This window comes from Pogona vitticeps, chromosome 14 (assembly GCF_051106095.1).
Source record: "Pogona vitticeps strain Pit_001003342236 chromosome 14, PviZW2.1, whole genome shotgun sequence".
Lineage (NCBI taxonomy): Eukaryota > Metazoa > Chordata > Lepidosauria > Squamata > Agamidae > Pogona > Pogona vitticeps.
The window spans coordinates 12,718,152-12,961,944 of record NC_135796.1 but is presented as its reverse complement, the minus strand read 5'-3'; the positions used below and the strand labels follow the sequence as shown (position 1 = coordinate 12,961,944).

General features: G+C 43.1%; 5 protein-coding genes and 1 non-coding gene across 13 annotated transcripts; 1 reads left to right on the top strand and 5 right to left on the bottom strand.

Moving 5' to 3' along the window:
• Nucleotides 1-227: 227 nt before the first annotated feature.
• On the bottom strand, nt 228-109,164 carry ZDHHC8 (zDHHC palmitoyltransferase 8). The gene is made up of 11 exons (XM_020809906.3): nt 108,157-109,164; nt 28,698-28,819; nt 25,389-25,546; nt 13,282-13,454; nt 12,134-12,236; nt 10,993-11,084; nt 9,555-9,687; nt 8,736-8,841; nt 7,924-8,033; nt 4,628-5,664; nt 228-1,728 (listed from the first exon to the last, which is right to left on the bottom strand). The coding sequence occupies exons 1-11, from the start codon at nt 108,708-108,710 to the stop codon at nt 1,545-1,547; spliced, it is 2,772 nt and encodes a 923-aa protein (XP_020665565.3). The 5' UTR covers nt 108,711-109,164; the 3' UTR covers nt 228-1,544.
• A 3,614-nt stretch (nt 109,165-112,778) lies between these two features.
• On the bottom strand, nt 112,779-126,881 carry RANBP1 (RAN binding protein 1). 2 transcript variants are annotated; one of them, XM_020809887.3, is made up of 6 exons: nt 126,721-126,881; nt 123,259-123,395; nt 122,139-122,296; nt 121,279-121,407; nt 119,345-119,410; nt 112,779-116,365 (listed from the first exon to the last, which is right to left on the bottom strand). In XM_020809887.3, the coding sequence occupies exons 1-6, from the start codon at nt 126,736-126,738 to the stop codon at nt 116,241-116,243; spliced, it is 633 nt and encodes a 210-aa protein (XP_020665546.1). In that variant the 5' UTR covers nt 126,739-126,881; the 3' UTR covers nt 112,779-116,240. The 2 variants fall into 2 exon arrangements, with proteins under 2 accessions (XP_020665546.1, XP_020665547.1); XM_020809888.3 differs by having other exon boundaries at nt 112,779-116,362.
• On the bottom strand, nt 118,026-118,158 carry LOC140702755 (small nucleolar RNA SNORA77). Its single transcript, XR_012082006.1, has one exon. It is a non-coding gene; the product is annotated as a small nucleolar RNA SNORA77 (small nucleolar RNA).
• A 1,017-nt stretch (nt 126,882-127,898) lies between the features above and the next one.
• On the top strand, nt 127,899-145,409 carry TRMT2A (tRNA methyltransferase 2A). 2 transcript variants are annotated; one of them, XM_072983229.2, is made up of 12 exons: nt 127,899-128,007; nt 129,420-130,058; nt 130,561-130,669; nt 133,337-133,518; nt 134,456-134,570; nt 134,780-134,895; nt 136,324-136,435; nt 138,447-138,569; nt 139,239-139,314; nt 139,676-139,792; nt 140,785-140,881; nt 141,112-145,409. In XM_072983229.2, the coding sequence occupies exons 2-12, from the start codon at nt 129,427-129,429 to the stop codon at nt 141,263-141,265; spliced, it is 1,833 nt and encodes a 610-aa protein (XP_072839330.2). In that variant the 5' UTR covers nt 127,899-128,007; nt 129,420-129,426; the 3' UTR covers nt 141,266-145,409. The 2 variants fall into 2 exon arrangements, with proteins under 2 accessions (XP_072839330.2, XP_072839331.2); XM_072983230.2 differs by lacking the exon at nt 127,899-128,007 and adding an exon at nt 128,467-129,114.
• DGCR8 (DGCR8 microprocessor complex subunit) lies at nt 144,261-162,584 on the bottom strand. 4 transcript variants are annotated; one of them, XR_013539221.1, is made up of 14 exons: nt 162,227-162,557; nt 157,386-158,393; nt 156,685-156,844; nt 155,365-155,507; nt 153,979-154,261; nt 153,209-153,406; nt 151,632-151,733; nt 151,081-151,179; nt 150,114-150,231; nt 149,413-149,513; nt 147,725-147,831; nt 146,438-146,565; nt 145,990-146,103; nt 144,261-145,539 (listed from the first exon to the last, which is right to left on the bottom strand). XR_013539221.1 is itself a non-coding variant. In XM_020809899.3 (14 exons), exons 2-14 carry the CDS (start codon nt 158,103-158,105, stop codon nt 145,456-145,458), a joined length of 2,322 nt encoding a protein of 773 aa, XP_020665558.2. In that variant the 5' UTR covers nt 158,106-158,393; nt 162,280-162,584; the 3' UTR covers nt 144,261-145,455. The 4 variants fall into 4 exon arrangements, 3 of the variants coding, with proteins under 3 accessions (XP_020665558.2, XP_020665557.2, XP_020665560.2); XM_020809899.3 differs by having other exon boundaries at nt 150,149-150,231; nt 162,280-162,584; XM_020809898.3 differs by having other exon boundaries at nt 150,149-150,231.
• A 14,165-nt stretch (nt 162,585-176,749) lies between these two features.
• TANGO2 (transport and golgi organization 2 homolog) lies at nt 176,750-230,728 on the bottom strand. 3 transcript variants are annotated; one of them, XR_013539220.1, is made up of 9 exons: nt 230,613-230,728; nt 220,193-220,316; nt 217,308-217,396; nt 212,211-212,330; nt 209,905-210,019; nt 189,119-189,209; nt 181,988-182,141; nt 178,973-179,077; nt 176,750-178,092 (listed from the first exon to the last, which is right to left on the bottom strand). XR_013539220.1 is itself a non-coding variant. In XM_072983628.2 (9 exons), the coding sequence occupies exons 2-9, from the start codon at nt 220,246-220,248 to the stop codon at nt 177,972-177,974; spliced, it is 831 nt and encodes a 276-aa protein (XP_072839729.1). In that variant the 5' UTR covers nt 220,249-220,316; nt 230,613-230,728; the 3' UTR covers nt 176,750-177,971. The 3 variants fall into 3 exon arrangements, 2 of the variants coding, with proteins under 2 accessions (XP_072839729.1, XP_078237821.1); XM_072983628.2 differs by having other exon boundaries at nt 189,139-189,209; XM_078381695.1 differs by lacking the exon at nt 230,613-230,728 and adding an exon at nt 229,145-229,263 and having other exon boundaries at nt 189,139-189,209.
• Between the last annotated feature and the right edge of the window lie 13,065 nt (nt 230,729-243,793).

Genomic DNA, 243,793 nt, shown 5'->3' with positions numbered 1-243,793 from the left:
CACACTGCAATTTTCAACAGATCATAGAATACCTTGCGTCGAGATTATACACGTTGCACCCGTGCAAGACAATACACCGTAGTTCCCGGCCATCTTCAAGAGGAGGAAAAGAGATGGCGGTTATTAACAAGAGGTTACCATATGAATATTTGAACTTTTCAAACTTTTTTTTTCTTAAGTAGCATGGGTTCTTTTTTTTAAAAAAAATAACAACCCACCTAAAATCATCCAAGGAAGCATTGAAGTTTCTTACTTGGTTTACAGTTCTACGACATGAGAGACAAACTCCACGGTGTGCGCATAACTTTTCACATGGCGGCTAATGGCAATGGTAGAAACCAAAAATCCACTCTTTTCCTGTTTTTTCCCCATACAACCAATCTCTAAAAAAATTAAGCAACATAATAATAGGCCTGCTGGTCTCCAGTGAATTTCTTCAGCTGAAGAAGATCGTTCTTGTTCAGCATGTTCTATGCGTCTCTACCGAAACAGAAACTGATATACGAATGTACCTCGCAGGCACATAGTTTCCCCATGCGGACGGCCTTCCCCGTTATTTCTAGCAGAAGAAACAGATTTGCATGCACAAAAGAATGTGCATGGAAACAGAGCTTGGGAATAATTCATTAAAAAAATAATTTGTTACTCTAACATGTTGTTTTTTCCCCCCAGGTTTGTTCCTTTAATCATTAAAATGGCAAACACTTTTGTTTTAACACGCTTCCTTGTGTCAACTCATCTTCAGCAATCCCCAGCCATAATTTTTGAAGTTTAAGGGGTTTCAGAAACTGCCGGACGAATCGCATTTCACTGTGCCATAAAAGATGGGACAATTTAACATCGGTGGGCTCCTGTTTATAATAAGCTCTGCCTACAAATCGGTTTCCTTGCTCCAAAGGAACGGAACGATATAGTAAACATGGAACCACCCCACCCTACAAAAGGTTAGGGGCGTCAATAGACATCTAACCCTCAAAGGGATCTCACAAAAATTGAGAAAAACCACCCGGCCCTGTTGCTCTTTCATCTTCTGTAACTTCAAACCTGGAGGGTTTAAGGGAAAACACGTCAGCCCACACGGATTGGGTTTTAGACCACGAGGTAACAACACCTACATGAAAAGACCTGGTGGAGGGAGACAAAACGCACAATGGCTTTTCCGTTGAGTTTTCGCAGAAGGTATGCCTAAGTTGTTTGATGCCATTGGTCGGTCCAAAGTAAAATCAACCCAATCCCGACAGTCTCTTCTAGAGATGATCCGTAGAGCTGTACAAAGTTTTATCCCTTCAAGAATAAGGCTGCAGATGGTTTAGGCGAGGGAGGAAACCAAGAGGAGTGGAAAGTCTGCTGGACATTAAAATATGAAGGGAACAAACCTTGACCCCCAAAGCCCACGAAAGAAAATAGAAATAGCTGCTGTTTCTGCCTTTCTCCCTCTTAGCCTTAATTTAGCTGAACCTTCACAGTGCACCTTTGCTTCGTGGCTGGGGTTATGGATGGCTCTTTATATTTTACGAATTTCTTGGGGTTTGTTTGTTTTTTTATTATACCGAAATTTCGTATGTTGTTCCACCCACTCCGGAGACTTTCTTAACGTTTGAGTGTCTAGCGGGACTGCCTGGGGTCCCCTGGGAGCTGGAGGTCGAACCTAACCGACACTCCACCCGGGCAATTCCTTTCGGCTGTCCGTTGATTTTACTGTGAGGCGTCTTCAGTTCAAGGTCGTCCCTGTGTCGGAAGAAAGAGATTGGGGTCAAGGCGTTAGTAGGCAGGAAGCAATAGCTGCTCATAAACCAGCCGGGGATCCCGACTGTTGTCCCCTTGGAGAACCGAGGTCAAACTACACATTACATGAATGGCGTTAAATCAGAAGCATGCACACAGAGCCCCCTATAGGGATTGGAATATATGACCCATGCAATCTTGCAGAAAAGCTTGCATGAACCACAATACAGTGGGATTAAAAAAAAAACCCAATGCATTTTGGCTTAAAGCTCTTGTTAACAGTACGTAAGCTTTAGAAGAGTTTTGAAAAACCTGAAAGAACCCATACGGAAATGGAAAACCAGCAAACCGAAACATTAGCAGAAAGGAAGCTGGCTATCTGCAGAAGTCACCATGGCCACCAAACAGGTTCCTTCACAAAATTAAGTCCCCCAGCCACTGAGAGGTTAAAGCAGTGCTTGGCGTTTTAGACTACAACTCTCGGAAACCTCAGCCAGTAGGGCTAACGGTAAGGAAAAACGGAGCTGTAATCGAAGCATATGGAGGGCCAAAGAGCTGTAATCCAAAACAATCTGGAGGGCTCTTCTGTCAGAGACACGGAACACACAATGCTGTGAAATGAATCTACAATGGAAGTGCACTCACTCAGTTTTGCTGAGACAGACCACCTTCTGTTATAGGATAAGGTCGAGCAAAAGAACACAACAGCTGCCTGTCATGCACAGCACTGATTGGCAGGAGAACAGTGACGTCACTAACCCAAAGCGATTATTTCAACACTGTAAAAAATTCATTTTTCATTGTTCCTTAACAGAAAGAGTGGGGGTATATATATGATTGGAAAAAGTGTGCATGTGGCTATTTTAACTTAAAAAGAAAAAGAAAAAAAACGCAGCCTGTCTTAACCAAAGGACAAGACAAAATGACAGAACTGGAATCTAGTTTGCTTACAGGTATGGCTGTTGAATGTACAGGGGGCAGGAAGAAAAGATGGGGTTGAACTGAAGGGAGAGAAAAAGCAGATGCAGTGAATTCTGATTTGCATGTATGCTTATTAGTTAGTTATGTGTAGTCAAGTTGGACCCACTTTATTGTGACCCTAATAGGGCTTTCAAGGTAAGTGAGTTATTTAAGGTTATATCCAGGTTCAATTCGTCCACATTTTTCAGTATCTGCAGGGGGGGGGGGCTTGGAACTGATCCTCACAGATACTGTGGTCCTACTGTATACACCCCCCCACAAGTACACCCCCCCCACAAGACTTTGACAATATCTATTATATAGTGTTACATATTTTGGACCTTTAAAACAAAGACTTCTGTCTGCAAACAGGTGAAAATTGCAAATACCGAAGCATTTGAAATATCGGATTTATAACCTATCCTCTGTATTTTTCTTGGATGGAGAGAGCAACTAATACTAAAGAGAATGTATAAAGACCAAGAAATTGCAAGACACATAAAATACAGGGAACTAGAGGACTTCCCTTTATGTGTCCCTTCATGAGGAATCTTGATCAGCATGGCTAAGAGTCAGGTATTATGGGAGTTGTAGTCTGAAAGAAGTAGAGGGCCAAAGATCCCTTACCTTTTCTTTTCAAGCAGGGGGTCCTCACCTCGCTTGATCTTGGCCTACAACTCCCAGAGATCCTGGCCACCGCAGTGAGGGGTGAAGGCTTGTGGGAGTTGTAGTCCAAGAACATCTGGGGGCTACTGAAGCCCTGACTTCAGTCTCCAATCCCCTTCTTTCTGCTCTGCCTAGGTGTAAAAAAAGTCCCAGTACAGAATTCTAGCCAACCCTTCCCTCACTCCCCATACAATCTCCCCCCCCCCATACACCATGACAAGAAGGATTCAGATGGATCTAACAGAGAGGAAATGAACTGAAGGACATTTTAATAATCACTGTTCAGCATCATGGGGGGGGGGGGTGGTTGAGCATTTGCCTCCACAACATTTAAATTTTCTCCCAGAACTTGAAAGATCATCCTCTTCCCCCTTTAAATTCCCAGACATTAAAACATAGCCTTCTAAGGGAGAAGCAACAGTAACTAGTACAGAAATCAGGGGACACAAAGATTTGAGATTTGTGTGTGTGTGGGGGGTTAGTGTGTGTTTTGTTCTGTTTTATTTCCTAGACCCCAAGGGCAGCAACATGTAAATCCCTGATTGAGGCAAATGCTTGAACGCCAGGCGTTCCCAACCTTGGGTCCCCCAGATGTTCTTGGACTACAACTCCCAGAAGCCTTCACCACCCATTCTGCTGGCCAGGATTTCCAGGTGTTGTAGCCCAAGAACATCTGGGGGCCCAAGGCTGAGAATCACTAGTGTACATCGTATCTACATTACACCGTTTTGGGGTTCGATTCCCCTTCAATGGTCAAGATTCCACCCTACGGAATGCTAGGATTGGTAATCGGATGAGGCACCTAGAACTCTCTGCTTGAGTGCTCTAGCACCTTCCCCTGGACTTCAGCGCTACAGCTCTTGAGCGCAGAATTCTCAGTACCTCACAAAGCGGGTGGATTACGCAAGATGGACTCAGGACAGGAAAACTTGAGATACCAAACGGCTACTATGGTGCAGTATGGACACATTCTGCAAATTAAGGAACAGAGTGCCTCTGAGCATACGTACTGCTTGGGAATTGGAGATAAAAGAACCCCAGACAGTCCAGTCCCAGAAAAATCCCATTGTGGTTGCCCGCCCACCCTTAGCTTTTGTTGTTTAAGGGGACGGGGAGGGGGGGCTTTCTCCCATTGCACTTATTGAATATTGGAGGGTGAGAAAAAAACTTGTCCTCCTTCTCGGGTAAGCCCCCCAGGAACAAACTGGTAGGACACGATCTATGTTCTGCCTGCCTCTGCTGAAAACCACCAGAGACCCTGTCCTGCGATCCATACCTTGGCGCGCCCACAGGGGGTGCCTCTGTTAACTCCACCGTGTTGACGAACGAGACAGCTTTGGGACCTCCGTACGAGGGCGACCTGGGTATCCCGCTGGGGGACGATGGGACTTGGTGGCTGGGTGATTTGTAAGAGCCATTGCTCATTCTCCCCTGCAAGGCCTGATGCGCCTGGACATTGTTATTGGCCAAGTCTGCCTGGAGGGAAGGGGTGGAAGTCCTCGAGGCCCTGGTCATGGCGCTGGAGAGCGAAGAGACGGACGCCTGGCGCACCGGGTTCCTCACGCTAAAGCCCACGGTGGCCATGAGGTTATCCCTCGAGCCGTACCGCAGGGCGAGGCTGCGGGGGTTTTCCGACATGAGACTCACTTGCTGGAGGCTGTAAGAACTAGGGGTGTCGTAGACGCCCGAGTCTGCGAAGACGGAGTCCGGGTGCGAGAGAAGGAGCTTCTCCCGCTCCTCCATTTCTTTCCTCTCCTGGATCGAGGCCATGATGGTTTTGGACAGGTTGTCGTAGCGCACCGGGGAGGGGTCCCGGGGGTGCGGGGCCGGCCCGCCCAGCACCGGGCTGAAGCTCTGCAGGGGGGGCCGTTGAAGCTCTCGGCCCCGCAAGTGGCCCATTTTGGCCGAGAGGTAGGGGGAGTGGTAGCCCACAGAGCCCAGGGCGGAGTGGGCGACGCACCTCCTCCCGGAAGGGGACATGGGGTTGAGCAGGCTGTCGTAGGACAAGCTCCCGTTCCTGTTCGAGAGGGAGTTAGGGGAGAAGATGCTTTTGTAAGGAGTGGAGGCCGCCCCTTCCGACTTCATGGGGTGGAGGGCCATTTTGTCCGTTCCTCTCCGGCCGGCCGATTTCAGGCTCAGGGACCTCGAGTTGACGGCAAAGGAGTCGATCTGTAAAGGGGACGACTGGTACGTCTTGTGAAGGGAACTCTTCCGGTAGCTGGGAATGTCGAGGCTGGGCTCCGACTGGTAATCTAAGCTGCTGTCGTTTTCCTCCATCACCGAACTTGGTTTGTGGCTTTCCTGCAGGGAGATCTGAAAGAGAGGTCACGAGGAAGATGGTCGTGTCACAGAACAGAGAGGAAAAACCTTTGGGGGTTAAAGGAGGGAAAGAGAATTACCTCAGGACACAACACAGATTGATTGATTGATTGATTGATTGATTGATTGATTGATTGATTGATTGTTTGATTGATTGATTGATCGATCGATCGATCGATCGATCAATCAATCAATCAATCAATCAATCAATCAATCAATCAATTAATAAATCAATCGATATCTATCTGAAATATTTTTACGCTACCTTTCTCCTTAAAGAGGACCCAAGGCGGCTTGTGTTATTTAAAAAAAATATTTAAAAGCAAAAGCAGTAACTATACAAATACTGAATCAAACAAATATTATGTTAGAAAATGGTGGACGGAATGATGGACGAAGACTCAGGAGACCTGTGTTCGAATCCTCTCTCGGCCACGGAAACTCACTGGCACGTGTGTGTGTGTAGAGTGGGTAAAAATCACTCCTGAAATTTCTCACTTACCTCGAAAACCCCATCAGGGTTGCTATAGGTTGGATGCACAACACAGAGCATGAAACACACATGATGTAGAAATTATGCCTACCATGTAATTATAACTAAAACACAACTATAATTGTAACTATAATGTAGATCTTGTAAAAAGTGGAATATGGTTTTGGGGAAATGATGGTGCTTTGGGAGCTTCAAACTGGAACCTGTAGCTCCTTATTTTTTTTTTTTTTAAGTAGCTAAGCCAACATACTGCTAAACTGTTCCTGAAAATGGAGGCTCTATCCTAATCGAATCATGCCCTTCCTGAATATTCTCTCCGGCTCCTTTGTTTCATGATGCAAATCCTGCACTAAGCAGGCATAGAAAGAGCAAGACAACAATGAGAAGCTCTTGAGACAATCAGCTTTCCACCCACAGCTAACCAGGAGCCATCATCTCAGCCCTGCCGAGCAACCTCGTGAATGAATTTTCTCCATCCATCAGGAGACAAGGAACGATTTATGAGACTCTCTCTCTCTCTTTCTCTTTGTGGGGCAGAGTTCTTTATTGCCGTCCCTGCCTCACTTTTCACAGGCAAAAAAAGGCCACAGCTAAAGGTGGGGGTGTACTTTACCGGAGGGAGAAACGTATTTCATGTTTAAGGGGACATTTTATATACGATGGCTAAAAACTGAACAAGCCATGTGAACTGCGCCAGAAATGTGCTTTGTTTCTGCAGCTCTCCTTCTCATGCTGGGTTGTATCTTCCAGTTATCCGTTTTGCTGTCTTCAACTCTGGTTTACATTTGCTAAACATGCCACCCCCCAGTAAATATTTTGCTTTCTCCAATTGTGTTTTGGCTTTTCTGCCAGACATGGTGTATTGTTTTAAATTGTTGTACAGTATACAGAAATCTTATGATACAAGGCAGAGGAAGGAAGGAAGGAAGGAAGGAAGGAAGGAAGGAAGGAAGGAAGGAAGGAAGGAAGTGTAATAATAATTATTATATGCTGTAAAGTCATTTCCAACTCATGTTTTAGAGAGTTTGAGAGATATAAAACAGATCATATCAGTCCCTCCTTCTAGTAGCACCTTGGAATCATGCAGCATCACTAACTGGGCAGTCAGCCAGTCAATCAATGAATCAATCAACCAATGAATCAATCACTGAATCAATGACTCAATGAATGAATCTTAACCTAGGGGTTTAGAAATTTACTTTTTAAAAAATGTCCAATAGCCTTAGAATGCTGACTAATTGATTGCATTTTATGTGAAGAAAGAGATGAGTTTTATTTGTATAAAGATAACTAATCTTCCTTCCTTCCTTCCTTCCTTCCTTCCTTCCTTCCTTCCTTCCTTCCTTCCTTCCTTCCTTCCTTCCTTCCTTCCTATCAGAGCATTGCACAGTTTGAAATCATAGACAGACATGAAATATAGTTAAAATTAAGAACAAATTAAAATATTAAGGTAATTAGATTAATTCTATTTATTTATTTATTCAATTTATACCCCGCCCCCCTTAGACAGCGTCTACTAAGCAGGCCACTTCAATAGTGTCATCTCAGCCATCTTCTCCTGTAAACGTGGTGGGGCATAATTTTCACGCACTGAAGTGCTGCATGGATTGAATTTCTCCCCATCCACAGAAAAATCATCCTGCCTTCACGCAGCCCCACTCTAATAATAGTCCATTAGCTCAGCGGCATCCACGATTTGTGACTTTTATGCGGATTCCCCACCCCCCACCCCATAGTACTGCAATCAGAAATAGGTTTACCTGTTCAGATGTTCCATGGTAGTGCACTTTCGGATTGTTGCTGAATGCCGGACGGTATTTGTACATCGCAGGTGTGGGAGGGCTGATCAGCTTGGGTGAAAGGCTACTCTCTGGAGAAAAAGGGAGAGGAATCAAACTTTGTATCTTTATATATTGGAGTTTTTGTAACCTCGCATGCTGCTTCTAGGGGCTGGGAGGGACATTTCCGGGCCAGGATGACGGTCCATCTATCCAAAAGTCACCAATCATTCCTTGTCTGCCCCTGATTTCAAGGACAGCCCCACTTTTTTGAGTTTCTTCCCTCTGCTGAGTCTGTTGGAAAAAAGTGAATCGGTTGCTACTCTGTTCAGGCCTGTTGTTCAAAGCAGTCAGGCTTTCAGTTTGCTGTTAATCTGATCACTGTAAGTAAATGAAATCTATTATTCTTTCTATGTTGATGTTTTAGAGTGAGTTATTGGGCCTGGAAGGGCCAGTTCACAACAAAAACAGGGGTGGACTAAATCTGGGGAAACGTGAAGCTATTCTGCTCTGTGAATCCCTGCACTTCTGCTGCACAGCTAGAGGAATTTAACCAAGACATTCAAAACTGTATTCCTGAATCAAGCAGGGGGTTAGACTCCATGGCCTTAGAGGCCCCTTCCAACATCATGATTCTATGACTGCAAACCAATCGATCTTTCCATTTGCTAAAGGGCTGGGGTGGGGGTTCCTCCATCACAGCAGAATTCCATGGTTTCAGCAAAAGGAAAGTTTTGAGAGAGTCCAAAGCACGTTCACAGTTTTTTTTTTAAAGCACTGATAAAGGGTTTTACCTTCACTGCTCCCCTGCTCACTGTATTTGCTGGAATCTCCCTTGGGGGGTAAAGGAGGTTGAATATCCATGGTTTTATCTTCCAGCCCTTCCAGGCTCACTTTAGACTGAAAATAACCATAAAGCAAAAATTAATTAAGCATCAAGCAGGGGTTTTGAATTACATCTTCCTGGTCCATAGTAATAATTGCAGGCCATCAAGTTAATTCTGACTTATGGCGACCCTTTCCAGTGTTTTGTAGGTTGAGAACACACAGAAGTGGTGTACCACTCCTTTCCTCTAGGGGGAGCCCTAGGACTGTGCAGGTGGCCCAAGGCCACACAGGCTGGCTCTCCTCCCCAGAAGGCACAGTGGGGGAATTGAACTCCAACCTATGGCTTCACAGCCAAATACTTAACTCACTGAGGTCAATTCTCTAACAGCTCTATAGGCATTCCTATACAGACTTTCAACAGAAGCTGGGTTGACGTATCCGAGATGCTGAACCTATTTTGGGATTGAGGGTTCAGAACCTTGGAAAGCGACTGTAAAGTTCGGACTAATATTCAAAGTGGAAATCAAAATGCCTCCATGGTCCCAGGTACTCTGAGGATTACTCAGAAGGAAAAAAGGGGAGGCCCTTAGAAGTGTAGCTCATTGTCCCTCCGAACCCAAACATCAACCTTGTAAGCTTCGACTCCAACCCAACTTTGATTCTATGCACATCAGTTTTGTGCGTGATTCTGCTTGGCAAATTGTGAAAAAAATAAAATCAGGCAAACCCCCACAAGTCCAAAGTCCACTGAACCCTTTTGTCAGTGGGTGGTAAGGAATGTTCACCTTACTCCGGTTGAGATTGGCTTGGATGCCATTGTCACTTATCTTCACCGTGATCTGTCGTTCCGTTAAATCTGGTCTCAGAAAAGGTGGTTTTATGCTTATTGGCTGTTTCTTCTTTGGCTCAACAATGTACCTTAGAAAAACAATAACTGAATCAGTCCTCTCTCTCTATAAATCTAGTTCTTTCTCTTGAACATAAAAAGACATTTGCAAATTTTGGTAATTTTTTTTTCTATGAACAAATCACAAAAAAATGTCTTATCATCTGCACTGGCCAAATGAAGATTGCGGAGTTTCTCATTCAAAAAAGATTACCTCCCTAATTCAAAACTACAAAAATAATTTGTATACAGAGAGACTAAAACTCAAATTTTAAAAGCCTCATCACCCAAACTCCTCTCCCTCGAGAAGTAAATCAACTCGTTCATGAATAGAAGAAAATAGCAAAATTTGGAACGCTCTTCTCACATCAAACGAAATGTTCATCCATTACTACCTGTTAGATTTTGTAAACAGTGTTTTTTCTTAAAGATAAAACTTCTTGGCGTACAGAAAACTTTCTTCTGCTGTTCTTTTCATTTTCTAGATCATGGAGATCATATACAGTATGTAATAATATATTGCAGATTTATATCCTTCCCCCCCTCCTCTCTTGTTTAGGGGGAAAATGATGTCCATGTCATTTTAGTGAAATCTGCCAAGAAAATGGAAAGCTATAGCTCTCCACTAATTATCATGTTTAGGCGGCAGAGATGAGTTTGAGAGGTTTCTGTTTTCTACTTTAGGCAGTGGTGTGTGTCTTGGATAAAGACAGATGACAATGTCATGAGGTTGAGGGGACTAGGATGACAGCATAACTGTTCTGAAATCAATATGAATGTTAAATGGCCAATGTGAATCTATCAGAGGAGGAATTTCTAGGCTGTAAAATCAATTACAAGGGGCTGCAGAGGAAACATAAAATACTGTACCTCGTTCTTCTCAATTAATCCCATCTTCCAGAATTCTACTTATTAACAACACACACAGACACAGCACAGAAAACATGTCAGAATGGCTGTGTCCGGATGTCACGGTAAACCATAGTTTATTGTGACAAGAACAAACTTAGCTTCCCATGGGCTTCCTTGTTTTTCCTCCTGTGTTGTCCTTCTCAAACTCCACTGTAAACAAAAATTTGGAAGCTTTTGCTGCTCTTTTTTTTAAAGAATGGCAGCTTGGTTATCATCAGAACCTGACAAAACTGTGATTAATTTTAACCATGGTTTCTCTGAAATAAGCCAACATCCAAAAAATGGTTTATGAAGCTATCCTGTTCCAAGAAACTATTCTAGAGGGGGCATTCTTGAGTCTCTTGTACACAATAAATAAAAAAATACCTTAGGGAGCAGAATTTGATCAATCACTGGCATTTTATAATGCTGTTCCTTTAGCTTACCTGGGTGCCAGAGGACTACAAAGGACATGTTCCACATTACCACAGCATCCTCGAGTGAAAGGATTTACTCCCCCACGGAATTTGCCCGTCACCTAGAATTATAATATTCAGGGCACTTTGAGAAAGAGAAGTGTCCATTACCCAAAGGAAATCACAGTTTTGGCCAACAGACCTAAGCTAGTCTAGTGAAGCTTAATCAACTAACAATTACTGCTCTTTTGGAGGGGTTAAGTAAACAAAGGAATCTGATTAAGGAGATGACAAAGGGGATTCACTCAACCACATGGTACACTCTTGCTTCTTAAGAAAGGGGGTGAAAGCACATCTGAGTCTCAACTGAGCTACATAGTTCAGGTGGCACTCAAAACTACCAGGATTTCTGGGAGTTGTTGTCTAAGAACATCTGGAACACCCATCGTTGGAAACCACTGCCCTACATGACAAAGGGGAAGCTGGTGTTTTGACCAAACCATATGGTCTGAAGAGGGCTTGTCAACCTGAGCAGCTTGGGTGAGCGGATTGTCCAGATCCCTTTCTTTCTAATTACTGGTCACACTGCCTTCACTGTTTCTTCTAGACGGGGTGGCTAAAAGAATTTAAGCCCACGCCAGGAATGGAAAACTGTAGCATTACTTCTGCACTTGGATCATGGTTTATCGCCTCTCTCAGAAAGCCAGGATCTGAAAGTTAACTGCAAACCTTGATTTCCAACTCTAGCTTGTTAGAGAAACCCAGTTCTGAGCATACTGTTAACCCTTCTGTGACCAATTAGATCCTGGCTACTGTCGGGCCTCTTGTTTGTAAGAACAGCCATCCAAGAATAATTCAGCAATATTCACCAGGACACTGATTCATTAAGTATTTGGTTATTAGTCAAGGTACAAATACAGCTTATTTTCTGCTCCCTGACTCTTTCTCTCTACTATTTTATTTTCTGAAGACAACATGGATTTATGCATTATCATCTCTATGTGCATGTAAAGCTTTTAAAAATATGGTGGGTTGTGTTTATCTTGTTGCATTTATTATTTTAAGCTGTTTTGAAAATTTTATAGTGAGCCTCCAGGATAATACATCATGCAAATTAAATATCACCACCACTGCCATCGCCAATGTTGTCGTCGTCATCATCCCATCTTACCTGTTCATTGGTTGTGCGTCCTCGGGCCACCAGAACAATATGGAAACCTGTGAGACCAATAACTGGGATGAAGAACAACCCAGCCACACACATGACAGCCAGCCTGTAGGCCAATGTTAAGGAAATTCCAACCTTTTAAGGATTAAAAATAGACAGAAGGAAATGAAAAACTGTACAATAGGGCCACCATATCCATGGGAGATTGGTTCCAAGCCCCCCCCCACAGATGCTGAAAAACACTATTATAGCAGCGAACATGATAGCATGGTCTCTGATTCCCCCTAGTGGCCAGTTCTGATAATGACATCATAGAAATGTATTTCTCGAACACTACACATAGCATGGTCTCTTGCTCCCACTAGTGGCCTGTTCTGGTAAAACCTGGGAAAATACTTTTTTTCTGTTTTCTTTCTTTCTTTCTTTCTTTCTTTCTTTCTTTCTTTCTTTCTTTCTTTCTTTCTTTCTTTCTTTCTTTCTTTATTTATTTATTTATTTATTTATTTATTTTACTATTCTATGTATAACGTTCACTATTATCCACGATTTTCAACATTCGTGAGGGCGTGTAACCAATCCCCCTTGGATACTGGGGGTCCTCCTACTGTAATGTTATGCCAGTAATGTTGTCCTAAAAAGCAACCTAATGTTGCCTTAGGAGTCCAGATTTCCTGCATGGGTAAAAAACCCCTGAAACAAAGATTGGTAAATTACCCAAATTGCTTCCATCATAAGGAGGGCAGTGTGGCCCCCTAGGGGCCTTGCGGGGAGAGATTGGGGTCCTAAGACAGCCAGACTTATAACCAGGGTCTGGTATTCCCCATTGTTGATTCAGATGGCTTTAATGGTGGAAATTGATGCATCCAGTTCCACAAGGGTGGTAACTGAATTTAGTCCAAATTTAAGGAAATCCATCCAAGGCGCTGGATTTGATTTGGGGACAGCTTCCATCCCCTTGGAGGAATCCTGTACAGCAGAGATGAAAACCAGCCTGTGAGCACCAGGATCCAAGCAGGAAGGCTTTAATAACCAGAATGCCACTTGTTGCTCCCAAGAGACTCCGCTACCCAACCTCTGCCAGTCTCAAGAGGTACCACGCAGCTCTTCCCAGCCAACTCTGAGCATCGTCCCAGCCACGGAAGCAAGGATACGTGATGGCGGTGTGCACCGCCCCCAGCTTTTCGGCATGGTGCAAGACGAAGATGAGGCCAAAGGCGAAGACGCCTACCATGTGGGCACTTAAGGACAACAAGAAGAGGAAAAAATAGCGGTAGTTCCTCCGTCCAATGCAGTTATTCACCCACGGGCAATGGTGGTCGAAATCCTTGCAAAGAGAGGAAAAGGCAGGAAATGAGGTCCCGCTACAGAAACGACCCACAATTTCTGTCTGGCGGTTTGGACAACGTTTAGCAGGACCTCTTTTTCGCAAAACACAGAATCCATCCGGAGATGCAGTGCATCCTTTTGAGAATCTTGAATGGGCTGTATTATTTTGAAGTGGTTTTAGGGCAAGGAAGCCAAATCTTCAGGACCTCCAGATGTTGTTTTAGCTCCAGAAGATGTTGGTTTAGGGCAGTAGGTTCCCAACCTTGGATCCCCAGATCTCCTTGGACCTCAACTCTTGGGAGCCCTGGCTAGCACACCTGGTGGTGAAGGCTTGTGGGAATTGTAGTCCAAAAACATCTGGGTTACTCAAGGTTGGGAATCAGCGGTTTAGGACAAGGAAGTGAAAGCTACAGCTCCCCTCCCCAGATGTTGGCTTAGGGCGAGAAGAAGTTGAGGGCAGTGGTTCCCAACTTTGGATCCCTGGATCTTCTTGGACTGCAACTCTCAGAAGCCCTGGCTAGCGTAGCTAGGGGTGCAGGCATCTGGGAGTTGTAGTCCAAGAATGTCTGGGGGCCTGAGCTTTGGAACCACGGCTTTAGGACAAGGAGGTGGAAGCTGCAGCTCTCCACAGACATGGTGGGACTCCGAATCTCATCAGCCTGTACACTCACCATGATGGCTAGGGACGATGGGACTTGGACTCTAGCAACATCCCTTGCTTCAAAAAACATTAAGGCACAGGAGGAAATCTTTGAAAGAGATGGCCCCGGTTACAGGCATTTTGTCCCAACAATTGACAGGATGGCATAAAGAAAAAATTGGATAATAAGTCCATGGTCATATTCCTATCCCAACCAAAATCCAACCAACACAGTTTCATATTTTCCTGGAAACAAGGAACAAGAAGGTAGATGTTTGAGAGCAAGTCAGGTTTTGATGCCGAGCACATTTCAGGCCTCTCCTTCCAATATCTATTCCGCCTCACTAAATATCTATTCCTCCTCCTTTCGTCCTTTGTTTGGTGTCTTTGGGCCCTCCGCCCCCGCATCTGGGAAACGGGAATGTGCCGTTAAGGCAAGGGGAGCGTTACATTTTCCCGAATGCATCGTAAAAAATAATGAGGACATCGAGGCTGGACGGCAACGGCTGGGGTGGGTGGGGAGACGCGCCGTTCCAAGCGCAGGGCAGGAAAATTTACACGTCAAGCCTCAAGCATTTTAATTAACTGGGATGGGGGGGATGGGAAAGGCTTATTTTTTCTTATCTGCCTATGGGATGCAGCAATTGTTTAAATGGTCCACCCCCCACAAACTGATCTATAACATATAGGGGCTCAACCCCAGTTTCTCCATGGTTAGAATAAAACGTCCGATGGACGTAATTGCATCTAAACACTGGGTTGCTTTGGGTATCATGTTCTTCACTTTCTAAGTCCGAAAAGGTACGCCAGGTGCCCACACCTTACTTTCCATCTTCTCCTGCCATTGCAGGAGGTTCGAGACACAGCACAAAAAAGCTACGGCAGATATTTTCACAGGCGATGCAGGTGCCATTTTTAGAGCTATTATTTATTTAATTCATTGGTTGCAGGGTAAACCGTGCTGTGTTAAGGACAGAGAAGGACAGAGTAGGACTCAGGAGAGCTGGGTTCAAATTCTCAGCCTTGAAAGCCCATGGTTACGTAGTGGTGCTGATAATATCTCCTATGGCATTGAATACCCTATTAGACTCACTGCAGTCGGATGTCACTTGATGAAACATAACACTTTATTTATATCCTGCCCTATAGCGCAAGAAAGGAAAGCAGTATGAAACAGAGATACTGAATCCTTTTCAAGCAGAGGAAGGCTGCCTGGCCCCAAGGTGGCCGACCTAGTGAGTTCCATGGCTCAGCAGGAACTAGAACTCAGATCTCCCAACGTCTAGTCAAGCACTCCATTACCAATTGAGAAATACCGGCCAGAATCCTGTCGGTGATCTATATTGGCTTCCGTGAAATTTGTTGGGAGTTTTTTTGCAACCTCGCAGGCTGCCTCTAGCAGGTGTGCCTGTGCGAGAACTTTCTGGGCGGGGATAACTGTCAATCTGTTCAGCACTAGCCATTTGTCCCCTCTGTGACAAACCCAGACCTACTGGGATATGTCACACATTAACTAAGCTGCCACCAACCATTCCCTGTAAGAAGTCACACAGACCAGGGATGGATTTTTAAACAAATAAAGAATAAGGTTTATTTAAAACAACACACAGGGAAAATAAATTGATCAGGTGAATAAGATAAAGTAACGTGGCTTATTCTCACTCATACAAGCATACAGTTTGGTTCACCCAGAACCCTTAACTTGAAGCACAGACCCTGAACCTATCAGTTCTGGCTAACCAACAGACACCTGAACCTATCAGGTTGGTACTCTGACACACAGTAGTACCCTGTCTGACACACAGACTCCCACAACAGCTTCTTCTTCCCAGCTGCTGCTTCGTCACAACCCAGTGTCTCTCAGCATCTCACTTCACCACACACGCTTCACATTTATATACAGTACAGCCCCTCCTCCTGATGTCCCGCCTTCCACTCCCCATAGGATGGAACTTTCCCTCCAAACCCATGACAGACAGGTAACATCAGTGCTGTATGTAACACCTCCCCTCTTTATAAGTTGTTTTGTAGGGGGAAAGCTAACGTGCTTTTCACCAAAAAAACAACCTGAATAAAACATACAACAACAGTTATACATACCATATTATACTTACTCACTCTAAGTTAACCATAGCAAATAGGCATTTAAACATTTTCCATATACATTACATCAATTTACCTTTATTCATACAAACCAATTCAAAACCAGGTACATTTTACTTTTTGTCATCATTATATACATATAGTCCATGTTCTTTCGCCGTCTTCATTCTTCAGGTCTTCTTGATAAGGCGTCAGCAACACAGTTCACTGACCCTCTGACCACTTTCACTTCAAAGTCATAGTCCTGTAGGTTTAAAGCCCACCTCATAAGTTTGCTATTGTGGGTTTTCATTGTCTTTAACCATTGCAATGGTGAATGGTCAGTACACAGAATAAAATGTCTTCCCCAGATGTAAGGCTTGGCCTTCTGGATCGCGTAGACTATGGCCAAACACTCCTTCTCCACGGTTGCCAAATGTCTCTCACCTTTTTGAAGTTTCCTACTCAGGTAGGACACTGGATGTTGGTCACCATTCTCATCCTCCTGGCACAGAACTGCTCCTACCCCGCTGTTAGACGCATCGGTGTAGATGATGAACTCCCGGTCGAAGTCTGGAGCACGCAGGACTGGATAGTTGATTAACGCCTCCTTCAACCTCTGGAACGCCGCCTCACAGTCGCTGGTCCACGGGATGCGGTCATCAGCCTTCTTCCTCGTCAGATCGGTCAGCGGAGCCGCAATCTCGCTAAACCTCGGGATGAACTTTCTGTAGTAGCCCACCAACCCAAGAAATGATTTGACCTTTTTCTTGGTGCTGGGTCTAGGCCAATCACGAACTGCTTCTATTTTGGCCTCCAGGGGTTTTATCATTCCTCCCCCTACCATGTGACCCAAGTATTTTATTTCTGGGCTACCCAGCTGACACTTGCTGGCCTTTACTGTTAGCCCTGCTGCACTTAACCTCTGCAGCACTAACTCCAGGTGTATCAGGTGATCTTCCCAGGTATTACTGAAGATCCCTATGTCGTCAATGTAGGCCACTGTAAAGTCACTGAGCCCTACCAAGGTCTGGTCCATCAGCCTTTGGAATGTGGCTGGTGCATTTCTGAGACCAAAGCTCAGGACTCGAAACTCATAGAGACCAAAAGGGCTGCAAAAGGCAGTCTTTTCTTGATCCCTGGGATCAATTCTTAATTGCCAATATCCCTTTACCAGGTCCAATGATGAGATGAACCGACAACCCCCTATGGTTTCAATCAGGTTGTCTAGCCTGGGCATTGGGTAGGCATCAGGAGTGGTTACACGGTTTAATTTCCTGTAATCAACACAAAACCTAATGCTCCCATCAGGCTTGTCCACAAGGGCTATCGGAGAGGACCAAGGACTAGAAGAGGGGACGATTATGTTCTCCCTCAGCATCTCGTCCAGCTCCTTCCGCACCTTGTCCCTATAGGGTCCCGTTACTCGGTATGGGGATACTGCCTGCGGGGGTGCATCCCCTGTATGGATCCGATGCATCACTCCCTTCACTATCCCCGGCTTGTTGGAAAACACCTGTTGATATTTACTAAGCAGCATTTTTAGTTCTTGCTGCTGGTCTTGGGTGAGTGCAGGACTGATCTTTACCTCCTCTGGGTTGTATTTTACTTCCCCTCTACCCTCCCAGAAGGGTAATTCAGCTTCCTCACTCTCAGCTGCTTTTATCGCGAATAAAACCCTCTGTTCCCCTCTGTAGTAGGGTTTTAGGGCATTCACATGAACCACCCTCCTTGCTTGGTTCTCCTCCTGCTCTATTAGGTAATTCAGGTCTGACATCTTGGAAATGACCCTATATGGTCCTGCCCATTTGAGCTGCAGTTTATTCTCTCTGCAGGGCTTAAGCCAAAGCACTTCCTCCCCTGGGTCAAAGTGCCTCTCTCTAGCTTTGCGGTCATACCATGTTTTCTGTCTGACCTTCTGAGCTTGCAGGTTTTCTGCTGCCAGCTCTAGATTTCGCCTTAGGTCATTCATCAAGGTGTCTATGTATGTCACAACGTCTTGTGGGTCATCCTGGGTGATCTGCTCCCAATTTTGTTTGATCAAATCAAGGGGCCCTTTCACCCCTAAGTGTGCAGCAAACATGTCAGAGTGACCCCTTTGTAAGATCATGGGGCGATACTTTTCAGGTACCACCAGCTGACTTCCGATCCCATCTCCCCCTTTTGAGATATTCCTCAGGGTTTCTCTATATAAAATCCCCTTTTTCTCCAGAAATCTCACTGGGGTTTCAGGTGTTAGCTGGGCGTCAGTCACCTGTTCAAAACACTTTTGGAGAGTGGCGTCTGCCTTTTGCTCCTGTCCAAATCTGCTGTCTGTGGTTAAGGTTTCCACCACAGCTTCTGAACTCCCCTCTGCTTCCGTCTCTGGCTCATCATTACCCCCCTGAACTGTCCCCGTGGTGGCTTGTGAGCGTGTAATCACTAGCACCCGTTTCACATGTTCAGCCAGGTCATTTCCCACGAGCACGGCTGCTGGCAGAGTCGATGAAATCGCTATCCGCCAATCTCCCCTCCAGCCTTGAAAGTTGACAGGTACCTCTGCTACTGGCAGAGAGATTACCTGCCCCTCAATCCCTGCCACCTTTATGCTCTCATTTGGGATTATAAACTCCCTGGGAATAATATCTGGATGGCACAGGGTTACCTGGGAACAAGTGTCCCGCAGCCCCCTATACTGACGGTCAAGTATTCCTACGTCCACCCCTGCTGTCTCAAACAACGGAGAATCTGTTTTTATCAGCAAGCAGCGCTTTACCTCCACAAGAGGACCATTTTCCTCAGCCTGATCAGCAGAGGTAGCTGTTCCAGACTGAGTAGCCATGGCAACAGGCTCCCTCAGTGACACTGAGCTTTGCTCTTTCTGGACACAGAACACAGCTTTTGGCTTGGTCCCACTAGAATTCTGAGGCACCATTCCTTTTAGCTGCTTTAATTTCTCACACTCTGAGATTAGATGACCCTTTCCCTGACAGAAATAGCATTTTCTGGTGTATTTTGATTCTCTCTCCTCTTGTTTGGGTTTTCCCTCCAAATTCTGAGGTCTTAGTTTCATGTCTGAGGGCTTCCCTTCACCATGGGCCCCTCCCCCTTGCTGGCTTTTCCCTGGTCCCTGAGAGTACTTGCTGTAGGTTTCTTTGGGTTTACCTACAGATTTCCCCTCACCCAAGGGCTTTCTTATTTGGGAAATAAAATCCGCGATCTCTGCGGCTTGTGCCACAGATTTTGGTTTCCTTTCCCTCACCTGGAATTTCAATTCCCCATGCAGGACTGAATAGAACTGTTCCAGTGCTATCAAGTCTTTAAGCTGCTCATAGGTCTCTGTCCCCTCCTGCGATAGCCATTTCTCAAGCAGCCTCACCAATTGGGCCCCCACTTGGGTAAAAGTCTGTTCTGGTTTTTTCGTGAGGGACCTGAATCTTTGTCTCAGCTGCTCTGCATTTATCCCATGTCTGGCAAACACCAGTTTCTTAAACTCTGCAAAATCTTTCATCAGTTCCTCTGGCATCTCGGCATAAACCTCAGCCAGGCTACCACTGATTAAAGATCGCATGATGGTCATCTTCTCAGTTTCCCTCACTGAGAAGTCCACAAACGCTCTTTCCACTAAGGAAAAGAACACCTCAGGACAATCTCCCTTGTGGTACACAGGGAATTTCTTCAGGTCAGCTTTAGACAATTGGCCTCCCTCAGAATCCCTATTATTATTATTGTTCTGGTTCATCAGTTCCAGTTTTCTTAATTCAAACGCCATTTTCTCTCTCTCCATTCTTTCCTCCCTCTCCATTCTCTCTATTTCAAATTGCCGCTGTTTCTCCCTTTCCCTTTCTTCTCTTTCCCTTTCCTCCATTTCAAATTGCCTCATCCTCAGTTCATGCTGTTGGGCTATGAGCAATTTTCTAAGTTCTGGGTTCTGCTCTCCTGTGCTGTCACCCTGCACTGAGCCAAATTCATCCTCAGAACCTTGGTCAATCTGGGGGTCTTTCACTTCACTCATTTCGGCCATCTGGCTTCGAGTCAAGGGCATAATCCCCCCTCAGAACAGGCTGCTTTAAAAAGTCAAGCCTCAGAATAAAACGACCACTTTTTTCCTTCTTGCCTCAGAACCAGCCTTCTCTAGGCTGCTGTTCTTCAGCACTAACTTGCAACAGTATCGAGTCAGAGCCTACCCCCCTCTGCTGGGCCTCTCAGCTGGCAAGCTAGCTCGCTGTTGCTACACAGTTTTGCCTCAGCTTTTTCCCGCCAAAACTAGGCTGCCTCAGAGCACCTTAATCTAAGTCTCCCCAGTTGGCACGTTCTTCTACTAGCGCACCTCCCCGTGAGGTACACCTAGAAGATTACCTACGCGCCTCAGACTGTCCCTGACTAGACCCCCCTTGCTCTGGGCACACTTGCCAAGGCTTTGCTGGACCACTGGACAACTGGACCAGTCGTATCCCACACGCTGGACACCAATCAATGTGACAAACCCAGACCTACTGGGATATGTCACACAGTTACACTAAGCTGCCACCAACCATTCCCTGTAAGAAGTCACACAGACCAGGGATGGATTTTTAAACAAATAAAGAATAAGGTTTATTTAAAACAACACACAGGGAAAATAAATTGATCAGGTGAATAAGATAAAGTAACGTGGCTTATTCTCACTCATACAAGCATACAGTTTGGTTCACCCAGAACCCTTAACTTGAAGCACAGACCCTGAACCTATCAGTTCTGGCTAACCAACAGACACCTGAACCTATCAGGTTGGTACTCTGACACACAGTAGTACCCTGTCTGACACACAGACTCCCACAACAGCTTCTTCTTCCCAGCTGCTGCTTCGTCACAACCCAGTGTCTCTCAGCATCTCACTTCACCACACACGCTTCACATTTATATACAGTACAGCCCCTCCTCCTGATGTCCCGCCTTCCACTCCCCATAGGATGGAACTTTCCCTCCAAACCCATGACAGACAGGTAACATCAGTGCTGTATGTAACACCCTCCTGTCTCTGATTTCACAGAGAGCCCAGCTTCTCTGATTTTGAGTCCCCAACCCCCTTTTCTGTTGTCTGCTGGAAGCCGTAGTCTGTTCAAGCCTGTTGCTGAAAAGCAGGATTGTTTGTCAGTTTGCTGTTTGATCCGTCGAGCTGTTAAGTAAATGAAACCTTTTTATTCCTTCTCGATGAGACTGTAAGTGCCAGTTAATGAGGGGAAAAAAGGGGGTTTACTAAACTGGGCAGCCAGAGGTTATTCTGCTCTGTGAATCACGCACTGCAAGAATAATTTAACCAAAAATTCTCCAAACAAACTGCCTAACTCAACACAGAAAGCCACCACTAAATAACGAGGCAGAATTCTTTATGTAAATAGAAATATGGTATGTCTTAGTCTGATGGGAACTAGGGGGGGCACAAATGTGTGGTTTTGGATTATGACTCCCAGAATCCACCAGGAATGCTGTACTCACCATGGACAAGAAACTTTAAGATCTATACTCTAAACTTCTGGTCCTTTCCTAAAGGATATTTGGACTTGAAACACTCTTTAGAAGAGAACCGCCCACCAGCAGCCCTTCCAGTAAAGAACCGAGCTGCATAAAATGGGACACGTGGTCACCCCACCCCACATTAAATTCCTCTTTACATTCCTAAGTATTTGTGAAATCCAAAACCTAAATGTGAATGGAACCGGCTGGATTCGAACTGTGGCCCTAGAGGCATCCAAGAGGCGTCTGGAAGGGGACACTCACGAATGCATCTCTTGGCACGGGACAGGATGCATAAATACGGAGGATGTTCACAGGCATCGGAAACCCAAAATTGAAGGGAAGCCAATCAATACATCTCTTGCCGTGAGGACAGAATGCATTGATTTGGCAGATGTTAATTGTTCTGCTTCTTCTCATTGGTAAGAGATCAAAGCTTAGTAACGGAACAAAGCTGTCCGTGGTAGCCAATCAGAACAGAAAGTGAGGGCAAGATGCTCTGTGCTATTTTCAGAGCCGGGAAACCCTCCTTTTTCTACTTTTTCTTTTTAACTACAGCTCTCAAGTTACAGTCGCCATGCCCTGAATCCCTGACCCAGCATGGCTTAATAACAAGGATGACCAGTGGACTGGCAACCAAGCCCTAGGAGGAAAGACGGAAAGAACTGGGCATGTTTCGCCTTGAAAAAAAAAGAAGACTGGGGGGGGGAGATAGGAGAGCACTCTTCCAATACTTGAAAGGTAGTCATACAGCGGAGGGGCAGGATCTGTTCTTGATTATCCCAGACAGCAGGATACACAATAATGGCCTCAAGCTACAGGTAGCCAGATTTAGGCTGAATATCAGGGAAAACCTCTTAACTGTTAGAGTAGTACAACAATGGAACCAGTGACTTCAGGGGGTGGTGAGTGCTCCAACACTGGAGGCATTCAAGAGAAAATCAGGCAACCATCTGTAAGATCTGGATTCCTGCACCGCGCAGGGGATTTGACCCGATGGCCTTGCAGGTCCCTTCCGACCCAATTACTGTATGATTCCTTGATTCTCATTTTAGAGCCATGTGGTTTTTGTGGTCTGTGAGTAAAACGTTCAAAAGCACAGCTGGGTGGCAACTTTAAAATATAAAACGTGCATGCCTCCGAATCCTCCAGGATTGTGCATCAGCTTGAAAGTGACAGCACCTGGATCAAACCCGTCTTAAAGAAGTGTTCTTCTGGTTACACACTGTGTAAGGTTCTACAGTAGACTGTGTGGCTTCAAAATCTAGCTATGGTGAATTTTGGACAATCCTGGCCAAGCTTCACTCCAAATTCCGTGCTGCCGTGCTTGACAAAGGGTCCAGCACGGCTCAAAACCCTCATCCTTTCCATTATATTTCAGGATTGCAATAAAGATATAAGCCAGTAACAGCGCACCTGTCTTTCTATATGGTTTTGTAGCATCATTAGAGGTGGAGGGGAACCCAGAGGCTATCTATCCCAGCCTCCTGCTTGATGTAAGAAAATGAGACCTATAGCATATCCTTTCAGAGAGAGCGAAGTTGGGGTGATGTAATAATACATCACCCCTGCTTTGGGGTAATTGTGCAAACACCATGTAGGAGTAGAAGCTGATACACCTGATTTTACAAGCGGGTGAAGCCATTTCAGGTTGTAGCCCCAATTTAAGAGAGAGCACCATATTGGCAGAATAATAATTTATGCAGCAGGATTTTGCCCCCATGCAACAAAGATACATCATGCTGATTCCAGCCCTTTTCACACATTCGCTGAACATGGAAGAGCTGTTTCTGCTAACAGTAAAAATCTTCTGCTTGAGCTATCCTAGGTTTTGAGGTCCTGCAACAAGCAGGGACATGGTTGAGATCAGAACATGGGAATCTTTGGGCATCCAGGTGCTAAGGACTGCAGCTTCTTGGCCATGCAGGTAGCGGCTGCTGGGAAGTGGATTTTAGCTCACTTTTGGAAGGCTTCCTCCTGGACTAGATGGTCTACAAGGCCCCCTTTTGGAGCTCTTCCTCCTGGACCAGATGGTCTACAAGGCCCCCTTTTGGAGCTCTTCTTCCTGGACCAGATGGTCTATAAGGCTCCACTTTGACACTTCACTTAATGAGCATCTACTTGTTACTGATTAAATCACATCTCTCCCCTCCACCCCATTTTAAATTACATAGCTGATTATATTAAGCACTCTTTAAATGTTTAATCATCAGATCATAGGAAGAAACATTGTGGCACAGAGGAAGTCGCTCTTCAGAAACTGGATGTGGAGTACGGCAATCATAAACATTTTGCTTTGCAGATTAGAATACCAACTTCCAATGTACAATAAGGATACATCACCCCTACTTTGGGGTAATTGGCAAACACCATGTAGGAGTACAAGCTGGTCCACCTGATTTTACAAGGGGGTGAAGCCATTTCAGGTTTTAGCCCCAATTGAAAGGGACCTGTCCAAGGTGCTGAACTTCTAGTGAAGTTATGGTCCAGCAGCTTAAAAATAGTCCATACAGTTCAGAGGAAAACCACTCTGCAAGCCTTGGGATCAATGCAGGAACTCTTTAATTATCAGCAACTTGCAACTGCCAGTAACATTGTCTTCCTTATGCCGGCGTAGTTTACACAACAGGATTTTGGCCATGATGCATGAAATACATATTATGCAGAGATTCTAGCCCTTTCCACACACTCGCTGAACATGGAATAAAGCCATCATCTACACATTCATGCACATGTGTGAATGGAGCCTCGTGTACATCCATTTGTCCAAAGGTGGTTCATCCAAATTATGCAATTTGCACAGAATGATCATAGCTTCGAATCAGGAACTTTAAAAAACTGGATGCATATAATGGGTTATTTGCATTTTTTAATCGTTCAGCCAATCTCTCTGTGCTTGCTCTGTGCGTTTGTGTGTCTTCACAATAGTAAAATAAAATAGATTTGCACAGAGACATTTTTTCCATTTTCTAATTTTTATGATGCAGTCCAGATAAAAATGAAAGCTAAAGAAAACATTTGCCCAAATGGCAAATCAATCATTTTTTTAAAAAAGCACTCTCCTTCTCTTGCTCTAGAGCTGAGGACTCTTATGGGGCTCGAAAAATCTTTGTCCAAGGACCTCATCATGTCCAGACGGCCTAAGTAAATGAAAATGAGGAAATCAGCAAGCATTCTTTGTACCCCTCATTCCCACCTATAGAATTCAAAGCCAAGGTGCGCATCCCACAGGGGAGAAACGAGGACAGGAAGAATATCTGCTAACCTGGGAGGAATGCTTGCCAACGGGAGATGCAAAGATTACTTACTTTCACTTTTTTCCTTGAAGTTTCTAAAATTCTCAGTAAAAGTCACCTGCACAAAATGAATGTTTTTCTTTTGTGAAGCCAAGCACGCACCCTCAGAGAGAGCTGTCACAGAAGGACAGGCTGATTGATCAAAGAGGTAGAAGCAACCCATCCAGTGCTTCTCATTTTCAAAAGCCCTTGCAAGAAGTCAAGTAGCTGCACAAGTTTTCACAAATTGCATGATTCGAACAGTTTGACCAGGTGGCATTTTCTCCAGTGGGAAAACTCTAGGCAAGAGGGACAAAAAATATATCTCACCCCCACCCCATGAGGCAAGATGAAAAGTTTGGCACTTTCTATTTCTTGGATGCCAGAAGAAGACGAGCAAGGATCAGTCCCCCACCCCACCCCGGGTGAGCCCAATTAATGGAAGAGGACGCCTCCTTACCTCAACACAGTTGTCACACACGCTGCAATGGGAGCAGCGGGGAGGACGATAGAAATGGCAGGTGGCGCACCACTTCATCCGTACTTGGATTCCTTTAATCTCCACGTTCTTGTACAGCGGAGCTCGGAAATCATCATCCTTATCCTCATCTTCGTCGGCTGCTCAAGGGTGTGCAAAAAACCCAAAACAGCAAAAAAGGGGATAATTAAAGTTTACAGGCACCAGAGAACAAAGATCACTGCTGAAGACAATGTGGAACAGGACAAGCTGGATTCCGCTGAGATTGTAGGGTGATCAGAAATAAAGGGTAAACTAAATTAATTACGTGATGACCATGGTGTCCACGGAGGATCAGTTGCAAGTACTACCACCCCGTGGATACCAAAAAACATGAAAGTATTGAATGCTATATCTATTGCATGGTCTCTGGTTCCCTCTAGTGTCCAGTTCAGGTAACTACATCCTGAAAAAACATACATATTTCTGGGTTTTTTTATTTATTTTCTAAAATATTTTATTTTCAGGCAGTGGATAAATGAACCAGCAGATACTGATCCTGCAAACAAGGGGTCCTGCTCTAAACAACTTCAGGCTGCAGTCAAGAGATATCCTGTTTGAAACTTCTGCATTATAAAATAAATATTGCAATCCCACCATTTAGAAAATGGGGACACCTGGATATTAGCCACGTGGAAGAATTCTCCCTTGCATCTTCAGCCGTGCATGAATTATTTTTTTTTTGCATAAGCCTCCTGATGGGGTGCTTGTGGACTGAAGGGCAAACACTTCTAGAAGAAGAGGCTAAGCTATTCAAGCAAGGATCGACAGAGAATGTTTACGCACACATCTGTCGATCAAATGTAATGAAAGCCGGTGTGGTGCACATATTCAAACGACACTCGTATGCTGGCATATATCTCACAGGAGATTCAGTCACTGCCCGCAATGATGATTCAATGTAAAAAAGAACAACCAATTATCCTATACCTCAGCAGAGAACTCATATTTCAGATCCTGGATGTTACGCAGCCTAAATATTGCTACCCATGCAAAAGATGAATATGTTGCTGGATTTAACAGCCATCCAGGGTTTGCAGAAGTATTACAGTGGTGCCTCGCTTAGCGATGTTAATTGGTTTAAAAAAAATCGCTATGGGAAAACATCGCTAAGCGAAACACCATTTCCCATAGGAATGCATTGAAAACCGGATAATCCATTCAAATGGGAATGGATTACCGTCCTTAAGCGAAAATCGCCATAGGAAACATCGCTAAGCGAAATGCGGTTCCCCCATTGGAATGCATTGAATAGGTTTCAATGCATTTCAATCGTTTTGACAGGTCCGTTTTCACTATTTTTAAAGTGTCTTAAAATGTTCAAAAACTGTTTAAAATGCTTGGAATCGTTAGTGCAGCCTGTAAAACCTTTGCAAACTTAATTTGGCTTTGTTCTGAGTCTTCGTTAATTTTTGGTGAATTTTCCCCCCCATTGGAATGCATTGAACTGTAGGTTTGACAGCTGTATTCCAATGGGGGGGGGATTTCAAAGGTTTTACAGGGTGCACTAATGATTCCAAGCATTTTAAACAGTTTTTGAACATTTTAAGACCCTTTAAAAATAGCAAAAACGGACATCGCTAAGCGAAACAGGGGGACCTAAACTGTCATCGCTAAGCGAAGCAAGGTCCCGAACATCGCTATGCGAAATTTCCCCATTGGAAACATCACTAACCGGAGCGCAAGATCGCTCCAAAAACCTCATCACTAAGCGAATACATCGTTAAACGAGGCAATCACTAAGCGAGGCACCACTGTATCTATTTTAAATCTGAGGAGCTAAATCACGGCCCAGTAAGAACTGAGCAGGTCATGGGAGGAAATGGAATGCTGGAAGAGAAAATATCTTGGAAAAGGAATTGATGGACTGACTGGTGCGAAGCCTAAACAGGAGCAATCTATACTGCAACATTTTATTGTAGGTCCTGCCCGTACATTCTGAAACCTTGGATGTAATCCTGTTGCGCAGTCATGCAAACGGCGTGACTTTTGGACATGAATTGCTCTCAGTTCAGAAATCTCCGCACGCACAATCTGTGGCAGGCTGAGTCACACCGCTCAGGGTGCGACAGAGAGTCTTTGTGGAGATTTCTAAACTTATTGCAATCCACTTTCACAAATTAAGCCATCACTGTGCGACAGGATCCCAGCACTGTGTTGAGGATTCGGAATGGATAATCCTGTGTAGCAAAACCAGCTGAACTGTATGGAATTTACTTATTCGCTATTTCATGTCCCGCCCTTTAAAGGAAGGCTCGTAAAATAAAAACAACAAAGAAAAATCCAGTAGGAGCCCCTCCTATCTGTGGGATCAGTATCCACTGATTCACTTATCCGCTGGTCAAAAATACAAAATAACTCTCTCCCATCACCAAGAAATACCTATTTATATGTAGTTCTAGGGTGTAATCATCAAAACTGGCCACTAGATACAATCAGAGATCGTGCAATGTATAGTGTCTGATACTTCCACGTTTTCTAGTATCCACGGGGAGGGGATTGAACTGATCCCCCCCCCGTGCATACCATGGTCCTACTATAAACAACAACAAAAAGAAGGAGCAGCATAAAAACTGTCGTTATAACAATTTGATTAGCATTTTAAATAAAACCGAAAGTCCAGGAAGACAAAGTGCCTTTGTTTAGCGCTAAACAGGCACTAGAGTCTGTCCTGGGGTTGGGTGGGCTTTCCATCAGAAGATAATTCCATAACAATTCCATAATATCACAAATACGAAGAAAGAAAAAGGTAACAATTGGGCCACGTCTTCCTCTGGGAGGTCTGTTTCCTTTTCCTTTCCTCTTTTCCTCCCCAAAAGATTTCAGCATCCTCCAGCCACTGAACACGTCCACTCCTCGGTGAACTCTTATTTTGATGTCCCCCTCTTCTCAGTTATGTTGGGGGGTGTGTTTCTGTTTTGTTTTGTTTTTGAGCAACCTCTTGCATTTCTACAAGCTTTGGCATTTACTCAGGCTTGTGAACATCTCCCAAGTGCCTCTCGTTCATGTTGGTAAGATAAGGATCCAGGCCTCAGACTCTCAGTTTGTGGCTTGTTTATAGGATTGTGAATAATACTTGAGGAATGCAGGGTGGTGTGTGTGTGTGTGTGTGTGTGTGTGTGTGTTTTGAAGGGCAGATAACAATGCACGATTGTACACATTTTGTTTTGCTGTTTTCGCTTTGTCGGCTTCCTCGCCGCCTCCCTTTTTTACTCCCCCTCCTCTGTGCTCCGAACCCGAGATCCAGTTTACCTCGTGGAAAGACTCCAGGGTCCATAAATGTTGCCATGCTGAAGTTTGCCAGGACAAACAGGTACACAAGCCCATTGTATAGAGGAATGGCGGGGGACACGGCTCTCGTTAACCAGGGACACCTGCACAACGACACAAGAGACAAAGAAGACCGTTATTTTGTAGGCCCAACAAGAAATAGTTTCCCAATTACACTGAGAGTATATTTGCACTCCAACTCCGGGAGGCAATGGAAGACAGGAGGGCCTGGTGTGCTCTGGTCCATGGGGTCACAAAGAGTCGGACACGACTTAACGACTAAACCACAACAACAACATATTTGCACTACACCATGACAGCAGTTTGACACCATTAGAATGACCACATCTCCAACCTCTGGGATTTGTAGTCTGGTGAGGTTCTTCATACAATTCATCAGAATTTTCTTTACAACCTCGCATGCTGTCTATAGTCTTTAAGGGACTGGAAAGGAAATCTTCTGGCTTGGGACGATTGGCTATCTATCTAGCATTAACCAATCATTTCTTCCAGCTTTTGACACCCAAAGCTTCTGACACCCTCTCTCCTGAGTGTTCTATCCCACTCTTTCATCCGTTGGTGGCAATTGTTTTGTTGCTATTGATCTGCTCAGTTGGTTGCTAGCATGTGCACAGTAAAGAAAGCAGACACACAAGTCTGTATTTTCAAGGAACTGTAAGTGAAGAAATGGATTTTATTCTCTCTCCTACAAAGGTCTCGGAGTGAGACTTTAAGTGGCAGTTAATGAAAAAGGGGTGGAATTAGGAGAACGTAGTAGCTGTTCTCCTCTGTGGATCTCTGCAGTCTTTTACTGTATAACAAAAACAGAATTTTAGCAGAAATTCTAAAATCCGCAACATTATCTACTAGAGAGCTCTACTGCACACCACAGAACTTTGCTCTCTAGCAAAGAATTCGTAAGTATCTCGCAAGATGACAAATCCTGTGAATCTGTAGGAGGAAGCCATGTCAGCTGATGTGTTATCAAATGTGCTAAGACTGTACTCTGTAGATATACGATAAGAAAAAAGTGTCTTGTTAACCACTTCCATCAAGAAGCACCACACGCTGAATGCATTTTAATATGATAGACCACAGAAGTGAAAATAAGGACAACACAAATATGATGATTGCTTATGGATGGAACACAGCAGCCAGAATCCTGTTGCTGATTTATACATACATAAGTTAAATTGTATAACTCACTCTGGTGTGTTGCCATTACCTAACAAAGCACTGGTCACATTACTTAGGTGCATCTCTGATGCCTCATAACGTCATTAGTGTGTGAGTGGCAATTTGTACATTTAAATATGTGATATAACACTAATAATTGTGTACTTTTGAATTAGTTTTGATGTCTGACAACACTTGCCAGGTTGCCTACACAAAAAAAGAAGAGGTTTGGCCACTCCCTTCTTCTGGGGCTGCCCTGGGACTGTGCAGCTTGCCCAAGGCTACACAGGCTGGCTCTTCAGCCAGCAGGGAATTGTATTCCCAGTCACTGGCTCTGCAGCCTGGCACTCCAAACTTAGGCATGCATAAATGACCAACAGGATTTTGGCCAGTGGCTAAATTAGGACTAATAAATAAACCCAAGTAAAGAAACCACTGGAGAGCAGGCACTACCCAGCCAGGTCACTGCTGGTTCCTGAGCTCCTAGACTCTTCGTGCTGATAGAAAAATTCTGGGAGTCACAGCCAAAACCTTTCCAAGATCAGATTGGGTCCAAATGTTGTGTGGTTAAGGAAACGTGGCTTATCATGCCCTCTTCTACCAGATCTTCATTGGCACCGGGACTGGCCCTATCATTAGACATAGTGAAGCAATTGCTTTGGACGGCAAATTTTGAGCATTATGAAAAAGACAGACCATTGTTTTGTTACAGTAGGACTCCTTTATCCATGGGGGATTGGTTCCAAATAATAATAATAATAATAATAATAATAATAATAATAATAATAATAATAATAATAATAATAATAATAATAATAATAATTTATTGTCATTTTAAGTATATACAAACCCCTTGTGGAAGCTGGAAACTGCTGATAATAGCAAACACTATTCATAGCATGATAAAAGAAACATCCAAAAATAATATTTTCACCATGTATTACCAGAACTGGCCACTCGAGGGAGCTACAGACCATGCTATGTGTTCTTCAACAGCAAGAATATATACAGTAGCATGGTGTCTGGCTCCCTCTGGTGGCCAGTTCTGGTAAATACATTGAGAAAACACTTATTTCTAGATTTATTTTTCTTATAATACTTTAAATATTTTCAGACCGTGGATTAGTGAAACCGCAGATGCTGATTTCACGGATACAGGGGGATCCTAATATATTTAATTCATTGCCATCACATTTTTTTTGGTGAGGCATGCTGTGAGGATTTTCTGCTCCATGTGCCAAAATAATATGGCTGCTGGTGGGTACCATATGCCTTGTGAACAGAGGGTACCAACAGCTGCGTTGCTTCAGGCAGCAAAATATCTTAAGTCGGGCCTACGTGTCACAGACTCTGTGCCTCCACCCCATCCAAAGCTTAGCACAAAAAGTGAACCAGGTCATATCGTCCCAACTAGACTCACAAATTTCGGTACACACAAAAAGTGTGTATTTTGCTCCACAGATTAAAAGCCACAGGCAAGCAGGACTAATCATATTCAGCCAGTATGTTTGGGTTCTAAACTGCAGTTCACAATATAATTTCGTAGAAGCTAAAAAACCTCAGCAAACACGTCTGAGGAAAGGGTTCTGCCCACCCTCCATGTTTGTGTTGGCAGTGGTGGATAATAATCTCTAGCAAACAAGCGTACAGAAACTATCCAGAGAAAACACATGGGTGGGAGGGTTAATTTGCACCTAATTGGCTTCGGAGGGGAAAAATTAACAGGAATTTTTTTTTCCCAGCGGGAAATTACCGCGACATTCCATAATGGAAAGCAAGTGGCGCAGCGGATCAGAATGAGTTCACTGAAGTTCAAATAAAAGACACGATGAATCATCACAGACATCAGCCAGAGTTTCTGGTCTCCACCCTATCGCCGTCCCTTGGATACTCTGTTTTCTGCAATTTTTTGGACAGACACTCCAGTATGCTGCGAAAAATTAAAATTTGCAAAGCTTTGAGGGAAGCGGGTGAAAATACTGAGTTCACACACTCTTCTGTAAATCTTGGCTTCCTCCTCTGGCTCTTCTTTCATCATTTCTTTGCTTTCCTTCACAAGAGGGTTTTGAAACCTTTATATTTATTACATTTTTCGGAATGCATTTGATCCAACAATCCTAGAAAACAAACAAACTCTTGTTTCTTTTTATTAACACCGCTACGCTGCAGAGGAGATGATGTTATTCTTGCATTCATTTTGGCTTAAAGGGTTTAGGTTACAAAACAATAAACTTCTAAAACGTCTTAATAATCTGCCTTCAATTCAAACTTACGGTGACCCTTTTCGGGGGTTTTTCAAGTGGAGAATACTCAAGTGGTTTACCATTCCCTTCCTCTAGGGGGCACCCTGGGACTGTGCAGCTTTCCGAAGGCTACATAGGTTGGCTCTTCTCCCAGGAAGTGCTAAGGGGAATCGAACCCCCAGCCTCTGGATCCACTGCCAAATACCTAAACCATTGTACTATTGAGAGAACTAATTCTCTGGATAATGCTGTGGGAACCCCACTTGCCAGGTCCGTAATTAGTAATTAAAGAAATCAGAGTCAGGCAACATCTAGAGCAGTGATTCCCAAGCTTGGAACCCCAGATGTTGTTGGACTACATCCCCCAGAAATCCTGGCCAGCCCAGCTCGTGGTGAAGGCTTCTGGGAGTTGTAGTCCCAGAAGATCTGGAGACCCGAGATTGGAAACCACCACCCTAGAGCAAACGGGCATTCATTCCAAAGCTTTGGCCTCTAAAGCAGGAGAGCTATGCATGGCCCCTTGCTGCTTGAATAGCTCCATGACTTATTAGCCAGAAGTTGGGAGTTCGATTCCCCCACGGTGCCTCTAGGGAGAGGAGCCAGCCTGTGTGGCTTCCAGCAAGCTGCACACACCCAGGGCACCCCCAGAAAAAGGGAATGGGACTTGAAGACACACAATAAATAAATAAATAAATAAATAAATAAATAAATAAATAAATAAATAAATAAATAAATAAGTTAGTTAGTTAGTTAGTTAGTTAGTTAGTTAGTTAGTTAGTTAGTTAGTTAGTTAGTTAGTTAGTTAGTTAGTTAGTTAGGCACTGCCCTAGAGTCTAGACATACCTTTGCCAAAGGAATCTGCAGGGATGATGAAAGATATTAATCCATAATGTCTGGCATACGCAGCACGAGAGATTTTTTTCCTCCTACTTGCAAATTTCCCAGCAATGGTGTTTACTAAATGCCATGCCATGTTCTGCTTATTTTGTTTTGAGGCTACGGCACCTTCCAGCACAGCTTTTATCTTTCCCTTTAACTTTAGGAAATGTCGTAAATGACTGCCTTAAAAAATATACAGTTGGATTTCACCCCTTCAGTTAGTAGAACAAACATCATAAAGAAGAAGCAGTTGGCTTCTGGTGCTTTAAGACGCATGGTGGGTCCTTAACCAGCTACCGTTTCCCCCCAAAAATAAGACAGGGTCTTATATTAATTTTTGCTCCAAAAAAAACGCATTAGGGTTCAGTTCCCGGAATCTCCCGTCAGGGCTGGGAGGGAGAGAGAGACTCTGAAGTGCAGGAGCACTCCTGGGAATCAGGGCAAACCACACCGAGCAAGATGGGACCAGTGGTCTCGCTTGGCATAAAGCGGCATCTGCCATATCTAGTAAAGCAGAAGCTGGGCTGAAGAATCAACAGGAAATGGATAGTACAGATTGTTACAACTGATCATTCAAGGGAAAATAAATTAGAAAATAAGTAAAAGGCGTCTGTCTATTAATAATATTTATCTAACAAGAACAATATGCTGTCGGTCAAATCAGTCCCAATGTCCAGTAAGCCCCTTTGAGGCTTTTCTAGCCATACTTACTCGGAAGTGGTTTACTGTTACTGTTCCCCTTGCCCAAGGCTACACAGGCTGGCTCCTTCCAGGACACACAATGGGGACTTGAATTCCCAACCGTTGGCTCTGAAGCCTGGTACCCAAATCATGGAGCTCCGATTGGCTACAATGGTGTAAATAAATACCAAAGCAAAACCACAGAAGCTTCTTCCCATACCCGTCTTGTACTGGAGCCCCTTCCACTGGGAGCCCCTTCGGTCCCAGCGAATCCCAACAACAGGTAGGTCCCCTTCAAGGAAAACCCGGCGGTCTCATTCTGACACCGCTACAGACATGACATCTCCCTCCTTAAGTGCCAGCTTCTACACCACGGGCTACTAATTAAGACTTTCCTGAACACCGTCGGTGATTTGGGAGGTAAATCTAATTAAACGGGATGTATAACATACTCTAGCGTGTTACTTGTAACCTCAGTTCCTTTTGAAGTTTCCACTTTACATACACATATTACCATATTTAGAGACAAGCGCCCTAGAAAAATGACAACAAGGGGAAAGCGTTGTGAGTCATGCAGCCAGGATCATCAAACAATAAGGGAAGCCATTGTAATCTCCTGTTGCCACATTCTGAGGGGGCGGCGGAGGGGGGGGGTGTTTTCGAACCAGCCGTTCCACAATTAACGCCCAGCTTTGTGCCTCTCGGGAAGCGCATTAGATACTTCGGATCAACCGGCTGAACAAATTGGGCTTTGAAGCAGGAAGCCTGCGGAAACCAAGCTTCCCGCTTGGAATGAAATACTGTACAGCCAAATAACACCAGTCGCAGGACCAGAACGGAGGTCATCACGCTCAGCGTCCATGGGCGTCACCGAGTCCTCCCTTCAAAAATAAATTCCAGTCGAGTGCTTTTCATGTCACCAAGAAAGCTCAGTCTCACCTCTGATTTAATTTCTCATCATGCCCTCAAGTGACCCTACCTGAGTTCAGATTCCCCCCCCCTCACCCATGGAGAGGTTCCCTCAGGAGAAGGGTCGGAACTGGGAAAACCACTCCTTAAAGATCTCATTGTTGTTTAGTCGTTAAGTCGTGTCCGACTCTTCGTGACCCCCATGGACCAGAGCATGCCAGGCCCTCCTGTCTTCCACTGCCTCCCAGAGCTGGGTTAGATTCATGTTGGTATTTTCAGTGACCCTGTCCAGCCATCTCATCCTCGGTTGTCCCCTTCTCCTCCTGCCCTCACACTCTCCCATCATCAGGGTCTTCTCCAGGGAGTCTTCTCTTTTCTCATGAGATGGCCAAAGTATTGAAGCCTCAGCTTCAGGATCTGTCCTTCCAGTGAGCACTCAGGGTTGGTTTCCTTTAGAACTGATAGGTTTGTTCTCCTTGCAGTCCAGGGGACTCTCAAGAGCCTCCTCCAGCACCACAATTCAAAAGCATCAGTTTTTCGGCGGTCAGCCTTCTTGATGGTCCAGCTCTCACTTCCGTACATCACTACTGGAAAAACTATAACTTTGACTATGCGGACCTTTGTCAGCACGGTGATGACTCTGCTTTTTAAGATGCTGTCTAGGTTTGTCATCACTTTCCTCCCAAGAAGCAGGAGTCTTTTGATTTCATGGCTTCTGTCAACATCTGCAGTGATCATGGAGCCCAAGAAAGTAAAATCTGTCACTGCTTCCATATCTTCCCCTTCTATTTGCCAGGAGGTGATGGAAAGATCTCACTTACCTTTAAAGCCCTATTAGGGTCACTATAAGGCGTTTCCAGCACAGAACACACCCAGAGGCTGGAGAGGATCTTTTCTGATCCCCTCAAAAGCAAGCCTTGGAGGTGGAGTGACATAGCGCGCAATTTCATCGCAAAGAGTAAAACAGGAGGACGTCTAGATAGTGCAGGGTGGATAAAGCAATTTCAAGGTAAAAAGATACAACTCCATTAAGTGCCACCAGCTATTGAGAGACATCTTGCTAGGTACAGTTATGCATTACTACAAACACTATCTGTCTGTCTTTCTGTCTGTCTGTCTGTCTGTCTGTCTGTCTGTCTGTCTGTCTGTCTGTCTGTCTATCTATCTATCTATCTATCTATCTATCTATCTATCTATCTATCTATCTATCTATCTATCTGCAAATGAGATGGCTGCAACCCCCTTTTTAAGAAAATATGGCTAGACACCAGAACTACCGAGGTTCAAACCTATCTCTCTGAATTAACCCTGTCCCTATTTAATTATTCAAACCAGGCATGCTCCGCAGGAATTCACTGAGGTTTAATAAGATCTGATGGGTTTCACTGGAGCATTCCATTATGGCCTGGATGTTTTCCAAAGGCCAGCGATACATGCCCAACATGCTGTGAATCAATTCAAAACTTGTTAGTAGGGAATCCTGTTCAAGAGTCTGCCTTTTGCTTTCCTGTCCCTTTTATCTGAGGCCCATTGAAATTGACGAGACTTACTGCCGAGTAGGTACATGTCAAACGGTGTTGTACGACAAACATAAAAGCAATGCTTCTCCAGGAACTTTGAAATACTCTGGGAGTCTATCTGAGTGCCGTTTTTATATTTTATTTATATTTTATATAGAATTTTATATAGAATATCGAATTTTTCTATATTCGTCTTCTATTCTTCTTCCGTGTTTTGGTACACAGCAGTGGCTTTTCACCCATGTCTTGTAACAATTCCCCAATGCAGTGCATTTCAAATTGTATTTTTATTAATTCGGTACCTGTCATCTCCCAACACAGGGATGAAAATGGGATATGTTTTTTTTAAAAAAAAATTGGACTCGATCTTAGTAAAAATAATAGAATAAATAGGTTGGCCCACTTATATAAGGCACATTTTATTGCATCTACTCATGGATTTTCTCTCTGCTGATGAAGATGAGAACATGTTTCCATGCTTTCTACGCCTATAGTTCAGTAAATATATCTAGATTTTCCCATCCTCCAAGATGACATTGAACAGGCAACAACTTCTTTTTTCTTTAATGAAATCCTTATCACAAAGACAGGGAAACCAGGCCAGGCTGTTTCTCTGGGATTCAGGAAAAGAGATTCTAGAGAAAAGCAGTTATAATTACATATGCTGCAGACCACAGAGAAAATTAGGATGACTGTTGTAAAATCTCTAGTGAAAGAGGTTAACAAAATTAAAGACAGAACCAGACATTTACGGAGGGCCCATAATTAGACCTGAAAGCATCTTAATCTAACAGAGGTGATATCTATGCTTAAACCCTGAAGACCAATCACTAAATGAAGCATGGTAATTTGCATAATCCCCCAAGCGAGATAAGATTCTGATAGGACATTCAGATGCTTGCATTAGTTAAGGATTTCCTTCTTTCAATCAAAGGCGAACTCTAATGTCTCTTTCTTGTTCAAGTGATCCTGATGTCCTTTGGCTGTCCATTTTGACCCAGTTCACCTCTTTCCTGGCAGTCATCAGAACAGTGATTAACAGTGTTGCTCAATGCAACTAATAAAACTAAGATGAAGCAATGGGGGGGGGCTGTTCCTGAGGTCAAACACTGACATCACCAGACAAGTGTCAAGGCCTGCGTTTAAAGGAAGTGATCCACTGCAAATCTTGAACCCCTCCCACCATGATTTCTCCCCCCTCCTCCTTGTTCTCTCTGGGAAATAAGAAGGAAACCATCTTCTGTTTCTCAAAATAGTCATGAGAATTGGTCTCAAAGGAGAAGCAAAGAGATAGAGGCAGCCATGTTGAGAGTGATTGAGAGCAAGAACAGGGCATTCAAGTGATCTGTTACAGAAGAAAACTAAGGTAACCAGTCCCATCTTGGCATTCTATCTACCCAGCACTCCCCACCACCCCCCTCTGACTTTAAATGCAATGGCTGGAATCCTAGTAACTCTTTACACTTGTGTAACAGAAATATCAAGTTGGCTGGATAGCTCAGTGAGATAAGTATATGGCTGTGCAGTCAGAGGTTGGGAGTTTGATTCCCCACGATGCCTACTGGGAGAAGAGCCACCCTATGTAGCCTTGGGCAAGCTGCACAGTCCCAGGGTGCCCCCTAGAGGAAGGGAATGTTAAACCACCCTTGTGTATTAAAACTCTAAAAACGGTAGTCATAAATCAGAATTAACTTGAAAACACATCAAAACAGCATAAGAAATACCATAAGGGAGTGGATGCATTTCTTGGGTACGTCCCTAGGAGTGCAACCAGCACCTCCTTAATGAACCTCAACCGGCTGCCAAAACTTAAGCCATTTCTGTTATGCCAGAGTAAGTCTGCAAGAGGATTCTGGCCAACGTTGCTGCACTTATTTGAACACCCAAAAGGACTTTTTGTGTTTGAGCCAGGATGGCAGAAATTTGAGAATCTCTTGCAAAATAACACCTGCTAAGAGACAAATGGGTGTCACAGAACATCAAACTGTGTGTGTGTGTTTTCTTTTAGGATGTATGTCCTCCTAATGTGAATGTAAGTGAATTTAATATATTAGGCACATAGAACGCTATCTCAAATGTTTCTTAAAAAGCATAGTAGGGTTTATTCATGTGAAGCAGCCCAGGAAGAACACAATAGCGCATACATATTTTTATTCTTCCTAGCGGCTCAGGTTTCCCTCGGCTCTACCACGACCCTACAAGCACCCCATTGTCATAACCTGCTGGAACCAGATTTCTCTCTCCCCCCCTTTCAGCTGAAGCACTGTGCAAGAAGTATTAATAAACAGGGAAATGGCACGAAGGGAGCAAATTGTTAAACATCACACAGTATACATCTTTGTTGAGAAGCTGTTGCAGCTTATTAGCTGTTGCCATGTAGACTGGAGGTGGGAAAGACATTAAATCCTAATAGAAGCCACCTTTCCTCCGAAGGCCCAGGGGAAATAATTAAATATATCAGGGGCTACTAAACAGTGGACATGCAGCATTTCCACTCATAATGAAACAAAGGAGCTACTGAGGGCTCACACGGGAAGGGCAAGATGAAATACAGCTGACGGCGAAGGGACCAAAGCGTTAACAACACCCGCTAAGCCATTAGGTTGCTTACACATATAACGAAGGACAAAGCGATGGAACCACGGAGGATTTGGGTAGCCCTTGGGATGTCGACTAATAGCAGCTGAAAGCCACTTTCGTTTCAACCCCAGCAAAGAGCCAAACTGGTTTTTAGATGCCACCACTGAATTATGGTCATGCAAGGGGAACCAGGCTTCTGGAGTCGTGAGCACGTTCCAAACGTTGGGTTCTGGTGGTTAAAGCTGGGGAACCTTTCGATTCGATGATATCCAAGTAACTGCTTGCAGTGAAACAGTATCAGAAGCAAAAGCCCTGTGGCCCATTTAAGTGAAATAAGTTTGTTTTTGTGAGAGGTTTCGGGATCACCACCCACTGCTTCGGAGGTAATGGGCAAAACCCTGTGGCCTAGTTATGCAGGCAGAATGTTGAGTCGTGTTGGTGGGAGCTGCAATAGCGCCAAGCTGCAATAGCGCTAAAGTGGAAGTGCTAGCTGCAAAGCACTTTGGCCAGTACATTGCATGACAATCACAATGAGGACAGTGTAATTGAATGATGCTATTCTCTGTTGCAGGCCATAACGCCTGGCACATTTCTGTAGCTGTAACATAGGTGGATGTATATCTGCACAAAGAAGATTTAGCCCCCCCCCCCGCGAGCTTTTGTTCCCCATCACCTCATGTCCTCATGCGTGAGCTTTGCCACGGAGCCTTACAACTTCGCTGCGCCAAATTTGGGCAACGACTGTCCCATCAGAGATGTGTGAAATCAGCCCAACAGATGAGTCCTCCAGGTCCATTTGCCTGGATGATGTCTCCACTACCTTCAGAACGAGCTGAGCCTTTCCGGGGCTGCAATCATAAGTCTTATAGTTCAAACGAAGGCAGCTGCTGTTTTTTCCAAGCTGGAATTTAATATGGTAGATGGACATTCTTAGATGAGAGCCAGGGGAACATAGCAGAGAGAGTTGGGCAAGGACTCCAAAGACCTGGGTTCGAATGCCCACTTGGCCATGGAGGGCGAAAGTGCTACAACCATTCCCTGAACATCTGACACACTTTTGAGAACTATGTTAAGGTCACCAAAAGTCAGAAACGACTTGAGAATATGTAATGATAATGGATTCCTGGGCAGAAGCTGGCCACCTACACCACCGATCCATGGGATAAGATGCATTTTACCATATCCTACAGTAAAGTAAGGACAATTGTACTCAAGTAACGTGACTGTTGTTTCAGCCTGCGGCTACCGTAGGAAGGCGCCTTTGAGATCTCTCGATTTCTGTCTTATGGTTCTTCCTCTTTACTGGGCTTCAGAAAAGAAGTAGGTCCTTTGACAGCCCTTCAAATCAAGGATTGTCCTCTGTAGAAGAAAACACATGGCCACCCCGATCCTTCCCTCACTGATAGCAGGGCCACATCTCCTTCCTTCTTTCCTTCTTTCCTTCTTTCCTTCTTTCCTTCTTTCCTTCTTTCCTTCTTTCCTTCCTTCCTTCCTTCCTTCCTTCCTTCCTTCCTTCCTTCCTTCCTTCCTTCCTTCCTTCTTTCCTTCCTCTTATCCATCATCAACTCCTTCCTTCCCTCCTTCCTTCCTTCCTTCCTTCCTTCCTTCCTTCCTTCCTTCCTTCCTTCCTTCCTTCCTTCCTTCCTTCCTTCCTTCCTTCCTTCCTTCCTTCCTTCCTTCCTTCCTTCCTTCCTTCCTTCCTCTTATCCATCAACTCCTTCCTTCCTTCCTTCCTTCCTTCCTTCCTTCCTTCCTTCCTTCCTTCCTTCCTTCCTTCCTTCCTTCCTTCCTTCCTTCCTTCCTTCCTTCCTTCCTTCCTTCCTTCCTTCCTTCCTTCCTTCCTTCCTTCCTTCCTTCCTATTTGGATTTAAAGTCCTCTTTCCTTCTCGAAACAGCATTGCCAGCTGGCTAATATCTCTCCCCTGGGTAAGATAAGGCAGGCACAGTGGGGTTCTCGCTGCGTCATCCCTGGCCTTGTTTAATACACACAAGGCACCGCTCTGCTGGGAGTTTGCTTTGCTTACCCTCCTACCTGGAAAGCAAACGACGACAGAAAAGGGAGCGCATTGCCCTTTTCTTCCATGTTTTCTGCCCTTCCGCCACCCGCCAGGAAAAGAAAAATATAGTCGATTACATCTCTGCATGCTAACTGGGGCTCCCTGCCCTCTGGTTCGCCCATCTCCTGTCACCCAGTCACTCGGTTAGCGAAGCCTCATTTGACTGCAGCATGCATTTCAAATTGCTGCAGGACTACGGATGTTGAAAGGCTCAGCCGGGCAACCGAATGGAGGTGTTCCCAATTTAGATCTCCAGCCAATTTGCAGCAAAGAGGTATAACGAGGTCAGGACGACTTCTTTTTTGCTGCTGCTGCTGCTGGTGTGTGTGTGTTTTAAAAGCGTGTTTCATTACACACCGTCTGCCATGGCCCACTGAAGTGAAAACAGACCCCGGAGAACTGCAGTGAAAATAATATTATTTTGTAGGGCCGTACTTAGAGAAGGGCACACGGTATTTTTAATTTTTTTAACAGTTGTCCCAATTGAGTTAATGGCATTTGGATTTGGGGGCATTTCAAGGTTAAGATGTCTCTGTGTCCCTGTGAGGGGGGGTCACCTCCGGTGGCCACGGCAGGCCACCTAAATCCACGTCACTGGCTCAGGGGATCCTGAGATACCCTCTTTCCTGGGCCCCGGGCAGGCTGGGAATCACTGCCTCAGTTGGAGCTGGGATAAAAGAGCCAGAGGATGCAGGAAAGTCATCATCATCATCGGTGAAGTGAAATGAGGAGGGGGGGGGGTCAAGAACTGTGTCCCAGATGGGTCTCCTTCTTCCAGTCCCGCTCTGCCAAACCTGGATGTTCAGTGGCCTCTGTGAAGTCAACACACTGTTCCCTGGGGGGTTAGTTCTGGAAACTCAACCCTCTGGGGATATGAGAGAGAATCCCGCCAGTATAAAAAGCAAAGCAAAGTGTGCTGCTTATATACCGCCCCATAGCGCTTCAAGCACTCTCTGGGCGGTTTACAATTTAATTATGCAGGCTACACATTGCCCCCCCCCCCAGCAAGCTGGGTACTCATTTTACCGACCTCGGAAGGATAGAAGGCTGAGTCAACCTTGATCCGGCTACCTGGGATTTGAACCCCAGGTCGTGAGCACAGTTTTAGCTGCAGTACAGCGATTTAACCACTGCACCACGAGGCTGTTCCATTAATAAAAGCTGTCAAGATTCCAAAACCCAACCTGGAATGCTTGGAGTGGAGTTACTGGCCACCACTGGGCACCTGGGAAGACCGTCCTATGTTCCTCATGGTCCCATACTTCTTACTTCCCTTTATATTCTGCTTTTTTTTCCTCCTCAGAACTCTCAGCCTCCTTTCCTTCACCTCCTGGTTCTCATACTAGCCCTATGACATAAGCCAGGGGTGCTGGTCCACTCGTAAGTGAAAAATGATGGCATGAAACGGCTAAGCCTTCTGTTTCCCTCCTCCCAAACTATATTTTGAAGATCTCAAAACTGCCCCTTCTCTTTCTCTTGCTGTCAAAATTCCCTTTGAGCTGTCACTTGACTATTTACTGTATTTTTTGCACCATAAGACTCACTTTTTCCCCACAAAACAGGGGTGTGGAAAGTCTGTGCGTCTTATGGAGCGAAGAAAACAGATTATATTTTCCTGTTTTCTTCTCCTAAAAAATTGGTGCGTCTTATGGAAAGGTGCGTCTTATGGAGCGAAAAATACGGTAGGTAATGGTGTCTTTTTTGTTGTTGTTTAGTCGTTTAGTCGTGTCCGACTCTTCATGACCCCACGGACCAGAGCACGCCAGGCCCTCCTGTCTGCCACTGCCTCCCGGAGTTGGGTCAAAGTCATGTTGGTCGCTTCGATGACACTGTCCAGCCATCTCGTCCTCTGTCGTCCCCTTCTCCTCTTGCCTTCACACTTTCCCAACATCAGGGTCTTTTCCAGGGAGTTTTCTCTTCTCATGAGATGGCCAAAGTTTTGGAGCCTCAGCTTCAGGATCTGTCCTTCCAGGGAGCACTCAGGGTTGATTTCCTTCAGAATGGATAGGTTTGTTCTCCTTGCAGTCCAGGAGACTCTCAAGAGCCTCCTCCAGCAACACAATTCAAATGCATCAATTTTCTTTGGCAGTCAGCCTTCTTTATGGTCCAGCTCTCACTTTGTGTCTTTAAGGTAAAGGTTCCCCTTGACAATTTTTGTCCAGTCGTGTTCCACTCTAGGGAGCGGTGCTCATCCCCGTTTCCAAACCATAGCGCCAGCGTTTTGTCCGAAGACAATCTTTCCGTGGTCACATGGCCAGTGTGATTTAGACACAGAACGCTGTTACCTTCCCACCGAGGTGGTCCCTATTTATCTACTTGTATTTGCATGCTTTTGAACCGCTAGGTTGGCAGGAGCTGGGACAAGCGAAAGGCGCTCACTCCGTTGCGTGGATTTGATCTTACGACTGCTGGTCTTCTGACCTTGCAGCACAGAGGCTTCTGCAGTTTAGCCCACAGTGTCACCATGTCCCGCAGCGCCACCATGTCTTTAAACCACCACAAAAATAAAAATGTTTTCTTTATTAGTCTTCAGGTTCTTCCCCCACTCCCACCATCATCTAGTTGCCCCTATCTGTGGTATATTTGCCCTTTCACTCACCACCCTTTACACTCTTGGTGATTTAACAACCCTGCATGCTGTCCCTGGCCCAGAAAGGAGGGACCTTTCTGGGCCAGGGTGACTGTCCATCTATCCAGGACTAGCCACGTCTTCCTTCCCTGCCTCTCCGCTCTGTGTCTCTTGCTTTTTCTCTCTCTAGAGTCTGCGGAAGTCTGTTGCTGAAGGCAGTCGTGTTTGCCAGTTTGCTGTTTGATATGTTCAACTGTAAGCAAATGAAACCTTTTTCTTTCTTCTTACGAATATCTCAGAGTGAGCTACTGACACCGGTGGACTAATCTGGGAAGTTTTTTCTTTCCCTCTCTCTTTAGTCTATTAGAAGCAGTTGCCTAATTTGCACTAACCCACCCACCCCCCAAGTATAGTCTGCCCAAATGGGGCCCCAGTTGACTTTGCTGGAGCCACTAAAAGCTCAGGTCCAGCAAAGCGGGAAGAAAGAATGAGACCTAGTCCAGGTCGCTGTCCTATAAGGAGGGCTGGTGGAAACTGGGAAAGAGGAACTGAGATCCGCCAAGCCATTCCTCCTGGAGCCTCCTTTGCTGCTCCTCTTGACGCTTGACACATTCCCACCCACCCCCCTTGCAACAACCCCCTTCGCACATTATGTTTCTGGTGGCAATTGTTGGGGAAAATGTGTAAAAGCAGGCTGAATTTGTATTCGCAAAGGCTTTCACGGCCGGGATCTAATGGTTGTTGTGGGTTTTTCTGGCTTCTTGGCCGTGTTCTGAAAGTGGTTCTTCCTAACGTTTCGCCAGTCTCTGTGGCTGGCATCTTCAGAGGACAGCAAACTGTGCTCTGAAGTTTGCTGTCCTCTGAAGATGCCAGCCACAGAGACTGGCGAAACGTTAGGAAGAACCACTTTCAGAACACGGCCAAGAAGCCAGAAAAACCCACAACAACGAGCAGGCTGAATTGTTCCCCATATTGGAAGGTGTTTTGGGCCCACAAGGCTGCCCAACCCAGCTCAGACTTAAAGATACAGACCCACGAGAAGGATGTCAGAATCCTTAAAAGTTGCCCAATAGCAGTCAACAGCTGGACAGCCAGCACACAGGTTGAAATATTATATTTCCATGCAAATTACAACCATTACGGATCAATGTGCCTCTCAATCTATATATCCATGCATGCAGTTCCCATGCAAATCTAGACCTTCTTTTATCCTCCTTTCTCGGAGATATGTAAGTATCACTTGAGAGGCCAACTTCCCTGTCACAATTATCACCAAGGAATTGAATAGGCAGCAAGATATTATTCACTTTGTTTTATAGCTTTCAGAGAAAAAAAGGGGATTGTTGGGGTAAAAGCCAGCAACCTCTTCTGTGGAAAACAGGCAGAGGAGGAAAGCTTCTGAATGCTTGGTGGGTCCCCCCCCAACAGCAACATTAATAAATACAATGCCTTATTGTTTGAAGGCTGAGTCTGGCCTTGAACCGCTGTGGCTGGGAAGAATGCAGGGCACAGAAATCTTTTCAGCCACAAGACCAAATCGACAGGAGTGAGAAAAGGGAGCGAGACAGAGATGTAAAGTTGGCCAGAAATCTGTGCTCCCTTTTCATCTCACACCGGCAGATCCAGATGCAGGGTGGATAAAAATCGATGCTTTAAGAAGAAAAAAACACAAATTGATTTTAATCACAATTTAAATCATGATTTCGGTTTTTAAAAATCGATTTAAATAAACAAATACATTTTTAAAACTGATTTTTTTTAAAAAAATTAAACCATCAAAAAAATCTGATTTTTTTAAAATTTAAACTGTGGTTTAAATCAATTTGATTTAAATCAAATCCACCCTCTTCAGAAGTTTCACATAGATGGGGCTGAAACGTGAGTTTTATCCTGTTACACTGTTGGGTGTACAAAATCTTCGATAAACACACATTCACTTATTCACCACTGAGTAGGTCCTGAGAGGCAGATAAATGAACTTACGCAACAGAAATACAGAGACTTATAGAGGAGAATAGCTACAAGTTCCAACGATAGTCCACCCCTTTCTCATTAACTAGCAGTTAAGCTCTCACTCACTCTGAGACATTTGTAGGAGAATCAAAACGTGTCATTTTACTGTTGTGAAAAGGTCTAAAGTCAGATTTCTGATTACAAAAATCTACAGTATTCTTTTTTTTATTCTGCCTTCAGAAAATGTCCTTCCAATTCTAGAATAAACCAACCATTTATGCACACATGAGGGCTTATTAAGAATCCACACGTAGGGTCTAAAATGTGTCCTTGTTTTGAGTTGGCCCTCTATTTGTTGACTCTCGTGTAACGCTTGAACGTATCACCCTTCTGCAGTGGTGCTTTCAAACTCTTAGTTCTGAAGATTTTTCTCCTCCTCTGTGTCGGCTCGTAAATGCCACGCAATACGGCCCTAAGCAAAAAAAGCATGTGTACAGACAGAGGGGTAGCACGGAGCTGGGTTTTACCAGCATGCTCTGTGCACACAAATGGAATCATGCATTGCTCTGAGCAACCCTGGATGCTCCTGTTCAACAAACCCTCTCAAAAAAAAATCAGGCTTGGTTAGACCCTAGGATAGGGTCCCTGTTAGCATGTAACAGCAGAAACGAGGAAGAATCACTATGGAAACTAATATTAGGCCAAAAGGTGAGACGTGTCCTTTATTACGTAGGAAACCTATTTGAGGATAGTGCAGGAAGGTAAGAGTGCTCAATCTAGTATCAGAAGAAGATTCTTGAGCTGACCTCTCTAGGCGCTAGTCTGCATCTCTATCAAAAATGAAAAGAAAAAGGAATTAGGAAGAAAGGGAGAGGAAAGACTGTAGATATCTGTAACCAGAGAAGAAAGAAAGAGGGGATAACCACACTCATGTTCTCTGTCTGGCTAGTCTTTGTTGGGAGTTCTTCCAACCTTGCATGCTGCCTTTATTTGGTTTGTCTGGGAGGCAGCTTTCTGGGCTGGGGTGACTGTCGATGGATCCAGCACGAATCAATGGTTCTTTCCCTGCCTCTGAATTCAAAGGAAGCCCCACTTCATGCCTCTTGCTTCTTGTTCTTCTCTCTCTAGAGTCTGTAAAAGTCTGTTGTTGTAGGCAGATCAAGATGGAACGATAGGTGTACACACCAGAAAACATTTAAACCACAGTCCACCTGTTCAAAACAAAATAATCAGAATTCTGTTGAAAGGGGGCAGCGACTGAAGACAAACTGGCCCCTATCCAATGACCCAATAGTAGGCCTGCTTAAGCGATTCCTGAGTGAAAAGTGGACGCTTCACATGCCTTCTGTTGAGTCAATGGGTCTACTCTAGTAGAGACCAGCAACAGGATAATGGCTGATGCATTTACCTGAAGGGAGAGTTCTAAAGATTAGAGACACAATTGAGAAAATGGATTCCTGATCCTGGTAAACTGGATCTGAATACACAACAAGAATGGGAACAACATATTTGACATTTTGTTGTATGACACATTGTTTACCATTCATTTGCATGTGACAGCTGGCTGTGGCTGCAAAAAAAAAATACTTCTGGCTTTGTCAATCACACTTCCTTACTTGTTCTTAAGGTCATCTTCTGCTGACAAAGAGCTGAATGGAATCCATTGGGGTTTTTACATACTGGATTTACAATCCTGTCTCTGGCCTCCAGCGTTCTTTCTGCTTCATTCTGCTTTGTGGTTGTTTTGCATTTCCAGCACAGCCACAGAATTTAGGAGTGTGGAAAATATTGCAACGTGGCCCTCGCTTATGCGAGAAACTGAAGGAAAGCTACCAGTCTCCGTGCGCAGAGACTACTGGTTTCAGCTGAGCTTTACTATTAACGCTATTACTAATAATAAATATGCCATCAAGTCAATTTGGACTTATGGTGACCCTTTTCAGGTTACTTACAAGTGTGTTACCATTCCCTTCTTCCCTGGGGAGTCCTGGGACTGTGCAGCTTGCCCCAGGCTACACAGGCTGACTCTACTGGGATGCTCAGAGGGGAATCGAACTCTCAGTCTCTTGGCTCCACAGCCCAGTACCTAAACCACCGAGCTATCCAGCCAGCTGGCTTCCTAGTAAAGAAGCAGACTGTAAACTCAATCTGACTCTGATTATAAGCACAGTTTTTGCTTTTATGGCTTGTTGGATGATTTCTTTCTAAGCATGTGATTCCACAAATGGGGAAAAAAAAACAGATGCAAGGTTGGATTTCCCCCTGGTTTGTGCAATCCGTTTTACTGGAAGAAAATGGAGAAGGCGGGTGGCTTTCCTTTACACATTGAGGTGTCTCCCGCTCAGATCCAAAGAAGCAGAGAAGCATCTTTTGGCTGGAATCATGCTCCAGATCTTTTGCTCATCCGTCTTCATCTTCCCAGTTCCTTCTCAGCAGGCCAGTTCCCTGTTTTTCTCTCCACGTCCGTGGACAAGTCTGTTTTCCCAATCTGGTTTCCTAGGAGTCTATATATCAAGCGAAACATTCAATCCGCTCTCTCAACATACCCAGGGGATTGGGGGGCTGCATCGTGGCAGCCAAATCTTATTTAACTAATGTTAAGTGCTTTATGTCATGTCACGCTTAGCAATAGCAAAAGGGAAAGCCAATAAGGAGAAAATTGAAGCGAGTGATGGTAAAAAAAAAGGCAAGGTTCTGGCAGAGGTGGCGGCCAATGCTGGCAGGTTGCCTCCCCCCTAAAGGCTGGGTGGGGCCCGTCTTTTGGCAAGGAGCTGTTTCATTAACTGAAAGTCCTGGGGTCCGAATGACGGCAACATGGCCTTTCCATGAAAAACCTACCCGGCCCAAATCAGCTTGTAATCAAACATCGTGGATGTTTTTTGTTTTGCTTTGTGGTTTTTTTCAGAAGTACAGCCCTGCAAGATGAACGGTACAGAGAGATGATACAAAAATGGTTTATTTCCTTGGCTGTCGGGAGAAAATGGAAAAAGATGCTAATCGTGGGGTCCGTTGCCCCCACCCACCCACCAAATTTAGCTGCTCCAAAGAACTACAGTGGTGCCTTGCTAGACGATGATAATCCGTTTCACTGAAATTGCTGTTTAGCGAAAACATTGTCTAGCAAAAAGCATTTCCCCATTGGAATGCATTGAAACCTGTTTAATGTGTTCCAATGGGGAAGAATCGTCGTTGTCTCGTGAAGATTGGCCATAGGAAAGCCGCTTTGTGAACCGCTGATCATCTGTTTAAATCGCTGTCTTGCGAAGCTTAGGTCCCAAAAACACCTGTTTTGCGAGCGCGGAGGGAGCTGTCAAAATTGTCGTCTAGCGAAAATCGGTTTGCGCAGCAGGGACCAAACATTGTCCAGTGAAATTCCCCCATAGGAATCACTGTTTTGCGAATCGCTATAGCGATTGCAAAAAGTCAATGTTTAGCAAAAAACTGTCATGCGGGGTAACTGTCTAGCGAGGTACACTGTACAGTATATGGTTGTGAGGAAGCAGACTTTATGCCAGAACTGCTCTCTACCTAATACTGATTTTGGCCCCGAGCGATGGAAACACGAACGGTGTCCTTTTCCAGCTCTGAACTCTGTAGCAGCTACAATTTTTGGTGATATGTCAGCCACTTTCTTCCGTGGTCCCGTGAAGAAAATCAGAGGAGTACAGCTTCTCCCACTGCAGAAAGAGTGAGCGAGTGAAAGGCTCGCAGAGAGAGGCATCTATATGAAAATTATAGAGTGGTGAGGAGGAAATGTAAACAATAATTAAAAGGGGGAGGGGGGAACCACTCCTACACCACATCATTATTTTCCCTACCTCCCCTGAGCCTCTCTGCAGCTAAAAGGCTTTTGCATCACATAAATCTGTTCTCCGGAGATTGCAAAATCTAAGCTGCTGCTCTTCTTCGGAATGTTTATTCCAAACGTGATCCGGCTCAAAACTATGGGCCTCAGTTGGAAGAAAGTGGGTCTGAACATAGCGATCGCCTCTCTCAAGTGCTTCTGCTGAAATCGGAGGCTTCGAAAATGCAGATCTTCTGCAGCTTGACAAGAAACCAGACGGGGGTTGTCGGGTTGGGAGTTCGATTCCCCGCTGGGCCTCCTTGAAAATGGCTGGACTCAATGATCCATAGGGTCTGGTCCAGCTCTGCAGTTCTAAAATGATGGTGATGATATCTGCTTAGATAGGCAATCTTATATAACACTGTGCTGCCAAGATCCAGACAGTTCTTCTAATCATTCTCTGTCTTTCTCATCCCTATTAATCCTCACTTTTTATTTTTGATCCTCTTCCATCCATTCCGTTACTCTCCCAGACATGCTCATTGCTTCCGTTACCTGACTCTCTCTTTCCAGGGAAAACCACCGGAAGAGACGGGGTATCAAAAGCCCCTGAAAATTCAACCAGGAGTAATGGGAAAGGGCTAAAGAAAGGGGAGAGGAGGATCCACCAAGCGAAGGGGTCACCCCTTTTCCAAACAGATCCATCTTCCACCTTCATTCCTGTCAGTGTATCGTTCTTCCTCCTCCTCCTCTTCCTCCCCTCAGTCCTTACTGAGGAAAAAAAATGCTGTTCAACTATTCGGTGTGATTTTTTGGCCACCGTCCTAAACATGGAACACAATGAGGCTTCCCAGAAAACAATGCTTTGGATTCGGCTGGTTTACGGCACTTTATTAAAAGACGGAAGCACCTGGAGCGTCCCCTCATGTTTTGTGGTAGATCTCTGTCGAGTGTGCGTGCGTGCAAGCATGTCCCTGCATTCCATGAAACCGTTCAAAATTAAAATGGTCAGGCCGGCTGTACTTGTTGTTGTTGTTAGCTGACAAGTCGGCTTGAACTTGAGGCAACTTTATAAATGAGTACTCTCCAAAATGCCCTGTCCTCAGCAGTCCGGCTCATGCTCTCACCTGTGACTTCCTTGAGGGAGTCCGTCTATCACGTATTGGGTCTTCCTCCTTTCCTGCTGCCCTTCCCCCTTTACCAGCATGATGGCCTTTTCCAGCCCTTATCAGGATGTACCCAAAGTCGGACAGTCTCCGTTTCAACCTTTTGGCCTCCAACGATACTCTAGACTTGACTCTGTCTAAGACCCACTCGTTTTGCCTTTCTGCAGTCCAGGCTATCTGCAAATCTCTACTCCTGCACAACATTTCAGACAATCCTCTCCCCCCCGCCAGCTTTCTGTATTATCCAGTTTTCTCACCCCTAAATGGTGATTGGAAATACAAGAGTGTGGATGATCTTGGTCTCGGTCACCAAGTAGCACATCCTTATATTTGATGATCTTTCTAGTTCCTTCATTACTACCCTGCCAAATTAGGGTGAAAAAAAAATCCAGTTTTGCCCTGAAGGAAGACAGATCTGGCAACCTTGTACAAATTATGCAAAAGATGCCCTTTAGCTTATATGCTGATATAATGAATTATATTTCCCCTAGCTAGGGAGAAGAAGAAGAAATTATAGAGGACTGGCGAGTCTCAAGAATTAGCCACAGGAAATCCTCCTCAATTCAAATTACCCCATTGTTCTGTATGGCTTCGGCTGCAACCTCGTATACCGTTCTTTCCACCGCTTCCTAACTCATTGAGGTCTTTTCCAAATTCTGGGGGAAGTCCAACCTCCCGTCCTCAAGCAGGATCTAAAGGTTGCTCAAAAAAGGTTACTCTGCTAGCAGGGCTACAACGCAACCCGTTTGGAAGAGGCGTGTTATTTTAAGGATGCACTGCAGTGATGCTTCTAAACAGCGGCAGCGGTTGTGACCTTAATTTGACAGCAAAATGCCAAGGAATGTCTTCAGATTTAGCATCCTTCTGTTACACAGGAATTGTGTGGCTCCCCCAAATCATGGCCCAGTTCACTATTCGTGTGGAATAAAGTCTGTGGCTTGAAGGTGATATAGAGATATAACCCCCCAAACAAGCTGCACTAATTCCTTCTGCATAAACCCAGAAGAGAAATTCCATTGCCAATTTTATGTTCTGTATCTTGGGGGGGTGGGATTTCTGCATCAGATCCGTTGGCCCATTGGATGTTGGCCCGGCAGTGCATGCAGTTGCTGCTTTCCCATTGGGTTTCGCTCCCCTAAATCGCTGCTCTGCTGCACCATAGGTTATGTAATCTTCAAGCTACAATAAAGCACCTTGAGTCCCATCTTTAGGAGAAAGATGACACACCTATCCCATAAACAACACACACATACACACTCAGTGCTTACAAATACTTATTTTGCTCTAATTTGAAACCAGAAATAGATCTTGCTGCCAAGCAAAATACCATCAGATCTGGGGGCAGTTATCAGCGACAACCGATAGCATCCGAAGCATAAGGATGTGGATGATTTGGTACTACAGAGTTGAAATGTAGTGGTGCCTCGCTAGATGATGGTAATCTGTTCCACTGAAATCACTGTTTAGCGAAATCATTGTCTAGCGAAAAGCATTTCCCTATTGGAATGCATTGAAACCTGTTTAATGCGTTCCAATGGGGAAGAATCGTTGTTGTCTAGCGAAGATCGGCCATAGGAAAGCTGCTTTGCAAACCGCCAATCAGCTGTTTAAATTGCTGTCTTGCGAAGCTTAGGTCCGGAAAACATCCGTTTTGCGAGCGTGGAGGGAGCTGTCAAAATCGTCTAGCGAAAACTGGTTTGCAAAGCAGGGACTAAACATTGTCCAGCGAAATTCCCCCATAGGAATCACTGTTTTGCGAATCGCTATAGCGATCGCAAAAAGTCAATGTCTAGCGAAAAAATTGTCATGCGGGGTAACTGTCTAGCGAGGCACCACTGTATGAGGCTGCAGATATGCCACGCTCTTTGTGTAGGTGTAATAAACAGGGAGCCTTCCTGGTTTGAAGGTGAAGGAGCAAATCTGGGGAGGAGAATGCCAAAATGGAATACAGATTTGCAAAACGGTCAGTTTCGCTCCCAAATGGTTTTCCCCACTCCACTTTTTTTTAAAAAAAAATTTCAGGCTTCAAAGTCAGCTGGGTTTCTGCCATGCTTTGAAAAGGGTCAACGATAGACGCAGGCCTTCTGACTCTTCCATTGCGGAGAGCTCTCTATGCCATGCCTGCTTACCTGCCAGAATGTTAAATGAATTTCATGCTGACACTGTTTATACATCAGCAACGCCAGGTCCTCTCTAACTTCCCAGTTAAGATTCCTCGCAGTTATACAGATGGACAACTTGGCCTTTGGCCAGTTTGAGGCATATGGCATTCCTCCAAGAAGCTCTAAAAAAATTAGGTCTTCTCCTCAGCACGCTTAAGGGAGCCGTCCTCAGACTGACTCAGCTTTTACGGTCTTAGCAGAGCTCTGTCTGGAAGGCTGGATCAGACAAGGGCCAGGATTCAACAGAAAGTGGAGCAGATCATTATGGGCAGAAAATAGCTGCTTCTTTAACTTTTGCCAGGTTTCCGCAGAATTCCACAAAATCCACTTTCAGCATTAGCTTTCAGATATTTTGCTAAAGACAGGGTGATGTTATATAAGGAAGGGATCAAAATTGAATCTCTGTCCTATGACTCTGCTCTTATTATATATGTAAGCCTTGAAGACAGCTGCATTGCAGGGTTAATGAAGAAGAAGATGATCATCATCATCATAATCCTCTTACAACTGGGAGCTGGAAGGGACCCTACGGATCATGGAGTCCAAGGAGGCAGAGTGGGGAATTGAACCCTCAAGTTCGGGCTCTGTAGCCGGATATCAAGAAGACTTGTGATTTCTGGCTTGTGTTTCAGATAAAAGCCTAGATCAAAGACAGACAATGTGTCTCCCCCTCTCCATATCTTGTCAGACTGCAGCTCCCATCTGCCGTCACTATCACAGTCGCTAGCGAAGGATCATGGGAGTCGGAGTCCAACAGCATCTACAGGCCTACACACCGTTGCCTAGGTTTTCCAAACTACGATGCAGTTTGGGAAAAGTGAGTACACGCATAATTAAATAACAGTTGTGACGGCTATAACATATAAACTCAGCAAAATTATGGATTTCTACAGGGTTTATAGCTGGCTGGATAGCTCTGGTTTAGGTATCGAAGTCAGAGGTTGGGAGTTTGAGTCTCCATCGCGTATTCCAGGGAGAAGAGCCAGCCGGTGTAGCCTTGGGCAAGCTGCACTGTCCCAGGATGTCTGCAGAAGAAAGAAACGGTAAACTGCTTCTGAGTATTCTATACAGTGGGGTCTTGACTTGAGAACTTAATCCGTATTGGAAGGCAGTTCTTAAGTCAAAAAGTTCTCAGGTCAAATCTGCATTTCCCATAGGAATGCATTGAAAACCATTTGATCCGTATCTGCTCTTTTCCGTCCATAGAAACTAATGGGAAGCTGCTATTTCGCCTTCGACCACTAGAGGGGGATATTTTGTTTCTTTTTTTCTTAGGTCAAGAAAGGTTCAGGGAAGGCAGGGAAAATACAGTCCAGGCAGTCCAGTACCAGGCAGTCCGAAGACTGTCTCCCAATCCACTCTCTAAACGCTGGGAGGAGTCAGGAAGCAGACAGGCACCCTTTTCACTGGCCAACAGTTAACTGAAAGTTCACATTTTACACTTTCCCTGCCTCCCACGTGATTTTTTTCAGTTCTTAACTCAAATCTAAGTACTTAAGTCAAGTCAATATTTTCCTGTGAGAGTGGTTCTTAAGTCAAAATGTTCTTAACTCGAGCCGTTCTTAAGTCAAGACCCCACTGTACCTGGAAAACCCTGGAAAGGGTTACCATACCTGTGAACGGGCTTGACAGCACTTTATTATTATTATACTGTTTATTCAATCGATACTTTGTATTTTCCACTTTATACCACTATTCACTGCACTGCAGAGAATGCAAATTATAGAGACCGTTCAAAGAGTTACAACGCACTAGGTAATTTTCCCATACACCCTCTTGCACAGGAGACGGAAGTCAGAGAGCAACCACACATCCTATGCATTGAAAAAAATGAGACTGGTGTGTGACACACCATCCCCTTGCTTCCAGTGGAGGCTGTCAACTAACTTCATGGAAGCAGTAAATCCAGTCCCAGTATCAAACTTTAGCCTGAACTTTAAAGCAGAGGTCCCCAACCCCCGGTCTGCAGCCCGGCGCCAGTCCATGGCCTCACCCGGACCGGGCCGCCAAGACAGACCTCCCGCCACTCCACACACACTCCCGCACAGCCTGTTTGCAGCTGCACGCGCACTCCAGCACGTACATGTGAGCGCCACCGTTTGTGCATGTGCTTGTACAAGCGCTGCGCTGCCATTTGCGCATGCCCACGGGCATGCACGCGTGCCCATGCGAGAGAGCGAGAGTGCGCTTGTTCGCGCGCAAGCATGGGGGAGTGCCCCGCCTTCCCCAGCCGGTCTGCGGACCAAAAAAAAATTGGGGACTGCTGCTTTAAAGGGTGTATTATAAGTGCTGAACCTAGTTTGAGGACAGCATTGAGCACCATCTTGTCCTCAGGCTGCGAAAAGTCTTAGACAGCCACGGTAGACGCACCCGCTCTATGCCGCCCTATAGATCCAGACAACTTACGAGGCGTACCTCCCTGTTCCCTCCCAGTCTGTAGAAGTATTTTGCACCTGGACGCAACAGCGTGTGTCACATGACGGAGGGGCAAATAATTCAGCATCAGCCTTAAAAAGCCAAACCAAGAAAAACGACGAGAGCGCCGGAGAGCCTATTAAAGCGGCTCTAGCAGCCTGAGCTGCGTAGATATTTGCTTTTATTATGTCTTCTGGGAATTAGGGCACCGTTCATCATCTCCTCCAGACAGCAGAGATTACATTACTTCTTGCACTGAACAGTGAAAAAGCAACAGGCATGCCAATACGCAAGAGAAGAGTGATGATGGGCAGAAAGCATTTCACGCCACACCTCAGACAGTAAGACCTTATCCCCTATCCCTAGCACGCTTCTGAGGTAACTCTGTTTTTAATGCTTATTGCACTTGTCTTTCGGAGTGGACTTCCAGCCAACAATCAATCAACAACCATGTGCCATTAAGTTGATTCTGACCTATGGTGACGCTTTTCAGAGTTTTCCAGGTAAAGAATACACAGAAGTGGTTTACCATTCCCTTCCTCTAGGGGGTGCTGTGGGACTGTGCAGTTTTCCCAAGGCTACACAGGCTGGCTCTTCCCCCAGGACATACTGTGGGGAATCGAACGGCAGATCCGTACAAGTCAGTTTTAGCAAGAGAGGGCACATTTCCATTGCAAGTAGACTTTAGGTTTAGAGAAGAAGAGATTCCTAATAATTCTTATGAAAACTCTGGAGGTGACTAGACAGTAAAATTGTCTTGGGTTGGATCATTTTAAATGCAGTGGCTTTTTGCTGTGGGAAGTCATTTTGGCTGATCTTTGCATGTGGCCTCAAGGTGGTTTTAGGGCAAGAAACCACAGAGCACCTCGAGCAACACTCAAGCAATACTTCTCTATTTAAAGGGGCGAGAAATGATCCTCTTCCTTTTCCCTTCTTCCATGGGGGTGTGGGAGGAAGCTTTCAATTAAAAATACTTCTAGTGACAAATTAGCTCCCAATCAACAAATCTGGCATTAAAAAAGCAAAAGGAAACAACCTTTGCCTCCTCTTCTGTCTCCCCGTCCATGGGTGATTGTCAATCAATCCAGCACTAACCAGTTGTTCTGTCCCACCTCTGAATGCAAAGAGAGTCCCGCCTCCCTGCTGATTGTTCTTTTCCCTCTCTTTAGTTTGTTTAGAAGTCAGCGAAGTTGTTTCTTTGCTGTTGACTTGTTCAGGAGTGCAAGTAATGAAATATTTTTATTCTTTCTCCTCCAAATGAGTCACAGTGAGTTATCAAGACCTTCAGTGTCCGTTGATGAGAAAGGGGTGGACTCTCTGGGGAATTTGAAGCTATTTCCTTCTGAGAATCTCCGTCCTTCTTTTGCGTAGCTCGAGGAACTTTACCAAAACTTCAAAACCTTGCAAACAACGTTGTTTTAAAATCTGAGCATTTGACCTTCTGCTTGCAATGGAAACTCAGATCTGCCTTCAGCAGCTAAGTAAGTAGTTCTCCATTCAGTGCAACCTCCCTTAATACGACTGCTCACATTTTGAGCAGCTTTGAAACACAATGTTCTTGTGAACATCTGAGGTGACAGCAAAGAGCTGAAGTGCAAGAGACATTTCAGAATATTCCTCCTGTTAACAGATCTCCCTCCCTCTCCATCACTCGTTTCTATGGCTTCCTCCCAGCTTGAAAAGGAATGTCTATGAAACCCCAGTTTAGATTTCACCCAAACTATCAGAACTTGGAAAGCAGCCCCACCAGCTGGTTTTCTCAGAGAGCCAAGTAATGGCACCAGAGATCAAACTGAAATCCTTGGGAGTAGAAGGCTATTTATGGGAGCCTCTTAATTGAGTACTGCTCCACCAGCCAAGATGCTTTAGACTCTGCTACAGAAATAATGGAAGCTAATTTGCAGTTAGGCCTTTTCATTGAAAGCATATTTATAAATATCCTTTTCAGCTAAGCTAAAAAGAGCCTGGCAGAAGATAAGAATTGAAACGGTGTGACATAAACACAAAGGGCAAGGAATACAAACACAGTCTTTTGTGGAAATGCTGAAAGTCAACTCTGGTTGATAACTGGATAACTTTGTACTGTTAGGAGTTTTATTTACAACCTCGCATGCTTCTCTATAGTTTGAGAAAATGGAAGGGACTTTTCTGGGTTGGGTTGATTTTCTATTTATCCAATACTAACCAATTGTTTCTTCCAGCTTTTGCAATTCAAAGATTGCCCTGCCTCTCTGATGAGCATTCTATCCATCTACTTCATGCGCTTGTGGCAATTGTGTGCTGTTGTTGATCTGTTCGGTTGGATGTTAGTACGTGTGCAGTAAAGAAAACAGTATACGCAAGACTGTAATTTCATGCAACCGTAAGTAAAGAACAATTTTACATTTTTTCTCTTTACTTCTCTCAAAGTGAGTTATTGAGATTTTTAAAGGTTAATAAGAAAAGATTGGTAAGAAAATGACTATTTGGGAAGCTTGTAGCTCTTCTGTGGCTCCCTCTCATGGCTAGGTCTGGTAATGACATAGTAGAAATATATTTTGGGGGATTTTTCTTTTAATATTTTCAGACCATGGACAAGTGTGTCAGCGGATACTGATACCCCAGATAAGGGGGTCGTACTTCACCCTTTAGTTCGCTGAAGATGGTATGTGTACAGACCAGCCCTGATTGAAACTTTCTGGCCTGTGGTTTAATACCTTGCCCACAACATGTGAAGGAAAGATGAAATAGCTATGCCCACACCTTTAGCCCAGTTGAAACCCACAACCATTTCGCCCCCCCCCCCATTTCCTTTGACAAAACTCCCTTCCTCTAGTTATAAGCCATTACAATGTCTTGGCACTTTTATTTACAAATAAAAATCCTGCTCTTAAAAACCAGTCATTTCACAGTTGCCAAGCAAGTTTCCTCCTTCAGATGCTCTCAAGCTTCTGGGTCATTAAACACCTAGAAAGGCTACACAGCTTGGAAAGCATCAGTACAGAAAATAAATGGAATATGGCATTATCAGAGGTGGAGGAAGGAACACACAGTTCTACTGACACGAATGTGAGCCCATAACTCTTGAGTGTCATTGAGCAGTAATCATATTTGGATAGGATAATTTTGGTGATATTTTTCTGTCTTCTCCCCTGGGCACATTTGCTCCATATTTGCCATTTATTCTAGCCTCTTCAATTTCATCTTTTTAGGAAAAACATTGTCCACCAATGGATCTACAACCTATTTTAGGACCAACAGAGTGTTAATCTAATATTTACAGTTAGGATTACAGTGGTGCCTCCCTTTACGATTGCCCTGTTTACCGACGAAACTGCATTACGATGAACTTTTTGCGATCGCTTTTGCAATCCTAAAACGATGTTTCCTATGGGGGAATTTTACTTTGCGATGATCGGTTCCCTGCTTCAGGAAGCAATTTGTCACAAAACAACGATTTTCCAACAGCTGATCGGCGGTTTCTAAATGGCCACCAGGTAAATAAAATGGCCCCCGCTGTTTTCTGGGACAGATTCCTCGTTGCACAGGCAGCGAAAATGGTCGCCCTATGGAGGATCTTCGCTGGACGGTGAGTTTACAGTCCTTTGGAATGCATTAAATGGGTTTTAATGCATTTCAATGGGTTTTTTCTTTTCACATTACATTTTCGTTCTACAGCGATTTCGCTGGAACGAATTAACGTCGTAATGCGAGGCATCACTGTACAAGAATTTGGAGGAATTCTGTGTTGGAGTTTTTACACCTTGCATGCTGTTTCTAATCTGTTTGGCTGGAAGAGACCTTTCTCGGCTGGAGTGACTGCCAATCTGTCCAACACTAACCAATTGTTTCCTCTTGCCTCTGATTTCAAAGAGAGCTCCGCCTCTCTGCTCGGTGCTTTTTCCCTCTCAGGAGGCTACTGAAGTCTGTTGCTGAAAGCAGCCTGTGTTGTTTGTTAGTTTTCTGTTGATTTGTTCACAACTGAGTCATAAAACGCATTTATTCTTTCTACTAGGAATGAGTTATTGAGACTGTGAGTGCCAGTTAAGAAGAAAGTGAGGGGGCTACTCTGCGGAACTTGAAGCTATTCTGCTCTGTGAATCCCCACACTTCTGCTGCACAGCTAAAAGAATTTAAACAAAACTTCAAAACGCTGCATCATTCTGTGTATAGAAACGGATATTGTGGTAGTGGTACACTCTCTTTTTCCCCCCCAGGGATAGAGAACGTCCTTTAGCCTGTGGCCCAAATTCAATATCACAGACGTTCCCATAGTTTACATTCAGGGACTGTGCAAAGCCAAAATTACAAGCATATTTTAATTTCTTATGAAAAAAAAAGGTTCCCCTTGACAATTTGTCCAGTCGTGTCCAACTCTAGGCGACAGTGCTCATCTCCATTTCCAACCCATAGATCTAGCATTTTGTCCGCAGACAATCCTCCGTGGTCACGTGGCCAGCGTGAGTAGACATGGAACACCGTTTACCTTCCTACCATGGTACCTATTTATCTACTCACATTTTTGCATTTTGCATGCTTTCGAAATGCTAGTTTGGTGGGAGCTGGGACAAGTGACGGGGGCTCACTCCGATGCGTGGATTCGATCTTACGACTGCAGGTCTTCTGACCTTGCAGCACAGAAGCTTCAGCGGTTTAATCCGCAGTGCCACCACGTCCCTCTAATTTCTCATGAACTGATCTTTTAAAAAAAGGGGGGGGAGAAGCACATTGGGAGAAGACACCCAATGATAATGTCATTGGAAAGGCGGTGTAACCCTGCAGGGAAACGCAGAGGGCTGGATTTGATCCTCGAGCTTGTCATTTAATGCCACTGTCCTTTTAAAGTTGAAGCCAAGTTTTAAAAGATTGAGAACACTGGGAAGAGAGATGGGGGCCTAATACCACCCAGACAGAGTATGTATTTCCAGGGTGTATTTACCAAAACTGGCCATTTGAGGTTCCATGTAATGTATAGTGTTCCATATTTCCACATTTTTCAGCACCCACAAGTGACTTGGAACCGATTCCCCACAGATACCACAGTCCTACTGCATTTTATCATTGTAAGCTGCTTAAAGTATTGCCCCACACTAAATCAGTGGTATATAAATTTATGAAATAAAGTAACTCACTCACTGACTCTCTGGAAATCTGTCACAATGATCTACAAACCCCATTTAGACCATCGTTTTGCGATCGCAAAAAAACATTGTCGTAAAGTGGATTTGTCGTAATGCAGGCCAATCGTTAAGCAGGGCACGACTGTATAGCACTAAAAACATGATTAGTGAATCCAACTGCTTCAAGATTGACTCTGTCAATCCACAATTGATAAACAGTGCCATAACCAGAAGACTTGTCCCATATGTAAAGACTAGAGACACAGCAAACCTATCCCAGAAATGCTGTTGATAAATAAGACACTGTCACCACATAATAGAAGACAAATGTATTATTATATATGCAGCATGCAACTAAATGCATCAAGATTTACATTCCACATGGGTGTAAATTTGCTCAATATATCTACGAATGCAGAGTGGGAATTCCTTGATGTGCTCCATAAATTTGCCTTGAATGAATACCGAAAGCATGGCTCTCCTGAAGATGCAATATATTTGATAAGTTCCGAATGTGGAATAATTTATAGTAGGCGACACAGAGGGACAAGCTTCTTTAGATACCATGCACAGTTGCAGGAATGCGTTTTGAGAAAAGAGAATAGCAACCCTAAGGAAGAAGATCAAGGACGGATTCTCAGAAGTTCTTAGACTACAGCTCCCCAACATCCTGGCTAGCACAGCTTAGCGGTCAAGGCTTCTGGGAGTTGTAGTCCACGAACATCTGCAGACCCAAGGTTGGGAACCACTGAGGATTGAACAGACATGTCTATCACTCGATCACAGTGAGATCTCCCGGTAATCTGTCTGAATGATGAAAACATAATTGTGTGTATGTACCTACAAATCAACAATATGGAAATCCTCTGTTTGTTTCTTAGGTACATCGTGTGCAAGTTGCATTTCCAACAATATTTGTTACCTACAGCTTTGGAACTTTTGGTTCTCATAACTTATAGAAGAGGATTCCACAGGCAGAGCTAAATGGATGAAGCAGGTAGAGCTTTAGTCAGGCAAATAAAATAGAATAGAGCAACTGAGCCCCATGGTTCAGTGGTTAAACTGCAGTACTGCAGTAAAGCTTCAGCTCACAACCTGAGTTCGATCCCAATATGTTGAGATAGCCGAATCAAGGCTGACTCAGCCTTCCACCCTTCCAAAGTTGGTAAGATCAGTACTTAGCATGCTGGGGAGCAAAGCGTTCCTTTCACAATTCTGCCTAGAGAGTGTGCCAAGCACTATGGAGCTTTCACAGCTACACACTCTGCACAAAGTGATCCCACCCACCCCTTCCAGACAAGTGACCTTTCACTTCAGCTTGCAAAGGTGGACTGTCAAAAACATTCTACCACTGACAGCTTCTCTCGGCAGACAAAACCTTCTACCGCTCTGGTGCCAACTGAATGCCAATCCATGCCAGACGCTCTGGCATGGATCGGGAAGGAACACTCCACTCACAACAGGATCACCAGTAAGAACACGACCTGGCATATTAAGCCGTGAAAAATCTCAGTTTTTGGCAAAAGCTTCTATTGGGCTCTTGAGAGTCCGGCTGCTTCATTACTGTGTCTGAGACTATTGGTATGATTTTATCTAAACCCTCGCTTGATTGCCGTCACAGATCCGACAAAAGAACTTTCATTTTTCTTGAATGGCTCTGGATGTTTCCCAAATGACTAATTGACCCGCAATTAGGGTGAATGCATCTCTCTTTTTTTCCATTTGCTGAAAGCCATTTGGATTGGGAACATGACACAGAGATGACAGCCCAAAGCTGTATTACATCTATATATTTCTCCAGCTTGGTTAAAAGCATCTCCCTATTGGAGTGGGGAATGTGTGACACAAATTGGGACTCAGACACAAAAAGAGAAATTTTAGTTCCAGGGACCTAATAAACATTACTTGGAAAAGCAGAGTATTACTCATCTTGCATTGTTTTATCTTGACTAGCACATCTCTTGTTCTGTCATCTGTGGCTCAGGTTTAACAGGTAATGCCAGATCCACTAAACCCTTCCACTTCTTCAACCAAAAAGCAAGTTGATTGGGACACAAATGTAGGGGTTGCTATAGAGCTATAGCACTGGAATGCTACAGTGATATAGCATAGTGCTAAAGTGCTACAGCGCTATAGGGTCCTACTGAAGCACAGCACACAAGTGGCAACAATGTGTACCTTTTTTTTTTTACAAAAGTATTAGCATGCTCAGGCTTCTTGGAGTGCTATACGGCTGCATATGTCCCCTGTAGCTTGTTTTTTGGGAGCAGAAAATCAACAAAAAGGTTAATTTTTGGGGAGCCGGGTGTTGTAGCCCAAGAAGTAAACATGACTCATTATGCACAACAAAACAAACAGAAAAGACCGTGCAGTGTTAAAACTGATGCTTTAAGAAAAGCAATAACAGAATCCAATATTATTCACAAATCTAATGGGTTGTGAATAATGAAAAGACTTTGGGAGACCTCACTGAGGTCTCCTATGCAATGTCTAGCTTGGCCCAGAGACATGAAGTGAGGGCTAACCTACAAGTTACAACGAAGAAGTATGAATGGATCTCCACCTCTTTCAAAAGCAGCGTGGCTAGGGAAGGATATGGACGAGAGCTTTGAGAGACAGCGATTTAAGCAGGACTATAGGACCTACAAATAGGACGCCTTGTAGCCTTGATCCAAATTGCCTCCCCCAAGATCTGCTTTCAGAGCAGGGAGAAAGACACAAGGTGCAGATGCCAATTAGTATAACCCAGAAAGGGGTGGGGGGACTAAAATATCCTTAGCTGGTAGTCAGAAGCTGCTTTTTAAAGAAAGAACCAGCCAATTCTTCTCTGGGGTTCTGTTGACTTTAAGGTGTCCCATTGTTTTTCTCTGTTTTCATATGTCAATACAAAAGTACCGTATTTTTTCGCACCATAAGACGCACTTTCCCCCCACAAAACAGGGGGGTGGAAAGTCTGTGTGTCTTATGGAGCGAAGAAAACAGATTATATTTTCCTGTTTTCTTCTCCTAAAAAACTGGTGCATCTTATGGAAAGGTGCATCTTATGGAGCGAAAAATACGGTAGTTGTTAGAGACAAAAAACAACAAAAACCCGTAAGTCTCTATAGCTTTGCCATTCAAAGGAAACTAGGCAGGCAGTCCTGTAAGTTAAGTCCCGTACAGATAGGTTTTCGTTCAACACATACAGGATTGTGCTTCGAACCCAACATTGAATGCTTGAGGCAACACAGAGCCCTCAACAATCTATCCCTTGTTTTCTCCAACCCCCGTCTGCGAGATTTCCCTTGCAAATTGTCATGGCCTAATGTGTTCATGATAAAAGTTTAGTGCAACAGACACCAGATTTTTTCCCCTTATCCCCCGCAGCAAGAGGCAAAGTTGAAGCAAACTTTTTATCAAGTGCTTGCCAGTCTGTGAAATGCCATCACCCACTCCCAGAGGCCAAAACCCTTCACTCATTGTTTAGGGAAACAACTGTATTTTCCGTGTATAAGACCCCCCCCCACTTTTCTAATCCAAAATTAAGAAATCTAAGTGGGGCTTAGCAAGTGTAGGGGGAAAGGGATCAAAGTGCTGCAGGATCGCTTCGATCCCTGCTTTCCCCTCCACTTGCTTTTGTTCTCTTCTCAGCTTACTTCCATGTATAAGACGACCCTCAATTTTTAGTCTAAAGATTTTAGACAAAATTATGGGAAAAATACGGTACTTGTCAGATTTAATGTCCTAAACGAAAGCCACAACATTCTCACTGGCCAGAAATAAGCCCAGATGCAATCAGAAACCATATTCTAACAGACGCATCTTTCAAATTAAAAGCAGTACTTCCTTGCTTATGGCTAATTAACCATTCATAAACTAACTGATGATTTCTTGGCTGCAGCCTCCATGTTGATAGATGATTAAACCAAGGCACAGAAAATCTTTAACTATTTCAATGTTTCCAATATCAACATTAAAGCTATGTGATTCCCCTGTGGTCATGGCATCTGTCTTCTTCATGTTCACCAGTAATCCTGCCGAGTTATGTCACAACCAATGCTCTATCAGTTCTGGCTGAAAGCAGCTACCCAAGCACAAGTTTAGTACAGGATTAGGGCATGAGTAACAGTGCACCATCAAATCAACGTTGACTTATGGTGACTGTTTCCAGGGCTTTCCAGGTAGGGAGTATCCAGAAATGGTTTTCCATTCCCTTCTTCTAGGAGAAATCCTGGGACTGTGCAGCTTGCCCAAGGCTACCCAGGCTGGTTCTTCTCCCAGGAGGCCCAATGCGGGAATCGAACTCCCAACTTCTGGTTCCACAGCTAGAGACCTAAGACACGGAGCTATCCAGCCAGCTAGGGTTAAGATAGTAATTTCCAACCTCTTTAGGCTGGGAAGGATTTGGATTCAGCACAAGTTAGGCTGGCTTAAGTATCAGCTCAGGTGGCCCTCAGCCCGTTTCCCTCTAATTACGATTGTGCCCTTCAGCATTATGTGAGGCCTTTCTTCTCTGTACGTCTTTCCACAGAGTCATTTTTATGTCACATTAAATACCCACTAATCACTAAGAATCACAGGCCTACTCCGAGGCTCTGTTCACTTCTTAAACAGACAAAATTTTCAGGCACACGCAGTTGCTCTCTCGTTCTCTCCGTCCTTCTCACCTAGATCAAGTCATAGCAAATATAGGCAGTGTCATTCCAAAGCCCATGTGCGGGTTTTTTCTCCCTAAAAGGCACCCCCCCTGCAATAATTTTGGAGTATAATATAATGTCATATAGGTGAGGCAAACTTTCTTGGACAAATCCTGGCCAAAGACACCCGAGTCCCTTTAACGGTGGAATCCTCTTCCTCGAGGAAAATGTACATTCTTATAATTCAGAAAACACTACCCGCATTAAAAGCTGTTTTTAATCCTCTTAGCCTTAGATTCATCAGTACTGTTCCAATCAGGCCATTTTAAAAAGCCACGCACTATAGCAGCGCTTCCCAACCTAGGGCCATGACCCCTAAGGAAGTTGCAAAGTATTTTTCTGGGGGCTGTGGTCCCCTTACCAGTCTGGTAGCCCTTCTTTCGTAATTTCTGCCTTGACCTTTCAGAGCGGGATAGGAAAGTTAGCGGGTACGCCTACGGATGAGAAACAGACCCTTTATGGGAGAGAAATAAGCCTCTACTTTCTGGGAACGGATGACTGTATCCCATTAAAAATGACTTTTTATGCCAATGGTGAGTGGCAGGTTACTTGGCTATGATAAAAGGGGGTCACGACTCGAAAAAGGTTGGGAACCACAGCACGACGGTAAAGAAATAAGGAAAAATGCAGTGGACAATAATATGTATAAGTTTTAAAAGTTATCAACCAGGTGAACCTCTAATAGAAAGACAGATGGTAGGTGGGGTTGTTAAGTCAGAGCTTCAAGAAATTGCGATGCTGCTTTTGGTCTCCATGCAGAGGGACAAACGTCACAACGAACAACACTAGAAGAAGTAGCCGGGAACCCATCGGTTGCCCGTGACTCAGCCAACATGTCAGCCTTGTAATTGCTTCCCTCTTGTCCTCTGCCTGCCCTGCCTCTGTGACATCACAAGAGCTTGCCTCTGTGACATCATATGGCTCCGCCCCCCTGGTGTGAGGCTCATACTGGGATGGATGCTCAAGGAATGGGAAACTGCTGACCTGCCAAGCCTCGTAGTATGGAAACGTTAATTAAGAGTTTCGACAAGAAGTAGAGACATGTCACAGAGAAAGCTGCCTTCCAAAACTGCTCCAGAAATAGCTTTGTGTCTCTTTTTCTTTGTAAAGGCACTGTTGGACCTCATTGTTGACTCCATGAGCGACACCAACAACAGTCTCTTCCTCGGGGCAAGCATGAGACCTTCTGTCCATGTGCTGATTTACACTGTGATTTTGTCCTCAAAGTTTGACCCGCAATCACTGTTACAAAGGATGAAATGGACCAACGTACTGCAGAGGCAAGTTTTTTAAAAAATAATAATTTAAAGACAGTAGTTTGATTTGTGTGGCTAACATCAACCATCGATCTGAGATGTTTAAATGGGTTCTAATTTCTGCAATTTTATTTAACAGTAGGTTTATTGGTTTAGCGAGTGACAGGGTTTTTAAATGTAATTGTCGTAGCTTTATTGTAGGTTTTTATTGTATGATTTAACTGCCCGGAGAATGTTTGCGCTCGTGGAGGATTCAGAAGTGAGAATGAATGAATGAATGAATGGATGAATGAATGAATGAATGAATGAATGAATGAATGAATGAATGAATGAATGAATGAATGAATGAATGGATGGATGGATGGATGGATGGATGGATGGATGGATGGATGAATGAATGAATGAATGAATGAATGAATGAATGAATGAATAAATGACAAGGCAATCAGTATTATGAGGCACAAAACTCTTCAGAGAAATTGCATTACTTTTTCCACGACATATAATTCAAAAGTAGATCACCAAACTGTCAATCGTGGCTTTTTCCCTCATCCTAACCCAAGAGCTGAAATGGCATCCCGTGTCATTAAATAATATTGAAGAGGGTTGTGGGTTCACCAACAAGTATAGTAGTTGCTTTTTTCCCCCCAAGACATGATGTCAGCAGACTTGTCTCATCCTCTCCACAATTTCATCTGGGATTTCTTTAGCAGCTTCTGAGGAAGCCTTCTGTTTAATAAATTCAGAGTCCAGCGGCGTCGCCCACGGCTATGTCAATAGCTGTCTTTGTAGGCCACGGTCAAGCCGCAACCACTTTCTTGACTTCCAGCATCTCAAAAGATCCTCTCACTCCTTTCTGGACATACTTCTACAATCTGACCGCCAAACACTGGTTCTCTCTAAGGTCTCTATCCTAAAGTTCTCCCGTTAAAAGTTTTCGCTCATAAAACCCAAAAAGAAAATAGTTCAGTTCAGGGTTGGCTGACCTGTATGGAAGACCACAATTTTGTAAGGATGTGAATATTAGATCTACAGACCCCTAAACACATGCACCAACTCGCCAAAGGTGAGTCTCTCTTTTGCTCAAAGGCGAATATAATCTTTTGCTCAAATCTGCATTTCGCTAGGGTGAGCTAGTTCTACTTTCGCATCCAGCTTTCACAAGATTTTTGTCAAGAAACAATAGATCAAAGACGATGGCCACTCTTGGTGTCTCTCCCCCCCCCCCCTTCTCTTCAGTTTGGGCTCTTTTCCTTTCGGTTTTGATTTTAATTTGACCAGACACTCTGAGGTGGATGCAGTCTACTTCCAGAGACGGAGTCGAAAAGGGATGAAGGAAACACGCAAACCTTTAGAAAAACGATCAAGCGATACAAACATTCAATAGCCAATCTGCAAGGGAAGACAAAGTCAGCCGAGAAACGGTTTAAAAACAAAGGACGTGGAAATCAATCGGTCAACTTAAACAACTCCGTGAAACAAAAAGCAGCAACGAAAAGCTGACAGAAGCAGGGCACAGATTTCTGCCAGTCAGAACAAGCCCTACTATGAGGCAGAATGAAGCAATTTTGGGGATTAGTGAAAAAAACAGCAAGTTGCTGGTTATTTAATTTCTTATTGTTGATTCCCTCCCAACACGCTAGAAATTAGAGCGGTTCTTGAAGGATTCTCGACTTCCGAGCCCAAATAATTTAGGAGACTTCTGTCATTCTTGTTGTTATAAGTCGTCAAGTCACCTCCAACATATGGCGACCCTATAAATGAGCCATCTCCAAAATGTCCTGTCCTCAACAGCCCTGCTCAGCACTTGCAGATTCAAGCCTCCAGCTTCTTTTAGTGAGTTAATCTATCTCATATTTGGCCGTCCTCTTTTCCTGCTGCCTTCAACTTTTCCTAGCATTATTGTCTTTTCCAGAGAATTCTGTCTCCTCATGACGTGCCCAAAGTAGGACAGCCTCAGCTTCAACCCGTTCATCTCCAGAGATAGTTCATGCTTGAATTGATTACTTTGGTGACTTTGCACCTAAACCTAAAGGGGGCGGTAGTTTCCATTTCTGCTCTGCCTTGGGCAGCAATATCCCTTGGTCTGACTCTGCTCTGAGGGCAGTGAGTTCCAGAACCTGGCCATCAACACAGAGAAGGCCTTCTCCTGCATTCCTATGTCATTTCTCATCCTCCTTAATTAGTTCTGATTCCCTGAGGATCTGGCTCTCCTGACTTTCTAAAGGACACAAAACGAACAAACCAGTTAAAGCCTGAGTGATAATAACTCCATGACTTTTACTCTGCACCCCCACAAGGGAAATGTACCCTTAGCAGTAGCGCTCTGTGATGATTTCATCCAAGAGGAGGCCCTTCCCATATCCTGTCCAGCTGGACACAGTGTGGACTGAATGCTGGACTAGATAAACCATAAACCCCATTTTTGTGAACCTCTGATGTTCATGGAAGCCAACAGTTCCCACTCAGATAGCTTCTTTTTGGTCCATCCCTCAGTGCTAGTGTTTCTTCTTGTTCTTGCTCACAACCTCACGTCACCCCTCTCCTTCCTCACACACACTGTCAACTTCCTAGGTTCCCCTTGACAATTTTTGTCCAGTCGTGTTCGACTCTAGGGGACGGTGCTCATCCCCGTTTCCAAGCCATAGAGCCAGCGTTTTTGTCCGAAAACAATCTTCCATGGTCACATGGCCAGTGCGACTTAGACACGGAACGCTGTTACCTTCCTACCGAGGTGGTACCTATTTATCTACTTGCATTTGCATGCTTTCGAACCGCTAGGTTGGCGGGAGCTGGGACAAGCGACGGGAGCTCACTCTGTCGCATGGATTCGATCTTATGACTGCTTGGTCTTCTGACCCTGCAGCACAGGCTTCTGCGGTTTAGCCCGCAGCGCCACCACGTCCCTCACTTCCTACACACCATGATTTTCATTTAATTTAAGCTTATGCCATAATGCATGGACCAGTCTCAAAGACGCCAGAAGACTTTCCAATACTCTTTCTGCTGCACACCAACAGGGCTATACCCTTGGAATTGGAAGTCAACATTTCTCGGTTACTAAATATGCATTGGGCTGGGTGTTGGTTTTTGGTGTTTCGGAGGGTGGGGTTATGACAGTGATGGTCTTCTTCGTAATTCCTTTGAGAATGCAGTAACATATTTCTTCCCATTGACTTGCAGGACAAGCAGATGAATAAGTAGCCTGGTCTGGAACAAGGCAACTTAAGAGATCCGTTTGGAACATCTACTGGAGTATTTGGTACTAAGTGGCAGGCAACCCTAACTGATGCTCTCTGGTAAGAAAATTGAATGGTACTTCTGGAAATTTGTCTGGATGGCTTGGCAGGAAACTTTCCAAAGCTATTTCTGTAGAGGTTAAAACAACAACGTGACATTTAAAGTTTTTGTTGGAACCAACCCTTGAAAGCCACAGATTTTTGCTGCAGATGTAATGTTGTCCATGCGTTAATTTGGGAAAGAATGTTGCTCAGTGGTAAAGAACATGCTTTTTGCATAGAAGAGGCTTAAGGCCAACAACTAGCATCTCCATGTAGGGATAGGAAAGAATCCTGCCCGAAACCCTGGTGAGCTGTTGGCACTCTTTGTCCTCAGTCTTTGCGTGGACAGATTGATGGTTTGACTCAATGGCTGAAATCTAGTCATAAGTCACAACTAGAGTAAGCCCGTTGAACTTATGAAGGAGTTTGACTCCATAAGTTCAATGGAAACTTATCTTTCCCTAAAAACGTCCACCCGTGTCCCTTGTTCCTTTGCAGGCTATGTTCCTCTAGGTAACCACGCAGAGGGAAGCCAGGAAGTCATCAGCCAGAAATAGGTCCTTCTCAGTTGTATCCCATCCTTCTAGAATGGGCTCTTGGTGGAACTACATGTGGCTTCCTGCCCCACAACCTTGAAGAGGATGCTCAAGACAAGGCTCTTTACTGAAGCCTTTGACAGCATCCAGTCTTAACATAATACGACTGACTATTTTTAGATGGTCTGTTCACCATCATTTCGTTTTATTGACTTATTTGATGGTTGTTTTATTGATTATATGCGTTTGTCTCTTATTACATTTGTGATTGGTTTTTTTCTTTACGTTTGTTTAAATGTTAATGGCCCAGAGTAATGTTTATCACGATGGGGTATACCAGTTAATTCAATGGGCTTGCTCTAGCTACAACATTCTACACTGGTGCCTCGCTAGATGATGATAATCCGTTCCACTGAAATCGCTGTCTAGCGAAATCATTGTCTAGCGAAAAGCATTTCCCTATTGGAATGCATTGAAGCCTGATTAATGCGTTCCAATGGGGAAGAATCGTCGTTGTCTATCGAAGATCGGCCATAGGAAAGCCACTTTGCGAACCGCCAATCAGCTGTTTAAATCGCTGTCTTGCGAAGCTTAGGTCCCGAAAACACCCATTTTGCAAGCGCGGAGGGAGCTGTCAAAATCGTTGTCTAGCGAAAATTGGTTTGCGAAGCAGGGACCAAACATTATCCAGCGAAGTTCCTCCATAGGAATCACTGTTTTGTGAATCACGATCGTGATCGGAAAAAGTCAATGTCTAGTGAAAAAAACTGTCACGCGGGCTAACTGTCTAGCGAGGCACCACTGTACTGGATTTGAGCCGGTATAACATAGCATCTTCTGTTCTTAATGTTCTTTTCATTTCCAAAAATCACCCTTGCCAGATGATTTCTGTGTTGGAAACCTCTTAGACTGTCCCATCCATTTTAAGAGCTAAAGTGAAATAAGTTTACATTTCTCCACATTCCAGGCAAACATCAACCATGAAGAGATGTATGGACCATGACTCCTTGGCCAGCCACGTGCTTTGTGAAGTAGAAGGTCTCACGTTCAGTCCATGGCACCTCCAGTTAGAAGGTGCGTGTTCAATACGTGATGAAATATCCACCGGCTTGACAGCGGCTGCCAGCCAGAGTCGGCAACACTGAGTTACACAGACACAGCATAACCTGGCGTACCTGTGTTCCTTCTTAAAACAAATGCATTAATAAAATCTGCAGGCTTCATCTCAGATTTTGAGGGGAGTTACACAATGCTGGCTGTGACTCATTGCAGCTTTGAGAAAGGTAAAAATAGATTAAACATGTTAAAGGATATAAGTTGGAAGTTACTGGGAGCATTACCGGCTTTGAAAGTGATATGTGTGGTAATGGCTAATTTCATGATGAGAATAGCCTTACTTTATTAATAGCAAAATTCCATCATGATTTTAGAACTTGGGCTTTCAGCTAATGAAAAGCGAGAGAGAGAGAGAGAGAGAGAGAGAGAGAGAGAGAGGAGACTATTTTAAGGGTCAGTTTCCAAATGGACAATGTTTTCGTTGTTGTTGTTGTCTTTCCAGTTAGAGCTTTGGCCATATGTATTATTTTCACAGAAAATAACAACCTCTGGCCACCTTCAAATTAGATCTTGCAATTCCCAGAAAATATTATTTTATGCGTTATTACTTCTGGATTCTGGAAGAGCAGGAAAAGTAACTCCTTCCAAGTTCTGAGAATTTTTCAGTTGGGAAATTGAAAGCTTCTTCCTGCTCCTCCATGAAGGAGGACAGAGAGAGGAAGCTTTCAATTTTCCCCCCCTAAGTGACAGATCACATAACACTGTATTACAAGGACTTTAAAACAAACCCATGGCTTCTTCTCTCTCCCTTTCTGCCGGTGAGCGGGAGGAAGCTTTCAATTTCCCAAGATGATCAAGTGGCGTATGTAAAGGGACAGCTTAAGCCACCCACTTTGGTTCGGTCCTAAACATCACACATGCTGAGACCAAATCAAAACTGAATGATCCAGCTGTGTAGGTAGGCATGGATCAGGGGTGGGTTAGCTCACCATGGCCCATACATCATATGATCACTGGGAAAAGGAGCTAACCTGCTGATCCTGATCCAAACCACAGGACAAACTCCTATCCAGTCACACCCATGTCTGCATGAGTCCTTTAAGGCAGTGGTCCCCAACCTTGTGCCTCCAGATGTTCTTGAACTACAACTCCCAGAAGCCCTTCACCACCACCTCTGCTACCCAGGATTTCTGGGAATTGAAGTCCAAGAACATCTGGAGGCCCAAGGTTGGGGACCACTGCCTTAAGGCATACAAACACACAATTTTGCAATTTTTGCACCGAGGATTACCTCCCGTGACACCACAATGGCCCTCCCCCAAGACATCCTAAGGGATTAGCTCCCCATCCCAAATGTTGCCTCTGAAAAGTTTGGGAACAGGAAGTGTATGCTTGAAAATGCTATGCAGTGTAAGACTGACCATGGTTTAATTTTTAATTTTTGTCTGCTAGGTCAGCTTCAGACTTCCCAAATTCCATCACATTGTGATTGGTCACCTCCCTTTTAAATATTAATTAAATGCTATAATAATAAATCTTAGAACTGCAAGGCTAGAAGGGACACTATGGATCAAGTCCAGTCCCTGGTGGAGAATTGAACTCGCAGCCTCTTGCTCCACAGCCAGAGACCTAAACCACTGAGCTATCCTAACCACACTGCGATTGTGCCAGAATCCACAAAGATATCTTTAGATGCATCCATGTACATGAGAGGAGAGACATTGCAAATATTGTTGGCAATCTCCAGCATCGGAAGCAGATGCTCGAATCCACTATTGCCTCGTCTTGAGTTTTTCCTGCCAGCTAGTCTTAAATCTATTAATACCATCTCCAATATATGTATCTGTTTTGGAAAAAGGAAATAAGTATATGATTCACAACCACTTCAGTCCAGCATTGAGAAGCAAAGATAAATAGCCAGGACATACCTCAAGCCAGGATACAATATCAGGCTGAACCAAAGACCGGAAATTAAAACATCTTTCAGGACCTTTGGCTTTTATGGACACAGCCATTCATCAGGTTGACATTTTATAGCCACAAAAACACCAGAATTGGTAGTTTAAAGATAAGGGGCTATCTAGGCAGGGTACGGATAACTCAGATGTTGGCTCGGTTCATTAAGGACTTGGAAGAAACCCACCTTTCTTTACCTAAAATGAAAATTATATTTTATAAAGATATAAAGAAAGCGTAGGGTCCAAGGATTTCGTAGTATTCCTCCAGAGGAGAATTCCAGTCTTGTGTTTAGGTTCAAGGAAAATCTGAATTCAGCTGAAAAATGCATCCAGAACGTCCACAAACATTTTAATTCACCAGGACCCCTGCTAGAAGGCCCCTACTAACAAGTAAAAAAACAGATTAATGGAATATTCAGTCTTTTTGTTTTGCTTTGCTTTATGTTATTTAGTTAAAGCTAGCAGGAAATCAACTATTCTTGTGTAGCAATTAACTGCACACCCACTTTACAGTATGTGCTATTTCCCTGCATGCAAATCAATGAATTAACTGATTTCTTGTTGAGTTCATGGCAATTTAACAGTACAATCACAAATACTGTGCAAACTAGCCTTGTATATCACAGAGATTTTATACTACACAGATATAACATTAAAAATGTTATATGTCCCGATTATATACTTTTCTGTGTACTTTTGAACTGAATGAGCAATGTGAATCAACTTATTAATAGCCTATAGTTTTGCCTACGTAGGGGTATATTTTAGCTCAGCCTTGAAGAAACTCCTACATGCCCAGTAGCAACAGGTAAACGATTTGATTAGCTCCAGTTGGCAATAAGTACTTATTTGATCATTGAGTTTTAAAACGGAATCTATGTACTGCTCATTTTTGGTTCTAAGTATATGTGTTTTCTCTCATCATGTAAGGAAATGGCAATGTTTATCCGTCCGAAAAATCTTGGAGGATGTTTCTTGTCTTTAAATACATGTGCCAGATTTACGGTCCTATTAAAATGTGGCCTTTATCTAAAATTACTTTCCTTATCCTAGTGCCTCCAAATAATGGGGCACGGCTCCACTTCATAAACCACAGAAAGCAGCAACAATATTTACTTAGGCAACGCAGAAATGCCAACAGATGGACATGGAAAGGAAGAAGAGGGACAGAAAGCACAAAACCCTGGTTTTCTACAGAATGGTTCAGTTGATGGCACCGAGGGTTGAATCACTATCGCGAGAAATGCCACGTTTTCCTCGTTGGATGTAATTATCATTTCAGTACCATTCTTAACAAATGGGTCCTAAGATAGAATCAAGCCTGAACTATCTTTGGAGGCAACAATGTGGAAGCTGAAGTTGTCCTACTTTGGGGACATCCTGAAAAGGCAAGGTTCTCTGGAAATGACCATCATGCTGGACAGCAGGAAAAGAGGAAGCCAAATATGAGATGCACTGACTCTGTAAAGGAAGCCAGATGCTGACCAGTTCTGTTGAAGTCAGGACATGTTGGAGATCATTCATTCATAGGGTTGTCATAAGCCGCCTAGAGTGGTCCGGTGGGCCAGATAGGCAGGGTATAAATTAAATAAATAAATAAATAAATAAATAAATAAATAAATAAATAAATAAATAAATAAATAAATAAATAAATAAATAAATAAATAAATAAGTCGGGGCAAATTGGTGGCACATAACCACCACCACCACCACAACAACCACTGTCAACACACAAGAGTTTCCAAAGATGGGGACATTACTACAAAAGGATGAAGTGAGAGCCCCAAAAATCTAATTCAGTGATTTTTCAAGACAGAAGGGGAAGATTCTTGACCATTAAGTCAATGTTAAATTGGGATGCAAGTTTAAGTTAGATGATTAGAATAAAGCTTTACTAGAAAAAAAAGAAAAGTAGAGAAACTCCACCCATTATTTATTCTTCAACCCCTAATGTGGAAAACAAGAGGACCGCCATTTTGACGCAAAGACCACTAACGCCTTCCGGGCTGTTCTTTTTGTCTGCTGGCTTAAAATATTTTAACGTTGCCCTCCCAAGATTAATGAAATAACAAAAGCTACCGACTCTGCCCTCGTACATCTACAGTTTTGCACTCGGCACATGCACCAGAGCACCACCTTCAATGCTGAGTGAGAAGTATTAGTAGCATTGTAGTTGCTTAAGAGATACAGATTTAACCAATAAAGATTTCCTTGGAAACAATTCCTCTTGTGGTCTGTCTTCTTAATTCTTATAGACGCTTTAATTTGTTTATTACATATAAATATTGTCTGTCTGTTGTCCAAATATTTACTTTTCTGCAACCACATTGGTGAGTAAAATGAATACTTCTTGAAATATGTGTATGGAGGGAGAGAGGGCGGCCATAATTAAGAAAGCACGTATCCTACACCCACAAAACTGGGAGTAGTTCCCACTGGACAGAGGGAGACTTACTCCTGAGTAGATATGCATAGGGTTTCATGACTAGAAGTAGGCACAGAAATGCCATATCAACTGATCAAGGGTAAGTCTAGTTGAGATTGAAGGAACTTAGCTCTGGGTAGACACATAACGGATTGTGCCCTGATAGATCCGAGGCCTCATTCCATCCATAAAGATACACCTTGAAAACTGAAGAAAGAGCTATATTTTGGAATGCAAAAAAATAAAAATAAAAAAAGCAATCACAGAATAATTGAGTTGGAAGGGGCCTGCTCAATGCATGAGTTCTGATCAAAGATCTGATAGAAGGTTGTCCAATTTTCTCTTGAATGCCTCCATCTCTAGATCGTTCAACACCTCCCGAGGTAATTAGTTCCACCGTCATACCGCTCTAACAGTTATGAAGTTTTTCCTGATATTCAGCCTGTTTTCCTGTAGCTCGGGCCCAGGATTATGTTCATGAAAAGGCAGGGTTCTCTGGAAAAGACAATAATGCTGAGAGAGGTGGAAGGCAGCAGGGAAAGAGGAAGACCAAATAGGAGATGGGCCGACTCCGTAAAGGAAGCCATGGGCTTGAGTTTGCAGGAGCTGACCAGTTCTGTTGAAGACAGGCCATGTTGGAGATCATTCGTTCATAGGGTTGTCGTAAGTCGGGGCAACTTGATGGCACATAACCACCACCAGAGCAACCACTGTCAACACACTCTGGGAGGATCGAGAACAGATCTTGTCCCTCCTCAGTATGACTACCTTTCAAGTACAGTCGTGCCTCGCTTTATGATTGCCCCTCATTACGACGAAACCGCATTACGATGATCTTTTTGCGATCGCAATTGCGATCACAAAACGATGGTCTGAATAGGGGTTTTTTGCTTTGCGATGATCGGTTCCCTGCTTTGGGAACCAATTCTTCACAAAACAACGATTTTCGGACAGCTGATCGGTGGCTTCAAAATGGCCGCCATGTAAATAAAATGGCTCCCCGCTGTTTTCTGGGACCGATTCCTCGCTGCACAGGCAGTGAAAATGGCCGCCCTATGGAGGATCTTCGCTGGACGGCGAGTTTCCAGCCCATTGGGATGCATTGAAGGGGTTTCAATGTGTTTCCATGGGCTTTTTATTTTCGCATTATGACGTTTTCGTTCTACAACGATTTCGCTGGAACGAATTAACATCATAATGCGAGGCACCAAAAGTGCTACGATACCCTCAAGACCCATAGATTTACTATAGCGTGAGCTTTTGTGGATTACCCTGTAGCTATTAGCTATACAGAAACAAATTAACTTGCCTCTATCTTTTTTTTAAAAAATAGCTTTTTGGAAATAACAACACTCCGAACTGACACTTGTAATTCTGAGATCAGCAGTGGCAAAAGTAATAAATCGAAGGTTTGCCTGACTTATCATTTCCTGGGCCATTTAAACTCTGTGCCTTCCCAGCGCTATTATTAGGATGTCAGTAGTTTGACTAACAAAAGGTTTTCTTTTTAACCGTTTTTGATCTATGACCAGACACGCTAATTATATCGATTCAGGTTACCAGCCCGCGCTCCGCTTCTCTGAATCTATTGTAGGGAGCTAGGCTTCAGAAATAATCGAAGGGGGGGGGGAGAAGAGGCAATATGACTTGAACGAACTCCACCCTGAAAACGTTTCCAGCTAAGTTTAGGCACTTAACACATCCTGCCTTTTAGGGCTACATTGCGGGTCGCTGTGCCTGCAGAGCTGAGGAACGGCTCTGCCATCAGCTTTGCATAAAGATGAGCGCCCTGCGAGGGTTCTTTTTCAAACCTACCATCACTTCATGTTAGCTCTGAACAGCTGGCTGAGGTCACTTGGTGGAAGATGCAGCTGTGATGCAATATTCATGTAAACAGGAACAGCAGCTGGAGGTTACTGGGCCAACATGGACCATCCGATTGTGATTTATATAACACACTGCCTTCACATGCGATTTCCGGCAATGCCAACAACAGCTGTAGTAGAGGCAGATTTTGCAGGGTCAAAGCCCTGGGGCTTTCTGATCAACAGGGACTAGAACATCATGCGCCGTCCATTTCAAACTTGCCTGTCCTCTCTCTGAATTTAGCTACCACTCTTACAGCAGCTAGGAGGAGAAATTATTTTCCCCAGGAAATGTACGGTTCTTGCAGGCCATCGCTGTTGTGGACGGCCAGGAGGATGTCGTGGATAGAGTATCAGACTGTCCCTCAGAAAACCCGAGTTCAAATCCCTGCTTGGTCATGGAAACGGGCCAGACGGTGGCCATGAGGAACCACTTCAGAAATTTGGCAGGGATTACCATGAGTCGGAATCGACTTGAGAGCACAGGACAACAACATCCCTGTTCCAATGCAAAGTCTTCAAAGGTGGTTTGTTCTGCAGTGGGCAACGAGGAGCTGTTAGCTTTGCAAAAGACCTGCTCCTTATTTACAGATGTGGACTGACCCGGAAGTCTGCATTTTTCAAAAATCTAAGGAGGGCTTAACTATGGGGACTGTCATAATGAATACCTACACTTCCAAATTTAACATTACACCACTACCAGCGTGCATTCAATGATCGTGTGAGCAAAATCCCACTGATTGGACTCACTTGCTTTGAAAAGGCGCGTGTGATCCCCCCCCCAATTTTTAATATTTTCCCCCCCATCTGCTGAAAATCTAATTTGGAAGGTTTGAGACGCTTCGGGAACAATATGAAAGTACTGGAGGGGAGAGATGGTGATAATCGCCTGTCTCGCAGGTCTGCCATAAGGAGAGCTCATCAGATTCAAAACCTCGCTGCAGACAGAGGAGGGTAAGTGGAAAATACTTTGTTCAATAGGATAGCTCAGTGCTTTAGGTGTTGGGGGTTCAATTCCCCACAGTGCCTCCCTCCATGATCCATGGGGCCCCCTCCGGCTCTGCAGTTCTAAGATCATTATTATTTGCTTGTTAATTGTAACTTGGTTAACTTTTTCAATAACACATTTAACATTTCTTATCTTTTAATTGTTAAACGCTAATGGCGATTTCTGAGAGTCAACAAGTCACGTTTCTCATTGCTTTCACACATTGCTGGCCATTTTAGAAGTTTTGATTTATATTTCGATGGACCCATTAATCAACAAATTAAAATCCGTCATATTTCTTAACGGTTCCATTAAAAACAAATCAATTTTCTTTAATGCAAGCATCTTAGCACTAACCCTCGTCCTAGATTCTGTCTGCTCCGAACCAAATGGAGAAGGCCTACCCCAATTTGCTAAATTGGCTCCTTTAATGCGACATCTCTAGTAATATTCCACTACTCCGCCCAGTTAATTAGAACTGGATGCATAATGTTATGCTTTATATCAAGGAAATACTTCGGACCTAAAGGTGCCACAAGGAAATAATCCTACCGTAAGAAGCACCCCACTGGATCAGCATAAATTTTGTACTAATCTAAGCTTGCCATGGTCTAGCCACCGAAATCCAGAGAACTAATTTGCAGAATATGGAAACTATTTGCATATTATGCAAATATGGATTGGTTGTTAAAGGCTAAGCCGATCCCCCCGCTGATCCACCAATTTTCCCATTTCAAGTTAGCTTCCCTCCCAAAAACAATAGGAAGAATACAGATACCCGGTTTTTCTTTGATATCTCTCCAGGTCATGTTACTTGAACCCTCAAAGGATAAACAAAAATCAATACTGTACACTTATATTGTTTATTTGGTATCTATTAAAGGCCAAGATTGCAGAAATTGTTGCAACCTCACAAGCTATCTCCAGTTGGCGGGACTGGGACTATCTTTCCTGGGCTAGGATGACTGTCAATCTATCCAGCTGTAACCAATAGTTCTCTCCTGACTCTGAATTAAAAGACAAGCCCGCCTTTCTGCTCTGTAGCTTTTCCCTTCCCTTTTGCCTTTTGAAGCCTGTTGCTGAATGTGCCATGTTGCTAGCTTGCTGTTACCTGTTCACTGCAGGTAATCAAACTGTTCATTCTTTCTCCTAATGAAGTCCCAGAGCGAGTTATTGAGACTGAAAGTGCCAGTTAAGGAGAAAAGGGGAGAGCTTGAAGCTATTCTGCTCTATGAATCCCGGCACTTCTGCTGCACCACTGGAGGATCTGAACAGGAAATTCAAAACTCTGCAACAGCAATTCTGTAGGCACCTTCTTGATACCAAGCCCAGTGGAAAACGATGGTTTTCTCACTCTCTATATTTTTACCCGAATGGCTAAAACAACTCCAGCAAACACCCGTTTAACCAGCAATTTCACATATTGGCTCAAACACTGAAGACTGGTTGCAGGCTCATTTCTTACTGAATACAGTGGTGCCCCGCATGACGACGATAATCCATCCCATTGAAATGGCTGTTTAGTGAAATCATCGTCTTGCAAAAACTGTTTCCCCATTGGAATGCATTGAAAGCCATTTAATGCATTCCAATGGGGAAAATCGTCATCGTTTTGCGAATATCGCCCATAGGGCAGCCATTTTGCGAAGCGCTGATCAGCTGTTAAAATGGCTGTCCTGTGAAGCATCGGTCATGAAAACATAGGGAAGCCATTTTGCGAAGCCGCCAATCAGCTGTAAAAATCATTGTCTTGCAAAAAAAAAAAAAAAAACCAGTCCGCGAAGCACGGACCAAATCATCATCCAGCGAAAATCGCCCATTGGAATCACTGTTTTGAGAATCGCTATAGCGATCGCAAAACCTCATCGTCATGCAGATTCGTCATTTTGCAAGGTCATATTCTAGCGAGGTACCACTGTATTGTAACAAATAGGAACTGAGGTTCTGAGTCAGCTAGTGGTACTACTGGCCACTGAATGGTACAGCCCGAATCTGGGTAAAACCTGGGCACCCAGGTGATACGTCAACCCTAAACACGGTTGGTAATCTTGTTTTTTTTCCTCAGATCCGCTGGCCACTTTTGCCTCAGGGAAGCCAACGGGCAAATCACAACCACAGTAACCTTCTGCATCTACTACATCAGGGGTCTCAAACTCAATTTACCTGGGGGTCGCTGGAGGCAGAATCTGGGTGAGGCTGGGCCGCATCAGATTTTCCGCCAAGCGGAGCAAGAGCCTGAGGAAACCACCCAGGAGTTTCCTTAGCCTGGCTGGGGCTCTGAGGAGGAGGAGGGGCGCGTGAGCCCTCATCGCCGGCCACAACCCCCTCCAGTTCCTTCTTCACTACCACCACCAGCAGCAGCAGCAGCAGGATGAAGAATCAGAGAAGGGAGGGAGTACCGGCGACCGCCCAGCCGGGGGGAGGAAGGCATGACATAAAATGAAATTTTTAAAAACCCTCACAGAATTGGTTGTTGTGGGTTTTTCGGGCTTCTTGGCCGTGTTCTGAAGGTGGTTCTTCCTACACGGCCAAGAAGCCCGAAAAACCCACAACAACCATTAGATCCCGTGAAAGCCTTCGAGAATACCTCACAGAATTCTCCTTGCCAAAGGGGAAAAGCCCCCACGGGTACCCGTGAAATTAAACAGAATGGGGCGGGGCCCCCACAGGTGCGCACGCACATGCATGCACACAAACACACGGAGGTCTGGCAACTTTCCTCTGAGCCCCCCCTCAAAAAAGGCGCACTCAGCAGCAGCAGCTACCCCCACCGTTATAGAGGAGCAAGCTTTGCAAGGTGACGAAGAGGAGGAGGAGGAGGAGGAAGCACCGCTGGGTGCTGAGGCGGCCGCTGGCCGGGCTGGTGCTGGAGATGCCGAGAGAGAAAGAGAGCCGCTTCCCTGGAAGAGGCGGCAGCAGCTACTGTTGGTGGCTTGGAGGCTGTCTTCGAGAATGGGCCGGGAGCGAGCTCCGCTCTCCGGCATCGCTCAGAGGTGGCTCGGGCACTTGGGGAAAAGGGCTGGCAGCGTGCCTTACTCGCCAGCTCTCCCCCAAGACAGCGCCTCTTGCACCCTCCATCCGGAACTACAGCCTGCCAGCCGACAGACAGGCGGGCTGGCTGGCACTGTGCAGTCCTGGATGGAGGGTGCAAGAGGTGCTGTCTTGGGAGAGAGCCGGTGAGCGAGGAGAGGCTTTTTTGACTCTTGACAGCAGAGGACGCGTGGGCGCTTCGGGGGGGCAGGCAAGTTGGGGGCCACAAACTATCGTCCAGCGGGCCACAAATGGCCCCTGGGCCGCATGTTTGAGACCCCTGCACTACATTCTGAAAAGGCCAACCTGCTATAGTCAGTTATGCACAACACAAAATGGAAAAGCGTAGGTTGAAATGCTGCTGTTATTGATTCACCATCCAAATACACACACGCGCAGAGAGAGAGAGAGAGAGAGAGAAATTTGTCTAAGAGGCGCTTTCCAGAAGCTGGGCTGAGATGCAGCCAAACTGAATGGCTCCGAAGCATATTTATTAAAGGAAACCTTTCAGTAACTCGCAAGCAGAGGCCATATCAGGCACGAAACAAAAGATGAAGAGACGGCGTATCCCAAACACGAATAATGAAAGATCATTTTAGAATTCGCTCTGGCTCCCTCACCCCGGGTACAGATGGATGGATCCTTTCCAGGCGACGACAGCCATACAACCCCCCGCCGCGCGATATGTATTTGATCCTCGGCGGGCTTGACTAATCCGTGGCACGGTTTGAGAGGAGATGATGCTTTGGTGAAGCAAAAGAGGTCAGAGCCTGGTCGTGGCCTGGATGGGTGACTACTTCCATAGCCAAGAAACACCATCTTGATTTTTATGAATAGAAATCGGAACAGGGCAGGAAAAGGCTGAGCGGGAAATTACCTTCCCTGATCAAGCGTAGGAGACGTGAGGGAGAGGTGGTGACACACCTTTGCTCCCTCATCAGCACCCCCTTTCTGCTCGGCAGCAGATGTAATATATCAACATCCGCATCCACATGCAGTTCCACCTCAATTATTTTAATGCATAATGAAGAAAACGAGGGTGGAAAACGGCACAAGGAAGGGCTTCGCAGCCCCCTTCAACCTAATTTTTCCCGCCGTTTCTCTTGGAATTCATTCGTCACAACTTGTCCCCAAAGGACGTTCGACGGACCTGTTATTTAAGCAGCCCTCCGGCCTCTGTACCACTCGTCATTCCCCTTAGCTATAAATATTGTCCCTATTTGCACTTTTAAGTCTGCTAGCATGATGTCATCAGCTGGCCAGATAGCTGATGGGTATCTGGCCAGGTATCGGGCTGTGGAGTCAGAGATTGGGAGTCCGATTCCCCCACTGGGAGTAGAGGCAGCCTGGGTAGCCTTGGGCAAGCTGCACAGTCCCAGAGCACCCCCTAGAGGAAGGGAATGGGAAACCACATCTGAGCACGGATTCTCTACCTGGAAAACCCCAAAAAGGGTCACCACAAGTCTCAATTGATTGACAATACATGATTAGTATATACCATCTCACATTGCTGTGCCATTTCTCTTTGAAACTTAAGAAAGGTCAAGCACAATATGAACTCAGCATAACTTTTTTTAAAAACTAGAACTAAGGATGTTCACAGATTCCATTCAACCAGAAATGTACAGAAAAGCGCACAGCCTCTATGGACAGAGATGTTCCTCTAGGGTTTAATATACGTACAGCCACCTATTTCAATTTAAACCACATTTCCTCCAAAATGCAATTTCTCCACCAAAGCTTGGAAGAGTTACCTGTTGGACTACAACTCCCAGAATCCCCCAGGTGTTCTGGGAGCTATACTACACAAGACTATGTTCTAGCCCTTGATGCTCTGATGTTTAAATAAAAGTCTATCCTTTCTTTCTGGATAAATAAAGCTTCCCAAAATAATTTTACAAATCAATATGTTGTTATATAGATCCAGAACATTTCGAAGCATGTGCTTGTGACCTGGGAGTAGCAGTCTTGCTGCCCATTAGGCTCTCTAAATGGAACTTCCCAAAGAACGATGACTTCTAGGAAACACTGCAGCAGCTTTTTTTTTTAAAAAAATTAATTAACAGGAAGTAAAAGCTGGAGATGTTGCTGGTGCAGGTGAATAACTTGAAAACCCTGTTCTAGTTGAAAACTACGTGTATTCAGGGTTGGGTTTGTGGGCTGCAAATCCCCGAATCCCTGGAGGATTTTGAGAATTTGAAGTCCAAAACCACAAAAGAGCACACCCTTTTTTTACTGTTGAAGACAGGTTGAAAAGAAAAAAACAACAACACAAGAAGTTCCATTCTACATGTCAGAATAGCTTGGATGTATTAAATGCAGAAGGCGGTCCAGAATTTCAGATGAATTCTTTTCCAGCTCTACCTGGAGTTGCGTGCCAGAACTTGAAGATGAGAGCATGTTTTCTGTCACTTAATCACTGCTCACTGGAACATAGAAGGCGCCACTGCTAAAAAGGCTCCTCTAAATGTATTAATAAGGGACGTGATGGCGTTGCAGGTTAAACCGCAGAAGCCTCTGTGCTGCAAGATCAGAAGACCAGCTGTTGCAAGATCGAATCCACGTGACGGAGGGAGCTCCCGTTGCTTGTCCCAGCTCCCGCCAAACTAGCAGTTCAAAAGCATGTAAAATATGAGTAGATAAATAGGTACCACAATGGTGGGAAGGTAATGGCGTTCCGTGTCAGGTTGCGCTGGCCACGTGACCACGGAAACTATCCTCGGACAAACGCTGGCTCTTTGACTTGGAAACGGGGATGAGCACCGCGCCCTAGAGTCAGACACGACTGGACTAAATGTCAAGGGGAATCCTTACCTTTACCTAAAAGTATTAAAGTTCCAGAAAAATATAAGCCATGCTTTCAGTGAAAACAGTAGAACATAATAATAGCAGCAGGATAGCTATTAGAAGAATCACATGACTACTTCATTGCCTCAAAAAAATATTAACATATGAGTTATTCTGTCACATAAGTAATTAATAAAATCCACTGGATCACTTTATGCTAGAAGGTCTTTCCATGGGTCTGATTTGATAACATGGAGTATATAAACAAGATAATTCACATTTGATATGGAATAAATGGGAGCCATTTTGCAAAATACTTGTTGGCATTTCTTTTGGCTCACTCCTATTTTGTCTTTCCAGTTAGCGGCAATTGTTAATCTGGCCGCGAGGCATGGGGAAGCCATTAACAAAGGCCCTCTTCTCTCACCAAATTCATTACTTTCAATAGGGTTGAATATAATTGTCAGATTTCCTGCTTTCAGCACCCTAGTTTCTCCCCTTTGCTTAGCCATCTATGCAACATTGTGGTTGACGTGGTTATCTAGGCAACTTTGTGGTTGACTACAGAGGCGGGGGGGCGGTTATCCCAAGAGAAAATCCGTTGCTCAGGATCCCATCCAAGCTAGTCTTGGCTCAGTGTGAGAAATTAAAATATGAAAGCTAGCAAAATTCAGAGAAAATAAAGGAGGGAGCCTATTTTTAAATATTATTTCTCCTGGTACAGCCTGCTATGCCATGATAGTATCAGAGGAAGCTATGCCGACTGCCAGAGAAAAAAACAGAATCAATTTCCTGCCTACAGATTGTCTGTGAAAGTGACAAACTGAGCTCATCTTGGTATGTAATTGACATCCGAGGTTGACCTGAAACTAGTTTCTCAGGGTTATTTGTTGACTTGCTCTGAAAGAGTTGACTGTAAATGCAACCCTAGGTGAGTCACATAACAGAGGCTGTAAAATAAGGAAGGGAAGATTTAAAGCTGGTTGGATTGGCTCAGTGTTTTACCAGAATCCTGACTTCTGAAAACTGGAGCCATATCCAAGAGACACACACGTTGAATTTAAAAATATGATGATTATGGTACCCTTTTCCTTTCCCTTAATTGCAGGAAAAGCTACAAATTGAAAACCACACTCTATAGTTAACAATGCTGTAATATACCGTATTTTTCCATGTATTAGACTATACTTTTGTCTAAAATCTTTAGACTAAAAATTGAGAGTCGTCTTATACACGGAAGTAAGCTGGGGAGAGAAAAACAAGTGGAGGTGAAAGCAGGGATCAAAGCGATCCTGCAGTGCTTTGATCTCTTTTCCCCTACACTTGCTAAGCCCCACTTAGATTTCTTAATTTGGGGTTAGAAAAGTGGGGGGGCGTCTTATACATGGGGGCGTCTTATACACTGAAAAACATGGTATTTTAATCTTGGTTTCATGTTATTATTGGTTGTGATGGTATTGGGGATGGAGTTTTCAGATTTTCTAGACTACAAAGACCATAGTTCTCTCTTCGGGAGCTTAACCGACATTGCAGAGACCTTACTAACACCTCGATGGGATGTACACCTGGGAGAAAGGCCTAAATTTAGAAAGCTTTGAAGCTCAGCTCAGCCAAGCTCTGCCTAAGCTTCCTGTTCCTGCCCCAGTGCTAGCTGGGAGCTTTCTTTCTGAACAGGAAGCTAGGCCGAGCTAAGCCTCAATGCCTTCTGATTCAGGGCTTTCTCCCAGGTGAGCCACAATTAGGTAAGGAGCCTGAAAGGTGAGTAGAATGGAGGAATATAGGATGCGTAGTCCAGAAAGAATGCATTGTTAGATGGTGGTAATGAATGGTTAATCAACATATGAAACTGATAATCAGACACACACACAAACTATGGTGTCTCTGAGTAGCTGATGAGGAGTGGGATTTGCCTGGAGCAGGGATGACCCAAGACCTTTTGCTGCCTGAAGCAAAGGACAAGATGGAGCCCTCTCCTTCTTTCCATCCACATACACTCTCTGGACACCCAGGTAAATCTGAATTCTGTACTTGTGATGAGATACAACCCTCACCCTCCCCTCGAGGCGCGAGGGCACTTTGGGTGGGCTGCTCTGGCGCTATGTTGGATGCCCCGTTTTTCCTTCAAGAGAGATCAGTAGCTAAAGACTGAAAATATTACCAACTCGGTTTAGAGAAGAGGTTGAGAGCTTTGGATCTTCTTGTTGACGCAGCACTCTGTGTAACTTCATTTAGGCAGCCTAATGTAATTACAGGTACTGCTAATTAGCTTCAAAGCAAACAGCAGCCAGGGGTAAAAACTGTGCACTAAAAACAACACTGAAATAGCAATTTTACTGCTTTAAATGGGCCAGCAAAGATGGGCGGAAAGCAAGGTAAGAACAAGAGACATGCCCTGTCAGAGGTAATCATCTTTGAGTAGACACAAGCCACATTCAATAAGCTGAACTGTGACACTCAGGGAAAAGTGTCCAACCGGAGGATTTATCCTTTCAGAATAACAACAGGAGAATCCTGATCTCATATTAAGATGGATAAATGTCCGATTCACCCCTAGGATGAGGAGCGGGAATCCTGATGCAAACCTTCAACTGGAAAATCTAACATAAGGTCATGGGCTGGAACCAGTGGTCAATATTCCAGCTGCCATTTCAGATAAAGTCAGTAGTCCTTGTGATCTGAAGGCACATGAGAAGAGGAACTTTGTGGACACCAAGCAGATCCGGGTCTGGGAACAAGGATTGGGATTGTTCGTTTCCGTGGACTACAAATCTCATGATTCTCCATTCCTTTTCCACTTGACAGATCCATACCTACAGATACCCAAATTTGGCTCGCCTGGAGGAAAGGCCTGGCGGGAAAAGCTTGTTGGCCTAGCCGAGGCCTAGCTCTGCTCCAACTTCCTGTGCAGAAAGGAAGCTGCTCTGCTGCTAATATTAAATTACTAAATAAAAGTCACTGTTTTAGACAATTTCGAGAAACACAAATGTTCTATTTTAAAATCTTAACTAAAAAGTAACTAACTACTTGGGAGAGCCCTAGTAACTATATCCACTTCTTTTAAAAAGAATCTTGCTATCCTCTAGCAGCAAGGAGAACGCTTGGAGATAGGTAGAATGGTTGTTTTATTGTTTTTAAATTTGTAAACCGCCCAGAGTAGACCTTTGCTCTAAATGGGCGGGATAGCAATCCAATGCAGTGGTGCCTCGCAAGATGGGTGCTCCGTTTAATGACGAATCCGCATTACAACTAGGTTTTTGCGATCGCAAAAGTGATCGCAAAACAACGTTTTGAATGGGGGAATTTCGCTGCACGATGATCAGGAACCAATTTTCGCTTCCCGATGGGTTTTCAAAATGGCCGCTGGGTGCTCAAAATGACCGCTGGGTGCTCAAAATGGCTCCCCGCTGTGTTTAGGAGCCATTTTTCGCTACACAGGCACCCGAAAATGGCCACCCCTATGGAGGATCTTCGCTAGATGGTGAGTTCTTAGCCGATTGGAATGCATTAACCAGGTTTTAATGCATTTCAATGGCTTTTTTATTTTCACTTTACAACGTTTTCGTTCTACAGCGATTTCGCTGGAACGAATTAACGTCATAATGCGAGGCACCACTGTACAGTGGACCCTCGACTTACAGACGGCTCCACTTGCAGACTTTTCGAGTTACAGACTTCTCCGGCTGCAGAATTTAGCCGGAGAATCGACCTACAGACCAGAAAAAAACCAAAATGGAACAAAAACAGCCAGTTACAGGATTAATCAGTTTTCAATGCATTGTAGGTCAGTGGAGACTCGACCTACAGACTTTTCGACCTGCAGCCACTGCTCCAATACGGATTAATTCCACACGTAGAGGGTCCACTGTACAGTAAATGAATAAATAAATGTAAATTGTGTCGGAAATCAACTTCTACCAAATAGGAAAAGTATCCATGTGACCCACCTACAGAAACTGAGTTCTGGGTTCAGCAAAGTATTTATTAGATTACAAAAAAGTTGCAAACAGGGTGAAGTTTTAAGTTCTTTAGAATCGAGGTGGCTAGATAACTCAGCGGTTTAGGTCTCTGGAGCTAGAGAGTTCAGTTCCCCCCTGCGCATCGCAGAAGAGCCAGCCTGGGTAGCCTTGGGCAAGCTGCACGGTCCCAGGGCACCCCCAGAAGAAGAGAAGGCTCAACCCTTTCTATTCTCTACCTGGAAACCCAGGAGACAAGATCACCCTAACTCCGAATTGACTTGATGGCATAGGATTATTTATTTTATTAGAATCTTTTAAGCAGGTGTATTATTCAAACACTGAGCCAGATACGAGGCCCATGGCTAATTGAAGCAAAATGCCAGTGAGGGAAATAAGCATTTGCAGATTCCACATGAGACTGATGTGTCGAGCATATCAGTTTACGCAGTTTCTCCTCTCTCGGCCAACAAAAGCCGGGCATGACTGGAAAAAAAAACGGCGTGTGGGTGTACATGACATTTTCTCCACCCGGCACCCTGATTTTGCACTCCTTGTGGAAACAAAACAAGGACACCTGAAAAGCAAGGAGACATTTCTAGAAGGGCATTTGTAAGCAGACGGTACGTCTGTTTGCAAAGAAGCAAAAAACAACAACACTCTTTTTTGATTATTTGAATTTTTTTAAAAAAAAAGATGCGAAAAGGACCTGAGAGATTCCAATCTCTGCAAAATGTCCAGGTGCTGAAAGGGAAAAGAACTAAGAATGAGAGAGAATTTAAGAGACTCATTGTGTTTCCGCTAATTCTCAATCCCCTCTGCCCTTTTAGATAGAAATACAGTTGTTATGTGCTAACAAGTCACTTCTGACTGATGGTGACCCTAGGAATGAGCAATCTCCATCATGTCCTGTCTTCAACAGTCTTGTTCAGCTCCTGAAAACCTATGCCCATGGTTTCCTTTAGGAAGTTAATCCATTTTGTACTCGGTCTTCCTCTTTTCCTGCTGCCTTCCGCTTTTCCTGACATTATGGTCTTTTCCAGAGAATCCTCCCTTCTCATGATGGGCCCAAAGGAGGACAGCCTCAGTTCCAACATATTTGCTTCCAGAGATTGTTCAGGCTTGATTTGAACTAAAGCCTGTTTGTTTTATAAGCCCATAAACTCAACATCCCGGCCCACAGCATCACATCCGTCAAGACACTACCAATGTACTAAGGGGGGGGGGGGATTCCAGCCAGTTGAACAGTTAAATGTAAATGGCTTTTTGGTTCTATTTATACATGAAAACTGCTCGATATAGTTTTAACACACACAGTCCGGCATTCCAGAGAAGATCTTTTCCAACGGCAAAGCAAGCTAAACAAAGAGATGCCAAGCTTCTATGGGGTGCATTTCTACACCACTCCCCTCGATTCGGATGGCTATTTTGGCCCTCCGAGGATTCTTAAGACTCAGCTTGCTAGCGGAGAATTTTCGTCCACTGCCCTGATCGTGTAGGTTCCCGAGGTGCAGCTGCAGCCAACATCGAAAATAGCTTTTCCTAAATTGAGTTGTTCCGATTTTGTTTCCATCTAGATACATGGTTGTAGTGGTTAAATTCTTTGCTACACGAAAAAAGAGGATCTCAAAATACGTTTAATATGCAGGGTCTCCTGGCCCACCAAGCTGCATTTCCTGCATTCATTCATTCATTCATTCATTCATTCATTCATTCATTCATTCATTCATTCATTCATTCATTTCCTTTGCATTGACTCAAGTTTTTGTTTTGTTGGTTCGGAAGCCCCCGGGGTGGAAATAGCTTGCAAAGAAATCCATTACTGATATGACAGAACTATGTAACATCGAGATATATTCCTGTCAGTGAGGGAAGATTCTTCCCCCCCCCCGATAATTAGGGATGTCCATTATAATTAATTTTGCATCATGAGAGGTAAAGCCAATTAAGTCTGCAAAATTCCCTTTGTAGCCAAGCTCAAGGATAACCCAACTGAGGGTGTGTGTGTGTGTGTGTGTGTGTGTGTGTGTGTGTGTGTGTGACATTTATACCCTTCCCTTTCTTCAGGAAGCTCACACAGTTCTTCCGCTTGCTTTTTTTAACTTACAACGATCCTGTGAGGTAGATCAGGCTGAAACGGTATATGGTGGACCCCCAAGATGACCCAGTGAATCTCATGATGGATGTTCATGTAGCCATCTAACACAGGACAAGAAGGAGGAGCATAGTAGCCTTCTCCATGGGTGGCTTGTAGACAGGGATGGGAGGATGCTTTGCTCCCTGATTTGGGGTGCGGGATAGTGTCCCCTCACTGGTTTGCTGTCTTCCACCGACCCCCAACCCTTCAGGATTTGGAAGCATGACTTCAGAATGTCAGCACCTTCTCTTCTCAAACCATGAAGGACTCGAGAAAATAAAAGTTCTACATTGCTCAGGAAGCCTACAGAGAAAGGAAGAGACGAGGTGGGGCTGACTTATTGTACTCATCTTTGCTCTCGAAGATTCGGAGATTGCCAACTTTCCATTCCCTCAGATTTCAAGGATGAAGCCTGAAATCAGACGCAGGCCTTCATGCGATGTCACAGAAGGCCTGTGTCTGTGTAGTAAATGCAGCATCATATAAATGTGTGCAAGAGTGAGACAGAAAGAGTAGGTTGCATCCACACTATTTGCAAATACATACACAGACACCTTTGTGCAGAGTCCATAAGCTGTGGCATCAATTGGGAATGAGGAAGAGATGGACAGCTAGGTATTAAGGCACACAATGAAATCAAAGTCTTCATTCGACTGCAGCAGCGTTATATGATTTAGTGGTTGTTGTGGGTTTTCGGGCTCTTTGGCCGTGTACTGAAGGTTGTTCTTCCTAACGTTTTGCCAGTCTCTGTGGCCGGCATCTTCAGAGGACAGCACTCTGTGCTCTGGTGTAGTTGGCTTGGGAGTGCAGTATTTATGGCTGTGAGATGGGCTTTTGTCTTTTTCTGTAGATGGGTGATTTGTCTGGAGAACCAGAGAAGCACGGCAGTTCCCGGATAATTCAGACAGTGACCTGAAGCCTAAACCACCCTGCTCATATCCTGGTTCCAAGTCAAGCACCTGAATAGGCAGGGCCGGCTCTATTGTTAGGCAGAAGGACACAGGTCACTTCAGGCCCATTTTAGTTGCAATGAAAAGGGAGCAAATTATCTGTTAGAAACTGTGTTATTATAATCCAGTTTGGGTCCCAAGCATAGTAGACTCATTGAGATCCACAGGGCATCCTATAAACAGTGACTGACAGCCTCTTTCTTTTCAAAGGGTTTAAAACTGGAATTAGCTGACTGTATTTTTGCTGCCAATGATGGGGAACAGTACTTGAAAGATTACCTGCGTTGTGAGCCAAAGTACCTCAGAGGACTTTTGGAACAAGGCGCCATAAACTGAGCAGCTTTGATCCTTCCCCAGGATTGTTGTTGGAAACAACAGATGGGGAGACCAGCTATATAACTTTGCAGTACCCCCCGTCTACAGTTTTGTTTGGCATTCTGGGTTAATGTTATTTGAAATTATGAAAGCTTGCTGATGTTTTATTTTATCGTATTTCCTTTGATGGCCTTTTCATCACTGCATTGCTTTTTTCCCCCATCCCTCTGGCTATCAGGAAATTACATCCACTCTCATAAGAAGAGTTCATGACCTCTGAAAGGAATTTTACATTCACAGTTAAAGCATGGCAGTGTTTCTACCAACCAAAGACAAAATCCTACTATTTTTGGCACAGTTCCCCAGGAGCATCAGCTGTGAGCTAGTTAAGAGACTGGCCAACAAGCTGATCAAGTGAGATTATGATAAAGCTGATCAAAGGATTATGGTGTTGTGTGAATGAGCATGCACCAAGCAAATTTCATATGCAATTTAGCCTCTCTTTTTTTGCATCTGGCTCTTTTTGCTGTATGGGCAAGGTGAACAATCAAGTCAAGCGGAGAGGTGTCTTCCACTGACAAAAGGCAATCTTCTGTCTCAGGGACTCCCAAACTTGGGATCTCCAGATGTTCTTGGACCACAAGTCCCAGAAATCCTGGCTAGCACAACTAGTGGTGAAGGCTTCTGGGAGTTGTAGTCCAAGAACATCTGGAGATCCAAGGTTGGGAACCATTGCTCGATCCGAATACATTCAGTGCTCCAGTTCATGGGCTCCCCAGTCCAAATTTGGTTTAAGGAAAAGAACTGCTGGAAAGCTTAGTGGTTTAGGTCTCTGGCTTCAGAGCCAAAGGATGGGCGTTCGATTCTTCACTGTGCTTCCTTGACCAATACCTAGACTTGATGATCCACTGGGTCCTTTCCAGTTACGCAGTTCTAAGACGACGATGATTATAAAAACAGTGCTGGGAAGAGAAAACAGTGCATCAACATTTCGCCTCCAAATAACCAATTAGAGACTGGCCAAGCAAAGACCTCACCTAGTCACCTGAGAGGTGGGTCCATTTGGTTTCAAGCCCATTGTGGGGTCCCTAGACAGCCCCCCATTGGTTCTGGGGAAAAAAACAGGAGAAAGAAAACAAAACAGGAGAATGCTATCGCTAAAAGATATGATTCTCATCAAACATAAGATAGACACCCCCTTTGGTTCCGGGGGGGGAATTAAGTTTGACATGCAGAGCTCACTCCACAAGTTCTTGAGACTGGGAAAATAGCTGGCTCCTGCATTACCTCGTTGCTTTTAATTGCAGATGCTGGGAATTTAAACCCAAGATCTGCTGCATGCAAAACACGTCCTCTTCTACCAAGATCTGGGCTTTCCCCGACAATATCGGTCCTCATTACGACAGTATGCGACCCCAGTTCGCACTGCCTGTTTCAACTGCTGGTAGCACGTGCTGGGGAAACGAAAACCCTAAATGGTAATCATGGAAAGTCATCTTAAGAATTTATATTCAGCACGGCAACTCCCTGCCATGCAATTTTAATAAACACACTTCAAGGCCTTGAACTCTCAACTTAGCTGGACGACACCCGGCCAGAATAAAACCATATGCCCCGGTCAGTCAGCACCAAAAAATAAATAAAAATAAATCCACAACCCTAACAGCAAAACAGCAACCTACATCTATTTTAGAGTCTTGCTTTACCCTCTTATCTGGCAGGGCAGAAAAGCCCAGTTGAAGCTCAGTTAGGAGCAGCACACAGATGCTGATGGCTACCTGAAATTTTAGAGTGATCAATCAACGGCTGCCTTCTTTGGGTGAGCAAGGAGCCAAATAAGGCCTGACATTGAAAAAGAAATGCTTGAAGTGCTGGAAACACTGGTTGGTTGGTTGGTTGGTTGGTTGGTTGGTTGGTTGGTTGGTTGGTTGGTTGGTTGGTTGGTTGGTTGGTTGGTTGGTTGGTTGGTTGGTTGGTTGGTTGGTTGGTTGGTTGGTTGGTTGGTTGGTTGGTTGGTTGGTTGGTTGGTTGGTTTGCTTGTATCACATCTCTAGAACACTAATGATGGACTATTTGTAAACCATAGTTTGGCTTTTAATGATGGACTATTTGTAAACCATGGTTTGGCCTTCAGAGCCTCTGAACAGACCACAGCCAGGAAGACCATTATGGCTCAGATAAACTGACAATAAATATAGGAAAACTTTACAGCCACTGTTTCGGAGACTTCAATGGTTAATCCAGAATGGCGAATACATAAACCAAGAATTTTCTACTATGTAGATGCTCTCTGGTCTGTAGCCCTAATGACTCAAACATACAGCAGTTGCAAATTCTTCCTGGTTTCAGTCGCAGGAGTTCAGATAACACACAACGGTTCCACCAAAACATTTTTCTGCTGATCAATAAACTCCTTTATATTTCGTTCAGACAACCTTTGTTGTAGATTGTTGACTATAATCTTGTCCGTTGGGAATCCTGTGTTTTTCTTCTCTGCTCTGGCCTGGAAATAGGACATGCTTCAGCAGTTACTGTTTCCACAAATGTGAGGCCAAACCCTAAGGAGGTCCTTCTGCTAGAGTTTTTCCAATCTTGCATGCTGTCTGTGGTTTTATTGACTGGGAGGGATCTTTCTGTGCTCGGGTGACTGTCAATCCATCCAGCACTAACCCATCGTTCCTTCCCGCCTCTAAATTCAAAGCGAGCCCGGCCTCTCTACTGAGTGCTCCTCTCTCTCTCTCTCTCTCTCTCTCTCTCTCTCTCTCGTTAGTTTGCTGTAGGTTGTTACTTTGCTGTTGATCTGTCCACACCTGTAAGCAATTAAACATTTTATTCTTTCTCCTACAAATGTCTCAGAGTGAGTTATTGAGACTTTTAAGTGCCGGTTAATGAGAAAGGGGTGGACTATCTGGGGAACTTGAAGCTATTCTCTTCTGTGAGCATCTATATTTCTACTGTGTTAGTAAACGGAGTTTTACTAAGAATTAAAAAGTCTGCAATGCCTGCTGCATGCAGAAGGTAACAAGTGAAATCTCTACGATAAAAGAAGGTCCAGGATTGTGAACAACAGACAATTAACACACGCCAGATGAACATATATTGAAAACACCTTCCTATATGCCTTTCTCCACCCCAGATAGTCACAACTGGGTGGAACATTGCACCTCAATTCAGTTTCCAGCAGAAAATTAATGCCTTGGCAGCACAGCTTACAAAGCTATTTTGGGCTTCCAATTCCCAGAATTCCCCAATCATTTCGGGGATTATGGGAGATGGAATCTTAGAAAGTAATTCTGGCAAGCCGTGCTTAGCGATGTTTAAGCAGCTCAAGCCTAGAAGCCCCCTAAGCTAGCGTCTTAGCCTCTTAGTTGCAGTTATCCTCTGTAGAAGATGTTACCCATTCAGGCTTTAACACGAAGTGACATCTACACCATGTTTGAACAAAACAGATTTAATTAAGCCTCAGTCTTTCAGTGGACCAAATTAGACCACCACCTGGCATTCCACTCAAAGCAATTTATTATTTATTTATTTGATTTATTTATTTGAGTATCCCATTTGAGTCCACCTAACAGCCCGAAGTCGGCTTTAAAACATGAGCTGGCGAAGCCGACGCTATCTCCGGGCCCAGAGAAGAGCGACACGGGATTCCCAACTGAATGGACAAGCTTAGAGACAACAATCCACAATGAAGGTTGCCCAGACTACGTATTAAAAGAGCTTATTGATCACACAGGCGTAATGGAGTCAAGCTTCCATTTAGTCCTAGTGAGAGCTGCCCACATCAATAAAAGATAAAGGAATCAGAACCATATTTCATACACGGATGGGCAATGCACACATCTTAGCAGTGGCAGCAGCCAAAGCTGAAATTTTGCAATATGGCAGTGAGAAAGGGACATTTTTTCCCATATCAACAAATGTAATAATGATATATACTGTTCTCTGCCACATTCTGTATTTTTTTTATTTACCCCAATACCCTGATCCAAATGCCCTTCCCTATGATTTTCCCTTACCCGATGAAAAAGGAAGGAAGGAAGGAAGGAAGGAAGGAAGGAAGGAAGGAAGGAAGGAAGGAAGGAAGGAAGGAAGGAAGGAAGGAAGGAAGGAAGGAAGGAAGGAAGGAAGGAAGGAAGGAAGACACATTTTCCCTTTAACTTTGACACACATTTCAAAAGGCACATTTCTCCAGAGAATGCACAGCACATGCCCTGGTTCAAAAGCAACTTGACCTCCCAGAAGCTTTCGAGAAGCACTTGCTGGCTTTGGAACAAGATGCACACTCCCTACACATCTTGTTTTAAAAGAGAGAAAACCTTGCCATTGAGCCAAAAAAAAAAAAAAAAAAAAAAGCAAGCAACATGTTTGAGTTTCCCACCAGGTTGTGAGTGGCCATGGTGACATCTGATTCCCCAAAGCGCCCTAACCCTGATTTAACAAGAAATCAACCTTGATAGCTTTCATGGAGGATGGCTCTGTGCTTCTATGTCATGAGTAACAGAGGTACGTTATAGGAGTTGGGAGTTTTTGCAACCATGCATGTTGCCTTTAGCAGAAGGATCTTTCTGGGCTGGGATGACTGTCAATCTATCCAACACTAACCAATTGTTTCTTCCCTGCCTCTAAATTCAAAGAGAGTCCCGCCTCTCTACTTGGTGTCTCTTTCCCCTCTCTTTAGTCTGTAGAAGTCTGTTGCTACAAGCAGTCATGCTTGCAGTGTTGCTTTTCAATCTGTTTAGTTGTAATGGAACTTTTTTTATTCTTTCCGTTACAAATGTCTCAGAGTGCGTTACTGAGACTGTAACAGACAGTTTCTCTGTTTGTCTGAAGACTGACTGAGGGTGAGGGAAGAGATGCACTGTTCCAGATTCCTGCCGGCTTCCATGTTTCTGCGGTTAGAGCAGACCTACGCAATTCACAACCTGCAAAACTGAATCCAATCTACCTGCCATATTGTTTGGCTTCCCAAGGGTTCAACACCTCTCCTCTCCAGTGTAACCTTTCACTGCCAAATGTTTATGGTTATCCTTATGATGATTGCTACTTCATTAGATTTACAGAAAAGCTAACTGCTAAAGTCTGGGCTTGATGAGGAAGTGGTGATGGCACGCATTTTCACAAAACTTGGCACCTATTTATAAACTCAGATGAAGATGACACGTCTCCTCCTGTATCACATGCTTTTGTTTGAAAAGACTTACTAAACTGATCACAGCGAACTGACACCCTCTGCCCTCTTTAATCTCATCCTGTGGGTTTGTTATGCCATGAACTGAATTGAATGTTCATGTATTTTGATAATGACACAAAAAGTCTTTAAAAAATATTTTTGCTGATGCTGTGCCTAAAAATTAATATAGCTTGCAAACAGGAAGATCTATATGAAGGCTGAAGGGGATATATGCTCAGTGGGACTTCCTTGTGAGTAAATACTGGGGCCGAATCTAAAGGAATGTTTCGATGGTAGCGGACTTAGTTTGCGGGCAAAAATCCTAGGCATTTCCAGTTGCACCCTGCTTGTTCTTAAGGGTTGATCACCCCCACTGGTCCCAGACTTTAGCACTGTACCGTTGCAGAGGTCTTTAGCTGTTCTCCTGATCAATTCCATCTTGTTCCTCGTTTGTGGACTTGAACTCAATACAGCGTATGCACGCACGGCTCCGAGACTCAACACAGCAGGGTTGCCTAGAGATAGTCTGGTTGGCAAGGTGGGAGAAAATAAATAGAACGCTTTATGTAAGGGGTTGACCATCTTCCGTTCGTTCTTCTCAGAGCGCAGGCCTATTCCCTGGAGAGCTTAACGAGACAGCGAAATCTTCATAAAGTAATTAATATAGCTTAAACACACACGGGGAAACGAGACTAAATATGATGTTCCCTTAATTTGCAAGGTACTCGTTTGAAATCCCAGATAAGCTGAGATGTTGTCCTTTTTTGGAGCGCATGTGAGTCTCCTTGCTAGAGAATTCTTTGCTCCTGTTTCATGTATTTCTTCTATTCCTAGCGCCAGATCTGGCAATTTTGGTTGAATGATAATAATAATAATCTTACCAGTTCAGGGACCCTATGGATCATCTAGTCCAGTCCCTGTCAAGGAGGCCCAATTGGGGAATCAAACTCCCAACCTCTGGCTCCACAGCCAGAGACCTAAACCCCTCAGCTATCCAGCAGTTCTCTAGGACTTTGCTGCCCAGTTGGTTATGTCTAGGTCACATGGAGAGGAAGGGAGAGGACAGAAGGGTGTTTTCTTCTGCTCAGAGAAGAGCAGATGGAAACTTCGGGCAGCCAGATTTGCTTCCTTCAGATTTCAGTACCCTTTAGCAACGGCCCTGCTGTCGTGCCCTAGTTATAGCCCTGTCTGTTCCTCAAAGCTCCATTAAATATATGTTATCCACCGAGGGGACAACAACAACCACCTTAGAACTACAGAACCAGAAGGGATCCGATGGATCATGAAGCCAGTGTCAAGGGGGCACCGTGGGGGAATTGAACCCCCAACCTCTGGCTCCACAGCCAAGACCTAAACTATGGAGCTATCCAGCACAACCAGCGTGACACAAAGGATCTAATTCCTAGAGGGGCGCCAACCCTACTGTTAGGTATCATGAGACAGCTGCCTTGGACGTCAAGTTTGGTGTGTAAGGATAAGGCCGAAAGTGGTCAGCTATTTAAATTTCTGCTGTTATATTTTTTGCTGCTAGATGTGGAGGATTTCTGATTTTTATATGCCAACATGGAACCAGAGTTTGAGAGTTCGATTCCCCGCTATGCCTCCTTGACAAGGGCTGGACTCCGTGATTCAGAGGGTCCCTTCCAGCTCTGCAGTTCTAAGATGATGATGATGATGATGATGACCTGGCTGGCGTTAGGTGCTAGGCGCCCAGACTTGATGGGTGACAAAATTTACGTCTTCAACTTGGACAGTCTTGTGCCAGCCCCTGTTTAGAGCAGCTTCCAATAATAATAATAATTTATTGTCATTGTAAGTATATACACATACAACAAAATTCACAGATAAATTCAATAAATACTTCTTAGATCAGAAACTGGAAACTTCAATAGGTTCTCTTTTTCAGTAGTGTTGTAGTGGAGTGGTTAAGAACATGAGCTGTGAACCAGAATGTCCAACACTATGAAGATCCCGGCTTATTTCTCCATACCAGTGGTTCCCAACCTGGGGTCCCCAGATGTTCTTGAACTAAAACTGAGAAATCCTGGCCAGCACAGCTAATGATGAAGGCTTCTGGGAATTGTAGTCCAAAAAAAAAAACATCTGGGGACCCAAGGTTGGGAATCACTGCTATAGATAACATTTAAATGCAGCTTCTTTTCCTGTTATGTGCTGTCAAGTTGGAACTGAAATACGGAGATCCTAATAAGGCTTTCCATATAAGTGAGATATTTAAGGAGTGGTTTTACCATTTTCCCCTCCCACCCCATGAGTTTTGATGGCTGAGTGGGGATTTGAACCCAGGTCTCCTGAGTCCTAATCATTCACTCTATCCACTACACCACACAGAGTCTCTACTCTTTTTCTGTAGCATGGGTATAATAAAGTCAACACATCTTATAGAGCCCCTGCAAGGATTATTGTGCAAAATGGCTCAGTAGACATATTTACCGTATTTTTCTGTGTATAAGACTATACTTTTGTCTAAAATCTTTAGACAAAAAATGGAGGGCCGTCTTCTACACGGAAGTAAGGTGAGGGGAGAACAAAAACAAGTGGAGGGGAAAGCAGGGATCAAAGCGATCCTGCAGCGCTTTGATCCCTTTCCCCTTACACTTGCTAAGCCCCCCTTAGATTTCTTAATTTTGGATTAGAAAAGTGAGGGGCGGTTTATACATGGGGGCATCTTATACACAGGGGAAAAAAGGTATTTATGAGCTTCAGATCAGGGCCATAACTCAAGGGAGGTAAGCAGGGCTAAACCCAGAGTCCTAGAAGAAAAGATCTGATTCTCTAACATTGTATTTCTATTGTATTGTTTATTGTGCTTTTCTGTTTCTCAATACACTGCCCAGAGGAGCCAGCTGCTACTAAGTTGGGCAGTATAATTTTTTTAAAAAAACTAAATAACAAATCTAAATAAATACCCCCAAGCTGTGTACATTTACATTTTTATACCCCAGGTTCATTCCAAGGGGATATTTCACTTCATGTCTAGTTTTTGCACTCAAACAAAGCAATAGTTTCTACATAGATAAGGGATACACTGCACTGCTGAAGCATGTTGTTGTTATAATTCTGTGCGGTCAAGTCCCCGCCCCCAGTTTGTCTTGACCCTACAAATGACCACTCTCCAAAGTGTCCTGTCTTCAATGGCCCTGCTCAGCTCTTCCAAACATAAGCATGTGGCTTCCTTTCGACAGCCAGTCCACCTCGTATTTGGTCTTCCTCTTTTCCTGCTGCCTTCCACTTTTCCCAACATTATTGTCTTTTCCAGAGAATCCTGCCTTCTCATGATGGGTCCGAAACAGGACAGCCTCAGTTTCAACATTTTGACCTCCAGCGATTTGATCTAAGACCTACTTGTTTGTCTTTCTGGCTATCCAGGGGATCCACAAAAGCTTTCCTTCACCACCAAACTTCAAACAAGTCCATTTTTCCCCCTGCCAGCTTTCTTGACTGTCTGGTTTTCTCACCCGTACACAGCGATCGGGAATACAAGCGTGTGGATGATCTTGGTCTTGGTTTCCAGTTACACATCCTCACACTTGTTGATCTTCTCTAATTCCTTCATTGTTGCCCTTCTAAGTTTCACTCTACATATTTACAAATGGATATACAGAAGTAAATGCAAATTAACTAGCTTTTTTAAAAAACTGTCTAACTAGGACATGAGACCCTCTAGGGCTCACAAAATGTGGTGATGCCAGAGTGGACGGGGTGGAAAGAGGAAATGCGAGCAAGGTGGAGAAAAGGAAGCATCGGCTTTCCCACAGAGCTTCGGAAAGTTGCTTTTTATATATACACGTATAATTTCAAGAATCATCTAATTCCTCTCCATTCTAGCTGCAGGATTCTGGATCAGATCATCCCCAAAGTCACCTTCCCACCATCTGTACTCTGAAGCCCTAACACTCTTAGAGTTAGGGTTAGCGTTTGCAGTAGTGGGGAAGCGAAATAGGGCAGTTAAAGCGAACAAGCACAAATTAATTCGTCCCTACTAGCAATTAATGGCAATGAATTAATTTGCTGGTTATTAAGAGAGGGGTGAGAGATAGATTGAAACGTTTTGTCGCCAGCCACTTCGATATTAAGCTTTGGCTTAATATGTACCTATAACACTTAATATAACAATAACAATGTGCTGTCACATCAGCTCTGACTTATGGCAACCCATTTCAGGATTTTCCAGGTAGAGAATTCTCGCCCTTCCTTTCTACACCTAGGCTCAAATTCAGCTGGGCAGCTCTATACCCACAACGGGAACAGCACCGTTACCAATAGCAAATTGCTGCTGATTAAAGGCTATTTCAGGGCGTGTGTGACTCATATATAATGCGGCAAAGTCGTAGGCACCCTAACATCATCAAAGGAAGCCACTTTCACCGGTGGTGGTGGTCCTTCCCATGGCGAACATGGAGCGGTGCGAGGGAATTTCAGCCCGTGTGGCATGACGAGTTTAGAATTCTTGACCGAAATGCAAATCTCCCAGGAAACTCTCTGGGTGACCTTGGGCCAGTCACCTTGTTGAGATGACAAAGGTGTGAGTCGTAGGGTAAACACACACTGCCTTGAGCTCTACAAAGGAAAGGTGGGAAACAAACATCACCCTCATCCCCGTGTGTTAGTCTATGTTGCCAAACCAATAATACACAACTCAAGAGGACTTTATGGTCTCTACACTGAGCATCCTTGGGGCCAACATCAGAGTTTGGAAAATTATGTTTTGCAAGTAATTTGTTACTTAATAATCATGTCCTATCAAGTCAATTCCAACTTATGGTGACCTTTTAAATGGTTTTCTAGGTAGAAGTGGTTGACCATTCCCTTCTTCCAGGGTTTGCCCTGAGACTGTGCAGCTTGCCCAAGGCTATTCAGGCTGGTTCTTCTCCCTGGAGGAACAGTGGGGAACTGAACTCCCCATTTCTGCAAAGACCTAAATCACTGAGCTATCCAACCTACTAAGTTGTTACTTAATTCACTGTGAAATCTCCGAAAATGTAACTCATCGCTCTTCAGGCTGAGACTGTTTTTTTGGAAGAAATTGTTACATCGGTCTCTACTTTTTCCATTCCTTTCTTTAAAAATCAACTTTAAATTAAGAAAACGCCCTAAAATTTGAAAAATCCCAGCAGAATGGCGCCGTTAAAGCGTGATTTCTTTTCCCCCAACAGTAATGGGAACAAAATGTGACCAAGGACACAGCAAGGAGCCATATATCTAATGTAGCTAGAGAGTTGGATGATGACTAAAGACACCTGGTTTCAAATCCTCACTTACCCTTGAAAGTCACTGGGTGACCTTGGGACGGTTATAGTCTCTCGGTCTGGCCTACATCAGAGGGTTGATGTGGGGATGAAGCAGGAGGGAGAAGATCTCATGACCTTAATTTTGTGGGAGGAAAAATGGGCTATAAATGCAAAAAATGAATAAATACTACTTATTTCTTTTCTTAGAAGAAAAAGAATAGCATTGTGTCTGCACTGCCCCAAAAGGAATCTACAGTGGTGCCTCGCAAGACAAATTTAATTCATTCAGCGGTTAATGTTGTCTTGCGAAAAATTCGTCTTGCGAAACACGTTTTCCCATAGGAATGCACTGAAATCTAATTAATGCGTTCCTATGGACAAAAATGTCAGAACAAAGTCAAATTTGGTTTGCAAAGGGTTTATTAAGTGCTCTTTAAAGCCATACATATTGTGCAGATGATTTTTTAAAAAATTCAATAAAAAACTTTAACTTTTAAAAACATCATAGAAATACATTTAAAAATCAGCAAACATGAGGCAGGAACAAAAACGGAAAACATTCTTCTTGCAAAGCATGCCCATAGGAACATTTGTCTTGCGAGTCATCAACCCCCCATTGCAAGTTTTTTGTCCTGTGAGGCATTTGTCTTGCGAGGCACCACTGCACTCCAAATAATGACATGACTTGTAATCCATTGCTCTCTAGATCCCTTGCTCTCTAGATCCCATATACCAATGCATGCGCACTAGACGTTGGGTAGACCAAGTGCTCATTCCATGCTCCTATTTCCGGACAGCTGCTTTGTACAATAACGGCTAACATGTTGAAATACCTATGATTTACAGGGAAGAAAATGTTTTCACAGGCCCGCTCAGCCAAGATGCAAGATTTATTTTACTTAAGAAATGAATTCATCATAAAATGTGAGGGGGTTGTTTCACAAACAAAAGCCTCTCCCACAGCAAAAAGATCAAGACGGCTCCCACGTGGTACAAAATACAAGTTTCACTTACAATAAGCGGAAAAATTATATAGAACTAAACTTGAATATATACGCTCACTCCTGATGCTCAAGAGTGCCTCTGAATGCTTAAAATATCTTAGATGAAAAGACTGCAAAATACATTTTTCAGTATCATCTTCCTTTTATATTCATCTATTCAGTCAGAAAATATACGGCTAGCTGGTTATTGAAGTTGTTTCTGTTTTTCTTCTATACAAATGGAGCCTTACAATCGAGGCTCTGACGTGGAGCCTGATCACACACCCTCAAAACTGGAGGCATCACCAATGTTGATTCATTTATTTATCACAACTAGCAAATACTCCAATTCTCTTCAAGGTGAGGTATGTAGCTCTGTTCTTCCCTGTTCCCCCTTAAGAACAATCATTTATGGCAGACCAAGGACAGAAACAGCGGGACTCAAGGTCACTCAGAACATTTTGTGGATGAATCGGGGTTTTGATATACTGTATATCTCCCGGGTCCCAACCCAACCATCCTTTAACCATTACACCATACTGTCTCAATGGAAGGACTAGAAGAGCCAAAAATGAATTCATATTCTTAACGAAGCCATGAGGTTCATTGGGAGACTTAGGAGTGGTCAACTCAGCTTCAGACTTATGTTGACCTCAACTGGGGTCACGGATAAGGATCAACGGAGGGGGCTTGACCATCGATTGGGCTAGGATACCCTTGGGAGACAGGCAGACATAAACATGTAAGCAATGTATTTCTGAAGAATAAAGCCGGTCCTGAAACAAAATCATCATCATCATCTTTGAATTGCAGAGCTGGAAGTTACTGGCCTTCCTGCTCCTTAAGCTTGTGCCATCCCTGAACCTCCTATTTTATATTTGTTTTTAAAAAAACTCTGAGGAAATGCCATTGTGCAAAACCATTCCAACCTCTACAAAAAATTAAAGCAAATTTAAACGAAAACTGAGAAAACAGCAAAGAGTTGAAGATGGATGAAAAGGTGCAGTACATCAGCCAAACACCCACTACATCCCTGTGTATACAAACATACAGTAATGGGATATAATAATAATAATAATAATAATAATAATAATAATAATAATAATAATAATAATAATAATAATAATAATAATAATAATAATAATAATAATAATAATAGATGATGATGATGATGATGATGATGATGATGATGATGATGATGATGATGATGATGATGATGATGTGCTGTCAAGTCAATTCTGACTTATAGTGATCCTTCTCAGGATTTTCCAGGTAGGGAATACTCAGATGTGGCTTACCACTCCCTTCCACTGGGGGGCGCCCTGAGACTGTGCAGCTTGCCCAAGGCTACACAGACTGGCTCTTCTCCCCAGAAGGCCCAGTGGGGAACTGAACTCCCAACCTCTGGCTCCACAGCCAGAGACCTAAACCACTGAGCTGACAGTGAGTACCGCTCCTGTTCCCGAAACTCCATTCCATCCCCCCTCCCATGCAGCTTTCTGTTCCCCTTTCCCTAACAATCAGGACTCCATAGTCACCGGACATGCTTAGTCATCTCAGCGCCTTTGTACTCACTGGCTAGATCATAAGAAGGCAGGTGCAATTTTCATCTTAGTACTGTAAACCAATAGCTAGAATGCTTCCTGCACAATCTTCTTTTATATTTACAAAATGAAAAGGCCAGGGGTTTTAGCTTTACGAAATAAAATTACAATAAAATAAAAAACAAGGACAACTTGGAATACTGTATTCTTAAGAGGGCAGGTTTTTGCAGACATACACAGCTACCGCTGTTTCCATGCATCATGAATGATGAATCTAAAGAAACAAAGAAGTAATAAGAGAAGCAGCATGGATGAATCCAAAGCCTTCATGCCTATCTATTGTCCAACTTAATGAGTCAATTCCCAGACAAACAAGTGACTTAAAATGACCTGATTCAACACGGTCGTGGGCCACACTACATAGAATGAACATCCATATTCTGAAGTGTCCATGACTCACTTTGAATCAACTCTGAAACACTGGAGGAAGTCTTCCCGGGCATCTAGTCTAGCTACCTACTTGATTCTGGAAATCTAGAACTAGAGCATCACCACCCACCCCCAGTTTTCCTAAAGATAGCTGTTCAGCTTCTGCTAGAAATCCTTAAGTGATGGGGATAGCTGAACACTAATGTAATGCGCTCAAACTGCTTTTGTAACTCAAACCATTAGGCTGGTCTAGGGAACCAGAGAACAAATCTTAATGGTCCTGAATGGCTACATAGCTCTCACGGCTGCAAAAAGAAAAGTGAGTTTGTGAGAAAGCAGCAGATAAGTAAAAAGCCATTGCACAGCTGAAAAAGCCCAAGCGGTATACAAGTATTCCTCTTCCAGTAGATAGCTTGCTTTCCCTAAGGGAATCAGATCAGAAACTCCCATCATCAAAGCTGCTGGATCACAGGAGTGCCTTTTCTGGAAAATATTATTGTTTTATTTAATTATTTGTTGGATTTCTATCCCACCCATCTAGACCAATGGTCTACTCTATTTTCCAGTATTTGAAAGATGTCCCAACCCAACCCTCCTTTGACCACTACACCATACTGTCTCAATGGAAGGCCTAGAAGATCCAAACGTGAATTCATATTCTTAACGAAGCCATGATGTTCATTGGGAGACTTAGGAGCCGTCAACTCAGCTTCAGACTCATGTTGACCTCAACTGGGGTCACGGATAAGGATCAATGGAGGGGGCTTGACCATCGATTCTGCTATGATACCCTTGGGATACAGGCAGACGTAAACATGTAAGCAATGTATTTCTGAAGAATAAAGCTGGTCCTGAAACAAAATCATCATCATCATCATCATCATCATCATCTTAGAATTGCAAAGCAGGAAGGTACTGGTCTTCCTGCTTCTTGACCTCCCTGATGGCTCTCACCTATCTTTCAACCAAAGCTTTTGTGGGAATTAAGAAGGAATATAACGGAAACAATCAAAAGCGTATTAATACCCTGTTTCCCCGAAAATAAAACCTAACCTGAAAATAAGACCTAGTAGGATTTTTCAGGATGCTCGTAATATAAGCCCTACCCCCCAAAATAAGCCCTAGTTAAGTGAAACCCCTCCCTCCACCCTTGTGCAGCAACCAGGTGATGACATGACTGTAAAATAAAACATCCCCTGAAAATAAGCCTCAATGTGTTTTTGGAGCAAAAATTAATATAAGAGCCTGTCTTATTTTCAGGGAAACACGATATAAAGTTAAAACCTGTTAAAATAAATGGCACATAATAAACCTGGCAGCCAAGAAACTCAAAAAATTAAATTACCCATTAAATGCGCCGGAGACCATAAACATCTCAACTTAGGTCCAAAAGACGACCAAGTCCATACCAACAGGCAAGGGGATATAGGTAATTTCCCAACAGAGGTTCAACCACTAAAAAGGCCCTGCCCTCCTCCATCTGATTTTAAACCGTGGTGTCGCCTCTCATTCAGATTTTTGTGAAAGGGTATGCTCATTGAGGACTAACAGATCCTTCAGTTTATCTGGGAATATTATTCTGGGTCATCACATTGAAGCCAAGTAAATGCCAATGGTTTTTTTCTCTCTCCCCCTCCCTCCTGATTTATGTGATGGTAGGTTTGCTTATATGCATTATCTATAAATAAACAGAAGGCCAGCCTGCAAAAATGAAGGCGGTGGATAAGAGAGGGAAAGAGTGCTTCCCCCCCCTCTGGTTAGGATAATCTCAAAATGTGCCGCCCTGCTTCTCCCAAAGCCATTTTTTTCACTCAATTATCACCATGCATGGGAAAAATCAAGGCAGTTTAGGCCAGACCGGAAGACGCACTACGAATCCCAAACGCACGAAGCAAGACGACACAACCAGCGTTTCCATCACGGGCCGATGTCTCGTTTTAGCATCACGTTTCAATGACCTGAGGACCATTAAAGTGTTGCATTGGGTGTGAGCCTATGTGCGGTGCACGTTTGCAATCAAAACCAAGCCAGGCCAGCGTTCCGGCTCACAGCCGCCTTCCAGACACTCCCTTGAGCTCCGGTCAGGCAAAAATAGGACTAGGCAGACAAACAGCTAATAACGAACAGAGTACTTTTCTAAATAAATAAGGAGCGTCACGGCCAGGTTATTTTAGCCAGCAAAGAATCTTTTAAGGACTCCCTGTTTTGCATGCAAATCAGAACACAATGACTCAAGGTTGCATGGATTTCCTTTATGATTTGCCTTTAATGACTCCCAGTTCAAGTTTAGAGCATAGGTAGGCAGGTTGTGTGTTTGCGTATGTATTCACATGTTTGTGTATATTTCTCTGTGTGTGTGTGTGAGAGAGAGAATTGAGTAATTTCAGCCCATCTGCTGGAAATCTGCATGCTGGCCCATTTGCGATGCCTGTGCCATGGAAAATAATGTATGCCCATTTAATCCGTTTTATTGCTAAGACAGAGGACGCTCCCTGTGGTGCATCTACTGGAAATCTGCATGCCCTCCCGTTGTGTAGGAGAGGGAGCCGCGGTTTAAAGCCATTTTCTCGGTTTGTGGAAGGAGGACGGTTCGGAAAACGAACTCCGCCGCCGGGGGTGGCGAGTTTTCCAGCACAATTAAAACCCCCGATCGTCCTCCTGGCAGGATTTTTCGGCCAGTCAGTCTTCACTCCCCCCTCGTCTCCCCCCCCCCAAAAAAAAGGGACAAGATCTTCTTTGCGGCGATAGGAAAACACACGCCAACAACGCCAAGATCCTCAGATCAGTAAAGCCAAATAGAAACGGAGGTTTGATGGAAGGGCGTCATTTTCGGCAAAGCGGCTGCGTCCCCCCCCCCACCCTCTCCGCGCGCCTGGCCACAAGGATGGCGCCCTCTCTCGGCGGGCCGGACTACAACTCCCATCCTCCCCCGCCCCCGGCCGGGGCATGATGGGAGTTGTAGTCCTTCCGTCGTCGGAAAGAGGGCATTCCGGGCTGAGTGGGGGAGGGGGGGGAGAAGCTGCAGAGCGCTTAACGTCCGCCGGTACACACAGCGCCTCCGGCTTCAGCATCTGCCCACCCGGCCACCTTGCTTTGCTGTTTTTTTTTGCGCACAGGCAAGGCGCTGGGGACACACAAGCACAAGACACAGACAGACACGGGGCTTTGAACGAGCGCCTGGAAGGTCCACAGACACCCGCCGCTGAAAGTCTCCAGATAACAGGGATGCTTAGGTTTCTCCCCCCCCAACCCCAAAAAAGCCTTCTTTATTTTATTTTTCCTTCCAGGTTGGGGGAGCCACAGGACGTGAAATAAATCACCAGGATCCGACCACCTCTGCAAAGTACGACCCCCCCACACCCCGAGAAATAATAATTAAAAAATCACCGGAATCGGGTCTCGAACCCCTCCTGCCTCAGGAGGACCAACACAAGGGGCCTCGCCAGCCCCGCCGTGCGCTCTCTCTCTCTCTCTCTCTCTCTCTCTCTCTCTCTCTCTCTCTCTCTCTCTCTCTCTCTCTCTCTCTCTCTCGGGCTCCCCCCGGCCTCTCCCGCGTCCTCCGTAGGCGGCTGCCCCCCCCCCACAATCCCAGGCCCCGATCCCACTCCGTGCCACCGAGCCCGCGTCTCCTCTCCCGGTGCCGCGGGACCGACTTACGTGAAGACGAAGAACAAAGTGGTGGAGCCCACCAGCAAGGCGGCGGCGGTGGAGACCGGGATGTATTTGGTAGGTTTAAAGCGCTTTCCAAGGCTGTTGGGCATCCTGTATCTTCCACATCCCGGGGGTCCTATAATCCAGAAAGCGATGGGGGGGGGCGAGAGAGAGAGGTCTCCAAAGCTGAAGCAGCACCAAGTAGCCAGAGAGAGAGAGAGTTGGGGGGGGGGGGATGATGAGACCAAGGGGAAGATCTTGCAGCGAGAAAGACAAGGCAGGGGAAGGGGGAAAGGGGGGTAGGGGAAAAAAAAGAGGGAATGAGACAGAAAAGGGGGGGAGTGAGAGAAAAAAAAGAGGGATTCAGAACAGCTGACCTCGCCAGCGCAGGAAATCCCACCCACGGGCCAACCCACTCGGCTGATGTCAAGCAGCCCCTTAAGGTAGCACAGCAGAGAGAGAGAGAGAGAGAGAGATTCAAAGAAAAGCGCATAGAAAGCAGGAGGCGGATCCTGCGCCTTCCTCGCCCCCCCCCCCCCCGAGGACCGGCTTGCTTCCATCCTTTTGGCCAGCTTTATTCCTGCTCCCTGCCCTGCTTTTTTGCAGCCCGAAACGGGCGCTTGCTTCAGTGTCACATTTCTTTCTCCCCCCCCCAGTACAGAATCCGGCCGGTCTTGTAAGGCAGGCAGCCAGGATGGGCAGCAGAGTGGGGAAAAACGAACTCCGGGCGCCCATCCCCGGCACAAAGCGGGGGGATCGGCCGAAGTTCGGAAGCCGACTTCCTGATGCGGAAAGGATTCGGTCCCAACCAGCGCTTCCAGTCGCTCAGCAGGCTTTCCTAAGCTTGTGTTCGGTGCCACCTGCCAGCTGGCAGTCCAGAAACGGAGGGAGTGAAAGGAGTAGAGCAGTGGTGTCCAATCTTGGCCCTCCAGATGTTCTTGGACTTCAACTCCCAGAAATCCTGGCCAGCAGAGGTGGTGGTGAAGGCTTCTGGGAGCTGTAGTCTAAGAACATCTGGAGGCCCAAGGTTGGACACCACTGGAGTAGAGTGTTGTAGCGGATCCAGGGCTGGTGGGGCTGAAACACCAAGATTTTTTTTCCATTCTTGTTGGGAAGGACAATGAGGTTATCATGCACCACCCTTTGCTTAGGGCTAATGTAAAAGAAGGTCCTTTTATTCTCCAGCATTGTCACACCTACAGACCAGCGGGATTGGATAAATCGGCTGAAAATGCCATGTGATCGGTTTGGAGAACAGGGGCTGCTTCTAATGCAAGAGTTATTGCAATTTTTTAAAAAATGTTTCTATTTTTTATTTCTGTTTTACGAGCTGTTACTCGCACAAAGCAATGCTGTGGCAAGAATGGGACACAAATAAAATGAATAAATAGTAAATAAAGAGTTGACTGCCTGCCCGCAAACCAAGGCAAAATGCGGTGGCACCTTTAAGACGAACACATTCATTTCAGTTTGAGCTTTCACAGATAGATTATAGCCCATTTCTTCAAAGACATGGAGTCCAATACAGTACTTGGGTCACGGTTTATCTACATAATCAGGCAAAATCCAAAGAAACAAACCCAAACGTTGGATTTTGCCTGATATGCTTGTACAGAGTAACATGGCTACCTCTTCTAGGTTTAACTACAGTGTCATCTTGTGTATAAATGTGTGGCCCATATACAGTATTATATACCACGCTGTGGCCCAGTTTCACACTGCATAGGAACGATGTAGTTGAGGATGAAGTCAACTGTAACCCCTGAAGGTTGCCAATTCAATAAATGAAATCTGCCAGTCCTAAAAGTCTAGCTAACATGTGCTGGATTATGGAGAAAGCCAGAGAGTTCCAGAAAAATATCTACTTCTGCTTCATTGACTATGCAAAAGCCTTTGACTGTGTCAACCACAGCAAACTATGGCAAGTTCTTAAAGAAATGGGAGTGCCTGACCACTTTATCTGTCTCCTGAGAAACCTATATGTGGGACAGGAAGCAACAGTTAGAACTGGATATGGAACAAGTGCTTGGCTCAAAATTGGGAAAGGAGTACGACAAGGCTGTATATTCTCTCCCTGCTTATTTAACTTATATGCAGAATACATCATGCGGAAGGCTGGACTGGAGGAATCCCAGGGCGGAATTAAGATTTCCGGAAGAAATATCAACAACCTCCGATATGCAGATGATACCACTCTGATGGCAGAAAGTGAGGAGGAATTAAAGAAACTCTTTATGAGGTTAAAAGAGGAGAGCGCCAAAAATGGTCTGAAGCTCAGCATTAAAAAAACACAAAAAAAACTAAGATCATGGCTGCCCTATGTGAAGAAGGCCGAATTTTTGAAAGGATGTAACTGCAATGGGTCCTCCACTAAACTTTTAGCCAGTCTTGAAATGTCAACCTGTTTTTAAAAAAACCTATGGAGATTTTAGTCTCCCTCCACTGCCATATGAGAGCCAGCATGTTTAGTGTGGGGGGCTAGGGAATTGTGGAGCACCTGTTGGATGGATGATCACATGCTTTAGGGAAGAGGGGAAGCTCTGGAAAGTTCCCAAAGAGTGTCAGCACAGGCACAAAGGAAATCCCATATAGGTGAATCAAGAGACCAGGAAGAACCAGCAATATATACATTCCCAGTGTGGTGTAGTGGGTGGACTAGGACTCTGGAGGATGGGATTCAAGTCCCCCATTTTGCCATGGAAAGTCCTTGGGAGAGTGGAACTGGTAAAACCACGCTTTAAATATCTCACTTACCCGGAAAACCCTATTGGGGTCTATATGTAAGCTGGTTCTGGCTTATGGCACGGAACACACAATGTATAAATAGGCAGCCAGTATTCTGCCCAATGGCTTACTAAAATATATATACCTGACCCCAAAACACTCTGGCCTCCAAAACATTTTCATGAAGAAATATAAGATACCCAGTGTGGAATAGTAGATAAAGTGACAACCCAACACTCGGGTTCAAATTCCCACTCAGCTGTGCGAACTCATGGCGGGCAGGTGAGTAGAAATGGTAAAACTACTCATCACTCAGAAAGCCTTTGTGATGAGGATGATGTGCCATCAGTCAAATTCTGGCCTATGGAGACCCTTTTCAGGGTTTTCCAGGTAAAGAGTACTCAGAAATGGTTTACTGCTCCCTTCTTCTTAGGGGAGGGGGCATCCTGGGACTGAGCATTTACCCAAGCAGGCATGGTGGGAAATCAAGCTCCAATCCACCGAGCTATCCAGCGAGTTACTGAAAGCCCTGTTAAGAGCAGCGGCCAGTCAGTCCCAACTTGACCGTACAAAACAAGGAAAAGTAACACACATGATTCTTCATATATGGGGTAGAGGGCCGCTGTATTAACCTGCTGCAGCAAAACTAAGGACGTTTCCATGTTCTTCTGATGTATCCAAAGCTCAGGCCAAATAAGATTTCTTGTTAAGATGCCAGATGATTCTTTGTGGCATTTAGAGCAGCGGTTTAGAACACTCCTGGGCTCTGAACTCAGCCACCCCCTAGTGTCTGTATACCCAAGGCCCTAAAAATATAACAGCAATGTTGAAGAGTATGGCTGTATGTGTGAATCTGTACAGGGCTGGGTGCTAAGCAGTGGCTGTTATGTGCTAGTCGCTGGTTGTTTAGGCTTATAGGATACCCACTTGACTTGAGATTGGAACAACTCACAGAAGAGTGGGAGAATAATCATCCGCAGAGCACCTGTCTCTCCATCAGGAACATTTTACACATCAATCAATAACTTACTCATTTTGAAAATGATTACAGATCCTGATAACTTCCGCTGCACAAGAAGATATGTTAAATCGCAATGTAATGCCATGTAAAATTTGGCAACCACTACTCTTTCTAGATTGCCATTGTTTCTTTACCCCAGCTTCATTTTCACTCCATTCCTCTCTAGTCAGTCATTCGCTTCTGATCCAGGCCTGTGATAGGGGTTACTATTTCTACACAGAGTGCATCATGTGCTGTTCAAGTAGGGAAAGGAGCGTGGCAAAATACAAGTGATGTAATGGTGAAGTCCCAGGGTCTGAAGAAGTGGACTTTGTCCTTGAAAGCTCACATCAAATATAGCCTTTAAGATGTAACCTTGTTTTTGTCTTTTTGTTTTGTTTTTGCCTGACACACTTAGCCCAGACTGACACCTACCTCTTCTAAAAATTCAAAATGCTTATAATTCTTAAGCAAGCCAAACCTCTTAAGAACATGGACACATGTTGTGCATTCAAAAATTACATCCTGAATGTTCCAGTGGGCATTTTTATAAAGTTACTTGATTGGGTTTAATATTGGTAAGAAGAGAAGTACAATTCTGAACTATATCCAGTGCAGTTCAAAATACTTTAGCACACAGGGCAGCATGGTTTCAGAATTTTAATTTGTATGAACAAAAACAAATATGCTCCAATACCCTGGGGCTATTTTCTGCCTTGTATGATTGAATTTTGTGGGAATTATTGTAACATTTTGAGTATTTAGCACTGAAATAACTGTCCCTTCTGGTTATATGAGAAGTTTGATGCATATACACTTTGGTAAGGATGTGTTATTTTTGTTGAGTCCAAGTATAACATTTCTCACATCTGTCTCTTCCCTAAAACATCACAAACTCTGCCAATTCTCTGTTTTTAAAGCAGCTCCTGTTTTATTGCTAGCAATATTGTCAGTTGGATGGTGTACTTCGAAGCATAGGTACCAGCCGTTGTATGGAAACAAAATATTCTTGCTTTTCATCTGCTGAACAAGTCCATGTACAATCAATATTTTGGTCGTCTATTTCAGTTTCATGCCCATTGTTACTTTAAAGCACTAATTCTAACTTTGGAATACAGTCTGTACAATTTAGAACACTCTCACATAATCGTTAAGTGACCGAATACTCTTTTCTTCAGTGTTTGTCTGGAACATACAATTGCAATTCTCTCAGTATTGAGCAAGAGGCACTAAATAAGAGACCCAAAGAGAAGTTAAACACAAGATTCATGCCAAATAATTAGTTAGCAATACCTACAAACTTAGGCACCCTCCATTGTTACTTCTACAGCTAAGAGACTGTCCCAAGTCGAAATGAAAAATATATTTGTTACTATTCTTTCTACCCCAATACTATGTGGGTGATTTCTCAAGCCATTTACAACCATTAATACTTTTGTTATTGTTCTTCACAGCATTGGTCAGATTTTTACATTTGTTGATGGGAGATAGCAGTGCAAACTCATTTTCAGAAATCCTATTGGGAAGACAAACGCTTCCAGGTTACATTGACTCTTAATCCATGAAAGTATAGTCTTTAAAAGGACAACACATGCAAACAGAACCTTGCAACAGTGTAATCAGTAGTAACAATTTAATAGGGCAAACCATTGCTTCAAATGGTAGCAGCTAGACTGCAATTCAGATTAGAATTTTAAAAAAAAGATTGCACAGAGCTAATTAATAACATTTTACTGTGGTATATTCAGATTTTTGTTTTCGCAAAGTAGTTGAAACATTAATGCAATTAAAAGAAATACTACATAAATCCTATCAGTATGGCTTTAGGTTAGTTTTTTAAAATTTCTTCTCCATAAAAAGCACAATACTGATCATGTTCAGGTAATGCCCATGGTCAGAGGCCCTAATGAAACACAGGCAAGCTCTAATTCCACGCAGACGATCAGACACACTCCAAGAATACTCCCATCTGCATAGTAAGACAATACATTTCCGCACAACCATCTCTTCCTTTCCTTTCCTTCCCTGACCTGTTCTTTGTGAAGAGCTACACTCAAAAGCTGAACATCCAAGACGTGGCACTTCTTGAAAAAGTCAGTGCTTTATGATCAACATGCTACAAGTGAAAAAGCAAGGGATTTGAAAAGTATGAAAACAGTTGTTTCACAGGCTCAGGCAGAGGATGTGAAAAAGTGTGTAGAACTATATCCTGAGACCACGTGTATTAGATGACTTCAGCCTGAGCAACCGAGAGGTGACTGATATTGAATGAGCTGTCAAGAGGGGAAAAGGCACGTCCAAAATGTGTCTGCTTCTGTAACAAAATCTACCACTACTTGATGTTTACAATTTGTTTTACCTTTACATTGAAGTTAACTTTGGGAGTGTTTAGTCTACCCCACTGAAAACATAAATCAGATTCCACTTATGGAACACTCGCAAATGGGAATATCTGGGGAAAAAACAACAGACAATGCTCTTTAACTTCTAAATACACTGGTATCAAATGTACTCATAAGAGTTCTTAAGGGGGCTGTTGTGTTTTTTTTTCTCTCTCTCTCTACAGGCCCTTACCTGGACCAAACAGAAAGAACCAGGTTATTTTCTAGCTGTCTCAACTGACAGACTCAAAAGTAGGTGCCCAACATGACGGTAAAAACACTACTCAGCTAACCATGCACCTTTGACTTCAACTGACAGGAAAACGTTAATGAACTCTCACACACATCCAAACCTGGCAATTTCTAGAAAACTGAAAATTAAGGAAATGTTTATACTTCTATGTAAATAATGATGTGCTCCATTACATTAAGTGGAAGTTTTACCACTGAGGTGAATAAGGAAAGGTTTACATTCAGAGTAAGTGCTGTGCATACTGATACAAACAAAAGGGAATGTTTTATATCTACATACACATGCTAACATACAGTATATGTAGACATGGAAAGCTTGGACCTTTAAAGACTCATTCACTTTTCTCACTCCATCGCTATAAGCAATCTGTGACATGTTTGGGGTGAATAACACAGTGAACAGATGGGGGAAGTACAAACTTATAAAGAATGCATTTGGATAGGGATGGGGCCCCAATCCAGACACACACTTGTATACCCAAGACAACTGGCATATAATTTATTTTGCAGTTTGAGCAGTAAACCTGCACGGGTGCGGGAACTGGTCACGAGCATTCTTGTGGTGTATCTGGGGGGAGATCTAGAATGACTCACATGTGGGGATCTTTCCACACAGATTCCCTTTGAAGGGATTCTATGGGGTAACCGTTTCTAGCACCCACAATATTTAACAGGGAGCCTGCACTTAAACATTTTTAGCCTAAGCATATGATATGAAAGGGTTGAAAATTCAACTTGGCAACCCAAATTCTATCCCTTGATAGGGTTTAGCTCAAATTCTCACCAGAGGTGAAATATTCAATTCCCCACCCCGAGTCTGAAGTCTTAGAATCAATCCTGCTGTATCTTCTCAAACATTTATTAAAGACAGGAAATGCTATCTTTAATACAGCAATATAAAGCAGGACATAATACAGAAGTCTGAATATCTATGGCCAAACTGATACATTTAATCAACAGATTTAGGGTCAAACTGGACTCCCATGTCCCATCTATACCACAGAGTGCCTGTAACCTACAGATTTTTCCAGAAAGTACATTCTTGTTTTGCATGAAGACGTTTCCAAACATAGTCTAAAAAGCAGCATAATTGCCATTAGTATTCACTGTCAGTCACAACAAATTCAATATTATGTTCACTTTCATTAAAGTGACTGTCAGAAATAACATACCTTGAAATATATAGCTGGTCATTGTAAATCATGAGATTACATTCTCAGGGACATGCCATTTTCTGAAGTAAAGTTGCATAAAAACACACAAGTCCACTCACACCCCAATTACAAGGAAAGGAATCTTAGCAGAGTATCAGCCATTATATATGAGCTTTCAGTCATAACATACGAGAAACTTCTTTTATTACTCACACTTTTTCTATAGGTATAATTCAGTTATACTACATCTCATCTAAAGATATGCACTCAAAAATATAACCGAGGTTAATTAATTGCAGTCACACATCTGAAGCACATAGAAAACTTGGTTGTGTCCTTTGATACTGTTTTCAAAGCTTTATTCACTCTCTTGGATAACTATAAATAAGTGTTTCCACTATGGAAAACAAAGTTTAGCACAGTACATTTTCATGACTGGGGAATGAATTTTTTTCTGAACGTCTCTTCAAAAAGGGCAAAAGCTTAGAAAAAAAATTGAATGTTGGAATACAGTTCTTTATAAAGTCCCTTGTAAAAATTAAAAAAAGAAAAAAAGAAAAATACAAGGCGCAAGATGATTTATTGCTTTTCTTCAGTTTCTTCCTTGACTTCTTTCTTCTCAGATTCTTTGCTTTCCTCCTTTACAGAAAGTTCTTCTAATTTCTCGGCAACTTTATCAGCACTATCATTTTTGTCAGCTCCTGCTAAAAAATGTTTTAAGACAACATTAGAGTATAGAGTGTAATAAGTGTCAATAGGAAATAAATGATGGGCTAGAATTAGATTGCTAGTATTCAACCTTTCCTCCCTGCCTAGTTTTGACAAGCTTTTACATTTCCATCTCATATACTTGAGGGGGCTATTGTTACACAATGCCGTATGTCCACAGTTTACATATTCGTTCCTATTTTTCTTGGAGGAAAGGATGTAGATACTGAGGATAGGAAAGAGACAACTGCTTTAGCCTACAAAGGGAAGACAAACTTTTAAAAAGCTGCCTTAAGACCCTGCTGAATGCAGCACCACAAGTCACATTCACTGATAAAAGCAGATGCTATAATGATATTATCCAGGGCTCCATCATTGGTTTGTTCCAAAGCTTCTAACATATTGCAGACAATACCTTAAGATCAATCATAAGCAGCTGGATTTTTGAACACAGTTAAAAGGTTATATTACTTGATAACTATTAAAAGTTTCTGCCATCATAAATACTTCTCCCAACTTGTCCCTATGTTTACAACATGCATTGCATGAAGCATGACAAAGACCGATAAGCTACTGTGTTTTCCTGAAAATAAGACAGGGTCTTATATTAATTTTTGCTCCAAAAATGCATTAGGGCTTATTTTCGGGGGATGTTTTATATTTTTCATGTACAACAACCTATATTTATTCAAATACAGTCATGTCATCTGCTTCCGGTCGCTGCACAATGGTGGAGGGCAGGGTTTCACTTAACTGGGGCTTATTTTTGGGGTAGGGCTTATATTATGAGCATCCTGAAAAATCATACTGGAGCTTATTTTCAGGTTAGGTCTTATTTTAGGGGAAACAGCTTATTTCTTTAAATTATTACATATACGACTCATACAAACCTATGAACAACACAAACAACCTATGTCTAAACGGTTCTTTAGATAAAATTGAAGAGAGCTACGTGATCCTTATACAATACAATAGAGAAGTAGGCCACACCTTTATCAGGCCACTAAAAAAATACAATCTGCTAGCTTTTGTGGATCAAAGCTCACTTCTTCAGGCACAGTCCAGTCTTGTGCAGCTTGTGCTTCTTTTAATTTACCTCTAAGAAACAAGACAGGCACAACAAACTGAGATTAACGTTTGGGACTGCAATTTCTGTGCAGCAGGCCAGGTAGGTGGGGCTCGTCAGCCTGGGGAGGCAGCCCATCTAGGAGAAGGAAACCTCCCATTTCAAACCCCCACTGCCTTGTGGCTATATTCACTGATGGAAAAGGATTCAGGAGTTAACCTTGAGGCAAAATCCGGAGCCGGTGTCGTTCTGTCAACTCCTGCGACATTGCTGGAACCAGTTGTATTGGCTCTTGCTTTTCCATTGGACCATCTCAGTGACGTGGAGTGGGGGGAATTTGCTGCTTGGGAATTTGCTGCTTGCCTATCCTCTATATTATTTTACCCAGGCTTCATGCTCTGGAGAGGACACTCCAGTTCCTCCATACAGAGCACATTACCATAGTCTCTTGAAACTGAAGGATGCCTAAGAAGGTCAACAAGACACTGGTGCATGTCTGAAGAAGCGGACTTCGTTCCACGAAAGCTAGCAGATTGTATTAGGCTTGCATGTCCAACTGTAAGAACTTCTCAACAATCCCAGACATTACAAGTGATGTGCCAAGATCAGTTGAAACATGAGTTCCACAATCAGGGATATGTTCACGACATCCTGGATTGTTACTATAGCAGACTTAAAAAGCACCTTGACTGAATATTGCAGTCAGGCACAGAGTGAGCCTGCCAACAAGCATAAGAACAATTAGTGATTACAAACACATTAGAGCTAATAAGAAAAAGTTACAAAGCCATTTAACATTGCATGGCTCTCAGCCATAAGGCTGCAAGTTTCCACACCACTATGCTATTTTCTTGTAGATGAGGTAAATAGACTTCAACATGATGACAGATGACAAGTGAAGCTGAGAATCACTGGTCACGTGGACAGCATGTGTGACAGCGCACTTGCAATAATTAACTTGTGGGTGATGGCAATACAAGAAGGCAGGTGACAAATGCATCAGCACCTACACCAGCTGGACTGTCCCTTATCCCTTCCATACACTAGGCTATCTACCAACTGATCTGTAGGAAGGATTCAGATGGAGGAGAGCCAAGCTACCTTAGAGCCAGTCACAGCTGGAATATCCCTCCTACTCATCACAGTCATTCCTATCACCAATAGGAAGTCCCTATGAAATAAACACTGAGTGTTTTATGTGCTTTGATGCTCGTTCTAACATGCACCAGAAAAGTATATATACAGACATTTCTAAGGAATAAATACAAACTGGCACCTGAGATGAAACACTGAAACACCCCCTAACAAGTATCAAAAAGCAGGGAGCCTCATTCCCTAGGTTTAGAAATGACTAACAGTGAAATATTTCTATTGTTACTTTTTTCACACAGGCAAAAAGAAAGCACAGCAAGCATGAGGACTGAGCAGCCTTTAAATACAATGATTTTATAGGCAAGACAAAAATGGACCTACGATCAAGAAAGAGGTCAGCATCTAACAAAGTGCAATAGAACATCTTCTACAATCCAGGGTTGTATCATTAGTCTTCCAGGTTACATACCACTGGACAGACACATATGTAAATTCCATGAGGCTTCTTGGCAAAAATACCATGCATCTTGTTTCAATTTCCCATTGTTCTGAGAAACATCTTTTTTTCTTGCCATATAATAATTTTGTGGCCAAAATCCTATTGTGTACATTACACCCGTGGAGGGGTGATGACACCATCATCATAGGAAGAATAGTGTTACTAGAAATACCCTTAATCTCTTATACATATGGAAAGTTATTTAAGAATATAACCCAAAATGCTTTTTACTTTGACTGGACTTTGTAGAAACATGTTAAAGTCTCTTGATTGTGGTATTGCCTCACTGAAAAGAGAAGAACCAATCAGAAGTCTTACCTTTCTTTAACTTCTTATCAATCTCATTCCTACATTCTTCAAATTTCGCCTTGAATTTTTGTGCATCTGTTTAAGAAAGCAAAACATAACACTTAAAAACAGCATTTCTCTCTAACCCGTACATGTTAGTAAATGCTAACTCTCTTTATATCTAATGAGTTAAATACTTTAGTCAGATTTACATATAAAGTCCAGAGAATATAAAATATTACACTTATTCACTCTTTTCAATGTAAAACAGTATAGTATGAATACTGGAGCTTACAGTGACACACTCATTTTATGTGGTACAAGGGGAACATCCGGGAACATCAGAGGATGGTCTGTTCCTCCTCATTCACTCCAATACACAAGCTAGACTGACCATTCAGAAATGACAGAGTGCCCTCCAGAGGAGAGTAACCTGAACCAACCAATCTTGTACCGGTGAAGACAACAAAGGGAAATATAATTCTGCCTGAGACAGGGGTCCGCTTTCTGGGACACCTTCTGAGTAGTAAAGAAAAGGGACAGCTGTTTTCTTCCCTCAGGCACTGGGTTATACTGGCTAAGGTGGGGGAAGAGATTATTGTATGACCAAAGGTTGGAGCTAAGGCAAGAACTAGACTAGAGTCCAAGTTAAAGTTGATCCTTTCTAGAGGGCACTGTCTCACTTTAACTGACCAATCTAGCCTGCCTATTAGATCAAATGGGAATATATATGCCCTCCACTACTAACCACCTACTATACAATAGTGCCACTGTAATATTTTGTGTAGTGGGATATAGAAGGAGCCTCCATGAAGGCTGGAAAGCACAGCAAATACTCTTGGGTGTCCCTTAGGCAACAGCCAATCTTTCACTGCCAGAAGTGTTGCATTATAATCTTATTGACAAGCAGAATCACCCAATGATCCTTTTTTAGAACCACCCATGACAATAATTTCTAACGTTTTGTTTTTACCCATATTTCATATAGGTCCATAACTTTAAACTGTACAACACTTCAATAAGAATAAAGACTGGTTTGTTGCATGTTATGTGCTTTAGCTTTATGAGCTCTTTTAAAATTAAATGTACTATATAAAATTTGCTCAAAAATAAACAAATAACAACTTGATATAGTGGAGACCTACATAATTAGCAGTGCCTAACAACTAGATTTTCAACATTAAGATTCAAGTATCAATGTCACTTGCATTATATATGCTATACTGAGTTAGAAAATAGTCACTTGGGGTCACTGTTTTTCAATATTAAAACAGGTATCCTATGTTCTGTTATGTTCCATTCATCTGGAGGGGAAAAATATGCTGTTTCTGTTTCTTAAAGTAAACAGCCAGAAACACTTAATAGAAGAGTTTATTCAAAAGCTCATATTTTGCTTGTTTTTCACCTCTCCCAAGTCTTACATAAATGTTTTTATAATGCAAGAATAAGGCTATACAGCATACTCCATGCAACAGGTAATTATGTATCTCACTAGTACAAAACAAAAATGTAGCATTACAGACTGCGATTCAGTACTTGAATTTGTGGATTTAGCAACAGCTAGGATGCAGAAGGGCAGAAAACAGCTACCAACACAAATACTTTGTTTCCACTGATAAAGAGGAGAGAAATATTTCCAAAGAGTGATAAATTAAAAGCAAATATGGTGGAGAAATGAGCCACTAAAATTACTACTCTCCTTTTCCCACTACATAACAAAGAAATTATGATGGGTGTCATTAAGTATATACTTTCAAGTTTCAACTGTCTACAATTTTTGGGTTGGAAATACACCCCTTTCCTGTTGCCAGAGTCAAACATGTCCAGCAAATTATTAATGGAGTATGGAAACAGAGAACTGCTCATTGCATAGTTACCACAAAATTAAAACAACAATATAAAATTTATGCATGCATCTCACCAGATTTGCACACAGAAATGTTTAAGTTTAAATTTTAGCTTACTTTCTGCATTTAAAAACCGAATTGCCAGAAGTTCTGGTTTAGGACTCTCATCAGCAAAATCAGCATGTGTATTCCACACCCATGCCCTGTCACTGCCAGCATTAGGCTTCAGTTCCATTACGGGTGTAACTAGAAGCAAAAGATGAGGAACAAAGAAATAATGGCTAGCCACAAGTAATATTGTAGAAAAACAATGCAGCTTCTTGTCTTGTCTCAAAATATTACTGCATTAGTAACAGGTAAGATTATTTTAAAATGATATTTTACTATAAATCTCCAAAATAGCTGGGCAATTATTTAGACACGTATCATCCACAATTAAGATTAGGGCCATTGGCTTTAAGCTTGTTTTCTGACAGCTGTTGCACAGTGCATCTCATATTTTTCATGGTACTTTCTCAATGATTCAACCACAAATGGGTTTTTTCTCTCTTTCAGAATGTGGTCCAGCTGCCCTGATCCAAGGCACTCTCATGTTTTTGTGGTTCACGGCTCTGCTTCTGGCACACTGTGATCTAGATCAATCTCTTGGGAACTGTAGGGATCTTCAGGGCTTTGTGCAACAAACATAGATAGATTATATAGTTTTCCAAGTCCTTTCCAGCTCTATTTCTGTAAATATTCTAGACATTAGCTGCATGCGTATGCAGACTCTTTAATCCAGAGCAGGCCTTTCAGCACCTTTGATATTAGGAATACATTGCAGAGGTTTGTTCCCAACTTGCAAATATAAATGCTTTATGGGCATACCCAAGATGTTTTCTCCCTATTGTCACTGTGTATTTTGTTTCTAATGTCACAAAACCAAAGAGGCGTCTTAATAGTTATGCTATACTAGGATAGTGGACAGAATCACATACTATAATGATTTGCACAGATTTTTAGGGTTTTATCCCTCCTCATCAAGAGGCGAATGGTCCCCTTTTCTTTGTGCTTTAGAAGTTTTACATCACCAGTGCCCCGTTCTTTCCATTCTGGAAGATCATTTTCTGAGGCAAATCGGAACAGTTTTGCCCGCCTTCAGAAAGAGAAAAAGAAAGAAAGAAATCAGTTTACATGTAGGACTTTATAATACACATTACACTGAATCATGAGCTTTTAGCATTAATGTAACAGTTAAACTAATAACCCCCATCCCAATACTATTCCCCCCCCGCTTGCTATATATATCATACAGCACGGGGTCCCCAACCCCTGCTCCGCCGCCTGGTACTGGGCCGTGGCCTTGGCAGGACCAGGCTGCGGAGACAGATCTCCCCCTCGCCCACACAGACACATGGACACCCCCCCGCATGCACATATGAACGCCCCCCCTCGCAGGCACGGATGATCCCTCACCGGCCACACACGCTTAACTGGTCCACAGTGCCAAAAAGGTTGGGGATCACTGACATACAGGATATGTGGGGGCTATAACAACTTTTACTGAGATACCAGTATTAGATTTATATTTAGTAAAGATGCACAAGAAGGAAATGCTGCTGAAACAAGACGACCTTACAACTGCTTTGTGGTTTTCATCTACCTGATAAGTTTTACAGAACAAAACCATAAATTGCTGGATGCATTACTCCTAATGCTCAGCATTTTACAATTCAAATTCTTTGACAAGAATTTCAGATACCTGTATTTTCAGATGTTAGGTGAACTGAGACCTCTTTTAGGCAGATCTTGACGAGAGAATTAAGTCTATCTTAGCTATCAAATGCAGACAGATCAGGAAATCTCCTCCAAAGACAGGTATTTTTGCTGTACCTCTGAAGTGGCAGAATCAATCCAATCTAGAGAAGAGGCAGGACTACCCACTCTCAAAGCAGAAGGAGCCACTGCTCAAACAGTGAATCAAACAATGATATGGCAGGTAACCTCCTCTATAGATGAATTATTTGGGTTCAGAGAATCATGTTTTAATGCATGTTCAATATAGTTCACTCATGTGACTTAACCCAGACTACAATAGACCATAATAATTCTACTTACATCTTGAAGAGTTCTTCCTCATCTTCCTCAAGAGTTTTGATTTCTTGCTCAGGAAGAGAAACTATGGGCTCAAATTGAGGGTCATGGTTAGAATCATCAACATTGTCAGTTGTTGAGTCATGTTCCTCATGTGTGTCCTGCAGAGAGTTACAAGAAACCTAAAGTGTGTTAATCTGCTAAGGGATTATTACATTTAATTGCCCTGAAGGAACTAACCCAATTATCTCCAAAAACAATAAAATAAAAAAGTATAAATTCACACACTTTATTCAGTAGTGATGTCCAATACTGAATAATTGTATATCTCAAATATTTGGGATTCAACATATTACCTCTGAATTAAAGACATTCAGTTTACTTGCCATGGCCATTGACAGTTTTATCTTCCATCAACACACCCAAGCTGTTTTAAAAATAACCTATGCTAGTAATCAATATTTTATCTAAGGGCAGTTAATTTCACAGTTTAATGAACAACACCTTTGATCTTGTCCCAAATTTACTACTAATAAATTTCATCACAGCAGGCTTGAGTTCTATTAACTTATTTATTTGCTTGCATTCTTACCTCCTGCAGTAAGCCTAGGTAGAAGATAAGAATAAAGCACTTTACCATACAAAGCAAAATTTAAAAATGCAAAGATACAGAATAAGGCAATTCTTTAAAAACTTGGGAAAATAGAGAAGACTGCATTCTTTAGATGGCATGCCTCAAACAGGATGCTACATCTGAAAAGGCACTCTTGTAGGCACATACTCTACATCATTTTGTGGGATAGTAAGATGGTATGATAGCTTTATCCACTTTTTTTGTAATATCCATAACTTCAAAACATTCTGTCCTTTAACAATGATACTTAATAACGTGAATGCAAACAGGATGTTTACATTCAGACTACACATTGTACTAGTCTATTTCCAACTATTTCCTATAGTGGGTATCAGAAATAACAAAAAAACTCAAAAGGTAGCATTGGAAACAATGCCTGTCTGTTTCCATATAGAATCCTGCATGCTTTAAGGTACATTGCTGCTTATTAATCTGAATGAGATCAGTTTCTACAATACAGTACCTGAAGTTAACAGAATGCAGCCAAAACATTAAACTAATACCTTTTGCATTCTGCAGGTTAGGACTGAGGTGGGAGAAGAACAAATTTTGATTCCTGCAACAAACTTCAAGTAAGTTGGAATGTAGTGCTCCATGGTAATGCAACATATTTAAAAAAACTTAATTAGTGTATCCAGTTCTACTCGAATGCCAGCATGTCTGAAGTGGACAGTAGCAGGCATCTAACAAAAATAAGACAACAGGTCTTGAAACCTAAAACTCTAAATTTGCAAGGATATGTCTTTACTTCAGACAAATGTATGCATAATAGTAGGCTGTAAGGTAAAGGTAAAGGTTCCCCTTGACAATTTTTGTCCAGTCGTGTCCGACTCTAGGGGGCAGCGCTCATCCCACTCTTCAAGCCATAGAGCCAGCGTTTGTCCGAAGACAATCTTTCCGTGGTCACATGGCCAGTGTGATTTAGACACGGAACGCTGTTTACCTTCCCACTGAGATGGTACCTATTTATCTACTCGCATTTGCATGCTTTCGAACCGCTAGGTTGGCGGGAGCTGGGACAGGCGACGGGTGCTCATTCCGCCGCGTGGATTCGAACTTACAACTGCTGGTCTTCTGACCCTGCAGCACAGGCTTCTGCGGTTTAGCCCACAGCGCCACCACGTCCCCATAATAGTAGGCTGTACCAATGAATTACTTTTGAAAAATGTGATCTTGAGTACTGTAAAAACTAATAACTTGTAGCATAAAACTAGAGTTCAATCTGTCAGATACACAAAAAGTTTTGCTTTAACCAGCTGATGTGTATAAAATGAAATACAAAAACATCCCCTCTTCAGGAGGAAAATATTTACAAAGAGATATATTTACATACAAAAACACATTAAGTAAACATTTTACAAATCTGATTAAATGTGATCTGGGTCACATGGCTCCACATATTCTTCTATGTACTGTAGCAAATTAAAGCTGCAATGTTGAGAGAAAACCGAAACAAAATTTTGTAACTTAATTTGAAGTAGAACTCAGGACTGTGCTATAACTATCTCAATATAATTAAGAAAATGCAGAGACTTAATCTTACTAGATTGAATCTCTACATCCAGTAATTAGGAATTCTGTTAGGATGAAATCGCATCTGCTGCTGTATCATTCCTTCCCCCCACTTTTGCCTGGAGTTACTTGTTGAGGGGGGAAAAACAAATCAAGCCTAGAAAAGACAACAGGCATGGCTTCTAATAAGGGAGCTCTTTGGAAGGTGATTTCATTGGAATTCAGCTAAGATTTACATCCAAGCAAGATGTAAGTAGGACCAAGGCATATACTAAAACTTGGGGTAGCCCCCTATGGTTTCACTCTGATCTGGGTGCTTATAAGCTATATTTGAAGCAGAATTTTGGTGACACTTGGATTCAGCCAATTCCACTATTCTGCAGAATCTCTAGAGAAAGAACTAGATTTTCTGGGGAAAGAAAATTATGTGTGTGTAAACGAGATAATGGAAACAGCCCCAGTCGAGTTATATTTATGATTTTTAAAAATCCTAACCACCTTAAGGGTCAAAAAGTTGGTCAGAAATCAAATTAAAGCAATCATCTACACACATACACACACCTATCCTTATAAATGGGCTTATATACAGTATATATATCCTGGACAAAATAAGATCCACACCTGCCCTCTCGCGGGCAAATCCAACCTTCTGCCCTGGGAAGGTAACTCCCAAGGAAGTAAGAATTAAGGCTTGTAGCCTCAGGGGCATAATGGGGAAATCAACCGACAACGGGGAGAAGGCGAGGTGCCTTGCTTCTTCCTCTGCTCCAGGCTTCCTTCCCTTGCTGTCAAATAAATCTCTAAGGGAGTATTTTTTTAATGGGGGGGGAGAAAGGGGAACCGACGACACGGGTGCCCTCAGCCCCGCCATGCGCACGATCCCCCCCTGCGCCCAGAAAGGCCGAGACCGCCGACTCCCCCCCAAGACACGCGAGGCCACGTGCGGACGTTGCCCCGGCGGGTGTGGAGACGGACGGGGAGGGGCTCAGACCTCGTGAAGGGGGGTAGGAGGAACCGAACCCGGGGGTGTGTGTGGGTTTGCTGGTGCCAACCCAAGCGGCGCCTCGTCACTCCCTGCGAAGCGCCGGTTCCTTCTCTAGGCCTGAAGAGAAAAAGGAGAGGGGGTGGTGGTGTGAGGGCCACGAAGGGCTTGAAGAAGCCCCAAGAGGCCCTCTTCTCGGCCCCTGGCCTCCCTCCCGCCTTCCCTTTTCTCCCTCAGGGGTCCCGCCCCTCGCTTCGGAGGCCTTTTCCCCACCGCCCCACTCTCGTCGTGAGGAGAAGAAGCCGCCTCGCCCCGGGTAGAGGGGGGGGGAGGCTTTTGTCCCGCTGGCTTCCCTCACCTTCGTCTCGGCCATCATGGGAACGAACGTGGCGCCTCCTCCTTCTCCCTTCACGCGGCGGCGGCGGCGGCTTCCCTCACGTCACGGGCGACTGGCCTCTCCTTTCCCTCCGCGCGGGGTCTTGCCTTGCCTTCCTCGCTCGCTCGCTCGCTCGCTCGCCCGACCCTCCGCTTCACACGGCCTGGCCTCGTCCCCTCACGCGCGCCGCTTCTCCTCCTCCTCCTCCTCCTCAGCGGCCGCTCGAGCTCCCCGCCCCCTCCCGCCTTTTTTATTTTTTACCTCATTCCCGCAGCCCGCGCCGTTGCCGCAAAGGCTGATGGGGAAGGAGGCGCGCGGTCTCTTTCCCCCCCCCCTCACGCGCGCAGGGCGGGCACACACACACACACAGAGAGGGAAAAATGGGGGAAGCCGGACGCGCATGCGCGCCGGGGGCACAACAGAGGTTCTGTCCACGCCGCCCCGACAAGATGGGGGTGGGGGGGGGCTCGGTGGTGACTAAAAATCACTCACATGTCATAATAAAAACAAAATATTGTGGCACCTTTAAAAAGGTTTATGGTGGAATGGTTTTTTTTAATATTCGTGGAGAACCATCCGCTTCCTCAGGGATTAAAGGCTGACTCAAGAAGGCTTCGGTGCTTTTAGGTTACAAGTGCGGTTTTTCCTCATGAAGGGGGAAAGAGGTGCAGGAAAGGAGCCTCCCTCGCGAGAGCGGTGTTGTCCGCCCGAAGAACGGCTTCGGAGAGCGTGCGTGAGGGGAGCGTCCATCCATCCTTCCTTCCCTCAGCCCGCCATTTCCGACGCCAGGACCACCCCCGCTTTCCCATCGGCCTTTGCGCCAGCGAGCAATCATGTCGCCGGGAGGCGGCTCTTCCCGCCCCTTGAACCTAAAATGGGTGCCGGCCTGCCTTTCAAGGGGGGGGTAGAGGAGGAAGCTGGACCGGGGGAAAACAAACGGGGTTCGCTCTGACAACACCACATAATAACCAACGACACAAAAAGACGTGTGCGTTTGTTTGTGTTTGTGTGTGTGTAAAACTAACACATGTCAATGGCCGAAGGAGGGATTTGAACCTTGAAAAAAGAACGAGACACACAGCAATGGAGGCCCAAGAGACAGTTAACGTCTTTTCTTTTTTGAAAATCAGCGTGTCGCGCGCCGGTGACGTCACGGCGCGCCGCCATCCTTCTCCCGGAAGCCACGCCCCCCCTCCGGGCTCGCTCGGCCCGCCTCGTGGCGGGAGGGGGGCGGGTTCGGTTTACTTGGAGCGGAGGATCCGCCATAAGGTGCGACGAGCAGGATCCGGTCCTTCCTGAGCTTCTTTTTTTTTTTTTTTAAGGGGGCGGTGTGTGTGTGTGTCTGTGTGTGTATGGGGGTGGACTACAACTCCCATCAGCCTCCGTCAATGTGTATGGGGGGACGATGATGGGACTTGCAGTCCAACAGCACCCGGCTGGTGTCGGGGAGGGGGGGTCGCTGCGCCCAGGTTGCCCGACTCTTGGGGGGGGTACCCACTCCGGGTGCCATCATCCCCTTGGAGGTGGGTGGGTGGATGATGGTTGTGTGAACTCCTTGAGTGGTTCGGTGGGAAATCGAGAGAGGAAAAGGGAGATGCGCTTTCATTCATTCGTGCGCGCTCCCGCTTGCAGCCTGGGCTAGCTCGGATCTCATTCTCTCGAGGTGGTCTACCTCGCCGGGTGGTTGTTGTTGTTTAGTCGTGTCAAGGAGGAGACGGAGAATGGTTAGCCTGGAAGCACCACTGGGTGAATCCGTGCCTGGTTGGCAGTGGGGGGTAATCTGATTTATAAGAAACCCATGAACTGGCAATAGGACGTCCACCACCACCCCCAGTTACCTGGAGATGTTTGGGTTCAGTCTATGCATAAGCTGAATTCCACCCTTTTCATAGTTTTGCCTTTCTTAGATGTTAGATTATACCACTGTTTATAAGGGCATAAACTTATGCATCTGTTTCAAAGCAGGGCATTTGCCCCAACTTTTTTGCTGTTCTCTAGGCATCTGGCTAAACTCTTGGTGTCAGTTTTCTAGAGCTGATATTCTTTGGGGTTTCTTAACACTCTTTGGAAGATTAATCTCTGGCCAGTGCAGTCTTGAGCATGTTGACTCATAAGTAGACAATATTATTTAGGTTTAATCAGTGTCCATATAACTGCAGTGGGGGAGAGACACCTCTTGTTTCTAACAGAGAGCTGTTTAAATGTCATCCTGTGACTGATAATATCACAGATATAGCTATAGCAAAACCCGGTTGTTATTCATTTACTGCCAGACTCTGGAACTCCCTCCCACTGGAGGCCAGGCTGGCTCCACCTTTGCAGTCCACCCACAAGCAGGCAAAGGCCTTTCTCTTTAGGCAACCCTTCCCTTAGTCAGTAAGTATCTGAGAGGGGTTTTCTAACTGGATTATTGCACCTTGTTGCTTTTAAATATGTCGTTAGCATTAATTTTATTTATTGTTTTTAATATTTTTGTATACTTCTTTTAAAATATGTGTATACTTACAATTTTTACATTTTAAATATTGGGTTTTTTTTAGCCACCTTTGGTCCTTTTAAGGAGAAAGGCAGGGTAAAAATATTTTAAACAAGTAAATACATAATAAAATTTCCCCATGGCTAAACATTTGGCTAAGTATGCCCTAAGAGAGTTAATTATGATACTCTTCTTTCCCGAATAGTTGAATAATGGAAGAAGACAATAGTGTGTGTACAACCGATGGGGAAAATGCAGTTCCTCTTGAGGAAACAGAAATGATTACGGAAAAAGAAGCTCAAGAAGAAGGGGCTGAAAGTAACAGCGCAGATAGTACAACGGACCATGCTAGTATGTACAGGTATATTAAAAATGACTTGTTTACTTCAGAGATCTTTAAGGTAGCGATAAGAAACCTCCCCAAGTACGTCAGTTGCAATGAAGTGAAGAAATTTATTGCAAAATATGGTCTGAACCCTCACAAGATAAAACTGCTGGGGAAGCAGACCTTTGCGTTCGTCACCTTTAAGAGCGAGGAGGAAAGAGACAAAGCTATGAAGGTCCTTCACGGAGTCCGGTGGAAGAGCCAGAATCTCAGCGTGCGGCTGGCGAAACCGAAGGCTGATCCCATTATCAAGAAGAGGAGGAGGGAGGAGGAGGAGCAGGAGGAGGAGCTGAGCGAGCAGGCGGCCAAAAAGTGTCCCCCTTTGGCCAAGGATGGCCGAGAGGAGCCTCTTACGAAGCAGATCGCAGACGTGGTGACCCCGTTGTGGACTCTCCCCTACGAGGAGCAACTGGCAAAGAAAAAACGCGAGTGCCAGCAAGTCTTGCTGATGTTGACCAGGTAACTTTTCAAGCAGATGCTTCGTTTTCATAACAGATATTAATGGAAAACTCCAATAACAGAGACTGGTTTTCAGGAGTCTTTGGAGGTGGGACAAGTGGAAGGAGAAGGGATTTCAAACAACACTGGATTTAAGCTTTTACTGCACAGTATCCTAGTTGGTGGACCGTGAGACTCTGCCTGAAATCTTGCTGCTTAGCATGGTATGTTGCACTAGAGGAGGCCCATTGAATCTGTGGGGATTTGGGTGTCCGGTCCTCTGCTGGTTCCATTGATTCAAATGGGCCTACTCTACTTGTGACTTAACTCTATCATCGTAAGTCACAACTCAAGTAGGCCCACTGGATTGGTGTCAGTTAAAAATCACTGCCCTGCACATTATCCGTTCAAGGTGCTTCGTAGATTGTGGATAGTGGTGGCGATGTTTGTGGTTTGAAACGACCGATGTTCACCTGTTCTTTTTCAGTCGATCCAGTGAACATGTTTTAAAATTGTTTTGCAGAGAAGTTGGAAACAACAACCGAGCTCTTCTCCCGTGGCTGTTTGTGCAGAAGGAGAAGTACGACGGTCTGTGTTCTCCCCTGGAGGGGGTGAAGGCTTCCCCTTTGCAGGTTGTGCTTAGCAAGAATGGTTGCAACATCATGTAATAGGGCGAGGGTATAAATTGTACTTCTGCATTTATAGTCGTGCTTAGCATAATTAGTACTGTATCTTGTAATTCTGGAATGACAATAATAGTAATTGTGCGCCATCATGTTAACTTTGACTTATGGTGACCCTTTTCAGGGTTTTCTAAGTAGAGAGCCCTCATTAGTGGGTAGCTATTCTCTTCTTATCTGGGTATCCTGGGATTGTGCAGCTTGCCCAAGGCTACACAGGTTGGCTGTTCTGGCAGGAGGCACAGTGGAGAATTGAACTCCTAACCTCTGGCTCCACAGCCAGATAACTAAACTATGGAGTTATCCAGCAATATTGGGATGGGTATCTTCAATCTGATAGCTTGTGTTGCTACAAAAATGTGTCCTCTTCTTGGTTTAATAGAAGAGGCTGTCAGGAGTATTGTACAGTGGTGCCCCGCTTAACGAGCACACCGTTTAACAACGAATCCGCATAGCGATGTCGCTTTTGCAATCGCAAAAGCGATCGCATTGTGATGTTTACATACGCAAAAACTCGCATTGCGATGATCTTCGCATTGCGATGTTTTTTAAACAGCTGATCGGCGGTTCCAAAATGGCCGCCACAAGTGTTTTCGCGCTGTGCCCTCGGTTACTGAGGGCATGAAAATGGCGGCGCTATGGAGGAACTTTGCTGAACGGTGAGTTTGGGCCCCATAGGAATGCATTAAACTTAAGTTTAATGCGTTCCTATGGTTTTTTTCAATCCGTTTAGCGATGTTTCTGCATAGCAACGATTAATCCGAAACGGATTAACGTCGCTATGCGGGGCACCACTGTACTGGGTAAATCAATGATGTACTCACAATGCTTTGGGGAGAGCGCCATGAAAATTAGGAATAGGCACCAATGGCTCAAGATGCTTTTGGTGGAGAGCTCCCATTGTTAGGCACATCTGGAGGGCTCACCCCAGTATAAATATTGTGTCTATAAGGTTTCACTCTCAGGGATGGCACACATGTGCTTAAACACACACACACACAATTGTTAACTCAGCACCACTGCTCATGATCCATGTCGCATTTCCATCTCACAAACTGTTCTGTATTCAGTCACCTAGATTCTTGCTTGCTGCAAGCCACCAGACAAAATAATTTCAAGTTGAACCGTGTCTGAAAACACGATTAAAGAAATGCCACAAGATGTCAGGAAAAAGGGACAAGATTGGATTCAGAAGCCATAATCCAGCAGAACTAGACATCCCTGAACTTAACATGTTTTCAGCAGCTCTCGGTGCATGTAGCTTAGTGGTAGACTATGGGGAGAAGTGTTTCAAAACTGATGATTTCAGTCAACAGATCATTAAAATCTGCCATGTTGACAAGGGCTTCCTTTATATGTTTGATCTACTTTTCTTTTTATGGGATTTTCTGGGAAAGTGCAATGTGATGCACTTCCAAAATTTAATTTGCGTATTGAAAAATACATTTTTCGCAACGGACTCTAAGATATGTGGCCATTGTGTGCATCCCTGACACAGGATGCAACCCATAACGGTTGATAATATAACTAACTAGGTTAATGCCTGATATACCCAATTCCTTTTTATAGCTAGTGTATTGGATGTTTGTCTTATCACTTATTAGGATCCAGTATGGATTTAGGATGATGCTATATTCTCAAATCCCTGCAACATCTGTTGCCCACCACATAGTCATTAAAACCTTTCATGCTGCAGAATACGGTTGTTTTTATCCGTACAATTTTTCACACAAGAAGAAAGTCAGCCCAAATTTTTTTTGCAAAATTTTAAAATGCCATCTGATCAGAATTCTGTAACAGTGGAAGAAAAGAAGGGGGGGAAAGCAAACTGCTGCTTGTATACTGCCCCATAATGCTTAAAGCACCCTCAGGGTGAATGGGTTATAATTTAATTATGTGGGCTTCACACTGCCCTTCCCAGCAAGCTGGATGCTCAATTTACAGTGGTGCTTCGCTTAACGACGATAATCTGTTCCAATTAAATAGCTGTTAAGCAAAAACATCATAATGCGAAATTTAAAAACCCATTGAAAGCCGTTCAGTGCGTTCCATTGGGCTGAAAACTCACTGTCCAGCGAAGATCCTCCATACGGCGGCCATTTTCGGTGCCTGTATAGTGAGGAATCCATCCCTAGAAAACAGTGGGGGGGGGCATTTTGAAAGCCGCGGGCATTTTGAAGCCACCAATCAGCTGTTTAAAAAACATCATTTTGCAAAGAATCAGTTCCCGAAGCAGGGAACCGATCATTGCAAAGCGAAAAAACCCTATTTAAAACATCGTTTTGTGATCGCAAAAACGTCGTCGTGAAGCGGATTCATCGTAATGCGGGGTAATCATCAAGCGGGGCACAACTGTACCTCGGAATGATGGAAGGTGCGAACCTCAAACTGGCTACCTGGGATTGAACCTGGATCACGAGCAGAGTCTTTGTTACAGTACTCCAGTTTAACCACTGTGCCACAAGGCTCCTCTATATTAAAGAAACAGTCTTTTAACTGGCCAGTTTCATGGTTAAAATAGCTGGCATCTTGTGACCGATTTCTATAAGAAAGTAGAAAGTAGAAATCTGAAGAGGCACAGAATAGATTGTTCTAAAGCTTCCTTTCCTTTATGTTTAGACGGCATATCGCAACAAATGTGAATTTTTGATTGGTATGGGTCCAAATCAAGAAGATAAAACGGTGGGTTTTCGCCTTGGAAAATACAAGGGTGGGACCTGTGCGGTAGTGGAACCGTTTGATACGATCCACATCCCTGGTGTTGCGAAAAAAGTGGTGAAGGCTTTTCAGGATTACATAAGGTGAGTCTCGGTTGCGCTGGATGATGGGGAATTAGGCTGTGCCTGCTCAAAAAGGGATGTGGTGGGGATAGTGGGACTTGTAGTTTCACACTTCTAGTTTGTTTTTATCAAAGGAAGAAGCTTCTCTTCTATTTACTGCTGCCCCTAAGCCTAAACAATAGTAGCATATTCCTCTGCCCTTTAACACCGTCTCCATTGCTTTTGTCTATTCCTGCCTCAAACTTGGGCTAGATGCTGTTGGACTACAATTCTCAGAAGCCCTAACAAGTAGTGGTGTTAGCTAAACCTTCTGGGAGTTGATGTCCAAAAAGATCTGGGGCTCTACGTTTGCGAACCAAAGTGATCAGCCCCTGGAGCAGAAATCACTTGTTGCTTCTTGATTACACCTGTTTTTAAATTTTTTTTTTTGCAAGTCACCTTAGGTCCTGCAAAGGAGAAAGTGGGGCGTAGATTGACTAACTAACTAAATAAATCTGTTTTCTTGTACTTTGCCACATACCCTTTTGAAGTCCTATATAAGTGAATCCAGACTTTGCTACAAAGCTAATCACTGGCCTGTCCGGATAAAAGGAGGCCAGGAAATCCAAGTGAGAGCCTTTTGATCTTAGAATGCGTTTTCTTTCTAAGATAAACAGAGAAAACATTTGAAGAACTTGAAACTTATTGCACACAGAATCCTTTATGACAGTGATATGAACAGATCACTGTGAAAATAAACAAGGTACATATAATGCACTCATCATACTCTGAACATTACATCTGGAACTCCAGAGAAGAAAACGTTTTATTAGAGACAAACAGGAAAGGCCACCGGGCAGTTGCATCTTGACTATCCAGAATCTATCTCATTCAATGCAGCAGAAAATAGTTTCAGTGTTATACAACTGTACTTTTTTTTACATTTTGATTTAGTAACCCAGGATGTTTAAAATTGCAGGTCTACACCCTATAGTGTCTATAGCCCAGAAACCTATGAAGGCAACTGGAAACAGCTCACCGTCCGCACCAGTAGGAACGGCCACATCATGGCAATTGCTTATTTCAATCCCCAGGTAAGTCATATGATTTTAAAATTCTGGTGGCTCGGGACTGTTGAATATGAAACCTCCTACAGCAGTTTCCTTAGGGAAACCTTCCTTCAGAGCTGCGTTGGGACAGTACATTCCTTAGGCTGCTTATTGCTTGCAAAGAACAATGGCTTTCTTGGACGCTTATTGGTTTGCTAAGCTGCTCGGATCTTTCTCCCTTCTGACATCCTTAGAAATTAAGTAAAGAAGAGCTGACTGAACTGCAGGCCTCTTTGGCAAAGTATTTCACCGAAGGCCCTGGAAAGGACAGTGGGATAACTTCCTTGTATTTTGTTGAAGAGGGTCAAAGGTGAGCATCGTGTCTCAAAAATAAACACCTGGGTAGCAGTGTTTTAAGACTCTGGGAATACCTGCAGCTGCTTGCAAGGATACCTAAGCCAATACAGTGGTGCCCCGCATAGCGAGGTTAATCCGTTCTGGATTAACCATCGCTATAAGAAAGTGAGGGCAGGGCGCAAAAACGCTGCGCGCGGCCATTTTGGGCGTCTGGCGGCCATTTTGAAACCGCCGAACAGCTGATCCACGGGCGTCGCAATGCAAGTTTTGCCCATTGCGGCAGTTGGGATACCTTCGCGTTAGCGATCCCGAAGAAGGGTTCGCTATGCGAATTCATCGTTATACGGTGCACTCGTTAAGCGAGGCACCACTGTATATAGAGCCTGATGATGCACTCAAAATCACAATGAATTAGTTGAAGCGCTAAGCAGCAGTCTATTAAATGCCCCAAGGTTTATGGAAACACTTAACTAGCAATTTATTAAGCATACCAAGTTTCATTAAAATGCTGCCGGGCAAGACCAAGAAAATTCACCTCTTTTTTCCTTAGTGGCCAAATAGATTGAAAGAACTAATTATTCCTCCCAAAATTTAAAAGTCTGTCATATTAATAAGCTGTTGCTCCAGGCAGTTCTTTCAAGAACATAACGGTGAAAAGGCATTGGATCTACATACAACATGCATATTAATTTCGAAATACAGCTGCTAGTATTTGTCGCCTGCAGATCCATGAACATTGCCATTGCTTGAGCTTGCTCAACTGCGTGTGATCTTTCATTTTAAATATACAGCTAGAAAATATCTTAAATATACAGTGGTGCCTCGCATAACAAGTGCACTGTTTAATGAAGAATCCGCATACCGATGTGGATTTCCCCATCGCTAATGCGAGGGCATCCTCACATTGCGATGGGGGAACAGCTGTTTGGCGGTTCCAAAATGGCTGCCGGACACCCAAAATGGCCGCCGGGACACCCAAAATGGCCACTGGAACACTAAAAATGGCTGCCGGGACACCCAAAATGGCTGCCGGAACACTAAAAATGGCCACTGGGACACCCAAAATGGTTGCCGCAACATGGGGGGGACATTGGAGAACGGTGAGTTTTGGGCCCATTTGGAACGCATTAAATGTTTAATGCGTTCCAGTGGGTTTCCCCATCCCACTTAACAATGTTTCCCCATAGCGAAGGTTAATCCAGAACGGATTAACCTCGCTATGCGGGGCACCACTGTATAGCCAAGAAACCTATTTTGAGTAATACAGTTTTTTTTAAATACTGTAAAGCTTTTCTGTCTCAATTGTCTATACATGCACCTGGACAAAATTGAGCAGATTAGGGATATACTGTACAGCGGTGATCATGGTTCAAAATTGTTTTATCTCCCCATCCCCCTCCCCCAACATCTTCTCACTTTCATTTCCCTCCTACTTCTCCAGAAAATCACCCAATCGTGAAGATTTAACCTTGGAGCACATTGCTGGTGATAAATACATATATGAAGATCTTCTTGGGATGAAGTTCCGAATTTCTCCCCATGCCTTTTTCCAAGTAAACTTCTAACAGTACTATGCTTAAAATGTTTTCTATCAGTTGAAGTCGCCGGTGGATTGCATAGCATTTTCACTGCCATGACAAAGACTACCAACCTGTTTGCCCTAATAGTCAAAAAGGAATTTGTGAAATTGAGAATTGGAGGGCATTATATAGTACAGTAAGACTCCCATATCCATGGCGGATTGATTGCAAACCCACCTACGGATGCAAAAAAACTGGAAAATAGCAAACCTTACACATAGATTTGTGTAATGGTGTTTGGCTGCCTATAGTGGCCAGTGCTGTCGATTACATTGTGGAAATACATATTTCTGGGTTTTTTCTTTTAACAATTTCAGACTTTTGTAAGTGAAACTGTGGGTATTGATCCTGCAGATATGGAGGTCCTCCTACCTACTAGACCTAACCTGAAAATAAGTCCTAGTATGATTTTTCAGGATTTGAATAAATGTAGATTGTTGTACATGAAAAAAAGCAAAACATCTCCTGAAAATAAGCCCTAATGCGTTTTTTGGAGCAAAAATTAATATAAGACCCTGTCTGATTTTCGCGGAAACATGGTAGTAGCATCTGTCTTATGGCAGAAGGGCACCAAAAGGCCTTGTGTCTTGTGTTATCTACACTTGTGTGGTTTTAAAAACTTATTTGGCTGGAGGGTCAGATACAGCATTGTCAGAAAACAGTGTTGTTATGTACACACCTAGTTTCAGATATGACATAGGTAATGAAGTAGTTCATGTGCAAATATCATTCCTTTTATAGTTGTGCATTTTTAAAATGTATACTCAGACATAATTTAGCAGTCCTTCTTTCTGGTCTTGATGTGGCAACCGTACATCTTGCCAAGTCCGCACAGGTGGCAGGGCATGTAATCCCATCTGCCCTACGTATTACACATGGTCTTGGCTGGCCTCCAGGAGACACAGTTCGGACCTGAGCTCCCTTCAATGGATACCAGAGAGGGGTACAGTGGTGCCTCGCTTAAAGATTTTAATTGGTTCAAAAAAATTCATCGCTAAGTGAAAACATCGCTAAGCGAAACGCGGTTTCCCATTGAAATGCATTGAAAACTGGATAATCCGTTCCAATAGGAACGAATTGCCGTCCTTAAGCGAAAATTGCCATAGGAAACATCGCTAAGCGAAACACAGTTCCGCAACTGAAATGTATTGAAACCTATTCAATGCATCTCAATGGGGGAAAAAATTCAACAACAAATTTAAAAAGAGCCAGAACAAAGTCAAATTTGGTTAACAGAGGGCTTATTAAGTGCACTTTATGATTTCAAACATTTTAAACAGTAAACTTTAACTTTATAACATTTAAAAAACAGCAAACATGAGGCTGTTTAAACCATTGTTAAGTGAAACAGGGGACCCAAAAATTTAATCGTTATGCGAAGCATGGTTCCAACATCACTAAGCAAAAATCGCCCATAGGGACCATTGTTAAACGGAGCGCAAAAATGCTCTGAAAAAGTCATCGCTAAGCGAATTCATCGTTAAACGAAGCGCTCGTTAAGCGAGGCACCACTGTATTTGATCAAAGGGTGTCTGTGCTTTCATAGGGAGGTTCCACTCCTGCTTATGAAGTAGAGAGATTGGTCCAAATTAGATGTGACAAGAAGCCATGGTTCATTGTCAGATCTCATCCAGGTTCTATTTTGTATATTGCTCCTCCTTAGCCTCTAGAGTGTGTTTGAAAGGATTCACTGGTGTGACACTCTTTTGCATGATGTACCCATGTTCTAAAGTAAGCTTTTATAGATACAACTTCATCTTAAATACTGTGCAGGAGATTCAGTCCCCACTTGCCTTGGGGGTTCTGTTTGACAACGGCAGCTTTCTTGGGGCTTTGATCTGCTTCTGCTGGATTTATTTATTTATTTATTTATTGGACTTATATACCGCCCCATAGCGCTACAAGCACTCTCCGGGCGGTTTACAATTTTAATTATACAGGCTACACATTCTGACACTATTATATGAACACTGGAATTTCACAGGTAAACACACTGGCTGCTGAGGTTCTGTACTCGGTCATTCAGGACTGGGCTCAGGTGGACCAAGACACAACCGTGCTGGATGTCTGCTGTGGAACTGGAACAATTGGAATTTCACTTGCCAAGGTAAAAATAACATATTCAGTATCAAGGAAACTAAGTCGTCTATTTCGTGTTCCCAAGAAATTAGTCTAGCTTCAGAATCCTTATTGTTGTTAAGAGACAGATAATACCCAGAACACTACCGGGCTATAATCAATCTTGTGCCATCAAATGGATTCTAATTTATGGCAACTCTTTTCAACATCTTCCAGGTAGAGAATACACAGACGTGATTTCCCATTCCCTTCCTCTGAGGGCACTCTGGAACTGTGCAGCTTTCCTCTTCTCCCATGAGGTGCAATGGGGAATCGAACTCCCAACTTCTGGCTCTGCAGCCAGATATCTAAACCACTGCACTGTCCACCTGACTATATGAGTTACATAGTTAAATTCAAGGGTTTTCCTGGAAGGTTCAAAACTTTGAATTGTTTTCCCTCTTGCATTGAAGTTATGGATTTAGGACATTAACTTGGTGTCTAAAAGGGGTGGTAACATTAAAATGTCTGAGATTTAAAAAAAAACATGGGCAGTTCAAGAGCAGCTGAACACAAGGCTGGCCAGGACCCTCCATTGTAAAGTTTGCTTCAGAAACTGCCAGAGCAGAGATTCTACAAAGCACATATGATGTTGCTTGGAATTCCCAAGTCTGCTTATGTTTTGTGCAATGTGCACGTTGCTGCTTCTGTCTTGCAGAAAGTGAAGAAAGTTACTGGAATTGAGCTTTGTCAAGAAGCTGTGGAAGATGCCAAAGCCAATGCTCAGCTTAATGGTAAAATAAAGCATAATGCACAATCATAGTTTTAGAGTGTTCCTCGTACCTGTGGATCTCTTTCTATTGCCATAGAAAGCATGATTCTCCAAGTCACAACAAAATGATTTGGAGTTTGAATGTTAACATTTAAAATATTTCTGGGGGCGGGGAGGACCGAAACCTGTTACTTTGAAGGCACAAACTCGCTTGTTTCTTTCTGCACAATCCTCCCCTGTACAAAAAGCATGCGTGCTTCTGGGTAGATGCTGATGCCGTTAGCACGTAAAACCAAGTTAACATTTTTACAGCATGAAGTGTTGATATATTTGCTTACACTGAATGATTAGCAGACACAGGCTTCTTGTTTCCTTCCTTCTAGGGCTAAGTAACGTTGAATTCCACTGTGGAAAAGCTGAAGATCTTGTCCCTCATCTTGTTAACTCCTTGGCGCTGGAGAATTCTGTTACGATTGTGGATCCTCCACGAGCAGGGTTACGTAAGTTTGGTTCAGTGCCCTTTATTGGCGTTCAGGGATTTAGGATAGTGCTGAACAAGAGATGGAGATATAGAACAGAGGGGCAAAAGTAAATTAAGAGATGTGTTCCTTGCTGTGAGAACTACTGTGGCTGTTTGGGTGTTTGTGCGCTGTGCGCTTTCCTAAGAAGGTGGAAGCATCTGAAGGAGCTGTGGATGTTTCCAAAGCTGCCTTTGGCATTGCTTTCATTGTGGGCTTGGATTGTCTGTTGAGATCTATGATCAGGAGAGATACAAAGAATGAAGAAGTAAATGGGTGTGTGTCCATGCATATATAAAATGCAAGGGAAAGGTCCATCTGGAAGATAATTAGGCTAGAAGAATGGAGGCAACACAAAAGGTTCTCGTTTGGGTGATACCAGCAGTAAAAGATTGCGGTGGGAGCAGAAAGAGGTGTGACTGATGCGACGCCTACCGTTTTCTGGGCAAGGAAAGAGCGGAACCTGTATTGATGCATTCCCCCTCTGCACCACCCACAGAATGCTTCAGGGTGGGAAGAGTCAAGTACAGTGGTGCCTCGCATAACGAGCGCACTGTTTAACGACAAATGCGCATAGCGATCCGTTTTTTGGGATCGCTAATGCAATCGCATACTGATAGTTCCAATGGGCAAAATCGCTTTGCGACGATCGGTAAGTGTTTTGCTTACCAATCTTCGCATTGTGATGTCGGGGGAACAGCTGTTCGGCGGTTCCAAAATGACCGCGCGCAGCATTTTCGTGCCCTGCCCTCGCTTACCAAGGGCGCCAAAATGCCTGCGCTATGGAGGAACATCGCTGAACGGTGAGTTTGCGGCCCATTGGAATGGTTTTTTTCGTTCCATATAGCGATGTTTCCCCATAGTGACGGTTAATCCGAAACAGATTAACCTCGCTATGCGGGGCACCACTGTATTTAAAACAGGCCCGCATACAGTACAAGATTTAATTCCAGTTTTTGTCTAAATCTTTGCAGATTCCAAAGTCATTCTTGCCATCCGAAAAGCGGAACAGTTAAAGAAGCTCATTTATGTCTCCTGTAACCCTCGAGCTGCTATGAACAACTTTGTGGAGTGAGTTTACAATTGAGCCGGTGGGGCATGTGTTCTTTTTTTTTTCTCAGAAGGGATAGCTGACATTTCTTAAAACAGGTTGTAGCTTTTGGCAGTGCTGTGTTGTCAGTTCTGTCTTCCAGAATCCGAAATGGAAAAGGAGGAGGTTTTAAAGGGCAAGCTGGGTACTAAGGCAGCAAGTGTAAACAAGCTTAGATTTTAACCTCCTATTCGCATGTTTTCTTTGGTAGTCTTTGCAGAGCTCCTTCGAACCGCGTCAAAGGAAATGCTTTTCGTCCCGTGAAAGCAATGGCAGTAGATCTCTTCCCTCACACCATGCACTACGAGCTGCTGTTTTTCTTTGAAAGGATGGAGCACCCAAGCACAACAAAGCAGCCACTGTGAAACGGGAAGCAACTGGGTCTGTGGAAGATGACAATGCAAACTGGCTCCAAGAGTCTGCAGCTACCGAATGTTTTCACTAAGGATGGTTGCGGGCTAGTTAGTTCCTATGAATGATCTGTTTTCCCATTTTGATCTTGGAGCAGTTGCCATCATGCTCTTCCAGAAATTCTGACCAGCTAGCCAGTTCCCAGGACTTCAAAATGGTGGTAGTATTTAAGGAAGAAATAGAATAAAACTCCAGAGGAGTCTGGCTTAGGCAAAAGCCGAAAGTAAAAAAATTTGAGGACGTAAGTAACTGGATTTTGGTTTTCTATCAAGACTGCTTGAAGTCATTACAGAATTGTGCCAAATGAGGACTACTACAGCTATGCAAAGCAATCCAATGGATAACAAACACTGAACTTCAACTTTAGCTAGGAACAAAGAGCCATGGAAGGGGGCAGAAGAAAGGCTATTAATATTCAGAAGTAGGATTTCTATATTTCCATTTGTTATGGCAAATTGAATGTTAAAGTACTGAATCAGTCTCCCCAACTCTTACGCTCTCCTATTGTGCTGGACTTCAAAATGAAACAGATTGAACACTTTTAATTTGACAAATTCCAGATCAAGCCTGAGGGATCCATGACAGGTACCTCTCCATAATTACCCCAGGTTCTTGTTCCTGTCTATGATTGTCTAAGAACTTTATAAATAGCCCAGACTTGGTTAGTGTTTCAGCAGCATGTGGTGTATAGCCCTGTTAAAGACAACCAGGTGACGATCCTCATTAAATATCCACAGATCCACGATAGATCCATTATTAAACAGAGCATGGCCCCCTGGAGAAAAAGAAATTGTTAAAAGGCAGCAGTCAAGGAACAACTGTAGTATCAGTCAATCACAGAATCTTATGCAATATCAAACTTTATTGCTCAGACTTCATTTTGAGGGAACACACAAGTACTCAAAAGGACCTAACACAGAGGCTCAATGAAATAGGCTTTGTAGTTGCACCAACTGATCACTGGAATCGAGGAATTGTACTCAAACAGAAAATTCACACAGCGCCCAGGAAAACAAAGTTGGACACATTCATTTTCAAAATACAATAGTTAACTGATCACTGTAAATTGTTCCAAATGGCAGACAGGCTAGCTTAATGAGGAACTGTCCCCACAGACAACTACAGGTAGTGATTAATGTCCCAGTTCTCCCACCAAAACCAAGCATACAATAATGTAAACTGCTTCAAGAAAATGTTTTTGCAAATGTGGAAAATGCAAAAAAGAGAATGTATTTCCAGCAGACAGGTATATTAGAAGTGTTAATTAAGCAACTAGTTGTTTTATACTGGGCAGCATCTGATTTTCACCAAAGCTAGTAACCTTGCGCTTAGTACGAAACATTCAACGAATACCTTATAGCTCTTAAGCAGCACATAATATGCAAAGCAAAAGCTATTTCTAGAGAATGGAACAGATGCATGTTAGTGAAGCTTCTCCAGATTAATGTATTGTGCTAATCAAAAGGGGAGCCTGAGGTGGCTTTGCTTTAAGCATTTTAAGCATTGTTAGAATCCAAACTACTGTATTACAGTTGATTAAATAGAAGAAACGGCCACAATTACAAGAATCACACAACACTCTGATGTCTTGAGTTATACTGTTAAAGTATCTGTGCGGAAGCTGGAGTTAATGCAACAATCTACCTTCTATCGCAGCAGGTTATGTGCAAAGGCAAGACTGTTCACACCTCACACAATAGTAAATGTCAGAAATACAAGAATGCTTTGTGGGGACAACAGCAGTTACATTATTTGTTCCAGCAGTTAAATTGTGCTGTCTAAACATCTTGCCAAAGAGGCTGTAGCAAAACATACAATTTTTTTGTTCAAAGAATGCATAATTTGTACTAGCCTTTGGTTCACAATGTCCTATCAGGATGTTTTAAGGGCAGTGGTCACCTCTGTAGGATTCTGGTCTTGGCAGACTGAAACAGAACGGTCAGTGTGACAAGCACAGAATGGGACCTCTATGGATAACCTGTAAAACATACTAATGAGGCAGGGGGACAATCTGTCCTGAAAGTGCTGCTGAAAAGGCATTTCTTTGCATGAAATGCACCTCTAAAAACCTTTCAAAGGCATTGAGGAAAGTCTAATTTTTTAGTATTACCCCAGTGATATGCTAAATGAGACAGACTGAACCACACTGTAGAATGGGCAGTGCCCTTAGAACAGCATGCCTTCAAGAAGAGATGCCGACTCCCATTCCAGAAAAGGCCATTCATTTGCAGGGAATGGCAAGTACTGTCTGTGCAGGTTTGTGTGTGGGGTGAGGAGGGTGGAAATTATCTGCCTAAAGAGAGGCAGCTATAAGTCACATGGACACACTATTTCTACCAAGACCACCAGGTGGATGCATGGCATATTGGAAAAATATCAATTTGCATCCTGCAGGTCAGAGGAGAAACATCCCAGCATTCTAGGCAAACGTTCAATGGCATTTAATTAAATGTAAAGTTTCCAGTGTAGTACTTTATTTATTATATGTAATTTCCCATGTATACAATGTGCTCTCGGTACTGGAGGCAGGAAACATGGATTAAATTGTCCAGCAATAATATACAACACTTCCATGGATTTCACAGTAGGAACGGACATGCAGTCTTGGTAATGCACAAATGAATGATGTACCAAAAACCTCCAAGTAGTGTCCAGAATTAACTTGCCGATTTACAAGTGGGCTTCTGTACTTACCCAACGAGTGAGCTGAGTACGTAGTTCACTAAGGTAACCACCTTATTTATACAGTTAATTGTCGCATGTGTTGGAGAGGTTTAGAAAAAAGCTTAAATTAATGGGATGGGGTGGATACCTACCTATGCTAAAGTTTCTGAATTATTCCCAGAATGAATTTTTCAGTTGCCACAACTTTTTAGAACAATGTTTTTTCAGCTCAACGATCTTGTAGCGAAGTATGGATAGCTCAAAAAAATGTATATAAGACATAAATTGCATATCCATGTTCTTTATTTCATTTCAATACAACTTATTCAAGTCTTATAGAAGACCTCCCTGATGTACTCCAGTTTACATTCTTATAGTTCCCACAGCAGAAACTACTCTGCAAATGCTAAACATGTAGTAAAACGAAGTCAGTGACAATTTTTAAGGACAAATTAAAATTACTCCAGTGATTTTTTTCCCTAATCTCAAAGAATCAAGCCAGGCCTTCAAATACTTTCTAGAACCATTCCCACAATAAAATCTTAATTAGATCCAGCTGGGTTAAATAAAATTATATTGTAGAGGATTCTATGGGAAACCTCTGTATCTGTCCACACAGCGGTTGTTTTTTTAATGGCAGAAGAAGCAAGTTACAACGCACTGCTGTTGCAAATTCTCAGATTATTCTGGTGCCTCTTGGCACCCGTATGATGGAGATGGCAGGGCAGCCGCACTCGCCCCCCCCTACACCCAGAGACAACCAAGTGCATTGTGTCAGGCAAATCAAAACATAATTTTCTCCTTCTCTTAAATGTTAACCTTCACGGCTTCATCTGCTTTCAAAATGACACATACACACTATTAAAGGGCAGACACTTTGGTGCTCAACACTGCCATGGAATAGTCTTACTGTGGAGACAAATTTTAAATGTTCCTAAACCTTTAAAAAAAGAACAATCAAAACTACTGGCCTAACCTTCACGGCATTGCTTGTTTTGATACAGCTGTCAAAAGTGTCTGATCAGTGCATATTATTCTGTGCTGAAATGCAAGAAAGCTCCTTAAAAAAATTGTCAGCATATTCATATAAGAGGCTGCACAGCTGTATTCCTGTTATACATTCGTTCCACTCTTTACAAAGACATTCTGAGTTTTATTTTCAAACAGCAATTCAAGACAGCATGGATACATGGGGAAACGCTTACTTAACCTTATCCTGCATGAACAAGCCTGCTACCCACATTCTACACATTGGCCCTCCCAGATTTTTGCTCTCTTCAATAATGTATGCCTTGGGAGGTTTAAAAAATACCAAGTCTAATACTATCCTCCTGATGATGCAAAAGAAGAATGCACATTTGAAGCTGCTTGGATTGTTACATTATTTTGCACTGTGAAGCAAACCAATTCTTAATTAAATAGTTGGAAAAATTAGTTTTCTTCACTTGATTTATTGCTCCCCAATTGTTACACTTCCTGGTCACACATCAACAGTACACAGCGGTTCACTGCCAGGCTGAGCAGATTCAACAATTGTCATCTTGGGTTTCTTTCTTGTTTCCTCCTAAAAAAAGCAAGAAGCCAAACATAATACTATGTAAACACATTCCTTTTGGGAGATGCTGATACTTAAAAAACATTATATAGCAAAGTATGCAGATGTAGAATTTGTACTTAGAGCCCATGGCATGCTACTCATTACAAGAAAAAGGCTTGACTGCAAGACTAACGCTTTGCCTGAAACTAGCAGGCACAAATACTGTTGCTCACACAACGTAATAATCAAGGATACTGGAAAAATCTCACTCAAGGTCAGTACATATGAGTCGAAGTGGACACCCTTTCAGCTTCATGTTAGCTCCTCCTGAGAGCAGGACTTGCTAAATACAACAGTTACATTTTTTTTAAAAAAAGGATACTGCCCCTTCATACAATCCTTTACGGAGTGACAATCAGGATGAGCAAATCTTCAGATGCTAACGGTGGTTTATGAGATTACTAAGCATACACTCACCCTTTCTTTTGCTAGTTTCTTCATTTCTTCCTGTAACTTGTTCAGTATGTGTAAATTTGGCTTGTTCTTTTTGGCATACTGCTGAAGCTCTATCACACTTTTATCCGACGTCTCCTGCATAAAAATGCAATAATTAAAGACTAAAGGAAGAACTCACGGGGAATAACTTCATCTATCAGAGGAATAAGTTTTTTTTAATTACTATGCTTAGCAAACTAAACTTAAAAGAAATGGCATAAGAACAATGCATCTCTGCTATGAAATGTAACTGAATAAAGTGATACGTTTTACTATCCATTCAGCTATCAACTAACAATGTTCATCTCCTGATCAGTTTCCTGACATATAATGCCACATAAAGCAAGATTATTCAGACTTCAGCTGCAGTGTGTCAAGATAAGCAGTGGCTTAAAATCTGATGAGCCCAGAAAACAAATATAACTCTTACCTGCTTAACCATCTTACTGCTCTCTCTACCATACATGCGCAACAAAGAGCCCCAATTTTTCACATGTGGATGAAGCAACTGAAGTATTTTCTGAGAAGCCAACTGTTTTCCGACTCTCTTGTTTTTACCTGCACAATCACAAGATTAGGAATCAGCCCCTTTTGTTTGTATGTACAACAAATGAAATCAAAGCAGGAAGTGTTTTGTACTAATTAATTCAAAGACTGCATCAGCTCCTTCTTAGTTACAACATGAATTCTGAAGCCAGCTTTGTTTAATTATACTTGTAAATTAAGAAAACAAAACTAATCCAGGCTCTGCTTAGCTTTGTGCAGTTTCAGAACTATTCACAAACAGCACCATCCTCCTTTAGCTCATGTTTTTTATTTATTTATTGCATTTATACCCCACCTATCTAGTCATTTCGACCACTCTAGGCGGCTTTTTGCTTTTCATCACCCACCAACCTTGGTTATGAAAAGCAAAATAATTTTTTTTAAAAAAAATTGGAAGAGTGAGTGGCTCATGAATAATGCCACCTTGAACCTTTTCCAGCATCAGCATATTAGACAATGATTTTTAATAATTATGAAAATATGAGGTTAACTCCAGATTTGTTATTTGCACTTAAATCTCATTTACTTCTTCAACAGAACTAAAGTCAATATTTTACTGTAATATTAATCTGGATCTAACCCATGAAGTCTAACATGCACTAACTCAGAAAGGTTATGCTATCCATATCAATGCACTCTAAGTCCTCTAAGATTTTTCTAAACTTTACCTGGACCAACATTAAAAGTAAGGAGAGAGCAGCAGAAATCTCTCAATACAATTCTTTCTTTTTCATAGGATGTCATTACTGGGTTGTTAATAGAAAACAAAGAAAGTCACAGATAACCTGCTTAACAAAGAAGGGAAACACTAGCATTAGGAATCATTCACAGGGAAGACAACCCATATATCACAAAAGAAAATGGGGCCTGCAGTCCTCTGTTTTTACTTTCCACTAAAATTTGCCTTTTGCTATTCCCATTATTTGGAACAGTACCAAAATCTTAGGAAAAGCATTTTAGTTTCTTAGCCTTATGTCCTACAATACAGGTGCTTCTGTTATTAATTCAAAATAATCACAGCCATCACTATACACAAGAATACAGGATAAGCAGCAAGTTAAGACCTTGGAAAAATAATTCTAACTAGATTTTGGACAATGAAAAAAAGAAGATGTAAAAGAGGTACAATACCTCCCCCCTAAAAGGGAATAAAATCAGCCATCATACTTACACCAACCACGCACAGTGTGCTTTCCACATGTCATCACATATTCGCTCTTCTGATTTTTACCAGGAATCACCTCAAACTTTATAGACGTGTCACCCATGCCATGATTTCTAAACAACATACAGAACATTCTTAGCATCTTAGCCAAGGAGTCTGTTAAGCCTAGCTGTGTGTCAAGCCAAAATTCTCTCAGAAGTCCAGGACTTCGACTAGTGAAAAACTATCTGTAGAAGTGAAACTCATTATCTACTGTTTTCAAGTCAGTATTTCTGCCAACCTAATGCCTTGCCACTTGTGTCGGATCTTTTTGGTCAGCCAAGGGGAAAAAAAGTAGGCCTTTAACATATGAAGGGAGAAATAAAAAACAGACATTCCTACTGAAGTCAAACATTTTAACTCACAGTGGCACCTTGTTGAAACATTCTGTTTGAACTTATCTTCACTTCCACATTCACCTACATCTTTTATTCCTTGCCATGTTGTGCCTTATAATTTTAGCTAACATTTAAGCTAAATTAGGCCAATCTGAATCAATGGAAATTACAGAGAAGTTGACTCACAAAATGTCCAAGTATTCAATGAGCCGACTCTAACGCAACTTACTATACTAAGCAACAGTATTTCAGCCACACAAAAGCAATTGGTCATTCTGGAAAGATAAGTGTTCAATCACTGATGTTACCATACATACATACAGAAACCTTTATTGGCATTACATGTTACCATATTTGCTTATTTATCACTACAAGATATACAAGTCTATTTGAATCCTTTCAACACATCATCAAGCTTTTTAAAAAAGAAAAACTCTCCACCGCATACATAGCAAAGTGAGCATTCTGGGTTGTAATAGAAAATATTATCAGCAGGAAGCTCACTTTTCAGGAAGCTCCATCTTTAACTGGCATTACACTATAAAATGAATAATTACTGCTGACCTCCCTGGGAAAATATTCAACTACTGATCTCCCTCCAAAAGTATTTATTGTACCTTCATGTGAAAGCATATACAGTGGTGCCTCGCATAATGAGCGCACCGTTTAACGAATCCGCATAGCGATCTGTTTTTTGGGATCGCTAATGCGATCGCATTGCGATGTTTTAAGTGCCAAAACATCGCATTGCGATGATCACTAAGCGTTTCGCTTACCGATCTTCGCATTGCGATGGTTTTTTAAACAGCTGATCGGCGGTTCCAAAATGGCCGCTGGGTGCCTAAAATGGCTGCCCGCAGCGTTTCTGCGCCCTGCCCTCGCTTACCGAGGACGCGAAAATGGTGGTCGGATGGGGAATCTTCGCTCAATGGTGAGTTTTCCCCTGATAGGAACGCATTAAACAGAGTTTAATGCGTTCCTATGGGTTTTCCCATTTCGTTTTATGATGTTTCCGGATAGCAACGATTAATCCGGAATGGATTAATCTCGCTATGCGGGGCACCACTGTATTAAAATGGCTGACTGCAGTGTCCAGTCATAACTCATAAAGAGTGGATGTGCAGCAATAAGGCTTTTAAAAACAGCTATCAGAGGTGAACAGCTACCTTCAAGCATTCCAAGGCCAGCACTGCTCACTATTTGTGGGTTATGAAAAGACAAATGAGGAAATGAGACTGTTAACTGGTCTTTACCAATACCTGTTAAGATAACTTTCCCAATCTACAAACCGTATTAAAAAGGAACACACCACCTTACCTTTTAAGGCACTCATGGAGAATTTGATATGGAGATAGGAGTCCAGCCTTACTGGTCAGTTCGTATACCCGTGAGTCCTCAATACTGATATGGTTAAAATACTGTAACAAAAATTGGCAGGTCTTCATTCAATGGTCAAACAGTAATTTATTGCCTAAGAACAATTTAAAAGGTTACCTTCAAACACATTATAAATTTTTATTTGGAAAATAATTTATTACAATATTAGTAAATATTTCAACACAGGACAGCTGAACACACTTCTGTTTTTTTAAAAAAATGAAGGCACTGAAAACTGGTAAAAATAGGTGCACTGCAATCCTGTCCTTTTCTGCTCAGAAGTAAGTCCCACTGAATTCAATGAAATATTCTTCTTAATTATAATGACTATAATTGCAGTCTAGTTTTAACATGAATACATGTTTGCTTTCTGGGGACAGTTAGCTTAAAAAACTTTCAATGATTTGACTGTTACTATTTAAAAAATATTAACCTGATAATTAGAATGTTATCTCAAAAGCACACTTAATTCTGAAACACAAAACCGTATCATTACCGAAAGAAAATGAACACACTGGCATTTTAAATTAACACAAAACAATTGATTAGGTTCTGTTTGAAGTCACAGTCTTACACACATACTTGGAGTATGTGAATTCACTGGGATTCAAGTTGCATTTACTGAACTTAATGGGACTTACTTCCAAGTAAACATGCAGAGGACTGTAAACAATACCTCTAGTTCCTCACTATCTTTGGGCTTTTCCTCAGAGGTCTGTTTAACAAAATCAGGGATGAGGATTTCCAGTGTTGCTCGGGCTGAAAGAATAAGTAATTGAAGGGGTTGGTGCCTGTTGTAATTATACATTCCACAACACTAAACTTTCCCCCCAAGAATGCAGATCATAAAACAGTGTAAAAACTTTTTTTCAAAAGTGGGGGAAAGATTTCTGTGCTCCTGTTGTGGACAACTGTATTTTGCAGGAAAATCTTTTGAATGTCAGCATCAGATGTCTGTGTGCAACATTCAAAGAATCAACATTAAGTGCCACAACCATAATCACCCCCCTCCCCTGAAACTGTATATCCATTTCACTAGAGTTCTGGCCAAGAACCATGGATACAGGACAGTGCAGTCTCCCCCACTTTTTGCCCTACAGGGGTTTTAGCTGCCATGATGCCTCCCCACTGGCCATGTTAGCTGGGGCTGGAAAAGAGTGAAAGTCTGAAACACACGGAGAACATCAGCTTGGAGAAAACTAGATGAGAGCAGAGCAGAAAGGCGAAAGAAAGATACCACGTGCCAAGACTGTGATCTGTTTCACTCCCGCTGGCTAAGAACCCTAAGCAATACTGGGAAAGTGAAGCTGTTGCCTTCAACCTCAAATCACCAACCACTGCCCATCAACAGCGTTGCTTTATCACTCTCAAAAGCTAAGAGTTTCTCCTAAGCTCATTACACTAAAAATTTCAGACGGTCACAACACAGCTCTGCATTTCAATCTCACAATTCATACAACATTTTTTTCATTAAGGATGTCGCACTCAATTCTATACGTGAAAGGTAAACACATGTAAAATTTGCACACATTGGCATAATCCTAGTTGCATTGCAGCCTTATTGACACTAGCCACTAATTACAAACATTCAATATGTGTTTACATTACCAGCTTTATTTTTGGCAAGTTTCTTGCTGCTGGCAGTTCCTGCCCCATAAGTCACTCCATCAATAATAACTGAGGCTCCAAAAGGCTCACTTGGGTTCTCTTTAAGGAGAGAAGAGCAAAGACGCTGAAGTCACAATATTTAGAACAAGTGCATTTCTTACATTAACAAGATGTCTGAAAGCAATACACCCTCCCTATGTAGAATGATAAGTACTTGCACATCACACAGGAATGCTGCTTCTGTCACTGAATAAAAGTCATCAATCTCCTATGTCATTCCATTGTAACACAACTACTGGAAAAGCTATTGGAATCTGAATAAATTTCAAGTGATACATCAAATGTTCCAGCACTCAACATGAAAATTTTAGATCAGGCCTGCTATCGAGGGAGGGCACCTTTCAAATTAGCAGTCTCAGATTTTGCAGCAAGAGGAAGACCCTCTCACACAACGCTGTCAATTTTCTGAAATACTTAGCTGAAACCTAGAGGTGCTAATCATATATTACAAGTAAAACTACCTCATCAAACATGCCATGCTGATGACTTACCACATTCAAAGAAATTGTAAACAGGTCGAACCTTCAGTACTCGTTGCATATATTCATGCAGAATGCAAACTTCAGACTTCCCATTGGGATTAATAACAAACTCTAGAAATAGAAAGACATTTCAAAAATACAGTTTTGAGTCATTCGGGAGTTCACTGTTCTAGCACTAGAGGTGGGCACGAACCACTAGTTTCGTGTTTTGTGCTGGTTTGCCCTTTGGAAAAACAAATGTTTAACCATTCCTAACCCTGTCTCCTCCAGCAGGTGCCAACTTGGGGGGCAGCACTTGGAGGTGGTGGGGCAGGGAAGCCAGGATGCTGCCTATGAGTGGATACCGCTCAGAAGCCACTGGCAATGGTGCGGCTAAAAAATATTGTAAATAAATAAATAAATAAATAATACCCACTGAAGAAGATAGGGGCTGGGATCCATTGAATACCTGTTTCTCTGCCGATTCATGCTCATCTCTATGTAACATGACCTAGTTTGAGAGGGCCCTGATCGCAAAGCAGTGTAAATGTCAGCCTTCTACTACAGCTTCTAATACAGCTTCTAATATTATCTAGCCAGCTGTTATAGCGGCTGGAGAATTCTTTAAAAGTAACCTTTCCAAATAGTAGAGAAACCAGCAGCTACGCTGGACCAGCATGAGGTGCAACTGCTTAAATCCTAAGGACTCCATGTTCAAGAGCATGTAAGGAGCATCTCCAGAAACACACTTTTATAACTAACTGGTGTAGGAATCAGGATACATTCTCCAAAATTGAGCAACCAATTTTTTCTTTGTTTTCTCAAAAGAAAGGGTTAAAGGCAGACCACAAACCCACTTCCCACATCTTAGAACACACAAGAAATAAAAATAGGCATGTCTACTGATCGGGCAGAAGGTTGATATCCTACTCCTTCTTTCAGTATAAAAACCATTTGCTACCAACATCTTCAGGACAGATGTTTGATGTACAAAGACGAATAAATGAATACTTCACAGCTACTGTACATCGGAACTTGCCTTATTTATTAAAGAGGCAGTTCTACAATCCATTCAACTTTGGACTGTCTACACCGACCTGCAACAGCTTTCCAAGAGGCTCAGGCAAAAGTTTTACCTGTTCTATAGAACCTTCCACACGCAAAGCAAGTGCTCTGCTACTGAGTTCCACACCTTCCTCTTTTTACAACTTGTACAAATGACAAATATGATCCATATCTGTACTATTCTTACACTGCAGAACAAAAAATGAAGACTGACACCACATTCATTTTGCACAAGCTGCCTCTGGACTTAAGTTTTATCAAACAAAGATGAGGTGGGTGTGGAACTTACATGTCAAACTGCTTTTTAAATCCTTGAAAATATCAGAAGCAGTTTAATGTAGCACAACAGCTCGAAGCCCCAAATGGCCATAACTAAGTCCTTAAGTACCCAAAGCAGCAATCTGAATATTAAGCATAGGATCCAGGCAAGGGCACTATGTTTTTCTAACATGGAGTCAAATATAAATCCCACACTTTTCAAAGTTAAACAGAACTCTGAAGCTCAAAACTGTAAACAAAATTAATACATTAAAAAAACCTACCTTTCTTTGTGGGTGCATCTTGTACAGACAAGGTAATAAGTTTCTGATTGGCTGGCAAAATTGGGCGCTCAGACTCTGCTTGCTTCCTCTTCATCTCACGGTTGAACTGCCGTCTCTCAGCCCAGGTTCTGAACTTTTTTACAGTTACTTGTTCAAAATCAAAACGTTTTTCAAGGTAATGTCTAAAATCTTCAAGATCTAGAAAAAGGGGTAACCAGTCTTGGTTGTTTTACTCATTCCATAAAAAGCTGGGACATTGTTATGAATGGATCTAAGTGCATGTGGTCTGATACAGACCCAGTATGCTGAATAAAAACACAGAATGATACAGTTTACAGGAAGATTGTATGTGTAACAACATCTGAATGAAACTCAAGGCTACTTGATTGTTCCTTTCACTGTGGAAATGGCCTAAGAGTACTACAATGTTGATTGCAGTACACAAACTGAGTATTTGAAATTCAGGGTGACAGGGAAGAATTGTTATATTGCGTACCTAATCTGTCCGTGTGGACTTTTCCACAGCCTATTCAAACATATATATGTGAATTTGATTTAAAGCACTCATATAGAAGCAACATCTGGTTTAAAACTAAAACAGAAATCATGAAGATAAAACGTAGTAAACTGTCACTATGTTTAACATTGTGAGTATAACTCTCAGGCATCTCCTAAGGTTTGAATTTTTCAATTCACAGGTTTCATATCAATTTCATGTAATGTAGGTGCAGATTCTTGAAGCCCCCAAAATCACATTTTTCAGCACTTACCTACAGATTCATCTTTGCACACCTCAACTTTGGCCTTAACTTGACCTAAGGCTCCTTGTGCTGCATCTCCCCCCGAGGGGTCTCTCTCTTCTAAAGTCCCAGAATCGGCAGCAGTGGAGTCCGGCTCCTCTGTTTGGCAGTCCAATTCTACAGACTTATCTAAGAGTTTTACAGGCGACACCTCACCATTTGGGGTTATGTCATTGTTTTGTTCCCTTTCCTCATTTTCCTTCATTTTCTTATAATGCAAACAAGGAATGCTACTCAAAGGAGGATCATGTTTCTGCAAATAAACATCAGCATGTTAAACCAGGAGAATAAGACTACAAATGCAAATCTAGCCTCATTCAAAGGTTTTCAGTGCATGCCCCATACTCACATTACCATTCACTTGTTGAAAGCTGTTGCACTTAGGCAAACACCATAACTTTGGGAAGCAAAGGGCCCTAAATAAGAAATCTCCATAGACTATATCTGCTGTATACTGAGTCACATGACTTACTGTGCAACACAGAATGCCTACAAAGGTTTCTTAACTTACAGCAATGAGTCTAAAAGTTATATTATTTGCACAACTGGATTTCTGCCAATGGCATGGCTTCACAATACTGGCCAACTGCTAGCAACAGTAGCCCCACTGAATTAGCAGCAGTTATAGAAGCCATCAGCAACTGAGTCAATGGGTCTACTCTGGTTGCAACAAGCAAATGAGTGCAAGTCTGTTATTTTGACTGATTTCACCATACGAAGAACTTAAATATTTGTTCTAAAGCTCATTACATGTAAACTATAAAACCTGCTTCTATGATTATAGAGCATTTTCAACATGTTTTTCATAGTATATGGAACTGTGTATATATGCACAGGTGTACATGTACATAAATACATGCAAAGTGTTCTGGAATTATATGTTTATTTCAGTGAATAACTTTTTTGTTAACAACCAATTACTGATTTGCAACTAGAGCATCATGTGACTGAGAATCCTATTATTTACTGCTATTGAAACAAAGTTTCCATTTCAAGGAAGACTGTACACCAGACTGCTATATTGTTTCCTTTAAGTTTTAATACAATTTCCTTTGTTAAACTGCTAATAGTTCAATATCATTATTTCTCCTGCTAATACTAAAAGGAACACAAGCCCAGCAGGCTCATATTAAAGGTCTATTTACCACAGCATCCTGTCTTCCTGCACTAAGAAACTGGGTACCCCCAGGAAACCCCCAAGCAGGCAGCTTCAAAGAAAAACGCCCTCCAAAGCAAATAAATACAGCAACTCTATGTCAACGGGAATAGTTTTGCAGCAAATAAAAAAAACTTTGGAAGAACTTTTTAAAATCTAATGACTATGAATTCAGAAATTTACTGAAGTCCAAATCATACCCTTATGCTTCCTGTTCCCAAGAAATAAGGTCTGGACCAGGTAACAACTCTGGATTCTCTGTGCAGATATACAGGAATGCCTGAATTATGGAATGTCATGATCCATCCATCAGGCAAAGGCTCTGTAGGAGGCCGGCCACGACCTTTAAAAAAATTAAAAAGAATACTAACTGTACAAGCCTTCTCTAAGCATTATTCAAAAAAAAATTAAGGTGAAAAGAAAAAGAAAATTTGAACTTATTCACTGGCATTAATTTCTAGATTTTCAGAATACTGGCAGATTTTCAACTAGTTTGCTTTTCAACGCCAACCTGTCTTTGCTGATAGCCGAATGGTCTAGGTCTCTGGCTGCAGAGCCAGAGTTTAGGAGTTTCATTCCTCCCTTGACAAGGGCTGGACTCAGTGATTCATAGGTTCCCTTCCAGCTGTGCAGTTCTAAAAATATTCCATACTCTTATACCAGATGGAATAATTTACCTTCTTCCCTTCCATCAAGGGAGTAACTAACGAAAATTATCCCACACTTAAAACCTCCGCTTGCTTTAGGGTGCTCAAAAGAAATCCTAGTTTTATATATTTGACCTGGAACATTCTATACTGTACTTTACTCATCGGTGTAAAGAAGCAATCAGATAGAACAGATATCTGTATACCACTTAAACTATCAACATTAATTTAAAGTTCTTCTAAAGTGCATAAGTGTCAATTTTCAGCAACAGGGCAAAAATTGAGAACTAAAATAGGACCCCTAAATCTGCGGGGGAATAGGTTCCAAGCCCCAGTGCAGATTTGTGAAATTACAGATAGTAGTGAACCTATCTGGTCTGTGCACAGACCAAAGCACAGAGTGCTGTCCTCTGAAGATGCCGGCCACAGAGACTGGCGAAACGTTAGGAAGAACAACCTTCAGAACATGGCCAGAGAGCCTGAAAAACCCACAACAACCATTAGATTTCGGCCGTGAAAGTCTTTGCGAATCCATTACAAACAATGCTCACTGTCCACTTAAAATGTTCTTCTTTCAGAATTAAAAACAAAAAGCATTACAATGCAAGAGAGGTCTATGCTGCTTATGAGACTCTCCAAGTTTACTTAATCCTCCAATATCTAACCATCAGCAATTTATGGCAACACACCATAGACATCCCCGTTTTTGAGAAATCAAAAACAGGGGTGCTATCACACACAGGTAATGTTGGCTTGAAAGGATACAGAAAATTCTTGCTTGAACAACCCCAGAGCCATTGTGTATATTTATACCATGGGTTGCAATACTCATCTCATTATAGTTGCAAAAAATAAATGCTATAACTAGCTTACTTTTAAGAACAGTTTTGATTTTGGTCATCATTGGTTGCACAGTAGTTTCTCCATCAGACTGGTGGTCACTCTCCCCTCCGTATTTCTCATCAATTCTCCTTTTTTTAGGAACACAGAGGCCTTCTTCCAGCAGAGCATCCACATCATTATCAAATTCATCCTGAAAAATAAATGGTTAGATACTACACCCCTGCAGCTATTCTCTTCCACTTATGCTGATCTTAAGGGTTAATGTATGTAAGTATATAAATGTCTATCATTATAAGGTGAGCAAGGCACATTTTTAAGCAACAACCCGACTCCTACTGTTATTTTACAAAGTGCAGTGGCAAATTGCTGCTAATTTACAAATTGCTCCTTGCAATCCAAGGTGTGACCCCAAAAATCTAAGCAGCCTCCTATTAATTAGCAGCAATCCAGATGGAATTTACACAAACCACAAATGTCAGTGTAATTCCACACCAGGATTCTCACCCGTGATTAGTAACTTAACTGTCATGATATTCAAGTAGAGAAAAGCCAACACACTGACATGAAACATAATACAACCTGTTCATTCTTAGCACTGCCTACTATTTTCTGGATTGTTATGCAAATTTATTCCCTACTCACCACCCCCCAAATCCTTCATTCACAGACATTTTACACGTAAATCCTCTATATTTTTTATTCCTTCTGAAATGTGAAATAGAAATGCTTACCTCATAAGAATAGTTCAATGTTTCTTCATCCACTTTGTCTCTCTGAACGATTGCTTTAGATGTAAACCCTCCTTCTTCATCTATTTCCATCAAATTGTCAGTAAAATCTTCTAAATCATCCAGAACTGCATACTCCACTCGCTTTTCCTGATCTACATCATTTTCATCCTCCTTTTTGTCATCGTTTTCACCACCTACACATGCAGCTTGACCATTACTACCCCCAGCGAGAGGACAAGCATGCACATCCCCATTGACATTATTAATACCTAAATCTGAATCTGTCTCATAGACTTGCTCTGCTCCAGTGTACAGAACTTTTCTGTCTTTACTTCTGCAGCTCTCTGTAAAGCTAACACTTATCTTTACATCTTTAAGCAACTTAAGATCAGGGGTGAACTTTCTAACTGAAGGCGCATGACGAGCAGTTCTTGGGCTTTGGTCACTATTAGGATCTATGATAAGACGACTTTTGTAGCATGAAGATCCTTTTGTGAGAAGCTGTGTCCTGCCGACAGTCTGTGTGTCCCCAGCAGGGGTATCTGACTGTCCATCACCACCAGAGCCAACGTCCATTACCTCTGCGTCACTGGACGTTTGCAGGGGAGGTGGTGGAGGCTGTTCATTAGGCGGCAATGGTGGGGGACAAGAATGGTTCTCCACATTCACTTCTGTTGCTGGCTCTTTTGGAAGGGGAGGTGCACTTTCGTAATTTTCCATACTTAAAAACTTACAAACAACAAGGCTTTAAATTAAAAAAAAGTAAATAAATCTATACTCCTAACATGCAGAAGTCCGTCAAGAGAGGATCTGTCATGCTCTATTCAATTTGCAAAACTTGATGATACAATTAAGCTGACTACATTGTTCTTTTCATTAATGTAGACAGCTTTCAGAACCACTGTCTCAATTACTGGAAATCACAATGCATTCAGCTTAAATAGCTGATGTCGAGGTAAAGAGCATCTTCACTGGCCGCACGTAGAGGTGTCCTTTTCTTCTTTCAATCTACAAAGGAAAAAAATGTATTGTCACTGAAAAGCTTCAACTTTCTTTTGCTCTATGATTAAGTTAGTACAATCTGCTACAAAAAAATCAGAATAATGTGTTTTACCCAAATGTTATTAAGCAACATCACAACCAAGAGGATGTTCTAAAACATAATATGACAATATTGACAGTAATAATGACAGTATTATAACTGGATGACACTGATTAAATATTTTTAAATAGAACAGTGCAAAAACACTGTGCAATAACACAAAAAGTGTTATTTTCCTTTACTGTCTAGTGATGGGTTGCTAAACTAATACTGTTATACAGAAATCATGGCTTTAGAAAAACATTTTCATTCTAAGTAAACCATGTACCTTGCATGAGGAACCTTTAACTATTATTACTCACATACTCTCAATTTAGGATTCTTGTGCCACATGTGACAAAACGCATCAGAACACAGTAATTTGTCCAACTTGAAATAATAGAAGTTGAGTATTCTGTGGTTAGTGAAACTTTCTTACACTTACTGAAAGAAATCCAGCAAGTACATTTATGTTTATGGATTCTGCACAAAAAGTGTATTACCTCTGAAGAACCTCTGCCAAAACACAGCTTATTGTTCTTTCCCAGGCTGTTTTTAAAAATTAAATTAAAATTACATTCCCTCTGCAATGACTGTGGACAGATGGGAATTTCTTGCCTACAGCTAAGCGATTACTCCAAGTCTCTCTGTGTAAGAGAAAGTTTAAAGTCCTCCTGGTTATGTGAAAATAAAGGGATTATTTTCCTTTGCTCATTTAATAAATCCAGATTGTCAATCCAGAACTTCGCCTAGTGTAATGAAAAAATAAAAAGCCTTAAGTCTATGATGATTTCAAACACCCCCCCACCCAAAATAACCTCATAACAAAATTACTGTCCACAATTTTTTCAATGGACAAACAAATCTGAAAAATTGGGAGAATAAGGAAGATACAAATGCCCTCAGTTAGGTACATTTAGGAGAAAGAAACATGGATTGATTATCAGGAAGAATACTTCCATTCCTGCTCTGAGAAGCATAAAATACTGAAAAAACTTCCCATCTGAATAAACTGGAAGAAAGCTCCTGCTTATATAAACTGGAAATAATAACTATTGCTTCAATGAAAGTTAAGGAGAAAGATACAACACAATGCAAAGGCCAGACCAGCAGAAATAGTATCAAATATAATCTAATTGCCATAACACAAAGATGTAGCATACAGAAGGAAAAAATTGCCTAAACACACATATTCTCTTTACCACGTTTGGTAAGATCACCAGTGTAATTCCAAAGTTTCCTACATTTATTATAACATGGTGCTTTCCATGCAATGTTTTTTCCAATATAAAGTCAACAATATTTAACATGGGATGGCCAACAGAACCCTTCTCTCACTTCCAAGCTTTTTCTGATAAAGTGAGGGGAACTGAGTGCAAGGTTAACATGCATATCATAAATTGGAGAATGAAGACAGATAAATTGTAACAAGGATAGTATCCCAGCCCAAAGCAAGTCTCTTACACCACTCTACAAGGTTACACTTGAAGTTCTGATGACTTAACTGGTGTATTCCCTTATTCCAACATTTATTCTTAGCTAAAAAGATATCAGAGCTCAGGAGACTGGAACTAAATAGTGCAAACTTCCCCAGAGGTGGGATTAATTAAGAATCTGCTTAAGATAAGGGGAATAGATTCAAATGGCTACTATATTAATGTGGCTTAGCATATTTGGCAAGAAAAAATTAAGGGGAGGGTCTGGTAAATAGAACTTTGAAGTTTATAGAGATAACTCTTGTCTATGAACTTTGGGAGAATTTCTGGCCTGGCCAAACAAGGAAATTTTACAGTTGATGGCAACTGTATCTCCCTCAGAAATTTTGAAGTACCAACAGAAAAAAGGTCCTTTGTTTTATAAATGCATAATGTCTTCTCCTGAACTCCGATATCTTTTTAGCTAAGAATAAACGCTGGAATAGGGAATACACCAGTTCAGAAATTGCTGATCCTTACTGTTTGACTTGATATGTACTACAGAGTAATGCAAATTAAAATCAGCTTTATTAATGCAACTATCATCCAGGTTTTCTCATTAATGTCAGACACACATCCTTAGTCATGGAGGTAGACTGCCACATACAGTGGACCCTCGACTTACAAACGGCTCGACTTACAGACTTTTCGAGTTACAGACTTCTCTGGCCGCAAAATTTAGATTCGACTTGCAGCCAGAGAATCGACTTACAGACCAGAAAAAAACCCAAAATGGAACAAAAATAGAATAAAAACTGCCAGTTATGGGATTAATCGGTTTTCAATGCATTGTAGGTCAATGGAGATTCGACCTACAGACTTTTCGACTTGCAGCCACCGTTCCAATACGGATTAATTCCGTAAGTAGAGGGTCCACTGTATCATCACTATAACCACTCCAGGCCAGCAGTTGTGTGACAGACATGAAATCAGCGAGTTAGGTGCCATACAGAGCACAGGAATGATAAGCCTTCTCTAGCAAGGCATCCTTTCTATAATGCAGAAAAAATAGTCAATGTTGTGATGCTAGCTCATATCTAACCTAAAGCAACCTTGCTATACAGTGGTGCCTCGCTAGACAGTTACCCCGCATGAGTTTTTTCGCTAGACATTGACATTTTGCTGTCGCTACAGCGATTCGCAAACAGTGGATTCCTATGGGGGAATTTTGCTGGACAATGTTTGGTCCCTGCTTCGCAAACCAATTTTCGCTAGACAACGATTTTGACAGCTCCCTCCGTGCTCGCAAAACAGGTGTTTTTGGGACCCAAGCTTCACAAGACAGCGATTTAAACAGCTGATTGGTGGCTCGCAAAGCGGTTTTCCTATGGCCGCTCTTCGCTAGACAACGATGATTCTTCCCCATTGGAACGCATTAAACAGGTTTCAATGCATTCCAATGGGGAAATGCTTTTTGCTAGACAATGATTTCACTAAACAGCGATTTCAGTGGAAAGGATAATCTAGCGAGGCACCACTGTATATATTTATCAAGTCAAACAGTAAGGATCAACAAGTGTGGCCACATAGGAGTGCTAGCAAAGATTTAAAACACTTGTCTTCAATGAACCTATTCTTATGATCATCAAAGCTCAAACAAGCCAAATTAAGCCGATGAAAGCCTTTTCCACCCTTTTATGTATTAAAAATATTAAAATGTTAATAATATTTTAAATTGACATTAATAGAGAAAGTAGACCTGGCATCTGTTTCAACAGTGTTTTATGACCATACCACAGGTACAAACAGCAACCCAATTACCAGTGGCACTCAGAGCAGACCTACAGAATCAACAGCTGAACAGTGAACCAACATTTAGACAAATCTTAAATGGGTCCGTCATAGTCGAGGCTACCAAAAAGATGCCATCTACTTTTTTTATAACAGTCTGGAAGTCATGACTGGAGCATAACATAAAGAAGCCCCCCCATGACCTCCCCTGACGGACAAAAAGAGAAAGAGGAGCCCCTTCCAAAGGGGGGCACAGAGGAGAGGCCCGCTTTGGGAGCCCCCAACCCCCTCCTTGGGTTCGTGACAGGAAATTTGGGGTGGGGAAAGAAGAGACGACCTCGAGGAAGGAGGCTAGCAGGCAAGGCTGAGGGAGATGGAAAGTGACGTTATCCCCACCCACCCCCGCCGCCAACACACCCTCCCAGAGGCGGAGGAGGACTCTGGCTGAGGAAAAAGAGGGAGGCGGGCCTGAGGCGGCGAGAGAGGCGGCCAGGCCGCGCAAGGCCCCGCTCTCCTCACCGCGCCCTGCCGGAGCCCACGGGTCCGGCACCCACCTGGGCCATGCCCGGCGTGTCCCTGCCGCGCTTTCTCTTTCTCTAGGGCTCACTTTTGGTCGCCTCCTCCCTCACCAAAGTGGGGGGGAAGAAACCGGGCCTGTGGGAGGAAGGAAGGCTCAGCAGCAGAGTCGCCGCCACCACCGTCGTCGTCTTTTTCTTCCTCCCTTCGCCTCTTTTTCGCCGTCCCGGGGAACCTTCTCTTTTCCTTTCCCCTCTTTTTTTTAAGTCACCTCCGCCTCACAAAAGTCGCCTTCGGCTGACCGTTGCCGCCACCGCCGCCATCTTTAAATAACTCTCTCACTCGTCCCCCCCCAAATGAGGCTCCTTTCGCCGGGATTCCTCTCCGCCAATGGCCGTCGAGGACGAGGCTCCCGCTTTTTTCGCTCATTGGCCGGAAGGCTGACTCGCCCCGCCTCTTCGGTGGGGCGGTCGCCAATAGGAAAAGAGAGAGAGGGGGGCCGGGTTGGCGGGCCAGTAGCAGAGAGGGAAAAGTTAACGGGCGGGAGAAGAGGCGGGGACGAAGAAGGAGCCGTTAGAAAATAAGGGGCGGGGCCAACGGACGTTTTTCTAGAAATGGGGAGTTATAAACTGTGTGGAGGCATGTTTTCTGCACTTTTACACAAATTAATGAAATTACGTTAGGTAACAAAAAGCAATACGAGATTGTTAGGAGTCGAAACTTTTAATTTTGAATGAAGGCATTCCCTACTAATAAATAACTAAGTAATACATACTAGATAATACATAAACATTTTAAACAGTTTGAATTAATGAAGCAAACAGGATATAAAAAGGCAAAACTTGGAAGAATATTAAACAATGGCATTCCATAGCAAAAAATTTTTAAAAGGTGTCTTTTTCACTAAAAATTACATTTTAAAAAGCTGCTTATGGCTGAGACAGTTCAAGTAATAAAGGCACAACAGCACTCAACCAGAGAGGACACAATGTAATTCAACAAAATAGTTTTATGATTTTGATACTTGTCTGGGATGACTTAGTCCCATTCTGAATATGGATCTAATTTTCAATGCCTTTCTAGGAATATATTGCTGTGTTTAAAAGTTCATTTTAAGCTGTCTTGTGAGGCAACACTCGGAGGAAAAGACAATAATGTTAGCAAATGTTGAAGGTAGCAGAAGAGGAACACTACATATGAGATGTATTGATTCAATAAAGGAAACCACAGCCTCAAGTTTGCAAGAGTAGAACTGATCTGGAAGTTAGTCATTCATAGGGCTGGTATATACTGCTTGACAACAAACTTTCTTAAGAGAAAGTTCAAACTTTGGATGCAGCTCCCATAAATGTTCTATCACACATTTTTCCCAATCACATTTATCCTGTTTGTGGAAAGCAAAACAGCATTTTCACAGATGCTAACAACTGACACGTGTGGTCCTTCAAATGTTCTAGCCCAGAGTGATTTCTGTTTTTAGAAGTCATTTTTTCTTTATTCATATCGGAACATTGTACAATTTTAAATTATAGACATACAGTATATGAAATATGGATAAAATTTTAAAACATATTAAAATCTTAAGACAATTAGACTGTTTTTGACCAGAAGCAGGCCACTTAAATAGCCATTTGCTAGACACATATCTTCTTTTGTCCATGTGGTGGGGCATAAATTGCATGCACATAAGTGCTGCATTGATTGGATTTCTTTTCTTTAGAAGCAATTGGAGCCTTTACAAATTGGAACCTCACATATTTTGACCAGAAGCAGCAGAATGTGGTTGGAAAAAGTGATTATTAGAAATCATCCTGGCTACAGCATTTTCTCCTGGTAATATTTTCAAAGGCAATTTAATGCAGGGTGCATTAGAGTAAGCTAATCTTGATCTATGCAAGGCTTGTACAACTCTTTAACATCGGCAAGGTTAAATAATTTTTAAACACATATTGCAGTATCAAATTCTTTACTTACCTATTTTATTTAAAATATTTTTACTGTGCCATTCTCAGGGATTTCTAAATGAGAAGGCCAGCAGTAGTGGGTCAATCCTTGTTGTCACCAAGCTTTGCTCAAAGATAACAGTGAGGAAATGGTTTGGCCCTGCTCGGGTATTAAGAGCCGTTCTCTCGTTCCCATCGTCCTCATAGGCATGTTTGATGGGGACAGAGGAGATAACCTTTTCTGTGGTTGCTTCCAGATTCTGGAACTTGCTCCCACAGGAAGCCAGGCTGGCCCCACCTTTGGTGTCCTTCCACAAGCATGCAAAGACATTTCTCTTCGGGTAAGACTTCTCTCAGTGTCTAGCTGCCTGTCAAATGTATTGTTGTACCTTACTGCACTGACTGTGCTTGGGTGTTGCTTTGTTTGCTGTTTTTTAGTGTGGTATTGCTTGATCCTTTTTAATACAATGGGGCCTCGCTAGACAATGATAATCCGTTCCACTGAAATCGCTGTTTAGCGAAATCATTGCCTAGCGAAAAGCATTTCCCCACTGGAATGCATTGAAACCTGTTTAATAACTTCCAATGGGGAAGAATCATCGTTGTCTAGCGAAGATTGGCCATAGGAAAGCCGCTTTGCAAACCGCCGATCAGCTGTTTAAATCGCTGTCTTGCGAAGCTTAGGTCCCGAAAACACCTGTTTTGCGAGCGTGGAGGGAGCTGTCAAAATCGTTGTTTAATCATTCCTGAGAGGTGAAGGCAAAGCATGGTGAATCCTGTGCAAAGTTTGCACATGAGGAAGGCAAGGATGGAGATTTTGTTGGAATTTTTTTTTTTTTTTTTTTTTTTTTTTTTTTTTTTTTGCAACCTTGCATGCTGTCTGTAATTTGTGTGACTTGGAAGGACTTTTCTAGGCTGGGATTATTATCTAACCAATCCTTTCCTCAAGCCATTGAATTCGAAGAGAGCCTCATTTCTCTGCTGAGTGCTCTTTCATTTCTCTGCTGAGTGCTCTTTCCTCTCTTTCCTGGTTTGAAAGCAGATGCTTGTTTGCTGTTGATCAGTTCAATTGGTTGCAAGTATGTGTGTTGTAAAGAAAGCATCATGCTCAAGTCTAATTTCAAGCAACTGTAAGTAATGTTTTTATTCTTTCTCCCACAAATGTCTGAGTGAATTACCGAGACTTTTAAGAGCCAGTTAATGAAAAAGGGATGGACTCTGGGGAAGTTGTAGCTATTTTCTTCTGTGGGGCTCTATACTTCTGCTGCATAGCAAAAGGAATTTTACAAGAATTTCAAAGCTCTGTAACAGAATGTTGAGTCATCATCAGCATGATTGGCTGGAAACTCCAGACTTTGCTGCAGCCAAGAGACCAGAAATACAAGGGGGTGAATTGGTCAACTCAGAGCATCCATGTTGGTGCTGCTGCATCACAGAAATTGCTGGATAAAGAACCTTGGGGACTGGCTTGGACGCAACTCAGTGCTGTTATTTAGAATTGTCACTCCCAAAGTGACTCTGATGGTATCCAGCTTCCAGTAGGAGAGAAGCAAGAAGAAAAGGTGACGCTCTCTGTCTACATCTCCTTGCCATCTGAGACACAACAAGTATGCAGAAGGGAGAAGACCATCCAGGTAGTTCTCAGACTGTGGAACAGCTTCTCTGGAAAAGAGGCCCTTGGCCATCGCACCACTTGCTCTTCGGTAACTGATTAGGGTGTGTTTAAAGGACAGATTCACAGCTGATATTGCACCCTTCATTATTATTTTAGAGAGCACTAAATAGACATGTGGGTCAGCAGGAACAGCCAAGCAAAGCTGCATTACTCTGGACGGTATATATAAAGCCAGTCCTCGCCAAACTGAATTGAACCAGTGGTGGTGCTATTGTATAAGAAAGCTTATCTTCAGGTTATACTTGCTGTTAAGCACTTTGCTGTAAAACAAATTTCTATTTTAAACTGCCAAGTATATATAGCCATATCTCTATCCCCAGCATCTTTTCCTGTGAAATATAGCTGGCTATATAAAAGTATTTTTATGGAAGGGAGAAAACCATCATCAATCCAAGTAATAAAGTAATAAATAGTTCAACTTTTCGCTGCAGGTCCATACGTTAAGATATCAAAATTCCAAAATGTCTGTGACATTTTAAAAAAAATCTAGCTGAGAGTGTTTGGGGACCTGGCTGGGCCCTTATGGCAGAAGAGGTTTGCCAGGCCAGGAACACAATATCCCCTGAGATTGTAGAGGCAAACTCTAGGACCGGTAGGCGGGTCCTTGTGATGTCACGGAGGCAGGGCAGGCAAGGGTTGGGAGGGAAGCTAACCCTGCTTCTTAGGTCACGAGGAGCATCTCAGTAAATGCGCTCAGAAACCAGGTGAAACCACAGTAACTGGGTAACCACGTGGTGATCCAGAGCAAAAAAGAATTTGCCAGCTCGACGAGGGACAAAAGGACACCCAGCCTGTTCCTAGATTTTTAACCTGTTGATGGTACACAAGTACAGCATAAAAAACAACTTCACACTGAGCCACTGAATACTAGCAGGAGGAAGATGGCAGGGAAGAGATGGTGCTCAGGATTTCAAGCCACATCAAAACAAAACAAAATATTTCTTCTCCTCCAGCACAGCTGACTTTGAGATTTGCCCTTTCCATCTGTAGATCCCGAGAAGCAACACCATTGCTGGAGGCTCCAGCTGGGAGCCTGACAAGCCTAGGACAGACCCTGCCCCAGGGCTGAGTGAGGCAGCCATGTCAGTCAGCAGATACTAGGGAACAGGACAAGGGAGGATACCTTCTGTGCCAGACGACTGGGCCGACACTCCCTCATGCACTCTGTTGACTCTGGATACTGTGGAGGAGAACAAAAAGAACATGGACTTGCCTTCTGCAATTGTATGAAGCGAAGCGCCCTTTCTACGTAAGAAGCCGACTCAATAGGAAGTTGAATTTTGCTACAGTGTTGATGGCAGGGCAGCATTCAGTAGACAGCAGGCTAGCTTAGACCCTCATTTGCAGGAGTTGTTGGTATTATGGGTGACGTTGGGGGCCCTGCACATACTCCACAGATCACACTTTGCATGCTCCTGACATAGGGGATTCACTCCAGAGCTAACAACATGTTTCAATTTCCCAGCATTTGGGCTTTGAAGATTCCTGACTCACTCTGCCTAATGGCAGGGCCGTTGACAGCTGGTCCGCTAGGGCAAATGGGCACTGCTCTGTCTGAACTTCAGGCTGTGCTCAACCAGTACACTTTTACTGTACCAGATTCTAGAGACCATGTGTTGTGTCCCTGCAGAGCTCCGAGCCTCAGAATCTGTCTTGGAAAATAAAGTCAGGTAAAAGAAAAGCCTCTGTGCGTGAGGAATACAGTCATTTCACCATCTCCAAAATCCAATGAAGCCAGAGAGTCTTTGCATTTTCTGTAGTTTCCCTGCCTTATGTATCACCTTGCCTTTCATGTTTATGAAAGCCAAGATCAATTATTAAATGCATTCAGTGCACACGGCATGAAGGGAGCTGAGCCTATAGGAAGCAGTGTCTTTAGGAATGCAATCCCCGTTTCTGAGTGCTGGCTGTAGAAGGTTGAGCTGAATTTGAGAAAATAGAACTGGGGGACAATGTCAGTTTTAAAATAAGAGGCATATACCTAGACCTTCTCCGGCATGATATTGCTACTTAAAATAGACATTTCTTTCCCTGCTTCCCAGATCAGAACACTTCACATTGGAATCAGTAACCAGCCTTCCTTAATGGAATCCAGCTGCACCCTGTTTCCTTCTGGTGCTTTATTAGATGAGGTGCTCTGTTTTGTTGCTTGGAAAGAGAGAGAGAGGCCACTTTGTGCTGAAATATTTTATTCATATGCCAACGCTCGAGCAAGGTCCTGCAAGAGGATAGCCCACCTCCCTTTCTTGCTTACCTGTGCTACCATCACAACTGGGTTCCAACACAACTTCCAGATAGGTATCCATGTTATTCTGTTATAGCCAAAGCAGCAGAATCTTGTGGCTCCTTCGGGCAAATCTTGTTTCATATGTTTACATCCCATATGATGTGTGTGTTCTGTGCTGTCAATCAGAACCAACCTATAGCAACCTAATAGGGCTTTCAAGGTAAAGTGAGATATTTAAGGAGCAATTTTACCAGTTCCACTCTCCCAGTCAGTTTCCATGAGCAGGGATTCTAACCCTGTTCTCCAAAGTCCTAGTTCATCACTTTGTCCACTATACCACATGGGGGATCCCAAAATTTCTCCAAAAAGCTCAACGTACCATACATAGCTTTCTTACTCTTCCTCATCCTCACACTAACCCTGTGACACTCAAGGTCATGTGAGCTTCCCCATGGAGTGGGGATTTGAACCCCGGCCTCCTGAGTCCTACTTTAATATTCTACCCATTAACCCACATTGGCTTTTATCCATTCCCATTCTGCATGCTGGCTAGGGGATTCAAGAGTTGTAGTGTAAAGAGTAACTCTTCAAAGCTCTGCTCCCAAACCAGTACCAACCATCTGTTAAAATTACAAGTGTTAAGGATCCCAGGAATGCTAGGATGATATGTTACCTCCAATTACTGTTATGTATGGTCCCTTAATTGAATTGCCACTGAGTGTATTTTTTGCATGTCATACAATAAATTGGTCAGCCAGCCTCTAAGGCATTGTAGGAGTTGTTGCTGAGCATGCCTTTGAAAAGCACACTTGGCCCCACTCAATCCAGGACATCCGGGCAGGTAGCTGCTAGCAGTGCACTATCATTGCTCTTTTGCTCTGAATGATAGATGGAGCTGTAATTTATGTTCTGCACTGCTGGAAACACTAGCACTTTTCCCATCCAAACCAGTCACTGACACTAGGGAGACTTGCAACTGAGCACTTTGACTGTGAGAGTGTGTGTGAAATCCATTGCTTTCCAGGATGGTGGTGTTGGATCACAGTTCTCACTGGCTGCAACCTGCATAGCCTAAGGTAATGAATCATGGGAGTTGTGGTCCAGCAAACATCTGGAGGGCTGTGTGCTCTTCCTGAACTTCCATCAAGCCCTACACAGTGCTAAGGAAGATGAAGCCCAGTGGTTTAGGTATTTGGCCAGAGGTTGGGAGTTTGATTCCCCCACTGGGCCTCCTTGACAGGGGCTGTACTCCATGATCCATAGGGTGCTCTGCAGTTCTAAGATGATGTGATCAACGTATCTCTGTGTAAGGAGAAAATTAGATTACAGTGGTTAATCAGGGCCTCTGTCCATACCCTAGGTACTGGTTCTCCAAACCTGTTATTTTGGTAGCAGTGGACTTTGGTTATCTTCTGCAGTGTTTAAAGCATAACATCATCTCTAACCAACCTGTATATTTGTGAATAAATGCAAATAATCAACCTGGATATTTGGAAAGCAAAGCAAAAGCAACAACAGGGTTCCACAGAACCCTGTCCCAGAATCATTGGATTCAAACGATGCACAAGGAGATTCTGACTGACCCTTAGAATGTTCTTGATGAGCATTGTTCGACAGTGGAACGGTCTACTGTACTTTGGAAGATGGTCTGCTGTCTTTCACGGGAAGTTTTGAAACAGGTTGGATGCTTATTTGTTGGGGTGCTTTTCTTGTAGATGTCTTGCATTGGAATGTGTTGGATTTGATGTCTCTTGGGACCCCCCCCCAAAACTCCGATTTCATGACTCTACAATTCTTCGCAAACTTATCCCTGCAGTGCTCAATTTTCTCTCTGATCTTCCCCAGGATGGTCCACGTCATGCTCCTAATTTGTTTCTGCTGCTTCCTCTTCACTTGATTGCAGTACTGATTATTCCATTTCCATCAAGTCAAGAACTTCTGTATCCTCAAGTCACAAGATGTCTCTATACAAAATGGGATTCGGATAACTTATTACCTGTGACTTATCACCAGACACACTGATGTATGGGGAGCTAATTACAGAAAGGTGGAATTTTTTAAAAAAACAAAAAAACTTTTAGAGTTAGAGAGATAACTATTTCCATTCTGACTCCCATTCGCCATGTATCAGGTAGGTATACATCAGATTTATTGAGATGGGGCATTTATTCTGTGAAAGATTATTCAGAGTTCTCCTTCTTAGATGCTATTAGCTGACTGGACAGCTTAGTGGTTTAGGCATTTGGCTGCAGAGCCTAATGCTGGCGGTTCGATTCCCCACTGTGCCTTCTGTGAGTAAAGCCAGCCTGTGTAGCCTTGGGCAAACTGCAGTCTCAGTGCATTCCCAGATGAAGGGAACAGCATGCTGCTAAGTATTCTCTGCCTGGAAAACCCTGAAAAGGGTCATAGGAATGGAAAACCACTTCTAAGTATTCTCTATGGCTGTCCTGGAAAGGGTCACTATAAGTCAGAATTCACTTGACACCATATGATTATTATTATAACATTGCCCATTATATTTGTATAAACAGGAACTAAGTGTTTGGATGATTTATTGCACCTTTTCATTTATCCTCAATTCTTTGGAGTTTTCTCCATTTTTTAAAAAATTGCACTTTACTACACACCCCTCTCCTATCTACAACTCACCTTTAATTTTTATTTCTTCTAGAAATGTCCTAGCACTTGCACACTACAGAGGTGAGGGTGATTTTTTTGCTATGGCATTTCTTTGACCTTTTAAAAAAGGATAAAACAGGAGATTCAGGGGTGGTAGCAGGTCATGGAGCAGGAGGATCAGAAATGCCTAATGTGGGTGTTTGGAGCATCAGATAAAAAAAGGAGATGGGACATGGAGGGGCTAGGAAGCTTCAGTGGCACTGGTGCAGAAGGAGGTGTCAAGAGGCGGAAGGGCAGAGCCAAAGAAGCAAAAGAGAACAAAGCCACACGAGCATGCAAAGCCTGGGTATGACAGGTATAAAGACAGCAGGCAATAGCGGCAATTATCAGAACAAATGCTCCATCTGGAGGAGGCATAATAATATGACACAGTGTTGGCCAAACTATTTATTGACTGTATTTTGTATGCAGTTAGAAGTGACAAAATAAGAACATTGAATTTTTTTTGTTTCTAAAAGTGGAAACAATTATTTTTTATTTAAAAAAACAACACACTTGTATTTCAGTGGACCAAACAATGCAATCACTTCAACACACAAAAGATATGAGTTTAATTTGAGCAAGATAATTAAAAGCTGCACCAACCAGCAGCACACTTCATAGCTCTTAGGTTCTGCCTCTGTTTTTAAATACATTATAAAAATAAAGCAACAAACCCACCCCTCTCGCCTGTAAAACAGGCTATGTGCCACATGTAACATTTGAATTTCCAGTGCACAAAAGGGAATCAGAATTTGCACTTATGGTAAAATATTAGAACCTGTTGCTGTTCGAACACATATATGTGAGAGCCAGTCTAGTACAGTGGATAGAATGTTGGACTAGGACTCAGGAAACCTGGGTTCGAATCACTGCCACGGAAATTTACTGGAGATGGTGACTGTGAAGCCACCCTTTATACATTCTGCGTATCTTGGGAATCTAATGAGGGCTGCCATCAGTTGAAATCAACTTGATGGCACATGACAAGTTTCAAGGGCCTTATTTGCTGTCCTGAACTCACAGTGACTTGTATCTCCTTCCCATTTCACTCAACTTTTCTACATGTACTGTTCATTTAGATCCAAATGTGAAATCAGGAGCCAGGCTTTCCTTTTCTAACCTTTGCTGGTTCTCACATCCATACTTAAGGAATACATGGCAAAGGTGGGAGAATGTACTGTGTTGGACTACAACTCCCATTATCCACCAGCCTCCAGGGCCACTGCCTACAAAATTTTAGGACCTGTAGTTTTTTTTTAAAAAGTAACTTTTCCAGCCTCTATTTATATACATTTTTGGTTGTTATTACTGCTGCAAAATCCACCCCCCCCTTTGTGAACCTGCTTTCTTAGCAATGAGAGGCAGATCTGAATTAAAGCCATAGTTCAATTTCTATGCATTACAAATATGTATATATATCCAAGAGGCTATGGATTTTGTTAGGTTTTTAAGAAGAAATGTAATTAACAATTGGTTAGTGCAGGTGGAGTTAGTGGAGCCTCGCTTGACGACGATAATCCGTTCCGTTCAAATCGCTGTTAAGCGAAATCGTTATCAAGTGAAAGTAAAAAACCCATTGAAATGCATAGAAATTGAAAACCGGTCAATGCATTTCAATGGGTGAAATACCTCATCGTGCAGCGAAGATCCTCCATAAGGTGGCCATTTTCCGATGCCTGTAAAGCGAAGAATCCATCCTGAACACAGCAAGGAGCCATTTTGAAAACCTGACGATCAGCTGTTTTTGATCGTCATGAATTGAAAAATCAGTTCCCGAAGCAAGGAACCCATAATCGTCAAGCGGATTTTCCCCATTTAAACATCATTTTGCGATCGCAAAAAACTCATCGTAAAGTGGATTTGTCATGGAGTGGGGTAATCATCAAGTGGGGCACCACTGTATTTAGTCACTGCCTATGTGACAAGGAGGACACAGCCGTGTGAAATTAACTACCATGAGGTGAACCACTTCCTGTGTGCCTTACTACGCTGGAACTTCTGGTCCAAACCTTCGTAAGGAGAAATCTTCTGCTGTGATTGTAAACTGGTAACAGATTTAAGGTATAAACTAGCTGCTGGCCAAGGATTTCACCACCATTGTCATCATCCAAGACCCTTGCTATATTGGACCCAGCATATATTCAGTCCAGCATTATACCAGATGCTTTTGGGAAGCACCTCCAGTGAACTCAGAAAAGTTAGCCAGTACGGTTACTTTTCTAAGCTTTGAGCTCAGCATTGTATAAAGAACTGATGCCCTGGAACCAATATACTGCTTTTGAAATAGAACTTGTTTTGGCCAGTTATACACAGTGGTTCTTAACCTTTGTTACTCAGATGCTTTTGAACTGCGACCCCCAGAAACCCCAGTCAGCACAGCTAGTGGTGAAGGCTTCTGGGAGTTGCAGTCCAAAACTCCCGAGTAACCCAAGGTTAAGAACCAGTGAGTTATAGCACCTTATCTCTCCCTCCAGTAATTTAAAAGCTGTTTAGACATGTTCATTGAACATAAGGCTTTTAATGACTACCAATCATTATGACTCCTTACCAGCATCAGAATCAGTAGCTACTTGGTTCTGCTGAGGGAAAACAGTAGGATTGGGGGATGCCCACAGATTTATTGAGTTACTATGGGGCATAAAATGGCTTTGAATTGATCTAATGGATCCCTACTTGTGTTTGTCTCATCCCCTTCTAAAACTATCCAAAGGCTCTTCCAGACAGAGGCTTTAACTTGCCAGGTTTGACATTGATTGTATCAGAAATTTTATTTAGTCCAACTACTTTCTTCCTATCTTGTTTCTTTCCTTGGCCTTTTTTTGTCCTGCCAACGTTCTTGGTTTATGTTTTGTTCCATTTTGTACCGGAGTGGGAGAGAAGTTAGCACTATGCTGCCCCTACTGGTCTCCAACATCCAGCTTTTCAAAATTTCCATATGTTCAATTAGAATTTTAGGAAAAAGTCCCTGGCCAATGGGTAGTGCAGGTACTGGGCAAGTACAGCGCTGAACTGGAGAAACAGTTTAGCTCTAAACCACCTACCTACTATGACAATACAATTCTTTGCCAATCCTGTCAACAGCAAGCGACAGAAACAGAAGTTGAAAATGGAGGCACAAAAGCACTGTCCGGATCAGCCTCTCCACAGTTCACGTAATCTTCTGGCACAGCTGTCTGGAGAATTCCAGGAGTTATAGTCCAAAAACATCAACCTGCACAGCTCTAATAATTATGCATTGTGTTAAGCCATACCTCCTTTTATCTATTCTGAAGCCACTTGCCCATCAATGTTTGTGACTCCAAGTTCTAGCATTAATGAGCGATGAAGGAGAGAAAATTATTTCCCTTTTCCATACCATGCTTACTTGCATAAATCTCTTATCATAGTTCTGCCCCCCTTGAATTAAAAACACACAAAAGACCTCATCCTTCTGCAGCTAAATCTGTGGTCCACGGGGAGATGTACATACTTTAATCTTTACAGCAATCAAGGCTCAATTCAGTTTAGTAGTTTAAAAAGAGGTCACAGCAGCACACCTTCCCTGACAGCATTACAATGCTTCAAAAACAAAACCAAAGCAGGATGATATTCAAGTTCCACCAACACACCGAGTGGCGCTGAAGGCCTCACAAAGTACAGTTGGCAGCCAAACTATTTGAATTCATTACCTTGAAGGTGGAAGAACAAAAACAAAGAGAAATGGCCTTATTGCTAGGTAAACCATCTAAAATCCATGCGTCAGTGGGCTAGTAAGTGGGAAATTTATGATGCAAATTGTAATTCATAATTAGAAACAAAGTGACTTGATTATATACCATGCCACAGCACTTAAAGCAATTTCTGGATAGTTTACCATTTAATTATGCAAGTCGCACATTCAAGTACTGTACAGAAACATACAAACTTGCCATCTACTGAGTCAGACTTTTGGTCCATCTAGCCCAGTACTGCCAACTTGGACTGGCAGCAGTTCTTCAGTATCGTGCATGATTTTTTTCCCAAGTTCTACCTGAAGAGCTCCAGAATTCCTTGGTTTCCCATTCAGATACTAAAGCAAAAGGGTGCTGCTTATATGTCGCTGTAGCGCTTAAAGCTCTCTTTGGTTTACAATTTAATTATGCAGGCTGCACATTGTGCTCCCTCCCCTGTGAGCTGGGTCATCAATTGACTGACCTGATAAGGATGGGGATCGAACTCAGGTTGTCAGCAGTGTCTTGACTGCTGTTTAACCACTATGCCACAAAGCTCCTAAGTCTCTCCCTACCTAGCTTACAAAATCAGTACATTTAGGCTGGCATATTTGTATAAACATGTAACTTGCGACCAACATAAATGACTGCACATCTTTAGAGGATCATACATATGCTTCTCACATAGGAGCATTCACTGGAATTTTAAAGTGCACGTAGATTGTGTGTCTTCATGCATGGCACTCCAAACATCCACGGAAAGCCTGTGTCTGAGGCCATTTTAACGGATCAGGGTGGCCTAATACTGGCTCCTTTCTTTTTGTTCATCGTTATTTTGGGGCACAATTCGTCCCTGCATGTATGTTTAGCAAGGATTCTGGGATGACATACTGTATTACAAATGGTTTTGCTCCCACCAGGGGTGCAGGGTTAGGGTTCATCATAGTGCGGACATTTCCCACTAGAATATAATCTGCACTACGAGGTGCCTCATCTCTGAAGTAGTTGTCAATGTGCTGGAAACAGAGCAATGGTTCCCAAACCTAGGATCTTGAGAAGCTGAAGGAGAAAACTTGGGGACCCAAGTTTGGGAACTAGTGATGTAGAGCAGTGGTTCTTAACCTTTGTTACTCGGATGCTTTTGAACTGCAACTCCCAGAAACCCCAGTTAGCACAGCAGGTGGCGAAGGCTTCTGGGAGTTGCAGTCCAAAACTCCTGAGTAACCCAAGGTTAAGAACCAGTGATGTAGAGCACTGGTTCTTAACCTTTGTTACTCAGATGTTTTTGGACTGCAACTCCCAGAAGCCTTCACCATCAGCTCTGCTGGCTGAGGTTTCTGGGAGTTGCAGTTCAAAAACACCTGAGTAACAAAGGTTAAAAACCACTGATTTCTAGAGCTTAAGCAATTGATGATGATTGGCACAAAGTATATCAAAATCCTCAAACCTCAATTATTTCTGTAACTTAAGAAACAGGAACTTGGAAGGAATATTTTGTACTAGAAAAAAATAGGGAGGAATGAAAAAGTTCCGGCAATCAGATTCTGAGGCATCCTACTTCACCCATGGAATTAACTACAGAGAGGGAAATTACCTCGGATTTTAGGATTTCTTGATTTAAGCGTCTTGGGAAAACCCCCGGGTACTAACAACTGAACAGCAATCGAGCATTTAAGGAATTATCTTAAGCTCTCAGCTGTTCCAAGGAACATACAAAACGCAACAGCCTCTATGTTTTTCAAGGTCTCAATTTAAAACCACCATATTCTGCAAAACACAATCATTTTTGTCTAATCCTCAATCCACAAGAGTGGACAGCTTTTCACATACGTTCACACGAAGCAATGGAGTGAAACCATGTGGATCTTAAGCAAACACTGCATTCCGAAGCCTGTCCGCTCAGAAGTGTTGATGAGGCCTCGTTTCCTAAAAATGGTACGTAGTATTTCAATCGGAGGCTGCAATCCTATAACTTTTTCACGACTAGGACCCATTGAGATCAAATGGAATTTACCTTCTGAACGCACATACACCATCTAATGGAAAACACATACAGTTAATAGCACTCGACTGTAGGTTGCCTGGAGACAAAAAGGACTAGTGTGGACAGAAATCTGAGTGATGTTAAGAGTGCTTTATCTCCAGCCTTTTCCAGCTGTCTAGGAAAAAAAATCCAGAGTGCTGCTTTGTACATCTCTGCACAGAAGAGAGTTCATGGCATCTATCGCCACATAAGTTAGTAAAGGATTCCAGCCTATATGGTTCATCATTCTTCATAGTTACCATCCAGCAAAAATTAGGACGAAAAAGAAAACCATCTTCGTTATCATTCTTCTAGGGAACACAAGCTTAAAAGACCATTGCCATTTTCCCTATTGTAAGACAGAAATGTTCATTTATTTATACACCAATAGCTGCAAAGTGATACATTCAGTTCTCATGGGAAATAGTTCCCTTTCACCCTCTCTACCTTTTTAAATATTCCCCCACCATGAAAAGCAGAAGACTGTTTTTTAAAACAAATTCTTCCCTTCATAAAAGACAGAATCAAAGTGGTTTGATGTCTAGGCAAACTGTTTTTATCAGGTGGGGTTAGTGGTTAAAAAAAAAAGCAATTGATCTCCAGCGGAAAGGTCTCCGATGTAAATGCCGAGCTCCTTGGAAGCAGTAGATCTTTTTGCTCCATATGGGCAACATTTGCTTGGTGTTTTTTTAACAACAACTCCCCGTATCTCATTGGCCATGATCATTATGGAACGCTGGCAGTTGTGGTTGCCAAACCCAAATGTTGCCCCATTTTGGCCCAATCCTGATTATAAGGTTGTATGCGAGCCCAACAAAGATGGGTACACAGAGATCTCCCTATTGCTGGAGCTCCCCCCCCCCACGGAGCTCAATAAAATGCAAGCTTTGCAGTGGAGACACTCCCCACAAAAAAACGATGCACTTGATTCAGCTTTCTTGATACTCAGACATGATTTCTCTCTCTCTCTCTCCTTCTAATTTACAATAAAAACTTAATCAGTAAATCCTAATCCACCATTCTGTGAAATCAATAAGTTACACCCAATTCAAGTCCTATCTAGAACAGATCCCCTGAGATCAATGTGACTTAAGTTAGTTGTAACCAAGAAGCCTCATACATTTCACTGGGTTGACTTGATGCAGGACTAATGTTGATTTGAGCCCCCTTTCCTGTTTTCCCAACAATTCTTGCTCAGAGGAAGCGAGAACAACCTGAAAAGGCAGCTACATGATTATGGAAGGTTTCCTAGATATCCCCATGGACAGAAAATTAGATCCTTGTTGCAAGGTATCCCATCATCCTTTGGAAAAGCACATAAGCAAAACATGGCTTGTTCCTTAAGCACAGCTAGGTTTCCTGTTCAGACGATTCTGGTTTTCAGATTTTGTGCAAAGGTGGGGGGGGGAGTGTCAGCGGTTGCTAGGGTGTGCAATGCAACAGTAATTAGCACTTTACACCACTGCGATCGCGATCAAGGCCTCTCCCACCCCTAGGGTTCAATTGCTCCTTCTCTTTTGTCTTCCCCCTTCATTTTCTCGTGACCCGCTCAGACAGAGAGGCTGTTAAGTCTGCAGTTTGAACTGGTAGGTGCTCGTTTTCCATTGGTCGACATCCGCGTTGAGCATGGTGCGCTCGGTGAATGTGACGTGCCCTTCCGCATCAATGAGAATGACTGTATTCGTCCTGAAAAAACAGGGGGCAGGGGTTGAATAGAAAAAAGGAAGGGGATGAATAAGATTCAGCAGGGTTTCCATAAAGCCATTGCCTGCGCTTCTAATTCTTCATTTTTCCACCTACTTCCCCACCTCCCATGGTAAACACAGCAATGAGTTGTGTGCTGCAAGAGGGGATCATTCGCATCAGAAACAAGACAACTGCTTTGTCTCTCTCTCCCCCCCCCCAAACCCCATGGCTGAATTAAGCCTCTTTGCTTTGCTTTGTTGTTAAGCTTATAAATGCAAGTTCCACAGAGTGCTTCACTGGGGACCTGTAAGGAAAATAGATGAAAAACAAAGGAGACGAAGGGGCTACGGGTTTAACTGTCATTTTTCCAGAACGATCCTAGCATGGAAACAAATTTTATCAGGAAGCAACAGACCTGCTGCAAATGAACTCGGAGACACGTCGTGTGTTACACCTCTATGCACAGCCCCGCTGTGTCACATTAACTCACCTTTCCCATCGCTCCTTTGATCTCAGGCACCCGTGCCAGTTTCCATATCAGAAAATACACATGCATGTATTTCCTTACAGAACAACAGGACACAGAGAATTTCATAGAATGGTTTTTGCCAATCAGCTGTTTCTTTGGTACAGTTATTCACCGCCACCCACAAATCCAAAATCAACTACCAGTACTCACAACTGTGATTCATGCTAGTGAATAACAACAACAACAACAACAACAACAACAACAATAATAGGAAGAAGAAGAACAATAACAATCATTATAATCATCATCATTCATCTGGAGAGCCATATTCAGATGACCCCTGACTGCACATGGTTTAAAAGACATGTAATGGACAGGAAGCTTTTTTAAAATGCCAAACCGGTTATTTACCTGGTTCCATAATCTGGGCAACGAACACACACAGCCGCATATTTGCTCAGGATTGGGATGATGTAGTCCTTCCCTTGATCCTCAATGGCTGGGTCTGGCAGTTGACTGAAGGGAAGGCAAACAAATACTGCTGACATACGGTGCTTCCACTCACAGTGGGTAAAAATCCATTATTTTTAAAAACCTCACTGATTTAAATCACACTTTAAATCATGATTTAAATTTTTTTTTTATCAGCTTTTTTTAAAATCCAAATCAAACCTGCTTCTACTCATCCCCATTCAACGCATGCCATCATCCCAGTCTGGTCAACGCCCAGGCAACCTGGGCCAGGCTGTGATGGAGGGCTGTCTCCAAAAGCACATACAATTGTTTTGAACTCTGTATCTCAATCTTGGCTTCACCAGTGGACGTTCTGGTTGCAGGATTCTGGGAACTATAGTCCAAGAAGGATCTTTTCCAAGCTCTGTTTATAAAAGGGATCATAAGTTTGGTGGAGACTTGTCTGTCAACTGCACATTACTGCCCTCGCCACCCCACTACTACAACCACGACCACTACCACTACCAAGTTTCCCCAAAAACAAGACAGGGTCTTGTATTAATATTTGCTCCAAAAAAACACACATTAGGGCTTATTTTCAGGGGATGTTTTATTATTTTTTTTTCATGTACAACAATCTATGTTTATTCAAATACAGTCCTGTCATCTTCTGGTTGCTGCACAAGGGTGGAGGGCGGGATTTCACATAATTAGGGCTTATTTTTGGGGTACGGCTTATATTAGGAGCATCCCGAAAAATTGTACTAGGGCTTATTTTCAGGTTAGGTCTTATTTTCAGGGAAACTGGGTACTACTACCACCACCACCACCACCACCACCAACAACAACAACAACAACAACAACAACAACAACAACAATAATAATATGCTGTCAAGTCAATTCTGACTTATGGTGACCCTTTTTCAGAGTTTTCTAGGTATGTACTCAGAAGTGGTTGACCATTCCTTTCCTCTAGGGGGCACCCTGGGACCATGCAGCTTGCCCAAGGCCACCCAGGCTGCCTCTACTCCCAGGAGGCCCAGTGGGGAATCAAACTCCCAACTCTGGCTCCGCAGCCAGAAACCTAAATCACTCAGACAGACAGCCACACAGGGCAACTTAAAAAACAACAACCATCTGCTCTGGCAACATATATCTGAACTCTTGCCGTGAAAACACAACTAGAGTTAAAACAGAGCTTTCCCCTCTTGCTTCTGCTCTACGACCCTGCTGCTATTTCCTCAGGCTGTCGTTCAGTTAAACAGCGCTTCAGATCACATCCGCTTTAATCAGTATTGGTTAACAGTGAGTGGATTTGCATGTAAATACAACAGGACATCTGAAGAAAAACACATTTTGTGACAGTTTTTTTTTTAAAAAAAAACACTTGAGCTAGTTTTTAAGCAACTGAAGTGTGTACCCTGAAGGCTCCAGCTTAGAACACAGACTCCCTTCTGTGTAGGAAGTTAGGAGGAATGTAAGATGACGCCTGCCATCCATAGACTTTTAAGCAGTTGTGTTATAAACAAACAGTGAAAAACAAAGCCTGCCACCCGATTAACTGCAGCCAACTTTTAGATCCAACTTCAGCCTTTATATGTGGAATCTTCTCTCTGCACTGCCATCATATTTACCAACGACTTCTTCGCACTTTAGTTAATTAGGCTTAAAACACTTCCTGTTTAAATCTAATTAACGAAGGATAAGAAATTTTTAAGCCAATCTGACAAATTGTTCTCTCTGATAGCAAAACGATATGATCTATTTCCAGTGGTCCTGTTATTCTCAGCCTTTTTTTAAAAAATCATGTTTGATTCCCAAGGTAGGATATAATGAAAGTATCTTGATAATACAAATAACACTGAAACGGAGGACACTCGTGGTTCTTCCTGGACCTCTCTTAGAGTCAGCTTTGGATTTAAATGGTTTCAATATAAAGTACATTTTAAAGTCCAAACAAGAGACCACTCAGATTAGAGATAGATAAGATAAGGCAATGGAACTTTTAGTTTTTTAATATAAAGAAAATAATTTTGGAGCTTCTCACAAAAACTTGGTGCACAGCCTGAGAAAGATGAATTATCATTGAAAGCTTGCTTTGTTTTTTTGTTTTAATGGTCCAATAAAGGTATCACCTATTCCTGCATTTATCTAGTTCTGTACATCTGGCATCCAGTGCCAGCAAGGTTGGGACTCTCTTGCCCCCCGCCCGTGTCCGACTCTTCGTGACCCCATGGACCAGAGTACGCCAGGCCCTCCTGTCTTCCACTGCCTCCTGGAGTTTGGTCAAATTCATGTTGGTGGCTTCAGTGACCCTGTCCAACCATCTCATCCTCTGTCGTCCCCTTCTCCTCTTGCCTTCACACTTTCCCAACCTCAGAGTCTTTTCCAGGGAGTCTTCTCATGAGATGGCCAAAGGATTGAAGCCTCAGCTTCAGGATCTGTCCTTCCAGTGAACACTCAGGGTTGATTGCCTTCAAAATGGATAGGTTTGTTCTCCTTGCAGCCCAGGGACTCTCAAGAGATTCCTCCAGCACCGCAACTCAAAAGCATCAATTTTTCAGTGGTCAGCCTTCTTTATGGTCCAGCTGAAAACTATAGATATGCAAATCCTATATATAGCATAGTTTCTGGTTCCTTCTAATGGCCACTTCTGGTAAAGTACCTTGGAAACATGTATTTCTGGTTTTTTAATTTAATATTTTCAGGCAACGGATCACTGAAACTGTGGATAGCAAAACGATATGATCTATTTCCCACAGTAGGTCTGCCATATCCCACAGATATGGCAGACCTACTGTATTTTAAGGCCTCCCTCTGATAGTACCCATCGCTGAAGAACCAATAATCAGTGTCCACATGTTTTTAATTTACCAACAAATTACAGTTTCAGAGGATTTGCATGTTCCTTCCGGGGGGGGGAGGGAAGCCCCACAATGGTAACGTAAAGTAACACACAAAGGAGAAACCTACGGTTCTTGGTTGTTCATCACTTTGATGAGTTCTTGCACGAGCTCTTCTTTGGCAAGGTCTGGGCTGCGCTTGATGACGTCTCGAAAGAGCTGCTTCCCATACTGAAGTTTCTTCCATGGCGTGTCCAACAAGGAATTGCTTAAGCCATACACCCCTGGTGTGCGAGAGGGAAAGAACACAATAAATGCCTCCCACAGATGAAATGACCCTCCTTTTCAAGTCCTTCCCCAATGGTGTCAAAAGTCAAGAGACTGGCAGAGGTCAGATAAATTACTTTTTAAAAAAGCTTCTAATTTGGAAGATTCCCTAGTCAAATGTGGCTGGAAGGTTCTTGGACACCTAATCAAAAGAAGTAATTTGTCCATTTCTGCTGTTCATATCCCGCTTCCCTCCTCCCCACCCGGGAATTTGTATTCATGTTGCTATGGTACTATGCTTTTCATATTTTATAAATGACGAGATTCCAGCATGCAAAAGTCCATAAAACCCAAGAACCTTCAAAGACAGATGTGATAAGCTAGAACTAACAGCTAGATAAAAACCACAAAGATTTAATACCAGCAGCACTAATTTAATTTAGCTACACTCCTATTGAAAACCTGGGTCTGTTTTTACAGCTATGTCGCTGGGCTGCTTCTTAGGTCTGGCATTTACTTGATTTAAATTGTAACATTTTAATATGGACTTTTGCTGTTTTTGCTATTGGTATATTAGTGGTCTAAAATAGTTATTGAGCCAGTTTTTTTGTGTGCAAATAGTTATTATTCTTATTTATGAGAGCAATGTTTTCCATATATCCAAGGAAGTTTTAATTACTATATTTTGGTCAGTATGGTAATGTGGAAATATATACTGTATTATACACCATAGTTCATGACTATGCTTTTGTTCTACCTACAGTATATACTGAAGATTTGTTCTGACAAGCCTGCTTTAAGTATGATTGGAAGAAGTGGCATACAAATTAACTGAACAATGATTTAAATTGCTCCAATTGAATGGTGACTTTCTCATCGCTTCTAGACAGTTATTAACTGTCATGCATAATGCATTCTGTAGGTACATTCCACTTATACCGAGCTGTCCATACGATTCTGCCTTACATTTGTTTAATTGCATTTTGATCCTGCTTTTCTTCCACTATAGAACTTAGGGCGCATGTCACGGTTCCTAGGTGGGGCCTCCCATCTAGGGAAATTGATCAGAGCCAAACTTGCTTAGTTTCAGCAAGGTTGCTGCGTAAATTATGCTAACAATAATATCTTTTTTTTCCTGCAGCATTGCTTTCAACCTGTACAGTGTGATGAACTATTCTTACAAGCAGAATTATAATTCAGTCACATTGATGATTCGCAATAGGATGCAACTCAAAACCAGGGCAATCTCACAGAAGATCTGAATTAGTTTTGGGGATTTTTAAAAAACATATCAGTGTTCAACACAACACTTACATATACGGCTAAATCCAACTAGAGGAGATCCACTGAATTTACAAGTGCCTGCTGCAACCAGGAAGTAACAGGGAGAGGTGGCTTACAATTTGAGGTTTGGCTGCAGGGGTGGGAGGGAGGGGGGTAGCACTCTGCTCATTACCCCCAGGATTTTCACTTTTACCCCATTTGGGGTAATTTACCCCTGTTCCCTGACCACTGATCTATAAAATATTACACACATTATAAAATGCCCACCACACGTGTTTAATAACTTTAAAATGTACCATCGCTCAGAATGGACTGTACCACACTAAGGACTCTACGTTTCATATCTACCAGATAATACTTTGCACTAGGCTTCAAAAAACTTGCATTCTAGAGTGCCATCAATTTAATCTCTAGTTTTGCCTGATTATTATGACTTCCTGGTTTCTGGACGCTACTGTTCTCAGCCAAAACAGAAGCTATGGGCTTTGCCATAAAGCACTGAGAATTTTCATAGTGACTGGCATCTTTGTCTATCAAAATTGGAAAGACAGTTGACTCTACAGCCCCCAAGATGAAGTCTACTACCACCTCCTCCTTGCCCACCCTTTCATGGAAATGGCTATCCTGAGTTTAGATTATGTGGTTCTAAACATTGGGTTGCACCCAAACCACTGTCTCAACATTCCTCAGCCAAAATGTTTCTCTCTTTTCTGTACCTTTCCCCCACTTATTTTATTGCAAATGATCACCTTCAACTTCTGTTTTCCATTAAGGAACTGAAGGATTCTTGCTTTCTACATCTTATGATTTCAGCCGAAAAGCACCACGATCGAATCAGTCTCTGACACAGAGTTTTTGAGCAGGATGGGCGGAGAATATTTTCCATCTATGTGGTTTTGTATCTTGCTAAACATTTCCTGCGTCTGGTCAGGTAGGCTGGACATCTAAAACATTTATATCCACCCACTCTCCATGTGTAAAATGGAAATTAACGACCACAGTGCATGGTTGCAAAAGATGTACGACAAGTGTCAAGTGTCGTTCTGCATATTAGAAAACATGCCTAATGAGCATTCTAATGAAACCTGCAAAACACCCCACCAATTAATCTCAGTCATTGAGTAAACTGTTCATTACACATCTTCCTGGTCTGCAAATTGCAACAGGGTCTTTTCTTAGTGAAAAGCTTATTCATCGGGGCCAGCCCTACATTAGGCCAAATGCGACAGAGGCTATGTGTATGTGGGAGGGCAAGCAGCCACTCCATCATTCCTGTTACATTTTTTCCCCGACAATTCTCCTCTGCTGGAGGACAAGAGTTGCGCATTAACGGCCACCCTAAAGATTCACCTACCGACAAGCCTATTTTTCCTAGGCAATTAGTGAATAGACAATTGTACAGAGAGGTAAGTTAAGAGAGTTAAGATAGCTGCTGCTTTCTTGAGAAGACCGGAAGGTGGAAAGAAAACAAGGAAGAAAGAACATCCAACAATAATCTGTTCTACTATTAGGCAAACTGAGCCTCAGACAACAGATGTTGAGTGATAGCATCTCAGTTCTTACTGAGTCCCTGTGACCATTTCCGGCTCTTGGAGAGCAAACTGTGTTCCACATGGCTTGCTCTGCACCTCCTATTTCAGCCACCATGTGTGACAGAGGTCCTGTGTCACTTGAGTACTGAAGATAGGATACATCTGCCGCTCCTGTCGTTTCTACCTCAGATAGCTAAATGTCTTGGGAGACCCTTGCCATTCATCCTGGGTGAACATACTGTAAGCCACAGATCTCTGGAGATCCCAACCAGATGCCCATGAGAAGCCCACAAGCAGTCAAGAGCGCCCTCCCATTTCTATGCCCTAACAGCTGGTCGTGAGCAGCACACCCCTCCAATTACCAGAGGCAATGTTTAGCTATCATGACTTAGCAGCTCCAGGAACAGCTTAAAGATTCCCTGGGGAGCACCGATCACGAAGCAGAAGTCTCTATCTCTCTCCCTTGCTGCCTGTCTCGGTCCATGGCAATCGGAAGGAGGCAGAGCACAAATCGCTTTCAAGCAGAGGTGGAAGCACTGTATACTTCTGCATGATGAACACAACGCAGACAGGAGCTGCTGCCCTGGTTCACAGCTGCAGGGGGACTTTTACAAGGAGCCTTCCATGCCGACAAGCACGCACCCAGATAATTGGGTCATGGCAAGGACGCAGAATGGCTGAGATCCTGTTCTATAACTCGCCGAGCCTCGTGGTTCAACCAGACCCAATCTCGCCTGTTCTTCAGACAAAAGACGGTGAAACAATCAGCGCAGGAGAAGGGCCCCTTGTCAAGGGCTTAATCAATGGCACTTTATCCGCTTCAAACGCACAAAGGCACATCTCTCAAATAGGCTCCTTAATGGTGTGCGGCAAGGCTGGCTCACAGCAAAGATCTATCTCTTAACAGTGCCCTACATTTGCTGGCCATCATCCAGAAGAATGAGCACTGGCTGAGTAATATAATGATGTCTCCAGCAGCTCCTCCAACATCAGCAGCTCTCCTGCAGGGCCCACATTTCACAGAGAATGCATTCCTTCTCGAGACAGAGAGAAACAGGGATCCTCCGGGTGTCTGATCCTCCCATTGTCTCCTAGCGTGTGAATACACGGACACTTCTTTTTCAATACAGCATAAAAGCAGACAAACAAGAAAGGCAGCATGCTAGAGGTCTCCTGGTCGGCCCGGTCTAAAAGCATCCTTCCACCCTGGGTTCGGAGTGGCAGTTATGAATGAGGAAGAGGTGTTGGGTTTTATTGCCATTCTTCTGTTTATTTTTGCCCGTGGATACATGAGGTGTCTTACCCAGCAGCTTGCCTATCAGGCATAGGCAAGCGGCCGATATCCAGATGTTTTGGATAACAAATCCCATCATTTGTTCTGGCTTCGGGGGGGGGGGTGTTTACAAGAATCATACTCAAAGACACCTGGGAGACACCAGGTTGCCAGCTGAGGGCAACCTGCCTTTCTAAGGCGGGGCGGGGGAACAAGTTGCTCATTTATGTGGGGCATCTTTTTCTTCCCCATAAGTCCTGCCGCCTCTCCCCTTCCCTAGAAAGACTCAGAGAGGCTCATCTGGTGATATTAAAGAAAGAAGATTACAATCAAGGCACAAAACAAGACTGATGATCCACAGCTGAATTCAACGTTTTCAGGTTAAAGCACCGGAAAACACAATTATGAAATCATATCGCTGAAAAATGGATCATCATCATCATCATATGCCCTCAGGTTAATTCTGACTTTGGCAACCCTTTTACAGGGTTTTCCAGGTAGAGAATACTGGGAATTGGGTTACCATTCCCTTTTTCTGGGGGTACCCTGGGATTATTCAGCTTGCCCAAGGTCACACAGGCTGGCTCTACATCGGAGGAAGCACACTGGGGAGGGAATCAAATTCCCAACCTCTACCTAAACTACTGAGCAACCCAGCCAGCTACGAAATGTATAGCACAGTGATAAGTGCCATCCTCAGTAGGATGTCAGTTGCCAAAAACCTGCCTAAATGGAGGGAAACAATAGTATTTTCTTGTCCTGGTAAAGAAGGGGGTCAATTCAGCCTCCCATAGAAGATGGCTCCTAACCCTGGGAAGAAAGCCCTCACTGATGACATCTTGCTCCCATCATCCTTCCCCATTAGGGGCTCAGGAGAATCAGTCTTCACAACATCTGGAGGCAGGTCTTAAGTACAGCGGTGCCTCGCAAGACGAATTTAATTCGTTCCGCAGTTAATGTCTTGCGAAACACATTTTCCCATAGGAATGCATTGAAATCTAATTAATGCGTTCCTATGGGCAAAAAAAAGTCAGAATGAAGTCAAATTTGGTTTACAAAGGGTTTATTAAGTGCTCTTTAAAGCCATACATATTGTGCAGATGATTTTAAAAATTTCAGTCAATTTTTTTTTAACTTTTTAAACGTCATAGAAAAACATTTAAAAATCAGCAAACATGAGGCAGGAACAAAAAACAGAAAACATTCTTCTTACGAAGCACAGCCATAGGAACATCTGTCTTGCGAGTCATCAACCCCGCCATTGCCAAAACCATTTGTCTTGCAAGTTTTTTGTACTGGAAAGTGGTGCCTCCACAATCGTGGCTTACGTCTGAAAACAATCTGACAGCCAGGCTAGGAAGGATTAGCTCACTGCTCAGCAACTGTTGTTGAGGACATTTTGGAGGTTGCTCATTCATGAGGTCACCCAAAGTCGGAGGCAACTTGATGGCACAAAAACCAAGAGCAGCTGCTCTTCAAATGCAGAATATAAAACCCGAACCGCTCTAAGATCAAGGTGACTCTTCCTCTTCCCCCAAAGCCACGCAAGTGACAGTTGCATTAGTTTGTTGGCCACAGATTCTTTAATGCTGCACAGATGAGAAGCCTGACAGCCTTGGACGGCAAGAACTTGGCAGGAGATGGGATTCCTAACGGGTTGGCTCGTGTTTCTGCTGAGCAAGCCTCAGGCTGTTTATGTTTTGTGCTAAATCTGGGGGCGAGGAGGGGAAGAGAGTGCCCAGTCAAGCCAAATTTTGCAGCCTCTCCCAAATGGTACCCAGACTAGCCTGACTTGCATCTTAGGGTCTGCAACTAATTAAAGAAATCAGTCAATGTATTCACTGAATTCCTCTTGATATATTAATCAATTAAACATTTAGAAATTTACACTTCAGAAGAAGAAAAACTCATTGCCCTGGAGAAGAAAAAAAGCATTTTTTAAAAAATCTGACACGACCCACATCCTCTCAGACTTGCATATTTTCCTACTCTCACACTGACTAGGAAGAAATGTCTCGGGCTTGCCATTGGTACTTTAGAAAGTATTTTGTGGCTGTGCACGCACACAGATGTTAAAATTATGTACTCGCCGTTTTGCTGGGTGGTGGACATTTTTAGTGGATCAACACGTTTAATCAATCAGGGTAGCTCATTAATTTGCTAAGGATGGCAATCCGGCCGTTCCAATGGGGTAAAAACTCACAGTCCAGCGAAGATCCTCCACACGGCGGCCATTTTCGCTGCCTGTATAGCGAGGAATCCGTCCCTAAGCACAGCGGGGAGCCATTTTAAGCACCCGGCGGCCATTCTGAAAACCTGACGATCAGCTGTTTTTGGTCGTAAAGCGAAAATTGGTTCCCGAAGCAGGGAACTGATCATCACTAAGCGAAATTCCCCCATTTAGACCATCGCAAAAAGATAGTCATAAAGTAGATTCGTCGTAATGTGGGGCAATCGTTAAGCGAGGCACCACTGTAATTGCTAGATAGCTCAGGGATTTCAGGTCTCTGGCTGTGAAGCCAGCGGCTGGGTGTTCAATTCCCCACTGTACCTCCTTGACAAGAGCTGGACTCGATCCATAAAGTCCTTTCCAGCTTGGCAGTTCTAACATCATGATGATGGTGAAGATATTGCCTGTCTGTCTATTTTTCTTATGGACCAGAAAAAACTATTTTGGTTCTTTTGCAGAGGAAAGGGTGATACCCTTGAATGACAGCTCTATAAGCTTCCATCACATGCCCTAACCATGTTGCTAATGGGCTTCCCTTTCATCCCTGCATGAAATGCCTCTTCAAGTTTCAATTGCTCTGCTCACTTGGATTCCCTTTTCATGGCAAAGCACTCCCCTGCTCCCCACGCATGCACGCACACACGCCATTTGCTTCAAATAAACCAAAATACTTACAGTTTTCTGATATAACCCACCGGGATTTAGGAAGACTGGCTCCGGGTCTCCTTTGTTTCCGTAATAGTAAATTACATCTCCCTTGGTGGTGCTAAAAGATAAAAATAGAAAAGAGTTCTCCATGCAACACGGCAACGGGTAGCTTTGATTAATTTCTAATTTCATGCACCCCTCCACACAGCAAGACGTTCCCCCCTCCCCAGTTCAGAGATCAGCCAATTACGTATCTTCTTTTCCTTTTAAGAAAAAAAAAAAGAGTCAGATGAAACATTTGGAAGGGAAGCACTGTTTAAAAAATACGTTTTCTTTAAAAAAATGTAGTTTGACGAGGATTAACATAAACCACAAGGAGGGGGTTAACCCTTGATGGTAGTGTAACTTGTTAAGTTAAATGCAAAATCCAGAGAGCGACAGGTAGGAACTCATCGTTTCTGGCTGAATCTTGTCTCTTCCCCATGGAAAGCTCCCTAAAACAGCTTTTTAGGGAACACAAGAGACTGCCCAAATAAGGTGGTCTGGTTGCCCTTCTCTGGCCTTGAGGCATTTTAAACAAAGCAAGCAAACAAACAAACAAGGCATTTACCCAATGAGCATATTCTCACTTCCAGGAATGCATTGTATTAGTTTGGGAATAATCCCTCCACCAGGGGAACATCCGTGCATGGAGTACCACCCCACCTCAATACAGAGTCAATATCTTCCTTTAAAACCTTATCTTGCACATATTCTTATTTTGATAAATACGTCCATGGTAAATTCCAAGAGTCTTGCTGCCATGGTCTGGAGAAGTGACTTCTGGAGACAATTCTTCCAGTGGCCTGGTCATCACTGAAAGAAGGATCCCAGTACAGTAGTTGAAAGTCTCCAAAGATAACTTCTCTGATTTCCACCTGCTTTAGGAATGGGGAAAAAGCAGGGCCTCCACCAGTTCTCCTAAGAAGCAAGCTCCATCTCTCTTTGACTACCACCACCTTGCTAGTGCATCCTCAGTCACTATGAGGAGAAGGAGAACCTGTCTTTCTTCTCTCCCACCAGCCAGCCCTTTTGAGGAACTATATTTCTGGAGTGTTGTCAAATGTGATTTGATTTTAAGAATCTTTCCAAGCCACCTTGAAAGCCTTAATTAGGACTTACGGCAACCCTTCTCAGGGTTTTCCAGGTGGAAAATACAGTGGTGCCTCGCTTGACGAGGATAATCCGTTCCAGCGAAATCGCTGTAGAGCGAAATCCTCGTCAAGTGAAATAAGAAAGCCCATTGAAACACACTGAAAACCGTTCAATGCGTTCCAATGGGTGAAATACCTGCTTGTTCGGCGAAGATCCTCCACAGGGCGGCCATTTTGGGGTGCCTGTGCAGCGAAAAATGCCTCCTAAAAACAGCGGGGAGCCATTTTGAGCAGCCGGCGGCCATTTTGAAAGCCCGACAATCAGCTGTTTTGATCGTCGTAATGCGAAGAATCGGTTCCTGAAGCAGGGAACCGATCATCGGGAAGCAAAAAAAGCCCATTAAAACATCATTTTGCGATTGCAATTGCGATCGCAAAAACATCGTCATGAAGTGGATTCATCGTTAAGCAGGGCACCACTGCTCGGAAGTGGTTGGCTTCCAGGGGGAAGATCCAGCCTGTGTGACCTTGGCCAAGCTGCACAGTCCCAGCATGGCCTTGGACGAAAGGAATGGTAAACCACTTCTGAGTATTCTCTAACTGGAAAACGCTGGAGAGGGTTGCCATAAGTTGGAATCAACTTTTTTATTTATTTATTTATTTATTTATTTATTTATTTAGGAACAGGGATAGAGGGTACAAAAAGAAAGAGGGGATAGGAAAGGAAAAATGGTTTTGGGGGATAGGAGAGCATAAAGTATAACATCATCCAATCAATTCATATTACTAATACATATCAACTTTTTGCTTTTTCACAATTTGATTACCCTCCTGCTTTTATCTTATCATTTAACTTTAATTTTATTCTATGTTATTCCAACATTGTCTGGTAGCTGCTGCCATTTATACAATACATCCCATCGTTCAGTTTCTTTTTGAATTGAACAGTCTTTCAGCCCATCTGACAGAATATCCATTTTTTTCACTTCCCATATTTTCACCATAAAATTGTCTGGTTTCAGTATCTCTGCCTCCTTAAGTTTTTTGTCATAATGCTTTTTAATTTTGGAAGCTGCATGGGTCACTGGATAACTCTCTACTACATTCATATTACCTGGTGTCATGTCTAATACAGACGATTCTAAAGTCTGTACAACTTCATTTAAGTTTTGTTTGGCATCTACTGTCCCCTCTTTCGTCCCTTTCATCAAATCTTCTAATTTGCTAAGACCTGCATTCACTTGCTGGAACCCTGTTGGAATCAACTTGACAGGACACAATTATTAGTACAGTGATGCCTCGCTTAGCGATTGCTTCGTATAACGAAGAATTCACTTAACGATGTGTTTCTTGGAGGAATTTTCCGCATCGTTTAACAATGTTCTCTATGGGGGATTTTCACTTAACGATCTGTTTTCGCTCATTTTTAAGTGTCTTAAAATGTTTGAAACCTCTTTTAAATGCTTGGAATCGGTAGTCCCCCTTGTGAAACATGTGCAAACTTAATTTGGCTCTGTTCTGAGTCTTCGTTAATTTTTGGTGATTTTTTGTTTTTCCCCTTTAAATCCATTGAAGGGACAGTTCAATGGATTTAAATGGGGAAAACAAAAAATCACCAAAAATTAACGAAGACTCAGAACAAAGCCAAATTAAGTTTGCACATGTTTCACAAGGGGGACTACCGATTCCAAGCACTTAAAACAGGTTTCAAACATTTTAAGACACTTAAAAATGAGCGAAAACGGAGATCGGAAAGCCATTCAAAAGCATTGCAGCCGGCTGCAATGCTTTTGAATGGCTTTCCGTTTGGGGAAACATTGTTTCACTTAGCGATGTTTCCTATGGGGATTTTCGCTTAAGGACGGTAATCCGTTCCCACTGAAATGGATTAACCGGTTTTCAATGCATTCCTATGGGAAATGGTGTTTCGCTTAATGTTAAAGGTGTTATCACTCCCACCCTCCTTGTGAGTTTCAGGACGTGAGCAGAAATGTAAAGCCAGGTTTCTTACGTCCTATTCTGACACTGTCCACTACACCACATTGGCTCTCACAATAAAACTGCCACCCCTCTCTATTTTTGACATTATTTTGACATGCCGGCTGATGGATCCTGGGAATTATAGTCTGGAAACTTAACTTGTCCAAGCGTACAATGGGAAGCTTTTCAAATAGGCTCACAGAAGCAGTTAGAAGCACGTCAGGGTTGAATGCAAAGGAAAGGAAAGGGAACTGGACATCATTTCTGTAGACAGATGTGCTTTACTTTTGAAAAAGCAAGGGGGGAAATGGCAAAGCTACCATTAGATGGCTCACTCTCCGCACCCTTCAATCCTTCTTGCCAACACGGAAAGCCAATTCCTTCAACTGCTGTTGGTTTATTGGGCTGGACAGCAGGATGAGATCATATCAGGCAGTATTTCATTCACGCGCGTCACTTACTATTTGCAATAACAAGGGGGGGGACATTTACCCAGACTGCCGACAAATGAAATACATCTGCAACTAAGATTTTAATTATATCCAAGCTTTTAGAAGGTGGTAACCATCTCTTTTCCAATAGCATGGGTCCTCTCATCCTTCTCTGTGTCGAATCTTTTTCTTTTTTAAAAGCAGCATAATTGAGCACACGCACACACAGAGAGCGCTTTTACACAGTCGATGAACAAATGTTTCCCGGCATTTCATTTCATCAGAGAATGGAAGGGGACAAACCACTAGGGCTAGCGACGGCAACAAAAGGAGGCAGGGTAAAATCTCATCAAAGCGAACCGTAAGGCAACGGGAGCTTCAGCTGTCAACGTATGAACTGGCATCTGGTACATGCCATCTAACAAGCAAAAGTATTCTTTATTCAGCTATTTATAACTTAACCTATAGGCAGCATCTCCAGCACAGACTAGGATGGAGGGCCTCCCTTCTGGGCTGTGGACAAAGCTCTCTTTCTGCACATGCCTTCTGTAAGCAAGAGGGCAAGAGAAGGATCAAAAACAGATTTTTAAAAAGCTAATGGAAGTCCTTGATCCTTACGATCTTATCTATTTGCAGAAAGGATGCTGCTTTTCTACAGCTTGTTTGGATGTTCCCTGGAAATATAATTACTAGTTTAATTAACAATACATCATCCTCCCACCTACCTTCTCAGCTATTCAAATACTGTTTTCTTCCTGTTTCTTTTTCAGATGTTAAGGTAATGCAAGTTGAACATCTGCATGCATCCACATAAGGAATCGGGGAGTGTTTAATGCCTGTTTGGGTTGCTACATGCATTCACTGACCAGCAGAGTCTCCACATTGTTATTCAGTGTTTTACTTTCCTACGCTGGTAGGGGAGTCCAACCTCCCCCAAAGTGTTGGACTACAAAGCCCCTCAGCCCCTAATCACTACAAGTGATGCTGACTGACAGATGATGGGAACTGAAAACCAACACATCTGGAGAGTGCTACGGTGAGAAAAATCAGTTCTCCCCAGTGGAATTTTCAACACTTACTGGAGAAAGCCAGTTTTCACCTCTATGGCAAATTATATTTACTGTATAGGAAATATAATTTACAGACCTGGCAAACGTCTAGGCATGGAACATTCTTCATATGATTGTTCTCTTTTTTTTATCATCCCCTCTCACGATTTCATCACACAAGACAGATTCTAAATTCAGTTTCTCAGAAAATGATGGATGGAATGACGGTTTATTGGAATCCTTTGCATTGTGAAACTGGAAGCATCATCGCTGAAATCCTATCAGGGCTGAAATGTAATTATTGCCACTGTAGAGTCCTTCCTAAGGTTTCTGCTACAGCTGGAAAAACTCACACAGAGATGGGCAATACATGGTCTACATATCCTAGCTCTTTTTGTGCTTCCACTGGAAGTTCCTCAATTTTTATCAGCACCATCATCAAAACTATGCTCCTAGAAGCTTTCAGGAAAAATAAATTATGCTCTCATCCTTTGTGTGCCCCTTCCTCAATGAAAAACTGAGGGGCAGGTTGAAATCAGAAGTAGACGACTGGTTTAATCCAGGGGTGTGGGTGCGCATTGCCGTCTCCTAGTGGGTCCCACAGATCTGCCAGACCTGCCCCCTATTCAGACCCCTGACTTGGCTGCTGTTTGGATTGCAACCATGCAAACATGGTTAGCAGGGACGGACTTTTTAAAATACTTCCCAAGATTGGATGTCCACCTCAACTCCTTAATATCATCAGGTCCTTTCATGAGGAAATGAAGGGCACTGTAGTTTTTGATGGCTCAACATCAGATCCCTTTGACATCCGAAGCGGAGTAAAACAAGGCTGTGTCCTTGCGCCAACCCTGTTTGGGATCTTCTTTGCTGTCATGCTGAAGCAGGCCTTTGGAACTGCAACAGAAGGTGTCTATCTCCGGACTAGATCAGATGGAAAGCTCTTTAATCTCACTAGATTGAGAGCGAAGACCAAAGTCCAACTGAAATGCATGCGGGACTTCCTCTTTGCTGATGATGCAGCCATTGTTGCCCACTCTGCTGAAGACCTCCAACAACTCATAAATCATTTTAGCAAGGCCTGCCAAGACTTTGGACTAACTATCAGCCTGAAGAAAACACAAGTCATGTGCCAGGGCGTGGACTCACCTCCCTCTATTACTATCTCCATGCAAGAACTGGAGGTTGTTCATGAATTTGTGTACCTTGGCTCAACAATCTCTGACACTCTCTCCCTAGATGTCGAGCTGGATAAACGCATTGGGAAAGCAGCTACCATGTTCTCTAGACTCACAAAGAGAGTATGGCTTAATAAGAAGTTGACGGCATACACCAAAATCCAGGTCTATAGAGCCTGTGTCCTGAGCACACTCCTGTACTGCAGCGAGTCCTGGACCCTTTGTGCACGGCAGGAGAGGAAGCTGAACACCTTCCATATGCGTTGTCTCCGACGCATTTTCGGTATCACCTGGCAGGACAAAGTTCCAAACAGAGTAGTCCTAGAACGAGCTGGAATTTTCAGCATGTATACAATATTGAAACAGTGCCGTCTACGTTGGCTTGGGCATGTCGTGAGAATGGCTGATGGTCGGATTCCAAAAGATCTCCTGTATGGAGAATTAGTGCAGGGAAGCCGCCCCCGAGGGAGACCACAGCTGCGTTACAAGGACATCTGCAAGCGGGATCTGAAGGCCTTAGGAATGGACCTCAACAGATGGGAAACCTTGACGTCTGAGCGTTCAGCCTGTAGGCAGGCGGTGCATCATGGCCTCTCCCAATTTGAAGAGACACTTGTACAGCAGACCGAGGCAAAGAGGCAGTCCCGAAACAAGCAAAACCAGGGAGCTGGACAGGGGACAGATTGTTTTTGTCTTCAGTGTGGAAGGGATTGTCACTCTCGAATTGGCCTTCTCAGCCACACAAAACACTGTTCCAAGACCTCCATACAGAGCACGATACCATAGTCTCTTGAGACTGAAGGATGCCTACTTCCTCTGGATCAGGCCCAAACTACACGCCACATTAAGATCTATGGTTCCAACATCAAGTTTTAAAATATAACATCAAACTTAGAGTGGTTGTAACTGACTAGATAGGCGGGATATAAATTCAATAAATAAATAAATAAATAAATTACTTATCTACCAAGTAAAGCAATGGTTTTAAATACAGGCACAAACATCTTGGAAAAAGCCATATAGGTAGAGAAGAGCTAGCCTTCGTGAATACAGAGAAGAGTCTGTTACATACAGCACTGATGCTACCTGTCTGTCATGGGTTTGGAGGGAAAGTTCCATCCTATGGAGAGTGGAAGGCGGGACATCAGGAGGAGGGGCTGTACTGTATAAATATGTGATGCCTGTGTGGTGAAAACAGACACACTAATGAGATGCTGAGAGACACTGGGTTGTGACGAAGCAGCAGCTGGGAAGAAGAAGCTGTTGTGGGAGTCTGTGTGTCAGACAGGGTACTACTGTGTGTCAGAGTACCAACCTGATAGGTTCAGGTGTCTGTTGGTTAGCCAGAACTGATAGGTTCAGGGTCTGTGCTTTAAGTTAAGGTTCTGTGTGAACCAAACTGTATGCTTGTATGTGTGAGAATAAGCCACGTTACTTTATTTATTCACCTGATTGTTTTATTTTTCCATGTGTGTGTTTAAATAAACCTTATTCTTTTTATTGTTTAAAAATCCATCCCTGGTCTGTGTGACTTCTTAAAGGGAATGGTTGGTGGCAGCTTAGTGTAACTGTGTGACATATCCCAGTAGGTCTGGGTTTATCACATTGATTGGTGTCCAGCGTGTGGGATACGACTGGTCCAGTTGTCCAGCGGTCCAGCAAAGCCTTGGCAAGTGTGCCCAGAGCAAGGGGGGTCTAGTCAGGGACAGTCTGAGGCGCGTAGGTAATCTTCTAGGTGTACCTCACGGGGAGGTGCGCTAGTAGAAGAACGTGCCAACTGGGGAGACTTAGATTAAGGTGCTCTGAGGCAGCCTAGTTTTGGCGGGAAAAAGCTGAGGCAAAACTGCTTAGTAACAGCGAGCTAGCTTGCCAGCTGAGAGGCCCAGCAGAGGGGGGTAGGCTCTGACTCGATACTGTTACAAGTTTAGTGCTGAAGAACAGCAGCAATCTCTATAGGAAAGCTGGTTCTGAGGCAAGAGGAAAAAAGTGGTCGTTTTATTTTGGGGCTTGACTTTTTAAAGCAGCCTGTTCTGAGGGGGGATTATGCCCTTGACTCGAAGCAAAGTAGCAGACATGAGTGAAGTGAAAGACCCCCAGATTGACCAAGGTTCTGAGGAGGAATTTGGCTCAGTGCAAGGTGACAGCACAGGAGAGCAAGACCCAGAACTCAGAAAATTGCTCATAGCCCAACAGCATGAACTGAGGATGAGGCAATTTGAAGTGGAGGAAAGGGAAAGGGAAAGAGAAGAAAGGGAAAGAGAGAAACAGCGGCAATTTGAGTTAGAGAGAGAGAGAGAGAGAATGGAGAGAGAAGAAAGATTGGAGAGAGAGAGAATGGAAATGGAGAGGGAGAGAGAGAAAATTGCTCTGGAAAAAGAAAGAATGGCGTTTGAATTAAGAAAACTGGAAATGATGAACCAGAACAATAATAACAATAGGGATTCTGAGGGAGGCCAACTGTCTAAGGCTGACCTGAAGAAATTCCCTGTGTACCACAAGGGAGATTGTCCCGAGGTGTTCTTTTCCTTAGTGGAAAGAGCGTTTGTGGACTTCTCAGTGAGGGAAACTGAGAAGATGACCATCATGCGATCTTTAATCAGTGGTAGCCTGGCTGAGGTTTATGCCGAGATGCCTGAGGAACTGATGAAAGATTTTGCAGAGTTTAAAAAACTGGTGTTTGCCAGACATGGGATAAATGCAGAGCAGCTGAGACAAAGATTCAGGTCCCTCACCAAGAAACCAGAGCAGACTTTTACCCAAGTGGGGGCCCAATTGGTGAGGCTGCTTGAGAAATGGCTATCGCAGGAGGGGACAGAGACCTATGAACAGCTTAAAGACTTGATAGCCCTGGAACAGTTCTATTCAGTCCTGCATGGGGAATTGAAATTCCAGGTGAGGGAAAGGAAACCGAAATCTGTGGCAGCAGCCGCAGAGATCGCGGATTTTATTTCCCAAATAAGAAAGCCTTTGGGTGAGGGGAAATCTGTAGGTAAACCCAAAGAAGCCTACAGCAAGTACTCTCAGGGACCAGGGAAAAGCCAGCAAGGGGGAGGGGCCCATGGTGAAGGGAAGCCCTCAGACATGAAACTAAGACCTCAGATTTTGGAGGGAAAACCAAAACAAGATGAGAGAGAATCAAAATACACCAGAAAATGCTATTTCTGTCAGGGAAAGGGTCATCTAATCTCAGAGTGTGAGAAATTAAAGCAGCTAAAAGGAATGGTGCCTCAGAATTCTAGTGGGACCAAGCCAAAAGCTGTGTTCTGTGTCCAGAAAGAGCAAAGCTCAGTGTCACTGAGGGAGCCTGTTGCCATGGCTACTCAGTCTGGAACAGCTACCTCTGCTGATCAGGCTGAGGAAAATGGTCCTCTTGTGGAGGTAAAGCGCTGCTTGCTGATAAAAACAGATTCTCAGTTGTTTGAGACAGCTGGGGTGGACGTAGGAATACTTGACCGTCAGTATAGGGGGCTGCGGGACACTTGTTCCCAGGTAACCCTGTGCCATCCAGATATTATTCCTCGGGAGTTTATAATCCCAAATGAGAGCATAAAGGTGGCAGGGATTGAGGGGCAGGTAATCTCTCTGCCAGTAGCAGAGGTACCTGTCAACTTTCAAGGCTGGAGGGGAGATTGGCGGATAGCGATTTCATCGACTCTGCCAGCAGCCGTGCTCGTGGGAAATGACCTGGCTGAACATGTGAAACGGGTGCTAGTGATTACACGCTCACAAGCCACCACAGGGACAGTTCAGGGGGGTAATGATGAGCCAGAGACGGAAGCAGAGGGAAGTTCAGAAGCTGTGGTGGAAACCTTAACCACAGACAGCAGATTTGGTCAGGAGCAAAAGGCAGACGCCACTCTCCAAAAGTGTTTTGAACAGGTGACTGACGCCCAGCTAACACCTGAAACCCCAGTGAGATTTCTGGAGGAAAAGGGGATTTTATATAGAGAAACCCTGAGGAATATCTCAAAAGGGGGAGATGGGATCAGAAGTCAGCTGGTGGTACCTGAAAAGTATCGCCCCATGATCCTACAAAGGGGGCACTCTGACATGTTTGCTGCACACTTAGGGGTGAAAGGGCCCCTTGATTTGATCAAACAAAATGGGGAGCAGATCACCCAGGATGACCCACAAGACGTTGTGACTTACATAGACACCTTGATGAATGACCTAAGGAGAAATCTAGAGCTGGCAGCAGAAAACCTGCAAGCTCAGAAGGTCAGACAGAAAACATGGTATGACCACAAAGCTAGAGAGAGGCACTTTGACCCAGGGGAGGAAGTGCTTTGGCTTAGGCCCTGCAGAGAGAATAAACTGCAGCTCAAATGGGCAGGACCATATAGGGTCATTTCCAAGATGTCAGACCTGAACTACCTAATAGAGCAGGAGGAGAACCAAGCAAGGAGGGTGGTTCATGTGAATGCCCTAAAGCCCTACTACAGAGGGGAACAAAGGGTTTTATTCGCGATAAAAGCAGCTGAGAGTGAGGAAGCGGAATTACCCTTCTGGGAGGGTAGAGGGGAAGTAAAATACAACCCAGAGGAGGTAAAGATCAGTCCTGCACTCACCCAAGACCAGCAGCAAGAACTAAAAATGCTGCTTAGTAAATATCAACAGGTGTTTTCCAACAAGCCGGGGATAGTGAAGGGAGTGATGCATCGGATCCACACAGGGGATGCACCCCCGCAGGCAGTATCCCCATACCGAGTAACGGGACCCTATAGGGACAAGGTGCGGAAGGAGCTGGACGAAATGCTGAGGGAGAACATAATCGTCCCCTCTTCTAGTCCTTGGTCCTCTCCGATAGTCCTGGTGGACAAGCCTGATGGGAGCATTAGGTTTTGTGTCGATTACAGGAAATTAAACCGTGTAACCACTCCTGATGCCTACCCAATGCCCAGGCTAGACAACCTGATTGAAACCATAGGGGGTTGTCGGTTCATCTCATCATTGGACCTGGTAAAGGGATATTGGCAATTAAGAATTGATCCCAGGGATCAAGAAAAGACTGCCTTTTGCAGCCCTTTTGGTCTCTATGAGTTTCGAGTCCTGAGCTTTGGTCTCAGAAATGCACCAGCCACATTCCAAAGGCTGATGGACCAGACCTTGGCAGGGCTCAGTGACTTTACAGTGGCCTACATTGACGACATAGGGATCTTCAGTAATACCTGGAAAGATCACCTGATACACCTGGAGTTAGTGCTGCAGAGGTTAAGTGCAGCAGGGCTAACAGTAAAGGCCAGCAAGTGTCAGCTGGGTAGCCCAGAAATAAAATACTTGGGTCACATGGTAGGGGGAGGAATGATAAAACCCCTGGAGGCCAAAATAGAAGCTGTTCGTGATTGGCCTAGACCCAACACCAAGAAAAAAGTCAAATCATTTCTTGGGTTGGTGGGCTACTACAGGAAGTTCATCCCGAGGTTTAGCGAGATTGCGGCTCCGCTGACCGATCTGACGAGGAAGAAGGCTGATGACCGCATCCCGTGGACCAGCGACTGTGAGGCGGCGTTCCAGAGGTTGAAGGAGGCGTTAATCAACTATCCTGTCCTGCGGGCTCCAGACTTCGACCGGGAGTTCATCATCTACACAGATGCGTCTAACAGCGGGGTAGGAGCAGTTCTGTGCCAGGAGGATGAGAATGGTGACCAACATCCAGTGTCCTACCTGAGTAGGAAACTTCAAAAAGGTGAGAGACATTTGGCAACCGTGGAGAAGGAGTGTTTGGCCATAGTCTACGCGATCCAGAAGGCCAAGCCTTACATCTGGGGAAGACATTTTATTCTGTGTACTGACCATTCACCATTGCAATGGTTAAAGACAATGAAAACCCACAATAGCAAACTTATGAGGTGGGCTTTAAACCTACAGGACTATGACTTTGAAGTGAAGGTGGTCAGAGGGTCAGTGAACTGTGTTGCTGACGCCTTATCAAGAAGACCTGAAGAATGAAGACGGCGAAAGAAACATGGACTATGTGTATATAATGATGACAAAAGTTAAATGTACCTGTTTTGAATTGGTTTGTATGAATAAAGGTAAATTGATGTAATGTATATGGTAAATGTTTAAATGCATAATTGCTATGGTTAACTTAGAGTATAAGGATAAGTAAGTATAATATGGTATGTATAACTGTTGTTGTGTATTTTACTCAGGTTGTTTTTTGGTGAAAAGCACTTTTAGCTTTCCCCCTACAAAACAACTTATAAAGAGGGGAGGTGTTACATACAGCACTGATGCTACCTGTCTGTCATGGGTTTGGAGGGAAAGTTCCATCCTATGGAGAGTGGAAGGCGGGACATCAGGAGGAGGGGCTGTACTGTATAAATATGTGATGCCTGTGTGGTGAAAACAGACACACTAATGAGATGCTGAGAGACACTGGGTTGTGATGAAGCAGCAGCTGGGAAGAAGAAGCTGTTGTGGGAGTCTGTGTGTCAGACAGGGTACTACTGTGTGTCAGAGTACCAACCTGATAGGTTCAGGTGTCTGTTGGTTAGCCAGAACTGATAGGTTCAGGGTCTGTGCTTTAAGTTAAGGTTCTGTGTGAACCAAACTGTATGCTTGTATGTGTGAGAATAAGCCACGTTACTTTATTTATTCACCTGATTGTTTTATTTTTCCATGTGTGTGTTTAAATAAACCTTATTCTTTTTATTGTTTAAAAATCCATCCCTGGTCTGTGTGACTTCTTAAAGGGAATGGTTGGTGGCAGCTTAGTGTAACTGTGTGACATATCCCAGTAGGTCTGGGTTTATCACAGAGTCAACTCTTTATTCCGAGCTATAGTCCTCCCGACAGTGCCTGTTTTGCCACTCCTGGGCAAACAGCAAGGAAGAAGAAGAAAAATTCCGGTTACAGATTAGTGTCTCTTTTAGCTACTAATTAGAGCGCCTGTAATGTGACATGCAGTTGAGTGCTAAACCTCCCCTAAACATAGCAATGTAATTGGCTAAACAATCATTCTGGGATGGCATGCAAATGATAGTGTGCTTCCAAACCAAAGGCCATCCTATTCTGAATCGGAAGACATTGATAGTATGATGAATTCAAACATCATGGCAAGCAAGGCCTTATTCCATCCAGGAGGGAGACTGGGTATGTGGAAGCTTGTACATTGTTTTTTGATTCTGCACAGCTTAGTCTGGAGGACAGCCCAAACCAGCCCCTTATTGTAATTCTTTCTAACGTTATCTCCCTGCTGGCTTATACTCAACATCCATTCCCTACAGATTCTTTGGAGGGCTCTAAATGGCTGTTGCTTGCTGGCAAATTTAGGCTCCCTGCCACTTTCTCTTTTTTTAAAAAAAGAAAATATTCTCAATGCTGGCTTCCTTTTCTCACCCAGAAGCATCAAACCACCTTCCAACTTGTAAAAGCCATTCATTTCTAGTGCATGAAGCTTCCAACAATTTCATAGCATGCCCTTCGAACAAAGAAAAATGACTCTGCCTATTTTGTGAAGATGGTACCATCTGGGGTACATTTAGCAGAGGTTGGGTTTTTTTAAATATAGTTGGCAATACATTTGCTTATCCTACGAAGCTGCCCTAGGAATTTTGCAAAAAGAAACTGCTCAGCTGTTTAAACAATCTGCAAAGGGAGGTTTTGTGGGGGTTTTTTTAGAGATGTTTACAGCAACACAGGCCACTTGCAATTTAAGATTCCTGTACACTAATTCCAACAGAGTATTAGAACTCTAATTTACTAGACTCTGAACTAGAGATGGACAGGAACCATGTACCAGAAAAAAAATGACACATCGAACTGGTTCTTGAGTGACTTTTGCAACCTAGTTTGGGGATCTTGTTTTGCCGAACTTCCCCACCGCTCTGCACTTGGTTTTGTTCAAAGAAAGGGAATGCCCACCTGCCACCTGCCCCCTTCCCATTGTTCATGCCCATCTCTAATCCCAACGTAGCCTCCAGGTAAATTCTCTTGTCGCCTAACTCACACCCTATACCAAAATTCACTGCCTTCTTTCCAATTTTCCCATACTTAATGCATTCCACATTTTCAGTAGCTTTGGCTGACCCCTTCCTCTGCTCATCTTGTACCTCTCTTTTGTCCGTGATGCCTACAAACCTGCCATACAACGGCAGGACTGAAAAGTCGCTCTTTGGGAGTATCATTCTGTGGCCCGTGCGGTCTTCTCAGCCTGAGAGTCATAGTCCAAAAAAAGTACCTCTTCCACGTTTTGGGTGGTTTAAAATCTCATGCTTTGATCATGTGGATGTTCTGAACTTGTCCTCCGAGAGCCAGCCTGGCTAATGATATGAAGATGTCTAATGGTTATGAAGATGCTGTTTTGTTGACTTACCATCGGCTTGTGTATTGACTCTTTCAATGGCCTTTGGCTAAAATTTGAATTTTGAAGTCTAAAACATCCAGAGAGCCAAAGCTTGAGAATCACTGGTTTAACCAATGGCAGGAAGGCCATGAGAAGAATCGAGCTTTTTCGTTTTCTTCTGTCCTGCTGTCCTTGCATTGGAATGCTCAAGGAGGTTTGGCATTACCATGTTTTTGCTGCCCAGCATAAATATACAAAGACTACATGCTAATATATATTACAGCATTCGCCCTCTTACTGTTTTCTAGTTTTGTTGCATCTTCCTTTTGTGTGTGTGTGTGACATATCTGTTGTAATCCATATGGAACCTGGGTGGTGTCGTAGACAGAGTGTCAGATTAAGACTGAGAACACCTTCGTTGAATACAATCCCTGTTTGGCCCCGGAAACTCATGGAATTGGGAGAACCACTCCTTAAATATTTCATCTATTTAAAAACCCTATTAGGGTCGCCATGAATCAAATGTGACCTACTAGCATAACAACAACAACATTCATGCTTTTATTTTTGCTCTTATAACGGTCCTGGAATTCATTTGAAAACAGAGTTGTTTACAAGTATTTTAAATAAATAGATAAAACACACAAAAAACACACACTAATAGCCTAGGTAGCCAAGAGTTCTAATTGTTACAGCTGCGAGCCAGCCAAATGGCTTCAGAAGGTCCACAAAAGCAGAAGATTAACACAGCAAAACCTGGCAGATAGTTCACTGAAAGGTGCAGCAGAAAACCTGTTTGTTTGAAACCACCTCCAAACCCTCTTTTCAAAATCTGATTCCCCATCCCCACTCCCACCTCAAACCATGCTTTGTTCATGTAGACCCAACAAGACAGGATTGATGTTTTGCAAACTATGCAACATGTGAACTGAGCCTAGTAGGATGTATAAAAATGTGGACGTTACAGCCGAGCGAAGGGCCATCCATGAGCCACTCCATCCTAGCAAGCAGCCGCACTTATCTGTAAGCCAAGGGCTTGTTGTAAAAGACTGCCTTGTATTGACTCAGTAATCACCAGTGGCTTTCTTTAGCACCAGACTTCTGTATGAAAAGAATATTAATACCTTGCCTTTAGGTTCTAGTTGGAGAAAGCTTGGCAGTAATAGGATCCTTTGGAGTTTACGAGATGGGATGATAGGAGATAGATCGGAGGCGCATGCTTGCTAATGCAGAACATCTGTAGCTTATTCCCCCCCCACACCGCCTTACATTCCATATTTTCCCAGAAGTGTGTTTTTCTATTACAGGCATGCCTCAACATTGTAAAGCCGCCATCGGTCTGAGAAAGCAAATGGGTTTGGCAGCTAGAGAAGCCAATGTACACATTCCAGAAAGGGAAGCTTTGAAGGGTTAATGCCACTCTGGGGGTGGCAAGAGTATTTCAAAAATAAGAGGACCCATTCATTCTTCAAGATCTGGCTACAGTGGTGCCTCGCTTAACGAGGATAATCCGTTCCAGCGAAATCGCTGTAGAGCGAAATCCTCGTTAAGCGAAATTTAAAAAGGCCATTGAAACACATTGAAAACCCTTCAATGGGTTCCAATGGGCTGAAAACTCACCGTCCAGCGAGGATCCTCCATAGGGGCAGCCATTTTTGTTGCCTGTAAAGCGAGAAATCCATCCCAGAAAACAGTGGGGGGCCATTTTGTACACCTGGTGGCCATTTTGAAACCCAACGATCAGCTGTTTTTAGATCGCTGTAATGCGAAAATCAGTTCCTGAGGCAGGGAACCGATCATTGTGAAGCGGATTTTTCCCATTTAAACCATCGTTTTGTGATTGCTTTTGCGATCGCAAAAACCTAATCGTCAAGCGATTTCCTCGTTAAGCGAGGCAATCGTTAAATGAGGCACCACTGTATTTAGAGGCTTGCTCATTTCCAAATATATGGCTATGAGCTTCTGTTTCTCAACCCTGCCTTACATAGCTTCTCGGGAAAGAGGTTCAGAACATCAGATTCTGAATAATCTGGAGAAATCATTCAGAAGGAATCTTTGCTTCAACATGACAGGTGTAGGCCACTCAAAGGGAGACAGTCCACAGAACAACAGCAAAGTAAATGCTTGGCACAGATCGTAAGTTCAATCCCAAGCATCTCCAGGTAGGACTGGGAAAGGACTCTTAACTGCTAATTTTAATATTATTCAACTAGAATTGAATGGGCTAACCAGTGTGGTATAGTGGAAATAGAGTGACAGACTAGAATTTAGGAGACACGAGCTCAAATCCCTGCTTGGCCATGGAAACTCACTAAAGGGATAAAACTGATAAAATCACTCCTTAAATATCTCACTTAGCTTGAAAGCCATGTTGTTGTTATTGTTGTTGTGTGCTGTCAAGTCGCCTCTGATTTATAGAAATCCTGTGAATTAGCAACCTCCAAAAAAATGTCCTGACCTCAACAGCCCTGCTTATCTCTTGAAAACTCAAGCCTTTAGGAACTCAGTCCATCATCTTTTCCTGCTGGCTTCCACCTTTCTCAGAAGAGAAAGTGATTAATCTAGTTCCAAACTTGATGGCACATATCACCAGGGGTGGGGGAACGTCTGGGAGTTCTAGTCCAAAAAGTAACTTCTCCAAGCTCTGAGAAACTTATGGAGTCTCCTTCTCAGAAGCTAGTTAGGAACAAGAGAGGGTTGTCCAATCAGAAGGGGCACCAAAGGAAAAATCAGCCTATGATTTCAGCTGACCAAGAGTCTTGGCATGCAGCTACCTTTGACAAGAAGCAATGTGAGTTAGCACTAATTTGCCCACCCACAATAAGGAGATGAAGATTATTTCAAAGCCAGGCTTGTCACGGAAGAGAATGGGACAGTATCCTCTCCCAGCTGTATCAGTCAGTAGCCCTAAAACAATATATTGAGATAGTAAGACAGGATGGAGAACTTAAGACTCTCCAGATGTTGGGCTGCAACTCCCATCATTTTGAGCAAGCACAGCCAATGGCAGCAATAGCTCAGCAACATCTGGAGGGGCAGGCCATTTCCCACCGCTGTCATAAAGCTTGGAATGGCGAGCTTTCCTATCCAGAGATTATCCTCCTCCCTGGGCATCTCAAAGCCCATTTTTCCCTACATAGGGGATATCTGGCATATAAATCAATCACACTGCCTGGATTGTTTTACAGCTAATGTAAAAAAATGCCTGCAGGCATGCAGAAGTGGGGGTACAGGAGGACACACAGTTGGCAGGTTAAGGTGACGAACATTGAGAAAAAGCGGCAGTTCTCATTGTGCTATTTATTTCCGTCAGATGCTCACAAGGTAATCAGAACAGCTCCTTTACGATTCCGCCTCCGATTAAACGTATATAATCCCCCTTCCTCCTCCTTTATGCAACAACAGGGTTATGTGTTTCATGTGAATAAAACACGCAAGGCCATCCCCCAGTTTCTGCCAGGGGAAGAAAGACTCAAACCAAATTGACATTGGCATGGTGCAGACCAGAAGAAGAGATGGAAAAGAACAGAGCAGAAAGTGCGTCTATGCATGAAAAGATGGGCACCCCTCAGTTCTGTTTCAATGGGAAAAAGAGTCCAGCCTCTGAGGTGCTATGTGTGGGGGTTCGATCTTGCTAGTGTTGGCATACAGAGCAGTTCCCAAAGGCAGAGATTTTGGGCAGAGCACATGTCTTCAAGTATCTCCACTCTGATAAAACTTTGGTCCTCCTGGCATCCACCCCTGGCTCATTAATGGGTCCCATTTATTTATTTATTTATTTATTCATTCATTCGTTTGTTGTTTATTTATTTATGTATTTATTTTATACCCCACCCATCTGGCCTAAAAGGCCACTCTAGGCGGCTTTTGCTTCTCTCTCGTTTTGGCTCATAAATGACCAATTAACTTAGGCTCTGTCGTTCTGTGGTTCCTTCTCAACCTCTGTCTGTCGCTGGCACTAGTGACTTGACTTTGGCTCGGCTTCCTTTCCCTTGACGGCTTCACATTGCCCGTGGGGGGCTTGCCGGCCTCACACAGGCTGCCCCCCTCTGAGAACGGATGCTGTCTGGAAGCAGAACAGGTAGGATATTCCTTGGTCTCTCCACCTGCGGCGGCCCTCCTTGAGGAGGAAGGCTGCCACAGATTAGGCAGTGCCAGGCTAAACGAACCAATGATTTTGCTTCGTTAAAAGAAAGTATACAGGGGTGTAAACAATCCCACAAAGGATTAGCCTACAGCATTTTTTTAAAATCAGCCTGCCATGTTGTCATCCCACCAAGAGAATTCTAGCCATTGTAGTTTGTTGTTTTTAAAATTATAGTAGGACCCCTGTATCCAAAGGATCAGTATCCACGGTTTCACTTATCCACATTCTGAAGGTATTAAAATATTAATTAAGAAAAGCCTGTAATTTACCAGACCTAGCCATTATAGGGAAGCAGAAACAATGCTATATATATATATATAGGGTTTGCTATTATCCACAGTTTTGGGCACCTGCAAGGCGAACAGGGTTGGAATCCCACGTGGATGCTGCTTTGTATTTCACTAATCTGTAAGCCACCTTTCCTTGAGCCATTAAAGGGTGGAAGATAATTTAACCATACAAATCATCATGATAATGCCATAAAACAATGGAAGAAGCAACAGCAAGGCAATGGCTACCCAAGGGATCACGCGCAGAGCAGGTTACTGTGCTGTGATGGAGGAGCAGGGATTTCCAAGATTAATCACACAAAAAGACCCTAAGATCCAGCCAGGGCAGGCATTAACTGTACAAGATATAGGCCTTGGCTCTCCGAACTTTACCGAGAGCACACTATCCCATTTCTTAAACCATGTCTGTTTCCCCCTTAATCGCTTCTCCACCCCTGTTTCAGGAGAGCTTTTATCTTCCTTACAACGCGATCCGGCACAAATTAGCAAATCATAAGATGCCCTACAGTAGTTATGATTCCACTGGGATTTGAAGATCATTGCATGAGCAGGAGGCCTGGGAAATGTTTTAAATGAAAGCTTCTGTCTGACCTATCGTGACTTGTGGCCATCTCCAGCTGCATTCTAATCACCCACTTTACTCAGAGCAGGCGAAGAAGAAAAGGAAAAAAAATAGATAAATCCTACCACCGTCTGGCTTGACCTTCAAGCTGTGACATCTATAAAATGAAGTACACCCATAATTAACATGGATCCATTCAGGGACATTGGCAAGAATTTGGGTCTGAGTCTCAAGTCCCAGTAGGATTCACAAAGGCCATGAAGAAGAACCTCAAGGATGCAAAACATTAGAGCTTAAGCAAGCCATCTTCATAATCTCAAGACACTGCCATGAAGGAAAGTAATGGAAGGAAACAAGGACCAGCATCTTCCAAGAAGGATAAACAATTCTGTGCTTGAGAAGTAAAATCAGGGAGCATTCACTTCTAAAGAAATGAAACCCAAAGAAAATGACATTGACATGGGTAAATGACCTGATCCGCTCCAGGCAAGGCCAGTAAGTCAGGTTCAGTGAGTACAGTGGTGCCTCGCTTAGCGAGGTTAATCCGTTCCGGATTAACCCTCGCCCAGCGAAACATCGCTAAGTGAACTTAAAAAGCCCATAGGAACGTATTAAAACTGATTTAATACGTTCCTATGGGCTTAAAACTCACCGTTCTGCGAGGTTCCTCCATTGTGGCGGCCATTTTGGATGCCTCGTTAGCGAGGCAAAACAGCGGTCGCCATTTTGTTTTAGCGGCGGCCATTTTGGAACCGCCGATCAGCTGTTCGCTATGCTTTGATCGCGTCCGCGCGATCATCGCATAGCAAAAAAAAAGCCCATAGGGGCTATCGCTGAGCGAACGCTCCGGCGATAGCCCGCAACCCCTCGCTATGCAGTTTCATCGCATAGCGAGGCGTTCGCTATGCGAGGCACCACTGTACTATAGTTTAAAACATCTGGAACAGAGGTGATAACGGAGTGGGTGGAATCTGGAAGGCAACACCAGCTCCTACAACTCCAGATGCTGAAATTGTTTGTGCTGATTTTGCCACAACTCTGTGCTGAAAAGAAATTGTTACAAAAGCAGCTTTTAAATCTAAAAAGCCACTTTGTGCCCTCTAGTGCCCAAAAATATATATTTTTTGAAAAAATAAAAATAATTATTTAGAAAATAATTCTAAATGGAATTTAGAATGGAATTTAGAAATGGAATTTAGAAAATAATTCCCAATGGAATTTCAGAGCAATGTCTTTTTTTAAAAAAGATTTTCTATTCTGGAATTGTCTGTGAATATCACATATGAGCATCTTATGGGCTGCAAGCTACTCACCCCTCAATTAAAGGTTTTCTCAAGGGCCACTCATAATAAAATGGCCTTCTGGGCATTAGAGTGTAGGGAATACATTTCAGGATTTATAATACCATACTTAATAACAAAGAAATAAATGCTATATATATTTTTTTTTACATTTGAAGTTATTTCTTCAAGGTGGGAAAATATACTAGTCTTCAACAGATGGCCCATGTCCGGTTCCTACATTTCTGTAGTTAAAACTGTACATTTCTTGTGCACCTGGGTTACACAAAACCTTGCACTCTCTCCCTGATAGCCAAAAGCTGGCGTTTAAAAAAGCCCCTCGAGAAATCATAACCCTTGGTATGACAAATGCCGATGTTATGAACATTTAGCGCCATCAATTACAGGACCTCCACCAACCCCCTGCATTTCTCACCCATTGCAGCTTGACTGTGAACTTTCGAAAGACTTACTTCAAGTCTGCGGCTATTAAATTAAATCCATTGTAAAGGTGTCCTTCTAAGGCCACTTTCTTCAAGTAAGAGTAGCTGTCCACATCCGAAGTCAAAAAATTTGTCACGAGGGCACCTGCAGAGAATAATGGTGGAGGGGGGCGGCATGAGAAAGGAGAGTTAAGAGTCAGAGAGAATGATTTCCTATAAGAGACACAGCTATTTCACCTCACCCGGCCAGCTCGACTCTCTTTCAGAAATGAATAAGCTCTCAGGCTTGCTATTACCAAGGGCAAAGCATGAAAGCCGAGCACATAACTTTGATCAATTATGTACGGGGCTCACCATTAATACGTTACCCTTTACATTATCGGTCAATATTTTAGCTGCTCAAATATTTTTATCCATATTTCGTACAAGGGAAGAACCCTGCATCAATCGCACCCATCCATCTAGGTGTGGGGATCCTTATCGGAGGGCAACAGAATTTCCAGCCGATTCTTCCTGCCTTCCCCCCCCCCAACTCTGCCCCACGGCTCTTTAACACACTGGCTCTGAGAACTCATCTCACTCCCTTCTGAGAACTTCTGAATTTCTGTGATTGCCTTTGTCGCAATAAATTCAAATCTTTGTGCTTGCCGTGTGGGTAAATAAATGTTGAAAATTCATTCTGCTCATCCCTTCCCCACCCTCCACCCCATTCTCAGCATCCCTAAATGTTATATCCAGTTGTTAAGAATTCTGTCCAATTCTGCTGTGAAAACATACCGTTTTGCACCTTTTTTCTTGTTCTTATGTACATATGGGCTCAACCCATTTTGAGTCCATGGGCAGACAGGATCCATGTACACATAGAGTAGGGAATCCCTATTGACAAAACCCCAGCATTCCGGAGTGTGTATCAGCTTGGTACACATGTGGAACTTCACACTCCACTGCAATACCTTTTTATCAATGTACACACTGTATGTTGGTTAGCAAGGATGGCCTTTTAAAAGTACTTCTCAAGATTGGATGTCCACCTCGACTCCTTAACATCATCAGGTCCTTTCATGAGGAAATGGGCACTGCAGTGTTTGATGGCTCAACATCAGATTCCTTTGACATCCGAAGCCGAGTGTAACAGGGCTGTGTCCTCGCGCCGACCCTGTTTAGGATCTTTTTTGCTGTCATGCTGAAGCATGCCTTTGGAACTGCAACAGAAGGTGTCTATCTCCGGACTAGATCAGACAGAAAGCTCTTTAATCTCTCTAGATTGAGAGCGAGGACCAAAGTCCAACTGAAATGCATATGGGACTTCCTCTTCGCCGATGATGCAGCCATTGTTGCCCATTCTACTGAAGACCTCCAACAATTCATGAATCATTTTAGTAAGGCCTGCCAAGACTTTGGACTAACAATCAGCCTGAAGAAAACACAAGTCATGGGCCAGGGCATGGACTCACCTCCCTCTATTACCATCTCCACGCAAGAATTGGAGGTTGTTCATGACTTTGTGTACCTTGGCTGTAGGATCTCTGACACTCTGTCCCTAGATGCCAAGCTGGACAAACACACTGGCAAAGCAGCTCACAAAGAGAGTATGGCTCAATAAGAAGCTGATGACAGGTCCATACAGCCTGTGTCCTGAGCACATTCCTCTACTGCAGTGAGTCCTGGACCCTTTGTGCACGACAGGAGAAGAAGCTGAACACATTCCATATGCGTTGTCTCCGACACATTTTTAGTATCACCTGGGAGGACAAAGTAGTCCTAGAACGAGCTAGAATTTTTAGCATGTATACATTACTGAACCAGCAACATCTATGTTGGCATGGGCATGTCGTGAGAATGGCTGATGGCTGGATTCCAAAGATCTCCTGTATGGAGAATTAGTGCAGGGAAATCGCCCCAGAGGGCGACCACAGCTGTGATACAAAGATATCTGCAGCAAGATCTGAAGGCCTTAGGAATGGACCTCAACAGATGGGAAACCTTGACATCTGAGCATTCAGCCTGGAGGCAAGTGGTGCATCATGGCCTCTCCCAATTTGAAGAGACCCTTGTCCAGCAGGCTGAGGCAAAAAGGCAGTTCTGAAACCAGCAAAACCAGGGAGCTGGACAGGGGACAGATTGTATTCGTCTTCAGTGTGGAAGGGATTGTCACTCTCGAATTGGCCTTCTCAGCCACACTAGACACCATTACAAGACCTCTGTTCAGAGCATGTTACCATAGTCTCTCGACTACACACACACACAAACTGTATGTTTCCATGTCATCAAAATCGTGATATGACACATACAGCTTCCTCAGCCTCTCCAGCTGTTTCTACGTACCTCATACCTACCTCTTCCTTTTGCATCCTTGTCTATCTTTGGCTGCATGTAGTTGGTCAGGGCCGCCATTTTGCCTTTCTTGCTGATTCCAAGCCAGGTCCCCCCTTCTTTCCCTTCTTCCATGTCCAAGCCTACGGTAAGAAGGTAACAAGCCACATTAAAATGATAAGAAGCATTGCCTGATCTCTGTACCAGAGGTTTTGCAATTTCAACTAATTATCTGATTTTTTCTCATGGGCTGTCAAGTCACTTCTGACTTATGGTGACCCTAACAGGATTATAAAAGTATGTGAGATGTTCAAGGAACAGTTTCTTATTGTCACTTATCATTGACATTCCATGGATGAGTGAAGATTTGGAGCCATATCTCCAGAGTCCTGGTCTGAAATTCTACCAACCAGGCATTCCCAACCTTGACTCCCCAGATGTTCTTGGACTAGAACTCCCAGAAATTCTGGGCCAGCACAGCCAGTGGTGAAGGCTTCTGGAAGTTGCAGTCCAAGAATATCTGGGGGACCCATGGTTGGGAATCACTGATCTACATTACACCAGCTTTCCCGTTATCCAAGTATCCTCCTCTATGTTAGAGACGAAAATAGGCAGATGTGTATTAACAACCCACCACCTTAAGTTGTGTAAAAATGCATCGACTTAGGAAGTGGTTTTGCCGATGGCTCTAGATCAGTGGTCTCCAACCTTGGGCCTCCAGATGTTCTTGGACTGCAACTCCCAGAAGCCTTCAACACCACCTCTGCTGGCCAGGATTTCTGGGAGCTGAAGTCCAAGAAAATCTGGAGGCCCAAGGTTGGAAACCACTGCTCTAGATTACCCGGCAATCTCAGTAGATGAGCACATTTTTCCCGTCACAAAACCCAAGGCAGGAGTTGATCTGTAAACAGAAACAAAAAGGACAGCCCCACTAATATCTACCTCCCAGAGGGTTGTGAGACCTACTTCTCTAATACAGGAAACTTTCTAATTCTTGATGTTTTTTTTCCAGGATACATAAACTTGTTTCTAAAACATTTTCCAGACGCTTTCTGGATGGCATTTTCTGAGAGATGGTGTAAGGATGCAGGTGGAACTTCCAGACAGAAGTCTCCAGAGACCCGAGTTCAAATGCCCAGTTAGCCATGAAAAAAATGAGAATGGTTAGGGTAACATCCCGAACCTCTTAAACACATTGGAAACACTTTTTAGAGTCACTATACATCGAGAGCGACTTGATGGCACACCACAACCAATTATATGTTCTATTTTCCCTTGCTAAACAAACAGAACTCAAAATGCTTTGGGAACAATGCACTGGTACAGCTGACTTTTTGTTTTGTTTTGGCTTCCTAGCTTTTTTTAAAAAATCCTCTTTGTTCGTTATCCATTGCATTAGTTACACAGATATCCTGAGTTTCTTTGGGCACTAAGCTTCAAAGCAGCATACAATGTTCTCTGTCTTTCCACTTTATCCTCACAACAATCTGACAAGGTGGGTCAGCTTGAGAGGCAGGCTGGCCCAAAGCCACCCAAAAAAATGTTTATATAGTTGGGCTGCCATTCCTCAAGTCTCTGATACTTTAACCGATATTCCCGCACCTGTTACACACTGATCGGTCTCTTATCTACAAGCACGCACCCCAGGCCAGAGAAAGAGTAGAGCCTGGAAAAAGTTACTTTTTTAAAATGGTCATTTCCAGAATCACTAATGGCCGGAAACCATGCTGGCTACGCACTTCTTGGCAAAAACAAAAAAAAACCTTTTTTTTTTCAGACACCAGAATGGAACCACACTGGACATCACCGAAATCATGTGTACTGGTGAAAGGTGGCAGTGCAATTTTTCTTTCGTCCCCGAATCATCCCGTGTTTTCACGCTTCTTGGAGAAGAGCTGGATTTTCTTCACTAGTATCTATCTATCTATCTATCTATCTATCTATCTATCTATCTATCTATCTATCTATCTATCTATCTATCTATCTATCTATCTATCTATCTATCCATCTATCCATCTATCCATCTATCCATTCATTCATTCATTCATTCAATTATTTATTTCATAAGTTAATTTATACCCCGCCTATCTGGACTACCAGACTACTCTAGGTGGCTTCCAATACAAAAATCAAACAATGAAAAACAGACAAGAACATGGTAATTCAGTAACAGTTACAATGAAATAAAGAATAGGGAAAAGTAAGAAGAAAAATCTAGAGAAGGGCACAAACCTCTAGTTCAGTGGTCCGTGTGTGTTTGTTTTTCAGTGAAATAGGTGTCTTGCGCTTCCCAGCCCCACCTCCTCTAGGGGGGGTACCCACTCAAGAAGCAGCACCCCGACTTCCACGCTCTGCCTCCTCCAGTCACTGCCTCTCAGTGGGCGACTGCCAGAGGAGGCGGGGCTGAGAAACACCAAACACCTGTTCGGCTGAAAAGACAGAGGCTGGACTCCCTGATGCGTAGGGTCCCTTCTAGCTCTGTAGTTCTAAGATGATGATGATCCACCGAATTGGCAATTTATGCCCATCTCAGTTTATGCCCATCCTAGAAACCAACCAGGATGGTAGAGAAGGGCCGGGTGGCTAAGCCTTCTCCTCCCACCACAAGCCCACTCACTGGCCTGTAAAGAACTCCATGTGGCAACTAGGCTGGTTAAAAACACTGTTGCATGTCGGCAATTTAAAAAAGAAGTTAAAAATGCAAAATCAGCTTAACACACTTCCTTTTGGCTTTATCTTTTTTTGGGTACACCTAGTTTCACTGGGGATAAAAAAGAGGAGCATTATTAATTCAAAGGGTGTCAGCTGCACAGGGAACATAACCTGAGCACTAACACCCTTGATATTTTCAATTCAAGGCACTTGTGCTTCATAAAATAAGGCAGAGGAAAGCTTCAAGAGAGAGAGGGAGAAAGAGACAGATGACAAACAAATGAAAGAATTTAAGCTTCTCTTAGTTTTGCTATAGGCTGGCACTTGGTGAAAATTCTGATTTCAGCTTCAAAGGCAGCATTTCTTTCGCTTCCTTCCCCCCCAGCTATGCATCTGTAAAAAAGGAAATGGGGGGGGGGGACGAGACACGATGGTGCAGCAGATCCATCAAGAATTTGGAATGAAAGTCAGATTTCCAGAAAGTAAATGGCACTGCAGTGCAGAGAGCTTGATTTATCCTTATAATTCTTCCTGCCCATGACAACAGCATCAAGCATCGGAGAAAAATCTCCAGCACCGTCAAGCCTTGTTGTTTTAAACTCTGTTTTCCCTTCCCACGTCTCATTTTTATTTATGCACATAATCGAGGCTTGTCCTTAATGTCATTTTCTCTAGGCAAGCTAATGGAAGATGGAGCTTAGAGGACAAGAAAACTGAATAAGGCATTAAAGAATATTTTCATGGCAGGAGGCTCATCAGCTAAGAATATCAGACGACGGTTTTTAGTAATCTGTGTGAACAGCGGGAAAAATAAAATAAAATAAAAGGCAATGAATGAGACATTTCAGAAACTCACTTTCCTTTTAGCCCAAAACTTGTTTCAGTGTTTTAAAGCCACTTGATCAATGCCCGTTATGATTAAAGATGAAAGCCAAGATCACACAAATACTTCTGGCCGGCCTGCCAAAACTGAACCCTTGAAAAATGGGTTGTCACGCTACATTTATGGAAGCAGAGAATCCATTTCTATTAGGTTTAAGTAGGGCTGAAATCACCCGAATCCAGGTGTCAAATTAAAACACTGCTGTGTAGGCTGTAAAAAAAAAGGGGGGGGCACCCCAACATAAGTGGTAAAGGTAATATCTCAGAAAATGGCACCCATGTTGAAAATATAATTTATCTTTGGACCCCAGCTGAATAGAAATCACATTATAGACCACATTATAGCAGACATGGCAGTAAATAGATGCTTTTAGCTCTCTGACCATATGGCATTTACAAAATGAAGAAAAAGGCCACAAAAGGACTACATAACACCTAATCATGTTGCTATGTGCTGTCAAGTCACTTGCAACTAGAGATGGGGGTATACGTATACGAATATCCCCGCACGGGTGGCATTAACGAGGGTCCAGTCCCATGGGGCCAGATGGTCCACTCACCAATCCAATGCGGATGCGGATGGCACAATTCTACGAATGACTCCGCCGTGCGCGATCCACTCGCCACTCCTGGCAGGAGGCGGGAGGACAAGCCTTGGTGCAAGAGTTGAAGAGTGGCGAGCGGATCGCGAGCTGCGGATCCATTGGTAGAATCGCGCCGTCCGCATCGGCTCGGTGAGTGGACCGTCCGGCCCCATGGGGCTGGACCCTCGTCAATGCCACTTGTGCGGGGGTATCTGTATACGAATACCCCCATCTCTACTTGCAACTTATGGGGTCTCCAATACTCAAAGAGCCCAGCCCTATCCGTTTTACAAAACTGGCTCTCGGCATCTAATCATACTATAGCAATATTATCCACAATAACAGTAAGGACCACACCTGTATACAGTAATTTAACTTTTGGTGGTAAATTGCCTCCAGAGAAGATATTTTTGCTACATATGTGCTCTGTTGTGCTCATGACTCAGCGTAAATACTGTAATGTCTACAGTAATTGCTTAATTTGGGGCAACTTGTATCCCATTTGCTGTATGTTTGCAGATGTAACTAGCAAGAGGGCAGCCAAAATTTCACCTTTCCATACATACTGAAAGTAATAGGTTGTCAGTCCAGAAAAGATACCAGTACTGACCCACGAAATAGACTCTCCCTCCCATACTTGGCTCTTGTACATTTACAGTCAGAGACAGAGATGGAAATCATGATGGGCAGGCAGTGTGGGGCAATGCTCAGAACACAGCTGAGAATCAAGGGACGTCTAAATACTGTAAATCCCATGTGCCTAGCTCATGATGAGAAATGCTTGGGGAGGGGGGGATAAAGTTCAACAACCTCTGGAGGGCCACCAGCAGTCTGCCCTACGCTGTGCACGGGCTCTAGGAAGACAAGGGTTCAAATCTCTGTCGGCCATAAAGCTTGTTAGTTGAGCTCCCACGAAGACTGTGGTGTGGATAAAATGGGAGGCAGAGAACCTACCTCTGCAATGCGACAAAGGAAGAGAGAAACAAGGGGAGTGTTACCTACCACTGAGGATCTCATTGCTACTGTCCCAGAATTCAGCTGATTTTGACGGTCTGTGATAGAATTCATCTCTGTTAGCTGCTAGGATAAGCCTGCAAGAAACGAAGGGGACAACACAAGGGTTTTAGAGGGTCAAGGTGTTCAATCGACAAGAATCTTTGGATTTGTCACTGATATGCCAAAAAGATACAATTTTGGTGGGAGGGGGAAAAGAGTCATGATTCCTAACGTTTCGCCAGTCTCTCTGGCCGGCATCTTCAGAGGACCAGCACTCTGTGCTCTGGTTATTAAATTCCAAGCGGACCTCTGTACTGGACCAAACAGCTGTTAGTCTTCAAGAAGATGCAAAATTTGTTTCTTTGTTGTTGACATGGGCCGTCAAGATGGAACCAACTCATGGCAGTTCTACCAAGGCTTTCAAGGTAGCTGAGATATTTAAAGAGTGGTTTTACCAGTTCCACTTCCCCAGTGGGTGTCCATGAATGAGCAGGGATTTGAACTCAGACCGCCTGAGTTCTTAGTCCATCAGTCTATCCACTAACCACACTGGCTATTCATAGAATCATAGAATAGTGGAGTTGGAAGGGGCCTAGAAGGCCATCAAGTCCAACCCCCTGCTGGATGCAGGAATCCAACTCAAAGGAGATCTTTCATCTTTTCAAAGAGTCAATACACAGATGGCCATGTGGCACCACAGACACAACGTGGTGGAATGGTTAGCACAGGGACAGGGGAAATGTGTGGCCCTTTAGAAGTTGTTGGGCAGCAACTTCTATTATCCCTAAGCAATACACCAGAACCCCCATATACACAGGACCAGTATCCACAGTCTTACTTAGCCACAGTCTGAAAATATTAAATACTGTATATACAGTGGTGCCTCGCTTTACGATTGCTCCGTTTAATGATGAAAACGCATTACGATGTTTCCTATGGGGGAATTTCGCTTTGCGATGATCCGATTCCCTGCTTTGGAAACCGATTCTTTGCAAAACGACGATTTTCCAAAAGCTGATCGGCAGTTTCAAAATGGCCGCCGGCTAAACAAAATGGCCTCCCGCTGTTTTCTGGGACAGATTCCTTGCTGCACAGGCAGCGAAAATGGCCGCCCTATGGAGGATCTTCACTGGACGGTGAGTTTACAGCCCTTTGGAACGCATTAAATGGGTTTTAATGCATTTCAATGGGTTTTTTCTTTTTGCATGACGACGTTTTCGTTCTACAGCGATTTCGCTGGAACGAATTAACGTCGTAATGCGAGGCACCACTGTAACTCTGGGTTGCGGTCACGGCCCCAGCTGGCTTCTGAGCCTGAAACAGCAAGGACTTCAACTTGATGTTTCTAAGATGGATCTTTTGGGAGTATATGAACATGAAAGTTCATTTGTGCCCTCAAATAACATGGGAACTTTTCCCCGCACAGAGGTCTGAACGCGCTGAAGACAAAGCTAGAAGCCGAAGCCTTCAAACTACAGTAAGGAGACTTTAAGGTAATTAAAATACCTTATCCTTCTTTTTAAAGTAGCCGTATTAGAGAGAAGCAGCAGCTATCTCCTCCAAATAAATTATACAGAACTCTAAAAATAGCTTCATAACCTCAGCCGTGTGAAGATTTATGTAACTTCTTAATGTGGGGGCAAGAAAGTTGGAAACATGAGAAATCATTTCCAATGAGCCAATTTCCCGTGATATAATTCAGTGCCATAAAAAGATTACGGCTCCAAAAATCTAAAACCTGTATTTGCAAAAGTAGGAATGTGCGTTACAAAAAGTGGGATTTTATACATGGTTCCCGCACTCAACGGGATCTACCGTTTTACGAAAGAAACCTTAGTGAGCAACCAAGAACCCCCACGGATCCTACGGAAGGAATATTTTGCCTGTACAGGGACTCATAAGATGCCTCTGGGAAGCCCACAAACAAATGTGCGCCCCGGCATCTTGGTGGGTAAAGGGGCACCAAGACGTCCTTGACCTGGAAACAGGGGCATTGAACAGGGAAATCAGCCAGTCTTCTTCCTTGGGCACGGCCCCAATCCTCCTGATACATGGCAAGCAGAGGGTGGTTAACTTCAACTTCTCAGTTGTCCGTTTTTTCCTGCCGTCTGATGGAGACCGCTCCAACCATCCTCCCCAGAGGTCAGTAGCCAAAGACCCTTGTAGGTTGCCTCTCAGCTGGGAAAGCTTCCACATCTGCTTCTGGTGTCGCTTCCGGTTTGGACTCAGCATAAAGCCCAGGCTCTGTGGCTCAGACCTGAGGTCCTTTGGGACCTCAGCTCCTGGGGGCCAAGGCCTAGTGAGAGGAATCAGCAAAGAGTACAGGCAGTCCTGCCCAAGGGGCCCCAGGACAGCGTCAGCCAGTCGGTGCTTAAGCTTTCTACTCTTCATCATCAGATCCCTTTCCTCGTCTCCTGCAAACTAGGGACTACGAAGACCGCTCTGCAGAGCGGCGTTACACAAAAGAGAAATGAGCTATTGATTGCATTCAAGGACATCCATTTCAGGATAGTGCAAGAGGAGAAAAAAACAAACGTATTTAGAAAAGACTCTAGTGCTAGCTTCCAGCTATGCCACTCGGCTGACAGACATTCCTTGAACCAGGACCAAAAGAAAAACGCAAAAGGTGAGGTCCGAGAAGATGGAAATGCAAGAGTACCCGTTTATACACAGACGTAGAAAAGACAAGAGGAGAAAACATACTTGGGCTTATCTGATTATCTACCTTTTGCCTAGTTCAGTTCACTTGCTGTGCTTGTTAGTGCCTCCTTCCAAGAAACAAAGCCCAGTGTTCACTGGATAGCATTTGTTTTCTATTAAGGGGACAAATAGTTTAAGGTCGTAAGCAGCCAACACCAAGAGAAGAAACTTTACCCAGAGATGAACATTACCTGTATGCATTTTTGGAAACCGGTCGGGGGTCAAACTTCAAGAAGAGAATGCACATGGATGATGAATCCAGATGTGGTCCTTCCTCCGGACAGCGTCAGTGAAGAAAGGTCATGCTGTGGCAGCCTGCAAGTGAAACAGATGTGCGATAAGAGCCAACGTGAGTGTGGCGTTCACATAAACCCAGCCTCCACTTCGTGCCTTACGTTCCAGGTTCCTGCCAGGAAGCAATCTGCATTTGCAATCTTCCGTGCTAAAATTAACAGACTTCATAATTTGGGGGGCAACGACCTACAAGCTCTAAAGCAAACCTTTGCCATTGCCAAAGACGTAATGTTTTAAACAGTTTTCAGAGAAGTAGCCATGCTAGTCTGTTTCAGCAAAAAGCAAAGGAAAATTCCTTGAGACAGAATTTTTCTGCTGGATTGCATTTAAGTCTAGCCAATTTATTTCTGTATAAATAAACATGCTTTCTGCACCAGAGACTAAAAAAAAAACATAGAAAACAAGAAATTGTATTATCAGGCCAAGAAATAACCTTTCAAAAGCTATGATCTCTTTTTTTAGTTGTTTTCTTGTCTGGAATCTGTGGAAGGAGAAATCACACGCATGCTCTAAATGCATTGAGTTCTGAAGGTCTTCAAGCTTGCATACTCTCTGCTCCCTTTCCAGTCCATATTTATTTCTCTTAATACGGGGAGTATATAAAGTAAAGGTTCCCCTTGACGTTTAGTCCAGTCGTGTCTGACTCTACAGCACGGTGCTTATCCCCGTTTTCAAGCCATAGAGCCAGCGTTTGTCCGAAGACAGTTTCCGTGGTCACATGGCCAGCGCAACTAGACAGGGAACACCATGACCTTCCCACCGAGGTGGTACCTATTTATCTACTCGCATTTTTGCATGCTTTCAAACTGCTAGGTTGGCGAACAGCTGGGGCAAAGCGACGGGAGCTCACTCCGTCGCGTGGATTCGATCTTACGACTGCTGGTCTTCTGACCTTGCAGCACAGAGGCTTCTGTGGTTTAACCTGCAGCACCACCATGTCCCTCGAATATGAACAAAAGCTATTAATGATCCTAATGAACGGTAGGCAAGTGCAGGCTCCACTTTACTGGCATAAATAAGAAAGTAAAGCATAGATTGACATAAATTCTACTCCAGAAAATTGCTAACTGCGGTAGACACAAGTGCAGATTAAGTGCATGAGACTAGTCTTGTTCTCCTACTGGGAGGCCCAAGTGAAATCAGAACAGCCCCTCTGGTACTTGGGAAATACAGGTAGCAAAGCGCATCTTTAATAGGGACATTGGATATCATCATCATCTCATCTTAGAACTGCACAACTGGAAGAGACCCAATGGATCTTTGAGTCTAGCTCTTGTCTAGGAGGCACGAGGGGAACTGAACCCCTTTACAGCCAGAAACTTAAACTACTGAGCTGTCTTGCCAGTTCATTATGTGGGAGATGCACAGCTCTGCAGTAAAGCACCTGCATTGACCTAGAAACTCCCAGGTTCAATGCCTGGATCAGGCAGCCAGTGATGGAGAAGACCATTTGCTAGAGCAGCCAATTCAGGCTAAGAGGACACATAACTAGCCATTTTTTTCCTGTGGGTCAAGTGGCACCATCTCCCACCCACTCCGCCCTGAGACATGGTTGCAGGTCACCCCAAGGAAAGGGAAGGAGAAAAGGTGGTGATCTTGGAAAGAAAAGGTTGATGCATTGAGGAAAAAGTGAACACTGCAAGTCAACACTTATTTTCCCAATACTACAGTGGTGCCTCACTTAACGGCGATAATCCGTTCAAGGAAAATCGCTGTTAAGCGAAAACATCGTAAAGCGAAAATAAGAAGCCCATTGAAACGCATTGAAAACCTTTCAATGTGTTCCAATGGGCTTAAAATTCACCGTCTAGCGAAGATCCTCCATACGGCGACCATTTTCGCTGCCTGTATAGCGAGGAATCCGTCCCTAAACACAGCGGGGAGCCATTTTATTTACCCGGCGGCCATTCTGAAACCGCCAATCAGCTGTTTAAAAAACGTCATTTTGCAAAGAATCGGTTCCTGAAGCAGGGAACCGATCATCGCAAAGCGAAATTCCCCCAGTTAGACCATCGCTTTGCGATCGCAATTGTGATAGCAAAAAGATCGTCATAATGCAGATTCGTCGTAATGCAGGGCAATCGTAAAGTGAGGCACCGCTGTAGCTCATTTATTTCTTGATCTTGGTGCCCTCTAAATCTTGGCACCCCTGGTGCAAAAAAACCCCACCCCATCTGGTTATGGACCTGCAAGTCAACTTCCTATTTTTCTTACGCAGTCTTCACAACACCCAGTTCCGGACCCGTTGGCGCGCTTAAGGATTCCAGCCACGTCTCGATGGCATGACAAATAGACTTTACAGATCAGAACCTTGCAAAGCTTTTCAAATATTTTCTCCATCGCCCCACTGGGAAAAAGCGTCTAGCCATAAAGCCAACACTCGGCCTGACTTTCCCCTTCAGCTGAAACAATGATTAGAACGTTAGCAACTGGACAGGCCTCGGCAAGTTTCAAAGCTACAGACGGCTTCCGTGCAGCACGGATTTTCCAGAACAGAGAGATGGTGGCATGGGGATGCAGGAATCAATACATGAACTCCACCGCGGCTCTGAATAATTAACTTAACCTCGCCCTGCTGCATGATGACTGAGGATTTTTATCAAAAGCATTTTTTAAAAATGTTATAAGCCTAGGGAAGCTGTTAAAATATAATCTCCTCTTGGTTTCTTGCTAATAAATCTGCTTCTAATTCAAGATCCCTGTTTCTCGAAACCTCGCGAAACCCTCCCACCACATCCCACATCTTAATTCCCACAAAAGAAAGCCAGTTGTGCAGCTGTTCACACTGTTTCACTCTTTACCCTGAAAAGCAGAGAGATACACGAATGGAGTGCTGGAAGGCATTTCAGAATTAACAGACCTACCAAAACAGCAGCTTGGGGCTACTATAAGCTCTAGCTTTGCTAGAAAGATAGCAGCCTATTTTTCAGCTGGAGCCAACTCTGTAAATCTCAGTAGCTTGCCAAACCATGCCTGCAGCTAACATAATCCAAAGACATGTCTGATGGAGAGCACACAATTGCTTGGATCCTGACTTTCCTTCCACAAACAGAACGAAGTTGGGCCGGGATCAAACCTGGTTCCCCATCTCAGTTTGCAAGGCAAGTACAAGCTGTAGGACAAAGTCTAATTGCTAATCCTGATTTTAAAAGGTAAAGATGCCACTTGACATTTAGTCTAGTCGTGTCTGACTCTAGGGGGCGGTGCTCATCCCCGTTTCCAAGCTATAGAGCCAACATTTGTCCAAAGACAATTTTCCGTGGTCACGTGGCCAGCGTGACTAGACATGGAATGCCATGACCTTCCCACCAAGGTGGCACCTATTTATCTTCTCACATTTTTACATGCTTACGAACTGCTAGGTTGGCAGGAGCTGGGACAAGCGACGGGATTTGATCTTACGATGGCTGGTCTTCTGACCTTGCAGCACAGAGGTTTCTGTGGTTTAACCCGCAGCGCCATCACGTCCCTTTTAGCATCCCAATTAGCATGGACCAAATGAATCAATGGGAACTTGGTAAATCAACACATGCATAATATAATAACAACAATGTGCCCTCAAGTCAATTCTGACTTATGGTGACCCTTTTGAAGGTTTTTCAGATGTGTCTTGTCCCTCTAGGGGCACCCTGGGATGGTGCAGCTTGCTCAGAGCTACATAGGCTAATTCTACTCACAGGAGGCACAGTGAGGAATCGAACTCCAAACATCTGGTTCTGCAGCCAGATGCCTAAACTACCGAGCTATTCAGCCAACATGTGCATGCATGGCATTAATTCTATTCAAGTCAGGACTGGCAATTGGATTTCTCCCAAAATGTGTTGTTTCTCTAAAGAACTGCGTGTCATCATAAAGACCTTTTGCTGGACCTCAGGGTTCACGGACTGCAGGCCATTTCTTCAGATGCATACGATGAAGTGAGCTGCAATCCATGAAGACTTGTGCCAAACAAAACCCAGAGTCTCTAAGATTCTGATATCTTTTGCTACAAGACATGGAGGATGTGCTGATCCTGGTCATTGCTTTGATGGAATGTGCCATCTATTACGATGAAAAGAACGGTAGCCACCCAGTCCTGTTTACCTTACAGTGTCTTTCTTCCTTTCAACTTCAAAAGATATTGTTCAGCAGAACAAACGCAAAGGACAGACCCATTTCCTGTTTACAAAATAAACGTTCCAGTCAGAGGTGGTCCAGAAAGCTGTTTTTGTGCCAGCTCCTTTTTTGCTAGGTGGAAGCATTACAGTCTACATATGCATCCCTAGTTTGCATGGGGTGAAGAAAAATGCCAAGTATGTTCACAGATTAAGAACCCTAACTGGACCAAACCTAGAGCAACATCTGGCGTTGGGAGACTGCAAGCTAGACATGATCGGGTGTAACCATCGCTCCCTTCGGATAACAAAAAACAAACAGCAAGCACCACTGCTGATAATAAAAGTTATCAGCATACTTTGAAGATCTTTGGAAATGTGATACAGCCACTCTGTTTGTTATAAGGAACAGCTACTGATAACCCCATCACAGGGGTGGGAGAGATTTGGCTTTCCACATATTTGGACTTCAACTCCCATAATTCCTTAGTAAGAGACGTGTGAGGAGGCCAGGCTGATGGGAAATTAAGCCCAAAGGTGTTTCAGAGGCCAAGGGTCTCCCATCCCGGATTGGTGCCCAAGAATCTCTCTCATTCTTTTTCAAATGAGTGGCGAATATCACATCTTGTAGGGGTGAGTTCTACAAGCTATGTACATGGGGAAATTCACACAAATCAGTAAAAACGCAGTACACTGTAGCACGGAATAGATAAACAGTTCAGAAAGGCGCTTCCCTTTGTATTTGGGTGGGGCAACTGTGTTCATCTGTTGTAAAAACACAACGCAGATCTAAGGAGCATTTTAAATAGGGAGGCATGTTTATTTGATGAAAACTAGTGGGGACTGCAGGCTACTTCATGGAATGTACTTCTTCCACTCAATTGCCCATTCAGCGTTAGAAACTCCTAGCAAAAAAATCTAATATAATGCTTTTATAATCATTATACAGAAATAATGGACTAGATAAAATAAAACAGGGACTAGAAATTTGGGTTTTTCCAAGAGAATGACAGATTTCTGAGGACCCTAATAAACCATTCAGTGTTCTTTTTAATGACTGCTGACCTGTTGTATTGAAAAAAAAAAGTTACCTGCAAAACACAGCAGACTAACTACCCGAGGTGTAAAATTAATCATTAAGGAAACATCTTCCCAGAATGGTATTCTGTGAGTACCCACAGGTCTTGCTTTATAGCTCCATGATTAAGAACCCTGATTTCTCCTCCCACGGTGGGAGAACACAAACAAGTACAGTGGTGCCTCGCAAGACGATGTTAATTTGTTCCGCGAAAAACGTCGTCTTATGAAAACATCGTCTTGCGAAAAGCGGTTCCCCATTGGAATGCATTGAAATCTACTCAATGCGTTCCAATGGGGAAAAATCGTCGTCTTGCGAAAATCATCCATAGAAAACATCGTCTTGAGAAGCGCAACAGCGATTGCAAAAACCAATTGTCTTGCGGATTAATCGTCCCGCGAGGCAATCGTCTTGCGATGCACCAGTGTACAGCCTTTTCATTCTTCCCCATGTATCCATACAACAGAGGTGTGGGCAAGTCTTTGGGTCAGAGTCCCAAGTCCATGTCTGAGACTTTGGTCCAAGTCCAGAGTCACAAGTCCAAGTCCCTGTTAAAAAACAAGCTCTCCTCCCCCACCGCCCAGAAATAAAAGGAGGGTTGGGTGGGTTCTGAGTTGAATCAGAGTCACTGGGGGTGGGGTGGAGAACAAACACCCCAGGTCAAGTCTGAGTCAAGTCCCCAGTGCGACTTAAGTCCTAATTGACAGCGGTTCCCATGATTTGAGTCCGTCCCTGCCATACAAAAGTATCAGCCATTGCCAAAATAATATTATTCAAAAAAGGAAACCGAGAGTTTTACAGAGGTCAGAAACAACAGTTGCTTTTTTGATGTGAAGACTACAACTCCCAGAATACCCTAGCCATCATAAGATATGGTGAGAATTGACAGTCAAAAAAAAAAAAAGGGAACTCTTCCAATCTCTGACTGAAGTTCATAGTTATCCCAGAGGAACCATCAGACAGACTCGTTCGGCCCTCCCTCTCTCCCACCGGGAGAAGAAGATCCAGCAAGTTTTAAGGTCAGATGTCGGATATCTTCTCTAAGCGCCAAGGGAATTGCGCCAAACGCCTCTGCCAGCCCATTAATTGGATTACTCAATCAAAAGAAACCGTTGACAATCAATGGCTTCTAACTACTCATCAGGGTTGTTTCATGGCAGATTTCGGTCTCTGTCAGACGATTAACATGCGCCGCTAGTGGCAAAAGTTTACTACAGCAAGTACAAGTTAATTTGGTTTCAAGCATTCACACCAAAACCAGCTGTTTCTGTCAAGCGGCTGCCCACCGAGAAACTCAACAAAAAAGCTCCAGGCGTGAAACCATGGATGTTGGAGCTTTCAGAACAGAAGTGAGAGTACCAGCTTGCTTCTCCTATGTTTCCCATTTTGGTCTGGGTGTAGATGATTCTGTATTACACTTTTTGACTCTGCCCATTTTTGCTAAGGTTCCTGGGTTTATGCCCCCTACCAGACTTGTAGGAGCAGCAAGAAAACCAGGTTCAACCCTGACAAGGTGCACACTCCCTGTGCACCTTGTTTACCTATGGAATGATACTCTTGGAAGCTCTTCACTGATAAACGCAGGGAGTGTACGCCATGTTTTAAACTTGAAATTCTTTGGGGGGAGAGTCGCTATTGCCGCAAGTTCAGTTGTGCACCATGTGTGTGTACTCAAAAGTGTGAGGCCTGGAGGCATGCCAGGATGCCCTTTCTGACTCACCTGATTGACTGCCCTTATTGAGAATCATGCTTCTTATTCACACATGGCCACTGTCACTATGACATGCCACATGCTGCAAAATATTGTGTGCGGTGGGAGGTTGAGGCAAACGCTATCTCATACCCTGCCTTTTTAAAAAATTCAGCAAAATATTGACCAGGAACATAGCTGCGGGGAAAAAATAAGTTAAATGGCGTTTGAGTTTGGTGGTGTGGTTACTATAGCTTGGGTGATAAGGTTAAACAGGGAACGATCCACATGCTGAGGCTTGCAGAAAAATAGGAAGGCGACGCAAGGGGAGAAGAAAAATGAAAACAGTAACTGATCACCCAAAGCAGAGATATAAATCCTGACTTGACCAAAATATTTTTCCTTGCTAGAAAGAGTAAGTTTTTTTTTTGTGGTCTCAAAGAAATTCTACACATCTGAGTCTAGCTTTTGCACGCTCCTGCAGATTGCACAGAAAAAAATACAATAATGTTGCATAAATTGATAAGAATAGAAGCGCTGGAGGAATGGCTTGAATCTTTCTAACCCATCAGAGCCTTCCTTTCATGCTTGCTGGATGGGTGTGCACCCAACTTCATAACTGACATCGACTTTGGTAAAACACAGGAGCCCTATCCAAGCATTATTGCATCTCATGCAGTCCATACATTCAAAACGGAGTGCCTAAGCCCCATTCCTTTTCCATGCATGCACTGACCAGTCTGAAGAGCTCACGTGTAGGCTCCACATATGGAGAAGAATCCACATCTTCCAGGATTCTCAATGATGCGCAACATGTACACGCACGTAGAAACCGCTTCTCTTCCATCTCATCCCTGCTCACATGGAGAAAATACGGTGGAGGGCACAGGACTCAGCATTGCCATCCAACTAATAGTAGCTTAGATGAGTCGGGAGTAGAGTTAGGACTTTGGTGCGAGGTATATTTTGTGCAAATGGTGGAATCCATATTGGGGAGGGGACGGTTTAGCATTTTTGTCTTGTGCTCAAGTCAAGACCTCTCAAATTGCTGAAAAGGACCCATGAAAAAAAGAACAGGCTGAAGCCATCAGTGACCCAGAGAGACCACGACTTCAACACTCTACCAGAGTCCTTCCATTCTTTGGCAAAGCTCCTTCCCCAAATCTTCTACCCAAGAACCCTTCTGATGACAGACCTCACAGATTGAGACCTTTGTATCGAAAATGTTGGACACATCCACACAGCTGAAACCCTTCTCATAACTAACCATCCAAACCTCCTAATTAAATATTCCAGGGATTGAACCTGGGATATTTTGCATTCAAAAAAATAAAAGTGGCCCATCGCCGAGTTGTGGTGGTCCCTGTAATACAGCAGGTTAGGAGGTATTTCCAGCCTCATGGAGGTGATCTGGTGATGAATCTAGAGATCAGTTTCAGTTTCCAGACCTCCTGCATTTCCATCTTTTTTCCTTCCTTGGAAAAAACTATTGCATTAAGGACAGACACAAATAGGCACAACTGCTGGGCAACACAAGAGGCACAATGAGTGGGTCACTTGGAACAGATTCCAGCTAATTTGGGCATCCGTTATTACTTGATATCCTGAAAGTTAGTATATTAGTTCATGAAGAGAAATGCTGTAAGAATGCCAACATAAACACTTCTGGGCGTTGTGCTGAAAAAACTGGGGAAGCGGATACATAGGAAGGAAGACCCCCGGGCTCTTTGTTTCAGTAGCAGTTTCAATATTGAGGAAGAAAGGCTTCTCAAAAACGTATTCTGCATTTGCTTAGCAGCGCAAGACTTCTTTTCTGCTGAGGTTTCCCCTACTCAAGCACAAGGGAGAATTTAAAGGCATCTGGCTTTCTAAACTGAAGGTGTGATGGAGAATTTAAAGTCATCTGGCTTTCTAAACTGAAGGTGTGATGGTGTTTTTAGTAAGGAGGAATGGTTAAAGAGACTCGTAGTATAAAGATTTTACTTACCCCTAATCAATCCAACTATATGGCTTGCCCACCAGTCCAGGGTTCAGAAACCACAGGTCATATGCAAAGCCCCAAAAAAACCGACCCAGCCTGCTTGACTCCGAAGACCAACGTTACACGTCGCAAAGAGGCGACCAGTCTCCCAGAATGGGGAAATGAGTGTTTTGTACCCAAGGAAATCAGAAATGTTGTGCAAGGAAACTAAAAATACCAGGGAGGAGGAAACCAGGTCAAAGGCCCAAATAGCTTTTAAAAATCCTTGTTCTGATGAATGCAGCAGATTAAACGTCCTTGTGCAAGGTTCTTATTTCAAGCAATGGGAAAAGACAACCAAATGCTTGTTTTCACATGGCGTTGACATGCTGGTCAGTACGTAAAGGCTCTTCCAAAAAGAACAAAAGTTCCACACTTTTTTTTCTCACTTGTGAGCATGGATTTTATCAGCAGTCACCTCCAAACCTCCCTTGAAAATGCCAGTCCTCCTTCATTCAAGAAAACCCTCTCTTTAGAAAATCTTGAAGAAATCTTTTAAAAATATTTAAGAACTCCACTGTTCTGCTGGAGCATTTTGCTTATTTAAGTGCTAATTGAAACCTTCTCACAGGGACACTATTAAGTGTACGTATGTGTTCTTCCATTAGGTAGCATCTGACATACTGCTCCTACCAAAGCAACAAGATAATACAATGAGGCGCCACACTTCAGATTTGCTCTAAGGCTAATTAGCTGACCGGGCTCAAAGCAACTGCTTGGAGAAGGAGTTATACTTCAGACCAGATTCGTAAAGAAGGTGATGTGAAAGTGCCCCTTCACATGCACGAAGTGTTTTCTACCCTCCAAAAAAGGCTGTGTTATCTCTCCTGGCAAAGGATTGTGCCAGAAAAGCAAACATTTATGGCTCTTAATAGCTCTGCGGGAACTTGTATAGGTCACCGCTAGCTAGCCGCTATTTCCTTCCACTCCTGAATTTTTTTTTAATGGAAATCTGCCTTGTATTTCTTCTTATGAACCAGTGGGTTTCGAAGATTGGTCTGTGATGGAAGACCACCATTACCAACTGCTTTCTGCAACACACAGCCACAAAGGAAGACCAAACACGTTCCACCGAAGGCATTGTATTTGGGTGTGTCGTGCCTGTCCCACAAGCTTTCTTGAGCTCTGGCAATAAACAGTGAGCAGACCTTCCATTATTTTCCAGAAATCTGCTGCAACGTCGCAGGAGCAGACTGCTCAAAATGGGAAGGCTTCTTTTCAACGCTAAAATAATGGGCTCGCTTAGACCTAGGACAAAATGACACTTTATCAAGCCCAAATCACTACACATTTCTATGCTTGTCATCTTTAAGAATTCATGCGGCTTTATGCAAACATCCATTTTTCATAAGAGGACCTCCAGAGCTGGCACCAAGGAAGGAAACAGTAGTTATTTTCTGACAACCCAGATCAAGAGCGATTGCAGGAAAAGTACCTTTGGTTTGTTAACACCCTCGGCACATACTCTTAATGTGCTCCCGAACAACGAAGCTCTGCCAGTCAACAATGTATTGTGCAGCCTGTTAGGCTATTACAAGACATCAACCTCACTGGAAGAAAAAAAAAATATGTATCAAGGAACAAAACAGAATGAGAGTAAAAACAAATAACCCAAAGTGCAAGAGAGTGCACTTTGATACCACTTTTGTTTAATGGCCCATTTTACTACTTATGCACATTTTCCAAATTAACGAAAGAGATGGGGAACATCTGGTGGCTCTCTAAATTTTTCTGCACTATTCCAAACATGCTAGACCATTAGCTACATTGCAAGGGCTGAGAGAATCTGAAGTCCATTATCATGTACCACCATACCGACCCGAGCACACCGTCTAGTTCTAGAAGCAGTGCAGAGTTATATCAGGATAATATTTGGATGGGAGACTATCACAGAACATTAGAGATTTCCGCAGAGAGACAGTGAAGAATCCTTCCTGCAACTCTAGAGAGCTATTGCTCCCAGTCAGAGTGGGTTTTGTTCATTTGTTTGTTTTGTAAATTTATATACTGCTGTTTTGTAAATATACTGCTTTGTAAATTTATATCCTGATATAACTCTGCACTGCTTCTAGAACTAGAAGGTGTGCTCAGGTTGGCATGGTGGTACATTTGTTTTGTAAATTTATATACTGCTCACTTAGTGTGAGACACTAAGTGGTTTACAAAGATAAAGTAAACAATAACATCAACCACCCAAGAAAACAAGTAAGATAAATATATACAGTACATAAAATAGAACCTCAGGTAGTGGCCATCTCTGGGAAACACATGTGATGGGAAACTTAAGAGAGTTAACCATCTTGAGAGTTGACAATGTTGGGCCAAAATCAGTATAAAGTAGTTTTCCAGTGTTCCTAATTTGGCAACAGCTGGAGGGAGGAAATGAGGTGAACTTTTGTACTGTGGCCAAAATGTTTTCTTGGGCATAATCAATTGCAAGCAGAATATACCGAGTGATCAATTGAATTTTCAGAGGAGCTGACTCACCAAATGCCCAGTGATTCAATGAGGGTACTTCAAGCTGCCACTTACTAAGCTAAGCAACAGGATTCTGGCCTGCATCGTGCTCAGCAGAGGAGCAAATTAAGATGATGCAGAACCTCTCTTAGTGCACAGCCATTACCATTCTGATTATTTTCACTAAACTCCCCTCTGCATCCCATAATTTGATCAGGAACGGCACTGTTTACCTCATCTCTAGAAACAAATACAATTCTTTCAAGAGGACTGCAAGCCCCTAAAGTTGTTATTAATGAAGCTCCCTCGGCAGCAGGAGCTACAGACAGACCGGATGAGAATGAGATATAAATCATAAAGTGATGGGTACATTAAAGCCGACATTTCCAATATTTTGCCTGTCTCACATGACTGCTCCTCGTTATCACCCTTTGTTCCATATTTTATTTATTCTATGTGATTAACTTTATATGGATCTGTTAAAAACATGACAGCTTAACATGGTTATAATAATTGAAATCTATTCAGTCCCTTGATTTGCCAGTTTGTTCTTCAACAAAAACAAAACACTCACTTAGCTGCTTCTGAATAGCAAAGTCTGTTGGAAAGCTAATAACAAAAGCAAAGAACGAGGCGGCGTTTGATTTTTAAGCCACTGTCACTAGGAAGGAAAGGAAGGGGGATGTGTACAATCAAACTATTACAGGTGCGATCAAAGCGTAGTGACAAAATATTAATTTTTAAAAGGTATGTGACTGTCGCATTAGCTAAAGCAGATGCTCAAGAGACATTGAAGGCTTCCAGTTCCTGGATACATCACAAAACAACAGATTAGGCCAAACTAAACATGGTAAGGAACTCCTTATCAGAGCTGAAACCATTTTAGTTTTCAAGTGATGTGATAGACTTTCGGGTCACAGAAACCAAGGTGGTTGTATAGACCAGATGGACGGAATATAAATCAAATAAATAAATAAATAAATAAATAAATAAATAAATAAATAAATAAATAAATAAATCAAGCCCAGTATTTACGGATCAATCACAAGGGAAAATCAATCACAAGGGAAAATTTACGGATCAATCACAAGGGAAAATCACATATTCCACAATCACATATTCCAGCACTTAAAAGATGATTCCCTTTTCCATGATGGGTTATCTGTAAGGAATTATCTTTCCTTTTGTTGCATAGATTTGCATTTGGATTAGCCCAGAGGTGGGCAATTAATTTGTATAGGGGGGGCCCATATGAAAAATCTGAACCAACCCCCCAATAGGGGGGCCGAACCAACTTCACTTAAAAATAAAACGAAACAGTGATGTTATGATTGCTTTCATTTTAAACTTGTTAATCTTCACAAATATTAAAGAGTTTTTTGCAGTATGTTAAAGATAAACCCCTTCAATGCGTTCCAATGGGCTGGAAACTCACAGTCCAGTGAAGATCCTCCATAGGGCGGCCATTTTCGGTAGCTGTCTTGCAAGGAATCCATCCCAGAAAACAGCGGGCAGCCATTTTGAAACCGCCGATCAACTGGAGGAAAATCGCTGTTTTGCAAAGAATCGGTTCCCGAAGTAGGGAACTGATCACCACAAAGCGAAAAAAACCCATTCAGACCATCAGATCACAATTGCGATCGCAAAAAGATTGTCGTAGTGCAGTTTCGTCGTAATGTGGGGCAATCGTAAAGCGAGGCACCACTGTACAAACGATGAGCAAGGTAGAATTTTCACAAACCCCATGTTCTTAGAATTGTACCAAATCCATGAAGTACACATTTCCCTTTGAAATAAATACTGTATGTCTCTCTGATACAGTCCTCTTCCTTTTTCTTATGCCCTTTGTGGCTGCTGTGTAGAAAAGATAGAAAGAGCAGTAAAATAGAACCCTGCATTGTCCCAACTTATTGAGTTCTTGCCCCTATACTTCAAGTACAATTTCAATTTGATCATTATACAGTTCTAAAGTTGTGGTATCTAAACCATGGATGGGTTTTTCCTTTATTCAACTTTCTCTCTCCTTATACTGTTGTGTACCACACCAAATACACTTTAAGTAGAGAGGGAGATAATAGTTACACTCGCCTGAAATCGGCACGCAGTTTTAGTGCCTCTGTATCCTGAGCACGAATTCTACCTCTTTCATTTTTCTATTTTTTTTCCTCTTTTACATTCAACCATCCAGGTGTCACTGCTGCAACTTACTAGCTGCCAACTAATGAGTTAAGACAACTGCGTTCCCATGGGTTGAACCGCCATCTCGGCTTAAAACAACTACATTTGCTAAAATGGACAGATGAAAAGAATCACATGGCTTGGAGTCGGTATATTGGAAATTTGTGCTTATAAGCCAATGCGTGAATGCAACACTACCTTGAGAACAGATTTAATCCATGGAAGACAGTCTAGATGCATTCTACATACTCCCCATTCTTGAACGAATGGAAGAGTGGGTGATACCTTTTATTGGATCACTGAAAGAATTCAACGAACTGCAAGTTTCATGGAGCAATTTCATGGTCCTTAAGATTACACAAATGTAAGGGTGAGCGGTACTTTCTATTGGCCCACTCTTACATTTATGGAATCTCAAGAGTCACACAGCCTTTTCCTTCTCCTTTTTGATCCATGTTTTAACAAATCCAAAAGAGAATTTTGAGATTAATCTTCGTAATGCCTTCAGACACTATTAAGTAGATGATGTCTCGAACTCATAACCACAAATCACACAGACCGTTCATATTTTTACCAATCCCCCTGTGTATTCCTCTCATGTGGGGTGTATTCCTTGTGCACAGTAATGTTAATTATCCTCAAGGAGCATTTGTCTAGAAAACAGTGTCTTGTTGGGACATGCTTCTGGTTTATCATATGAAATCCCTCTTTCTAAACATGGGAAGTTACTGCTTTAAAGTACTGTATTCAGATGTTGCTTGAGGATATCAGCCATGTATGGATTGGTAGTTAGTAACTAGCTGTGTCTATAAAGATTTCAGCCCTAGTCGTACCACTGAAGTTCCCAGAATTTTCAAAGATGTTTCCAAATTATGCTTCCAGTCTTCCCAAAACACACATAGATGAATGCCCCACAACAAAGCCAGAATTCTTTTGCAAGAGTCAATGAAGGCGTATGTTTTCTGAGTGGCACAAGTTTTGCACATTGGAACAAAATTATTAATAGCTGAATTAAGCAAACCTGGAGATAGCCAAAAACAATATTATGTCTGAGAATTTAGGATTTTCACTTGAAAGAAAGCCATACCATAGCCCACTTTTATTTATACCAACCAGTTCACATAAAATGATCATCCATTCTTTTAAATCATTACCCAACAGCATCCATTTTAAAATACTATGTTAAGCTCTAATAACGTGTAACAATTTATTTATCTATGTGTTTTAACTACTTATATAGTGCCATATACTGCCAATAAATTAAACATAGCAACTGGGCCTCTCATCTTTACCACTTTATCTATATAACAACCCTGTGAGGTACGTGAGACTCAGAAATAATGACTTCTTCAAAATCATGGAGTGAGTTTGCTGGAAGAGCAGGGATTTAAACCTTCACCTTCCAAGTTTCACTCCAACACCGTAACCATTATGTCACAGTGGCTATGTATATGCTTTATAATCCAAAACTTATAGAGTATCAACTTTTAAAAAAACTACAAGCTCCTATATAATTTTTTTAAAACTGTAAAAGCAAGCATGCAATAATATAGAAAAATAAAATACACACAAATTACCAACATTCATTATAATATACAGGAAAGCATAATTTCTTTTCGAGACTTTAATCATATAATTCAGTTACTGCCCCCAAATCAGCACATTGTAAGAGTTAAATCCTTTGTTGTTAAGCCGTGTCTGACTCTTCGTGACCCCATGGACCAGAGCACACCAGGCCCTCCTGTCTTCCAATGCCTCCCAGAGTTTGGTCAAATTCATGTTGGTTGCTTCGATGACCCTGTCCAGCCATCTCATCCTCTGTCGTCCCCTTCTGCTCTTGCCTTCACACTTTCCCAACATCAGGGTCTTTTCCAAGGAGTCTTCTCTTCTCATGAGATGGCCAAAGTATTGGAGTCTCAGCTTCAGGATCTGTCCTTCCAGTGAGCACTCAGGGTTGATTTCCTTCAAAATGGATAGGTTTGTTCTCCTTGAAGTCCAGGGGACTCTCAAGAGTCTCCTCCAGCACCACAATTCAAAAGCATCAATTCTTCAGCGGTCAGCTTTCTTTATGGTCCAGCTCTCACTTCCATACAAGGGTAGTTAAATCCTGCCTACTCTTTTTCACACCCATCATTTTATTCAACACAAATGACCCTACGAGGTAGGCAGAGTAAGACTGGATTCAAAACGGCTTGCTTCCTTGATTTTTCTGGGCACCAACATACATGGGTTAGAAGGTTGCTGAAGCCTTGCTTTTTGGGTGAGCAAACTGAAGAAAGAAACCTCCTGTCAGGAATTCATGCACAGTTCTTGAAATATGCTTTAAATATGTTTAACGGAAATGAAATGGAACTGAGCCTCAGCCTAGCTTTTATATATATATATATATATATATATGTGTGTGTGTGTGTGTGTGTGTGTGTGTGTACACACACACACACACACACACACACACACACACAGAGTATACAGTCTCTCCATATTTCAATAGAGATTTTAATATGTTGTTGACAGATTATACCAGTAACAGTGGCAAGGTATATAAATCACTCGCACACTTTGGACAGATGATCTATATAAAAACTTCTACAAAAAACATAAAAAGGGGATGAAAGTTAAGGCTTTCCATTTTATTTGCTTAGAGAATGGCAGGTATGGAGAATGGTAAATTTATAAGCACGATGCAGTAGCATTCTTCAAATATTTCTATCCTATCCTATATAAGCTGATCGTAGGATGGGGTACAGAACTACATTAAACAGTAAGCTGTAATCCAATATAAAAATCAGCACTCATAAACAGAAAGCCTCAATTTTGGCACCAAAATTAAGTCTGCACGTGAGTCAGCCAGATCCTCAGATTATAAGTAATCATTCGATGTAATGATATTACCTGTAAATACATTACTTTGGGGGCAAACAAGAGCATGGCAATGTTCTTTTTGCAATCTAATATAATGACAGCCAAAGTATTTGTATTACTTTTGGGGGATTAAAAGGTATTTTGTATTTTTTTAAAATAAATATATATATATATATATTTCAGGCTATTTCCCCCTATTTTTAAGAATAGTGGTTCCCAACCTTTTCAGAGTTGCAACCCCAGTTTTATAATACTCAACTAACCTGTGACACACACACTGCCACATTTGCATAAAAAGGCCTTTATAATGGGGTAAAGTCATCCCTTCTCAGAAAATAGAGGTGTCTTTATCCCTGCAAAAGGCCTGCTTTTATAAATACATGCTAACGTTAATCTCCCACTCTGAAAGGTCAAAGGAGAAATTATGAAACAAGGGCTACAATGCATATAAGTGGACGTGCAATAGCCCCCCCCCAAAAAAAACACTTTGTGACCACCACCCCCTTGGGGGTCATAATCGACAGGTTGGGAAATGTTGTTTCAAATGGCTATGTCATTGAAAAGCAAGTAGAAGAATAGTATGTAACACTATTCATAAGCAATAACAAATCTTGTTATTGTTTATGTAGTGGAGATGTGAGGAATTCTTGCCAGTTATTTTGTTTCTTCCATCAGTCTCAGACGAGACATAATGTTGAGAATTCACTAGTTCGATGAGAGCTCTTATTTGCAGCGTGCGAGAGACACTCTCCCCGACTCTGGTTCCCTCTTTGTGCCCAATAGGCCGCATCAAAAAATTTAAGCCTTTCTCCTAAGCTCACATATACACAGCGAGCACAAAAGGCCATGTTGATTGCTGACAAATGTGCAAGCAACCCATCCAAAGCTTCTAGGTTTTAAAAGTCACCGCAATAACAAGGCATCAGTTCTGGTCATTTTCCGAGCTTATGTGAAAAATCAGTCAGCAAACAGGCAAATTCTACCCAAGGCCAATAAAGTAACAAGGAGATGGGAGTTTTTTATATGCTGTCTTTTAATTGCTTAAGACACACACACACACACACACACACACACACACACACACACACACACACACACACAGTTAATGATAAGGAATTTCTTTTTGTGTGTCTTGAGTCATACCCCAATTCCTTTTCAGTGGTACATGTCCAAGCTCTGCCCAGGCTTCAGAGAGGAGATTGCATAAATAGGACACCAGACAAAGACTCTTGCTTTTGAAATACCTTCTAACGACGGGACGACTGGATCTTAAAGAGCAGCTGGATATTAAAGCAAGTTTCCAAAGTTGCCTTATCATTGTCTGGCCTTTCTCCACTCGGCAGAACTTCATTGCAACCACTACTCTGTACACATGAATTTTCAGAAGCCTAACTGCATTAGGTTTAGTTACCGTCAAATGATAAAATGCACTCCTTGGAACCAAGGTTACACCACCTACTTGTGCTTCCAAAAATGTACAAAAAGAATACTCCCGTCACAGCAAAAACTGATCAGGAGAACCGGCACAGTTACCTTGCCAGGTTTTATTTAAACTTTGCATTTATTTCATATGCTCAGAGTGGTCACAAACATACACACACAACCCTTTCCAGAACATGGTTTATTTTAGAATGGACATTTAAGAAGGAAATTCCGGGTCAGCACCAGGAATTTAGATAGCTACAAATCAGACTTGCACTCCACAAACCTGTAGCACACCGAGACTGGAATCCTATGCAAACTCATGTGGGGCAAAAAAAATCACACTGAGCAAAGTGGGACTTAGTTACCTGGAGCCGGGACCATTGCGAGTGACTGGGATCAAACTCGGTTCATGAGCAAAGTCTTCACTGCAGTACTGCAGTTTAGCCACCCCACCATGATAGCAGCAGCCTTATGAGCATCAAGCCCAAAAGGGCAGGCTAAAAATTCTATTGTTTCTATAAATGAAGGAATATATATAAATGAACTACAGCCAGTTTGACATAGAAGGAAGGAAAGCACTACGAGTACACCAATAGCATGCAAAAGAACAAAGTCAGATGGCTAAGACTTTGGGGATCAACTAAGACTACTAGTAATCATTGAATGGCATTAGCACATGCCATTAATTAAGCATATCAGTGACTATCAGCTATGGCAGGCCCAACCTACCATCTCCAGCTGCTTTTGACTAGAACTTCCATCGGATCAAGCCAGCGTACACAATTATAAGTGCAGAAGGACAGCTACAATTCAAAGCGTCAGAGGGTGAGTGCATGTGTTGCAATGCATACGTTTGCTGGCTGGACAGTTCAGTGGTTCAGGTATCTGTCTGCAGAGCCAGAGGTTGGGAGTTCGATTCCCTGCATAGAACCAGCCTGTGTGGCCTTGAGCAAGCTGCACAGCCCTAGTTTTGCCCCCAGAAGAGGAGAATGTTAAACCACTTCTGAGTGACTCTCGACCTAGAAAACCCTGGAAAGGGTAACTATAAGTCAGAATTGACCTGATGACACATTTATCATCATCATCATCATCATCAAAATATTACAGTTAAGATCGAGATAATAGCATAACATGATAGAATAGTATGATACAGTGGACCCTCGACTTACAGACAGCTCAACTTACAGACTTTTCGAGTTACAGACTTCTCTGGCTGCAAAATTTAGGTTCGACTTGCAGCCAGAGAATCGACCTACAGACCAGAAAAAAAACCAAGATGGAACAAAAATGTCCGGTTACGGATTAATCGGTTTTCAATGCATTGTAGGTCAATGGAGTCTCGACCTACAAACTTTTCGACCTGCAGCTACCATTCCAATACGGATTAATTCCGTAAGTAGAGGGTCCACTGTATTATAAAGGTTATTAAATGCATGTGTGTGAAGTAGGTACATGCACCACTCACACAAGTGAGTTGCAACCAAAGGTTGCAGCATATCCCTGCCCCTCTTATCCTCTTCAGGATTTCAACTGGCCAGGTTACTAGACAGTACATGGCAGTCAAAGAAGCCCATTCATATCTCCACTACACACATCATTTCTCATTCTTCTTTTATCATACTGCCTCCTCAAGAGCAAGCATGTTTATCACTGGGCTTCTGCATACTATTCTTTTTCCCCCCTCTAAAGGGCACTGTTTTAATTCCAATTGTGTTGATATATGCTCAACCACCTGCTGTTCAAGATAATTATATTTATGCTTCACCTACATTTCCATGCTACCTGAACAAGTAGCTCCTCATCCTCCTTTCACAAGTGATCTCAAATCTGTTCCAGAGGGTCCCCAGACTTCCAGTATAAATTTTTTTGGCGGGGGGGGGGGGAAAGCACACAGAAAGCTACAGAGGGGAAGGAATATTCAGTGCTCCAGTGGTACCTATTGTGCAAACAGAGTGAGGCTGCTCAGTGTTACATAAACTCTCTCTATATCCATCTTTCCAAATGTTAAAGGAATAGGTTGTTTCCTATCTGATTCTTTGGTGTTTAAATGCAACAGCCTGGGAGGCTTACATCACATTTTAAACACACAATTACAATATTTCATAGATACAAAATTTGGCTTAGAAGCATTGGAGGAGATAAAACCAAAAACAACAACATCAGGCATTAAAATCTTAATTAGAAAAAAAATAAAAGCCTGCCTAAACATAAACAGCTTAACTTGGCAAGGGCAAACAGAGGATTCCAGTGGAATTCTGCAATCTATGTGAAGCCACATAGTCATCTCTCCCCATTGGTCATGTCTCAACAATTGCAGAAATACAAAAGGGTAAATAAATCTACTGTACTGGGCACATCGTGAGAAAGCAGGCTTATCTGGAGAAGACAATAATGCTGCGAAAGGTGAGAGATAGCAGGAAAAGAGGAAGTCCAAATACAAGATGTACTGACTCGCTAAAGAAAGCCACAGGCTTGAGTTTATAAGAGCTAAGCAGAGCAGTTGAGGAGAAAACATCTTGGAGATCTCTCATTCATAGGGTCACTTGACAACACATAAAAACAATAAATCCACTGTAAACCAGACTAGACCCACTGAGGTTGCCACCCTGCTTTAAAGGTGACCTCCAGCAAATCCAATTGCACCCAGAAACGACGTGGCAACCAGCACAGCTATTGTAAAAGAGTTGACAGAAATGAGAAACATACAAGAACGGTCAGTTACAAAACAATGTTCTGTTTTGTTTTAAATCAGCCTTTCATTTTGCAAACAAATGATCTTAAATTGTCAGCAGCAGACAAGCAACATGAGATCCAGCAGGGTCAACACTGACCCTTTTCCAGTGATCAAAATGTTTCTGAAATCTTTGGAAGCAGAAGTTTCATTCGCCTTATGGGGGTTGTCAAGCTGCCAGGTGTTCATGATGTTTTACAATTTCTCTGACACAAGTGGACACAGATTTAGCACACAGAGAACATTTTTTAAAAAATCCCCAAACAATCCCTCAAAAAACCAAAGGTGAAACATACAAGCCTCTACTTAAAAGGCACAGTTCTTCTTACAGGTTCTGCTGTTATAGCATGAGCATCTTATTTCAGCAAATAGTTGCTTTTGAACACTAGAGACAGAGACATCAGTCAACCACAGATTTGGGAGCAGAAATTCCACTAAACTTATCCAAGTTAAAGAGCTGGGCATATAGATTGCTCATGAGATCTACCAGTTGTTCTCCTAGAGAGGCCTTTTTCGGCTACTAGAGAGTAGGGCTTCTGTATACCAGGTATACCGTTTCTTTATGCTGTAACATAGTCATTTCCTGATTAATTCTTAAATATACACCCTTCAGTTGACAACAAATGCAGGGGCTAGGGCGCTGATGACTTCTCGCTTGCAGGTGCTTATTATACCCACTTAACAACATTTCAATTTTACAGCAATTAAATTTAACCATGAATATACAAAAGACATTTGGCAGCTGCTCAGGAAATTTTACTTTTAAAGAGTGAGTGGAAATATCTGAAACAAACAAACCCCTTCATGATTTGCATCAGGTCCTCAGTAAAAGCTTTCCTCACCTGATAAGCACACTCAGGACCAAACAGGGGAGTTTGGGCTTGTTATACATAAATTTGATTTTATCTCCTTAAAGAAAAATAAATGTTGGACAATCCAGTGAAAACAGGTATCCTTCAGTGCACCATCAGGCATATAGAACTGCCAATAACATTGCAAGTTTACTTCCATTTTTTATAATTGAATATTTTCCCGTGTCTCTACCAAGGAACCTGACCTGGAAGAACTAAACACCAATCTTGTACCAAGGTTCCTGACAGTAAACTCCACTGGACTAAGCACATCTGTGCAGGGACTGCATTAAGACGAAAAAACTGCCATTACAGTCCTTTATCTCGGTGCCCTGGACCAGTTTCAACCACAAGGCCAGAAAAGGAGACTAAGGCGTTATGGTTGATACTTCAAGATTTCGCTTTCCCTACAGTTATACTATTAGCAATCAATTCACACACACACAGTCACCAGGTTATATGGCAATGAATGGCTGCAGATCAAACAGTTAGTCATCGCTATAAAGGTCCCATTCAACATTGCACAGCTAACGCTACTAGCAGCCCACAAAGTGAAAGGGTGGAGACCGAGACTCTTGGAAAGGCACCCTCTGCCACCTCCTGTGGTGAGCCAATATTTCAGCTCAACCAATCTTGCAAATCTGGCTCCTCTAAAAATTTGGTGGAAGCCAGAGCTCACTTCTCAGGATCAAGCTCCACCGTATGCAGGTCCCATGAACAATATATTCGGTGAATTACAAACACAGGAGCTGTGTTTGTAACAGCAGGAAGCACTTGTCTATAACATACATTTTTTTTCATCCTCAAAATCCTATCCTTTGGGGAAAAAAATCTGACAGATGTAAACCCTCTGGAGGGTATAACATGGGGGAAGGCTGCTTTGAACCATATCGGCCCTTCTTAAACAGAGATGTGACTGGATAGAATACACAGTATGCCCCCTCCATAGCACCAGAAGAACAAATTAGTATACTATGGATAAAAAGACAATCATGCCCAGGAAAAACAGCTAGAATTCCACCTCATATGATATCGAGTTGTGAGCAATTATGGGTTTCTACTTGTTTTGCACTGGAGAATGTTTCACCAAGGAAACAGGCCCTGCTCCTGAAATGGTATATTGGCCATCTGAGTCAGCACACAGTTGACTGGAAAACAACAAAGGATCTTAATATTAATAGGCTTTATTTATTGGGAATGAGTTTTTATGGAAATAGCCCACTTCCTCCAGATGCATGCAACATGGCATTCAAACCACAGGTTTGTATGTACATTGGTTCTGGTTATGAAGAAGAATGAAACAAGATGCAGAAACTAACAAGCACTGTGGTATTCTGAAGACTAACAGATTCAGCCCAGTGTGAGCTTCCAAGAATTACAATCCTCTCCCCAAAAACACACAACATGTGTCTAATCCACATTAAATCAGTAAGCCCTGGATGTGCCACAATACTTTGGTTTGTATTTTATGTCTTGCTCTCTTATTAAACATGTTGGTACTGTACAAACTAACAAAACAACTTATCTGAAAACTAGCAAATGGCAATTATTTTATTTACTCTGGTCATGAAACATTTCAGAAGGCTGAATAGCACAAACACCTTGTCAACACTGTCAGTTAACCAAGTCAATGACCTTCAGAGGGGTTGACAATGTTAGCCTTGTAATGACTTGGGTCCCACCACCTTCACAGATTTGTAGGTGGCGATGACAACACATGAGAGGGACTTTGCTGCCACTTTTCCCATCCTGTGGAATTTCTTCCCACTGGAAGGCAGCCAGCCAGTCCTCCCTCCTCACTGTCCCTTCCACAAGCAGGCAAAGACGTTTCTCTTCAGGCAGGCTTTTTCTCAGTAACTGGTTGCCTGAGAGGAAGTTCAAAAAAACAAAAACACAGGCCTTCTGTTTTCCCACCTTGCTTAAGCTAAGAGTTAATGTTATTGGGTTTTTTATATTCTAAGCCACTTTGCATCTTTGAGAAAGGTGGAGTATACACATTGTAAATAAATATAACTTATAAGCCGCCCAGAGACCTCTGGGTAGTGTGGGCGGCATATAAATTGAATAAATAATAATAATAGATGTAAAAAAAATACAAATATATTTGATAAG

Excerpts from the sequence above, each read along its gene's own strand:
- ZDHHC8 (XM_020809906.3), bottom strand. The coding sequence starts at position 108,710 with ATGGAAGCAAGCCGGTCCTCGGGGGGGGGGGGGGCGAGGAAGGCGCAG. Across the intron at positions 25,547-28,697 it reads CCCTGGAGTCTTTCCACGAG|CCGACGAAGATGAGGATAAG; the intron begins GTAAACTGGATC and ends ACCCTTGAGCAG. Across the intron at positions 8,034-8,735 it reads TGAGCAGGGGAGCAGTGAAG|AGAGTAGCCTTTCACCCAAG; the intron begins GTAAAACCCTTT and ends CTTTTTCTCCAG.
- RANBP1 (XM_020809887.3), bottom strand. Across the intron at positions 122,297-123,258 it reads GAGGAAGAACTCTTCAAGAT|GCGGGCAAAACTGTTCCGAT; the intron begins GTAAGTAGAATT and ends CTCTTTCTGAAG. Across the intron at positions 116,366-119,344 it reads TGATAAGAAGTTAAAGAAAG|CAGGAGCTGACAAAAATGAT; the intron begins GTAAGACTTCTG and ends AACATTTTTTAG.
- TRMT2A (XM_072983229.2), top strand. The coding sequence starts at position 129,427 with ATGGAAGAAGACAATAGTGTGTGTACAACCGATGGGGAAAATGCAGTT. Across the intron at positions 139,793-140,784 it reads TCCTCCACGAGCAGGGTTAC|ATTCCAAAGTCATTCTTGCC; the intron begins GTAAGTTTGGTT and ends AAATCTTTGCAG. Across the intron at positions 140,882-141,111 it reads GCTATGAACAACTTTGTGGA|TCTTTGCAGAGCTCCTTCGA; the intron begins GTGAGTTTACAA and ends TTTCTTTGGTAG.
- DGCR8 (XM_020809899.3), bottom strand. The coding sequence starts at position 158,105 with ATGGAAAATTACGAAAGTGCACCTCCCCTTCCAAAAGAGCCAGCAACA. Across the intron at positions 155,508-156,684 it reads AATCAAAACTGTTCTTAAAA|GTCGTGGCCGGCCTCCTACA; the intron begins GTAAGCTAGTTA and ends ATTTTTTTAAAG. Across the intron at positions 146,566-147,724 it reads GCACACTGTGCGTGGTTGGT|GTAAAAACAAGAGAGTCGGA; the intron begins GTAAGTATGATG and ends GTGATTGTGCAG.
- TANGO2 (XM_072983628.2), bottom strand. The coding sequence starts at position 220,248 with ATGTGCATTCTCTTCTTGAAGTTTGACCCCCGACCGGTTTCCAAAAAT. Across the intron at positions 210,020-212,210 it reads CAAGGATGCAAAAGGAAGAG|GTGCCCTCGTGACAAATTTT; the intron begins GTAGGTATGAGG and ends TATTCTCTGCAG. Across the intron at positions 189,210-209,904 it reads TTAATAGCCGCAGACTTGAA|CACCACCAAGGGAGATGTAA; the intron begins GTAAGTCTTTCG and ends TTTATCTTTTAG.